Genomic DNA, 253991 nt, shown 5'->3' with positions numbered 1-253991 from the left:
TGTATACGATAGATAATGTCCTGAAGGTTGCGGATCAAAGTTTCATTTCTCTTTGATTGATTTTGACTGATTCCAACTACGAAATTACAACCGTTGCTTGTTGATTACAGTCCTGTGACTTAAAAGCAGCTGGTTTACTGGTCAGTTTGTGTCAGCTGTCATCGAGTCAGCTTCTCAAAATGTAATCACTTATTTCCAGTTTCTATAAATAACTCTGTGTTTTCTTGATGTTGCTTGAAAGAGGAGCTGAAGGTAGAAACCAAATACTGATTTCTTTACGTGATGTCCTGAACCCAACCCATCTCAGAGGGACAGCCGATCACTCAGACGAAGAGACACTGAGACAGAAATCAGAAACAGACGGTCTCAGTCTGGCTGTTACATCTGCTATCTCGTCACACACACACACACACACAGACCCCCCCCCCCCCCCTCCTTCCAGACCCTCTAACCCCGTTAATCTGATTACCACAGTCTCCCCACAGAGTTAAAGATGCTATTGACACACTGCAGCGTGCACGTTTGCTGTTTTTGTTGTTGTGACTGTATCATCCTGATGTCACGAGGTCACATATTGTTTCTGTAAAATGCAGCGTGTTGTTCACATTCTGTGGTAGCAGTGGTTTGGGAAATAGGAAAATACACAAAAGGTTTGGAATAGAAATCTTCCAAAGGTTCCCAACAAAGTAACAGTACTTAAGTACACAAATCACGGCTGTTAATATAGACTGCATATTGGTTACATGTTTTTAGCCTTTGTGCAGTTTGGCCACTCTAGCGCCTCATATATTCACAGGAGAAAATTGTTTTTAAAATATTTGTCATATAAAGATTTTTGATTTGGTGGTGCAGTGGGTGACTCCCTCACCTCACTTCAAGGGGGTTCTTGTTTGGAGTCTCAATTTGACCCTGTTTCAAAATGGGTTTTGTACTCAGGCTTCCTCCCTCAGTGGAGACGCTAAATTGACCGTAAGTGACAGTGAATTGTTTTCTTTGTTTATATGTTGGCCCTCATATACTTAATGTAATATAATGGTCCATTTTTTTAAAGACTTGAGGAAAGCTTGTGCTTGTAGGTTTTCATAATTTGAAAGAATGGTCAACAGTTGGTTGCCATAGTCCCACTGTTGATAAGGTAGGAATGTGTGTGAGTGTCTGTGAGAGACAGAAGTCATGTGGAAGATGCAGCAGGACAGGTTAAGTTGTGACCTCGGGGCTGATACACAACTGTTTTGGTTTCAGTCGAGAGGTCGTGCTGGTGTCAGCAGCAGGTCCGACCGAACAGGGTTTCTGTGTGAGAGCGGCAGGGGTCCGTCCGCAGTGAGAGTCCAGGTTGTGAGCACGGGAGTTTGATTCCATGAGCGAATAGAGTGAATGAGCTTTTGTAAGTAGATACGGGGAAATAGTTTAATCTGTCCTGTGTCTCTGAGAGAAAGTGTTGGACTCTCTCGATGTATTTGTTGTATTCAATTTTTGTTAAATCCGCCAAGGAGGTTGTGATTTCATCCCTGTTTGTTTTTATCACTTTCTTTAACATATTTCACTCACTCACACATTTTATTTAATTTTTTGTGTTTACATATGTAACATGTTCTTGTTTCATATATGTTCATCTCATATATCTGGTCACGATACATATTTGTCATGCATGTTTGATTTAAAATTTTGAAGCACATTAGTCAAATGTAAACGAACATGACTTTACTGTTTCCTTCTGCCACTACATTCCCCCTTAAAGCCAAATGTGAGGAAAAGGTTTGATTGACTTGTTTTCTCTCTTCTAAAAGCAAGTTATTCAAGGAATGTATATGAATGAAATCTCTAACATCTTAACAGATGCTATCTGTCATGTTGGAGGAAATCCATTATCTCAAATTGATGTTGTTCCTTTATACCAATGCATAAAGTACTATTGTTCTTGTAAAGGGAGATAACTAATGCATTGAACATTTTTACAACCACTTTATAAACTATATTGTGGTTGCTGGATATTTAAATCATAGATATTTAAAAAATGACACAAAACATTTTAAAACTTCACCGAATCTCATCTGAACTTTTGCAAAAATATATTAGTCAATTTGAAATCAATTAGGTCTTAGCTTCATTACTCCTCCTCGCACTTACCCAGCTGCCTTTCTCCTTCAGGTCAACCCTCATGACCCCGTCAGCTGAAAACTGACACATACAAACAACTACTCCTTCTAATTTATCATTTCCACGATCAGGAATCTGTCAGATCTGACCTCCATAAACCTCAACCTAAAAATTTAACAGATCTGTGCAGCGATACAGATGTCAATAAGCACCGCCAAAATTAAGAGAGAGCAACGAGCTTCAGATTTGGTTCAAAAAGATCTCATGCAGGTGGATTTTCTCTCTTAAATGATACACGTAAAAACTTTTGCTGCCTCAGAATTATTGATGTAATCACAGTGGATCATGAGGATCTGCCAGGAAATGTTGTTTGGCTCAGATTCTGACTGATTCAGATTCATGCCAGCAACAAAATGTTTATTCTAGGTATCTTCAGGTAACACTGGAGCTAAAAGAAACAACAAGAATATTCAGAGGTTAACTTTAAAACTTCTGATCGTAAACAGCACTGTTTATCTTTGCACAAATGAGTCACCGAAAAGAACATGATCAAAGGAGAGCCAGTGGATTTAAATCCTTTCATTTGCATAGACAAAGCTGTCCGCTTTCTCTTCGCACGAGACTGAGCTGTCACTGAGGGCTCAAGGTTTCTGAAACAGTTTGACCTTTGTGCAGTAGATCATTTATCTGGATTTAGTCAGAGACGAAGTGCAGCAGCTCGTTCGTGCATCTTATTGTTTCCTGATGTCTCTCTAAAAGCTTTGAATGATGATGAATGGGCTGCAGATGAAATGGTCACGTCTGCCAGACAAAGGTGTGTGAGGAGTTTTGCGGTTTCACCCTTTATCGATATATAAGAACTAACTTTACTTGGATTTAACTCTGACTCAAACAAAACTAGCTATTTGGAGATTTTGATGCATACATTAGTTATGCTATGTAAATTTCCACATTTAAATCAAATAGCGATTTGATTTTAATCACTATTATATATTTTGTTCAGTTATGCGCAAACATGATCCCAGGTGTTTCAAGCAATTTGCAAAACTAAGAGAAATCTGTGATATTTTAATCAAAGTAACATACATTTCATCATCATTTATCCCCTCTGCACATTAGAATATATTTACAGGGTGAAGGATTTCAGTCATAAGTTATCAGAGAAACGTTCAGCCGCAGCTCGGCTCACGGCCCCTGCAGGACGTCTGCCAAACTGCACCAGTGAAGCTCAGACGTAGGAGGAGACCCCTGCAGATAGTTGGGCTCCTCTTAATCACCTCCTGAAGGATTAACACTGAGGGAATCCTACCCGGGACAAGCTGTAAAACAACAACTCCCATGATGCCAGGCTACTTCACAACGTCACCAAACTCCGTCTTTTGCTATTGTTTTGATTGAAAGACTCTCCGCACTATAGAAAATTGCATATTGCGTGTTCAAGTAATTTATCCAAACAAACTCAGGCCCCTCCCCTTGCTAACAGCCAGCCAGGGTAATCATGTCACCAACCAGATGAAAGCATTTGATGCATGTCCACATTCAGTCCATCAGCTAAACCCTCTGAGGGGCTTTAAACCCCTGACCTCATCAGACCTGGCAGCGACAATCTGACAGCTTGACAAGGTGAAGCAAAGAATAACAATGGTTAGAAAATAGTGTTCAGGATCATAGCTTTTTCACTGATGCCTTTGATGTGATGTCACTGATTTCTGTGGCGTTGCTGCAGTTGCAATGCTACAATTAGAAAAATTTCCCCATTTAGACATGCTGGTTGTTGCTGTTAACATATATCAGCACCCACAATGCTTTTACAATATAAACCTTCTTCATAGTGTTTATCTTGAGAACCATTCATCTTATTGGCTTCACACATTCAGTGCGATTTGAACCTTATTATAGGTTCAATATTCATAAACTTTGGATAAACAGGCAACCAGCAGCAGCTGGGACTCATAAACTTAAGTGATATTTTCGATCACAACAGCAGCTCGTTCACAACAACATCGACTGATTTTTCCGGTTCGGGGTTCAGCGTACGGAGTCAATCTTCACCGAACTTTGAATAAACAGGTAAACGACTGTTTTTGCAGCAGCGGTGATGTAAAATCAGGGTTCTGAGGACCAAGTCCTGCAGCATTACTGCAAATCACTTCTACAGTTTCCGAAATATTTTTTTGATTGATTGATTGATACGTGTACCATGCATATTGTGCCTAAACAGACAAAACCATTGAGAAAAATCACATAAAAATAAAAGAAAACTGCAACAAGCGTTACCACAGGCCAAGCAAACAGCCCATTGCAGTAATCTGAAATTCACTCAAAAGTCAACTCTGTTAAAAAACAGTTTTTTCTAACCCTCTCCCTATGATTGATCACTTTTCGCTTCTGCACTGTTGTTTACTTTTATTAAATTTGAGGCAGTTTGTTACTGCACTGACACTTTTGACTTGAGGCATCGCGTTCAATCGGTTGCATTTTTGTCGGTTGCCTCACATTCTCCAAAAGTCCTGCATGATGAATGAGTTGCCAGTGAAAATGCTCACGATGAGAAAGAAAGTCACTGCTCACGTTTTAGCAACGATGACCAACACGTGCAGCCAAAAGGTCGTTTCTGTGTACGATACAGAGGATGGCTTCTCTGAACATCTCTGTTAAAAGGCAAATGAACAGATGGACTTGAGAGGGGAGAGAGAGGAGGAAGAGAGCAATAGAGAGAGAGGGTCACAGGTGATTCTTGACAGCAGTTGCTATGTCTCTCACTTTCTGCAGGAGGAGTCTGACAGGCAGCAGAAAGAGGAGAGCTAACAAGGAATGTTTAGAGGGGAAGATAAGCAGCCTTAACCATTTACCACTTGTTGTGTGAGCGAGAGTGTGTGTGTGTGTGTGTGTGTGTGTGTGTGTGTGTGTGTGTGTGTGTGTGTGTGTGACATTCATCTGCCTTTATCTGTGTGCATGTGGGTGCATATGTGTGTGAGCATGTCAGTCAGCGCTTAGTCTCATAGCGTCCGCCAGGAGCTGTGTGTGAGCCGCTATCACTTCTTGGGCCTGTTATCGGCCCACCAGTAGTTGATGGTCAGGAGTTCAAAGCATGCATCCCACCACAGAAGGTCAGGAACGTGAGAGGACGTTGACCTTGGGATTAAAATGTAATCTGATTATATTTATCTAATTTTATGTTTTTTCCTCCCACTATGTGAATGTAGCGTTAATCTAAGTGTTACACCGGAATGAGCATCTTGTGCCAGGATGATGAAGACAACAGGCTTTCAGGGATGAAGAGGTCAAAGGTCAGCGCTGGTGATAGGCCTCTGGACCGAACATGAAGCACAGCTCATGAGACATGATGTGCAACAGAAAACAGACCACACAGAATATGTTGGTTCTTTCTATTACAATGAATTAATATTTACAATAAAAATACAGCTTATTCCATGCACATTGAATTGTGTTCAAGGGAGCAGCTCAGTAAAGCAGTAGTTTGACAGCATTTCGGCTCCACTAACGTAAGGCATGGTCTGGATTTTATTAAAAGGCAAGGATGCATATGTGTGTGTGTTTGTGTGTGTGTGCTTGTGTGTTTGTGTGTGGGTATGTGTTCATCTCAATGACACAAGGAATGGCACGTCCCAGCTCTGCAGTGCCAGAAATAAACCAGGAACTGGGGCAGAATTGCAATGTTTAACTTTTTCCATTTTCTGGCCGCAAATAATCCACTTTCATTTAAGAAAACTCACACACACACACAAACTGTTCACACACATACACACCGGCGTTGACGTAAAACCCAATAATCACGTACTGACACTCACGATCACAACAATGTGTCAGTCGTGCACGGAAACACACTCGCCCTGTGTTTCCAGGGAACGCCTGTTGCTATTTTTAATACATGCCGTAGAAGCGCTGCAGAGCCATGGGTGTTGTAATTCGTTCTCGCTGCACATTCTATCATGTGCCCTGTCAAAATAAAACAGCAGAGAAACGTGCAGCAGCAGCATCAGCCGAGACCCGACTGCAGATAACAGGACTTTTGGCCTGATGCCCTGAAACACAACCGCCCTGCTGTGTCAACATCTGTGTGCACGTTTGAATGTGTGATGGGCTGCTGTCTCATACATCATCCTCCTCATTCTCTGTACTCACACTCCCAGGAAATTCTCCCATCTGAGACAGTGGAGGTCTTGTGTAAAGTGAAAGGTCCAGGAAATAAGATCCCGGAGTTTTTTCTTTTGCCAGGATAGTCCAGGCAAAGTAACCCATTTTGGAGCCAAAAAAAGAAGTAATTGTAAAAGAATTTTTTTCAGCATAGATTATTTCTATGAGGTGTCCAGAACAACATACTAAAAGTCCTATGAAATCCTAGTTGAGGAAATATGTTTAATTCTCATGTGTGCCAATAAGGCCCGGCAACAATACACCCCAAAGGGGCTATTTTTTCCTTTACTCCTATCAAAATGAAACTTTACACAATGAAAGTAACCATGAAACGTAACATTTTTTGTATTACAAGTTTCTTTGAAAATGAATTTATGTATGTATTTGTCATACATATGAATGGTGTTTCTGCCTATGCAAATTAGGACATATTCAATAAGTGTGGAGCTCATGTGCTTGTCAAATTCATTTCAAAAGAAACTTGTAATACTAAAAAAGTTACTTTTCATATATACTTTTACTATATAAAGTTTTATTGTGGTAGGAGTAAAGGAAAAAATTAAGCCTATTTGGGTGTATTTGGGGCATATTCGATTAGTGTATAGCTCATTTGCATATTCAAATTCATTTTCAAAGAAACTTGTAATACAAAAAATGTTACGTTTCATGGTTACTTTCATTGTGTAAAGTTTCATTTGGATAGAAGTAAAGGAAAAAAATAGCCCCATTGGGCTGTATTGTTGCCGGGCCTTATTGGCACACTTTGATGAGAATTAAACATATTTCCTCAACTAGGATTTCTTAGGACTTTTAGTATGTTGTTCTGGACACCTCATAGAAATGATCTATGCTGAAAAAAATTCTTTTACAATTAGTCGGTCGTAAAACGCTACTTTGCCTGGACTAGGAATGATTACCGTGGTTTAGCATGTGTGCATCTGTCTACTGATGCAAATATGCCTGACAGAACCATATTCTCCAAATTATATATACAACACGATGATGAAAAATTATGTACACTTGTTTCTTTTAAGTATTTTCAATGGTCAAAAAACTGCTTCTTAATGTGACACAATGTTTTTCGACAGACCAGGCTGCAGAATGTGTGTGATTCGCATGTGGTTTAATCACACATGGAAGGAGGGGGGGAGGAGAGCCCCTCATTCTTGGACGAGGCTCCCCCGCCTTTAACCAACCATAATAACCAGACAAGTCCTTACAGCGGTGGCCGTTTCTCTTACATGTAGTAATTACCTCAGATCAGAGCTAAAAATGAGCTACACGCTCCCCCCATGAAACCACGACCTTGTAAACTATGCTGAAAAACCAGACAATCAAACTGTTCTATATGGTTGGCAATGTGTTATTTTCCACCTCAAAGAAAGTGGGTGGTTCTTGGTTTCAATGCCGGTGAAGTGGCTCTGTAATCTTATTTTTTCATTCAAATCCCTTATAATTCGATAAACGTTACAATAAAATGAAGCTGCACCAAATTGCACACACACGTAGACGTAGAGACACGTTTTTTTTTTTCAAGATCAATGAAAATCAGCGAGAATGTTCAAAAATAAATATTTCTCAGACCGGACTCCTGATTCAGGTCCAACCAGAAAGCGACTTATGGTGGATCAAGTCCTATTCTGCCTACAACATTAATCGAAATCTGTTGAAACAAACCAATGGAGAGGGCTGAAAACAAAACCTTTAATGTGGAGTTAATATCTTTGTGAAAAATTTGGTGAAATTTGGCCAAAATATACCCTCACAATGTTCAAGAAGGTCAAAGGACAAAATATAAGTAGGCCCCAGCTCCATCCTTTCATAAAAATCTGTTTGGTAGTGGTTCCCTATTCTGCAGAGGTAATAACAACAAAATTACATTATCGGACATTTGCTTATAGCACTGTTCTGTTTTTAGATATTCAAGTCCTGGGCATGTCACCTGGAACCAGAGGAAACGGTTGACATCAGAATGGAGGGTTTAGCTGAAGCTGTTCCTCAGTTGGATGTTGTTGCTCACTGAAGGAAAACGCTCTCCTCAGGCCGAAGCCTCATTATTTACACCAGCACTCTCACTGTTCTCCTGGGTGGAGAAGTTAAAAAGAAATGTTTGGCTCACGTCATCTCTCATCTGTTGAACTTTGAGCTGCAGAATTGGAAAAGCATCATAGTGACAGAGACAGCAGTTAGAAGAAGTCACATGATTTACTGCACATCTCTGCTCACCAGGGACCAAAGAGACTGTGACACTGCCAGTAAACGTCTGGCAGGCAGAGACTGAGGGTTTGCACATGTGCAGTCAGGGTAAATGGTCCATAGGTACAATTGTCCCTTTTAGTCTGTGAGGGTGAAACTGTTGCTGTCCACGTAAACTAAAGGTTACATCTTCATTTGCAGCTTTATTAAAGGAGACGTTTGTTTTTCAAGTCTTGCTTTCCTCTAATATGTTATATAGGATGATTTGTGAATGTAAAAGTTCAGTATCCTCATTTTACTCGCTGAGATTTTGGAGAGTGACAATAGAAATAAGTTTGATTGAGCGAGAAATGAGCAGCTTGTTTTCACCACTGTCTCGTCCACCATGAACACACCGCATTTACAGAATGTGTAGCACTTTGTTTTTAATGGGTGGCGTCATTTTCTTTCTCCATTCAACCCTGGCACCTATCACTGCTCATGCTACCCATCCACAGTTCCTCTGCTTTTGTTTGCTTGAGAAAAAGCCTGAGATGTAAAATGCATCACTTCCTTTGCACCAGAGGAATTTTCCCAGGAAAGAGCGTCCAGGCAGTGAGTGTATGGGAGAGAAAATGAAAAGGCTTCAGTCAGCATTGTGGTATTTCACTCAGTCATGAAGAGAAGGAATTTGTCAGTATATGAAGAGTAGATTTACAGCTTTACATCTGTGTTGCTTGGAATCATATCCTCCCATTATGCTGAGAGGTTTATAATGCGGCAAATGTATTTCCTTGTGAATCGACACCACTCCCGAAAATCGGGTGACAATGGCCTCCAGCAGTCGTAGTAATTATGACGAGAGTAAACTTAAGAAGTTAGGGGACGGTGGGGAGAAGAAAGTAATCACAGGGAGGTGGTTGACCGCGGCTCATATCCCATTTCAAACCGATAGTCGGAATTCTCTCTCTTAACCGTAGCTGCTCCCTTTGTTTATTATATTGAAGTGTGACAATGAAGGTCTGACCTCAAAAACCTAACTCAAACTATGAGTGTGTGTGTGTGTGTGTGTGTGTGTGTGTGTGTGTGTGTGTGTGTGTGTGTGTGTGTGTGTGTTAGCATCGTGTTGCCATATAGCTCAGAATCAGCTACTGTCGAGGAGAAAATGTGGCATCACATAAAGAGGCCTGGGTTAAAAAATAACCCCGATGCTATAGATGAATTTGGCTTGTCATTCTCTCCGTTCTCATGATCTCTCTCTGTCTTTCTGACTCTTTCTCTCCGTCCTTCTATTTCCTCAAACAGCCCTTCAGCTCTCTCAGTTAAAATGTGGTTATCACAATCTTCTCTGGCACCATCTCCACATCTGAAAAACCTTATCAGCTGCAAAGCGCTCTGCAAGATAAACTTCACTTTGGTCCTGTTAATATGGTAAACAGAGCAACATGTGATTTGTAAAGTCTAATGCATTAGTGATTTTTCAACATTTGCATTTAAATAATGAGGTTTTGGAAATAGCAATGATATTTCTTCTCTGTATATGCAGCTGTTGACAATATAGACAACAGAGGCATTGAGTAATATTCAAATGTAATATTCAAATTCAATTTATGTTATCAAACTATAGCAAAATAAAGATAAGAAAAGATAAGACACTAACATTTTTACCATGAGCGCGTCTCTGACAGAAATTTAAAAAATGAAAGCTGGAGATAATCTCCTAAATGGTTCATTGCAGCGTAGGCAGACAAAATTTCGGAAAAACAGTGGTAATATCCTCTTTTTGTTAATTCATTGGATTGGTATTTGTTGATTTCAATTCACAATTTGTTATAAAATGTCGACATGATTTAAATTGGCCTGCAGCTGAGGCACTCTACAGCCTTTCACATGATACTTAGTGCACAATGAGGATTAACGTCATTGTGGGTTGAGCTGGACAAATGTGAGGGTGAAAAAACAACAGGCACAGTTCACACAATTTCCCCTGAGCATAAAAAAAGCATAAAACATTAATCTATTTATACCCGCTTGTCTTTTCCACAGCTACATTGCAGCACATCTCTTGTTCCATCAGTGTTCAAAGTCTCTCAAGTCAGCAGAATAATTAACCACACAATTTATCTGCAGCAACAGGATGGAACAATCAAACACATCTCGTATTAGCAGCCACTGTATCTCCACAGCCTTGAGGTTCGGTGGCATTTAATGAGAACAGAAGAGAAAGAGATGTTATCTGTCCCAGCCAGGGAGATAAAGAATGGAGGCAGGCCTTTGGTTTCATCAAACCAATATGAGAAACAGGAAGATGAATATAATATCAGACACTATGTAATGTTCACATTCACACTAATGTGCAATGAGCAATTTTAGATTGATATTCCAGATGTGAGTGACAGGGACAAAAAGAGAGAGCGATTATTACCTCTGCCCAAGAGCTTATGTTTTTATTTTCATTTGTTTGGTTGTTTATTGGGAGGATTACTCAAAAGCTACTAGATTTGCACTTTCTGGTGAGGGATTCTGCATGAACCAAGGAAAAACTCATGATATCCTGTAGTGGATGTGGATAAATGAGTCATAAATAGTTTTTCGGGATATTTTTGCCTTTATTGATGTGTCGTTAGTGTGAAATGAGAAGAGAGAGTGGGTAAGACGTTCAGCAAAGGGCCAGGTCGCTGGTGAGAGTTGACACAAGCCTCCGTTCATGGGCCACCACCAGGTGAGCTGGCAGTTGGCCAACATGTCCCCCTTGTGCCTTTTGTATAATAGAAGACATATTTTGAGAAATTGGCAGTCAATGTCATGGCTATGAGTATTTCCACCTTGAAAATGTGGTAAACAAATGGTTGTCTGAAAAAAAATCGGACTAAGAGGGCCAAAGTTTGTGATGTCACAAACAAATACACCAATCCTGTTAACCTAAAGCAATATAATGTATTTATCACCTTTAATAAACACTGGAGCAATAATACACTCAATGGTTTCCCTGGCCCACATGTAAACCATAACAATACCACAAGTGAGCAAAAGGTACCAAAGGTTGCCTGTTTACTCTTGTGCCGTTTGGGTAAAAAATCACCATTTACCACATGGGCCACTTTAGACTCACATCCATTTTGTTCCGGCCACAAAACGATGAGAAGGGCTGAATCATAGCCTGAAAAGACCCACACCCGTATGCTAACTAGGTTGAAAGGGAAATCTGCAAAGCACTCAGCACATTGGCCAGGTGATCATTACAAAACTATTGATGATTTAAAAGGGAAAAAACAGCTTTAGGCCTACGATCGTTAACAGTTTTCCAACACCGAACACTGCACATCAGCCACAGTCAGAACCGAGCAGACACTAGATTTGTGCGGCTGATTCTTTTGTCAATTGAACATATCTGTCCAGTTTGTAATCCTAACATGTTAAAGTCTCTTACTCCAGAGAAAAACTTTGAAATATCCAAATCCACAATAAAATTGTATCAGTTTCCAAAATTTCTCTTTGCTTCTGATGCAATCGTTCCCCTAGATCTCCTTTGCCTTACTGATGAATCACACCCCCCAATTTTGTTTTATTTCTTCTTTTTTTCTATGTGCTGCTCTGTTTACACAACAGACTAGTAACTGCTTCCTTGTAATGAGATCAGGCTACACTCTTTTCAGACTGTATACGTGTTTGTCTGCAAACTGCATGGATGAAAATAGGCACCAACATGTTTTTACACTAGGTCACCCAAATAATCGCCAAACTTAATGACCAAATTACTTCACAGATGGTTTAGGAGTGCACACACACACACACACAACCACACACACACAGTCGCCTATCTCCTCCAAAGATCTGAAAACACTGCGCTCAGAGCTACCATTCTCTCTGAAGATCAACTGCTGATAGTTTTGTGCAGCTGCAATGGAAACACATGAGGTGAAGTTGTTTGGCTACAGGTTCACGCTCCTACGTCACAAGTCCATGGCTTGTATACAAATTACAGTCATGTTACAGTTATTACGATGGAATAGGTGATCCCATCAAATTCAAGTAGCGCAGGTAAAGGGGGATTCAGTCTATGTTGGTCAGGCAGTGTTCAAACATGCAGCAGCAGAGGGAGCTACTTATCTCACTGAAGTTGAAAAATTTATCGGAGAGGCGCCAAGTTCTGCCAGATGCCATCTCATCAAAACCTTTATCCTTTTTTCTCCTTGTTTCCTATCCTACATTCCTTCCATCTCCAATCCTTTCCTCCCTCTTAACGACTTAACTTTTCTCTACCTCTCTGTCTGTCTCTTTACCCTGATCCCCATTTTCCCTCACCTTTCATCCTGCTCTCTAACCTGGGAATGCCGGGTCACTGGGACCTAATCCCTCCCGTTTACAGCTGGCCTAATACCTCCTGCCGCCACCCTGATGCCTCGGACTTCACAACCTGCCGTATTATGACAACCATCTGTAGCTGAAGAGACATAATGAAGCCTGACGTTGAATCCCTTGCTCCTGTTTTCTTTGGAGAAGCAAAGCTCTGATGGTGACATGTAAGAAGGCCTAATTTGAAGGCAAAATGGCCACCCATGAAGTGGAAACTGAAAGAAAGTCCAGGGGAAACTCTTGATGATTTACTGGTAAATACCAGTTTTGCAACTTTTTTAAGGGCAAGTCAAGCAAGTCGTTCAAGTCAAGTCACATATCTTGTCAAAACAAGTACTTATATCACAGTCATCTATGCAGGCAAATCCAGGCCAATAGTGAATGTTCAAATTTTGATCTCCAACTTTGAAACAATATAATCAAGCGTTTTTTGGGGTTAAACATGATTGTGAATTAAATATTTATTTTCATTTTTCACTTTCATATATATTTTGATATTTTCAAAGTTCAAGATCAAAACTTGAAATTAAACTTGAAATTTTTCTTTCAACTGATCAAACTAATGGCCCGACTTTGGATCAAGTACAGTTCTAAGTCTTGTAAAAGCAAGTCATAAAACAAAACGTGCACATTGCACGGTCCTCATGAAAAAACAAAGCCATAGTCCCCTGCCCATGAGGGCTGAAATGCCTGTATTTTTATTTTTTTAAGCTAGCAGGGTTGCCATCATCAATACCCCTGAACTGCTGCACTGAGATTCATGAGATAAGTCTTTGGTGGGATTCCCCTTCAAACAGGGACACACTGAGGAGATATCTCTGAAGGAATCTTTCTCACACACACACACTGTACATACATTAAATCAGTCATGTTAGAACAATCATATACCTTCATATAGCATGATTGTTAACCCCGTGAACCCGCACACAGACACACACAGTGCTACATTCACAGGCACCATACATGTCTAAATACATATACAGTGCAAGAGCCTTGCTTGATTTTGTTATGACTCAGGGGCGGTAATGACATACCTGGAAGAGTCAGGAGATAACTTTAATGATTTGCTGAACTTCTGAACTCTCACTGTGAGTGTATGTTTCTGTGTGTGTGAACATGTGCATGGCTGAATAGCTGATATAGTATCAGACCCTGGGCAGTGTTGAATACACACAGGCCGTCATTCTCTCCACACACACTGACCTCTGAGTCACTTCTTCATGGTTTTTCATGTTGATGGTTTTAAGTTAGTGAGAAAATCTATTCAGAGATCATGATCGTAATAGAAGATCCTGTTACTTGCTGGCTGATCGTAATAGTTCAGTCAGGCCAATTACATTCAAACGTTTATTGCAGCAGTTGAACAGGTTTATTGTTTGGGGTCTGGGCTCCAACTTAATAACTCCCCCATGTGATTACAGAGGAATGATGGGAGTGATGAGCAAATACTTGTAACCCCCCGTTGGAGCCTACTGGTGGATGCTGGGGCGGTGGAGGGATTGAAGCAACTGGTGGCAATACTGCAGCAGCAGTGCGAGCAAAGGGGATGAGGGGACATTTTTTTCTGATTAAATAGACCACCTAATAAGGTGGGCATGTGTTATAGATGGTTGTGGAGAGTGGGTAATGTCACATGATGTATGATTGGAGCGGCTCAGCTCGAGTTGGCTGCCTGAACTAGCTCGCAGGCCTTGCTCCATTTATGGGGAATCCTGAATCCTGTTGATAGTGGTGGTGGACCGTGATCAAGGGGGCAGCTGATGGTTGATCCTGATCGTAGTGGCTGCTGACCGTGGACTATGATTACAAAAAGACTGCTTGATATACAATATGTCTCCTTAGATACTTGACCATTACTGACAATAATCCATCAATTCATTTACTTTTCATTATGCTACAAACTGTTTATTCTAACCAATGCTGCAATTACCCCTATCTTTCTGATATATTCCATTACACGTGGCATCTATCACAGTTCTGTCCGTCCTGGGAGAGGCATCCCTCACATGTGGCTCTCTCTGAGGTTTCTACGTTCTTTCTTATTTTGTTGTAGTTTTTCCTCTCATGTTGAGGGTTAAGGGCAGAGGATGTCACACCTTGTTAAAGCCCTATGAGAAAAATTTTGATTTTTTAATATTGGCTATACAAATAAAAACGTGATTGATTGATGGATTTATTTAACATTTTTCTCAAAGGATCGTACACACCAGTGTATTTGCAGGTGTTCTGTAGAGTGTTGAAATCAAGTAGCAGAATTTTTCTCATTTTAAAAATTGCAAACATTATGTTTGGCTACTCATATTATTGTAGGAGGGGGCTAATGCTGTTAGTGAGGCTGATTCATTGTGTCAGATCACATATCTGTTACACTAGTGTCCAAACACTTTGTAACTTTAGCTGATTTTCCCAGAAGGAACTTTCCCCAGGAACAAGAAAAGTTTGCTGTTTGTTTCCATATCTGGGGAAATATTTCCACTCAACAAAAAGTCCCTGACCAGGTAGCAGTAAATTGATTATTTTAGGTAGGAGCGGTAGTACAGTACATTGGTTGTGTGCTCCAGTGTTTTATTTCGACAGCTCAGGCTAAATCGTAAAATCGGTTATTTACTTCAGGTCCAGCAATTTGGATTTTTCATACAAGTGAAATGATCCCATTGGTGAAGCAATACATCATAAAGTAGTGTTGCTCGATCAATCTTTTGGTCATCATTTAGTTTTCTGCATTACTGCTGCCTGGTGGACTGGAGTGGAACAGCTTGTACGTCAGCAGGTTACTTTCGTTAATCTGCAGTGGAAACACAGGTAAACAAGGCCTTGCAGGAATCTTTCAGTTCTTTGATGAAGTTCCCGTAATACATTGTTCTACATATGTTTTTTCAATGTTAATATTTCAGGGGGCTGTACAGTACCAAGGCAGCTTGTTTTAAAAAAAAAAGAGCCAGAAGCAGTTTCCCTCCAGACAAAGGCAGCATTCCTCTGAGTCTGTCCAGTCTGTGGGCCACCTCACGTGAAGCCACCTGACTTCCTACCCTACACACACACTCACATTTACACCTCTCTTACTCCATAAATCCCAGTTTTACCATGTGTGTGCAAGTGGTTTGGCCAAAGATATTGAATAATGAGCCTGTAGTTTTAAAAAGAAGGTCTAATGAACAGACCATGACTTGACCTTGTTCAGAGTCTCAGTGGTTTGTCTGAATTGATAAATATTGAAGTCATTTAGAAAAATGCAAACCTTTCATCATTTGCCATGTTCAGGATTGACTCAGATTGAGACGCGGTCGTGAATAACGTCTAAATGTGTTAACAAAACAGAGACACTCAGTGTTTCTTCCTACAGGAATTCAGATTGACAAAGTTGGACGGCTGCCTCGGCGCTCTCTGAGCCGTCACAGTGTCAGTTAGCTGCTGACAGAGTTGATGCTGAACAGACCTCCTTCACAAGCAGCTGAGCTCGAGACAGTATCTGTTTCCCCCGCCTGCTGAAACATGCCCCAGCACCACATCAGGTAACACTTTGTTGTGATCGTCAACGGCCAACAGCTTCAGCTGCGTATCACATGTTTATAATGAAGACTTTCGGCAATGTTTTCAGTCAACTATGAGATTTTCTGTATAAAGAATACTCTGTAATTTACAACAACAACACCTGCCCCGTTTCTACAGGAGACACGCTCATCTAACCCTAGTAAACTCTGTATTTACAGTAAGCTCTGTCTTCTCTGTCTTGTATGGCAAGCCCCTGTGGACAAAATGAGGCAAAATATTTTGTTTAAGCTGCCATCCTGAGCGTTTTCATTCCATGTCACAAGATATATCTGTCCATGCAACCATTCAGGTACATTGGGCAGGTGTGTGCTGGTAAATCACGACATGACAGCTCCCATTAACAAAGTGTCTTGATTGCCTCCCTAAGGCTCCATGTGGTATAGATAAACCTTGCCTCCTCCATGTTAGCAGATGGTTCATAGACCGAACTAAGAAGTAAAAGTACGGGTCAAAAGTCTTTTTTAGGTAGTTTTCATTGCACTGATACATGATTAGGTGTTCATGTTTCCCATAAGTTTAGTATTTAATTAGGTATTTGATAACATAAAAGTAATGATAACATATATCCTCAGGACACATCACCACCGCCCAAACCCCTGGTCACTACTGCACTTACTCTGGTTCCAAATAACGCCATCGGCACAAGATGGCAGTGTTCTTTGGAAGCGTGTTTTGACTTTATTTCTGGATAGTGGGGGGAAGAGGGGACGCGTCCTCCATCTTTATTTACAGTCCAAATAGGGAGCAGGTTGTCTAACCCTTGGTGCTTAGTTACAGAAAACACAAAACTCCGTCATCTTTCCAAACATCAACAAGTCTGCCCGTTTTACCACAACGCAGCCCTGGAGATTTAAATCTGAAATGGGGCCAGTGGCCTTTCCAAACTTCTTGATCTAAGTGGCCCAGAAACAGGAATAATGTGGAGAGCATGAAAAGCTAACATGCCAACATTGATGTGTTATAAATCTAAAACGTAGTAGTGTGGATGTAGAAGGTCTTTGCACATGGAAAGTCCTTCCTCAGCAGGAACAAAGAAGAGTAATAAAAATGTTTGATGTTGAACAAAGGCCTTCGCTTTACACTTCAGATCCCGCCAACATCCTAAATAATTCAGCATGGACACTAAGTATTTGTTCTACCAAAAGTTCAGAACTGTTGCTTTGAGGTCATTAACCCAGAGTGTAGCTGAGAAATAAACTCCCACAATGTTCAGCTTTTCTGAAGCAGTTTTAGAATCTGGCTGCATGACCCAGACCCTCCTCAAACAGCTCAGCTCTTTCCAATCACATACAAATCTCTTCAGGTCTGCCGGCTTTAACTGAGCCACAGAGAAGTGGTTGCAACAACAGTTCAACTTATCCCTCTAAATATCATAGGCATTATGTGCAGTTTATTGAATTGTGGAGATTTGTATCAGCATGAAAACACACAAAGACTCAGGTTATGAAAGAGAGCTTAAGGACACATTTTGAACTTTTTTTCAACCTGGTCTCCAATTATACTGTGAACTTTTTTTTCTTTCTTTTGTTACGTCTGTTTTGAAAAAGCATTGTGTAAATAAGTCTTCCTTGGTCATTTACTTTCCTGCTTTGAATAAATAGGGCTGGGGAACAATTAAACATTATCTTACATCAGTCGAATAAGTAGACTTTATATTGCTTTGTGAAAATTGTGTTGGTCAGAAAATGAAGTCAGTATTTTATTTCTTATTAGTTTTGATTTACTTGATGTACAAGTTCAGTGCATCAAAAATGTTCAATGAGAGCAGCATTAACTATTCCCACAGTGGACTTCTGTGATTTTTCAGCAGCTTCTTCATTCATTTCTAAGATTCAGAACCAGACGAAGTGACGCTTCAGGCTTTTTCTGAGATGCAACAAGTGTGAAAACACATTCTTGGTGTGCTCCTGTGAAGAGATCTGTGAAATTCCCGAATATTCTCCCACTTCCCGCACAAAAATACAACATTTCCCAGTCTGGTGTGTGTCTTACATGTCTCATATTCCACAGATCATAAGTAGAAAACCTCCTTCTCAATTTCAAAAATAGCAACAATAAAAAATTGAAGACAACTTACTCTGAATGTGTAAAACTCCTCACAGCTCCCAGCCCTGCTCCTGGCAGTGTCTCTTTGCTCGTCCTCCATCCCCACTAACATCTCACAGTCTGAAAACCTCCTTCCTCCTGCCGGCATCGTGCAGGACTCCGAGTGTATGAGTCAGATGTCTGTGCTGACAACTGTTGACATCAGATAATCTTGATTTGACACTTGGATTTCAGTGCATGCTTTAGATCCAGTGTTTCTCCTCTTCTTCCTGTGGAGGTCTCAGGTTCAGGAACCTCTACCTTCACACCTGATGCTCTGTGGATGCATCAGGCCAAGAAGTTTAATTCAGACAGAGACAGTTTATCCATGAAGTCAGAAACCACAGATTGCACTGCGGTCTGTGTACTCTCTGTCCCCCTGCTCCTGCCTGTCTGACTGGCAGGGTGTTTGGTCCTGGCCAAGCGGTCATCCCCCACCCCCTGCCTCCCTCTCCCCCCTACTCATTCTACGCCCGGACAAACCCGTCTGGTCCCATTGGCCAGTCAGGTGGAAGGGGGGAAAACAGGGGGAGGGGCTGAGGGGAAAAGAGGAGGAGGAGGTGAGGGGGGGGAGATGAACGAATGGGGTGTTTATGAGGAAGGCTGGCAGCATCCTCCAAACCGTCACAGAAGGGGTGGGAGGCAGTGGTGATCAATGGCATCATCAGTGAGGGAAAGAGAGGGGGAGAACTTTACCGTTTGCAGGGACAAAAATAAGTTTTTCTTTAGAATTTGATTGTTTGGATTATCACCACCTCCTCCTCTCACACTGTTGAGACGTCAACAAGAGAAGGAGGAGTGACAGAGCCTGGACTCGGAGACAGACAGACAGAAAGAGGGGGGATCCTCATAGCTTAAAACCAGAATGAAAGACAAAAACAAAGAGGGAGACAGAGGATCCGCAAAACCAGATAAGGGTAGAGGCCAGAAAACCTGACATCAGTGTGTGTGTGTGTGACAGATACTGTTCTACACTACGGTTGTTAACCTCCACCCACTGCTGCTGTCCCAGTAGCCTTTGCTATTCAAATGCACTATGCTGATGTGAGAAAAGGCCATTGTGTTAAGCCATGTAGCCTTACGTGGAGGGACAAACACACGCATGCAGTCACATGTATCAACTGAGTTCTCTCATTTCTTGTTGGTCTGTTTGCTTACTAATATGACAGAATATGTGCAGTTGCATGAATTAAGTTCCATCAGGTTTACATGCTGTGCATCTAGTTGTGATGTTTGAAATTAGAATAAGGAGCCAGAAAATACAAATGTTTCTGTGTTTTATTTCTTCTGTCTTTGTATGGAACAGATTGAGGTATATAGTGGGGACATTTTGCCTTTTGTCGGTTCCTCAATGTTGCTGTTTATAGGTTACTACTTTGGTTTAGGATTCAGGTTTAAATAAGGTTTAATCCAAGAATGGTGGTTAAGTAAGTGTTAGACACCCCCTGAAAACATTTCTTATCATTTGCCAAATATGTCAAAAAACAATATCACTGTCTTCCTACTTTAAAATCTGTGGATTTTCCCCTCTCCTGTATAATCAGCACACCCTGCCCTCTAATTTAGTATCAACTGAAAATGCTTTTATTTAGTTTTATTTTTCCCTCATTTAAATTCACAGCCAAAGGCTAACACGGTGGCAGGAAGTCCTTATCAACAGAGAGCAGGCACTATTTGGTAAAACGCCAATTAATATCCATGATGATTCAGTCTACAGCTTAAATTTCTCACGGGAAATACATTAATATACAGAATTAAATGTTGCTTTGGGGTCTTTTTAGCCACTTTAAGGTATTTCAAGTGAAAAAACAAGAGCTTGAGCGAGAAGTTCAAACCCTGTGAACTTTATAACCTCCACAGACTGGGCAAATCGCTGCATGAAAAAGGCCAGAAGGTTTTTTCTAAGGTTCAGACATAAAATCACTAGACAAGTGCTTCTGTAGCAGTTTACTGGCACCTTCGGAATTGATTTTTGAAATAAGGTGCTAAATGCACAGTGTTCGTGATTGAAATGCTAAAGTCCAGTGTTCTGCAGTTTGATAAGGTGGCAGCAGTTTTTCATTGTTGGATCAGGCTCATAGACCTTGCAATGTTCAATATACCAACATCATACAGATTGTTGTTATCACCCAAAACTTAGATCATTATGTGACAGGAATGTTGCTTAAAACAGAAGAAGTGTTAAAGGTATGACATGAATATAGGAGCAAGTGTAACATATTGCAGTTTCCTAACAAGATCAGAATAATAATAGTAATTATTACCACTAGTAGTAGTAGTAGTATTGTATAGCACTTATCTAAACAAGGCTGCAAATTGCCTCACAAAACAAGAGGCAACAACATTTTTATTATCAATTATATAAAAAGGTACATGCCAAATCATAACACTTTAAAGTTGAGCCCTAAAAAGAAGAAGTACAACAATGACCAAGCAAAGTTTAATGAGCGTCCTCTTTAACTATCTCTTGTCTACTGTGTTTAACATGTGACTTACATGCATATCAGATCATTGAAGCGTGCATCATCCCTGTGAAAAACTTCCTGTGCGTGTCGATGCATGTCAGAGCAGAATCTCCATCCCAGACACAATCGTAAACCTGCCGTAGTTACAAGAGAGGTTTGGGTGCATGGAAACCAAAACACGATGAGGCCGGACACAAAGAAAATCTTTCCCCTCTTCTGACTGGAACCCGAGGACACAAGGCGGTGTTTCTGGCTGAAAGGATTACAGCCTTCAGTTTGAGAACGTTGTAATGGCTTCAGTCACGTCTGAGGGAGAGAGAAAGGTGGGGAGAGAGCGATAGGATAACCAACATGACAAACCATAACAGTCACATAATAAAACCAGAGCAGGTGAGGGATTATCAGGCTCTTGTTACAGTTCTGTTCCTGTCGTACTTCGATGACTTCAACAGGCCTGGATGTTGTTCAGTGTTTAATCCCCAAACTGAGAAATGATTGTGATGGTTTAAGAGGCCTAGATGCAAAGCAATAATACACACGATGACACTGGAATGATGAAGGCTTCAAGAGGAAGTCATATTTGATTGGTTGGCAAGTCAGGACAATAGGCGTAGTTGAAAGAGCTTCGTAAACAGCCATCACCAAACACTTGACTATAGTCTAATACAATAGGAGCAGTCCTAGTGTTGTCAGGGCACATAAACATACATACACATGCATTTTACTGTACTCTGGCACTGGAATGGTTATAGATTCATGTTACTAAAATACTTTAGTTACTAGTAGATCTATAAAGGCTTTTCAGACATGCACTGAACTGAACAAAGTCAGAGTGAGCCCATCTGAGAACACAGCTGGAAAATATCCGGAGCAAGAGGAGCCACATGCACAGAAGATGCTGACGATAATGTCAAATTGGAAAGATTCAAGTGCTTTGGGCAACAAGGCCTGACGCCATTATCAATTTGCTGTAAAACGTTGTGCTTACCTCAATAAAATGTGTACATCATGTCTACCTCCTGCGTGATCTACCCGTGTGCCATCTCTCACTTGGATGTTCAATACATTTTCTGTTGTAGTGAACCAGTCTGACCCGGACAATCTCCTGGTGATATTCGAAAGGCGCCCAATCCGGACCCAATACCCCAGAGTACAGTACATGTCTGAAAAGTCAGTCCACCACTTTGGTCCAGACTGAACAAATCGGGTGCTTGCTCCCCTACTACTCAGCCATAGTTACAACTTACACAGTCGCATGAGCATTGACCTCTTCGTGCACCAAACAGGCCTCGGGTAGCTCCCAGAAGTCTACAGTGCATGCAAACAAACTGTGGACTGTTAGGAATAGTTACAATACTTTGTTTCAATGGAAAGACAGAAAAATCATCAAAAGTCATCTGACATGCATAGGGAGCCTTAACTCATGGTTGATCCTGGTGTGAATCCCTTGTGTAAGGATACAGCAGCTACAGATAATATAGTAATAATAATAATATTCACTCTTGGAAATGTTATCATGACTGACTAGAAAACAAGATTAAAAACCTCATATAAACCTGATAAAGTTGAGTGATTCCAGATTATTTTAACACTGATACAAACTAACTTTAAAGACGATATTCTGTCCTTGCTGGTATTTGTGAAGCTGCAGGGACGACATCTCAGACTCTCATTCATCAGATTTTTATTTAACTAAGGCATTGAATCGTGAGTTGATCATCAACCAGACACTAATTATACAACTCATATCGCTCTGCCTACTTTAAACTCTTAGTCTGCGTCTCTTTTTTGTCAGCTGTCTGTTTGGCATTATGAAAGCTCGAGTGAGCAATGATCCAATTAGTCAAATCCGGACCCAAAACAAAGGTTAGCCAGTCACTCAGTGTGTTGGGCTTATGTAAGGTTGTCTCCTTTGAACAGCCGGACGGAGCGGCAGTCGCTTGTTTTGATTGGATTGAACCAGCTACTGTACCTGAATGGACGTTCTCATTAAAAGCACCAGCAGCGCTGCATTTCCATAACAGCCCCGGGCCTTCAAATGAATCGCGAGTATAAATATGTATGATCCGGATGTTCAAGCCCTCCTCGTGCTTCGAGGGTACACAATGTATTCACGTGCATACATCGTTTAGTTTTTGCGTTGAATCTGTTGATTTTCATTGACTTTTTGCAGCCGTTTAAATTTTAGAATAAATGTCTCTGCAGGTTTTACAGACACGTATGGTCTAGTATAAGTGTAACATATACATACGCCTGTCTTCTCTAAACAACTGAAACTGGAGCCCGAGGCAGACTTCAACTCACAGATGCAGAGGGAGGCTTCAGAAGGTATCAGTATATGAGTATGAGGTCAAACAAGCCATCACGTGTTGACAAAATATCTTGTCTCATCTTATCTTAATGCCTGATCCCTGCAGTTCACAGCTAGTCACAACAAGTAGGCAGATTTTTAAGGAGTGGGAGGGGTCACAGGGTCAACACAGGATTAATGGAACAGCATAAAACATTTTTCCTGAACCTACTATAATATTTTCAACATAATCTTGACAGGAAGAACCTTTAGCTTTTTGCCTGTCAGCTTTATTCAGGTGGAGGCGGAGGTTACTCTTTACATTTGGATGTGAGGCAAAAAATATGGGAATTTGTGAAGCAGCAGCCAACCAATCAAAGCTCATTGGTTAAAGATCCTACACTTCTTTAAATTGAGTATCGCATTTTTTTGTTTGTCAGCAGGATGGGGTAGAAATTAAATTTCAATCAATACCTTAATGTATTTCTTGTCTCCTATAGTGTGTTGATTGTTCCTGCATCAGTCTCTACGTATTGAGGAGTAGTTAGTGTTAGCAGATTAAACACAGCTCTCTTCATACAGAGCAGCTTTTAACACACTGAGCATACCACAACCATGTGGTCTTCTTCTTGTTCGCTCATATAATAAAGTAAATTTACAGGAAAAATGGGACAAGATTCCTCTGGTTTGCATGGCGGCTGTTTATATTTTTCATCTGTTCTCCTCTGCTAAGAGTTGTATGTCCTCTCTAATGAGAATTGTAAATCAGAAATCTGTGGGACTTGGCTCTCTGGAGGGAGGGATGGTTATTGTCCACTGACCTTGCATCAAATTTGACCGTAGCTCAAAATATTTCCATGAATATGCAGAGGAAATAAATGTTGTGGACATCAAATTTTCCCATTCAATCATCTGAGGTGATGGCAGCCAACCCACAGAGAGATGTAGACAGATATTGTGAAGATGATTTTGTCTTAATGTCAGTGTTATTGTCTCACTGATGAAGAGATGTTAAAAAGTACACTTTGCATGACCTTCCTGTACGTCTGGGTAAATTAACACCAAATATGCTTTATGTCACAGATAGCAGATTTACAGGTAAAATAATATCATAAATCATATATTATATTATATCTTATATTACTGCAACATAGCGGAGAGCATTATTGGTTTGGGCTTGATGGTTCATGTCTGATATTGACACAAGAAGATGAACACTGAAAAAGATTTTTGTACATTGTTGGCTTCATCCACTTTTCCTTTATTAGATTTGCACTAGGAAGGAATTCCTCCCTCGTCAGTTTGGACAAGAGAAATTATTAAACCACTATTACAACTCTTGTAATAATGTAGACCTGGAAAAAACATCAAACTTAAATAACAGTTGGTCGATAATATCAATAGATTTGAGCCTTTCACAGACATATTTGAATGAGCCTTTATGTTTGCCAATATGTGCTGATATAAGATGTGGGTTTTTTTTACACAAAAAATGTAAATAATATGTTATTTACTTCATTTTAAATTTAATACATTTTGTTTAAACTTTTAAATATCAAGCCTCAGTTCTCATTTCTTTGTCATAAGGCTTTGAAAATGACATCTTAGGAGTCACTGCTAAATTTATATATATATCAGCCGCTATATCCCATTATTAGCCAATATATCAGAAATGTTCCATACAAAATCCATATCAGTTGGGCTCTAATTAAAACCTAATTTGTTGTGTTGCGTTGCTAAGAGGTTGTTCTGTTACTCTTGGGGGAAAAAAGGTGTAATTGTTTAGATTAGTTTCACTTCCAGGCTCATACTTTTTTATATACTGTTTAAAATCTCAGTAAAGCTGAGCTTCAGTTCCCTGCCCTCTGTAGCCTCATTTTAGCTTTGACCTCTTACAGGTAATCGTTAGTGACAAATGGCACAAAGAGTCAAGATGATAATTGTTTTGTGCTTGGAAGAGTGTTGTGCTTGGAGAGATCCGTGCTGTAACAAATGTGTCGGTTGTTGAGTAATAAGAAGCACAAAAGGTTAAAGGTGAGTCACACTGCACGTGCAGCAGATAAGGGCGGACAGGGACACAGAGGGGGATGCAGACGGCTGAGAGGTATTCAATTGTGTTTGTGCATGAGTCAGAGGGAGAGAGTGCACGCAGGCATGTTTTCACGCTGCTGACGACAGAACACAGCACAGGCACTGGCCAGAGGAGAGATGCTTCGAATTCATTCTCCTTTATTTACCTATATTTGAAGCTTCCTTCTTCTCCGAGGCAAACTAACAGCCATATTATGAATATTCATAAACGTGAGAGAGACAAATCTCAACCGAATCTGTAATTGGCCATTTTAAAACGTAATATATATTACAACTTCTGTTTTTACTTTCATTACCTCCAACGAGGAGGTTATTTCTTCGTCTGTGTTTGGGCGTTTTTCAACATTGTCATTGAACTCCCGGATAATAATACATGTATCTTCATGGATCCATTATCTCTGCAGAATCCTTCTAACAGCTTGTTTTGGCTGTGAGATGAACTCCTGACTGACCCTACGTTGTTAGAGTCAGGGATAGAGATGGTCAGACAAGCAAGACTCAAGGCTCCACAGCAGGTAAACATTCCTGAGCCCTGTGTGTGTGTGTGTGTGTGTGTGTGTGTGTGTGTGTGTGTGTGTGTGTGTGTGTGTGTGTGTGTGTGTGTGTGTGTGTGTGTGTGTGTGTGTGTTTGTATATATTTGTCATTATACATAGGGTAATAACTCTTCACAGAAATTACAAAAGCAAGACATGAGCCAACTCACTAGTGACCGAAAAAGAAGAATTCATTTTTCATGCCAAGTGTTGTTATCATGAATCTTGACAAACACTAGATAATCCTTCCCTCCGAGCCACAGCACCCTTCACACCAAAGCAGCTATGCAGAGGTTGGGCACAGGCTGTGATATTATAAATGTTGTTTGTTGATTCCAGGTCACACAGTGTGAGAAAATCGTATGCGATGGAAAGCCAAAGTTCATGATATGCAGTCCGCAAGCCATGACCTGCTCACACAGTACAGGACTCATCAGCCCCTCAGGACTCATTTGGCTATTGTCAAAAAATAAGTCGTTTGTTTGCATTGACCATGTGTGCCACTCTGGGTATCAATACTCTGGTGGCCATGTCCTGGCTGAGTTTGCGGAATAGACTGCTTCAACTGTGCAAGAGCCTTAAGATGCCAGATGGCAGAAATTCCCCCAACCATCTGACGGCTGGCCGGGATCAATCTGAATGCTCTTCACTTCCCTCCTAACACAGCACGATGCACAATATAGATCAAATTCAATAGGACTCAAAAATCAAGTCAACTCTGGAGTCAACCATATACGCTCTGCTTATGCATCACTCAGATGATTTGTTTATTCACTGTGTAACAAACGGCTCTTTATCAAATGAAAACAGTATAGAATAATGAAATGATCTATTTATAAAGTTGTAAATATTGTCAAAATCCTATCCTTGTTTATATTCCGATGCCGACACTATAACCGTTTTAATCAAGAAGATCATCTATTGAAGAGACATCATCTTATGCTCTGCTTCCCTTCTGAACTTTTCAAAAACTGTTTTACTTTACCTTGTTTTCCTTGGGTTTGCATTTCTAGATGTATGTGTTTGGTTTTTGCGCTTTGAGAGCTTGGTCTCCTTTTTTATATTGAAACTCGTGTGTCTCTCTCGCTTTTCTTCCTGTCTTTGTCTTGTGTCTCGCCCTTATTGTCTCCACCTGTTCAAATGTGTTTCACCTGTGGTCAATGATCATCACACATCTGCAGTTGGACTCATACAAATATGGCAAATGGCTAAATGTTTTCCGCATAGTTCGATATCTGACCGTAGTTGTGAAATGTGGATTTTATAGAAAACATGCAGATGTGATCTTAGTGGTTCTGTTTTTATGTAAATTTACTGGTGAGGATTCAGAATCACGCTCCAAAATGCAGAAGTATAACCCTTAAATAAATAAAAAGACAGAGATGCCCTAGAGAATTGAACCAGTGAACCTCAATCCACACGACTGACGCAGCGCACGTGAGGATGTTTACATAGTGATGACTGAAGACGATAGAGGTGATCCGGTGTGTGTTTCAGAAATACCATTCAGGTCTTATCAGCACATGATCGGATTCCTGAAAACTGGAAAGTCCAGTGTTGTTCTTGGAGACATTTTAAGCTTCGGCTGAGCTCATGTATGGATCCTATACACAATTACATCCGAAGCTGAGAGTTATCTCACACTTGCATCTTTTACAAGAGACATAAAGAGAGAGATGAGGTAACCCTGTTCCCTTTTCTTTCCCCACTGAACTAGTCATGCTCACATACAAATGTCCCTTTGCAAAAAAAACACACACACACCTGTGCTCAAAATCTGACATGCATGCTGTCCCAGAGCCGTACATCTCACTCCCACCTCACTTCTAATCCAGGGATATTTACTGCTGAGATAAAGATCCAGATTTATTCCCTCTCAGGGGGGCTCTAAAATAAGAGAAAGCGGTCAGAGGTTACATATGAAATATGGTTTCTCAGTCAATGACGGGACTGATGAGCTGCACACAGGTGGGATACAAAAAACAGTTTCAACCGACCTGGTACTGACACTAAGATGTTCCTTTTCCACTGGTCAAAAAGTCCACTAACACTCATTTACATTTGGCTTTTGTCTGCAAAGGCTGCAAACAGATTTCACTCTTGGGTCAAATGACTCGGCATGAGACACAGGTTTTTATCAGCTCCGATCGGCAGTGATGGAAACATGACACCCAGGTGAATGTGCACATTTCTTATTATTGTTCGTCTTTATTTTTGCAGTTTAAACGCCGGTGCAATGTTATGATGTGCATTAAACTCACAGGCAGGAGCCATGTGCACATGCGGTAGATTGATTTTATATAGAAGCTGTTTAACAGTTATTAAAAGCATTCATCAGGACCAAATGCAGGTGAACAATTTGTAACTGTTAATGTAAAATATGATAAGAACGAGGACTTACTCAAAAGGTTGAAAACCCTAATTTCAGGGAGGAGGTTTAAAGGTTAAAATTGATTCAAACCTTAAAAAAACCAAATCTGTCGAGTTAACAATAATGTTCAGCCTTGGGGGGGGGGGGGGGGGGGGGAGTGAAGTGAAGTATCTCTGCAGGATATCAGCCATAAAGAAGTCTCAAGGTTGCAATAGGTGATTTATACCAGGACATTTTCCTGTCATGTTTGGGGAAAAGACCACAAATCTTCTCACTCTCTGAAAGTTTTACTGCTCTTGGTGGTGGCTGTAGAGGTTTGTTTGGAACCGGACAGAAACCAGGTGGAAAGACAGAGGAGATGATTGTCGCAATAATCTGTATTTCCATTACTGTGACTCAGATGGAGACTTCTGCTGAGAAAACTTGATGCAACTTTCCACTGTGTTTATCATGAGAACACAACAGCTGAGTATCATCAGCGGGAAGAGTCATCTGGAATTGTTTTAGAGAGCTGCAAAGTGACAACAGTGCAGGGTAGTAAGACAATATTTAGTAACTCAGATTGTTACGTCCCTAAAATGTCTAGGGTATGAAGGGACAAACAATTAGAAAATAAACCGGGCCAAAAACAAGAAAACCACAGGATGCGCATTGAATCAAACAAGTATTTATTAAACAACTGTAGGTTAAACACAAAATGCCCTTCCCACAACGGAGGAGATGAGAGAGAGAGAGAGAGAGAGAGAGAGAGAGAGAGAGAGAGAGAGAGAGAGAGAGAGAGAGAGAGAGAGAGAGAGAGAGAGAGAGAGAGAGAGAGAGAGAGAGAGAGAGAGAGAGAGAGAGAGAGAAAACACGGCACGTAACACAGATACTCAGCAATGGTGCAAAGTAAGGGCAGGGATTTTTTTTTTCTTGGACCGACCACAAGGTGTAATTGTGACTGTCAGTAATTGTTAGCAATGATTTGCATTCACTGAGACGTGAACGATAAGGACCAATCAGGAAGAGAATGCAGGAGACTGCGTCATCGTTTCCAAACTTCTCTGCTTTTGCTCGAGCGTAAAACAACACCACCAGAAGAGATTTCCAACTGGAATGGGGCCACCAACGTTTACAAAGTAATCTGTTTTACGAGCACCAAAAGTCCAGAGTAGTGTGGACTGCAGCAACGTAGCAACAGTCTAATCCAGTTGTTCCCCACCGCTAGAATAATTGACTGCTGGGTCTTGTTTTTGTCTGTGTGTGTTAAATAGATGTGAAACTAGATATAGTTTCTTTTGCATAGACCAATGTTGAGGTACTTAACTTGACAGTTTCTATTTTCTGCCACCTCCAAGATATTTTACACCTTACTGCACATTCCCACGTTTATCTAATGATCAGTTTGTTACTACTGAAATAAACAAGTTCAGATTAACATACAAGCAATAAATTATAAATTATCGATAAAACACTATTGATCCCCCAAGAGGAAATTCACAAGCAACCTAGTGCATATACAGTAATTAAAAAGTTTATCATGGGCCCAAAAGATATTTGTCGTCTGGAAACATGTTATTATTGTGTAGGAACAAGATTTGTAAGTTTAGTAATTCTTTTGAAAATAGTTACACACTTATTAAAAAGATAATAAATTGTGCGCACAAGGGACTTAAGCAGCTCCATAAATTTTGCATGCAGGAAGTAATTCTACACGGTCGTATTAAAGGTTCAGTCTGTTGGATTTAGTGACATCTAATGGTGAGGTTGCATGTTTGCAAATGACCCGCCTCCAATGTAAATATAAATTGCTCATTCTAGGGTAAAGAAACCAATTAAGACACTTTAGATGAAACACAATAGTGAAAACATCACAAAGATATTTTTTTTTTCAATTTCTGACTTTCACCTAAATCTTTAAACACTGGACACTGGACCTTTAATAAGTAGCGAAAATTCTCCCACTACCACTGTTAAACACAATAGATGTGATGTGTAAGGTAGGTATGATAACAAGTGTTATAAATCATCATGTCTACTGTTGAGTCATGTAATTACTCCTTTACTCCTCTCATTTACACATCCCTTCACTTTAACCTCTTGTCGCAAATCCCCCATTTTCTATAGAGCCGGCAGGGCCGGCCCTAGCACATTTGGCGCTCTAGGCAAGCTTCACTCCTGGCGCCCCCCCCCCCCCCCCCCAAAAAAAAAGGCTTTTCATGAAAACGGAATTGCAACTCTCAGACGGTATTTTGCCCTGTAAGACTGCATTTCATTCAAATAAACGCAACAACGATCGCAACAATGAACAATTTTTAATTAAAGAACAAAATCACTGAGATAATGTTGAACAATATAGAATCAAAACAAACAATAATAATAACAAACAATACAATAATATATGTAAATGTAAGAGTGTTAAATAATCTAAATATAATATTAAAAATAAACAAATAAATTGTATAATATAAATGTGTAAAAAGTGCAAATTAACGTTGTCAAGTGTTACAGTGCAGTCCTTCATCAATTACATCATTGTATTGAATCTGACCACCAACTTCATGGTTAATGCTGATGACAGCCGGACCACTGAGGCGTCCTTGACACGTTTCTCTTCTTCTTCCTTTCTTTTCTTCTTAAATTGCGCCCCGGATGGCTTTTGCCTCTTCATTTTTTCGTCCCTGAGCTACGCAACGCTGTGGAGGTGCATTGACGAGCAGACCGTCCCGATCGATGCTCGAAACAACATCAACGTCTAGGGTTGCGGGCGCGCGGCCGCCGCGGGCCCGCAGGTGCGCCGGCCCACAGGTGCGCGCGCCCGCAGGCGCTTGCCACAAGGGCGGCGGGCGCGCGGGCCCGCGGTGGCAAAAAAAAAAAAGGGGTACGTGCGCCGAAGCGTCCACGTAACTGCCTCTTGTCCAGTCGTGCGTTCGACCGGTATATATTGGTTGGAGATATAAAAGGGGGGGCAAAAAACTCAGCTCAGCAAAAAAAAAAAAAAAAAGTTTTTTTTTTTTTTTTGCTGGGCGCAGTTTTGGCGCCCCCTTCTGAGGGGGCGCCACAACCGCCTATTTCGCCTGTAGGAAAGACCGGCCCTGAGAGCCGGGGTCATAAAAACTGTGGCAATCATCACCTTAGCAAAGGTAACTCAAGCTCTGACCGAATGTGCATTGGCTAGCTCTCTGATTCACTGCCAATGGACTGTGAGCAGGTTAGGACAAAGTGCTAATAAGGCTGCATATTGCATTTCAAAACAAACTGAGTTAACAGCAACAAGCCCAGAGAGAATAGTAAACTGAGGCTGAATATTTGGAGGTCAGAGAATCAGTGAAACGCCTAGAAAACAGTCTGAATCTAGGACGTAATGAAAAATAGTTGGGGATGAAAAGAGATGATGCATTCATGCTGTTTTAAACAGCTGCCGTTAAAACAGAAAGAGAAAAATTCTAAACTCCTATTCAGCTTGAACTGCAATCGAGAATATTTGTAAGTAGGAACAGCTTTTGTTTTCGTTTTGTCTTGTTCTGTTGTTGAGCCATGTGACTTTATCCTTGCTTGATGCACATTTGGACTGTGCAGGATGGTAAGTTGGTATTGCTGGTAATTATAAGATATTTCTGGGAAAGTATTCTATTACACTGGCCTTAACGCTGAGCAAGACTAAATGAAAAACAAACAATGACAGAACAAGAATGTAGGAGATAAGAAAACATAATTTCAGACTAAAGCTGTTTAGCAGCTGGGTGTAGTTGAAGTTGTTTTTGGCAGCGTTGCAGTAATCCGCCCATGTTGGCAATTAATAAACAGCAGATTTATCGATGAGCTGTGTCCAGTAAAGTGTCAGAGCAAATGGGTCAGAAAATGTCTTCTGGGTGAGTGGGTACTACAGAGTGGGAGCTGTAAAGAAGGTGGAACCCTAATTCTCAAAAGAAAAGAATACGTGAAAGTCCAAATGTGGTCATGTGTGTTTTGATCACTTGTGCGATGCTATACAAACGGGGTTGAAATATCGTCATTGACAGCGCAGACTGACTGGTTATTGCTCGAGTCTTCATATCGGCGAGACCTCGATACCTTGGTTCCACACCTCAGTCACTACTGAGCAGACTCAAGCTCCAAATCAAAAGTGCCAAATGATGGCACCCGTTCCCAGGATAATTCTCTGGGTTTGAACATTGATAGAACCACTTTGGATTGTAAAAATATACAATTTCATAAAACATTTAACACAGGTCTACTCGTTTTTAGACATTTTAATGAGGAATGGTATTATATCTTTAAATATAAATGCTTGTAATAATTGCCTCACAGTTGTAGCTGGTTGCTTTCAGTTTCTGTGTCTTTAAACTCCAAGTCCAAATATTCATTCTACTTTTTCTAGTTACACAGTTTCTTTTCTAGGTCTTCAGAAACCACACTGTTGTCTTGGAAACCCTACTGATACATTTACAACTTCAGCACGTGGCCAGGTTCTTCATGATTGACGTTAAATAGGTGAGGACCCGAGGCAGTAAGAGTGAAGCAGCCGATCAAAGACAGAGTTTAGGCAGAGAAAGAGGTAAAGAATGCTGTAGGTACTGCTCTCACGTTCACACACCTGGATCCATGTGTTCGCCCTCGGCAGGTTTCTGTGAGTACATGTAGATCAGATCATGTAAGATGCAGTTAGAGTCGACCTGCCAAACACTCTTCTTTCTTTGTTTTAACGTATGTCTAATCCCCACTTTGAAAACACTCCTGTCTTTGGTTGTTTCCATGTGAAAATAGAAGACCCTTTAGTTCTATTGCCCAAAACAAAATTGTGATTCAGTGCTTTGACAGTTTTATATTGGAGCTTATTTAGTGGAATCATGATGTATTTTTGCTTTACAAAGACTCAGCGCCTTTGGAGGTATTAAGACATAATGACATTGACATTTTAAGATATAATTCAACAAATATAGAAATTATATTTCATTGTTAATCCTTTATTCACCCTAAGTGTTAGATATGACTTTTAGAAATTATGTTCACATACTAAAAGTCATTTTTTTGACTGAATGAAGTGCTACCTTTCTACAGTTGACTGGAGATGGCTGGAAAGGATGGTTTATTTCTATAAAGATACAAGTAAATGTCTCTCTGTATGTACTCAGAGTCAGATGTTGTGGGTACCTGAAGGTCATAGAGGGTTGAAGAGGATTAAACGTGCGTAACTTCCAGATATCAGCAGTACATCATGCAGCCCTACGTGTCCAACAACATCCAACTTTCTGTCCGGTGAGTTTGAAACAGTAAATAAAAATGGATTCAGACTCAACCACATGGAGATAGGAACGCAAACCCTTAGCTTGACATCCCAAAAAATTGAACTCTTTAACGTCCTAGCCAATCAATCTCTCCAGCACAACATCAAAAAGGCCTCTTCATCTCGCAACCCCTTTACATATGCTCCAGAATGTGTCTGGTCTTTAATCAGCCAAAAAAATACACATATCTCACTTCACTGTCCCTGCACACAAGGCAATCACAGTTCAAACTTTTCTGGTTTACTGTCTTCGATGTCGGAATAAGCTCCCAAATGCTTTCATATACAAGTCCCTTGTGACGACTCAGCTCTTCAAATCAAATATAAGGGCAGTTACTTACATGAGTGATGTTGGAATGTAAATTACTGTTTGTTACCCTCCCAAACAATTCATCCTAAATGCCCTGCTGCTCTCGAACCTCCATGACAGCCCACAGTGTACTTCACACCTGGAGAAATATGGCTTCAGAGAATATTTCCCCAAGAACCGAAGTAAAGTGATACTTCTTCAAGATCTTATCTGGGTTAAGTGACTGATTTAGACCTAATCTCAGTCAAAACAAGTTAATTTGCGTCGAGTGCAGCATGTGAGCGGAGGCCCATGCTTTTGAGCAGGAGTGAAATTTCCAAGTGCGAGGTAATTGTTTTTGGAAGACCCTCCCAAAACACGTGAACTTTTCCACTTTAGAAGAGAAATGATGCAGAGAGCTCTTTGGTTTATCCAGTGATATAGTGCATTTAGAAACAAGATATCCTATCCAAAATCAACAGCTGCCTCGATGATGTATCATACACAAGCATTTTACTCTGTAATTAATTCCTATCAAGTTCAGAGCAGGAATCATGTGACTCAAAAAATGCAGAGATGAAACTAATTAGCTGTAGTTATTGATAGATAAACCTTTGAAACTTTGACTCAATGATTTAATGTTTTTATCTCAAACTTCATATAAACCTCATCAGCCAAATCCTAATTGGTTATAGTTTATAATCAGCTTGTCAAATAAATCTAGCTCAGCCAATAATTTCCTAAAAGAGCATCTGTAAAGAATTGATGAAGAAGTAACAAAGAACTCCGAAAATAATCAGGTCACCAAGATGCCTGGTTCAGGAGTGGCCTCGTGGTTAAGAAAGCCGGATTTAGAATGATTTGCATTGCTCCGCTCTGCTGAAGTGCCCTTGAGCAAGACTTTAAAATACTGCAAGCCAGCTGCGGCTCGAAATCTGGCCCCTAAAGAGATGCAGGGATATATTTTTTTTTTCTTTTCCAGGGATCAATACGACAACATTTACATTTGTCCGCATTCCTGACAGTATTAGCTTTGGCGATCATAAAACATGTTGTAAAAACTGACAAACAAGTTGCATTCCTGTGGAAACCTCAGTGGGAGAGCTGTTTACCGACTCTTCACACAAGCGAGTAGGACAATTCAGCCGTGGCCAGTATGTATAATCTGTTTTACTGAAGAAAGCGAACGACTTGTCCTCAACCAAATATGGTCATAAATACGTCACCTGGCTTATCCGTGACAGCAAGGATGTTTGTTATTTATCCATATCCTGTCCTTTAAAGGCCAGTAGAAATTAATCAATGTGCTCAGAATGCGCTTTTTAATCTCAGTTGGAGAAGTTTGATCCTTACTCACACACACACACACACACACACACACACACACACACACACACACACACACACACACACACACACACACACACACACACACCAAGTCTATATTCACAGATTTACATACCCATGTAAACACATGTAAACATACAGTATCTACTCGTGCATACAAGAACATCCAAGCAAGGATGTAGTGCTTTAAACTAATGCCTGTTACAACACTGCATACGTACACACTGACTTACTCCGGATTAGGGCAGTATTTCTTCAATGTGGCATCCAAGGGCCAAACCTCACACACAGGCAATTAAAGGAGAAGTCTCAGCTCTGGAGTTTCGGGGAATGAAGGGCAGAACTTCCTGGCAGCAACAGAACCAATCTAACATTCCCGAGGGGCCACTCAGCTGAAATCCCTCTGCGATGGCACAAAGCTCCGGCTGCACTGAGCCATAGTCCACTACCCATCCGGGTCGAAGACACTCTGAAAACAAAACGCTTCGTTATCAGTCGTGCTCGCTCTCCTGCTGCGCCTCCAGCTGACCTTGAAAGCTTTCACGGTGAGCTCAATGTTAACTGGAAGCCAAAGTTGATTTCTTATTTTTTTTTTACAAAATTAGTCTTACTATGGCTTAAAATGAGCCTTACAATCATCCCAAAATAAAGAACAATATTTGCTTCAAGGCAGTTCCAGGCTTGCCAAATAAGTAAATTAACGTCATATCCTTATTACGTCAATAAAAATGTAATCTGGCTGCAATTATGTTTCCGACAGAATGTGTTTGCTGTCTCAGTTTAGTTGCAGAGAAATATAATTTCTAAAGGACTTGGTGACTCATGATGTGATAAATTCAGTCCATGACAGCCACCGTCATATGAGCATTTCGTTAATCAAGAAAGCTAAGCTAATAGTCACAATATTCAGAGATACCTGGATACAGCAAGAAATAGGTTTTGACTCAATGCTTTTCAATACCTATTGAGCAACAAAATCTATGTCAGGATGTAGGGGTGAGCACAACATATTGAAAAAAAAAGATGTTAAAAGAGGGACAACAATACACTTTCTTTGAGGGGAAAAGTCTGTTATATGTGACATTTAAGAGACGCTATTCAGGCATCCAGAGATTCTGCTCCAAAACAAAGTGAATCTTATTCACCGAGTGGGGAAATATGCCAGACAGCTGTGTCAGGTTTACCTCAGTCTTAACATACTGAAGGTAAACGTTATTACAGAGGAGCTGTGCAAATATCAATCCTGTTACTCTGATTTGATCCACTGCACTGATTCTTAAACCGAAATAAAAAAATGTTCCAATTGTTAGAAAGTTTGCAGACAACTGCAGCAGCTATGTTAAATTTTTACTTTCCTGTGACTTGCATATCACTCATTTTACTACACTTTGGTGGTAGTTTAGACAAGAAAGATGAGGAAGCTCTGCAGTATTTCTCTATTGGTCTTCAAGTCAACACAGCCAGCCTGGTGTGGCCAATCACAGTGGAGTTCAGCAGGACGGGCATGAAGTCATGGAAGGGTGAGGCAGGAGTGCTCTGGGGGGGACTAAGTATGAGTAATGACCAGGAAGAATGTGGCAGTTTTCATAGATAGAGTCAGCAATAGATACCGCAAAGATGAGTAAATGATGACTAATTTTGAATGACATTTTCCTCGAAGGCAATACAAATTAAGTCCCAAAGCTGCACAGCATCATTTTCATCATTAAAAAGTAACGCAGCAAACATAACAGTTCTTTTGTGATCTTCAGCATATTTAATATCACCATAACTAAGCTACCAGCTATCATAAACCATGAGCAAATTACTTAGCAAGCAGTGTTGTTGGGCTGTGGTTATGCTGTTTTGCCTCCCATATCACATGGCAACTTGACCAAACCTAAAAGTATAGGGTCAGGGTTACACTCAGGGCCGGGTCTAGACAGGCATGTATGAGGGGGCAGCCACAAATCTTGAGGGGGCATTGTGCTTTATTATATTATTATTATTATAAATTGGGATTTAGTTTGAGGGGGCACAACATTTATTTGAGGGGGCCAGGCCCCCTCTTGCCCCTGCCTAGACCCGGCCCTGGTTACACTTCCAGGACCATTTAAAAAATATACTACACAAAAAGATTTTCTGTCAGGGTAAATGCGTTGGACTGTTCTTGTGTAATCCACCACATCAAAACAATTTCAATATATCTTAACCATGGACACTTCGATATGTGGACATTAGGATTTGGTGATTGAACCCCCACCATCTGAGCTCCTTTACTCTCTCCTTTACGCCTGATTCAAATTAAAACTTTGCAGTCACATATCACACTGTTCAGGCCAACAGGAAGCCTGCCAACTGGAGCTTTAAACCAAATCCCTAAATGTTACTCATCTGATGTTGGATAACCAACCCTGGGTGTGTTCGCAGTGGGATCATCAGGAGATCATTATGATACGATAACAGCGAGGACATTTTGAGATTTTGAAAATATTTTGATCATATGAGCTCTGTGATATGTACAATGTGGCAAAGATTAAGATTGAACACAAGGGAAATGTGATCCACTGTTAGATTTTATATTCAATTATATTATTTCTTGGACAACCAGATTTTGCAAAACAGGGACACACTAATCATATTACCAAATTAAAAAACTTGATGGTACAGTGATCCAATATCTATATCAATATCTGCTCCGTTTACATGGACATTTGTCTTATATTAACTGTTTATCAATCACAACCATGCTCTGTGTTTGTCAAACCAATCTTTCTCTTTCTTCCTCGTTCCACTGTGAGAATTGTCGATCGTCACAAATACTAATGGAAAATAAGTCCATATGGTTCCTATTTGAGGGTGGTTTCTGTTGGAGTACTCAGCTCTGAGAAAATAATAACAAAATAAGGACTAAGATGACGAACACATTTCAGAAATAATCCTTTCGGGGATTTGGTCCCAAAACAAAAAATTACTAACTTGGTTCATTGCCATCCTTGAAATTGTACAGTCCGTTGTTCTGTCCTTCAGCCGGTGTCGGTTCCACCTTGTAGTGAACACAGAGGAGATGACTGAGATTCCAATGTGGCATTAAATTTAAGATAGAAGCAGTGGAAAATAATAAAGTGGTAAAAGACTTCAACCCCAACAATTTTAATTCCCAACATGTGCCACAACCCCTTTGCACTGGAAGGATTTTTTTCCTGCTGTAACCACATCTTAATTCTAACCTTCACCAAACTCTTTTAGTCTCTTGATCCAAAGGTTCAGTTGGCAAAGGGTAAAAAAAAAGTTGCCATCGTCACAACCAGCTGTCAGAGTTCAGATGTTTTATTCCTAAACCTACAATTTGTGATTTTCTTAGTTGTGTTGTTCCAGGTTGGATCTGCTTTGAAGCCTAGGTACTGTATTTACATAGGAGCAAACCATTTATAAGAAATAGAAGAAACAAAAGTCCCAGCAGTCAAGTGAGAACAAGTCTTAAGTCAAATATCAAATTCTCAAGAGAAAGTATGAGCCAAGTCTAAATCCCATTATAGTTATTAATACTTTTTAAAAATGATTCTCACCTATTTCAATGACAATTTGAAAAAATCAACCTTGAAGATATTTTTCTGTTAAGCCAAGGGTAAGAACTGCCCAAACACTGTATGAGGCTAATATTGACACAGTAAGGACCAATAAATCAATAGTTCAACTGTACGATAACAGAGGGCAGGTTCAGGATACCACCCTTCAGACATCCAGAGGCAGGGCTCACATCCTTAAAAAGAGGCAGCCACTAACTGTAGCCCATTTGAGAATCTGAACAGTGAACACCGCCCCCCCTGGAGGAAACAAGATGTTTATGAGTTTGAGGTTGTTCAGATCTCTGGCTGATTCGCTGTGGCAAATCACATACGGTATCATTCAAGCACATGATGAAGTAACTTTTTCTTTCAGGTCCCTTTGGAGCAAATGGCTTTCAGAAACATTAGTGGTATGTTGGGGCCTTTATTTTCTCTCTCTCTCTCCACCCCTGCCCCACTGCCTCTCCAGAAGGGCCTGTATTTTGGGCGTGTTTCCGAAGTATATATATATATGTCTCCAAGCCACTAATCAACATAACCACAATCCCAGACTTCTGCAGGAAACCCAGCAGCACAAAAATAGCCCTCAGATTGGTAGAACGGAGGTACTTTTAAAAGGGAGGAACAGCTATCTCCTGAGAGTAGCATTATGGGTTCAGATGAGGACTGAAGAACAAACAGTTGGAGAAAAGTTTGCATATCATTTGGAAGCATTACATGCCTTTGTCATTGGTCTCACAGAATTAATAACTTTAAACGAGATGACCTTGACACTGACTATTATTTGTTAAGAGAATGAATTGCTTGTGTTTGTTTGATGAACAGCAGCATTTGAATCCTCCCACCCTATAGGATAGCTTTCTGCAACAATGACCACCACATAACAGACAAATTTAGGAAAATGATTCAAGGCAACTTGCTGAACTTAATATTTTTTAGGCAACTCAATCTCTTCAGTTTTACATAGAAATCACAGACAGTTGGGCCAAATATTCTGATCATTTATCTTTCATAATAATAAAAACTTGACCTATTCCCTGCCAGGAATTCTAGTGCCATGCATCACCAGGTATTTAAACAGTATATTCCATATGAAGAATTTGTCAAGAATTTGGGACTAAACTTTTTTTTAATGATATTTTAAAAGAAAATAGTATATGTACTGCCTTTTATACAACTGCTGTCCTAGCCTTAGTGACCACTGACAGTGCCTCGGGATTCAGACTGACACAGTGAGGGATCGAACCCCTGGTCAGTAGAAACAGAGCCCTGCTGAAATGATGTAGACAGAGATGGGACCGCAGGGTGAAATGAACCCGATGATTCAAAGAGTGACACTGTGTGACTCATTTGGTGTGAATCACTGTTGTATTGGAGTCAGAGATGCGGTCAACAGTCACATCATTCAGACACTACAAAAGAGGATTTAACTATTGGAGGAGGGGTACCAGGCTTTGCTTAGAGCATATCCACTCAAGATGTTGGTTGTTTTCCTCTGCTAGGTTGTTCTGCAGCTTCTCAATCAAAAATGTCAGATCAAGTCCCAGAGCAAGGGTCAGACTAACCCTATGTTCTGTCTGGTTATGAGCCATAAACACTTGTTTTTCTGACAGCATTTGAGTTAAATGTTTGTTTCTGTAATGGTTGGGAGAAGCTTGTTCTGGGCGTATACTTCGAAAATTGTCGTCTTTTCCACTTTGCCACAGATGTTCCTTCTGCCTATGTACTCAAGAGACATAACATAATATTAGCAGAACTGTGACGTCCGAGCATTCCTCTCTGCATTTTTATAGCTCTGTGTGTGTGTGTGTGTGTTTGTGTGTTTGTGAGTGTGTGTGTGTGTTCCAAGCGTCATGGTGGGAGACAGCTTGTGCCATGCAACAAGGAGACCATGTTATATACAATACATGGACTACACCTGCAGTAGTGACGGGTGAGAGCACTACACAGAGGTCATACCTCATTGAGACGGTGCAAGGAGCTCTTTTCAGGCCAAACCGCTGTCATCTGCAGGCCCTGCACGACGCAGGGTCTCCTGCACCTGGCAACTCCGGCCCCAAGAAGGACCCAAGAGACATTCAGGTGAATCCATAGTTTGGCTCTCCTGGTTCACGAGAGAACACTGATAAAGTGTTCAAAACCAGGTCTCGTAAGATGCTTAAGAGCAGGACTTGTTGATGAAAATGGTGTTTCATAAGGTTGCCACTTTGAAGTTTTGTTGTATCTGTATGCTACATTAAGGGTATCTGTTATGGAGTAGAGCAGTATCTAAAAAGAGTGAGATGTCAAGGATGTGTTTTAAGACAGCTACCACTGTTAGGTATGTTGGGGGTGTGCCGTAAAGGAGGCACGGACAGGAAGTTGTCGTACACTTAACGTTACCTGTGCCGGGAGTTGTACTCTGTTAATAAAACTGGTGTTTGTTGCAAAGACTGAACACCCGCTCGTCATTCCTATAATCTGTAAAAACTGATTATTACACAGGGTATTTTTCCCATAGTCCAGATACTTTAGCCCTTAGTCATATATTCACCCCTGTCTGTGTGTGTGTGTGTGTGTGTGTGTCTGTGCACAAAATAACAATAATAAAAGGTTTGTGTAAGAATGAGAGCGACTGACAGCAACAGCAGGCAATGACCACAGCACACAGCTCTACACTAATACAACGATGCACAACATGAATATATATATATATATATTCATGTTCTGTTTGCTGTCCTGGCTCCTAACCGTGGAATGAGCTCCCCAATAACATCAGTACAGCGGAAAGTCTATACATCTTCCGTAACAAATTAAAAACACATCTTTTCCGACTATACCTTAAATAAAATGTTTTTTAAAAAGCGCACTTAAATGGTAACTTACTTATAGCACTTTGAAGTTTGGCTTTCTTGAAGAAAATTGTACTTTCTTGATTCTTGTTGCCTTGTGTTTCCACCCTCATGGTTGAATGCACTTATTGTAAGTCGCTTTGGATAAAAGTGTCAGCTAAATGAAATATAATATAATGTAATGTAATATATATATATGTGTGTGTATATATGTGTGTGTATATATATATAAGTGTAACATATATGTATATACTGTATATGTATATGTGAAGTGGATCTTCACAATCCATCCACTTCTATACGTGGATGGATTGTATATTAAAGTTGCAGTGTGTAGAATTTAGTGACGTAAAGTGGTGAAGTGTCATGTTGCAGCTGAATATACTTCACCTCAACCTCCTCTTCCAAACATCAAAGAAAACCTGTGGTAACCTTCAGTTTTCATAAAAACTCAAATCGTTTAGTTTGTCCAGTCTTGGCTACTACAAGAAACATTGCTAGCCCTATAAGGACCCCCCTAAATATAAAGTATTTCAATATAAAGTGCCCATTTCAGGGTAAATCAAACTACAATTTGTATAATTTACATAAAACACACTTATGAAAACATCACTAGGATTACTTTACATTAAATTTCTGTCATTAGACACACTTGACCTTTAATAGATATTTATATATTCACTTTGAGATTCTGTGGTATGCTTTGCCTCTCCAATGCTTTATTGCGGTCTTCATACAAGTCACTTCTGTCCGTGGATAAATTGTGGAAAATGTTGTTAAGATAAGATTTTATGGAGCTCACCTCACATCAGTGAGCATGTAACATAAAAGCAGACAATCTCAAACGGTCTTAATGCTGTTACTTTGATCATAACACCGCGATAAATGAATTAAAAGTTTTGTTATGTCATAGTCAGAGCAATACCTTCAACCAAAGACATATTTATCATTTGATATGGTGCACAATGCAGAATTACACTAGATCCGTGCAAAGGTTCATGCACCCAGGTTGAACTGCAGAGATAAGTCATGGGGAGTGTATTTTTATTAGTCTCAGTGAGACATCATATTTAAAAAGCTGCAAGTTATCCTGATGCTCTGTGCTGTAAATAGATGAGAACATTATATTAATCACAATAATGTGTCATTAAGATCTAGTGTTAGAAAGTAGTTTGCATCCATTCACAATTAAGTATGAAAGAAAATAAATGCATTAACCAACACTTGAAACTTGTTTTATTCTTCTATCTCAGTGGACATCAGATCCAATGGGCTATAGCCAGTCAAATCACATTCAGATTCAATATTGGCAAACAAAATGTTTATGCAGTTAAAATACACAGGCGCTGCATACAAACATAGTCGGAGCCAACCCTTTTTTATCTGTTTCCCAGTGAGCCTTGCTGGAAGGTAACCAGCAGATGTTCTCCTCACTGTACGTCCTCTCTCTGTTGTTGTCTCAGTCAGAACTCTCAGCATCCACAGCCAAAGATAGACACACGTGACAGGGCACAGTATCCTCCCATGCCCTCTGTCACATCCCAGTTGCATAAACCTTGTGCCCTCTAAGAAACCCTGCCGTGGTTGACCAAGCAGGGATCAGAGTCAGACATACATCCTGCCATTGCACAACCGTCCAGCTTGGCGGGGGGAGGGGGACTAAGAGAATCCCTCAGCCGGGGTTTAGGCAGATCAAGATACCCTTCCTTCGCTAAATGAAATGTGAAGGCCGAGGCTCAGCGGCTGAAACTCGCTCAGGGGGCGTCCAGGAGTTTGCTGAGCACTTAAACCTCCACCTATCCAGCAAGTCACAGAATCCCAACAACACCAAAGAGTATGCATACACAATTACAGCATAATCAGATTCGGGAGTGTCTAATTTACCACTGCAAACTATGGCTATGGCCCCCATCAACTCATTTTGGTAATAAGCCCCTCTACATGCCTCTTTCTTATCTACTTCAAATAGGTGTTGCATGTTGGATTGTTATTTTTTGATTGGATAAAAAGCTACAAAATATATTCATGAAAAATGTGAAAACTCAAGATAAAGTAGCTCATTACAGAAAAGGTATACAGTTCCAGTGTAATCAGTGAGTGGTTTGGTACAATGTACAGCAGCCATGACCTTAGAGCAACAACAAAGATTTTTTGTCAAACTAACTTTTACTCAAATTATCAAACTGAGGAACCATGTCCCAAATTTTTCTGAATTCATAGCATTCGAGGTTCATCACTTTGACTGTAGTTAAGTTGACACAACTTAACTACTTTGTTAACTCTGCACAGCCTCATTTCCCATTTGGGAGAATGGGACACAACCAAAAGTAGTTCTCAGATGTTGCTTTCACTGCTTTACATTACACACAAAGAGGGGTTACAACAAAGTGGGGAAAAATAATTGTAATTTTTAAGGATCAGAGTTATTTCTCTTATGGTTATTGACTGTTATATATAAGCAACAGTAGACAGAACACTCCAACTCCAATGGGATGATTCCTTTCCTCCTAATTTGGATATATACTATATATCTATGTTTGTATGTATGTATGTATATATACACAAACTGTGACTCATCCTTTACATGTGTAGACTTGTAATATACTGTATATTGCCAACAATTCAAGAGAGACCTTTATTTAAAAATATCTGATTATGTTTTCATCCATGATTCAATAATACAACTCTTTATGCAAACCCTGTTTCATGCCCCTGGTGCATAACTGAAACTAAAGATGAGATTACATCACAAGCAGGTAATGTGACTGCTGTGGAGGCATGTTTTCACATCAAAGAAGGTATTTGGGATTCAACATAGATTTCAGGTACAGTCCAGTGGCTCTAATGTGTTATGGGTCAATTGTTGCAATAACATGGCCAGTGTTAGATTCCCAACAGGGCTGCCCATATAACAATAAGCTAAGCTAAGCTTGTAAAACCTCCTTGGATAAAGCTGTCCACAAAATGGCATGTGTTATGTGTTTCTCTCGTTGTGTAAGGTTATTATGAAAGACTGGTGGATGGCAAACAAAAGGGATTCCTAGGGTTTACGAGACCAGGGGAGGTAGAGCTGAGGAGTCGCTGTACGCTGGTGTTCGGCCTGCTACAGGTCACGTTACTGTGATATGGATCTGCTCGTTTCACCGATTTTTCACGGATGGATGCAGTTTAAAGCATTTTTCATGTATGTGTAAAGTAAGTCAACCGTACCACGAAAGTTGTAGGTGTAGGTCAGCGGTGGGTTAGAATCGCTGTTGAGTCAATATGTTAATATTGATTCAAGTCAATTCAGTTTTAGTTGTATAGCAAATAATAACATTACCTATAATATACATTATATCAATGCGCGTTGCATATTAAGATCAAGACCTTGAATTATGCGTCTATAAAGAAGTGGTGTGTTGAAACATGTTAGCACTCTTGCTTCACAACAGGAAGGTTCTTGGTTCGAACCCCTGTTTGATGGCTGTTGAGTTTATGTTATGAGTCTATGTTTGTTTCTCCTGCTTTTACCCACAGTTGAACGACATGCTCATTGGGCTCTAAATTGTCTGTCCATGAAAATGTAAGAGTGAATGTTTGTATGTTGACCCAGCGAAACACTGGCGACCTGTTCAGGGTGAACCCCACCCCTCGCCCAATGCCTCCCCCATGACCATTACAGGATAGGTGGTATAGATGATGGATGATTACCTGGGGTCCCTAAGGTAATTTCAGGCAACAACACAAACATACTTCTCACACTAACCTGCATGAGTCTTACACAGAAACATACAAACAAGTTGTTTCACTCCCACACAGCTGCAGGAAAGTGTGTATGTATATACAGCGTGTGTGCGTGTGTGTGTTTGCTTGCATTGATTCCTCAGGTGCAGGAGACCGCTGCAGGCTGTCTTCATTTGACCTGAAAACATGATGAATACACAGAATCAGCTCCTAATATTAACCACAGGGTAGAAAGGACAGACCAAAAATAAAGGCTGGGACACATAGACTTATGGTGACTATCTACTGGCTGATAGTCACATGCTCTTTATAACCAGAGGGTGTTTGCAGTTTTACAAACTCCTTTGTTTTAAACGTTATGTATCTCAGAGAGTTAGCCTGTCGCTCACACCCCCACTAACTAACCAGGCTGTTCTCATCCAGATTTCGTAGGAAATACTTCTAATTCGTATGAATTCCAAGTAATCGTGAGTCAGGAGGCTGGGGACACTTGACCTATGCCCTTCTCTCTCTTCCTTAAAAAAAACATGGCAGAAATTTATTTTATTCGTAGTGGGACATTTCATATTTTCATCATTTAAATGTGTTTTTGATCAACTTTGAAGAAGAACATTTTATTTTTATTTTCGTAATGTTCTTTCAGATGTTGTGTATGATCTTTTGTTTGTTTGTTTTCTTTTATCTGATTTCTTTTGTTGTTATGGTTGTTGCTATGGATGCTTCTCTCGAGGCCACTATAGGCCGGCACTCACGTATAAGGCAACCACAGTTTAAAACTCCCAAACCGGGACCATTGTGTGTCGATATGCTCATGTCGTTGACAGGTACTTTGTGAAGGAATGAGTGAGCGTCCTGGAGCTCTTTGGAAAACTTGTCCTTAGCATTACAGCTAATCGCTAGCATTGGCGTGTTGGACTGTTGAGCCTCAAGGCCATTGGCTGGCAGCAGGCATGAAAATGAGTGATTGACAGGCTTGCCAGCCTACTAGTATCACACAGGTCCTGTCAGATAGAGATGCAGCTCATAGGTTAGAAATAGTCGATACGACGGAAGATCACATGGTGTTTTCTTTACATTTTCTTTTATAGGGTTACGTAACCAAAAGAACGCTGGAACCTGCTAGCCCTCCATGTAAGCCCTGAAAACATATGTAATGCTATATGTAATTGTTATTGTTACGGACAGTGTTGTTACGGACAGCATCCCGGACGAGCCCCCAACCCTCACTTATTCAGACCTGTTGCATTTATGTTATGTCCAGCTACGAGCCACCAGGGGGCGTAACATAAATTGGGGGCTCGTCCGGGATCTTTGATCCTAATTAAGCAACAGGTTTGTTGAGTGTTGGTGTGCAGTGCACACGTCAAGTAGGCTGTTGATATTGGTTAGATTAGTTAAGGTTTGTGTTAAGGCTGGTTGAAACATCATGGACACGTTTGATCTTGCGTGTTTTCTTAGTGATCCTTCTGTGGAACAGATTGATCGCTGTAAAAAAAAAGATTTGTATGCCATTGCGGCACATTTTGAATTTTCAGTCCCCCCAAATCAGCTAAAAGCTGAATTGAAAGAAGCGGTCGTACGTATGTTGGTTCACAACAAAGTGCTTGGTACGGGCAGCAGTGCCGCTACTCGTGCGCCCGCTAGTCCAGCCTTATCCTTGTCTTCTAACTCAGAGAAGGACAGCAGGGAGGAAGAGGTAGATGGGGGAGGGCTGGGTAAGGATGAGTCAGTTCCTTCTGATCTGGAGCGTAAGCCTCCTCTAACTCTGCCCCGACTCTCTCCATTTTCCTCACCTAGAGCAAGTGATGATGCCCGCTATAGGCTACGCTTAGCGCGCTTGCAGATGGAGGCGCAGGAGAAAGAGAAAGAAGCAGAGTATAGTCACAAGTTGGCTATTCGTAAAATGGAATTAGAAATAGAGGCGGATTACCGCAGAATAGAAATAACCGCAGATAAAGAGGTGAAGTTAAAGCGCCTAGAAATAGAAGCTGCTGCTGCGAGTTCAGCTCAAACTCGGTCTGTATCTGCTGAATCCTCCGCGCCGGCGAGAGGTTTTGAAGTGAGCCGAAATATCGTGCTAGTACCTCAGTTTCGTGAGGCGGAAGTAGACTCATATTTTACTGCCTTTGAGCGAGTGGCTACCTCCCTGCAATGGCCAAAAGAGGTATGGTCTATAATGCTTCAATGTAAACTCACAGGTAAAGCCCAGGAGATTTTAGCTTCCCTCTCTCTAGAAGACAGTTTGTCTTATGACACTATCAAGACAGCTGTGCTTCGTGCATACGAACTCGTGCCAGAGGCATATAGACAAAAGTTCAGGACATTTAAGAAATTGTCAAGTAAAACCTTCGTGGAGTTCGCCCGTGAGAAAGAGACTTTGTTTAATCGCTGGTGCAAGGCAAGCAACGCGACTGATTTTGACACTCTATCTCAATTGGTTCTCATCGAAGAGTTTAAGAATTGTCTGCCTGATCGAATAGTGACGTATCTCAATGAGCAAAAGGTTGGGACAGTAGGGCAAGCTGCGGTGCTTGCTGATGAGTTTGTGTTATCGCACAAGCAAACATTTGGGATTCCCCGATATGAGAGTAGGTCTTTTACTCCTTCTGCCTCGGCTAGAATGCAGTCTAGTCCGCCACGTCCCTTGCCTCTCCGCTCTAACGAGGAACGGGAGTGTTACTATTGTCACGAAACAGGTCACATAAAGGCTGACTGTTTTAGGTTAAAACGCAAGCAGTCACAGCCAAGCAAACGACCAAAAGAGGTTGGTTTGGTGCAAACATTGTTGGGTCCAGTGTCACTAGTCCCGGAGATGGAGGACAATACTCTGGAACCCTGTTACACACCATTTGTGTTGGACGGCCTGGTTTCCCTTAGTGCGAATGCGTTGAACCAGCATCCAGTGCGCATATTAAGAGATACTGGCGCAGCACAGTCTTTTATATTGTCAGATGTGTTACCTTTTTGCAATGACACTTTAAGTGGCTCCAGTGTGCTTGTGCAAGGCATTGAAATGGGCTTTGTGTCTGTGCCTCTCCATAAGATACATTTATCCTGTGACCTAGCAAATGGAGTGTTTAAAGTGGGCGTGCGCCCGTCTTTGCCCGTTAGAGGCGTCACATTTCTGCTAGGGAATGACATCGCTGGTGGCAAAGTTATGCCACTTTTAGAAGTTCTAGAAAGACCTGAGATTTTGCAGCCTGATGTGTTGGCTCAGGACTTCCCTGAAGTGTTCCCTGTGTGTGTGGTCACCCGTGCTCAAGCACGTAGTCTGGGTGAAGCAGTTGATTTGTCGGATACCCTGTTCGCTACTGAGGTGTCTGGCCAGACTCTTTCCCCATCTGTGATTATTCAGTCTACTGCTGAGCCGAGTGTCCAGCTTAAGGTTCAGGGCGATACTTCCACCACAGAGACAACTAGGTTGCCTATGGTACGAAGTAGTCTTATTGCTGCTCAGAAGGAGGACGTTACTTTAGCAAAGTGTTTTGCTGCGGCTCTTGCTCCAGAGATCGCTAAAAATAAAGAAATTGATTATTTTATGGAAAATGATCTACTGATGCGGAGATGGAAATCTCGCGCTGATTTTAATAATGAGTGGAGTAATGTTTTTCAGATTGTTGTGCCTACACAGTACAGACAGTCCGTGTTATCTCTGGCTCATGAACATCTCTGGTCTGGTCATCTAGGTGTTACGAAAACCTATGACCGAGTGTTGCGACATTTCTTCTGGCCAGGTTTGAAGCGAGATGTGTCTTCGTTTTGCCGTACGTGCCACGTATGTCAGATCACGGGGAAGCCTAATCAGGTTATCAAGCCTGCACCTCTTCACCCGATCCCGGCTATAGGGGAACCGTTTGAGCACGTGTTGGTTGATTGTGTTGGTCCTCTGCCAAAAACGAAATCCGGTAACCAGTTCCTGTTAACAATCATGTGTGTAGCTACCCGGTATCCAGAGGCTATCCCTCTTAGGAGTATAACAGCTCAGTCAGTAGTAAGGGCCCTGATCAAGTTCTTTTCTACTTTCGGCCTTCCTAAGATCGTGCAAACCGATCAAGGTACCAACTTCCTTTCGGGTATTTTTGAACAGGTGTTAACATCCCTCTCGATATCACATCGGATCTCGAGTGCTTATCACCCTGAGTCGCAGGGGGCACTCGAAAGATGGCATCAGACGTTTAAGTCAGTGTTGCGCAAATATATCATGGAGAGCGGTAGGGAATGGGATGAAGGCGTCCCTTTGGCTCTATTTGCCGTTAGGGAAATAGTGCAAGAGTCATTAGGTTTTAGTCCAGCAGAGCTGGTATTTGGTCACACCGTGAGAGGCCCTTTAAGGGTGTTAAAGGATCAGCTAACAGACAAGAGTTCGTCCACCCAGCGAAACGTGCTGACCTACGTGAGTCGCTTCCGAGAACGACTGCACGAGGCTTGTAGTATCGCTAGGGAGAGTCTCTATGCTGCACAACAGGGTATGAAGCGGCAGTTTGATGAAAAAGCACTTCCACGTTCTCTACAGCCAGGTGACTTGGTTTTAGTGTTACTGCTCATTCTAAGTAATTCAATGAGTGCTCGGTTTTCAGGACCTTATACTATTGACAGGAGGTTGAGTGCCACTGACTATGTGGTCAGGACCCCTGATAGAAGACGGAAAACCAGAGTGTGTCATATAAATATGTTGAAAAATTATTACAACAGAGACGAGGTCCAGCCGGAGACACGCAGTGCGCCTCTTGTAGCCACTGTTGCGGCTGCGGTGTCACTAGCAGTGAGCCCTAATGCAGTGAGTGATGAGGATGGCCTGAGTTTACGCAATGCCCAGCAACAGACCCCTCGGTTGTCCAATTCAGAGATGTTGGTGAAACTTCCATCCTTGATGCATCATTTAAGCAGGGAGCAGGAAGCTGACCTACTCTGCCTTATCTCAGAGTTCCCCTGTCTGTTTGGAGATGTGCCTACCCGCACTACGGTGTTAGAGCACGACATAGAGGTGGGTGAGTCCCGGCCTATTAAACAGCACCCATACAGGGTAAATGCACATAAGAGAGCTTTGATGAGAAAAGAGGTTGACTATTTACTTGAACATAATTTAGCTCAGCCCAGTTCCAGTCCATGGAGTTCTCCGTGCTTATTGGTTCCAAAGCCTGACGCTACTGTCAGATTCTGTACAGATTATCGAAAGGTAAACCATGTTACTGTGCCTGACTCGTTTCCTATGCCCCGAGTAGATGATTGCGTGGATACCATAGGGTCAGCTCGATTTGTCACAAAGTTAGATCTATTGAAAGGTTATTGGCAAGTTCCCCTTTCACCACGTGCTTCTGCTATCAGTGCTTTTGTGACTCCTGACTCCATGATTTTTTACAATATTCCGTGATGGCTTTCGGAATGAGAAACGCTCCGGCCACTTTCCAAAGGTTGGTGAATATTGTGTTTAGTGGTGTACCTAACTGTACTGCATATTTGGATGATGTGGTAATACACTCATCAGAGTGGACTGCTCATGTGGACTCGCTAAGAACTGTGTTTCAGCGACTGGCTGATGCATCCCTGACACTGAACCTGGCAAAGTGTGAGTTTGGGAAGGCAACTGTGACCTACTTGGGTAAACAGGTGGGCGGAGGCCAAGTGCGTCCCTTGGAGGCCAAAATCGCAGCAATCACATCTTTCCCAGTGCCCACCACTCGGCGAGAGTTACGCCGATTCCTCGGAATGACTGGTTACTACCGAGGGTTCTGTAGGAACTTCTCTTCTGTTGCAGCCCCAATGACTGACTTGATCAGTCCATTGGTAAAGTTTGTCTGGTCAGACAGGTGTCAAACTGCCTTTGAGTGTTGTAAAGCACTCTTGTGTAATGCGCCAGTACTCAGTGCTCCTGATTTTAGTAAACCGTTTTCCATGGAAGTCGATGCGAGCGGTATTGGTGCTGGTGCAGTTTTAACTCAGATGGATTCTGAGGGTTTGGTCCACCCTGTAGGATTCTTTTCGAAGAAGTTTAATAGTAGCCAAATGCACTACTCTACCATAGAACAGGAGACGTTGGCTTTGCTGCTTGCGCTTCAATTTTTTGAGGTGTATGTTGGGTCTAGTGCGGAGCCTGTGGTGATTTACACGGACCACAATCCGCTAGTGTTTCTGCATCGCATGCACAACCACAACCAACGACTGATGCGTTGGTCTTTGTTTATTGAGAATTACAACCTGGTGATCCACCACAAAAAGGGCACCGAGAATGTGTTTGCAGACGCTCTGTCAGCGTGTAAATATTGTTGGTCAGTAGTCCTCAAAACCTCTGTGGGAAATTGATATTGATTTTGGGGTTTACGGGATGGTTTAAGGTATCGTCAGCCCTGGGCTGACTCTTTATGGGGGGGAGTGTTACGGACAGTGTTCTGTATGTCCTGTATGTATACATGTGTTGTGTTCTGTCTTGTGTTGTTGTTTTGTTCCCAAGTCCTTATAGACTGGTGATGCCTCCAGTGACTGGAAGGGGGAGCTCTTGGGCAGGACGTGCCAGTGAAGTGGCCAGAAGAAGAAGTATCATGGCCGCTCATCTCACCTGCATTCAATCTTCCAATCACCCCACCTGTGACAGATCTCTCGTCAACCCTTCCCCTTTAAATAGTCCTGTGTTTGTTTTGTTGGCGAGAGGAGGCTTTTGTGGTGAGCTGTGTCAGAGCGCTGATTGTTTTGTTTGGTCCTGATGTTTGCTGGTGTCTTGTGTGAGTTTTTACCAGTAGTTTAAGTTGTAGCAGCCTACTTTTGTTTTGTCTTTTGTCTTTGTTTACTTTGTTTGTTGTGCGCACAGGGACTACAAGGATAGGTAAGATACTCCGGGGTTTACATATCACACTCACGTAGGTTTACTGTTTGTTAATACCTCAGGTTAGAGTGAGCACCACCCGCTGTACTTTTGGGTGCTAAGCACCTGTAAAGGCGGGGGGGGATTTCTTTGTGTTCTTTTTCTTTGGTGCCACTGTTAGTCCTTGTTGATCCCTGTGTTGCTTTGTCTAAATAAATACTGTCTTTATCTTATATCTGGTCTTGTGTTTTGTGTGATTGCACCCTCACTTATTCAGACCTGTTGCATTTATGTTATGTCCAGCTACGAGCCACCAGGGGGCGTAACAGTTATTTTGATTCTGATTGAAACTGGGGAAATGTGTTGAGGTTCAATGGTTTTCATTATTTGTTTATTACAACTGCACTAGATGTGCAGTGCATTTATGTACTGTTTAACATTACATTAATATGGCCAATGCTTTTATCCAAAGCAACTTACAATACGTGCACTGAACATCTGGGGGTTCATCATCTTGCCCAATAAACTTCGGCATGTACATGTGGAAGACTGAGGATAGAGCTGCCAACCTCCTGGTTGCAGGACAAAAACTCTGCCCATCAGCCTGTCTCTCTGCTGTAACGTTTAATGATAGGAGACTGGGATGCAAAATTATTTCCAGTTTCAAAGTCGTATGATTTGTATGCCAGTTTGTAAATAAACTGCAGTGATGAACTCTTTTAATATGATTTTTTGTTTCAAACCAGTGAATGTAATTCAGTTTATCTCACAGATCTTATTACCATACTCAAGGTTATTCTTCTGTATTCGACTGAACAATCACAAATGATCTGAATGATACACAGAGAGAATGAGAAGCAGACAACAGGAGGACAACAGACAGATAGAAAGAGTAGAGAGATGAGTTTGCTGTTTCTAATTGCTTGTGTTTTTCTGGTCTTTAACCAGATGTTGGATGTGGCGTCTATTGTATGAGTCAGTGATGTTTCACATTTTCTGAATGCCCTACAGAGGGAAACCTCAGCCTCCACCTTTTGTTTGTACCCATAGAACTGTAAACAAATGTTGAGAAATTTAAACCGTTCCAATTAATCACTTTGCTGAGCTATAGCTGCTTCAAGGACGGCAGTAAATGAGGAAACGATACAGAAATGTGAATCATTTACTGTTGCTGACGTTTAAACAAGCAAACAGACACATTTTAATCCACAACACAACAAGTTTTTTAACGACAAACAGCAGAAGGTTTTTACGTGTGTTTCCATGTTTCTGCTCCAGATGTGACTGCAGGCCTCCTGAGACGACACAGAGGAGGTCGCTCCCATATCCCTCTGCCATTCAAAGTGAGTTAGTTCAGTTCTTCTCTCTTCTGGCTGCTCATTTTTATCTGACAGCTCCCCGCTGTCCTCAGCTGGAGCCCGAATGAGCAATGACCTGGGAAAATAAGTGTGCGGCTCCATCTAAGTTTGTTTTGATGAATTTATGTGGTTTTAAAATGGAATCTGTGAACAAAAGGAACTGTAACTGGCAGTCTGAAGGCCACGACTGGAGCAGTCTTTAAACGACTGAAAGGTGTTTCAACATACTTCGCAATAGTTTGGACATATTGTATCTTTTATTGGTCTTTATCGTTTCATGGTAATTTCATTTACGTGTGTCTATTGTGTATCTCTTTGTGGACATCGCAAATCTCGTTTTGATATATTTTTCTTCTCATGGTCATTTTTTCATTTCTTCATGGTGGTTCTAAGTCCCTTTGTGCTCATTTTGTATCTTCTGTGGACATGTTGCCTCTTTCTTGGTCCTTTTTCTCTTCACGATAGTCTTTCATTCATTTGTGGGGATTTTGTTTCTTAGTGGAATAACATTCACTCATTTGGGTCCCTTTGTGCTCATTCTGAGCCTCGTTGTGGTCATTTTCCATGTCTTTGCGGCCTCTGTGAGTGGTGTGCCTATCTTTGGGGACAATCAGCGTACTTAAGTAACTTCATTAACTTTGTGCGTCAAAGGGCAAAGCCAAGGGGAGAACAGTGAACACTTGATTTTTTGTAAATAAACAAATTCTGTCTGTTTACTAAACTCACAAAACAGTACATTTTACCACTTACTGTTAAAAGAAATGTTTCTATTGTAGGATTTAAAATGTTTATCTCTAAAACGTTAGGTTTTGCAGTTTTCTTTTCCCCCAGATTCAGTCTACTCCACAGACATCATTATCAAACTTCCCCTGATGAATTTCACTGCAGTAGAAAATAATACTTGACCAAAATCCTCTCACAGTCATTGGCAGCAAAACTGCAAATTAATCGGCTTTATTATCTTTATCTCCAAACACCTTCCTATTTCTCAACTATTTAACAAATACAAAACCCCCTCAAATAAACATACTGTAAACGTAAAGAAAAAAATAAATATTTTCAGATTAAAATGAGCTTGTCCCGCACTGAGTGCCTCTAATGTTGTGTTTGGTAAAGCGGATGCATGCACTTTTTACTATTCAACTCTCAAAAGAAGTGATCTTTTATTTACAATTTTTTGATAAAGTATAACATTTTGGTTTTAAGTCTGACTTTTTTGTTTTTAATTCAGGTTGAGATCAAAACTTCAGGTCAGAATAAAAAAAGTCATAACAGAGTAAAGACATCTTATACAAACGTTCTCCTTAAGACCCCCCCCCCCCCCCCTCGTGATGTAACAGCTTCATCTTTCCCCTCTGCAAATATTAGAGGTGATGAGGGTCCAGACAGTCTTGTCCCAAAACAAACAAGATCGCATGACACCTCTGACCCCTCATCGCAAACGGTCACGAGACGCTGTGGATTCACTCCCGTGACTCTTGTGTAACTTCTGTTTCATTAACTAGCACCAGTTCCGTAACAGCCCACATTTGGCTCAGGAGGCTGAGATCAACCAGGGAGATCTGGAGGAGGATGATGAGCCGTGTCAATCTGCCAAGACCACTTCATCTCCCTCTTCTCTCTCTCTGTGGAGCTCTTATAAAACATCTGCCACTTTAACCAACATCAATATGACCTAATACCTTCCCTTTGAGGCATGATCTCTGCTGCTTCTTGTTTTTATCCTCACAGGCTCTGCAAGAAATTAGCAGGAGCCCCTTCAATGGCGCAATAGAGGAATAGTATGTAAGAAATACAGTAAGTAAAAAGAACAACTGGAGGAGAGCAGCAGTTTGCATAACACAATACGTTCAATACAACTGATAATTTGGCAAAGTAAAGCACAGAATGTGGTGCAGTATATCAAGTGTTCTGTTGTAGCTGAATGTGCATGTTCATCTAAGAATATGATTAAGAACCAGGTTAATCAGATTAAGGTTGATCAATATGAATAATACAAAATATTTTCAAGACCCCAGTGATGTTCATGGTATACAGTAAACAAGTAATCCCCTTGAGCTAATTAAAGTAACAAAGGTGCAACATTTGTTTTACCTACATTTGAGAATAACCAAAAAATAGAGTCTTTGTCATATTTAGTTTCACCACTTCTAAACAGAAGGTAAAAGACAACTTCAAATTAATTCTACACCTGAGAACAGTGTAAGGGACACTCACTCTCCAGCTTCTTTCTGGAAAATGTCCCCAGACAATCGATTGAAGATTCAACTTTTATGTGACAGCCCAAGAATTATATTACAAAATGATATTATGAAAACACAATAAGGTAATTTATCTCCCGGTTGCTTGTGTGCTCACAAGCTATAATCTTTAATCATAGAGTTAAGTCTTGGTGGGTGTAAGGTTAGGCCATGTTATCATAATTGTTTATGTGAGGGAATGGTTCTCTAGGGAATTTGTGTCCAGCAAGTCAGAGCAATCGTCCTAGCTGGGTCTGCATGTATCTGTGTGTGCATGATGAAATAAGTGTTGACAACCTATTTACCCGGTAGCCTTGTAATGTGTTCCCTTACATGTTTGCAGATAACACACATGTACACATGTACACATAGAAAGTCAGACGATGCTGTAGGGTACATGTGGATATATACAGTATATGATGTCTTTATTAAATACATTTCACAAGCTGTCAGTGTGCATCACTTCATCCACCATCCTTATTATGATTACTTACTACATCTGTCCATCAGATCTGTCTTCAATCTTCCATGCATTTCTTCTTATATGCATTGGTATAATGTATTGGGACGGGGAGATATGCTAATATTGATGTGTTCTATGGAAATAAATACCAACAGTCACTGGATTTAGTCTCAAGATTGTTCAAATATATTCCATTTGCACTGCAGTGGTTATACATGTATTTCGTCTTGCACACATCCTGGTCTATTGCACCTCTGTTCTCATGCACTCCATCTTTTCTGTGTCACCGCCCATACACACACACACACATTTTCTGTCATCGTCTTCCCCTCATCCACCCTTTGTTACGTTTCTCTCTTTCAGATGCATGTCCTTTTGCACCTTTACGCAGGTTTTACTCTTGTTGGCAACATAATAACAGACCAGACCAGTGATTATACAAATGATTACATGTCTGTTCCTACTGTAGCACACACCTACAAAAGAGCTGATTTGGTCACATTAGTCACGGAGGTCTTGGGTGAACGGAAATGAAGCATTTTTGCCTCCTGATTTCAGTGACACATTTGAAGCTAATTACAGAGACGTGTGTCACAGTTTGACCCAAATTCTCTGGGAAACTGTGAGGCTGCATTTCATGGTTCAGAGGAAGTTCTTGGCAATTGCAGGTATACAGAACATTTCACAGTTAAACCTAAATTACTTAATTTAGCACTTAATTAGAAGGATACATTTCATAATTTGGGTTAACAAACAGATAATCCCCACAGTGGTCCTCAAAAAGCCTCCTGGGCAATATTGTTACTATTACCATAGATAGAAAATGCCACAACTGATTTATTGTAAAACCCTGGAGGCGAGAGGAAGCCAGATGATTTTTAAAGGCTTGACAGGTGAGAAAATTTGTATATTATGACCCTAATAGACGGAAAAAACCTCAGATTCTGAGCAGTAGGAATTTCTCTGAAGTGGCTTCGCTACTTCAATCACACAGGTTTCTCCTGATAATCATGCATAGATCCTTTTTGAATATAAATGTATAATTATCTGATTTCCTGTGAGAGTAAAGGGTTTTTCCTGGTTATTTGCCTCCTGTCCAGCATTTATGTTCTGATTTCTGAAAATTTAAATGACTGTGACAACCACATAATCCACTTTCCAGACAGGTTTCCTGACATGTTATCCATCAAACAGATTTAATATCTGGCTAAGATACAAATATGTTGACTTGTTACCTTCAAACAAGTTTGATAAGTTGATGTGACTGTCAAGATTAAATACCGTGGATAAGAAAAAAATGATTTATAAAATAATTTTTCCTATTTTTTCACCGAGCTGTCCAGCACAGTTTGCCAGAAAGTAGCTACCACAGCACAGTTCCCACTTTACTTCCTTAGCACAGATTTTCCCAGCCGTCCTGGGGAATCAGAGAACTCAACAGGCTGCGTCTGTAACCTCTCAGACCACTGTTTCAAAATTAGGACGACCCAGAGGCCCCTGAGAACCTTCAAGAGGAGCCACACTACTAATTAATAGAAGAGAAAGTAAAAGAGTGAGAGACTGACTCCATTCCTACCGAAAGGTTCTTATAATTTAATCTTACTGTCTCACATTCTGGTAAAAACACAGTCAGGAGTCATTGCTTTAGGCTCCACATCAGTTACAGCACTCTTGTCACAGAAGGACTTTAGTGTGTTGATTGCGCAGTCATCTTCATTACACCCCCGTCATGTGCTGGAAACCAAGAGTCACTCCGGTTCAACCAGAAAATTCCAGCCTCAGGAGAGGAGGCTTGTTTAATGTCTCTTCATGCACTGTGTCAACAGCATCTCAATGTTTTTACAGTTAGTGGCAGGAGATTCAATTCTTAAAAAACTTATTTTATGAATTATAGAAATACAATTTGTTAGTAACGTATTAACTGTTGGCACCCACTACAAATGTATTGGTACAGTGCATTATCAAACACAAAGGTCATTCAATGTGGTTTACAGAAATAGGAGAAGTACAAAAGTACAGATCAGAAGCATTTAAAAAACATTAAAAAAAAAGTAAAACATAAAATAAAACCAGTGCTACTGCAGCTGGAATAACAGCAGACAGGTTTAATCAATGTCAATAAGTTTGTAATTGTAAGATCAAACATGATTTTCCACAGGAAGTCGTCTAAATTAAACTAAAACTAGCTTTTTAGAAATGTTTCCATGGTTAAGAAATGGCACAAGATTTGCTTATAATAATTTAAACACAGACTGGTCAAGTCTGAACCTTCCGTAGTGATCTGAAGGGAAACTGGGGTTACCCTGACTCGTTACCCACTTTACCTTGTTGGTTATCCAATTTCATTGCCGTTCACCATGAGGTGCTCCAAACCTTTTAAAGGCATGATCCTCCAAGAACAGACTTGTCATTGTGTATTTTTGTATTCTTTTAATTGTGGCCACAGTTAAGAAGAGGAGGCTAAAGACAGATGTCGATATTAAGTGACTAGTTCTTGTTCCATCTTTAATCCCGAAAAAAGGTACGGTATAGCTCTTAATCAGGGTGGACTGAAACAATGCTTCAAAACCTGCTCCAGAATCCTGCTCCATAGATCCAACCTGTTTTGCTCGAAAGCATCAGAGTGCTCAGTCCGAGGTCCCGTAGATGAAAGAGTGTGTGGAGCTGTGAAACATCCTTCTCCGATGAGCTCATCCAAACACAGACAAAACTCTTTCAGTAACCACAGAAGGACTGCGATGACAGAGGGGGGGGAGCAGGATGAAGAGTAGAGGTTGTTTTTGTATTACTGGGTTGGAGCATCTGCTGAAAGCTAAGGAGGGAGGTTAGGAAATGGCATCAGTTTCTTGACATTCAGCACCTGTGTGTATTTCTTGGCCGTGTTGCCTTCTAGTGCTGAGCAGAGCTTTCGGTGTTGTATGAGAAGGAATTAGCAGCGGCAGTCAACCACAGCTAATTAGTAATTAAGATAAATTACAGTGGGACACATTGTACTACATTGTAATGTGATGTCTGATCCAATGCCTGCAGGGAAATACTTATCTGCTCCCTCTGCCAAATAGACACAGGATGTATGATAACCACGTTGGTTGGCTGGTTTGTTGGTTGATCGATTGGTCGATTAGTCGGTTGGTTGTTTGGTTTGTTGGTTGGCTGGCTGGCTGGCTAGGGGGTTGCTAGGTTGGGTGGTTGCTTGGTCATTTGGTTGGCTTGTAAGTGTCACCAGTAACAGGGCCATGTGTCTTTCAATGGGCTGTAGTACAATTATTGGAAAACATTAATGTATTACTACTATGTTTCTGGTGAAAGGAATATGACAGCATGTGTGTGAGGATTGTGTGTTGTTGTTGCTGTTCTCCTCCTTCTCTGTTGTGTTCCTCCTACGTGTTGTGTGTGTCAGGGGGCGTGGATTGGCTCCTGGCGAAGGCAGACGAGGCACACCGGATCCTAACCATATCATCAACTCCTCCATAAATGTCTGGTTCGCTCATCACTTCAGCGCCGGATTATTCCGTACTCTCGGTAGTTGTTACGTCGTTGGCTTCTCTACTCCTGCATTTCTGGATGTATGCTAATCCCTTTGTTTACTTCTACCCAGACCTTCGTGTGCCTTGCCGCTGATGCCGCTTCCTCGATTCCGCTCTGGATCTACAAGCCAGCCAGCATCCTGCCACTCCAGCCTGTTTCCATATCTCCGGGAAATAAACTTTATTTCTTAACTACAACTTCTCGTCCGTGTCTGCTGTGGGGTCCTAGATCTAACTAAACCATAACAATGTGTTATACTTCACTCCCAATTATTCAGGCAAGAGTTTTCCATTTCTCGATATGGATTTGACGGTCCTTTTTGTTTAAGGTAACAGGACAAACTGCTGAGGTCAGCCAGCCAGTGGAGGATGTAGTAGGTCACTCTCCTTTTAATAACGCCCTTTTTAAAGAAACAATAATTTGTCTTTCAACCCACCATGTCATGGATTTAGCTGCATAATTTGTGCTCTCATCAGCAGCTCTTGCAAAGGAGGTTATTTTTTCACCCCTATCTGTTTGTTGGTTGGATTAAGCAAAAACAACTTAAGAGATTTCCACAAAACTTGTTTGAAGAACAGGACCAAGAAAGAACCCATAAAATGTTGGCATGGATCCCTTAACCAATGTTATGAGCTAGGGTGTTTTTGACACTTTCAACAGTTTCCCAAGAACTAATTCAAGGATATTGGTGAAAAAAACTGGCATTTAGGAGGCTGATATGATATGTGTAGCTTGACTGTAAGTGACATTATTGGTGCAAGATGTGTTCAATGTAATGGTGATCAACAAAGTCAGCAGAATTTATCCTCTGTGCAGAAAAAAGTCAGTGCCACATTTCATTACAATTCAATCTAATAGTTGTTGAGCTAGCCAACTTCCATCTATGAAACACAAACTGACTGACATTGCCACACCTGGAGACACACCACTAACATGGCTGAAAACATCCAGAAGATTTGAGACCTGCCCCAAAAGCCAAAGTTTTCCAAAACCTATAGAGGTTTATTTTACATTGCGGTTACCTCAAAATGTTAAATGACGGCAAATATGTCAGAATGAATTTGGGAAAGTGGGTAAAAAATACTGCACAAGACATATGGAATATTTGGATCTGATGCAGCATGCAGCCATAAAAACCACTTCATCCAACCACTTTGTTCAGGGTAAATGTTTATTCAATAAAGAGCTGGAAGTTGATGGGGAATATGATCCTGAGTCTTTTTCACTTGTTTAAACTATTCTATTTTATTTACTTTTTCTCTATTATTTTCGAATCGATTTTTCCCAGTTTCAGATCGTTTGCTGGTTCAGTTGTTGCTCTCTCTGTGTTTTAGTTAAAGCTCAGAAATAAGTACCTCGCCTTGCTTTGCTGCACGCTGGGCTCACACACTCTTTTTTTAACAGGATGATGCCAGCAGTCAGAGGAGACCACATGAGGGTAACGGACTCAGGAAATATTGGGAATAAGCTCAGAAATGTCAGGTTTCATTTCGATTTTTGGACTCGTGCACAGCAGCAGTAGATTAGTGGTTTTAATGGTGTCTCACTCGTTCTACGAAAAATAAAAAGAGGGAATGGAGGGAGAAAGGAGAGTGTTTGGGTCAAATAAAAGGTGCAAACGACAACAGGTAGGGGAATAAGTAAGAGAAGGATCAAGGATGTGAGAGGAGAAGTGAAGAAGAAGGGAAGGAGAACAATCAAGCAATGCAAGGAGGTAGAGGATGGAAGGTAAAGACGGTGGATGGTGCAACAAAGGAAGGTAGATAGATAGGAGAAAAATGGAGAAACTCTTTTGGACTAGACCTGATTTGATCTCAGGTCAGTTCCAGCCAGCACCAGTCATTCTTGGTTAATCATTATCCGTCTGGACACTGGCACCGAGAAAGACCTGGAAGGCAATCTGTGTCGGTCCACTGATCCATCCAACCACAACGCTCCACCTTAGTCCCCCCCCACCCCACAAAAGTGTGGGCAGCGGTACCAACCAACCCCCCAGGATGCGTGGTCCACATGTCAGAAATCTATTTCCACCTCATCTTGAGTTGTACATCCTGTGGCGTTTGCTACACCGTCGACTCGCCTTAGCATCACACGGCTCTAGCTTAGCGCTGACTCTGCCATGAATCCCCTGCCATGATTTATATCTTCACATTTAAAGTAGAGTTTGGCATCAAACTCAAAAAAGGGTGGGCTCAGAAGCAATCAACACTCAGCTCTAGACGTTTGTTATCAGCCGGGTTTAAAGCCAATGTCAACTCCATTTGTTTATGAAATTCCTCAATGTGCAACATGCACAAGTCATGGTTGCATCAGTCTCCTGACAAAGGCTCTTCAGACAAAGAGGAAGTCACTTCGTCTCTATTTCGAAAAGGCACGTCAAATATGCCGGGCATGCACGAGTGAATGGGAGTACGTGGCTTGATTGTCATTTTGAGGTCAAGGTGGCGGACTACAGGAACGTAAGAGCTCTGGCATCGAGGAACACAGTTGTGCAGGCGCGGAGCTGGGCGGGGGGGGTTGGGGGTGTTTATATTGCACGTTTCTGTACATTCGGCAGCCCTTCTGACCTAGATTTGAAAAAAGGACCAAAAATCTGATGTTACACTATACAGTCAGGATTCTCATGTGGCCTCTCGTTCTACAAAGTAAAGGCTCACCAGGAAAAACCCACACTTTGCTCAAATATTTACAGGCTGATTCAAACAGTGACAGCATTAACAGAGTGTTGGGGAGATTTTACGATAGCAACCACGCAGTGTTTGTCCAGGGCTATTCTTCTTTTTTCCTTCAGTCTTTGCTGAGTAAATAATACTAAGCCGGTCCAGCGATGTTGCAATGTTAGTTTGACAAGAATGAGCCTTTAGAGCCTTAATACGCATTAATACCTTTGGCTCATTAAATCTTTCTCTAAACAGTTTTCCTGGCACGTGCAAGATGATATCTGCAATGTCTCACGTTTTGACACATGCTCTTAACAAAAGCTCAATAAGAGCAGTTACATATGGGCTCGCCAAGACAAACACGGGGACTCTATTTCTCGATGATGTGCACGTGTGGACGCTGACGTCATCCTGACTGTTTCTGCACAGCTCTGCAGGAACCTAATCACTCTCTTCTCAGCGACCGGCCACTTCTAATCAACTCCTGCTCCTTGTTAAACCGTGGATGTGTCCAACACCGCCTGTTGCCTTGGTGACAGATTGTTTTACAGGATGATGCTGGCGGGGGGATGCGGCAGGCGGTCCCGGTGCTGGGCGCAGACAGAATTAGTTCCATGTGTGGATGACTTTCAGTGTAAACAGGGAGGGTGTGGGTCCGACCCAACTGACTCGTGCTTAGCCTCAGGCTAATAGACAGTGAAGGCTCTGGAAGAAAATGAAGGAGAATTCAGAATGGATTAACTAATGCAAAAATTCCAGCTGATTCTCCACGCTGGATTCCGTTAAGCCAAAAATAACACAGAGCTGCTATCGAGGCTCCCTGCTGTGTGCAAATTCAGAAATCATATTCATCAAGAATCAAGTGGTTATGAAGTAAATAGTGTTTGGTTGAACTTTATGAGGAACTTTGGTGCTCGGTGATGCACGGAATTTGTTTTTCCTTTCTTCAACATTGCGAAATGGGGCATTAGCAGAGGTATACACTTGCAAAAAGCCATCTCGTGATGTTTCTAAATACTTTCACCGGTGCTGGATCGAATATTAGATATGAAACAGTTTACGTACAGTATATAAAAGTCTATATATAACTGTCGGAGGTATGTGACCGAAACATAGTATTGAATATTTCACTCGCACCCAAATAGATTTTTAATAAGTGAACAGAAGCTGTGATTTGAGCCAAAGTTTCTTTAAAACATACAGAGCTTTGAAACGTTTAGAGTAGAAGTTTATGCAGCAGCAGTGGTCGAGTTTTTCTCCCAACAAATTTCTAAATATGCAGTTTCCATACAAACAGTACGTGGGGCTGTTTGCTGTTCTGACGTCATCTGAGTACCACAGTACGCTTTTTAAATAAGTGTGTTATTTTACAGGGGATTTTGCTTTTTCTAAATTAAATGTAAAACCCAAAAAATACAATAAAGAATACCATCAAATAACATTTGTTGTCTAATGGTCGTGAAGATAAATTACATTAATTGACTCAGTTTAAAAAAACATACATCCTTTTTCTGGATATATTTGTAATGTATATATTGGTATCTGTATTTAAAAAGAATCTCTGATGAATAACGTCTGCATTCATGCACTTATGACCACGCCCAACAGGAGCGGTTACAATGATTTTGGCTCATCTGGGTAGACCTTAAGTTGAGTACTTCGTTGTGTGAAGAGTTCATTTTAATGGTAAGACGTACCTCTTTCAATGCACTAGTATCCTGAGAATGAAGAAGAAGATACACTTTATTAATCCCACACACATGCACAAACATGCAAAGACACACTCATGCATTGGGGAAATTAGTCCTCTGCATTTCACCCATCTGGTGCAGGACACACTGCAGAGCAGAGCAGTGGGCTGCCAGGTACGGCGCCCAGGGAGCAGATGTTGGGGGAGTAAGGTGCCTTGCTCAGGGGCACTAGACAGGGTAGGGAGAAGAGTCCTTTTGAACTTTGGACAGGTCCAGGTTCGTTACACCATCCAGGCAAGTTTCCGCCGAAACTCCGAGGAGACGAACCGTGGAGTCGAACCAGCATCGAACCAGAGACCCCTTCTCTGCCAGTAGTCCAAGTTTTCTGCCACTAGTCCACCGCCTCTCAGCAGCTCTCAGTATAATATCAATATGTTCGGAATGACCTTACAGGCTTTTTATAAAACAGACCACAGCATCTGTTTACCCCATGGAGTCTCAGGGTGCTGCACTTTTCAATATTCTGACATCCATCCATCTCAGTCACATACACACATGCATGACTGTGCGTGGGATTGTGTGTGTGTGTGCAAAGCAATGTGCATCCCCGCCTGCATAATCCAGCACTAATGCAGCTAATGCCAATGCAGGAAACAAGTGCAGGGCCGGAAGCTGGCAAAGCAGAAACTGAGCACTGGAATTAACACAAGAGGACGTCCACTGAGTCATGTTAGCTGCGTTAGTGATTATGCAGTGCCAGTGGGTGATGAAGAATCGTTTATGTAAACATATGAAACGTGACTGGCAGAGAGCAGCTCTGGGAAGGGGGCAAGAAGGTCAACTCAGAGAGCCTGGAGAAATCAAAGAAAGAAAACAAGATGGAAAGAGAAAGAAAAAGGGAGGTCGATGCAGGGAAATGTGGGCGCCAACATGTGGACTGGTGCAGCAGGAGGAGGGATGATGGAGGAAGGCGAGATTGAGAGAAGCATCGAGAAATATAGCAAGGATCATGATAAGAGGAGGTGCAAAAGGTGCAATAATATTAATTTAATTGGACGGTGATATAAATTCTGAGGGTTAGCAAATCTGAATATCTGGAAGACGTTCACATGTAGGTTTAATTCATGAACACATATTACACAGAACAAGGTGCTTTTTTTTTTAAATGAAAACCCGTTAAATCAGCAGATTTAGATTTAAAAGTTCTATGTCCTAAATTAAGTCAAACTGGCCTCTGATACTATGCACCATCCTACTGCAAAAACATATTTGCCTAGTTTAAACTACAATTTTAAACAGTGATTGTTTTCGTCTGATTTGTCTTGCTTGGAATTTATGTGTCATTTATTCTCAGATTTCTTTCGCAAACAAGATCTTATAACATTTAAAGGAAACTATTGTTTTTATAGCATTGGGTTTATTCTACTTTTATTTTTATTTTTTTGGGTAACCATTGGTTTTAAAAGCTGCTTTTACATTGAACTATCCAAAGTATATGCCAGTTTGGCAGTTTTGAACCTCCAGGTTAAGGAATTATGTTTAAAGAGAAAGACAAATGATAGAATTCAATTCATTTATTGCATAATATTTATCAACAACTATGACCAGATCAACTCGACGATTCAACTTTACTTCATGTACTTGCACGAGTTGTGTAGACTCAATATTTCCTAGAGATTGTTATCAACACATACATACACATTGCCCTGTTGGACCACCTTTTGAGAGTATCGCATTATCCAAGCATCTCCACAATGACTTTGGATATGTTATAATGACCAGAATCATTGTCTTCAAAATAAAACCCATCTTGTTTTGCAATTTTGTTCATGCAACAGTGCTATAGAAGAGACAAATATCTATGGTGGAGCTTTTCAGTTTGCCATTTAAGATAAACTAATTGACTTGTGTATATCTGATGATTGATTGAAGCTTGTGACACCTTTACGACTTTACAAAAATCCCAGCAATGCCACATGCCACACATTGCTTTGTAACCACTGGACTTAAAAGAAGAAAAATATTTGTTTCTGTCATTCTGAGAGGACATATTGAGGGAACCAACAGCTAAAATGCAAAATCTACAGGTTTTTCTCCTTTTATATTCATTATTCAAATGAGGTTTTTAAACTAGAAAACTTTGATATAGTCATTGTGCTGATTTCACATCTCAGTTTAGCTACACAATATTACTCAGTGGCCTTTTAAAAAGAATTAAATCAACAACAATAGCGTCTTCTCTGAAGGAAACGACAACAACAATTATTTCTGGTTGTGTAACTGCAAATCTGACATTTTAGGAAGTCATTTTGTCGTTCTCCAGATTACAGGGCTGCGAGTGCGCTCGTGGCATGGCGCCGCAATTCACCGCCACATTAGGCTTTCGTCACCTCTGAAACATCCACCCAGGTGTTTCAGTACGGCCACTGTCGCGGTTTATTGTGGCTCTGATTGACAGGGAGGCGGTTTTGCTCTCAGTCAGGGGTGTTATTATCGTTGTAGGCTTGGCAGCCAATGGCATTGCTGTCATCGTCTGTCTGCAGTGCAACACACAGAGACAGAGAGAGAGACAAAAGGGTGTTTGAGATGACACCAGAGAACAACTGAATTCCATTCATATATAGGTATGTATATACAGATGTGTGTTTGTGTATGTTTGGGTGTGTGTGTGTTGTTAAGGTGATTCAGATTTATTATTCAGGTACCTTAACTTTATTCAGGTTAAGGTGTGTTCACCTGTGAATAAATAATAATCAAATTAACCCGTGGGGTAACCTTAGTTCCATTATGTGGACATGTATATGCTTCGGCTGTTTTCACACCTACCTCATTTTGTCCAGAGCCTCAAACCGAGATAACAGGTGTGAAGACGCCTCGGAGTGTGGTCCAGACCTACATACCACGTTAAGTATGATCCAAAGAAGTTGAACGATAGAAGAAGAGAAAGTAGAGGAAGCAGCTTGCAGGATTGCTTGTTGTCTTCACCTCTGATGCTGTAAGGTTTTAATACGAGTACGTTCCTCTTGTTGGTAGGAATACCAGATACCATGATCCAAACTGAAAGACTACAACCTTGAATTGACAACACGCAGAAGTCAAACGCACACCTGTCTACAAACCAATCAATGTCAGGTATGCAGTCCACGTAGGTGAGATGGCGATAGGACGTACGTATATGTTAGAATTTCTTAGTGTGCTCTTTATATTACAAGTCGAAAATTAAAAACTAAACCAGATAAAATGCAAACAATGTGACAGAGACATAATGCTTGGTTCTGACCATGGTCCTCCTGACTCATAGGTGTGGAAATGCACCTAATCCGATTATGACGGCCTACTGGAGTTTTCACTGAATTTTGCAATATCATCACATGGCAGATTCTAATAGCGTGATGTCTTAAGCTATATGCTCTGTAACATTTAGAGAGGAACACAAATGGAATATTCTATAAGTTTATGAGGAACAATCTTAAACAAGGAAAACATACATCATTTTACCAATAAACTGGAGCAGGAAAAACTTAAAGAGGCAAAACAGCAGCAGAGCATTCACACAAAGTAGTTTTAGTTTTCAGCCATTATTAACCTGATCTTCCCCGGAATCAAGACCAACTTTGTCAATCGTAGGTAGAATAGAAATAAAATCCAGTCAGATTAATGCTTTTTAAAATGGACTCACTTCTGGTAAATGTTTTGGATAAAAGCCTCCACAACACAGTATTTGCACATGTCACCAATCATTTATTATAGTAAATGCATTGGGGGTAAAAACAAGTTATTAATCTATGAACGTGGAGGATCAGTACCAAGAAATCTCTTTCGCAATTTCCCCTTCACAAACATATTTCATGTTCCATATTTCATGAGCAACTTGACATGCTGCTCATTTACAGAGCCAGCTTTTCCTTCATTTGTCTAAAACTATCACACTCCTGCCTCTGGACGAGGTGGTGTGTGTGTGTGTGTGTGTGTGTGTGTGTGTGTGTGTGTGTGTGTGTGTGTGTGTGTGTGTGTGTGTGTGTGTGTGTGTGTGTGTGTGTGTGTGTGTGTGTGTGTGTGTGTGTGTGTGTGTGTGTGTTTGTGTGTGTGTGTGTGTGTGTGTGTGTGTGTGTGTGTGTGTGTGTTACTGTGAATCTAAGGCTATTTAAAACAACAGTTGTGATGATGAACAGGGTCTCATTTTTCTTTTGCTTCACAGCGAAATAGAACGAACGAGACAAATCGTGGTTTTCGAAGCATCTTCAAGCTTTTTAATTTTCCGAGCATTGAAGTTTCACTCTGAGAAAGAAACAGGCACCGCTGAGTCCTGCCAACAAGTCCAGGTGTGTGGCTTAAGCCCCACTTCCCAAGATAGATAGGTGAACCTGATCAATGAAGGACGGTGGTGATGATGATCAGGATGATGATGATGATGTCTGGACATGTTGATAGATCTCGTTTTCCAACATCTTCCAGTAAAAACACTGGATTTGTTCCCTGGTGCTGCACTTCCAGGAATCAGTGCAGGAGCAGGTTGATGCCAATAAGGTTGATGTCTGTCATTCTTGTCATCTCAAAATAAAATTAAATGTTCACATCTTTAGTGGAACTATTTGGAGCAATATTTTAACATTTTAGAGCTGAGCTCATGGACATAAGGGACAAAGACTGAGGTAACTTGATAACGTTTTTTATGTCGCCAGTGGCAAACAGTGATGTCAGGTTGTCTGTCCATTTATGTCCCGTACTTGTGAACACAATATCTCAAAAACACCTGCTGAGAATCCTTTACAATTTGTTACAAACTAGTATTAACTGATTAATTTAAAAAATTGTCAATGTCAAATGGCCTCACAAAGTGTTTTGGGGCTTCTTGAACATGTAATCGCAATTATACCCTCTACCATTTCATTTTGACCAGATGTCACCAAAGATTAACTGACTTGAATTAATGGAAGGAAATAATTTGTCGACTGAAACTACTCTGGATGGCAGTAATTCTAGTTTTGTGTATTATTGTTGGACGCAGCTCTTGAGTCTTTTGTTGTAGAATAGAATTATATAGTAATAATAAAATAATTATGTTTTAATTTAATTTGGCTACATAAACATGAAAGACAGATAAGATCTGACATGTACAAAAAACAGCCCAAACACAGTCATACTCTCTGTTACATCTCTGTGTTAAATTCCGGTTGAGTCACCCGAGCAGCTGTGTGATTCGTGCAGGAATGGTGAAGGCGGAAGACTTCGACGTATGCCAAATATCTGATGGTCATGTCTCATGTCTTCTGACAGATGTCACCTCCCGATGAACAGGAACTGTCAGTCGAAGGTTTTATCATCAGTCAGGGAGGACAGAGACGAGGACAGGACGAGAGGATACATTTTGTTCTTTTGTGTCTCAAAGTCAAATAGTGCCACTGCTGGAATATTTCCCCTGTTTTTCCCTTTTGAGCATATGCTTTCCGTAGCTAACAACTGTTGTTCCGATCGCTGACAGTATAAGTGCCCCTGATTGTTTAAGCATGCAGTGAATAACATTAGAGGGATGTTGCATTTGCTGGCCTGCAACTAAGATTCAACTAAGATCTATTCTAATAATGGCAAATTATGTATTGATGGATTTGGAGGCTGAACTACAGAATCTTTGCAAGAGACAGTTTTTGTTTTTTATAATTTTTGTATTAGAGTCTTGTGATCAGATAAATCTGTCAACACTGAACTTGCCTTCTATCCAACCTCTTCATCCTTCCCGTCGCCCACCCAGAAGGTTCGTGAGTCTCACGGCCTCCGTCCCACCACAGGGCAGCTGACAGGTAAAAAAACATGTGCACAAACACACACACACAAGCACACTATCACACTTAATGCATGTTCTTTCTCACACACACACACAGTCAGAAGTATCTCTCTCACACACACACTCCCACGTAGATCTGAACTCTCCGTGCCGACCCCCGCCTCACCCTGAGAAATGTGCCATATCGATGCTGAGAAGCAGGTCAAGCATTCTGTAAGTGCAGCAAAGTGAGATAATTGAAACATAGACTGCTCTTGGCTTACTATTAAAACACTCCCCCCCAACCCGACCCCCCAAAAATCACCCAGTCTCCACCTCCTCCAGATCCAGCCCTTCTCCAACATTCAAAACAACCTGCTTTTCTGAAGGCGGCATGCCTCCGGTGCAAAGGGCCGGGCTGCGGTGGTCGTGAGCTGATCACTCTGGGGATGGACAGGCCGTGAGATTCTCTGCGACAGAGCGAGTCGTGAGCCGGGCTAACGAGCGGCCGGATTGGTCTGATCCCTCACTCTCTCCCACCTTCTTTCCCTTGATGTGGATCCGTGTGATGTTCGACGGGTATTAGGTCACAGAGGCGGCAAGGCCGGTCTTAAAAAACATACCGGCTTTTCATGTCACTCCCAACGACTGGTACCCCGTCCATCACCTCCACCAGCGCCACCACAACCACCACTATACTGCTTCTTAACCATTCCTTTGAACCTGCGAGAATGAAGGGTTGAGGGAGCAAGGAAGCATGACCCAGAGTGATCAAGCACATATGAATGTATGTGACTGAGGACACAATGGGTTCATAGGCAGTATCCCTAACTTTTGGTTGTTTTTAAAAGCCACCCATCTAACCTGCAACAGCAAAGTACGCTTTGTGGGAAATGTAGTTGTGACCAGATTAGGTTTTCAGCACAATGAGGATATGTTTTTTGAATTTACATTTCTGGAAATACAGAAATACGTTATACTGAAAATATCAGTCAAATTTCCCCCGCATTATCCCTGCATTTGTTTCCTATTTGCTGTGGCAGATTATTTTTTGCTTCAATGAAAATTCTAGGTGAAGAATTGGGGTTTGATTCCAGGTGTTAGTTTGTACAAACTGGTTTTGTGTTCCAATGAACACAAGTGACAGAAAATAACTACACTGTTGGGCTACGGCAACTGCATCCTGGTGTGGTTGTGTTTTTAACAACTTTGTAAATTGACAACCTGAGGTGAACTTAAGAAAGACTGAGTTATGCAAACCAATGAAAATGTAGTTAAAGCACAATACAGCTTTACAGACGATACATTGTTTAAAGCTGTGGTGGTACTGCCAGTGGGAGAAACAAGACTGAACTATGAAATAAAAATCTCCCAAATATCCTGGTAACTTATTGAATAAATCATCATCAACTGCAGAACATTGGAAACTTTGTTATTCAAACTGGGAGAAAATGGGGAAAGACCTCATAAACGAACAAAACACCAAAATGTTCCATAGAACTGAGCCAGAACACGAACAATAGAAGTAATCTCAACAGAAACTGAATAATTTAACTAGTAGGCAGGACTGTTTATTGTAGGATTATTGCACTGCATTGCATTACAGCAATCTGACCTCTCTGTGGTATCTGTGGTATCTGTGGCTTCTGATTCTAAAAAGTCAGTAAAAACGATAGATAATTATACTGGTATGCACAGGACGTCAAACCAGACTAAGACCTTCAGGGCCTCTATGAAAAGGCCACAATCCTTAAAAATCACTTGCAGGAAATCTGTTATTTACGGATATAATGGGTGCATTTTCAGCATAAAGTGGACAAATATGCCCCACCCCCCAATACCATTGTGCATCATGTGTATGGATGCGGTCAAAACACATAAAAAAGAGCATTTCTGTGTGTGTCAGCTGACCTGGATCTAACTATTACCACTCACAGGCAGATATAATATAGATGAAAATAAAAGCTGACTTCAGAGACATGAAGCAAAACATTATGAACAAATGTGGGAAGCAACATGTTGGAGATAAGACAAAGTGAATCGCAGGTACTCTAGCTTTTTAAGTTTTCTAAATCAGAATATGATTCATCTTTGCAGGTTTTTCAGAACAAGAGATGAGGGGAGGTATAAAGCGACTGTCATTTGCCATCCCTATGCTCTTTTCACAGTGTGACCAAGTGGCCTGCGGAGGAGCGGGAGGGGTGGGGGTAACCACTTAAAGCCAATCCATGAGTCTCCTGGGCCTTATGTCTGCTGACCTTTCCTTGCTTGTGGATGGATGATGGAAGAAGTTCCGGCTGCATCACGCTCGCACAGCTAATGGGTCAAAGACTCAGAGGAAGATAAAAGGTTCCTCGATGGCAAAAAAAAAATCCATGATCTTTCTTTTGAAAAAAAAATCTATAAGTCAGACGTCTGCTGAAGTAGCATCAAGGTCAATGATGTCTTTTTTTAATGCACTTTTTTTCCACCTGATTGCATCCTGATGGTTTTCAGGAGACATCTGACTGCGAGGATTCATGCTGTCTATCCTATAAATTAAATACTCTTGACCTGTTGGGGGGAAACAAAGGACTGGAAGGGGGGGTTGGTTTGTTTAAATTAGATCTTTGAGGTACACACACATAGACGGCTTCCTATAGACATCATCTCCTGTCACATGAGATGACCCACAATAAATTATTCAGGAAATAGCTGGATAATAACAATGAGATGGATGGATGGTTGTACAAAGCCTGTGTGAGACATCAGGAGAGAGCTAACGAGACAACACAGCTTAATTAAGAACATCATTAATGACTAAGTGATTTGATAGGGGGTTTGTTTTGGGTGGGGGGTGCAGGAGGGTTATTGTTCCTATGGAAACAAGAGGGAAATCACCCGAGGACGGGAAGTGACCCACATTTTGGAGGAGGAAAGATATGGGGGGGCGACCCCCATTCCCCCTAACTGGCACCCCCACATCCCCCCCTGGGCGGCCCACTGATTGGTTCATTACCCACAGTGAACACGTCTCCTAACCCCCACCCTAGTACACAAACACATACCCCCACCCCCCACCTCCAGTCTGTCTATGATCATCCTGACCAATGTCCAGATTCCTTCAGATTCATACATAGCTCCACACTCTCCCCGTCTGCTGGAATGCAGACTGCAGGATGAAGAGATAATTCATATTCTCTGACTTAAAGTTTACAAACTATATTCACACACAAGGTAGCGATTCATCAATGGAGAACACGTATTTTCATTTATTAGATTCTTCAAGAAGATTTTATTTTGCTTTGGTTGGTAACACCAGGGGTGCAGCATGGAGCAGAAATGCTTCTTTTGTTTCATGTAAAGTAAATAAAATCTGGGTAGTGATTAATTAATAGAGAACATGTTTACAGATTGTATTATTGATTAGATTTCATTGATTAGATCAGATGTGAAGCTGTGACTTTATTTTTCTTTGGTCTGTAAATTGAAAGAAAAACAAGGGGTTCAGGACGGAGCAAAAAAAATATTTTTTCCATTAAGTCTATAAAATCTGTTCACAAACAAAATAGTGATTAATCAATGCAGATCAATGATTTTTTGTATTGATTGATTCGATTTTATTGATTAGATCAGACGTGAAGATGTTACTTTATTTTTCTTTGTTCAGTAAATTAAGAGAAAAACCAAGGGTAGAATAATAATAACAATAAATTTCACACGGAAAATGCAATACTGTGGCTGTTGTATGGAAAAACATGTTTGCACATATTTATTTCTTTATTCTATAACAAAAGATAACATCAGAAGGTTTGTTATCGTATTTCGAACGTTTATCTCCTGTTAATATGGGACCTTGTAAATGCTACTCATTGGGGGTCTGTTGTGTTTAACTACATTGGGCCGATGTGTTAAATGACCTTTAATATTTGTCATCTATGGGCTACTTTTTACCTGCAGGTGTCTTGCCACCTCACACCAAGAGGATCTACTTTCACCTCAGATAAACCCCTGGAGCTTTACATGTATAATATGTATTTGTCCTCTTCTGCAGAGGGTTGGTGTTGTGCTGTTAAAACACATGAATTTCAAGTTGTTCTTTGGGGCTGCATCCTGCCACCTCTACACGGAGAGACCCCTCGCTGATGAGCTGCACTTTCATTACCCCCTGCAGGGATTTGGATGCACCATCTCTGAAGGTTCAAGTTTTGACCATGTTGCAGAGGATTTACCTTTCCCATCTGATGTCTTTGCCTCCCCGCGCTCCATCGGCTGTCACCCTTGGTTACTGCTGCTTCGCTGGGTGGCTGCCCATTGTCCTCAGGCGGGGGTGCTCCTGGCAGCTGCGCTCAGAGGAGAGCGCCGACATGTTGCTGTTAAGTCTGCTGAGGAGCCTTGTAATTGGTTGGAAAGGAAACAAAAGAATATCACACACGACACAACAGTGCAAAAGGAGTGTATGTGTATGGTGATAGATCAAAGAGTTCAATTGATCTTTACTTTGGTCATTTAAGATGTTAAAGAACCAAAAAGAACCAAAATCAAAAGCACTGCATGGTGTACTGATGTATATCCACTGCAAAATATCCTTCAATACAGTATCTCATTGAGAATTTTTTGAATCTTTTCTACAGATTCATCTTTTTTACTTCTTTTACATTTTCAAATGCTTTACCTTCTTGATCCTGCTCTTTTAAATCATTTAAATATAAACTGCCTTGCCTTATGTATGCACAAACGATAATAATAAAATTTTAACCATGAAATCCAAAGGTTCAGTCAAAAGACTTCCACTGCAACTTTTAGATCATTCACATGACATTGATAATAAAAAACAGTATCACGCAAGATGGTATGAATATGGTGTGTGAATGAAATGTCTCCGAATTATCTATCGCCTTTTCAATCTCAGTATCTTACAACAAATTTCAATAAAGAGATGAAGATAGTAAAATTATAAGAGAGAAAATAAATTAAACCAAGGTATAGATGATGCAAGCTCATCAGCTTCAGTTCAGATACATCAAAATCATTGGTACTACAAAAAGTCCCCATGCATACATAAAGATAACATAACCTATCACCTATCACCTATCACCTGTAATGCATTTCCAAAGATTCCAAGACAATGGGGAATTGTAGTGCCAGGGATGTAAATTAATTTTAAGACCTTCTAGTCTCTTGTAGGATATTTGGGTAAATTGTTTTAGAATCCCTTTATGAACCCGTCCTCTGCTGGTCCATATGTGTGAGTGCCTCAGTCTTTGGCGCCCTCTAGTGTTTGACAAAAAGTGTTTGATAAATGTATTGCATTGAGAAAATCTGCAGTTACAAGTTGAATTGGCATCCCTCTTAAAACAGTTTTACACAAACTGAACTTATAATAGTCACAGGTTTGTATTTCTTTACACTTTTATCGGTGAAAACACACCCTTATGAATGTGCTGTTTCTGCCAGGATTCTTTCACTGGAATAGAATCCTAAATTATTTTGTAGGGTTAAACAAAGCATTTACAATATATTTTCCTTATTATTTAGTAAAACATTATGATAAACTATGCATTTAAATTTTAGAATTTTTTTTGCCAGATATATAATAAAATATATAATAAAGATAAATAGAAAAGTGTGATGAAATATTCAGTTTATTTTTCTAACCTGAAAAGACTGGATTCCCTGTCTTTTTGGTGAAAGGCCCGTATGAAACGCAATTCATCCACAATGACCTGATGAATATTTGGACTTTGTTCCTCCTTAAATGTGACTTCCTAAATTCTCTCCTATTAAAACTTTCTGGAGCCCCTGAAGTCCCAAAGGATGAGGTTTTTTTATTTGTGCGCTCAGGTTAATTATTTCAAGAAGATGAGTCCAGATTATCCTTTATCAGTCCCACCATGGGGAAATTTGCAAGAAGGTGTTTGTGTTTTAATCACTAATGTACACAGCCACCAGGTTTGTACCATCGATGGAGTGAACTCAGCTGATCTAGTTTTATTTCCCCCTGGAAATGTCACACATTGAAATTATTGTTGCTCTTGCACAGAGACACAGGATTGTGGGGAATCATTTGAAGAGCATACTGAAGGAAAACAGACTCAGCTGACAGAAGGACGACGTTTCAATCATAACAATTAATTTATAAACGATATAAACACAACTTAGTGTTTTCTTCAGAGCATCGTGTCATAACTATGCAGATTTTAACTCTGTGTGCACAACTCATTTATTTAGTTATAGTTAATAAAAGTAAGAGACACATATTTTCAATATTTCTAGGATTATCCCTTCGGTTTGCTTAGCCAACGATTCCCGACAATCCTGTGTCCCTGTGCAAAAGCAAAATGAATTTCATTGTGTGATATTCGCAGGGTAAAATAAAATTAGATGGCTGAGTAATCTCCATATATGGTACAAATCTGGTGGCTGTGAGCATCTGAGTGTTTAAAACACAAAGATATTCTTAAGAGAATTCTGTATATATGTATACCTGATGGACATTAGTGACTGAATATTAATCTTGAACTTGTTAATGAATGTTTTTGTGACAGCTGTGTTCTACAGTCAGAATGTGTCAACCGGAGTCTGGCATTGTCTCTGAAGTTGGAAATTAATAACTCAAAGAAGTGAGTTAATGACAGTGGTGTATAAAGTACTTGAAAGCCATACTTGAGTAAAAGTACAGATATCTTACCTGAAAGTGACTTCGGTAAAAGTCACCCGTCAGAAAATGACTTGAGTAAAAGTCTTAAAGTAGCTCATATTAAAAGTACTTAAGTATCAAAAGTATCTGGTGTTAAAATGTACTTAAGTATCAAAAGTAAAAGTACAAGTACCAAAATTAAAAATGCAAAGTGCTTTTTATAGTGGTCCTATACAGACACAAAACAATCCAAAATGTTTCTCCTCAAGATTTATCTCAACTGACGGAAAAATTATAACAACAATATGAATATAATGTATGTAATGTATAATTTTACAAATTTTAAACCCTAGATGAGAGAGAGAGAGAGAGAGAGAGAGAGAGAGAGAGAGAGAGAGAGCGAGAGAGAGAGAGAGAGAGAGAGAGAGAGAGAGAGAGAGAGAGAGAGAGAGAGAGAGAGAGAGTATGTAAGAAGTAGAAAGTACACATATTTTTGTTCAAATGTAACAAGTAAAAGTAAAAAGTCGTCAGGAAAATAAATACTCAAGTAAAGTACAGATATGTGAAAAATCTACTTAAGTACAGTAACGAAGTATTTCTACTTCGTAACTTCCCACCACTGGTTAATGATTATCATCCAGTGTCATTTACATTTATTTTTGCCCAGAAAACTGCTTAAAGTGTGTACATTTGTTTTTTGTCTATCACTCAAATTACAAAATAATTAACATAAAATAATATCATCATAGGGGGAATTCTGCGGCTCCTTGGACAACTCCCGGAGAGAAATATTTGCGTATGACATTCGGGGCTTCCGTAACACGCCGCGGCCCCTGAACGCACCATAGACTGTTTTTATATAGGAACGCACCTGCCAGGACACGTGACCACCGGAGGACGAAGTGAGGAAGATTGACCAGATAAAAATGGATACGTGGGAAAAACCAGCCGCTGTTATCTGCAACTTCTGTGGAGAGGTCTTCACTCTGCCTGGTAGAACATTTACATCCTTCTCCTGGGAGTCTAATGACGTTATCTTCGCTAAAACGAGGCTGTGAGCTAGCGAGGCGGCTACAATAATTATGCTAACTAGCTCGGGTGGCTAGCCAGGCGGCTAAAAGAAGTCTGTTAGCTAGTAGTGGTGGGGGGAAAAAATCGATTCTGTTCAGTATTTTTGTTTTTTAAATTCTTTATTAACAATTATACATGTATATAATTGGCTGGCAAAGCATGACGAGGAGAGTTTCAGAGTTTAAAAGATACCTAGTGTGTATGCGGAAAGAATGCTCTCCACTGCAGGAGATATAGTAGGATATCTGTAAAGATATATATTTAGATGTATATATTTTATTTTCTATTTTAAATTTTTCATATTCTATTTCATTGTTATTCTATTTTATTCTTTTTTATTCTATTTTATACTATTTCTATTTTTATTTTATTTTTTGGGGTTGAAATTACTGAGCATTGCTTAAAGAGAGTGTGTGACCCAAGCATTTCATTGACAGTGACTACTCCATGTTATCTCTGTTCATTTGACAATAAAATCTTGAATCTTGAATCAAGTAACAGCCCAGAGGAGCACTTTAACATCTGAGCATGTTGACCAACTCCTTTTTCTGAACAAAAATGCCAATATTCCCAAATGAATTTAACATTTTGGGTCATGACCTTGCAGCCAATTTTTCTCAATTTGATTGAAGCTCTAGGTTACTCTTATTTATATGATTATTCTCAAGTTTATGTTACTCTATTATGTCTGCTTTATGTTACTGTATTGTATTTAAATAATTGTAAGTTATGTGCTGGGAGCTCAGCGTTCATGTGAGAGGTCTCCTATACAGAAAATAATTACAAAGGTCCTGTGTCCTGAATGTTCAAGGACAAAGTTTTTGCACTACCCTTTCTTAGTTTTTGGACTTCAGTTAATGTGTAGAAGACAATGTTGTTCACAGATTTAAATGTGACATTTGAAGTGAGTTGAGCAGTGTTATTTTCCTCATTTTTTGTAATGCCTTTGAATAATATGGGGTACATGAATCGCAATATATCGCAGAATCGCAATACTATTGAATCGTGGCCCAAATATCGCAATACTATTGAATCGTCACATTTTTGCCAATTCCCACCCCTATTAGCTAGAGAGTCTGTTTGCTAATTAATCTTATAAATGATAGTGTTTCAATATCCGTAATATACACAATAAATCAACAGATACAAGACGGCGAACATAAACTATTAGTTTATTACTGAGTCAATATCCTCAGAGGCTGTGTGGACAGGGTTAGCTTCTAGCTAAGCTAATGTTGAATCGTCCAGTTAATAATTAAATTCGCGCTTAACCGACTTTTTACCTTTTTCTAGATAAACTCGAATTCTTAACAAAATTATTAATATTGTTAGCATATATTTAATTAATAATGCAACTAGCTATTGACAAAATGTGAGCAAAGTAATCTAAATTTAAATACCGGCCTTATACACTCATGTGTCTCAGAAGATTGGTCATTTACAGTGATTGCTAAAATGTACATGATATCATTGTATACACTGACGTTGTATGGATCATGCTTTTTATGTCTTGTGTTGTATTCCAGAGGATGACACTGACGGCAACCTCCCTCGTGCGCTGTTGTGTGGCCACATCTTCTGCACCTCTTGTCTGCTGTCCATCCGGTGTGACGGTGTCATTAAATGTCCCGATTGTGAGGTAATATCAACAGTGGTTATTCAGTGGTCACAACTCTGGAGAGGGCAAACATGCTCTTTGGGATTTCAGTATGAACAAATTCGCCATGGGGCTAGCAAGCTACATGTGAAGGGCTTTGGAACTATCATAAATGCACGATGAAACATTTCTCAATGCTTTCGTGGCCTCATCTTGTAACTGTGAATATGGACTCTGTGTAGGGTTGCAAAATTCCGGGAATATTCAAAGTTGGAAACTTTCCATGGGAATATACGGGAATAAACTGGAAATGTTGTGGGTAATTTATACTAACTGTATTTACCTTGTCATATACAGACATAAATATAAACATTGTGTTTTGTCATAGGCTGATTTGAGCCCTGAGGAAACTTTGGGCACTTGACTATATGCTTCTGCATCTTTGTGTCATTCTTAACATAGGTCTTTGCACAGTATTTGCAAATGTACACAGCCTTTCCTTCTACATTGGATGGGGTGAAATGTCTCCACACATGAGATAGTGCACGTGGCATTGTTCTGTAGAATAAGATGAGAAAAAAGTTTGTATAAAAACGCTAATGCAATGCCAGAGATATAAATAGTTAGCCAAACAATTGGAATCGTCTGTAAAAATGTTTTATAATTGATGGATAAATGAATGGTAAAAGGCTAGATGAACAGATGAACAATCCTCAGTCAGCATGGTAATATGTTTTCCCAAAGTAATATCATCGAAACTTACCTGACTAGTCCTGCACACTACAGCAGGCCTCAATAGCCCTGCTGTAGAGTGAAGGATGCTGGGAGTTATCTGTGCATGTGATGGAAGAATGCACAGTGGAGGGTTGAAATTCAACATGCAGAGTGTGCTGCTTTCCATACATCTTTAAAATAGAGTTTTGAATGATGTTTTTATTGCTCAGTGTTTAATTTGCGTTTTTTTTTTTTTCTTCAAAATTCCCGAGCTTATCTTCCCATGGAAAGTTTCTGGAAATTTACCGGAAACTTTCTGCCCCTTTGCAACCCTAACTCTATGTTAAGTCTAATCAAACTTTGGATTAAATGCAAAACATGTTCTAGCTACTCAAGTTCGCATGGTAAATAGAAGTTGTGATCTGCATAAAGCTTGAAACTGATTATGCGAGCGACATGGCATGATGAAAAATAAAAAACTAACATCCCTCTCCATAGGTTGAGTCCCCCGTTCCTGAAGATGGTGTGCTAGATCTGCCAGAGGACAGCAGGATTATTGGCCTCATCTACACAGCTAAAATGAACAAGATGAGAAGGTTAAAAAAAAATGCTGCTCTGATTATTATTATACTGAACCACATTACTGACACGGATCTCATTGTGTAATAAGGTGGAGTAATAGCTATATTAAAGTGAACAGGTTTTTACTTTCATACTGTCTTTGGTGTTGTCATCTCCTGTAGCCACCAGTATGACCGATCAAAGAATCGCAGACAGAGCCAGTTAATGTCACCCCCTGATCTTAATGGGAATACTGAGAATACAGACCAGGTATGTTGACTTCTATGAAGAAATACAATCCATGCCTGACTGATCAGAATTCAAGCTGCTGATTATCTGTTTTATTCAGCCAGATGATATCAAGCAGATTGAGAGGAGAGTGGATGAGGCTTTGGTCCAGGCTGCAGATAATCTTGCCCAGCTGGAACACATCCATGAGGTGAAAACTGCACCAGATCAAAAACAAAACGTAACATAACTTGGATGGCTTTTTACGTATCATTTGTTTCATCTGTGCAGACTCTGACTGCTGATCAGGCAGAACAGGTGAAGAGAGAGAAAGCTCGGCTGGCAATGGAGATCAAACAAGTTGCAGACAAGGCGATACATGCAATCCATAAGTGGTATGAACAGTAACAGTCAAAAATACTTGAAGCTGTTTAATTTGGTATGTTTTCTTTATCTTGAAGCCTGTAACTTATGTGTCAACAGGAGGGATGTGCAGTTTAATCAGGTGTTAAAACCGGAGGCACAATTCTCCACCATCCAACTGAACTGTGTCCAGACGAGGATTAAGGCACTGGAGATCGCCATGAAGATGGCCAGAGAAGTACGACGTGTCCCCAACCTGGGGCAGTACTGTACCCTGGATAATGTAAGACATCTTATTCTTATTTACTTCCAAACCATAGATTGTTTATAAAGATGGACGACATAACGGTTGGACCTTGATACTCTGGATCCACATAACATCAAAAGCAAAAAAAAATTACTTCGTATCCTGGATATTTCAGCTTCATTTGTGTACAATGGGTGGAGGTGAAGACGCAATATTCCTCTTTATGTACAGTCTATGATCCAAAAAGATTCCTTGTTAAAATAGCAAGATGTTTTAAAAGTGTGTGTGTGTGTGTGTGTGTGTGTGTGTGTGCGTTAGGTTCTGGAGACATTGAAAGCTCCTGTGGATAAGCAGAGCTTTGATAATAAAAGCCTTACAATGGGTTTTGGATTAAGGTAAGTCATTTAAAGATTTTTTTATTTTTTTTTTAAATGTATTATTATGTTCCATTGGGACAAGTGCTATTTCACAACCAGCATAAACAAAAATTGTCCAATGCTTTATAAAACTAATAAAATGATTAAATATCACAACACCAGAATAAGAGACTTCTGTATATATGTAGACCTGATGAACATTAGTGATTGAATATTAATCTTGAACTTGTTGATGAATGTTTTTGTGACAGCTGTGTTCTACAGTCAGAATGTGTCAACCGGAGTCTGGCATTGTCTCTGAAGTTGGAAGTTAATAACTCAAAGAGGTGAGTTAATGATTATCATCCAGTGTCATTTAGATTTGCCCAGAAAACTGCTAAAAGTCTGTACATTTGTTTTTTGTCTATCACTCAAATTACACATCTCAACAGGCAAACAGAAAATTATGATGGCCATGAGGAGTTTCTCTCATCAGTGCCAGAACAGTGTTTTATTGTACCTTATTTAATGTAATTTTGAATTTGTTCCTTTAGACTAGCAAATATTCTTAATTTATTTAAAAAAAAAAAAAATAATGTTTTTATGAATACTACACTAAATATTACATATATTTACTTCCTTCTTGTTGTTTTCTTTTTAGCTTGTACGAATCTCCTCCTAAAGGCCACCAGTCAAGCAGCATCAACAGAAAGTCGCCTTTGTACTTGACCGAGGGCCGAAAGAAAAACTGTACCTCACCCAAACGAAGCAAGCTGCCCTCCCCACAAAGACAGAAACAGAGGAGCTCAGGAGCTGACAGTCATTCACCTCGAAGCTCCTCCACCAAACCTTCTCACCAAAGCTCAAACTTGGACATCGGTACTCCAGATGTAATTATAGAGGAGCTTGTAGACGTGGAACAACAACGTGGTGTGTTGCCAGTTCCAATCAGAACATTCAATTGCACTGGATGAACACAGAAGAAAAGCCTTAACCAATTTTTTTTATTTGTCTGTCTTCTTGCAGGTCACCCTCCCACTGGCCCTGAGCTGGCTAAAGACAGAGGGAGAAGTTCCAGGAATAGGAGAAATCAGGTTTCTGGCAAAATGAGAGATGGTAGGAACAACAGGATTATTCCAAAAAGTTAGGGTGCAAATATAAAACAACCCTCATTTTTAAACAACAGTTTTTTTTAAGAAACAATAAGAATCAACATAATCCCACATATCCTTTGTTGTTCCCTTTCCTCATCATTGTTCTCTTACCTTCATTTCTAGTGACCCAGTGGGTGGTGGTGAGCCACATTGTGAATCCAAGTCACTTCTATGTGCGTTACATGGCAGAGAGGAGGGATAGCGAGATCCTTTCCAAGAGGATCAACAAGTTTTGCAACAGAGAAGATTGCTACTTTACTTCCGGCGATTCAGTGGAGACTGGTATGTATGTCTGTCCTCTAAATGATGGAAATAGGTTAAAGCACATTACTGTCAATGGGTAAAGTTTTCATGCAATTAATGTTGAGCAAATTAGACAAAACTTTGTTTATTATCATTGCAAACTTATCAGAATCACCATCAGCAATATTTCCAAGTAGGTTTTCAACATACAAGGGATTAACGTTGGTGTTTGGTGCATAACAAATTTACTAAGTAAATATAGAAGGAATGATGACAATCTGAAGAGTAAGTTAAGTATAAGAGCAATAAGTGAAAAAACTATACAGTAACATAACATGTATAAATATGTACAATCCAAACAAACGCAGTGTGGTACAGAAGTTGATGCATAAATTGGTCTGCATGTTTGCATTTAACTGTTTAAGAATCAGAGGTTGTCTGATAGCTGCTGTATACAAAATCATTTTTATTTTAATCTCCGGGATAACAAATCAAATTAACAATTTCAGTCCTCTCCTTATCTTTCCCTGCAAATAATTTTATGAATGCATCGAACGACAGTCATCTTCTCAGAGTAAAACTTGCTTTGCATGTGTGTCATTGTTGCATCTTAAGGCTCCCTGATCTTTGTGAAGTGGATGGAGGGACTCTGGTGGCGAGCCAGTGTGGTTGAAATTCTGCAGAGTGGCTGTGTGGAGCCTGTGAAAACCTGCAAAGTCACGCAGCTCGTCAGTGTCCAAGTCTTCTTCTTTGAAAATGGCATCACTGAAACTATCACAATAAAGAGGTACAGACACAAATTGATTGGTCTACACATCAGTGTTTTCAACATTTTCTGAAAATATCCATTTGAACTGTTTAAGACTTATAGAGCTTTTTATTTATTTCAGTTTCTCTACTAATTCACTGAAATTCCAAATAATCATGTTATTGTATAAATATATAAAACTAAATGTTAGTATAAATAATCCATTGTTATTTGTCTTGATTGTAAAGAATATTTTTCTCAACTTGTATATTGAATACATCCTCCTATCTTCTGTTGTACCTTTTCAGAGAAGAGGGGAGTTCTGAGTCATCACTTGATGCTGTGAACAATCACCTGAGGAAGGTGGTTGAGACAGTACATTTGGAACTGAGTTACTTTGCTGCTCAGGCCATCAGATGTTCTCTCAAGGACCTGGTCCCTTATGACCTGGTAAGAAAACTGAGATTCATTCTATACGTTTGATCAGGTAATTTACATTTTCCCTCACAGATGAGTGGCAGAGAAAAGCTATCGCATGGTCTGACTGCCACTTTTTCCAAAGATCAAGTTTAAAGTTATAAGTTATAATTCATAGAAAAAGAAAAATTTGCCCGTTATCTACTCGCCACTATGTTGATGGAGGGGTGGGTGAAGTGTTTGAGTCCAGAAAACACTTTTTGTTTCATCTAAGTGTCCGCAAGACCTGACATTCAAATTCAACTAGAAACGAGGTCATTCACACTGTCTTAGTTCTAAATCTCCACTTTCCGAAGTAGCGAAGCTGGCAGACGTAGCCACATGGTGGTGTGCCCGAGAATACCTGAACGCAGCTCGTAGGAAGATATCAGTGGACATTCAGGCTAAAAACTCGGTGTAAATGGCGCTGTTTTAAACACTTACACTTACACTCAGATGACACCACAGGAGCAGTATGGAGGCATGTTATGTTTGGTTCAATTATATTGGATTATGCAGCCACGCTGTTTACCCCTGAGACTCCAGAAGGGTTTTGTGGACTTTACCATCCCCTCCATCTGCTGAGGGGAGAGTAGATAATGGGTGAATTTTCATTTTTTTGTGAACTATCCTTTTAAACAAAAGTGACATCACACCCCTCCATTTTTGTACAAAAACTGATAGTTCCTTACCACTGTTTTAAACCCCATGTCTGCCATTTGGCGGGAAATGTAACTCCAGCATGATGCATAGTAGAAATGTCATCGTTTTATTTCGGATACTTGATGGAGAGTACATGATCTGATTCGATTTCTGGATTAGCTCTCCGTTAATTTAGAAATTTAGAAAGAAAAATGCAGATTTTCTAGAAACTGCTTTAAGTCCTTAACACAATAACTACTAGTTCAAACCTTTGCAATTGAGTTTATAAGCTTAACTACGAGGATAATATTGGATGTTAATGTTGAAGAACTGATGATGTGTTCTTGTGTCATGTGATGAGGATAAGGAAGTCTGAGTGCCTGTTGAATTAGATAGGGTTTTGTTAAATTATGTTTATGTTTACAAATGGCAGCAGTAGAAGGAGCTGTGTTCACTGTGTGTGTGTTGTATAGACCAAAGGTTGGAGTAAAGAGGCTGAGGTGGAATTCCGCAATCTGGTTGGCGTTGCTGCGGTGGTGATGACGCCTTTGGGTCAGGACAGAGACGCTCTGTTGGTGCACCTGAGGAAAGTGCCCATTGACCAGCCCAGTGACACGCCCATCTGTGTCAGAGAGTACCTTGTTTTTATTGAAGTGGCCAGGTAACATATGCAACTTACCTGAACAAATTCTGATAAGCAAATTGGTATTTATCTAATGTTGATTCAGAGTCAAATTCAGACTTTTAAAATATTTTGCCTGGCTATTGAATTGGTCTTACTTTTTCTGTGCTCTTTCAAACCTGCTGATAGGTTTTACTCTCCAGTGACTTTGAGCAAGAGAACCTTGCTCTTCTACCCTCCTGTCTATCCCACCAACAACAGAGCGCTTAATGCAGTGGTGTCCCACATCAACAACCCTGCTGACTTCTACATCCAGCTGGTACTAAATATACACATCTGAATAAACATGCATGCACTTAGTATTATCCATATATATATATAGACACCAGAGATATAATTTAAATCAACAGTAGAAAACAATCTTTTGGGTTTAGAAGAGAGTATATGTTAAGTCTTTCAAGGAGATCAAAGAAATTACTTTTTATTTTTTTCTGCCCCTCGCCCTGACCAGGTTGACAACATGGACTCCTTGTTACTGTCTGTCAAGCTCCAGGATTATTACAATGCGACATCAGTGGCTGGTAAAGAAGACCTCAACATCTACTGCCCTTCGATAGGACAGGCCTGCGTAGCCCGCTATGATGACAAATTGTGGTACAGAGCTCAAGTCATGGGTGAGGGTACATGTGTGTACGCTTTAATTAGAGTACTGTTTTACTAGTGGGTATTTTTCATTGGTGTATTTTTTTTGTTCATGAAAGTTTATTTCAGAGGGTCCATTGATTGAAGCCTGGTTTTGTCACAGTTGCTCTGTCATGTCACCTTTTCCAAAAATCAAGTGCCCAAATTCTTTAGATTACAATTTAATTATTAAGTAACATTTATTAATTCAAACCAAAGGTGTATTACCCAGCTGAAATCAGCTCTTGTAGTTAATGTTTTGGATGTGGGAGACATGAGCAGGTGTTTAAGCATTAAATTAGGGGGGGTTTCTAAGATTTTCCTTCACTAGTAGGTCTGGGCGATATGACTTCAAATCAATATCACGATTATTCAAACTTACACCTTGATTATGAGTGTGTGTGTGTGTGTGTGTGTGTGTGTGTGTGTGTGTGTGTGTGTGTAGGTCATCCAGGGGGCAGAAATGTGGAAGTGCGGTTTGTAGATTTTGGCAATATCAAAATCCTGTCAGTCAGCGACCTGAGGATGATGAAGGATGAGTTCTTTGCCCTTCCCTCCATGGTGAGAACACAGTATTCAGTAGATTCCTATATCTTTACATTTACACTTGGTTTTTGACTGTAATGTATTAGCTTCCACTTTGATTCTGTATGAAACATCAAACAAATTGTTAACTTAAGGCCAGTTTACATTACATTAGATAAAAAAATATATTCTAGAATTAAACATTTACATTTTATGCACTAAGTTAAGTCAACGGGAACTGTTTCTTGTGCTGTGCAGGCAATCCACTGCTGTTTGGCAGACGTGACTCCACTTGACGGAGAAGCCTGGAGCGACACCTGCACCGACAGATTCATCAGCCTGGCTCACGAGAAACTGGTCTCTATTGTGGCTACAGGTGCTGTTTGCACAGTTTGGGGTGTACTTTTTTTTTTTTCTTTCAAAAAGGAGCAGATGTATGAATATAGTATATGTGTGTCTTTTATCAATCTGTATGTTCAGGTCGAAGACACAACACTGGGCCCCTGTCAGTAAGAATGTTTGAGTGCAGCCTGAACGAGCCTCAAACCAACATTGCCGAGCTGCTGCTCAATGAGGAGCTGGTCAGCTTCAAAGACAGGTGAGACTTAACCGTGTCTTCTATGGGGGTGTCTTCAATGTCTTGTGTTTCTAAGAGGATTTAAAGGATTACAATTTATTTTTCTTTACCATTAAAAGAAATAAGTTATATGTTGAAGAGCCACATCTGATTAAGCTCATCTTTTTTTTTTGATGATGATTGAAGTAGGAAAAAACTTGGAGTTAGAATATGCAGTTATTTAGCGTAGGATCATTGGAATCAAAATTTAAAAAGAATGGGATCAAGCCATCCCTATTTAATTGTATCTTTTCACATGGGTCCTCTCCTCTGTAATCTCATCCAACTCTCTCCCCCCCCAGCTATAAGTCCAAACATGCCAGTTCCCCTGGTGATGACGCCATCATATGGGACCCTCCACTGGAGCATGGTTCGGCCACAGAGGACATTGAGTCCCCAGACCAAGAAGTCCCACAGGATGAGGAGCCGTTGGAGTTTCAGCCTCAGCTGAAGCTCCCTGCTCAACTCAAAGACCTGAAAGTGAAAGTCACCCACGTCAACTCACCGAGCAGCTTCTACGTGCAGCTCACTCAGAACGACTCTCAGCTCAAAAGGTTAGCACTTTAGAAAAACAACGTGATTTGTGTTTCTTTTTATTTAGTCATTTATAATCAAGATTTTGGTTACTACAAAATACAAAATACCAAGCCGCACATAAAAAATGGTTCATAAGGGTTTGATAACGTTCTGATAAAGGTATGGGCATCAGCCCCAAACATCACAATCCGTTTGAATATTATTATATGTGTGTGTTTTACAGGGTTTGCGAGCTACTGAAGCAGGAGTGTGCCTGTACAGAGCCACATGATGTGGAGTGGAAAGCAGACATGTTCTGTGCTGCTCACATTAATGGGGTTTGGGAGAGGGGACAGATCTGCTCCGACATCACATCCAGCAACATCGCAGAGGTAAAAGATCACAGAACACCATCCAAAACCTAGTGTTTGGCTTCTATTGCATCACAGCTGTTTTACCACTGAATCAGTAAGTCAGTGTTTTGATATTACTGTCCTTGTTAAATGAGAATTTTCTTTCTGACTCCATTTTGCATGAATACAGTGAGTAATTAAAGATTTGTGTTTCAATCATACAGTGGATGATATCAACTTAATTAATTAAGTGTATGTTGTTATCACTTAAAGCTGCTTTGAACAAGTTGTACTGACTCATTGTCCTGGTTCACTCTGGCTGGTACCAGGTGATTCGCTGTGACCATGGCAACACAGAGAAAGTCCACATAAGCAACCTGCGACCTCTTCCATCCACCTTGATGGGCACTCTGGCACTGGAGTGTGCTCTTACTGATATTAGGTAACACACACTGTTTGTAGTCATGCACTAATACATACAAATCCTCAGACGGTATTGATGAAATTATATCATCACAAGGTCTAACCTGTTAGTTTCACTTTTTTCTCATCGAGATTTGTCCTTTCTGCTTTTTCTATTTCAGGCCAGCAGGAGGCGGATCCACCTGGACGGCTACAGCCTCTGACTTGTTCACCTACTACTTGACAGGAGCCTCAGCCATTATGACAGTCAAGGTCTTTCCCTCCTTCTCTCTCTTCATCTCTTACGCCTTTTGCCTTTTGATCAGGTGCCGGAAACATTTACTTTATCTACACACACACAGTAGTTTATAAAGATGAATCATTTCTTCTTCCGTAGGAGCTCTCCCTCACACACACACTTTTGTCTTTGTTACTGTAGTGACCTAGTTTTACTGGTTCTGTCTGTCGTTGTTTGATATCCAGGAGTTGACAGATGAGCGTCCGTTACCCGTCGTTCTCTTTTCCTCCAACAAGTTGGGACAGTTAATCAGCATCGCAGAGTTTCTGGCCAACGAGGGCCTCGCCCTCAAATATAGAAAACCAAGGTCTGTGTGTGTAATTACAGGTCTTAAATAACATAAGCAATCTTTGTTTTTTTCTTTTCCAGATATAGAATTTGTATGAGGTTTTAGAACCTTATTAATATACTTTTAATAAGTATTACTTTGTGCCATTAGTAAGTGATTTATCTTCAGTTCATCATCAAATGCCTGTCTAATGAAAAGTGTGTTTCCTCGCAGAGACGCTCTTGTTCAGAATCCCGAAGAAACTGATGCACAGTCTTCAGAGAGCGAGACACAAACTCACGGCTCTGATGGAGAGAAAGAAAGTACAGCTAGTCCTGATCTTCCAGCACCTTCTCTCGTTCCTTTACCCCCCTCTCTCGTTCCTTTACCCTCCTCTCTCGTTCCTTTACCCTCCTCTCTCGTTCCTTTACCCTCCTCTCTCGTCTCTACGTGCATCCCTCCTAAACCAGCCCCCCGCACCATCATGTCTGCGGAGAAGGTGATTACACCCACTCGCACACTATTATTAACCTGGATTTCATTTGAATGCAAAACTAGTAAAATATGAAGCAGTTCATGTGAGTAAATAAGATATGTAACAAATTAAAAAGACTAAGCTTTTAAAATTGTGATTCATGTTGCATTCTGGTTGTGATGTTCATTTGTGTATGTGTGTGAGCAGGTGAAGACTCAGTTGTACGACCCCCCAGAACTGCCCTGTCTGGGTCAAATCCAGATAAGTGTGTCTGCCATCGGAGAGGACGGTCTCATTTATATAAGAACACCAAATGCAGGTAAACATCAGAGTAAATCTTCATTTTGTGGATGCTGAATATATTTACAAAAATGTACATAGTAGATGCTGAATTTTTGTAACTATAGAATAAAGAATATGTGTGTGTGTGTGTGTGTCAGCGTTTCAGTTGGAGCAGCTCAAGGAGAGGATTCAGCAGAGCTTGAAAACGCTGCCCAAACAGAAGCCCTACACCTGGAAGTCGGTCCAGGGCTGTGCCGTCTATGGACCCGATATGTCGTGGTGCCGAGGTCAGCTGTTGGAGGTGCTCGGAGGACATGTTAAGGTCTGGAAAACACATACATAAAAAAGCCTTAACTCATAATATACGTGAACCATTGCCAATCAATAACAATAAATGCTACAAAAAATTACAGTTACAGTGTAAACCAGTATTGGCTGATCAATTCTGGATGAACGTTTGTCATGCTGTGGCGATTACTCAAGCAACAGTGTGTAACCATAATCCTATATTGTTTGTGTGTCACCAGGTACAATATGTAGACTATGGCCACGTGGAAATCATCCCAGTGGTCCATGTGTACCCCGTGCTGCTGTATGAAGATGTTCCTCAGCTCTGTATTCCCTGCCTGCTGCACGGAGTCAACCCTGTAAGACTTTGTCTGCATAACCACCAGTTCTTTAAAAATCAAAAGTAATCTGGTCTCAAAAGCCAAATTGACTAGCTTTTCTGCAAGTTTCTGTTATAAAACCACCCAGCAGAGGAGGATTGTTGAATGAGTTTGCTGATCTTTCTTGCATCAGGGTTCAGAATCACCCCTTCAAGTCCTAACTTGTTAAATCTTTTGCTCCTCAGATTGGCGGCAAGTGGCAGCCGCATGCTGTGGCCTTGATGAGGGAGCTGTTGAACTGCTGCGTGGAAATGCACGTCACGGTAAACTTCACACACATAAACCTGTGCATGGTGGCTACTGCCCACAGCACCGGTGGGTTGCAATAAGTGGTGTGTCAAGAATTGTTGGCATCTTTTTTGATGAGGGATCAATCGGTGTGTGTGTGTGTTAGGAGCTGCCATCTGATCCGAGGGAACCCCTCACAGTTGAGATCTTTCTGGACGGGCTGAGCCTCAGCAGGATCCTTTTTCACCATGGACATGCCTCCATGGACGGGACTCTGTCAGCACAGACGGTGTGTGTGTGTGTGTGTGTGTGCGCCCCTCGAGTTTTGTGTCACCTGATGAAGCAGTGCCGCTATACTCACCACAGGAACACCTTGTGTTTCTCTGCAGGTCCCCTCAGTGACGTCTCCTGAATTCTTCCTGGATGAATGGGACCTTAACACTGGGGTATTGTGGAAGATGACCTCACTTAAACCATATTTATAGCAATGATTTAAAACTAATGATCAACATAAAGTGTTGATACAGACCATATGATTATGGATTAAATGAATATGTAAGAGCAGTTGGTGATCCAGATAAAATAATAATTTAATCAAACAAGAGTTAAATAAAATGTTTTCATTTGCAGTATCTACCAATACTGAGTCAAATAACACTTGAGAGTATCCACTGGATTTCTTGATGCCATATGTGATTGTTGCATAATTTCAAAAGCTAAACTACGAATAAACCCATTCGCTCTCGCCTCATTGGAAATGTCGAAAAGAAGAATTTAGACTGATGCAGATGCTGTGTCTTCAGGGTTTGAAGGATCCAGAGGATCCAATCCTGGGGACCTTTGTCAACCCAAACCTGCCACAGGAGGGGGAGCGCTTTCAAGTCAGGGTGAAGCACCTGAGGACCCCCAACGAGGTAACTACTACTTATGCCAATAAAGTAATCAAGTTAGAACTGATGACAGGATGCTATAAAGATCTGAAAATCCCCTGGGGAAACGGTGTTTATCATGAAACCTGTTTTTTGTAGTTGGTCATTTACTAATAATGACACAAAACTAAAAAGTCACCAAACGATTCATCTTTTTGTGTGCGTTTGTCCTGCAGGTGTTCCTGTGGCCTTTGGATGGAACAGCAGAGGTGGAGGTGGATGGAGAGAAACTGGACGAGGCTCTGACCAGAATCAATGAAAACGTCACCAGTCTGAAACGATTCACCAACTTCCTTCAAGGTAAATTCTCACTGTTTTCACTGTACTGTCTCCGGGCAGGTTAGAGCTTTTCAAAACCATTTAAAGCTAAAAATTTGCATCAGGTCAGCTGATCTTTATTTGCAAATTAAATCTATTTAAAATGTATCTACGAATTTAAATAAAATGTTTTAATGCCAGCTGGAAACTAGTCCGATCCAGTATCACAAATTCCTCATAGTCGCATGTTTAAACATTTGTCATAAGAAAAACCCAGAGGAAGAAAGTTTTGTTCACACCTTCATGAATAAAACTTGTCACTTTTCTAGCTGCTGTAACACCGGCTCGACGACAGCAGGTGGTGTCAGTGTTGCAGATGTTTCTGACGTTTCAGTGAAGTTTGACAGACCTGGATTTCTGCTTGTGGTTTCCAGGTGCTCCGTGTCTGGCTGAGTACAGTGACGGGAAGTTCTACAGAGCAAAGCTGATGAATTTCACCACCGTGGAGCCCCTCATGATCATGATCCAACATGTGGACTATGGCTCTGAGGACACTCTGCCCATCAGCAAGTATGAGCATCTCACAGCAGGAACTAGTGACTGCACTTTCTGAACCAACAAATAACGTCAGCGGTCGAAAAATAACTTGTTAAATTTGGGGTTCAAAGATCCAGAATTCTTTGTTTTACTTTCATTTAGTAGTTTAAAACTGAATGTTTAATGTTTTAAAAACATATTTCTATAACATATTTCTTAGAGTGGACTGGGTGAAAAAATCTGCAGAGTGACTGTTTTCATACTTTGAGGGTCCCTACTGACCTAGCCTGGGTGCCAGACGAACTTAGCCCCGCCCACAACATTTGTTGTTCGGGAAGTTCGGTCTGGAGTCGCTCCGTTGGGGAGAAACTATGGCCGATCAGGAGCTGATCGGACCAATCAAATCGTCAGGGCGGGCTTTATATGATGATTGACAGATGATCTACAGTGACGTAATCAACCACGTCACAAGAGAGCGCTGCCTGCAGAGCTGAGATGTGTCGATGCTGCCATCGAGTCTGTTCCAGCAGACATCGACAGCGCATTCATTTTGAAAGAGGAACAGAGGAACGTGATCAAGGCATTTGTAGATCGAACAGATGTTTTTGCCGTCCTCCTACGGGATTCATAAAAAGTTTAATTTATCAGCTGGCCCCGATGCTGCAGCCACACAAGCAGTCATATAAATAAAAAGAGAGTGGGGGGGGGGGCGCTACGCTCCTCGGCACATATGAGACAAAAAAGACACAAGTTGGGACGCTGTTGTAGTTAATGTTGGCGCAACAAGGAAGTGTAAAACGATTAGCTGCCGTTTCTCCTCCTCGCTGGCTCCTGCAGAGCCATGACAGCGGAGCTCTGCAGCGCAGCGTGCGGATCAGCAGCTCCGTGGATTTCTGGTAGGGACGGATCTCTCTCAGAGCCCCGGGCCGGTCGTGGTCCCGGTCCCGGGCCGGTCCCGGGGCTCTGAGAGAGATCCGTAGCGGGCTTCTTCACGCCGCCGGCGGCCGGGGCTCTCACGAGCAGCCCTGGCCTCCTGCTGCTTCCTGGGGGCTTTGCCTCCGGTGGATATACGAGCGGCATTAGCAGCATTTCCATTGATTTATTTAGAGAGTGAAAAAACTCGTGAAACAGACAACTGGCAACAACTATGCGTCGCTTGACATACGTCACATACTACGTTGCTCTGATTGGTTGTAGGTCTATCCAATTGAGCGAAGAGGCATTTTGTTTCCTGGTTCTGTTGAAACACGCCCCATAATCACAGCCCAATGGAGCGGTCTCAGACTCATATTCTGACTAGAATAATGAGTATGACAACGTCAGGCTACTACTGACCCCCATCAAGTCCAGAAAATGTATTGTACACAATATTGGCCCTTTAAACCTACAGGTTTACTGTGGACACCAGTAGCCTCCACAGGTCATTAGACAAGTTACTCTACTCAGGATAGTTCCATTTTCCATTTTATGTTTATATTCTTTTTGTAAAATTCTCTGTCATTATATTTACATTTTCCCCATCATGTCCCTCCCGGTCAGGCTGCGTCAGTTGCCAGCTGAGCTGCTGAATTTCCCCCCCAAGGCCCTCAAGGTCAAAGTCGCCGGCTTCAAGGCTCCGAGTGTCAACATGGAGGAACAGGTTCTGCCCTACAGCCCCAACTGGAGCGTGAAGGCTGCACTGGAGATGATCGACCTGCTGCAGAACATCACAGCCTGTGTCGTGGTACAACACAGCAACAAATAAGAAGACCACATGATGCTGCACTGATTTTCACATGGATTAAAAGAAAACGAGTGACTAAAGTAAAAAGAGAGAAATGACTTATTTTCTGTATCTTACACTCATGCACCTTCCGTCTTGTTTTTCTGTTTAGGCTCATGAACCAGAGCTCACAGTTCTGCTGTACGACGAGGACGGAGAGTTGGTTCATCTGCCTCTGGTGAGCAGCGGCCTGGCCGAGCTCGAGTGAAGCCGAGTGGAGACAAAATCCTGGTCTCACGGTTCATGTGAGTTTACAGCTAATTTAAAATCTGAACGTGTCTGATAGGGCTACAGGATATTATGAAAAGATGCGATAACGTCGTTAATATCATGATGACGATATGATCTGCAATTAATAAACAAACAGTCCCTGACACTAGGGATGCACGATATATCTAAAATCTATCTTCCTTGCGATAAAGACGATAAATGGTGTTTCTCACTCTGCATGTCAATATATTTGGCCGATCAGATGGAGCCTTGCTGCCCTAGATGATAAATTAAGGACATTCAGATCATTGACGAGTTTTTCTATCAGGAGAAGGCGCACAGCCCGGCTGCAGCACCAGCAAGTCTGGGGCACTTTTTGTTTGTTGTTTTTAGCGTTTGTCAGTAATTTACATCGTCTCTCGTGTCTCTGCCATTCGCGCTGGGCACTGCACCGACTGCGTCCAAACAAACGCAGCACGAAGCCGTCTCCTCCAGCTCTACATACATTTACTAAGTTTACAAATAGTTTTTACTCAGAATGAGTTAATACACGTGTGTCCGATCTGTGTGTGTGAGAGAAAAACAGTTAGCAGCTGATGAATGTGCTGCTATGAATAAAGATTTAACTCGTTAATAAAAGTATCGATCATTATATGATTATCAGTGTTGATAATGTGACAACAAACAAATAAACTTTCGAATTTCAGCGAGTCAGAGGTGTCAGCCGAGAGAGAGAAAGCCGCTGCTCTGTCAAATTCAGTTTTCTCTCTATTCTATTCTTCTCTTCCGACAACGATTCACTGATAGAAAAACTCGTCAATGATCTGAATGTCCTTAATTTATCATCTAGGGCAGCAAGGCTCCATCTGATCGGCCAAATATATTGACATGCAGAGTGAGAAACACCATTTATCGTCTTTATCGCAAGGAAGATAGATTTTAGATATATCGTGCATCCCTAGTGTCCGATAACTTTCATGTTACTGACAACTGTTGTGTTAATGTTGCCTGGAAGAAAACTACTGTCCATTGATTAGAATGTGACTTACCTTGACTGTCCACATCAATGTCACAAGTTAGAGTTGTTATTTATCGTATTAGATTAGACAGAAAATGCATCGGCTAAACTTTATGAAGCTAATTTCCCTGGTTATAGTTTCTCCATTGATTTTCTGCTTGTTTTTAAAACCCAAATTTTGAATTGTGAAATGTTGGTTGGACAAAATAAGTACATTATCTTTCTGGCATTTTCTACACAAAATAATACATTTCTTCATAAACATGCTGCAGTCCTGGAGCTGAATCTTAAATTGTACTACAAAACCGTATATTTCATTGGTTTGACCATAATGTTTTGAGCTGCTGTTAAATTCCTCCTCTTGTCTTTATCCGCAGGTTTACATGCTGACGTCCTGTTTTGTTGTTTTAATTATACTGCTGTTTTAAGTTTTAACAGGATGCAGAGAATGTGCACTTGTCTGTCACAGTGTTCTTTTAGAGCAGTGATTCTTTTTAAGTTTGTTTCCAACTGTTGTGTTGGAGTGAAATGTGTTGACTTGGCACTTTGTTTTTGAGTAGTGCCACTGTATGTTACAGGTTAAAGTCGTCTTACTTTCTGCCTTCAGTTTGCTTTGTAACTAAATATAGAAGGATGACAAGACATACAGACCCCAAAGGGTCTGTATCTCCACCTGGTGTCTGCCTGCAATGTTGCATATAATATCCTCCTCGATACCGTTAGCACGAAATTTTCGCAATTCTTGGTACCCAATTTGATATCTTGGCAAAAAACAAACAAAACGCCCTCAATAAATCCCAACCCCACATACTAAACACAAGTGGCTTCAAGTAATACAATAAAGTGATAGTAATTAATAAAAAGACGTAACATTGTAAAACAGAACAGTGGCATGTAGGAAAATTTAGATGTCAGTTATCAGGTATAATCAATGACTAAGAAAAGAAAACACGCAGACACACACACTTTTTTTTCATTTTGGCATCGACTTGGTACCAATGCATCAGTTCTAGTAACATCCCTATTCATGTTGATTGTTTCAGTTACTGATGGGCAGTTTGTGATAATCATTAAACATCCTTGGACAAGAAATTCATGAACATGCTGCAGTCCTGGAATTGAAGAATGAAGATATATCACTCCTTGATTTAATTATACTGCTGTTTTAAGTTTTAACATGATGCAGAGAATGTGCAATTGTCTGTCAGTGTTCTTTTAGAGCAGTGATTCTTTTTAAGTTTGTTTCCAACTGTTGTGTTGGAGTGAAATGTGTTGACTTGGCACTTTGTTTTTGAGTAGTGCCACTGTATGTTACAGATTAAAGTCATCTAACTTTCTGCCCTCAGTTTGCTTTGTAATTAAATTAAGAAGGATGTCAAGACTGTCTGTATCACCACCTGGTGTCTGCCTGCAATATTGCATATAATATCCGCCTCCATGTTACAAGATAGGAAATGCATCAACTTAAAATTTCAAAGCACACGTTATTAATAAATATTTCTCTGGTACTAATTTTTACACTGATTTAAGTTCAAGTGTCGACGTTTCTTATAAGTTAAGTCTTATTCAGTTATAGGCTATAAACACGAGGTAAAACGTCATGATTGCCAGCTGAGACGTGATTGGCCACAGGAGGACAGAGTCTGAACTGGGATATTTTGGCTTCAATTCTGAAGGAGCCGCATCATCCATCTCTGTTTACAGGCTATGGTCCTGACCAGAAGAATCACTCCAACAACAATTAACAAAACAAAGACGATAACATTTATTTATGGTCAGCTAGGAAAAATAAATATGTATTTAACATTTTTACAAATTGAACTTAATGCAAACAAACACTTCCCCCTCGCACACAGTTCTCACTAAAGCAGTCCATGTAAACAATGAGTTGATGCAAGTCGCTGTCTCTGTTAAAATATTCACATTTATAGGACGGAGTGAAGTTTGTTGACAGATCGTGAGGTCCTATTTTAAAAACTGCGGCTGCTACAAATGGGCGTAGTGGCGGTTGGACAATTGAGATTTTAGATTTTAAAAAAGTAACCCTACTTCTATGGAGGGCTGAAATAGGACAGTGGTGTAAACAAATCAACCCTTATGTGTGTTTCCATAAAACAGTGAGAGGGCTCAACTTTCTCACTCATAAAACATACGATTTAAAAATAATTTAAAATATTTCCATTTGCGTTGACGGCGTCTCTACGCCCCGTTGTCCAGGACAATGTTCCCATCTTTGTCTTTGATCCGGAGTCGTCCGGTGGGGTAGCAGGTTTCCTGTCTGCCGTCCGCATAGACAGTCTTCACGGTACCGTCTGGATACTCCCTCCTCTTGTACTCAGCCGTGTGGATCTCTTTCTGGCCTGTGTTGAAATGTATCTCCTTGGTGCCGTCTCTGAGAAAAACCATAAGATTTACACACTGTTAGTGTTGATTCAAAACAAACTTATAACCTCAATGTGGATCAGAGAACAACACAAAGATGGAAGACAATGACAGCTTTCATAAGTTAAGTCTAATCATCTCAACTGTTCCCTGGTGGCTGGCTGCAGTATAAATCATAAAGCCTTGCCTCCCCGTGTTGGGAAATGGGAAAAGAAGCAAGTTGAAAGGTCAAATTCTCAAAGATGGTTTGGGGTGAAACCTTATGATTGTTAGCTGAGACTGACTCATTATTGGTCAAGCACATGTATCAGCAGGACTTCAGTTCCATTGTTCCAAACCACAATTCATATTTTATTACTCCATCCACTATTATATGGTAGAAAAGTTGTTAGACCCAACTTTAAGCAAACGTACAAAACATGTGTTGGTTCCATCTTCTTTTTGCACATTCAGTGTTTCTGTTTATCAAATATTTAATGATTATCTTTGGGTTTGGCTAAAAACTAATTTGAGGACATCTGTTTGGACGTTGACTTACAACATCCAACAAAGAATCTGAGCGGAGCCGTAGCTGTGGTTTTACTCACGGGTTGACCTGTATGATGGTCCCGTCCGTCAACACGCTCTCCTCCCTGCCGTCTGGGAACAGGTTCTTGACCGTTTGGTCTGGGAAGGTGATTTCCTTACGACCATCTGGGAAAAGCTTTTCTGGAACCCAAAAAAAACAACAGATGATTTATAATGTACAATGCAGCGTGATCAGGACTAGGGATGCCACAAAACCAAACATTTTGTAATCGATACCGTTAGCATGAAATTTCCGCAATTCTTGGTACCCAATTTGAAACCTCGGCAAAAAACAAACAAAACACCCTCAATAAATCCCATCACAACATACTAAACACAAGTGGCTTCAAGTAATACAATAAAGTGATAGTAATTAATAAAAAGACGTAACATTATAAAACAGAATAGTCGCATGTAGGAAAATGTAGATGTCAGTTTTCAGGTATAACTCAATGACTAAGAAAAGAAAACACAGAGAGACACACTTTTTTTGTTCTTTTTGGCATCGACTTGGTACCAATGTATCGGTTCTCGTAACATCCCTATTCATGTCGATTGTTTCAGTTACTGATGGGCAGTTTGTGATGATCGTTAACAAACATCCTTGGACAAGAAATTCACTTCACTATCCAATTCTTACATTAAACCACAGTTTACTTGACTGTGCTAACTGTTATTGGAACCTTTGTAGACCTGAGAACGTTCACCACTCCTGACGTCCTGTTAACTATGTAATTATGTAGTGTCCACAACAGAAGGAAAAAACGTTTTTAGTCTTCATGACATGAACACTTCTTCCAGCATCTGCCCTCACCAGTCTGGTTGTTGGAGAAGTGCAGGACCTCCAGGCCGTCTGGGTAGGTGATGTGAGTCGTCTGTGCGTCAGAGTAGTAGTAGATCTGAGCACAGGAAGCAGTGGAGTCATTAGTGCTTATTGCATTAAGCTTAATGCTCAGACGGTTTTCACTTGTGAGCTTTCAAAGAAACAAGTGATTAGAAAGTTCCTGAGATTGACCCTCGACCCAGTGGAGGTAGTGGGAGAGGAGAATGAGAACTAATGATGGATAACAGTCCCCACCCCCTACAGGACACCATCACAGCACTGGGCACATTGAATTTATGTGATGTATAGTAAACGTCTCACCACTCTCTGGTCGGCTGTGACCTGTTTGGTGTCTCCGTTGAAGAAGGTGACCTTCACCGCCAGTCCATCGGCTGAAACCTCCTTCCTGGTGCCGTTGGGGTAAACAAGGAGGCGATCACCACCAGCCAGTATCTGCTCTGTCTGGAGGAATCAGAACCGGAATTTAACAGAAAAGAAAAACCTCAAAGAAAAATACTTTTCCTTTTACAAAAGTAGCATCTCATCAATGTATTGAGAAACATTCAGGGATATTCATTTGTAATTTAGCTCATGAGGGTATTTTGCCATTTGAAAATTACAGGACATGGCCTGGAACAGACATGGATATACCAGCAGCATTTGATTTTCAAATTAGAAAATTTGCTGAATGGCCTCAGGTTCCTCTCAAGTAAGGACTTTTCAGGATTCATCTTCCATTTTTTCCATCTTCTTACCTTCCCATCAGGGTGTGTGATGACCTCCTGAGCTGGTTCTGCCTCTTCAGTCGTGCACTCTGGTACTTTTGGCTGAGAATCACTTTTCTACAGAAAGAAGATTAAAGAACCGAAACAATTACCGGACCTGGACTTTGTGATCGACAGCAGCAGTATAGATTTGTTATACCAGACAGAGCGTGGCTTATGTCTCTTACCGGAAAGAAGCTTTTCGGTTGTTCTGGGTTTGTCGGTTTGTCCTGGCTCTTGTTGGCAGCTGTTGACTTCTCCTCTGTTCTCCTGACAGGCAGTGAGGAGGAATAGGAGGAGAAGGCACATGGTCCTGACGGCCTCCTCAGGCTGCTCTTCATCCCTACTGTTGGTGACAATTCACACAAAACAGTGTAATCAAAAGGAATCTTCACTATTCAATCGTAAAATTTAATTCTAAATCTTGTTGCCTGCAGGGGTCAGAGTTTCTGCAATAGCAAACATAAATCTGTACTAAACACTGAGATAAAGGAAACCTGTCTTAAATGACTTTTAGTTTTAACACAAACTTCATTGTATCAACTTCATGGTAGAAACTTCCTGTTAAATGGAAACTCACCCTGGCTACTCTCTGCGGAGCTCCTTCGACCTGCTGCAGCCGTGCTGCTCTGTGGAGGAATGATGCTGCTTCCTCGAGAATCAAGAGGACTCTGAAAGTAAAGAGAGAAAACTTATGATTTCAATGTGAGAAAAAAAATCTGAGCGCACCTGCACAAATTTGGAAACTTGGTCTATCAAAGATTTGGGGACTATCTGAGAGAGAAGGTGTTTATTTTGGAATGAAATACTCATCATAGACTTTTATTGGCACTGCATTCTCCAGAGAATGATTAAACCAATAACAAACACTATAAACCTGCTTACTGCAAATTTGACTCCTTTGGTAACCGATGAAACAGGGTTTGCAGATATTCTCGGGCCGTCTTTAGTTTCTTTGTCCTTTTCTGCACTGACAGGGGTTTTATTCCAGGCACTGATACGAAGCTTTTCCAACATCTGGATCTTAAAGTAAAACACAAATGATGATTAGACACACAAAAGGATAAAAAAAACAACACCAAGTGGCAGCAATTTTATAAAATTGGGATTTTAATGCACTGGAGTGAAAAGTGTCAGAGGTCAGGTGTGTACCTCGTCCCGGAGAGAAGTGTTCTCCTGGCTGAGGGAGTCGATCTGCTGCCGCTGCCGGCTGTGTGTGGAGGACCAGCGACTCTCCTTCTTCCTCAGCTCCTCCTGAACAGAGCTCAGCTGCTGCCTCAACACCTTGCAAGGAGGACAAGAGGACAGATTAAAATGGGTGTTCCAACTAATTTAAGAATGCACATACAACTTCTTTATGGGATTCAAGGTATTCAAGGTTTAATATTTAAACTAAATATGGAATTTATCAACATGAGAACTGGTGGTTTTCGGCGTCACCTGGATTTCCTCTCGTTCCTTCTTGTCAGGAATGGCTCTGGCAGCAGACACATGCTGCTCAAACAGTTTGCGCTCTTTCTGAAGTTTCTTGCTTTCCTCTTTCTTGAACTCGTCAAACTTGGCCGTTTCCTCCACTTTGGTCTGATCGAACTCCAAACGTTCCCTCCTAAAAAGAAACAATTGCAACGAAGTAGACATAAATCACCCAAATCCATAATTCATCTAAAATGTCCACCACCAAAAAGTACACGATAGAAGACAAAATCGGATTGAATGTAAAAAGATTACTTCCAAAAGTATAACTAGATATTTATAATTCAGGATCTCCTAAAATAATCTGGACTTTATTTATGAAGACTTTTGTGCCACCAATTTCTGTAAAAAAGATATTGTACAACAGAGGGTTTGAAGAACGTCAACTCGGACTCATGCATATAAATAGTAAAAAAAAAGTGCAAATGCCAGGATTCATCACCTGAGGTTTTCCTGTTTTTTCTCGTTGTCCTGTCTGAGTTTGGTGAGAGCAAAATTCTCCCTTTTAAATCTCTCGATCTCCATCTCCAGCTCCACCAGTCTCTCCCTCAGCTGTCTCGACTGGACCTGCTGACCTGAGACACACATACACACCGAAGCTATCATATAGCAATTAAAAGTGCCAACATTCAGGTAAAGATCTGTAAACTTGAGCCAAATAATATGAAAAGTGTATTTGATACAGGCTATGATGTGTAAAAGAGTTTCTCACCCGTCTCCTCGTTTCTTTGGAGCTCAGGAGCCGCGGGAGGGAGAGGCGGGAGATTCTGGACCTTCGGCTTCAGCGAAGGAAACAACCTTGTCATGAGCTGGGAGGCAGGGGGAGTCGGAGGATCTGGCTTCTGATTGGCAGAATCGATGACTGTGCCCTTATCCAGCTCCACAACTTTGCTCACTGCCACCTTCCTCAACAAAGTCCGAACTGGTGGGGTACCGCTAGTGGCAGTTGCCTCAGGAACTGGACTGACTCCTCTACTCCCATTGGGGGTTTCAATGGTGTTGTTCCATGTGTCGTCATCATCAAACACGACTCTCTCCTGCTGCCAATCTTTGTCCTCTATCAGAGTGGACTCATCAGGATTGCTAAAGACACTGTCACTTTCCCCATCATCACCACCTTGTGTCGCATCTGAAGCTCTACAACTGTCCTCGTCCTGATAGGACCACTTATCATATGGCGGGTTGGACTGTGCTGGGAAACAACAGGTGCTGGGAAACAAAGGTGGTTTCACCACCACTTCCTGGTCTTCAAATTCAGAGCCTACATTAGAGTTCTCCTGTTTGTCTTTTCTCCCAATGTCCTGTTCCTCGTGGTCCTCTGTGCTCATTTTGTTCTTGATTGTATCATCTCTCGTCTTCTCGACAACTGCCTCTGGGGTCACAGAACTGCTTTTAACACCGCCGCCAACGCCGCTGCACCTCTGAAGTTCACCTCTAGGAGGAGACTTGATGGGAGTGGAGGAGAGCCGTCGCTGGTAGAGCACCTGAGCGACCTGCAGCTGCTGGTGCTGCTGGTCCATCTGAAGAACCTACAAATACAGCACAGAATCTTTTAAAATACATTAATTTACATTAATTTGTGCATCTTTCTTTACAATATCCTAATCCTAACATTGTTGAAATCCATGTATTCCAACAAAAAACATATACTTGTATGAGAATGTCCCCGACTTAGAACACAGCAATCATAAATAATTGAACAAAGACCTTCATGACAAAGGAAGAGTTGGACGAGAAGGACAGCTCGTCAGCTGCCTGCTCCAGTAGCTCAAACTCTCCCAGCTCCATGTTTTCCATCTGCCGATCAGACTCCCAGTGGTGGAGCTTCTCCTGGAATGACACATCAAACGAGTCCACTGGAACTCCTCCTGCTCCTCTTCCTGACCCCGGTCTTCTTTCTGCTGATTCCACTTCTGATCCACAGCTTTTGTCTTTAGCTGTGTAACTTTCGGCCCTCTCCGGCCCTGCCAACATGCCCACCTGTTTGGTAACAGGGTTTGGCTTTGTGTTATAGGGCCCGGGTTTCCTCCCAGTCTGAGCACACAGACCCACTGTCCTGTTATTCTGTTCCTTTACTTGCCCTGGTTGACACTGTTTGGTTTGGGTCAAGTCTGGGCCAGGCTGAATAGATTCTGATCCTTCAATATTCTGCCTTAGATAACTACCTAAAACTGTCCGTCCAATCTTATTTTCAGCTTTGAGTTCCTGAGGGAGCAAACTGAGGCTTCTCAGTCGATTTTCCTTGTTTAGTATGGCGGTTTTACGCTGGACAGGAAGCCGCTGGATGCAATTTGTGCCACCCTTCTGGATAGCTGCAGGCTCAGAGTTGCTGCGTGAGATTACTCTGGCCTGGGGCTGTGGTTTAGAGTCCTTCTTTGCCTCGTTTTTTGGAAATGAGGCTTTGCGATTGTGGGTAAATCTAGAAAGCCCCTCGCCTCGCTTCAGAAAGGACCTCTTAGGATTGGCTTGTACAACTCCAGCTCCATTTTGACTCTGTTAATGTGAGAAGACAAAATATGAATATAAAAGACTTACTCTTTAGAAGAAAGGCAAATCGCTAATGCAGAGGTTATGAGATCATGAGTGTAGTATAAACCTAATGTATAGAAAAATGTCACTAACAAAAATGTTGTTTTGAAATATTCCGATGATTTGCAGTTTTGTAAAAAAAAAAAATGTGTTGAGTTCTCTTACCTGCTGTTGCTGAGCAGACTTCAGCTTCTGATCCTCTAGCCTTAGTTGCTCTTCCAACAACTCCTCAAACGTCTGCTTGTGAACCCCGATACCTGGTTTAATTGGTCTGGTGAGAGAAAGCATACTGTACATATAAGGCAAACATGTGTGTACTTTCAAAAAAGCAGTCAACATAAAAGCCACACCAAGTTGTTTCAGCTTCATGACCGGCTTCTGCTACTGTCTGCACCCCGAGTGATGTCAATTTCATCAGAGGGTGAACGTGAGGCTCTGAACAGTTATGCATATACCGTCCAACTGTATGGTCTGCACCAAGCAGACTCCATGGGGACTAGAAGTATAAATAAGAACAACTCCGCCTCTGTGGTGTCTGCAACTGTTGCACATGATGCTTAAGTTTATCTCTTAGTTTAATACTAGACGTAGTTTTATAATTTTATATAGTATGTACCTGTCCTGTGAGATTTGATCTCCTTTTCTATCATGGTCGTCAGTCAATTCCACACCATTACTTGGGATTAATGTGTCATCATACTCCTGAAAATGGCTCGTCGATTTTCTCTGTTCCTGGTCATCAGTGGAGTTCCCTGAGTCTGTAGGAAACACTTACTGTTAAAATGTCATATGCAAGGGAATAATTACAGATGTTAAAATCATAGGTAAACTGCAAATGCAAGTATTAAACTGAGCAACTTCCATTGTCAGCTTACAGTAGATACGAAAAGAAGCTCACTCACCCTCATTGTTGTCCACCTCCTCATGAATTTGAACTCTTGATAGGCAATCCTGTCTCCCTGAGGGTGAGGGCTGTTGCTCCTTTCGAAGGCCACATGTAGAGTCCTGAAGTGAGTTCTCCTCTTCTTCTGCTCCCGATAGCTCTGAACTCTCGAAGTAATCTGTAAAGTACATTACAGTCACTTCACACTGGTTCAGTGAGGAGACAAGGACATATATATATACACCCCCCTCCCCTATAAATGAAATCAAACAAATTATCACAGTTGCAGCTATTCTAATCGTTTATCTTTCCTACCTCCTTCACAGTGCTCAGATCCATTCATCATTCCCAGCAACCTCTGCTGCTCTTCCTGGAGACGTAGCAACTCCTCTAACTGATGGGCCTTCAGCTGCTCCTGCATGTGTTGTTGCCATTTCCTCAACTGCGAAAACACACACCAATTTATTTTCAAATTAGTCATGTAGATAACACTGTTGTGCTTATGATGAAGAGTGTCTTGGTGGTTTTGAGTAGATTTAAAAGACAAATTTAAACAAACACTCTTTTCCACACTTCTTTTCCAAAATATCTTTACATCTATTTGTGGCTGCCAACCAAAGTGGTACAATGCAAATACTGATAAATCAACATAGGAGTTGTAACGGACTTCTAAGGACACACTTCCATAATTACTTGAGCTCTTGCCAACATAAACAGTCTTCCAAGAAAAAACCCTTATAATAGCAAGGAGGGGCAAAGTGCAAAGGGTTTGTGCGTGAGTCTCTGTGATTATCGGAGTATGTCTGCTGAAGGTTGGGGGGGTCAAGTAATCCAGAATCAGTGATATCATCAGCGCTGAAGTAGAAACATCAGCAGACATCCTGACAGTACTATTTATAAAAGTGCCTTGAGATAATGCATGTTGTGATTTGGCACTATAAGAATAAAATGTTATTGAATAAAATTGAATAAATTGCTGCTCCACCCTCCCCTCAGTTTTATACGTTGAGCTGTTGAAACTGAACTACTGGAGTAAACTGAACTAAAAAACTATCAGTGTCAATAGAATATATCATAATACTGTATCTACTTAAATATGGGAAATCAGAAGATAAGTGGCAGAGTACATGTAATGGGAAGAGATGGCATGTACAGGTATTTTAGATAATAGCTTTGGTGTAATCAGACTCAGAATTACCAAAACTAGACAATAAGATATAATCTATATGATTGCAGTGACAGGAAATCAATCTTTGTCACAGCTAGGGTTGCAAAGGGGCGGAAAGTTTCCGGTCAATTTCCGGAAACTTTCCGGAAACTTTCCATGGGAAGTTAAGCTCGGGAATTTTGGGAATAAGCATATTAAACACTGAGCAATAAAAACGTCATTCAAAACTCTATTTTAAAGATGTATGGAATGCAGCACACACTGCACGTTGAATTTGAACCCTCCACTGTGCATTCTTCCATCACATGCACAGATAACTCCCAGCATCCTTCACTCTACAGCAGGGCTATTGAGGCCTGCTGTAGTGTGCAGGACTAGTCAGGTAAGTTTCGATGATATTACTTTGGGAAAACATATTAGCATGCTGACTGAGGATTGTTCATCTGTTCATCTAGCCTATTTCCATTCATTTATCCATCAATTGTAAAATATTTTTACAGACGATTCCAATTGTTTGGCTTACTATTTATATCTCTGGCATTGCATTAGTGTTTTTTTACAAACTTTTTTCTCATTTTATTCTACAGAACAATGCAACGTGCACTATCTCCTGTATGGAGACATTTCACCCCATCCAATGTAGAAGGAAACGCTGTGTACATTAGCAAATACTGTGCAAAGACCTATGTTAAGAATGACACAACGATGCAGAAGCATATTAAGTCAAGTCCCCAAAGTTTCCTAAGGGCTCAAATCAGCCTATGAGAAAACAAAATGTTTATATTTATGTCTGTATATGACAAGGTAAATACAGTTAGTATAAATTACCCACAACATTTCCAGTTTATTCCCATTAATTCCCGTTAATTCCCGTATATTCCCATGGAAAGTTTCCAAGTTTGAATATTCCCGGAATTTTGGGACCCTAGTAACAGCCAATATGTAGATGTCAACAATAGGAAGACCCATATTCTGAAATAAAGTCATGATTTTACCTCTTCTAGCCTCATAATTAGGGGCACATCCTGTGATTCATCCAGACTCTCCACCTGTCCCCCTGAATGTCTTCTGGGGGAAGAGGAGAGACGGTTCCCCCGCCTGTCACTCCCAGCCCTCTCTTCTCCTCCGGGTGACGATGCAAATCCATCCACACCCAGGCAGCTGCTGTCTGCCGATCCGGCCAGGGGGGCGAAGTCTGAGGCGAAGGAGTCGTCCGGCTTCATGGGTGAGGATCCGGCCAGGTCCGGGCTGGGGTGGATGATCACCCCGGCTCTGCTGCTGCTCGGCAACCACCGGCTGGGGACCTCTGTCTGGGTGTACCGCTGCCCGTCTGGAGATGACATGGTGACTGCCCGGCGTCAGGCAGGGCTCGCTAATCCGGGATTTGAACGACAGATTATGGTGACAGGTTGGAGGTTAATCACACCGTGAATTAACAGAACCCAGACCATGAACACATCCAAGAAATCTATATTAGGAAACTGCTTTAGTGTGAAGTAACATTAGCTATTAGCTAATTAGCTGTGAGCTAATGGTTCTGCTTTCAGAGACGTTTACACTACGCGACAGGAGAGTGACCACTTTAGATGGATGTATCTGTGGTTAGGAACAACAACACAACTGTGTCATCGTAAACTCTGAAAATATTACCAACACAAATATTAACATGCAGCTTAACGAGGCTCTAAGTGAGTTTTATCGTGCTGGCTTCCGATGTTTTTTAAAAGCCTCGGCGTCCTTGTGTGTTGCCACTTCTTCGTTGTTGTTGTCATTGGGAAAGAACGTTGTATTCCACAAAATATAAGTTATTTTACACGTAAATAAATCCAGAACATTGATAAAAGTGTCCAAACACGTCAAGTTTACCTGCGTTTCCGGTGAAAAACGGCTTTACTGCGTAGAAATCGTGCGTTTTAGGAACAAGAAGGAGTGAAGTTTCAAAGGCTGCCGCCATGTCAACACCAAGCCCGCGAGAGTGGAGAAACAGAAGCTGGTGCATCATGGGTAATGTAGTTAAATACAAATATTTAGAATTGTGCGATTATAATTGTTTTCCTATACACAACAACAACACGAGACCCACTTTATCTAATCTATTATAAGTATTACTATTTTTATCTTCTATTTTTATTTTTTATTATCCAATAACGTTTCGTGGAAAAAAATATTTGAATCATATCCGGTTCAACAACGGTTCTTTAAAACATTTCACAATAAAAGTGATTGGGCGGAAAAAACATTTATGGTAGCTTTAGGCTTTATTTTATTTAAATCTTTGTTTCATTTATAAACATCTATGTTATATCGTAATGTGTTATATTGTATAGTGATCTTCACAGTTGAAGTAAGCACGTTTTTGATTTTGAAGTTACCCTTTATTTTTCCTTGTACAGCCCGGATGTGCTTTCTCACGAATGTGATTGGTCGATACGAAAAAACTGAATCTCACATTTGAGCAGCTGAAACTGAAACTGAACGTGTCCGGAAAATGGAAAAGATCCCGTGTAATGTTCACGGTAAGTCTCAATAAGTCAATGTCAGTTTTTACTAACGCTAAGCAGAAGAAGGATAGCTATTTATGTGGAATTTCCGGAAGTCGTAACTACGTTTTATCCCCCGATAACACACGTTCATGTACCTTTAGCTCAATAGAACCTCTTGCTGGCTAATTTATATGATTCTCCTCTTTATCCTTATCCAGGTGGTTTGTGTATGTTAAAAACCGGCGTGAAAGAAGGACCGAGAAAAGGAAAAAGCTTCTACGTCTGCGTTGATAAGGAAGGCTGTGACTTCAGTCAGGTGGCCAGGTATTCACTTCATTTCGTCTGTCACCCCTTAACACTGAGAGAAGGATTCAGAGAAGATGTCCAGGGTGGTCTGTAAAAGACAATGAGCTGAACCCACCACAGAACTGACAACTACGACTTCCTATGTCAAGATGACTCAGGGATAATTAAAGGTCCAGTGTGTAGTATTTAGGTGAATGGGATCTATTGGCAGACATTGTATATAAAATAATCTTAGCAATGTTTTCAATAGTGTGTTTAATCTGAGTTGTATTTCCTTTGCCCCAGAAAGAGCCCTTTATATTTAAATACTTTATATTAACATCGGGAGTGTTTGTATTTTCTGTAGCCCAGACTGGACAAAATGTCACTACATTCTACACACTGAACCTTTTAAGTGTTTCAAAAGTTTAGTAGTTCAAAATAGAGTTAAATGGGACCACCATCCTCTACGTAAATATGGGACCCCTTATTAGATTGTTAGCATTCTCTATTTTTTTTTCTTATTATTTTGGGACACATTGATATTTATAAACACTATAAACACAAAGCTTCTACGTCTGCGTTGATAAGGACGGCTGTGACTTCAGTCAGGTTGCCAGGTATTCACTTCACCCCCGAGGGGACATGTTTCCTCTGTCACCCCTTAACACTGAGAGAAGGATTCAGAGAAGATGTCCAGGGTGGTCTGTGAAAAGACAATGAGCTGAACCCACCACATAACTGACAACTACGACTTCCTTTGTCAAGATGACTCCGGGATAATTAAAGGTTCAGTGTGTAGGATAGGTGAATGGGATCTATTGGCAGACATTGTATATAAAATAATCTTAGCAATGTTTTCAATAGTGTGTGTAATCTGAATTGTATTTCCTTTGCCCCAGAATGATCCTTTTATATTTAAATACGTTATAATAACATCAGGAGTGGTTGTATTTTTCTGTAGCCCAGACTGGACAAAATGTCACTACATTCTACGCACTGAACCTTTTAAGTGTGTCAAAAGTTAAAATAGAGTTAAATGGGACCACCGTCCTCTATCTAAATATGGGACCCCTTATTAGATTGCTAGCATTCTCTATTTTTTTGCCTGACTCAAATGTCTTATTCTTTTGGGACACACTGATATTTATAAACACTGGGTCATAGCGTTGTTTAGGTTAAAGCTCTCTAGTTATTTCATGGCATGATAAATAAGCCATTTGGCAAATTCTTCTACTTTTGAGATTAGGAAAACAAAATGTTCACACAGATTCAAGTTGAGGTTTTTGATCTGCATTATTATTTCCATTCCCCCCCCAGCATCTCGCCATCCCACTGCCTCCAGCATGAAGATTCAATGGTGGAGCTCCAAGCGCTCACCTATAGTCAGCAGCAGCAGAGCCACAGGTGTGTGTGCAGGTGGTCAGTGTTATGGTCATAACATTAGTCATGTCGGTTATTAATTATGCTAGTTCTTGCAATTAGGCATGAGCGATAAAGCAACATCAACCTGAATGGTAAACGGTAGAGTGCATTCCTCCGCCAAGGCCCTACAACCCTTTATGAATCCATATTTAAATGCACTTTCTATTTGGATCTGCAGCAAACTGCACCCAGTCATACATTTCAGTCATCTGAACCTGCCTGATCTTTGACAAATCAATGAAACTGTTGAAAAACACCATATCTCACAATTTTAGGAAGGAAAAAAAAGAATATATTGAATCTGCCTTCTGATCCGGATCAGCACCAAAATTGAAAATGTCCTTAGCTGACTTACACCGTATCCTTCCATCAAGTATTGTCGTAATCCAACCAGTTGTTGTTGCGTAATCTTGTTTGCAAACATCCAAACGGACATGGTTGAAAAAATAAGCCCCTTGGCGGAGGAAATCACCTTCAAGACAATTTTGAACACGGAGAGGTCTGTTGGTCAGATAGGATCTTTGAGTTTTACGTTCATTCTGTTTTTTTCCAGGTTATTCTATCGGTGTGTTATAGGTAAAAAAGCAGGCCAGAGGTGGTGTGGAAGTGTTCCTTGGACTGTGGTAAGACAGCACCTGTCACAGATTTCACTATCCACATTCTTATTCATATACTCTGACTTAAAAACCTTTTATCTTTTTCTGTTGTGTTCCATCTTTGCAGCCAGACAAAGAAAAGAGAAGCCCTCTATCTGACATGCAACTCCACCCCTCCTGTCTGCCACCTGTCCGAAATCCCTTCAAGGCCGTTTCCAAGACGGACAAGGACTCAGAGTGGAGAGGGAGGGAGAAAGAAAGAGATGAGACAGACAGCAAGGCAAATCACAAGGTTGAAGGAAGAGAAAGTTATCAGAAAGAAAGTGTGGAGAGTGTTGGGGCACTAGTGAAAGAAGAGGAGAGAAAGAAGATGGATTCCCCTGATACCTACCAAAGTAAACCGCTTCCACCAGGCATGAAGATAAAGAAAAGAGTTTCAGATGAGGAGAGAAACGGTCCAAAAGCTAATGATGTGGAACATATGACGGATAAGATCCAGAGTAAAAGGGAAAATACTATTTCCACCTCCAGGGTCACTGCTTTTCCTCCTGAGAAAACAAATAAAACCTCACAGGATACTGCCAAAGACTTGCCGCTGCAAGCAACTACAGATGTGGTGAAACAATCTGACTCAGTGGTGAAAGAGAGCACTTCTAAATCTCCACCCAGCAGCAGAGACTCTTCTTACACCAGTACCCCCACGAATAACCAACTGACACAGTCCGATGACGCTGATGTAGTGTTGGTATCAGTGAAACCTCCCACTCCGGTCTCTGCTGTACAGAAAACCCTGACCAGCTTCTCAGGGTTTCAGCCAGCATCTAAGGCCAAAGGTCACCAGGAAGACCCCAAAGAGATGCACAGGCAGCTCACTGCTCAGCTTCAACAGAAAAAGGTGAGTGAAGGACCATCTGAGGAACACTTGATTAGTTGTATTTGGTCTGACATTGAAAGCTATAAATGTTGTGCATTAGCAACTCTATTGTACAAATTAGAGAAGGAACAGTACTGTATTTCTAAGCCTTTGGTTAATATTATTATAAACAATTATTATCAAGATGTTTACCTCACACACACCTAAAATATTTCTTCAATGGATTTTTTTTTTTTTTTTAATTCTTGCTATTCAAATTTGTTTTATTCGGGAAGAGCTAAAATTCACTGATAATATCAACCATGCCGATGTTTCAGTTGGGCTTTAGAACAAATCTGCCACAGGCCTGTGGATGGAAACTGAGGATCGTCACTATAGCATCTACATGGAGAATATTTGTATTATTATAATCGTTATTATTATTTAAATGATAATAAAGACAGAAATCTCAGAATATTAAATGTTTAAAATGTGATAGTTATTTACATTAACTAGTTAAAACAACGATATATTTAGTTTTGCAGACCACAACTGCAACTGAACTTTTTACACTTAAATGACTTCGACAGGTTTACCTTTTTAATGTCCTGTGTATTCATATTTATGTGTCTTGTCTGTCTGTCCTATCCCCTTTTTCCCGCCTGACAAGGCCACTCTGTCTGTGGTGAATGTGGCGGCTCTGCCAGATAAAGGGGAGAGGTTGAAGACTCAGGTCAAAGAGCTGGAGGAAACATTGGAGTCTCTGCGCCTCACTGCTGCTTCTCACCCAGGTAACTCAGAAGATTTTCCCCCATTCCACTGTTACAGCACGTTTTAATCACACATTATTTCACTCAGCCTCTCACCTCAGCTCTTAATTAATCAGGTTGTTGTTAGTCAGTAATCAGGACTTAAAAAGGCATCAAAACCTGTTTTTAAATATACAGTTAAACAAAATCATGATTCAATTCAAAAAGATTTGAAAGAATGAAATTTGAAAATTTCAGATCAATATATTATCAGTATGAATTAACAATGATGTGTATGCACTGTCTTTTACATGCAGAAGTACATGTAAAATAAGCTATGCAGAAACAACTTATATCCTCCTCACAGTGTGGAAAGCAGTTTACTTTAAATTGTGGATACTATCATGGTACCTGCCATGATCCCCTTTCTCCCAGACACCGAGGGTGAACATCGCAGCAGTGATGTTAGACCAGGTAGCAGTCAGTTCAACCCATTCAGTCGACAGGGGGGCAGCATCCTTCTCCCTGCCCCTCCGGCTCCAGGTCTCTCTCAGCACCAAGCCTCCAGCAGTTCCCTGGGGCTCCAGCTGAGCCAGGGCTACACCCAGACTTATGGAGGTAGGCTGATCAAGAGTTTTTGTTGAGAAATATCAGTTAATAACTTTTGAAGCCAAGAATCTGAATTTGAATCCGAATTGTTGCAGCTCTCATTTTCACCTTTGTGTTGTATCTGTACTATTTTCCTCTGCATTTATGTAAAGTCATTTCTATTTGTTCTTGACCATTCCTACAAATACCCTAATCCTCGCTCCTTCTTTTTGCCAGCTAACCCGCAGGCTCAGGCCTTTTATGGTGGCAGGATGACCAATGACCGTATGCTGGTAGTGAAAAACGCCACCAGCGAGGCCATCGACCACCTCCACAAATCCATGGAATCCTGCCCCGACGCTGAGGCTGAAGTCCCAGACCCAAAGGGCATCAAGGTACTGCTATCCCCTGGGCTGCAGTCTGGTTTTTAACCAGTGCTTCACATAGATTATCTAATACTACGAATTAGATATCAGGGAATGATGCATCACCCCTGTCTACATACCTTTTTGTTTCAAAATCTGGTGGAAAGAAGAGTCGAGGCTCTTACAGCAACATTGTCCACATACTTTTGTCCATACTGTATTTGTAATTATGAAAATACTTCATTGGTAATATATAAATCGTTTTATGATTGGTCCTTTCTATTACTCTAATAACATTGTCGCTTGTGATTGGCTGTTCAGGTGTCGCTCCTGGCTCATCAGAGGAGAGCTTTGGCCTGGCTGCTCTGGAGAGAAGGCCAGAATCCCTGTGGAGGAATACTGGGTATGCTCAACATTTAATATTATTTTCTTTACCATAGAGATATCATTACATTTTGACACTGATATGCACAAAGCGGTTTTTTACTTTATTATATTTTACATTTTTACATTTTAACCAGTTTTGCAGAGAATAATTCATTGGTCCTGATAATGTTTGGCCTCACTCTACCAAGTACCATTCCAGTTTTTATTGAAGAGGTTAAAATGATGACTGTTACCACATCATGGTGAAAACTGTGGGACAGAGATGGAATAATAGTTGAAGTTGGTGTTACTTGTTCCTTTTCCCTTCTGAGAAAGAGATGACATGTTTCTGTGGCAGTAGGTCAGTGAGGTGTGTTTGATGTGAGGGTCACAACAAAGACAATGTATCACCAAAGTGCTTTGTCCACTTTATCAAGCAGTTGAATTATTCATTTCTGATCATTTCCTCCCTTTGTTTTTCTTGCTCCCCCTTTTTGGAATCAGCGGATGACATGGGTCTCGGAAAAACCCTGACCATGATTTCTCTCATACTTGCCAAAAAGATCAAGGCAAAAGAGGAAGAAGCAAAGAAGGAAGAGAAGAAACTGGAGAAATGGATCTCCAAAACTGGTAACAAAAACTCTTTCATTTGCTCTGATAAAATAGGCAACATTAATTGTATATGTGTATTATTTAAATTAAGTAACACCTCTTATAATTATTTTTTTGCATTTGTTCATCATCCAGACTCCAGTCTTGTGGTTTCTAAAGGAACTCTGATCATCTGCCCTGCCTCTTTGATTCACCACTGGAAGAAGGAGATTGAGAGACATGTGAAGACGGGCAGGCTCAGTGTGTGTCTGTACCACGGGCCCAACAGAGAGAGAAGTGCCAAAGTGTGAGGGATCACACACACACACACCACATTTGCAGTTGCATACATTTTCCTCTTTGACAGTTCTTTAGCATTGTGCCTGTCAATTATGAATTAAAATTTCGCAACTGAAGGACACAACAAAAATCTATTCTGAGAACAATAACATGGTACACATTATTTTAATGGAAGCAAACTACATTTTTGTGAAAGTCCCTGAAGGTCACATACTACCCCCACGCAGATTACTTCTGCCGACGTGCACAGCCAATGCACCAATCAGGATACATCCTTCAGGTTCAAAAGATATTTGAACCACACACAGTCAAACTGAGTTCCGTGTTCTCTGTCCATCTCCTCAGGCTGGCAGACTACGATGTGGTGGTGACCACATACGGTTTGGTCTCTAAGGAGATTTCAGTCCAGAAGGAGGAGGCAGAAAAACCATCCAAGGATTCTGATGAAGTGGTGAGTAATTATGATGTAAAGCCAAAGTTCTGACTACAGCTGTCCAGCTTCAAATCCATTTTGGTATCGATTATAATAAAAATAATGCTGATAAAACTAAATCCTCAGACACATGTAAACTTCATCTTGTGTAATTTTTCCTCAGCCACTGCACTCGTCTCCTCTTCTGCGAGTGGCCTGGGCCCGTATGATACTTGATGAAGCCCACAACATCAAAAATCCTAAAGTGCAGACGTCCATGGCGGTGTGTCAGCTGAGGGCCGGCGCCCGCTGGGCAGTCACTGGTACACCCATCCAGAACAACCTGTTGGACATGTACTCACTGCTTAAGTAAGAAGAAAACACAGAGAACACAGAGCTTTTAAAATACCTTCTTAGTCAAAATGCTTTGTCTGCATGTTGGAAACGTGCGCTTCTCTGCGAGACTGCTTTGTTTAGATTCAAATTTTTTTCAGAATTTATGAATGAAAGGAGGCCACAAAGCGTTGCTATATATTCGCCCCAACATCCTTTAAAATCAATCTTTATGGGAGACTCCTAGATATTGAACAATCAACAAGGACAGGAGCAGAATCATCTCATATTACTGGTTGTGCTGACATTATTCATGACCCTGGAGGTTCTTTGGAACTGCTAGCATAATGGTATTGTTGCTGTGGTCCAGTGAGGTCAAGATGGGGAATTAAAATGAGACCGTATTCATTCACTGTCCTTTCTTCAGGTTTCTGCGTTGTGCTCCGTTTGACGAGTACAAACTCTGGAAAGCTCAGGTCGACAACGGCTCTAACAGAGGCAGAGAGAGGCTGAACATCCTGACGAGGACTTTGCTGCTCCGAAGAACCAAAAACCAGATGGACTCCAAAGGAAAACCCCTGGTAGACACATACACACACACACAAAGACACACTGGACTTCTCTTTATACTATATATACTGGACTTGGCTCATTGTCCACAACATTGTTTTTTGTTTTAATGTCAGTGTCTGATTGCTGTTGCCTGCAGAGCCCAACAGAAATAGTCACCATATCTGGCTGCAGGGGGCGCTATTAATCAGTAAAAGTTTGATTAAGACAAGATAGAGGGTATAGTAAGTAATAAGACAATGATAAATAATAATCATGAATAATGATTGTTTCAGGTGTCTCTTCCTGATCGGACCTGCGAGGTGCATCGACTCAAACTGTCTAAGGATGAGAAGGCGGTGTATGATGTGGTCTTTGCCCAATCCAGGTTACACACCTACTTGCCTTGATTTCTAATTCATTATAAAAGTAACAGGAATTAGATTAAATCTTGTTGGAAGCTGTGAATCAATCATTAAACATTTTTTAGAATGTTAAAATCTTTCCTATTTTTTTTTAGATCCACTCTGCAGAACTACCTGAAGAGACATGAAGGAAATGATGTGAAAAAGGGGAACATGCCCTCTTCTAATCCCTTTGACAAAGGTGAGAGATCTGCTGGTTGTTTTATAGTCCTCAACTGAAATGACTGAGTGTGTAATGATTACTGGCACTTGTGACATGTGTGATTAAGAGCTGTTCAGAACTGGTATTGACATCTGTCCTGAGTGATCGGATCACAACTGTACAGTACAAAGTTCAGCTTTGAACACACTCCAATGTCTGTGGGTCTTCTATCTCCTGTTTCTTGAAGGATTATTATAGTAAAGAAAAATAATGAACAAAAATCCATTCTGTGCATCTTCTCTTGGCAAAGCTGGCCTTTGTAAAAATCTGCTTACATTTTGCAGTATGTACTGTAGAATATTTTTCTATGGCTGAGTTATTTATTACAAATATACACATGAAACTGCATTTTTAGTAGTCAGGAGTTTTTACTTATCACAGCACATAATCATACAGAAAAAAAAATAAACAAGGAGAAATGAGAATTTTACATTGGAGCTGAAAACAAATCTCGGAAACTGTGGTGTTTCGAAACTACAAGTCTAAGTGGGGTTTCTCTCTCCAGTTGCCCAAGAGTTTGGCATGTCACAGCCTGAAGCTGCTGTGGCGAGCTCAAAGCAGGCGTCCAGCACCGTCCACATCCTGTCCCTGCTGCTGCGCCTGCGACAGTGCTGCTGTCATCTGTCCCTCCTAAAGAAGGTATGAGCCCATACACACAAACACACCAGGGTTTCAAACAGGGTCTTAGAGGTATCATTTGTATAAATTCTTCAGTGCAATGTCTAAAAATGACTAGACCTACGTTATTTATTTTGTTGGCCTGTTTAGTTACCTTATTCAAAATTTTTCCAACAAAACCAGATATATCCTCAATTTTAGTCAAGGTAAAGTGACATTTCATTTTGTTTTGCCTTTTATTTGTGTTCTATCCGGGTAAACCAGGGTTTTGTCCGTCTCTTCTTGGGCAAACATCGTATGAAGGAAAAACCCACTGCTAGCCAGTTAGCCAGTTGGTTGTTTTTACCTTCCTCTGTGTTGGTCACTCGTTATGGCTTACGATTCTTTATTACCGTTTGCTGTGTTACTTGAATAAAACTCATTACCTCCTTTATGAACATGATTTGCGCCTGAGTTGAGTCAGGTAGATTTTCATTGGCAACGGTGTTAAAGAAAACCACTCCCATGATCCCATGCTGCTCATCAAATGTCGTCTTAATGATGTTAATACTCATTTAACAATGCTTCTGTGGTCCTTTTTAAAATGCGTTTGTTTTTGTTTTGTTCCCTTTATCTATGATTAATGGGAAGTGTAAGAAATTCTTTCCTTTTTTCTGTCCCTCCCTCTGCTCAGACTCTCGACTCGGCGGAGCTGCAGGGTGACGGGATCGTCTTGTCTCTGGAGGAGCAGCTCAACGCTCTGTGCCTCTCCTCGAACCCCTCAACATCGGGCCCGGACCCCAAAGACACCGTGGCTCTTAATGGCACCCACTTCCCCTCGCAGCTGTTTGAGGACACCAGTGAGAGCACCAAGGTGGGTGACAGCTGTGCTCCTCAACCTCACAACACTATCACACTGAATGTGATCTGTGTGAAAGTCAAAATAATGATTATTTAAACGCATGGCCTGTGTTATTCTTTCAAATACACGAGTACCTGGAACCTGAATTTAGTAGCATTTAGACCTTGGGTTGTTTTCCCGTATCGCTGCTGTTTAATCAAATTTTACTGTAACTACAAATTAACTTGTTCTTCAATCTCCATTTTCCAGATTGCTGCTATTGTCTCTGAGCTCGAGGCAATCAGGCAGAAGGATGCTGATCAGAGAAGGTAGGAACAACTCTCAAGATCAACTCTGACTCTTATCAGTCATATCTTTAATCTCTGTGTTCATTGAATTGTATCCTGCTCGTTTCTGTCTATATTGAATCCCACCTCTTTAGTTGTAATCCACATGGTATCTTCTCCCCTCTTGTCATGTTTAGTGTCATCGTGTCCCAGTGGACCAGTATGCTGAGCATCGTAAAGGTTCATCTGCAGCAGATGGGCTTGAGATACGGCATCATCGACGGGTCTGTCACCCCTAAACGTCGCATGGACCTGGTGGAAGAATTCAACACAGACCCTAAGGGACCACAGGTGAATATCAGTCTCACAACTCTACTATTTTTTTGTAAATACAATTATAAACATGACACAAAAATCTAGTTTTTTTATATTTTCTAATGCTTTCAAAAGTAATGAGTCAGTTTACAAAAATACTATGTAGATTTTCTCATTTGTGATTAAACAGTTTCAGTTTCACTGTCCGTCCATCTGTCTATAGATTCATATTTCTGGTTTTTTGCCACAGGTGATGCTAATTTCTCTTTGTGCTGGAGGAGTTGGCCTCAACCTGATTGGAGGAAATCACCTCTTCCTCATGGACATGCACTGGTGAGACACACAGTTGCACACACAAATCCAAAAGTAAAGAAATCTGCTGCTCTATTCGTTGCTTTTCTTACATTGTGCCTGAAAAGTGTGATATAATTAATAATACCTATTCTGAGAATTAATATGATAAACGTGCAGGTTGTTGAGGGTTTTACCAGTTTGATTCCACGACTTGGATGACTGAGAATCTTCATTCAAACAAAAATGGAATATCTTTTATGTGTTCACTATTACAATGGAGTTGTTAACCTCTGAACCCTGAATACTCTAACAGGAATCCAGCGTTGGAGGATCAGGCCTGTGACCGGATCTATAGAGTTGGACAAAGAAAAGATGTCACCATCCACAGGTAAATACAAAGAAGTAGTACTTCCAGTGTGTTTGGATCCAATTTTTATTTTGATATCATGTTTTAATGTTGAAAAACGACAGTATTGAGACAATCATAAACTAAGGCAAATTACAAAATGGAATACAACAACAATTTACAGTAAAAGTTGCATAAAATGAAGATCAAATCAAAATTGGTAGACAGGAGTGGAACAACAAATCCACATGCTCATTGATCATCATTTTCTCAGGCCTGTTACTTAGACTGTAAATACAAATTACCAGACACACAGATTGGTGCCTAAGTGAAGCCATTGTGGAAGTGCCTGAAACCTGTATTATCTCAAATAAGCAGACAAATTATTTCCTATGGGGGTTACTTGTGGTTTTAAATAAACACAGACGGCACTGGACAAAATACCAAACTCAAGATTTTAAAAATGGCAGCTTGAAAACCAATGGGTTACGTCACGGTGGGTTGACACTTGGTTTATCTGTTGAATTATTATTTTGTTGTCTAAAAAATACTTTTTTGTGAATTCGTATTTTTGATAGGTTTGTGTGTGAAGATACAGTGGAGGAGAAGATTTCCACTCTGCAGGTGAAGAAGAAGGAGCTGGCCCAGAACGTGCTGTCGGGAACAGGAAGCACGTTCACCAAACTCTCCCTGGCTGATCTCAAAATCATTTTTGGTGTGTGAGGTATGAGAGAACCGAGGACGCCGTTCCACACTGTGAGACCTGCAGCCACCGCAGCGGACTCCTGTTCACATTATCGAAAATTCAGGATAGAAATCAGATTCGAATTTTTTTTTCTTTAATAATCTAATAAAATTCAGGTGATAATTTGCCTAAATCTAAAGTACTAGTGAGTTTATTTTACACTATTAAATGTCAGATTTCTTTGTATCGTTATTGTCTGACCTCTCTCAGCTTGATTCAAAGCAGTGTTCATTCCTACTTTACAAAACTTCATTGGGCTTAGTTTGCCTTACCATTTTATTTCAATGTTTTCTGTAGGTATTACACTATAATTTTAAAGCTTGGATTTAACTATATTTATTTAAACTGTTTCATTTGGCTTAAATTTGTCCTGAAACATCTTCATACTATGTAACCTCCCAGATGCTGTTCCAATGCATAATCGGTGACTTTTCACTTTTCATGAAGGTGTTTATAAAATGGCAAATTATGCTTATCTAATTTCTTGGTTACAAAAACAGTTTCTTCTATCAGATGCTGCTATGCGGCTGTTTTGATTTCTGAACACTACTGCTACATCTGCAAATACTGTTTACATGCAATTTGAAATATGGATTCTAAAGTCCTCTAACAGCTTCTATACACAACCACAGATTTGCATATTGTCTGTATGTGTGTTCAAAGGCCATAGACACAGGTTAGCAAATCTTATTCTCCTTGTCTTTTTGTCTGGAATGATTCTGTGCAGCATTTGTTACCTGTATTTATGTCCCATGCTACATTTAGTATGATCAATACTGTAGTAATATTTCTGTGTGTGCGTGTGTGTGAGTTGCTGTTTATTTTATTATGTTAAAAGGTCATTTGATTTCAGGCAGCTCACTCATCAGAGTGAAGCAGTCCTTTCACATATCTGTCCCTTGATTGAGTTTATGTATATTTTCATATGGTGTTTTGCGTGGACATTGTGATGTTGTAAATAAGGTCATAGAGATGAATGTGTGAGTTTGTGTGTATGCGCCTAACAAAGTTATTTGCATTGTGAATTCGAATGGTTTATTAATTAAAAATGTTAGATAAATCTTGATTGTATATTAGAGAAGTCATAAATATTGATTTCCTGATATCTGAATATGAGCGTGGTGTTCTGTGTGCAAACAGAAAAACATGCATGAGAGCAAGTCCTGCATTATACTTTTATTCATCTATAAACATTAAATGTTTTCACCAGGTTTCCTCCTTGACTTCTTGCTGCTCCACCATCTTTGCTTTGCTCGCTCGCAAACGTTTGCTGCGGCCAATCCAGAGGGAAGCCCTACCTCCATGCTGCCTTTACTAAACATCGTAATTTTGACTTCCAACGTCCAAAGTAACTTCAAAGTAGAGTGGCATTTAAAGATGGTGATGTGTCAAAATGACTTGTAAACCTATGAATTCCTATCTGTATTTAGAGTAAAACGATTTTCTCTATTGAAAATTTTATCTCACGTTTTAATAAATTTAGGATATTTTCTTCTTTATTAGTAAGAGAACAAACAAAAGGCAATAACAAAAAAAGCGAGATATTTGTTGATGTTATTGGTTTTAACAGACAGCCTTTTGTCTTATATTTATAGATCAGGTTTTATATTATTCAATATAATTAAAGAAAATGATAATGATTTGTATAACTAAATTGACCTTTGTGGTTTTAAAAAATTGCCAAAAGAATCATCAGAATCAGGTTTATTGGCCAGGTAAGTTTGCATAAACAGGGAATTTGACTCGGTAAGTGGCTCTCAGTGTGCTTACAAAGAATACACATCACAAAACAAAACAGTACAATACAAACAGTCACAAAAACAATACAAAATACAAACAGTGCGACAGTCTAAGAAAAGAAGTGCAGGGATAATTATTAAACGATATGTGTATTACGTTTATAGAGTGAGGATGAAAGAAAATAAGCATAATTAAATATAATTATAATATATATTATATATAATATAATTTCGGGAGTAACTGTACAGTGGTTATTATAAAGATCCAGGGTTATTGCACAGTGCCACAGTGGGTTGGCTATTCAGAAGTAAAAGGTTTCAACTTTTAAAAATAAAACTATGTATCTTCTTTTATTTTTGACAACACATCCTCCGATGATGAAGTGTTTGAAAACATCTCAGCAGAATCTTTTAATGTTTTATTTTCCCGGTTTCACAAAAGTATATCAGAAACATTGTGGAAACGGACAATGACCGTGAAATGAAAAAAAACAGCCAATAACGAGGTTAGGGCCGGTCCCTGAACGCAGCGCAGTGGGAGCGGGCGGTAGCTGGCTGCTCGTCGCTCGGGATCAACCCACCTCGCTGCGGCGCTGCCCGGGTACACTGGCGCCTCGCTGCCCCCTCCGACACCCACCACTGACACGGTTCTAGCGGAAAATACACCGCACGGCCCCGCAGCCATGGCGACCGAGGTGAAGGTGGAACTGGCGGACAGCGAACAGGACGAAGAGGAGGACGTGTACGAGGTGGAGCGGATCATTGACATGCGGCTGGAGGAGGTAGGAGCTACATGCTAACGGCTAGCTTAGCCTCCGGGTCAGTTGGGCAGACATGGCCGCTCTGGCTGCTCCAGCTCGACGGTGTCCACACACTGTCCTCCATCAGGAGACACGTCGATAACTCCACCCGAACGCACTTCGATGCATGTATTCCCCGGGATGCCGTTCACTCACCAGCCCCGGTTGTTGTGTTAGCAGCTCGTCCGTGTTCAGCACCGTTTTCCTGGTGTTGATGTCGGCTCCGGTCCCTCCTGCTGAGGCCAAGGACGGACGCGGTGCAAGCCTGCAGATATCCCCCAGCTCTCGTTATTACCCGCCGGGGCAGGGACATAGATCCCGGGGACGATGTTAGCATCATTTCTGCTTTTAAAAAGCAGCTGAAGGGGAAACAATGTGAATTTACTAACGTGTGCTAATGTAGCCGCAGTATGTGAAGCTGCACGGATTCCTCGATTTTCTGTGCTTGTGCAGAGAATTGTCATATTTCATAAAGCAATTTAAAGTTATGTTGCTTGCATGTTTTATTGGTTATTAGTCCCGAGAGCTTGTGTTTGCTTCAACGTGCACCTTTCCCATTTGTAGTAGTTTGTAATCAGAATCAGAAAGTATTTATTGCCAAGTAGGTTTACACTTACCTGGAATTTGCTCTGGTTATTGGTGCATACAATGAACATAGAAACATAAAAACACAATAAATACACCAAACATAAAAAAACAATAATAATAATAATAAATAAAACAATATATATTTACTCACTTTTTACTTCTTATTTACTCACTTTTTCTAATATTTATACAAGGTAACATTTATTTAGATATAAAAAGTGAAGTAAAAGGTGAAATGCAAAAAGCAAAACAGTGAACAGTGTCAAATTGCAATATGCAATGTAATACAGTATAATATATATAATATAATATGTGTTCATTTAACACATCTTTCATTTAACTCATCTGTCAGCTTTCATTCGGACTCCCAAACATGGTTGGCATGTATTGCAGATTTAGTGGTTAGTTGTATAAAATATTAAATTTTTGTCGTGCCTCTCAGAATTTTTTTGTTCTTATTTTACTCTATAAGTCCCACAATGAAATTAAATTTTCAATATTACAGCAGCACGAGTCAAAATAGGCATCAGCAAGTAATGATAAGAGTACGGATAATAATACTTAGGTGTAAGAAATATTTAAAATATCTGCAGTGAATGGATTGCACATGAACCATTGTATTGCACAGACAGAGTTACAGCCCATAATGGATGCATTCTAAACAAGGACAGTGCATGAAATCATTCAATCTCAAGATGAGAAGAGATGATTTAACCATCAGCTAATTTCCATCTGCAGTCCTTGGGCAGGTACACATTAAATCCAAAACACACCAAATACTAAAACGGTTATTTACATACAACACAAACAGTTATACAGACAAATCTACGAGTTCATATCAACAGCTCATTCAGTCAACTTGAAGATATGTATATTGTTGTACACGTGGTGTGGTTGTTTCTGGTTGACCCAGTAATAACCATTATTTCTTCACTCTTTTTGTTTTTAAAGTCACAAGAGCAGTGTCCCACTTTCACGCTTAAACATTAACTAGACTCTCGTGAAGGGCGGTGTGAGTGGGTTCATGGAGGGGGTTGTTTTTCCTCGACAGCCAAGTTACATTTTTACTCACTCTCCTTACATCAAGTGAACAAATTTGAATAGTATTTTTCACTCCAATTAATTTGGAAGAATAGATGTAAAGTAGGGGAAGTTGTGCTGGAGAAACATGTGTATGACAAAGATAAAAGGGTTGCTATTTCACTGCAACATTTGAAACGCAAAAAAAAACACTCAGAAATGTCGAATGTTGTATTCAGCAGAATTGTATTGATCTCACTGCTTAATTAATCCTCTCCTACAGAAACATTTACTGTTGCAAATAACAGTATCCCAAGCTTCAGAGCAACTGTCACTGCATATTCAAAGCCACATCACTCAACAAATAAAAAAAAATAAAGTTACACCAGTAATGAATTACAAAGCAAATGCCTTGAAGAGGCTCTTGAGGAACAGATATTAACCCCAGTGTGTTATTACTAATTCTTGGCCCTTACAGTATCTGTGCAGAAACTCTGAGGACAATGGAAGTGAGCTTTGTCTACTGCCAGCTCTCTAGCAAGATGCAGTCATCAAAACAGTGGTTGTATGTTGGTGCATTGTTGCAATTATAACAAAAAACCAGACTATTATAATTCATGCAATCAGTAATGCACAGAAAAAGGTCCACCCTTCACGATTCCACAATTACTAATTTTATCTAGTCTGTCAGCCATGTTTGCATGTGTAACCCCAATCTGGAAATGTTTCCATCGTACCATCATACCTGAGCTTCATGCTGTATCTCTTGTGTCTGTTTTCAGGGTGAAGTGCTCTACAGAGTCCGCTGGAAGAATTACTGCTCCGACGATGACACTTGGGAGCCAGAGGCTCATTTAGAGGACTGTCGTGAAGTCCTTTTAGCCTATAAGAAGGCCATGGTAGAAGCTAAGGCCAAGAAAGAAGCAGAAGCCAAGAAGAGCGTGGTAAGTCCAAGGGACAATCAGGTGTGTACATAAAGAATACTACTCAGTTTTTAGAGGGAAATTTCGTGTAAATGTCTTATTTATTTAATCTTCATTTGCCTTAAGGAACTCTGCAAAAACACTTGCTCAGCCTAACTATGGCAGGGAAAACTCCAAGCAATAATATTGTAATTGTAGAACATTTATTGCATACACTTTTTAAATCTTACTCATTAACTGGTATTTTGATCACAGTTGTATCAATAGATCAATTGGAAATGAGGTATTGATTGATTAACTCCGCAATACAGAAGCTACAAAGTTGCGCTCCAAGATGATTATCAATTCTGTATATATCTGCATTGGACCAAAATATATACTTAGCTGAATTAGATATATCCCAGCCCCCAAAATATTTAGCTGTTTTAAACAAATAATACTGTTTGTCATTTAGTCAGTGTCTCTTTGTATAGCAATAAGATTAATGATTCATATTTTTCTTATAAAATTAGAAACTGCCTTCAAAGAGCGACGTGTTTGATGCAGACTCAGAGAGTGACAGCGACAAAGACCGCCCCGTTCAGATGCCCATCAAGAAGAAGAAAAAGAAAAAGATCCGGGAAGAAGAAGAATTGCCTACGAAAGACAAGAAGAAGAAGAAAGAAAAACGAAAGGATGAGGTGAGGCCTCTGCCTGCTCCAGAGACAGATGAAGAAGAAGAAGAAGAGGCAGAGAGGGCCCCTACTCCATCTTCACCTTCCAAGGAGAAAAGGGCGGATCCAAAAAAGCGTCTGCTTGACTCTGAAGAGGATGACGATGAGCTTGTCCCCTCCAAAAAACACAAGAAGGAAAAGGGAAAAGACGGAGGAAAGCATAAGAAAGAAAAGGTAGAGGAGGGAAAGAAAAAGAAAGCAAAGAAGGATCGAAAGATTGAAACCTCTGATGAGGAGGCAGCTGCTCCTCTGGAAGATGACCTGAGTGATGGCCCTTCAGAGTCCCAACTGGACGACACCACATCAAGAGAGAATGTAACAAAGTCGGCTGAAAGGTTGCGTTTGGACGACAAGTCGAAACTGAAGAAGGGAAAGTGGGAAGTAAAACTTCAGGGCTTAAAGGACCTTGTCAGTGACAAAAAGAGCAAGAAGCCAGACAGCGTTCTGAAAGAGAGCAGCCTCCAAAAGCTGAAGGGCCTCACCTCAAAAAGCAAAGAGGACAATGCCCCACACTCCGACTCAAGTGATAGCTCCACCCTGCATAAGAAAGTAAAAACCAAAGGGCAGGAGAGCACGTCTGCAACACTCAAAGCCCCGTCTTCCTCCACATCGTCGTCGTCCTCATCTTCCGTTTCATTAGCCGCCAGCACCAAGGTCAAGGAGGACGATGTGGCCAAAGAGGAGTTATTGGGACAGAAGGACCCCACAGGCTCCACTAACCTGTTTGAGAAGTTCCTGTTAAACTGTGAGGCCAAGGATCGTGCCCCTCGCCGGCAGCCAGCTCATCAGCCTCCTGTAGAGAAGACCAGTGGCAAACCTTCAAAGGTACAGTATTAGTAGTATGAATGTGATTGCATGTATATCTCATTCAGTAGTTGTTAACAGTAACCGGATGCTCCTCATTTGATTTTTTAGCTGTAGCTTGAGATGTACGTGCACAAACGTGCTTTTTAGTTCATTCAGTTTATATTGTTTATAAAATACATAAAACATTGAAACCTTATTACAATATATCTAAGATATGGGGTTGTGTACAGAACCTGCTGAGCTGCTCTGATAAACAATGATCAGCAGTGTACTAAGAAGCTTCTACATCCTTTTACAAAACCACCTTTTTTTAACTAGACCTAAAACTAATGACTAAATAGTGTAGCTCTGTAATTGTTCTAAGCCAAGTTTTTAATGATTATGTTAGACTAAAGACTACTACTAGCCTCAGATTAAAACACATGCAAGAAGTGTGGCAAAGTATGAGGAGTAACTGAACTCGTGTTACCTTACTGCTGTACACAACCCCATATCTTAGACAAAAAAATTAGGATTCATATGTTGTAATAAGGTTTCAATGTTTTATGTATTTTATAAACAATATAAACTGAATTTACAAATTGTGGGTTGATGACATCTGGCAGATCCAAACAGTGACAGTAAACTGCATCACTAGTCTAAATGTATCAAGAACATATGCAGAAAAAGGTTGACAGCAGAAGAAAGAAAATTGCCCTTCAGCTGATGTAAGCTTTTGTAAACAACTGTCAAAAAAAAGAAAGAATATAAAAAAAAGAACATATGCAAATAATCAAAATAGGGTTGTTATGACATTTTTACTGTATCATAACGGTCTCAGAAAAAAACAATGTCCTACTCAGTGGACGTCCTCTGATCTGCTACAGTTATGATATGAACTGTTGTCCATACATTGATTTCTTTTTTTATGTCAACATTGGCCTTCACTAACTACTCTTATATTTTTCTGTTTCAAATGAGTTAATAATCATTCATTGTTGAGCTGCGTGCAGTGCGTGGATTGGTTCCAGAATAACCATGACATGATTCAAGTTTTGAACTTCTCATTTCCTCGAGGGGAAAAAAACAAGTTGGTCACAATGTTGTTCTTTTTTTTTCTTTGTCAACATTAGCTACTTGGAAAACTGGAGAAGTTCCCCAAACCAAGCAAAGAGTCTCCTGCTCAGAAACCAGAGGCTGAGAAGACCGAGAGGACTAAGCAATCAGATGGTATGCAAGACACTCATAGAGAAAAAACACAAGTTATGGATGTTGGTCAACCCAACTGAGGCAAATACATAAATGCAAGAGGTAAAACAAGGAGGAAAAAGTTAAGATGCATTTACACTTTTAGCCTGTACTGCAGTTAGCCCTAACATTCAGAGTTGATGTTAGTGATGTTTTATCATAGTTATAAAAGATTATATTCAGACTCCCATATTAAGTACTATTTCATTACAAGCTGTCTATACACTTTTGTATTTTGACAGAGAAGTCTAAAATCACTCACTTTTGTTTAAACGTTTAATGGATCTTCAATTTAAGCCATTATGATTGTATAATATTAAGATGTGGAGTCATTAAAAATGATTAGAGGCATGTGAAATTAAGCTAGTAGTATGGATCAAGCCTCAAACAGCTGACAATTACTTTTTGGTTGTCAAACTACCTAATAAACATGGCAAATAAGTAACTTGGAATATGGAATGACAATCTGGGAAAATAAGAGTCTAATGTCGTCTATAGGTTTGATTGTCTTTATGTGACATCCATGACAATATATGCTGACTCGTCTACTCCCCTTTAGGGTCCAAACCAAGCCAGAGTTATGGATTCAACCTGGACAGCGATGAGAGGGAAGGAGAAGAAAGTACTGCAAAGCCGAGGATAGGGGAGGATCCTCGGGAGCGGAGGGATAGGCCAGAGGAGCCACAACGGCCTAGTTGGGAAAGGAGAACTTCAACTGATGATAAGAGGAAGAGGAGAGAGGACAGTGAGCCGAGACGCCTCGTGACTGAAGACCATAAGGACTCCCAGGAGCCGCCAGAAGGTGTGAAAAATATGTTGCATAGTCTGGTGCCCACTGAGCACATGCTGAACGTAAACCCTACCCCAATAGGTGCAACTTTGTTTCATGAGTAATTGTACGGCTACCTCCTCACTGTCAAATTTTGACCTTCATAATATGTGATGTACAGACAAGGGTCAAGCCACACTAAGTCTTGGAATGGACCTCAATCTGGACTGGATGACTCTGGATGACTTCCAGAAACATCTAAATGGAGAGGATGAGATCCTGTCAGGTCCACCATTAACACCCAGTAAGTATTTCCACCCCATCTGAGACAATAAGTTGTCTGCCATCTTGTAGCTCAACTTCATAATTGGATAAATATGTTATGTTTTGGTCCTTGGTGCTAAACTATCCGAAGTATTGTATAGAAGAAAAGTGAGCATGAGTGAAGGGGGAAGCGCTGTGCGTATCATAACACTCACCATAGAAGGGCATGTTAAATATTAAGCAATATTGTCATGTCATTTGCGTTTATATGTAACCAAAATGTTTTGGATATAAGCCCATTTTCAGTTTTTGGGTTAAGACACCCATTTGCTACAGGAAGTACCAGGTCCCTCTTTGCCTTAAGTCAAGAAAGAACTGCTTCCTATAGAGGCACAACACAGATTAAAATGCAAAGTGTATACAGTTATTTAAAGATTTTCCAATATGTTTTTTTGTCAGTAAATCTGCTCCCGTTGGAGTCAAACTAAGTTTGAAATCTCAAATGTTGCCAAATCTGGACATTCTGAGTAAATTTGTCTCTTCATAAACCTCTCTCGATCTCTGCTCAAGGTTTTGGCCTGCTTGATTACACATGGCATATTCTAAAAGTCAAAATGTTTTTTAGGCACAAATTAAATCTTGAATTTAGCTTATGATGTGTTCCATCTTCCTTTATCAAACATTTTGTGTACATACTGTGCACATGTTCAGAGGGCATTATAAAAATGTTAGCATTGCCTGTTTGTGGAAAAATCACAAGCTTATCTTTAATGTTGTGTCCAAAGTATGCCCAGAAACTTTAGTTGTTTGTTTTGTTATTATAAAATGAAGATAATAATTTTGAGCAAAATTTTAAATGCGTTTTTACTGTATCTTAAATATGTTTTAATTGCAAGATCACTTATTTGTACCTCAATTTAAAGTACTTAAACTTTGTTTGTCTCTGCTTTGTTCTCATCAGGTGAGCTGCGGGATGCTGTGAAATGTGGAGATTACATGGCTGTGAAATTGGCACTTAATTCTAAGGAGGACTATAATCTTGACCAAGAGGTAAGTACTCTTGTAATGTTTAACATGTTTTCGTAAATTTTACGAAATAATTCACCCAACTCACCTTATTTTAGTTAACTTACTTTTAATCCTATGTTTTATTTAGTATAATCTTTATTTTTAATTGACCTGTAACTCTAGGCCTTGTAACCCTCCATTTCCAAGACAAAAATTAATTTTGCTAATTTTGCAGCTGCACCTTGGTTGCCCCAAAGTGTATGAGTGGGAGTAGTTGTGTGAATGGCTTTGAACAAAGGGATTTATTTTTCTTTCTTTCATGGTTAAGCGGTATAAAATGATGCTGTGTTTACAAAGGATTTCAAGTGTCTGACCAGGTCCACTGCATCACTAATACAAAACTGACACTGCGTTAAAAATGCACTTAATTTTCCAGATGGTGAAGCAACAAAGAGTCTTAAAATAACAAAACTGTACTGTTTTTTGTGTCATAAAGCATGTTTTTGCTATTTCAAGCAAAGTAGCTTGAAGATAAAACAAAAATTGACACAGACACATATTCTTTATTTTATTATTTTACTTAAAAACATTGGGACATCAGAAAGTCTTTTGAGAATTGCTCATTTAGCTCATGGGCAACATATAACAAAGCTGTAATAATTCAAGCACGTGCATTAAAAGGATCTTTATCCATACATCATTTGTAAATGAAAAGGTTTTTTTCCACAACGGTGCACCAAGGAATCTGTTTACTCAAGATCTACACTGACAGACTTTCCTGTGTCATATCTTCGAATAATTCATCACCTCAAGATGTTTTTCACATCTCCAAAGACCAATCGCTTTTGCAACAAACCCAGGTAAGAGTATAACCTTAAATTCCTTTTACTAGTATTATAGATATAAATATATATAAGTTCAGCAGTTTTGTTATTGTGTAGTTGTTTTACAGGGAAGTTATTGAATCCAAGAGTACAGCTATTGTTTGTTTTTTGTTATGAAGCAGAATCAACTTTCCCATAAAAAGTAGATACTTAGTCTAAGTTAAAGGACAATTAAGTTCATGAGATCTTACTGAATTTCTCTGTTGTTCTATGCATTAAGGTATGTTAAGTTTTATTCGAACATATTCCCCCGGGGATATACCTTATCTATACAATGTTGATGGCGATGATTGAATTCATTTAGTTATATACCATAATTGTAGTTTTGATGACTTTAAACAGCGACTGAGCCATCTTTGTGTTAACTTGCATTGTTTATATCAATGTTGATGGTCTGTGACAAATTCAGTCACGTGGGTCAAACTACAAATGAAACCTTCTGCGGTTGTCTCATTAGTATGCTTTGCATGCCAGCCACTGTGCCACCATCGCTCTGATGTTTAGAATGGCTCTGTAATGTAGTTTGATTGTACATTGGTAGCTTGTACACTGTCAATATTTCAAATGTATTCAAATATGTGCACATTAGAGACGTTGTCCTTGTCTTGTCTTGCAGTGAACAAACCAATGGAAGAGGACATTGAAAATATGAAGTACCAGGACAAGATGAACCACTTAAAGCAGGTACATACTGAATGTGCTTCAGAACATATATCATCATTATAATCATAGTACTTAATATGTGCCTTGCAGCATGCACCAGCAGCTATTATACGTAGTATGTTTTTGTCTTTTATCTTACCAACTAAGAATAGATTTGATAAAAACTTTGATATTATGTTAATGGTTGAACACCATTAATGGGTTTCCCATGTTTTGTATCAGTCTCCAGCCTGATCCTGGAATTTTTTTTCAGCCACATTGAAGATGTTGTGCTAAATCACCAGTTTAATAGATTTTACTGTAAAAGTATTGCTACGCTAAGCATATTCTTGTATATATAACGTCCAAAGTAACATTACTTGTTTTATTGCAAACCATGAATGTAGGTCTAGTGTCAGTGCATATTCTGTTCCCTCCATGTAGCATTTCATCCAACACCCCATGACTACATTTACTTGGTTAGACATTTACAATGTCAAAACACTGCTCGATCCAATAAAGCCATTAACTGTTCTCGAATGGGTCACATGTGGTTTTTGTACTGGAGATTTGTGAGGTATCAGGGATTTTTTTTTATTTTGTCTGCGTTTGACTTAAAAGTGATGTGTGGCCATCACGTTGACTTTTGTTTGAATGAGCCTGGATCTTGGTGGGGCATTTCCAAGGTGTTTTCACTGAAACAGCTGTTGAAAAGTGTGCAAGGGATTTTGACAAGGCAACACCCAAAAAAAATTTCTTGACTTATCACCACCTCCTTAAAAAATTACTTCCAAAAATTACTTCTAAAATTTAGTTTTTGTTTCCCTCCCCACTTTTATTTTCCAATGAATGTGTGTTTTAAGCTCACTTTATCAAATTATTCATGGGGTCTGATTTGGTGATGAGTCTTACATATACTTGTTCTTTTACAGGCATGTACAATTGGGGAGAAGAGGTCATTTGAAGGAGAGAGGAGCTTGATTGAAGAGAGAAGTACGAATGATGCTCTTAGGTTGACTGCTAACCTTGACAGTTCAAGAAATGAAGAGTGTTCCCCAAGCATTAAAGAGAACATACTACAAGTTTTGGATTGTCCAAAAGATGTCGAAGAAATGTTATGCCGCCCGGCCTTTACAAACTCAGAGCAAGTGACAAGGAGGGAACATGAAAGCATCCTAAAAGGTGGGAACGATATCACTGAATTCAAAAATAATGATTGTGATTCAATCATTGAGCACAAAAGTGACGTAAAGAAAGACCGGAGGCAAGCAGAGGAAGATGAGATGTTTGATGACACGAAAGGTGGTTCATCAAATGAAATGAGTTTGGATGCGGTATGGATGCTGACAAGGGATGATGAAAGAACAGTAATAAAGGACATAGCTGACAAACAATGGTCCCCTCAGGAAGCAAATGACTCAAATGACGAGGCAGAGGATGTGGTGGCAGGTCAGTCAGACTGTACAGATCAAGCTCAATCTGAGATGGGCACAAAGGAGATTGTAAAAAGACGATCACAGCGCTGTTGGAAAACTTCAGAGAAGAAAGAACCAACGCGATCAAGTCTAAGGACCTGTAAGAAAGTGCTTGAAGCAACACCTTGCACTGTAGAGGAGAAAAGAGAGCCATCGAAGAAGCATTTCTGTTTATATTGCAAAATGGCGTTCACCCAACTTGCAAAGCATTTGGAAAAGAAGCATGCTGAGGAAACGGATGTTGCCCATGCAATACACTTCCCCAAAGGTTCCAAAGTGAGGCAGTCTTTGCTTGACCAAATTCGCAATAAAGGAGATTATGAGCACAATTGCCATGTTGTCAAAAGTGGCGAAGGGGAAATTTTCTCTAAGAAACAGGTGAAAAATCCCACCATATCTGTTCGTGACTTCCTGCCCTGCCAGCACTGCTTTGCTTTTTACCGCAAAACAGATTTATGGAGACATGAGCGGTCATGTAAGGCCAGAAAAGGAGATCAGAAATCCTCTGAAAGGACAAATCGAGTCACCAGTACTGCCCATCAGCTGCTTCCAATGTCAGAGTTCCTAACTGGAGGCTGCGAGGAAATCATCCATATCATGCATCAAGATGACATCTCAAGGCATATAAGAAATGACCCACTTATTTGTAAATATGGCAATGCATTGTCTGTTAAGTATGAACATGACAAGTCACAGTTTGCTTATATTGCACAGAAAATGAGGGAACTGGGTAGATTTGTGCTGGCTGTAAATGAGCTTGACAACAGTGTGAGGTATTTGCATGAATTATGTCTACCATCCAAATTTGCATTGGCAGTTGAAGGGGCCAAAAGAGCTAGTGGTTTTGATCCCAGTTCCAGTAAGTTCAAAACAGTCTCCCTTGTATCAAAAATTGGCTATTCTTTGAAAAGAGCTGCAGAAATAGCTTTTGGGGAAAGCCGCATGACAGAGGACAGTGACACTGAAAGTGAAGTGAAAAAGTTCATACAGCTTCTTGATACAAAATGGAGTGAGTGTTTTTCTCGCAAAGCTCTTGCATTGTCTTTAAAACAAGACGTGAAAAAAGTTGAAGTAGACAAATCAACTGTGACAGAAGATTTAATGAAACTACATAGGTTTATCGCTGGGGAGGAAGATGAAGCCAGGGAGGAGCTGAAAGAAAGTCCTTCTATGTCAACATGGAAAAAACTCAGTGAAGCCACTCTGGCAGATGTTTGTCTGTTCAACAGAGGAAGGGTAGGGAATATTGGTAGAATGCTTTTGCAAACTTACACTTGCAAAAAGAGTACTGGAACATTTCTGCCCTCCGCTGATCAGATAAGGAAAAGCACAAAATTGGAGCTGGACCTAGGTGCCTTTTTTACAAGGTTGGAACTAGAGGGTCAGTATGGAAGAAACATGCTGGTTCTGTTAACAGAAAGGATGGTTTTGTCAATTGATTTGCTCATTGAAAATCGACACCAAGCAGGTGTTTCAAAAACAAATCCATACCTGTTTGCCAGGACTGAAGGTCCGTCCTTCATCAGAGGATTGGACTGTTTTCGGAGGGCTGCGGTGGAATGTGGAGTTAGAAACCCAGAGGCACTTCTGTCCTCATCATTAAGAGAGCAAATTGCCAGCTGCTGGCAGCTAATGAGCCTGAATGAACGGGAATTGGACCAAGTTGCCAAGCTAGTGGGGAAGAGCAGTGAGGAGTGTAACATGCTCTCAAGAAATGCATTGCAGCTGGAGGAAGTGAGCAAACAACTGCTCAAGATGGATCGCACACTGCCATCCACAAGTCCACCTACCCCTACAAGAGATGGTGAGTGATGTTTGCTTTTCTGATTTGTGCCCTTTGATACCAAAAGTTTTTTTCTTGTTCTTCTCAGGCTTAAAACTGAGTCCTCAGATGACATTTTCTCATTCATCATTCAATAATAGATGATCAAACTATTTTTTCTTTCATCCCAGTTCATTCTTGATAGTTTTTACGTTTTCCACATTCCACAAGAAATAATTGTCAAGCTCTTTAGTTAACATAGTTCTACAATTTTAAGTTGAGAAACTATGGCATTATTAATTGAATCAGGATCTTCTATCTCTAATACAACCATGGCTCTTTGCATTTAGGAACCTCATCGAAGCCAGCTTTAAAGAGAAGACCTTGGAGCGAGGAGGAGCAAGCTGCAGTGAAGCGATATTTAAGTGATTTTATCACAACCATGAAGGTTCCCGGAAAAAAACAATGCAATGCTTGCATAGCTTCTGAACCAGATCTTCGTGGAAGATCTTGGACAGACGTCAAAAACTATGTACACAACACACTACAGACAGTCCGCAGGAGAAATAACCAGCAGACGTCTGAAGGGAACGTTAACACTTTGAATCCAAAGAGTCGTAAAGCTGGAGTCCAAACCACAAAGAATGATTTGGAAGATACAAATGATGTCTGTACATTGACAACAGTGGACCCAGATCACTTGACAGGAAGTTCAAACTACTGTATGACAATGGCTCCTCAATCATCCACACCATTCCCCCAAGAGATGATTTCAACTTATGCATCCTTTAGTTCCACTACTACAAACATGGTCCATACAAGTCAATCATTGATGTCAACCTTCACACCATTGAATGCTACTGATACACAAGTAGTTCCCACATTTACGCCACTCAGCACTACAAATGCACTTATCTCTTCTGCTTACACTTCAGAGAACAACCACATTCTTCCACTATCTTCATATACACAGAATGCAGCAATTTTGCAACCCACTTCTGTGTACTCCCTACATGACACTACAGGTTCCGCAATGATTCCTTCTTTTAGTTCCCTAAATCCTCCAAGTACCTCAATGGTCCCTACGTTCACATCATTAAATACCTCAAGCCCACCTATGATTCCTGTTTACTCCCCACTCGATGACAGTAGTCCTATTGTTTCTTCCTTTACACCTCTGAACCATTCAGGTACACCATCTTACCCCACAGACCCACCTAGGGCCCCTACAACTGCACAGGTTGTCCCAACAATTCTTGGACACGCTGTTCCTGATACAGCACCAGTGGCACAGGAAAAGGCACCCATGTCTACTAAAGTAAGACAAACCAATACTGGTGAGAAACCTCAAAAGAGAAACAAGAGGTTGTGGAGCGAGGAGGAACAGGCAGCAGTGAGGCGTCAGTTTGGAGACTTCTGTAAACTGGTCAAAGTGCCAGGCAAAAAGGATTGCGACGCATGTTTAGCTGCTGAACCTGCCTTGAACAGCAGGACATGGAGGGAAGTTAAATATTTTGTACATAACTCAATTCAGTCGATGAAAAGAAGAGGGCATGCTGTTGCCTCCAAGCAAAGTGGAGGACAAGAACCAGAGACTCATAATTTGAACGCAGATTGGGATGGTCCTGTTTATCTGTCCCTGTAAATTTTTGTAACGGACATGCTACAAAACAATTGGTGATCAGCACTGTGGCTTTAACCTCATATGGGGCTTACAATTTGAGCTGTAAAAAGTGTCATGTCAGTGAACCTCGAACCTTTCCAGACTGTCCTGCCATTCTTTAAACCACACCTTTGGAAAAAGATCAAGATTTCTGTGGACTGTTGCATGAATATACACTAAATGGGTGGAATCAAGGACATTTGTATCGTACCTTTGGCTCAGAAAAAAAGCAAATATTATTGTTTGATATGTTCAGATTGCCTGTACATATGTAACACAGTCAATTATATAACGGTGTCAATTTGTCAGTTCATCACAGGTTATCAATAGGACGTGTTCTAATTTACAGATTGGATAATTTAGTGAATGGTAATCTAATTTTGCGTGCACTCCCTACCCTTGTTTACTTTAAAAATTAACATACACTTCAATCTCTCTGCCCTCACTAAGTAGAGTATGGGTGAATTACGATGGTCAAATCCTACCAGCACAGTTTTGCAGCCAATCCCTCCAAAACAATAGATGTGTGTTGACTTGCTTTCCTGAATGCCTGATCCAAGTGTACTATATTCCTGCTTTAGCCAGTAGCCTATATTGTAGATGGCCCCTGATAGCCTGCAGCAGTAATGACATACTTTCCTTGTGGATGTTAGTGAATTAGGAGCTCAGTGTTTATATCTCGCACTTAAATATAACAGTTTTCTGAGGATCCTGTTGATAAATGTTTCAATTTTCTTTTTCATGTTTATTAGTTCATAAGCTACAGAATAAGTTTGGTTTTATTTTTGTATTGCTATACACTGACTGTATAGAACTTTTTAGTACTTATTGATGTTTGATGTACTCTAATTTAAGATAATACACTACATTGGTCTATTTTCTTTTACATTCTTTTAATCTTTTATTCTTTGTATGTTTGTGACATATCAGATTGACTTATTTCAATTATTTGCTGGATTACTCTTTGTATTCATTTTGATTTCATCTAGCACACAATATCAACAATTGTTTTAGGTTTAAAAAATGGGAACCACTGTATTTGGTAAACTTGCATTTAAAGATTGTTTTTACAGAAGTGAAATTACAAATTTAATGGGTTTTTGTGCAAAAGTTGAATCACATTTTCAGATAAAAAAAAATCTTTGATATAAATTGGTCAAATCACACATGCGACAGGGCAGAAGGTAATAATTTATATTTTACTGTTTTTTTATCTTAAACTAAAAAAGCAGTTTAATAATTCATAACAAACTGCACAATTCAATTTATGTGGAGCTTAGATTATACAAACCTTGTTGATGGTTAAACAAAATATAGCAGATGTACAACCTGCATTTTCTCAAAGTAGATGGGTGCTTTGTTTTAGTCTCCTTTCAGTTTTCAAAATTGTCCACTGCAGTGTTATTTTCAAGCAGAGCTGTTGACTGTTGTCCGGTTGGGCCAGTTGACTTTGTAGTTTATTTTGTTAGGACACAAAAAAGGAATATTCATCTTAGTGATCTAAATGAGCAGACAGCACTGCTGCCATTTGTCAAGGATGAAGGTTTTTGTGTTATCCTCATTAGCAGCTGTAGAGTAAACAATGTCCTACCTTTTCATGCTAAATGCATTAATGCAGACAATGGTCAGTGAACTGATCACATGGCAAACAGGTGTTTCCTGTGTCATGACAGGAATATATCAGTATTGCAGATTATACATCATTTAAGGTTGCAGTCCAGAGACAGTTGTGTTTGGAAAATGTTTCTGTTGAAGGTCACCAGTGCTGTTTGATGTTGCAAAGCAAGGTTTTGCTTTTCTTTTATAGCAGATATCTTTTTTTATTTTTATTACTGTTGTATACAGAGTGCTTATTACTCTTCATCCTGCTGTAACTATGTTGCCTCAGTTAATCCTTCTTATCAAGTATTGTAAGGAACTTCTGCTTGGACAATAAAATGTTCCTTGGCTTAAAATTTCAAGATTTTCTTATGAAAGACAATTTGATCTCATTCCCCAGACTTTTTGGAATATGAAAGCTTAAGTTTACTGGATTTTATTTGAAAATATAATATTGATTTGACTAAAGAGTCTGCCATGTTGCTAGCAGCTCTCAGAATGTGGTTAAAAATACAAATGACTGCAGGCCAGAATTGCATGTTTGGCAGGTATGTTCAGCATTTTAGTTTTGCTATTTATTAAAATCAATATGTGGCACTCAGTGTTGATATTTAGCAGGCGGCCCCAAATAAATCCACATATGGAAAATACTGAAAAGTTCCAATGTATTTTTGGGTCATTGTAAAATTGTATTAGGCCGGAGGACATTAGACATCAGTCCCTCAATGTGGCCAAGGACACCTGCTGTGACACTGCTCAAATGAGCCCAGATCACTTCTTACAGCTGTCCACTTGTGATCAGATCAGCCAAGATGGATGTTAATGTCTGATCTGTGATAAACTGACCACCTGTCCACGCTGTGCCTTCCTCTGGCCTGATTTCAGCATTGATTGGTACCAATCCCCCTCAACCCTGCAGAGGATTATTTAGATAATTGGTTGGATGCAAAATACAAAACAATCGGAATAGCACTTATGTTGGGGGCAATCCTCCACAGACCTGGTATTTTGTGCACAGTTCATTTACACCCTTTATGCACCTTTAGTATCTCCAGCACATTGTCTCACACTTGTTCCTGCGTAGGAACTAATGGAAAAATACTCCAATACATTAAATTCAGCATTTGTTCAGAATCCTTTACTCGTGCAGAAGCTGATTAACTAAAGACAGAATACATTTGTAGAATAGTATTTACAGCTTTCTACCTTGTTAGTGATGGACTTAGAATCTTTATGTTTGTCAATACATTTGTTGCCTCAAGCAAGAAAACTGCTGAGCAGGATGTTGTAGCTTTAAAGATGCTCTTGTTGATAGATACAAAATAACATGTACATTTTGCTTGATGTTGTAGAAGGAAAGTCTCATCACAAAGTTAACACCGAGGCCTCTGTCTGAAAACCAGATGTCAGTATAATCACATGGCCAAAAATAATTAAATAACCCTTTTGATTTTTATTTGTAATGTTCATTTTCAGGGATACCTTCTCCTACAATCCAAAGCAGCAAAATGAGAAGCTGGTCATGTTAACGCCTTCATCTGTGACCCCGGAGCTTTTCATTTGTGTGTTTGTCCACAGGACGTCAGTGGCATGTCCCTGAGCATGCTGGCAGCAGCGGGGGGGCAGGACGACATCCTCAGGTTGCTGATAAAGAAGGGGGTGAGGGTGAACGGACGACAGAAGAACGGCACTACAGCCCTAATGCACGCTGCTGAAAAGGTAAGTTGAGAAGAGAGGGGGGGTCCTCACCAGTACTGTGGTTTTTGTACAATACATTTGACCTAGAATTCCCACTGACCTGAATAACACCAAATCTATCAACAAAAAAAAGTATTTGGATCATGTTTGTATTAACCACCTTTTTTCTGTGGGGAGTTCTCACACCTTTAATTTTGTGTCTGTCCTCTGTCAGAATTTCCTGACCACTGTTGCTATCCTGCTGGAGGCCGGCTCCTACGTCAACGCGCAGACACTCGGCGGTGAGACGGCGCTGATGAAGGTAATGTATCTGACCATGTATCTGAACCTGAGCTCTCAGCCAACAGTGACAGCGGTGGGATCTGGACATGAGACACAGGTTGAGTTGCTAAAGATTTCCTGTCACTTCACTTCAGGCATGTAAAAGAGGGAACGCTGACGTAGTGCGCCTCCTGCTGGAGTACGGAGCTGACTGCAACATCCTCTCCAAACACAAGAACACGGCCATGTACTTCGCCAAGCTCAGCAACAACCTGATGGTGTGCGACCTCATCAAGGATCACATCGGCATGTGAGTGCTTCCCACAGCTTTGTGTGTGTTTACATGTTCTGGTGTCTGTGCATGTGATGGAAAGCAGACAACTATAGAATCTGTCTACTTCCACCAAGGCCCAACAGTACTCTAATTCAATTAAATTGCATATATAAGTCCCGTAAATTTACCATATATTGTGATCCTGTGATTATTGTGCATAACTCTTTTTTTAATCCTCTGTCCTTCTCTGCTTGTCAGATTGTCCAGTGTGGCGGAGGACACCATCCGGGCGTACTTTGAGTCTCGCCTGGTGCTGCTGGAGCCCGTCTTCCCTCTGGCCTGCCACAGGCTTTGCGAAGGGCCGGACTTCTCCTTGGAGTTTGGCTTCAAGTCGCAGCCACAACCAGAGGGTAAAACACAAACACCGTCAGCTCTGTGAACAGCTGGATGTGTTTCTTAAATGCACAATAGCAGAGTGTCAACAGGGCTTGGCAAAAGTTTAAGAAAGCATTGAATTCACTTCTCTCAGAAACATGCCCTTACAGAGGTTGTAAGATAGTTTTACATATCATTTGAAAATAATTTTCCTTGCCTGCTGTAGACAGTAATCTTAGCTGCGTCTTTTTATAAATTGGATGCTGGGAAGTGAGCGAGGAATCTCTAAGTTGACTTAAAATTAATTTGTTATTTTTTATTGCTTTATCTACTCTGCCATTTGTTAAGGTGAGGTTATATTACTACAAGTTATTGTTTTTATATAGTTCTTTCTGTCATTCGATTTGGGTAAGGGGTTTGAAAAAAATCGGTGCAGTCTAAGAAAGTCTGTTTGTGTTGAAAAAGAGAGAAAGACTTTTATACTTTCCCCTTTTCTTCTGTCACAAAACCCTTGTTCCCTCTCTCCCAATCCAGGTTCGGGAATCCTCCTCTTCATCTTCCACGCCAACTTCCTGAACGAGATCACAGCCAGGCTCTGCGGACCCTGCAGCGTTCACGCCGTGGTGCTCAACGACAAGTTCCAGCTGCCCATCTTCATGGTTGGTTTTTAAAACCCAAAGTGCTGTTCGATAACAAGAAAAACTCAAAGTGGCTCATCCCAAAGGATAAAAATAGAAGGTTGAGAAATGAAAAATTATGATAGAATTCAAACCTCATTAAACTTTTCACAGTGGTTATTTCGTCAGTGGTAGATATCCAATGTATTCAAATTCAAAAAGCATTGCCTCATACATTAGCTTGTCTCCGAAAGAGTTTGCCAGCATAGGGTCCATGTTACTTTCAACACTACCTAAGCCCGTAAATGTTCTCATCAGAGGTTTTACTCAACGTTTGTGCAAATGTGTGCTGTTGTTTTCTTTCTGCACGACCATTACGCATATACCTCCACCAAGGAGATCACCATATCTATAAATCTTGGGGGAAAAGCCTGTTCATCCAGATCCCTTCCAAAGTTGAAAGAGTTCTTCCATGTTTCACCCCTCCACTATATTTCATGAAAATAGGCTGAATGTTTTTTGTGTAATGTGTAACGATTCACAGGATTTACGGTGAAAAATTTAATTTGCTCATTATTTATTTTTTATTTTTATCATCTTCTAACATTCAGGATAGTCACTTCATCTATTCCTTCAGTCCAGTCCCAGGGATTAACAGACTCTTCATTCGACTTGCAGAAGCACCGGCAGCCAAGGTAGCTCCCTCACAGACACACACACACACACACACACACACACACACACACACACACACACACACACACACACACACACACACACACACACACGTATATGCTGTCTATAGGTGATAAAGATCCACACCACAATAGGTACTGTGCACACTCTATCTCCAATTGACGTCATCAGCGTAAGATGGAGACTTTCTTGTTGTGGATATTTTAGCTTTGTTTCTGGCTAGTGGGAAGAAGTGCAGACACATCTTTATTTACAGTCTATGCTCCCCAGTTTTTAGGTTTACTTCACATCAAAATATCAAACTTACAATTTTCTGTTACAGAAAAAAAAACAAATTTTGTATAATTGTAATGAGTCAGTTGTGGATTCTTTTAACAACATGCTAACAGTCTTATTTTCCGGATGTTATTTTTTCTCCAGGTCAAACTCCTCATTTGTGCGTACAGAGTCCAGCTGCAGTGATGGCCAACACAGTGAAACACATGCACCTTCACGCGCACTTTCTCACACACACACACACACACACACACACACACACACACACACACACACACACACACACACACAGCAGGAGCTGAAATGCTCTGCCAGACTCACTGTCTTTTAGGAAAGGTGGAGTTCGTGGGACCTTCGTCAGCATGAAGTCAAATTTAAAGCCGCATTTCTACTTGACGTCAGTGCAACTTTTGAAAGACTGAAGCTCATTGATGACAATTGAATCCTGTCCAGACCACGGCTCTTTGTCAGCGTACATATGCAGCACAAATCCAAGAATGTGGCCAGGTCAAGGATCCATCGAGGAGACCGTCCATTTGGAAGGAGGCAGCCGGGACCTTCATCCTCTCTCACTTTTGTAACTCTGGCGATTGAAACCCTCCTGGGTTGTGCCTTTTTTCCCCCGAGTTCCAACTTCTGTCAGCACAGATACGATACATGTTTGTTTGTAGACCTTACTAGTGTGTATGTGTGTGTAGAATGAGTTTTTGCATTTGAAGCAAACAAACAGGGGCTTTCCCATCACGTTTTTTTTTTTTCCACATTTTTCTTGAACTCAGCTGGTGCTTTCCTACTCATACTGGTCTTGGCAACAAGGTACATGACAATGGACTTCAGTGCATTAATCAAAGACTGTTTGTAAGGATGTATGAATGACGGCTCCACAAAGGTGAAACCAAAACATCTTGATTTCCCCCTTGTGACAGGCTGCAAAACTTCTCAACTCTCTCCTGAAGCTATGATATGAAGTGGACATCAGATCTGACAGCAAATGGGGAGGTACATTTAAAGAAATAACAAATTAGTCCTTAACTGTCAGGCACATCACTTCAGAAGAGAGGTCTGAGAATGGAGTTCTGACACGGACTCAACTCACCTGAGGGGCAGGCACGACACGTGGGCAGACTTAGGTTGAGTCTAATTCCCATATTTTTGTTTACATCACCAGAATGAAGCAATCCTTAAGAAATATGTGGAATTTTAATGAGTGAAGATGATTTTCTTTTTGTCTTCCCTTTAGCTGATATATTCCCTGGTCTGTACATATTCACATATATAAATATATACATTCTTTTATAAATTGTCATGTGATGACTGCTGATGTTTTTCTGCTTTTTGCCACTTTAGTTGTGGGTTAAGTTATTTAGCCTGTACAGTCAAAAGCTCTGATGTTTACTTGATAAGGACTAAAACTTCTCTGCGTAGAGCGACCGCCCTGCTTGTGAATTTGGGGGATTTACAAATTCAAATTCTTCTCAGTCACGCACTGACTCTTATTCTTTTACAGACACTTTACAAAGATTGTCAGTGCTGGACTTCCCCATCTTGTTCTTCTGGATTTGAAAAGTCTTGTTGATAATAAAGACGGCCCTGATTTTAACTGTGAAGTTGCCTATTAGCTCGGCTCAAGCCGGAAAAATGTTTTATACAGCACTGGTGAAATGATTGGTTTTTTTCTCGTGTCCTGATTTATGGGGGTTTCCATGTTGCCTTAATATCCAGTTTTCACATAGATTTATTTTGCTAAAAAAGGACGGACGACAGAACTGAGCCGCACTATTTTTGCTGTTTAACAACATAAGCAACAGAATCAATGGCATGAATCTGACTGGTTATTTTAAAATAATTTCAACAACTGACTCAGTGACAACACACAACGCTGAGGCTGTTAGCATTAAAAAAACGATAATGGCTCTCTGTTCTTCTGAAGCAGCTACAGACCACAGACCTGTTTAGAATATCTTATTAAAACCGGGGCATGTTTACATTCAGCTCTTCAAACAGCTGCTTTAAGAAATCCTCAGTCCTAAACTTAACAGATCTAGTTTATCGGTCACTTGCTGATCACAGGGTACTGTCTTCAGTCGTGTCTCCAAAGAGCCGCTCACCTCTTGTTTTCCTGGTGTCATGGCTCTCAGACCTTTACTAAGCCCACTTATCATCACCCTGCCTCATCCATGTGAGCAGATGGGACATTGGCAATACTAAGACTTTTGAGTACGCGTCCTATAGAATTTTCTCAGATCTAGTCTCTCTGATGTTTGTTTAAGTGCAAATTCTTCATTTGATGCTATAAAACGTGGCAAAACATGACCGACAGCTGAGAGTCGTGTTTGGACGAGTGTGTGCTGCGGCGGGACCTTGATTTCCAAGGTGTGACAAGATGAATGTGCGAGGTCATGAGATGATTAATGTGAGAGAAATAAATCAAAAACTACACAAATGTGTATTAATAGTGTTTTTTCCCCATAATGTTTGATTTTTTTGTGGATTATTAATCATTTGCTGTCCTCTCTGGACCTAAGCCCAAGCAGGACCTCATCAAGTAGCAGTTTGAGAAAACATGAAACCAGCCTCTCATGTGGTTTTAAATGAAAGCATGTGAGAAGTTTGGTGGAGAAGTACATGTCTTGGGTGAAAACAACTCGCATATCTGAAACATGACAAAAAGCTTAGACCTAAAAAACAGATCAGGTCTGAAGAGTTGAATAATCTATCAAATGAATTATATTTTATAATCTTACGACATGTTTTTATGTAAAATGCTAACTAAAGCCATATGATGTAAAGGTTTGGCTGTAAAGCAGTGTTTCCATCTGAAGTCAAAGTCACACACTATGTATATACTCAGTTAAAGTGAACAAGTAACTCAGACTTGTACTTAAACACAGAACTCATGTTATCACTTAAAAACACAAGTCAGGTTTTCATTAAACAAAGTTGTGTTGATGTCAAATTTGTCTAAACAGTCTGATGAATGAGGGAGAGAAATACTTGCAACACTTTCTGTGCTGTAATTAATTACTTTATTCATAATTAATTGAACATTTAACTAATGGACAAGAACACCCTGTGGGTCCAGATTGTGGAAGATCATCCTCCAGCGTGTGTGCGTGTGCAGAATAACTCAACAACACAAGATTTTCACTGAATTCCTCTGGAGGGTGTTTTCCTAAGACGTCTCCCCATGACGACTGTAGAAGTCTAAAGTGCATCATAGTGTCACTGACGTCATGAAGGAGTCAGATAGATGACCTCATCCCTAGCATTCTTTTAGTCTATAGACAGATCAATCATTTGGTTGGAATGACGTCATTGTGATGTCATTATAAAAGTGTTGCAATCAGGGCCGGGTCTAGGCAGGGGCAAGAGGGGGCCTGGCCCCCTCAAATAAATGTTGTGCCCCCTCAAACTAAATCCCAATTTATAATAATAATAACATAATAAAGCACAATGCCCCCTCAAGATTTGTGGCTGCCCCCTCATACATGCCTGTCTAGACCCGGCCCTGGTTGCAATGCATTAACATTTGCAACCAATAAGATTAGAGATAGCTGATATTGATTAAACTAATCATGAATAACACATGATGTAATAAACTATAACTATAAAAGTGTTAGAGTTATCAGATTGTGGTGTATAGATTGTGGTGTACCCTGTACAACACTCCGCTCCATATACTGGAACACTTACTTGACATCATATGTGATATGTGTGAATATAAACCATATTGATATTATATATCATTTTATACAATAATATTGTCTTTTGCACGCTCTGTCTACATATTCTTACACTCAGTATATTATATTATCTATTGTATAGTCAAATACTTATATTTATACCTCTACTATATATCATATCATATTATATCATACTCTTTGTATATTCTTGTATATATAAGTCTATATACACATATTTATACATGTGTACATGTTATTATTATTATTATATTTACTATTATTATTATATATACTGTTGCTGCCATTATTACTATATACTGCTATTATATTGATATAATTACTATCATATATAAATATATATTATGTTATATTATATACTATATATACTGTACTATTTTTATATACTGTCTAACAATAACATTACCATCATATCATCAGTACTATTACCATCATCTTGCCACCATCATCTTGAAACTTTATCTACCTATTTATCTTGTGTTTCTATTTTTATTCTTTCTACCTCAATATTTTTTATTTTATTCTATTGTATTGTAATTTATTGTATTCAAATATACCGGCTGCTATGACGACTTAATTTCCCTTCGGGGATGAATAAAGTAATCTATCTATCTATCTATCTATCTATCTATCTATCTATCTATCTATCTATCTATCTATCTATCTATCTATCTATCTATCTATCTATCTATCTATCTATCTATCTATCTATCTATCTATCTATCTATCTATCTATCTATCTATCTATCTATTGTGTGTGTGCGTGTGTTTGTGTCCCTCTGTTGCTTTATTATAGACCTTTAGTGTTAGTTGATGTGTTTGCATTGAAACAGAACTGTTCATTAATGTGTTGGTTTTATTCGATATAGCTTTATAGTAGACTAGTAATAAGTGCTTTGGGTTTTACACCTTCTAATAAGTCCTCAGGTTCAGTGTTATGGGTGTTTGTATGAGTCTCAGGACTCTAGATTCCTGATGAGCCTTTAACTAAAGTCAGATCTTCACCTCCACTCATAAGTGTAAATTATATCAAGGTTATACAATCTACCCGTCTATCTATTCATCCATCTATCCTTCTATCTATCTGTCGGTTTGTCTGTCTATCATTCTTTCTTTATATCTTTACATGTATCTTTGAATCTAATCATCCATCGCTCCTTCTGTCTATCAATCTTTCTTCTATCTAGCTCTTAATGTATTTATCCATCCACCATCTCTCTATCTCTCTCTATCTATCCATCCATCTATCTATCTATCTATCTATCTATCTATCTATCTATCTATCTATCTATCTATCTATCTATCTATCTATCTATCTATCTATCTATCTATCTATCTATCTATCTATCTATCTATCTATCTATCTATCTATCTATCTATCTATCTATCTATCTATCTCTCTCTCTATCTATCTATCTATCTATCCATCCATCCATCTATCCTTCTGTCTATCTATTCATCCATATATCCTTCTGTCCATCTATCTATGGATTTATCTATCTATCTATCCGTCTGGCTGTCTACCATTCTTAATTTATATCTGTCTATGTATCTTTGTATCCATCGATCCTTCTGTCTATCCTTCCTTCTATGTATGTATGTATCCATCTTTCTACCTACCTACCCCACCATCCATCCATCCATCTACACAGAATCTATCTATCTATCTATCTACCTTTTCAACATCAACCCAAATGTTGTATGGTATTTTCTTATAATTGCTCTATAATCTTTACTCTTTAAATGGTGAATTGGGCTTTTGTAAAGTGTTGCGCTGGTAAAATAAAATCACATAATGATGGGAGCTGTCCCGTATGAAGGAGGATGAAGAAGGTTTGTAATAAAGAGGCTTCATATCGTCTGATTTGGAACCAGCACCAGTTAAACTGCAGCACCAACCCGGATGTGCTAATGGAGGACCCACAGATGGATGTTGGGTTGAGTCTCTCTCTCTCTCTCCATCCATCAGCTGATACAACGTGACATTTGAACGCACCTGATCCGCCATCTTGATGACGTCAGCCCCCGCTCATTCACACACACACACACACACACACACACACGCCCCTCCAGATTTCCCCCCTCACATCTGGACCCACTTATAAAAACTTGTATGATCTCGACACGCATCCCGGTTCATGTGTGTTCCGTGTTGCTCGGACATGTGATTATTGGTTATTATTTCCTGCGGTCGCTCGGTTCGTCGTCGTGACGTCAGGATGACATTAACAAGAGGCGACCACGTGAACCCTATCAACCCGGATCCCGGCTCCTGATTGGACCCGAGCTGTGCAACACCAGGGCGGCCCGGGTTTGCGCCTGGACACCGGAACCGAGCCCGATCCACTTGCGTCGCTTTCCCGCGGAACCGGAGTCGGTCCGGTTCCGCGGGAAACGTGACGAGGATCAGCTTTAATGGAAGAGTTTTAATCAGCCGAGGCCATGAAGCCGCTGATTGATGCTCCTGCGCATGCGCCACTGAAAACAGACACGGAAAGAAATTAACAAGTAGGAATGGAGGCCTGCAGAGAGCATGGGAAATGAGAGAGCTCTCACTCTTACTCTAGTTTTGGTTCCATTAATTGTGAGCCTGTTTGCAAGAGGGCCTTCGTTTGGTCAGTGATGTCATTTTGTGGTTAATTGTTGTGTTCATTTAAGTGGTTGTGTTGCATCTGTTTCTCATAGTGTTGCATTAGTTTGTGGCCACTTTGTGTCATAAAGGGAAAGTATACTGAAAAATAAAAAAATTCACTCATCTCATTACATTTCATGTCATTTAGCTGACGCTTTTATCCTAAGCGACTTACAATTAGCATCCATTAGGGGCCGTCTTCTCACCACTATGCCGATGGAGGGGTGGGTGAAGTGTTTGAGTCCACAAAACACTTTAGGAGTATCAGGGGTAAACAGCGTTGTAGCCAAATCCAATACAATTGAAGAAACTGGTGACTCTGATATCCTCTTCAGGAGCCGTGTTCAATCAATCAATCAATCAATCATATTTTATTGGTATAGCCCATATTCACAAATCACAATTCGTATCATAGGGCTTTAACATGGTGTGACATCCTCTGTCCTAAACCCTCAGCAAGAGTGAGGAAAAACTACCAAAAAATAAATAAATAAAAATATGTAGAAACCTCAGAGAGAGCCACATGTGAGGGATCCCTCTCCCAGGACAGACAGAAGTGCAATGGATGTCAAGTGTAGGAAAACACCATCAAGATTAAAGTTTTTTAGCAGCATTGATAGGGTAAATATTTTGAAGGATAACTTCAATACGGTATGTCAAGCAGTCCGCTACTTCCGATAGCAAGACATTAAGGCAAAAAACTAGGTGTAAATAATGCAGTTTCAGGTTTCAAGCTTTTTCTGTTGTTTTATTACGTTTGAAGAATTGGTCCCCAGTCACTTCAATTGTATTGGATTTGGCAGCCACGCTGTTTACCCCTGAAACTCCAAAGTGTTTTATTGACTCAAACAGTTCACCTGTCTCTCCATCGGCAGAGTGGTGAGAAGATATTGAGTGGATTTCATTTTTCGGTGACCTATCCCTTTAGAGTCGTTATTTAAGCAGGATCATTGAAGAAACAGCCAATCGAGAGGTCGCCTGAACTGAAACTGATGACTTGTCTGTGTTTTCAGCTCTTGAACCAAAATATAAGATATAAGATATGAATACGCTTTCCAATCTGTAAACATAATTGAAGATATTTTCTTTTCACATTTTCAAATCCGATGTAACACACGGATTCTGAATACTTATTTGAAGATTTTTTTGGAGCACTTTCACAAACCTCTTTACACACAGACGGATTTAGACTCACATTTCACAACAGTTTTGCTACAACAATGGCCCCTAGTTTTTTCATATCTTTTGTTATCCGTCTGTGTCTTTTTAAGTCAATTTGTGTGGTTTTGGTTTGTTTAATTTGCATAGTTCATTTTTTGCCTCTTTGTGGTGACTCACTTTATCTAAAGTGATTTTGTGTCCTTTTGTTTATACATTGTGTTTGTTCTTAGCCATTTATATTGTCTTTGTAGCTGTCTATAGGTTTAGGGGTCCATTTTTGGATATTGTTCTTGATATGCAGATTTCAAAATACATATTTCGTAAATAATAATATATATTTTTCTAATCCATTTATTTACTTCTCAAGATGTCGAGCCTATTGGCAATATGCTTATATAAAAAAAGTATATATTCTCAACGTTGCTTAGATTTCTCAACATTTAGACTCTAAAATATAATAATAATATATTTATTCTCAACATCTTGTCTATTTATACTATACTAATATTTAATCTATACTTTGCACAAACCAGTCTCCAGTGTTAACTTACAATGTATTTCACAATCCCCTCCCTGGGTGCCTTTATATGTTAATACTTGCACAAACACGCCACAGCGAATTCCTTGTATGTGTAAACCTGCTTGGCAAGATTCCTCAATATGTAGACTTCAATATGATTATGCAAGATTTAACGATATACTTACTCTCAAATTGCTCAACATTTCGACTTTCAATATGCAAAATCTAAAAAATACATTTACTCTCAACATTTTATTTATTCCTAACATTATACATTTCTTTTATTTCTCAATATTTCGACTTTTTTCTCAAACATGCAAATAAAAATGTTTACGCAGCAATGGTTGGCGACCACTCACACATATTTTGGGATTTCCCAATGATGCTTCCTTTCTGGAAGGGGATAAAGAGCGAGATAGATAAAGTTTTGGGAATTAATATACTATTCACCCCAAGTCAGTTTCTTTTCGATCTAACTCCTGAAGGCATGTACACAAGAGACCAAGGGCACTTGTTACATATATTCTTGATGACTGCTAGGAAAATGGTGACAATAAAATGGTTGAATCCACAGCCACCTACAGTGGCACAGTAGAAACAGAAGCTGAGGGAGGTGTATGGAATAGAGGATTTAACTGCTCAATTACAATAAAGGTCTGATGTTTTTGTGAGGAGGTGGCTACCTATTGCAGGATACCTCTCTGACTGAGGGGAATCCTGTGGTACGATGGAATGTCTTAACTGTCCATTTATTTCTTTATTATTTTTCACTAATCAGTCTGTCATATATAATTTGTGATGTTGTCAAGGAATGTTTGTGTTTCTCTTCAATAAAGTTCTAAAAAAAAAAAAATGTTTACGCAAGTCTTAAAATGCATAATGAAGAAAAAATATATTCCTACTCCTTGACTGTATTTCTTATGTGATTTTGTGTCCTTTTGTTTATACATTGTGTTTGTTCTTAGCCATTTATATTGTCTTTGTAGCTGTCGATAGGTTTAGGGGTCCTGTATTTCTGGTTACGCAGACCTCTGTGTGTCGGTATTTTTTATTTTATATATTTTATTATATTATATTATACTGTATTACATTGCATATTGCAATTTGACACTCTCACTGTTTTGCTTTTTGCATTTTGAATTTCACTTTTTACTTCACTTTGTATATCTTTTGTCTTTTATATATTTTTATATAGATATGTTTATGTCTAAATAAATGCTACCTTGTATAAATATTATAAAAGGTGAGTAAAAAATAAGTACATAGTGAGTAAATATATATTGTTTTTTTTTTTCAATTATTATTATTGTTTTGGCAAAATCTAAAAAATACATTTACTCTCAACATTTTATTTATTCCTAACATTTTGACTTCAGTCCCAATATTTACTCTCCACATTTCTTTTATTTCTCAATATTTCGACTTTTTTCTCAAACATGCAAATAAAAATGTTTACGCAAGTCTTAAAATGCATAATGAAAAAAATATATTCCTACTCCTTGACTGTATTTCTGGTGTCGCAGACCTCTGTGTGTCGGGTATATTACGAGCGGAGTGAGTCCTCCTCCGCGCGGACGATCTGTGGCCGGAGAGTGGAAAGTAGTGCGCAGGCGCTCGGCGGGATTAACGTGCGGGTAGAAAAGTGGCGCTGCTGCTGTGGCGCTCGGCTCCGGTAAGAGAAACTCTGCTCCACACTCGCACCTCACTGACACCAACTTTAGGGAACTTGTGCCGAGGCGACCGGTGCGACCCCCTTGCCTCGCCCCGGGGGGTCACACCGGGGGCGAGGGGGCCGCGGCCGGGCTCCACGAAGCGGGGAACAGGAGACAGATGTGTGCGCTGGGCTCCGGAGCTGCTGCCGCCTCTAGTCTCCAGTATTGTTACGGAGCCCTAATGGCGGACACCAGGCAGTGCTGCTCTCCGCTGGGGAAGGAAAGGAAGGAAGGAAGGGGGGGGTTGGGGTTAAATTGGGTGGCGGTTGAATGCTTGGATTGTACCCGGCTCTGGGTCACACTCTCCACCGGGGAGACTCGCATGCACACCCCGGTGCTGGGCTCCGGTTGCCCCCCCGTTGTTTACCCCCCGCATGACACTAATGTACACAGTTCATGTGATACGCAGGGCGCCCCCAGCGGCGGCCGGGTGTAACTGCCCCTGATTGCGCCAGGATGGACTCCGTGCGTTGCGGTGCCACTTTCCAATTAAAACCCCGGCGTCACAGGTATCATACGAAGCGGGATTTTCTAGCTAGAACCGCGGGTGAAGTGTGGTGGATCAGCCGCCTGTGTGGTTAGAGGAATTACCCCCGGAGGAGCTGTGGGGGGGTGTCGGCGCTTGTTAAAGCCCCCCATGCTGCCTGGGGGCTGTGTTGGTGTCACTGGGTGAATCCAGGATATTTCTATAAAGCTATTTTTTTTGAGTTTGTGTTTTGACAATGGCGCAGTCTGTGCCTGCTCTCCTCCCCCCCCCCGGTCCGCCGCTAATCCAATCGCCGTTTGCGCCAGGAGGAGCCGGGGTGGGAACGGAGCGCAGCGGAACGGAATACCCTGGACCACGTTTCCCCTGGACCGTAACTCGGGAGCCTACCGACCGAGCGACCCCCTCATTTACCCGGGTTATTTATGGAAGAGCTGCGCAGCTCAGGTAGTGCTGGTCCTATTTACTGCTCCTGGTTAAAGTTTTTGGATCGGCGCCGCAGAGCCAAGTTTTGGGGGAATATTGCAGCCGGGGAAGAGGGGAGGAGCTCGGATCAGGGTCTTGGCAAAGCCCCCCCCAGCGGTAAACCGTGTGCCTGGCCCCGGGATCTGGCGCTGTGGTGGTCCACATCGTGGAGCTCAGCTTCTAGTCGGGGTTGACAATCAAGGGCACGGCCGGGGGGACACCAGCCGACCCCCGGAAGCTTGGTACAGTCCGCCCTTGTGTGTGCTGATGTTCTAACCTTATTCCAGATCAGCAGCTGCATGGAGATCAGAACATTCAGGGTTCTTTACATGCTGCTGCTGCCAGGGACCCGGACGGGGGGCTCTATGGGGGGGCTAGCCCCTCAGCTGGTTTGGGGGGGGGGAGATGCTCCGGTGGATGCGCATTACGCACCACCCTACAGTGACATAAGCCTTATATAATAATATCCTCATGCGTTTCAATTGAATTTGCTAGACATTAAATTATGAAACGGCTGCACATCTCCACCTTCGCCTGCTGATGGTGTTGGAAAGGTGGAGGTGGAGGAGGAGCACCCATGTAGAGGTGATGGTCTGCTGGGGGGGGGGTTGATGCATCTCCTCCTCCTCCTCCACCTGGTTTTGACGTTGGGAGCCAGGTTGCATGTCAGAGCTCATTAATGCTGGATTCTCATTTCCTCCCCTCTCATCCACTTGAATGCAGCTCACAGCTCTGCATTGCAGTCTGAACCGAGTCCGGACCAGATCAGGCACAGGAAAACTGATGCATCTTTATTTTGCAGCAGCATGGCTTGGCTTGGCTTTGGGGGGGTGTTACAGATGGAGAAGGGGGCCTTTAGGTGGTCCACTCCATGTATTTTGACAGCAGTCGACCACACAGTCACAGGCAGATGTGTTATAACCCGAACACATGTGCTTTCCATGTACATCTTCTCAAATAAAACGTTGGAGTCCGATTGCACACACAGATCATGTTTTTAAACAGCAGAGAACCTCTTATTGATCTTGAATGTCCTGCTGTTTAGGTGGTTGCTTCCTGTCATGTGACCACTGTGAGCGACTCTTCCTCTTCCAGCTTCAGCGTTTTACAGTCAAGTCCATGTTAACAGTCCGAGAGCAGACTCTTCACACCTCTGGTTCACCGCCCGGCCAGCCTGACTGCATGCAGCAGTTATGGTGAACTATTATATTCAGTGTTTTCTTTTGAGAATACAGACCTGGAGGAACTTTTAACTCAAAGTGACATTTCATTATGAAGTAACTGTCACATTTCTTAGCAAAAAATGCATTTATGACAGAATTTAATTTAACTTTAACGTAGGAAGGTCAAATAATGACAAACATCTATTTTAGCCTCATGTGGTCTTACTCTACTTCAGCTACTTGAGAGCAGAATTACAATTCTTCAGTCAATTGACCGAAAACTAATCTGCATTTCATGTTTTACTATTTTTAGCAAATAGTGAAAAACACCAATACTTCCATATATCATGATTTCATGCCCTACCTTATCTTACACAGTGTTCAGCTGAATATCTCGAATTTGGTTTTAGAGGCATGTTTAGTTTTCAGTAATGATGCAGCCTTTCTAGTCATCCCCAACAATGATGTTATTATAGTTTAGTCTGCACTTTACAAAAGATTGACTTTAACACAAACATTTGACAATGAAATTCTGAATATATGGGCCCAATTCCAAGTGTCTTATTGCTCTTTACCTAACCTGCTGTGAATACAAGTGTTAATATTTTAAGTTTTATTTCTGATGAGTCCGTCAGACATGTTCCTATAACTTAATATTTGCATCTGAGGGTTAAGTGTGTTATTACGAGAGCAAAATATCCTGTTTAATGTTTTCCAGTCAGTGTCACCACTGCATTTTATAGTTGTCAGCAGATGTGCTTCTGAACATAGACTTTCTGGAACTGACCATACCAAAAGCTGACATTGAAAGCGTGGTCATATTAGCAAATCTCCTTTGAAATATTTATTTTGATCAATATTTAAACAATTTTAATCATGCAAAGTTCTTGTGCATCTGTTTGTGTTATGACAACAATTAATATATAAGGATTTTGGGCTCTTGGTTTTAAGTAGGACTCAAGCAAAGTCATCCCAGGTAGTCTGCTTTTTTAAATGCATGAAGCAAACTAATGGAAAATAACTTAACGAGTCTTTACTTCTTAAAATACTTATTGTGAGAAAAGATCTCTGGACGTAGAAAGACGTGTCCCAGTTTGTGACCATGTGATGTTTCACGGAGCCCTGTGGGGGGGGTGAGACTCGCCTGATGTGGACAGCACTGGATTTAAAGGGGCTTTTTGACTGGTTTTTGCAACATAAGATTAACAGTTATCAGTCTAGCAGAAACATGCATGTTCAGCATCAAACTTCATATCTTTACTCTGGTTGTGGAGAAAGCAACGCCAATGTTAACCCTTGTTCTGCTTCTGTATCCGTCACTCTTTTTTCCGTTAATAAAGCTAGCATGCAAGTGTCTGGAAACATGTAGTGCTGCACACAGAGAACATGCAGTATTGCAACCTCTCGTCTCGTGAAGGGAACAATGGCGGATGCTCTTGGCAAGCAACCTTCACCACCACCTGCTCCAAACAAGAAACCATGTTCGGTCGCAGAGAAAACTTACACCATGCACCTTTTTAAATCGGGAAAGTCTAAACCTGCCTACCAAAAGGCCACCTATGTGGAAATGAAGTCAAAAATATCAGGGATATTTGGAATCCACCAAACCACAGAATGTCATGAAGCCAACGTGGTGGGAAAACTGCAGTTGTAAAATATGAAAACCTGCACTTGTTCGCTCAAAGGCCCCCCCCCCCCAGGTATGACCACAGGGCCATGATTCTTAATCGGTGCACCCCACAGTGCTGGGGCCAAAATGGCCGCCACAGTGTTGTCATGGCAGTACCCTGGATTCCTCTGTGGTAGAGATTGTGTTGTAGCTCTAAAGGCTGAATTCAGGTGCTTTCAGGGTTTTTCCTCTTCTGGGTGAAGAGCATAGAGCTGCAAAGATCATTCTCTGCACAGGAGTGTGTCTGTGGGTTTGTACCTGTTTCTCTGTTTGTGTGTTTCTGTGCTGCAGCTGTCAGCAGAATGTGATGTGTGGCTCACTGTATCACTTGCATGGAAAGGAAAATGATTTTGACTGAAACGTATCAACATAGAAGGTGCAGATATCCCCAGAAGTGCTTTAAGGTATTTTTGATCATGAATCTGGCACCAAATCATTATCATTATGAAATTCCTTTTATTTTGATAGATAATGATAGAAAGGCAATACAGAAGACCAAATTTGGTAACTCTACTATAGTTAAAGGCCTTTAGAGGTATAAAAGTCTCAAATGTAGTTTACAAAGGTCTTAGATAATGTATGTAGCTGGATGAAGACTGTAATTTTAATTATATCTAGTGTGGATTATTATAGCTTTTTGCTAAATATTGTTCCAGACTATCTAATATTAATATGTGGACCTGAAATATCTAATTTTACTTGCGTATGACTTTTTACTGGTTTATCCTGCCCCCATATATATATATATTACAGGTGCTATTTAAAATGGTCTTCAATTTAATTTGGTGAACCCACAAACACCACACAGTGAGAAATGTGTATATACATATAAATCTTTTAAATAATGAAGGCTAGATAATGATAATTTGATATATTCTTTATCATATAGGGTCATATCTGAATGGTTCAAATACAGTGCTGGCCAACTCATCAGCACCCAGATGTTGCGCACATTGACGTCCCTGTGGTAGTAGTGGGCCTCACCGTCTCCACAGCAACCAAGGTGTAGCTTCACTGGTTGCCGGGGACAACGAGAGAGAAAGCTGTGTGGAGCGTTACACGTGTAGGGAGGGAGCTGGTTGGTTGGGTGGGGTGAGGGGGCATTTGTGAAAGACAGCAGGTAAGAGGAGGAGTCGAGCGCAGGGTAGTTGGGTGAGCAGGTGCAGGGAACAGAAAGAGAGGAGGATGAGACGGAGAGATGTAAAGAGTAGGAGGAGCACAGTTGCCCCCGTTGCTGGGCAGGCACGTAGCAGCTCTTGGGAGGCAGCCATGGCGACGTCGCCTCTACTGTTGCATCTGCTGAGCTTTAGCTGCCCCCTTTCATGGCGTCTTCCTGGGGTAATTGCAATCAGAAAGAAGGGCTTGACTGTGGAGCTCGACGCCCTTCACCATCCCTCCACACTGGAGCTGCAGTGATTAGCCCATCGAAAGAAAAAATATGTAATTAATTATTTAAGTCATTTCCAGGCAGAAATAGCACAAAGAAATGCATCTGATTGAGCTCTTAAACAGGCATTTTAAAGATGATCTGACATTCTGTAGAAGAAATGATAGGATCGAGAAAATAAATTATAGACGAATCAACAAAACAAAATCAAATCTATGGGGATTAGCTGATTGATCGATTTGCTTGTTCCTGTTTCTCCAGTGAAAGGATTTTCAAAATGTCTATTTTATAACTCGTGAATTCAATATCCTTTGGTTTTAGGCTGTTAAATAAAACTAGATGTTATCATCAGCAACTAAAATGACAAACTGGATTTAGTTGGTTTTGGACTGATGGTCAAATATATTAAAACAAGCAACTTGAATAAATCGGCTGGATTTTGGGAAGAAGAACAAAATAGACAGAAGAAGTAGGAAGACTAAAATCTGCTTCTTGTCCTCTACTTCGTCTCTTGGTAGCTTGTGCGACTGTAAGTTTCTTTAAACACATGACGTTTGAATGGACCTCTATGGGCCTACATACAGCAGAAATGATTACACCACCACCCCCCAGCATCACTGACGCTTTCATTGTAAGCAGAGCATTAAGACATATCAGAGTTTCAGCTTCATTTGAGAGGAAACAAGTTCTAGTTTGAAATTAAAGGCTCATATCTGGGAAGTGCTTGGTAAAAAATAGACGAATGTTTTAAGCGTTCAGTCGCCTGAAACCATGGGCTAATAATATCCCAGAGGTTAGATTATGGGTGAAATGAAACATCAAACATGAGAAAAGAATCAGTGATGGTCATACAGTGATGCTGAGGTGGTAGCTATAACAATGGCAGAGTTTTTCACCAAGCTGTGTGGGGGAAGTTGTCTCTGGGGATACCTGGGCTACCTGTACAGCTGTAAGACCTCATAAAACCGATCACTGGTGCAGTCTTCGCCTAATTGTCTCCTAACTGCCTTTTGTTTGTGCTGCCAGGTGGTTGCCTTAGCAATGGACGGGGAGTCAGAGCCAAACCCTGCCATCGCAGAAGAGGCAGGGGAGCAGGTGGAGCCCATGGATGCCACACCCTCCCACGAGCAACAAACCACACCCCCTTCAGAGGAGGCTGGGGAGGCAGTTTCCATGGTAACAGAAGATGAAACCACAAAGGAGGGCGTCGCAGAGGACAATGATGATGATGTGGTTCTGGTGGAGGAGGAGGAGGAGGAGGAGGAGGAGGAGGAGCAGCAGCAGCAGCAGGAGGAGGAGGATGCTCCCCAGCCTTCTGCCACAAGCCTTTCCCAAGACACGCCCAGCTCAGACGGCCTCGAGCCAACTGACGATGTGGCATCTGTAGACATGTCCACTGCAGCGATGCCTTCCAAGACCCCCAGTCCTCCTGCGTCTTCCAACGCATCCACAGTGGAATCACTTTCAAAACCTCCAACCACAGCAGCAGAGCCCATTGTCATTGATGATGAGGAGGACTCTGAACAGAAAGAAACTTCCTCCTCCTCACCAGCGCCTCCTGGAGTCTCCTCCATATCCCACTCGCCTGGTGCACTCAGCAGCACCGAGCCAGATTCAGAGATCAGGATCGCCAGTGTCACCACGCTGGGCTCCAGTAACCAGAAAGGAGAGTCTGCACAAAATTCTCCACCACATCCAGCAGACGTCCAGGCAGACATGAACCTGATGATAACCTCGGTGACATCACTGCAGGGAGGAGTGGCAGCTGTCACAGCGGTGAGGATCAACAGAACAGATTTTATCTTACCATGTTGCTGCCTTCTGTTTTACAGTCACCTCTACTCTGTCAAACTGTCTTGATGAGAAGTTGGTCCTTTCAGGCAGAAACGTGTGAGATGTCTTCTGCTGGTGAAACCAAGTCTTTTCCTTGGCTCAGCAGATTTATTCTTGGGACAGTGAACAACAATATCTCAATAATGACGATGCACTACAATATTTATTCATCTAGAATGCACTGGCAGCTCTTTTAGTTGAATGAGGTTGGATTCAGTGCACGTTTTGCACTCTTGTCTTTGCTTCGTCATCACTTTGTTTTCTAATGTTTTGTCACTAAGGTGAAAATCTAACCTTAACAACTTGTGTGTCCAGGCAGGTGAAGGCCAGGTGGAGGAAAATGGCCTGCAGATAAGCAACGCCTTCAGCCTGAATCCCGACACCCCATCTGGCCGACCAACAGCCTCCTTCAACCCTGGGCGGGGCTCGGGCCCCATGGGCCAGCTGGTACAGAATGGAGACACTGGGACACACAACAGAGCAGGTGATGAATTCATTACAGGTTCAATAGAGGTAAAATGTTATATAAGGGATGGAAATGAAGTATCACCTCTGGGCTTCTTCACTGTTATAAAGTGTGCAGCTTAGAAGAGCTTCACAAAATGTTTAATGCTGCGTTTCATATGAGTGTCAGCCGGCCACATGTTTGTGTTTACTTTCATATATTTCACATTTCTTTGTAGGAACCTGTATGGTGCTTCTACTGAAACTGTGTCCCTCTATCTATCACTGTTCCACTCCTGATTGGGTTAATGTCAAATCTGTTTTGTTCTGTTGCAAAGCTTCATTTTGTGAGATTGCTGTTAAGCTCTGTTCTTCATTTACCACCTCTTTCTTAATTGTGGGACAGTGTCTTGCACCGGCCCTGTTTTGCAGACCGGCACTTACCTGCATCAGACAGCTTGGTTCTGCATCCAATCCATAGCCCCAACTATATCTAAATCCAGTTCACATATTGTTGATTAAAAACAGTTTTTTATTTTAATACTTATGGGCTGACCAATCTGGGCCATTTTACATAATGTACTGTCCCGTTCAGATGTGTGAAACTCTTGCTTGCTAAATTCCTACTTGTTGATGTAATGTTAGCTGACACAATGATAACCCATTTTGCTCTATTCATGTGTCCACATATAGTCCACAAGTAGTGTTGATATCGATAAGCTGCATTCTCAGTTATGGACTGATGGCTTATTGGCTTGATAATAAACGTCTCCTGTATGTGAAGCAGAAATAAGTTCAAGAGTTCAATACTCCTGAGGATAATAGGACAACATCTTGTAATATCCTGTCTTCAGAACACAATGAGTCTCTGTAAAACTTGTTCCTGCCAACTTCTCCCGTGTCATACTTGTTTTTAACCATAACACTGTGAATTGTGGGTAATTGCTTCAAGCACATGCTGCAGCATTGCAGACCTTAGAGCTTAAACACCTTTCCAAGTGGACCATCAACCACATTCAGTCCTGAGCCCTCATAGACGTAGAGGGTTTGAAAGTCTGTTATTTGAAAAAGTGGGTCATTGGGACCAGGCCTGAGACAGTTTCATGTCCCTGTCTTGCTCTGCACGGGCTCCAGATGGTGCTGTTGACTTTGGTGGTGCTCTTCACACAAACTGGATGTATCACAGTTTCATGTCTGCAGCCCAGTCACTGCTTTAGAATCATGTATTGAGATGCATTACATCTTCTGAAAAATGCAAACACGGATTTAGTCTTGAGATGCAACAAGTGTGAAGCTGTGTTGCTTGTGACCAGATGCATTGGACGTGTTTACATTAACTATGAGGCCAATTCCTGGTTCTCAGTTTTCCCCGATTTGTAAAACAGTTATAAAAATTGATAATTTATCATCTGACTGGTTTAAATGCTTTGTTCTGGGTCACCCCGACAGCCCAGAGGTTAAGACACACACCTGGTTAGATTCCACATGTCTCTCTCTTAGTTTTCCATCTTCTTCTGTACCAGCATATGTCCATTGAATCCCAGAAATGCCAAATATATAATCTTTGCATGGAAGGTAGACATGTCCAGACTTCTGAAGTAAAGGAAGTCATGGTTGTCAAATAATTACTCAGAAAAAAACAGGACCTGTGGAATGCAGACAGCTGTTAACTTAGTTCCTTTCCCCTCCCTGCAGATTCATGGATCTCTCAGTCTGCTTCAGTCCCCCGCAACCAAAAACAGACCGGGGTGGACTCTCCGTCACCAGCCACCTCACTACCCAAACCTCCAGGCCAGTCTTCCTCATCAACTTCATCCTCAGGCTCCCAGGCACAGCCCAGGACGGTCAAGGTGAGCCACTCTGTTCATCCGGGTCCCTTGCTAGATACATTGGGTGTAGTGCATTTATATGACAAACAAACTAAACGTTTGGAACATGTAGCTTTGGTATCTATTACTTAAACAATCATATTTGTTAGACCTGCTTCATTGAAAGTGTGTAAGCAGTAAAGTATTCCCCAAAACAAGCAATGTGACATCAGTGGAGCAGATCCAAAAGTGATGCTGCTGAACAGTGGTAGCTCCGTAATTAAGCCAAAACTCAATTCACACAGTTTTACTTGACCAACATGTACCTGCAGGGCTGTTACAGAAGGATTCTACTGGCAGCTAATGGATTTGGTCATATCATTGCCGTTATAAAACTCTTGTGTCTGTTGTGTTTGTTCATGCCAGGTGACCTGTGCTAACTGTAAAAAGCCTCTGAAGAAAGGCCAAACGGCTTACCAACGAAAAGGCTCCACTCACCTGTTCTGCTCCACCACCTGTCTCTCTGCCTTCTCACACAAACCTGCCCCCAAGAAGAGCTGCACTATGTGCAAAAAGTGAGTTTGTACTAAATTAACTATACTATTTATTAATTAAACTTTATTTATATCTTTGCACAGCAATTTCTTTTTTGTTTACTTAGTGATGCACATTTTCTCTTGATGCTAATCTGTCTGGACTCTGATTTGTTTTCTGTTTTTCAGGGACATCACAAATATGAAGGGTACCATCGTGGCCCAGGTTGACTCCAGCGAGTCTTTCCAGGAGTTCTGCAGCACAGGCTGCCTAGGCGCATACGAGAACAAGCAAAACCCTCCCAAATCGGGCCTGAAAACCAAATGTACTGTCTGCGGGCAGCTCACAGAGGTCAGTCAGTCTGACACACATAACAACACGTACCCCTCTCTCCACCATTTACCAGACATTCTTAACCAAAGCCATTTATTTTCCTCTCTATACTCTGATATGCAGTATATTAAACTACATCCACATAAATATGTTTTAGTTGTAAATACGCATCATGCATCTTTTACTACATTCTTACAACTCTGTAGTTTTGAAGCCCCTAAAGCGGAACCTTTTTAGTTGAAAAACACTAGATCTTAATTTTAGTCGTGCAGACAATAACAGAGACTTGAAAATGGAAATGAGGACACAGACACTTGTTTTTACTTCCTGATTGGTTCAGACATCCATTGTTAAATGCAAAGAGTTGCTAACACCTACACCTTCCACCTCATAAGTACAATTAAAGAAATCATTGATCCTACTTGTCGCTTCTTAGGGGCCCATTTTCAGTCAGCCAGTGTCCATGGCCACCGAGAACAGTTGTCTCAGAAACAGGAGAGTAGTCCCTGTCACCTCACAATTAAGGATTGTGGCTGTATTGAATTAATTTCTTACGTAACTCAGGACATGCTCCAGTGTTTAAACCATCGAAAAAATACAGGAACCTTTCAGCTGGCAGGATGAGATTTTTATTTATGGTATTTTCTGGCTCATTATTTCATCGCTAACAAGCACTACTGTCACCTAGCAACCACAGCTATCTGCATTTGTGGCATCATGTAAATCAGGTGCATTATTCATTTCTTTGCCTTGATTTCACTTTTCATTATTTTACATATATGGTATATAGTATATAAACATAGTACACTAACTGTATGTATGCACAAGTATTACTTTCTTTCCTGTTGATTCCAAAAGCCCTTTTGTCTTGAATTTTTGGCCTGTTTTGCTTCTTTGTGCTGAGCTGTCATCTTTGCCAGGTGTCTGCGTTAAGTCCATTTACGCGGTGCATCCCAGTTTTCATCATATTTGGGACATAATGTTTATATGGAGCATTGAGAAATCTGGTTATTCATATCCCCGTAGTCATAATAAGAATCCCTGTTACCTATAACTGTGTGTCGACGGCTTTTTACGTTAAATTGAGGCCACTTTGGCTAATAGGGGGCTCCGCTCTGTGAAATGTCAACATGGTGTTACGGATTTGGCCTTTCGACCTTATTGCCAGCTATGGGAGACGAGCGACAGCAAATATTAAAACATGTCTTCCTTTTTGGCCAGTGTCGTGCTGTCACCACCACCGCAAAGAACCAGGGCGCATTGGATGAAGCCACACCTGCTCAGGTAGTCAGCAGTGGTCAGAAACCAGGATAAGATGTATACAGGCACCAATATCCTGACGGAGTGCACCAGCAAGTAAAATTGGGTTTTACAAAACCGGAATAAGGATACTGAAGTTCGGGATATGATACTTCAAACACCCAGTAGTGTGGGATTGTATAGAATGTAAACACAGTCATAGATGTGTGGTGAAGGGAAATGGCGAGTGAGTTTCTCAGTGGTGTTGTGTGTATTCATGCTCAGATAAAATGTATTTATTATCATTTTGAATCAGTCTGTTGAGGCATTTTCAGTCACTGCTAGATTTCCATTCAAATGTTTTTTTCCTACTAAGCTAGAACTCCACTTAAATTAAGTGAAACAAAGTGTGATAGTTAAGTATGTGGCTATCAGGAGGAGAAGCAGTGTGCCATTGAAAAAGAAGCTAAATGAAGATCAGTTAATCGGGCCCCTGGTGCCCCCTTTGTGTTTTTCTCTGTCTACAGATCCGGCACGAGGTTAGCTTTAAGACTGTGACGCACAAGATCTGCAGCGACGCGTGTTTCAACGTTTACCGCAGGGCCAACGGGTTGATCATGAACTGCTGCGAGCAATGTGGCGACTACCTGCCCACCCGAGCATCAGCCAACCACTTCCTGCTGGTCGATGGCCAACAGAAACGATTCTGCTGTCACACCTGCATCAGGGAGTTCAAGCAGGTACTGTCACCTCAACCACACAATGCATGTGTCTAAACTGTCCCTGATTGGAGCATGAATGACCCATACTATAATGTCACTCAGCCATATCATTTAATTTTGTAGCACTGCTCTTATGTATATGTCAAAGTTTTTTTTGTATGTAGCTGTGATGACACCACCTCCTCGTCACAGCCAGGAAACTGAACCCACAACAGCTCAAATAACATCATTCATCTGGCCTTGTTACTAAGCCCTGAGAAGCATTTAAAATATAGGGGAAAAAAGTGGGCATGCTGATAATAGGAAATAAATATCAAAGTGAGACAACAAATGGTCCTTGAACGAAGGTTGAACCATGGCTCAGTTTATCGACTGGAATATGCACAGAAATAAACAATGTAATGAATTAATAAAAATAAAAGGAAATGCAGATGAAAGAAACATTCAGTTCAATACTTAGTGAACACGGATGTCAATTTATGACACAACTGCCCACAACTTTTGGTCAGCATTTTATTTGTATCCTGCCAATTGTCAAATTTTGGGGATGTTTCTACTTCCTTGCAATATTTGTTTGCATGTCTGGTTCCACTTTGTGAGTTGCCTGTTTTTCTTTTTAATTAAAGATGATGGCTGACGGGATCACAGTGGTGGATGGTTGAGGCGTATGTAGGCTTCAATTTATAATCAGTGCTCAGCTCACCTCTAGATCTCCTTTCAAGCCACTACTCATTTTATACAGTTTTTGTCGGTTAGGTCGAAGCTATGTTTTGCAATAGTTCTTGTTGCTGGGTAACGGCAACTTATTGGACATTTCACTAATGAATGGAGGAAACCACTAGGGTCAGTCTCATTTCAATGGTGCTCAGAGAAAATGGTTCCCAGATAGTGATGTTTTCCCACTCTGTCCCTCAGGCCCACAGCAAACTTGCGAGCTGCGCGAGTTGCAAAACGCTGATAAAGACGGGCGAGGTGCTCCACAGCCTCGGAGCGACTGGCACCATGTGCTCCTTCTGCTCCGTCAACTGCATGAACAAGGGCAAACTGACGTCGACCTCCTTCATCAGTGAGTAACAAGAGTTAATAGACTATGAAACTGAACATTTATGAACCACAACCTTTCCAAGTTCAGGGTTCATGATTCTTTTTTTAGTTAAGCAGTTTGTTCTTGTCTCATTATTAGAATATTCATCCCGGCAAACCAAAGAGCTTTACTAACTGTTAAATTCACAAGTAGGAGAAATAGTTATTTATCAGTAAAATAAAAACAAAGAAATATTGGATGTGAGTTTTAATGTCAAATGTCTGTATGTGCAGATACAGAACCCTCATGTCACTTCTGTAAGAGGAATTCATTACCGCAGTACCAGGCCACGCTGCCAGAGGGAAACATCCTCAACTTCTGCAGCTCACAATGTGTCACCAAGTTCCAGGTGGGGGCGCTAGTGTCTAGATGACACAATTGATGAAATTTTAAGATAGAGATTAATTGATCTCACTGGTGGGCAACACATCCCACTGGTGCTTTAGGTATTGTTGAATGAATAAACACCATAGTTGCTAAAATAAGCATACAGGCATAATAAGAATGTCATATATTAATTAGTTCAGGTAAATTGATCTAAATAGATACCAAACTGGTGCTCCTTTGAAAATGTGTGTCTCAATTTATCTTCAGATCAATAATGACATTAAGTGTAATTATAGCAGAGAGGAATTATTGTCAATGTTGCTGAAATAAAACCCCACTTGACGCTTCCTCATGAAAACAGCAGCTCACAACACAAACGTAAACCACTACAGGTTCCCTCAGTGGAGTCCATGACCTGATTAGCATCTTAGCACCATGTTGCATAAATCTACATATAAATGAGAAATCTGATTCTTTTCAAATAATAACAGCAAATAAAAGCATGTGTTAAGCTAGTGTGTGTGCATAGAGATATATGATATAAGTGTTTATTGGCTTCATTAATTAGCTCAATATATCAATTATAAAGATAAGTCAGGATCATTAGACATGTTGGCTGCATGACAACAAGTCAAAAAATTTGAATTTTCTCCATGTGTTTTTTCTTTGGTAATTGCAGAATGCTACTCTTCAAACGGCCACAAACGGACAGACGCCACTCTCCACTACAAACAACAACACAGTTCAGCTGAAATGTAACTACTGTCGAGGAGCGTTCAGTTTGAAACCTGAAATACTGGACTGGGAGGTGAGACCCATTTTTGTTTGATTTTAATGAATACATACAGGCACCCAGTCAAGGTCTTTTTCTTCCAGAAATGGTGTAAAGTGACAATAAACCTGTGATACATCTACTTTGAGCTGAAAGAATTAGATCAACAGGACATTTATCCAGAGTCATTTTTTAAGCAAAACTTAATATGTCCACTTGGGCTATGGGACATTTTTTGGTCAATTTTTTCTAGTTTTTTTTTACTGTCTTCTGATTTACTATTAGACCAAGTGAGAAATCAGTTTAGATGAAAATATTTAGTTGTCTACCTTGATATCAGGCAGTGTGTAGAGGTTTGTTGGACTGAGGAAAGGTTATAGAGAAATCAGTTTATTTCATCCACAGTAGCACCTTGTACTTTTCAAAACTCCCATGCTTGCTGACTTAGAATACCTCTAATGTGTCTGTCTTCAGGATAGAGTCTTCCAGTTTTGTAGTAAGGCGTGTTGTGAGGACTACAAGAAGCTCCATTGCATTGTGACGTTTTGCGAGTACTGCCAAGAGGAGAAGACGCTACACGAGACGGTCAACTTTTCTGGGGTCAAGAGACCTTTCTGCAGTGAAGGTACTTATCTGATCTAATCCTCTATTCTCCTGTAGGACAGTTGATGAATCTCAGATATATTTTTTTTTAAATGTAGTTTTATGTTTTCGAACAGGCTGAGCATATATCCTGGGGTTTCCCATGTTTTTAACAGGTCTTCAATGCCTTTTATATCTATTTAGCCATTTGGTTGCCATATCTTTTTGATTTTATATATCTTCTCATATCTTTGATTTGTAGTTGTCATGTTGTTTCACATGTGTTCTTTTTGTTCTATCTGTTTCACTCTCCAGGTTGTAAACTCTTATACAAGCAGGACTTTATCAAGCGTTTGGGTCTGAAGTGTGTCAGCTGTAACCACTGCAGCCAGCTTTGTAAGAGAGCTCTGACCCGGCAGTTCGGTGGCATGACTCGGGACTTCTGCAGCGAGGCGTGTGCCAAGAAGTTCCACGACTGGTACCACAAGGTCTGCTCATGCTCGCTGCATCATAATTATTTTTTTTTCATGCAAAAGTCAACAAAATAATGACTATCTTATGAATTTTGTGGCCACTAGGCGGCGCGGTGTGACTGCTGTAAGGTGCAGGGTAACCTGACAGAGTCTGTGATGTGGAGATCAGAAATGAAGCAGTTCTGTGACCAGGAGTGTCTGTTGAAGTTCTACTGCCAACAGAACGATCCCATCATGGTCACACAGAGAGGCCCTGAGAACTCCCTAGGTACTAAGTGTGTGTGAGCAGGTCTGTGTGTGTGTACGTCTTTCTACGTATTACCCTCGTGAGCATTTGCTTAATGGTCCTTGTAACAGAAAATATTTTTAAAAGATTAAGTATTAAGGAATTATCATTATCTGGAGCATAGTGAGTATTAAATGAAGTTAGCCTATTAGCGTTACTCGTTGGCCATGTTCATATCTGGCGTTAGCATGCATCTTGGGTGTTCACATCACACATGGACATACGTACGTCAGTTCACATCTAACCTTAGATTGTGTTTTTACATGCATGCAGATGTTAATACCAGATTGTAAAGAAGCTTTTGTGTCACTCAGATTTCTTCAGTAGGCAGAGAAAGTGATGAATTTGTTTTTTCTCTTCCCAGGGACTATAGCGCTAGGGGCCAAACCTGGGGTAAGTAAGAATGTGGAAAAGGTGTCACTAACATACAGATTGTTTTGAAATATTTTTTTCTGCTAGTGTCTATTCGCTCTAAACTGTTTCCTACCATACAAACATTTTGTCAACCAAATACAATATTTTTATTTGTTTTGATTGTACCTTTTTTTTGTTTTAAATGTTATTAATAGTTACAGCGCCTTTGTAAGAACCATATGTTTTTTGTTTAACTTCTTGCAGCATGTGAACCAGGGCACTGTAGCGTACGCTGGTGGAGGTGTGATGAGAGATGTCAAGAACAAGGCAGTGCTCTGCAAACCGCTTACCTTGACCAAGGCCACCTACTGCAAGCCACACATGCAGAGCAAACTTCTACAGACAGGTAAAGCTACACATTCAAATATTTTGATTTATCTGGAGAGAAACATAGAACATTCTTAGAGGGAAATAACATTATTTTGACACATCATTCAAGCATTCAAGAGGACTAAAGTTAGTGTCAGTCTCATTAACGTAAAAGAGAATAATAGTTCCAGTGATTTGAGTGATTAGTGACAGCTCAACAAGGCCGTGATACTGAAAATTCCTGCTTTTTGCCCTTGTAAATCATCGCTTCATGACCCATTGATACATGTGCTGAGTTGCATATATGATTCTGCATATCCACAGATGTAGACGATGGTGTGAAGAGGGAGTATGTTCCTGTACCCATACCTGTGCCTGTCTTCATCCCCATGCCCATGAACATGTATTCCCAGATCACTCCCACTCCAATCTCTCTGCCTATTCCGGTAAGACTTTACATCTCGTGTGGATTGTCCATACTAAAAACCCAAAGGGCCAAATACAACGGTGTAAAATTCTTGTAGCTTGCTATTTGAAAATTTCAGTAGTCTGATTATTAAACAAAAAGCTATGTCCTGCCCAATCCAGGTTCCTGTGCCTGTGTTCCTGCCTACCACCCTGCAGGGGGCAGAACAGATCATCCAAACCATCCGTGATCTCAAAGCCAAGTTGGCCTCTGACTCTCTTGAGGCTGAATTGATTTCCCTGGCGAATATGATCGCAGAGGAGCAGAAGCCAGGTACACTCGAGAGAGAGAGAGTTGAATGTCTGAGTTAAAAATGTCCTGAATTAAATGCTGGGGCACTATCTAGTGACATGCATGTTTTTGTAAAATGCTGAAAAGAGTCAGACATTAAAAGAAGAAGAACATGTGGATAAAAGTCATGGTTTTGTGCTTTTACTGAATATATTTTCTGACTGAAGGTTCATATTGTTATTCAAAATATAACTATTCAGTCAGTCAATTATAGCAGATTATTTGGAAACTGTAAACACATCAGATACATAAAAATGCTTCTAATGTACTTAATTACTTATATATTAGTTACTTATGTAGACATCCAAATACTATTGGTTTGTATCAGCAAAGGTTAATAGATAATTGTTACTGAAACTTCTGCAACCAACCAGATGCAAGGAGTGAAAAGAAATTTGTTTGTGAAGTTCAAAGCATCTGAAAACACTTCAGCTAATAACAATATCCTTATGTCCTGCAGCAAATGATGAGAGTGAGCAGCCAACTGGCTCGGTTTCTGATGTGAAGCCGGTAGAAGTAAAGAGGGAGCGTGAAGGGGAGGACGCCTCCGGTAGCAGCTCAGAGAAAGAGGAAGACAAAGAAGCAAAGGAGGAGGAAGAAGAAAAAAAGGAGGAGGAAGAAGAAGAAGAAGAAGAAAAAGAAAAAGAGGAGATGGAGGAGGAAGAAGAGGAAGAGAAGTATGAGCCAGACCTGGACCTGGAGGTAGACTTTCCTCAAGGTAAACACCTCTGCATATCTTTACCCAGCAGTGCTCAGTCAGGAACAATCTGTGTCGTCATGTGAAAGGCATGATGACCCAAGACATCTTGTCACATATGTTAAATTGGATTTGGATATTCTGCGGAGTTTGACACACATAAAAAATACAACAGAAGATTGTCGGGGATGGACACGTTCACAACAGGGAAATATCCGACACATTCAGGCAAAGGGTGGGATGATGTAAAAATTATTCTGCAGAAATCACATTGTCTTCCATGGCTTCTCTTTTACCATTCAGACACACTGTGTTCTTCCAGTTTCTGTCATGTGTTAGAAACATGTCTTCAACATGTCAAATTTCCCCCACATTTTACTGCTGTATTCTCACATGGGCTCACTCTGACATTTTTTCCGGACCTTTTTACTAGGAGGCTGGCTGGAAAAGTTCTTGAAAATGTTTTTAGCAATTAACTCAGACATTTGTGTTCTCACATACAGCCTCTAGGATAATTTCAGGAAAATGACCGGACTGTCTGAAAGCAGCTTTTGTCTCCATCACTCTATCTATCCATCTGTCATTCTCATTCATCCAGTGCAGTGAAGCAGCTCTTATGTAACAACATCTGACTGCATGGGTTTATTGGATCAGTTCAGTAATTGAGATTAAAATGATTCCAACTGGTTATTTCTGGACCAACTGTCATCCCCTCTGTCAAATCTGAGGCCTTTTAGATGTGGCGTACTGTAAAGGAGAGAGTGTGAAGCCATTAACAGGAATATATATTTTTCTTATTTGTGTTCTTTTTTCCACTGACCTGTCACTCGCTTGATTTTACTGAACGAGGATCATATGGAAACCCACTGTGGGTTGAAGCAATGCTATTATGGCCTGTCTTGTCTCAAGGCAAACCTTGACGGACTCTGTCACAATATCACAGTTTATATTTTCACTTTATATAAAATAATACAACAGATGCCGTTTCCTATGTCAGCCTCAGACCCTGTTCCAGTCTTCGAAGGAATGGACGACGACATGGGATTCTCTCTACCTCCAGTCTTAGCAGAAGAGAAGGAGGAGTCGGAAGAGTCGGCACCACGACCCCTGCCCATGAGACTAGTATGCACGAACACTTGCAACAAGATTGTTTTTTGGCCAATTCAAGTTTCCTGTGTATTAACTGGTGTGTTTGTGTTACAGGGGAACAAGAGGTTTGCGGTGGAGGAGTGCTCAGATTCAGCCTCGTCCTCTTCTTCCAATCCAGCGGGCAAACGCTCTGGGGGACGATCGCTGCCTCTCAAAGCTCGTTATGGCATCAACGCCTGGAAGCGCTGGGCACTGTCTCGTTCTCACCAATCAGATGACACCAAAGTAAAAGATGGATCCAAACCAGGTGAGCTACCCCCGATCATTAATGTACGTGACTCCATTTGAATTTCGAAAATACGTAGGACAAGTTTGCTAACAGCGTTCGTGCCGTTCTTATCTCTTGTAGCTCGGTCAAAAAGTAACTTGTTGTCGCTGAGTTCGGAGGAGCTGAACGGAGCTCTGTCCCGGTTTGTCAGGGAGGTCTGCCGGACCAATGGGGAGCGCTACTCTCCAGACAGTATCCTCTACCTCTGTCTGGGGATCCAGCAGGTTGGTATTATAGACCCTGATAGTAATATTATTATTATTATTTTAATAAACTAAGTTCTTGTCTTTTTCATGTTTAAAACATTTCGGGTCTAAGGTAAATAGCATCAAATTATAATATAATAACTATTTAACAAAATAATACGCTGCAAAAAAAAATTATGTAACATTGCATTGTTTTTTACAAATTAAATAGATCAAGCAACACATGAAGGTAACAAAACGTCATAGGATAAAGGAATTTTGAGGAAGTAATTTATAAGATTTAAAAAACATCTGTTACGCTCAAAGTATCACATATTAATAATGGAAGCTTAAATTATATTATAGCCAAACAAATATAAGTTGAAGCGAATAGGCTTTGGACTTTCTCTCCGTTTTATTGAAATTCCCTCTGCAGCCACTTGGAGGTAGGAACTAAGTTTAGAGGGAGTGGTTCCCGAGGGGAGGAAATAAGTGGTGCACACTTCCTTCTCAACTCTCTTTCTCTCACATGTGAGCAGCATGGCTTCAGAGTGGAGCTCAGGATTCTCTAAAATCCTCTGGTTTGGGGTTTTTCTGACAGAAAAATGTAAGAATGATTTAAATGTTTGTGTAGAAACAACAAGATGTAAAGATTTGATTGGTTTATTTGAGTTTTAATCGCATTTTGTGACTTAAAACACTTCGATAGGTTTTTTCCAGGCCTGCTTTGAAATACCTTTCAATAGTCTCGATTTTTAAAATGTAACCTCTTGTATTTTGTTGTGTCCTGTGATTTTAACACTTTGCTGTTCACATCCTGAAAACAGTGATGATCTTTTAAATATGAGGACGCTTAAGTTTTTTGTTTCAGAGCAACTACAATTATTTGACCTTTTCTTAAATCTGAGTGTTATTTTTTTCTCCTTTTTGCAGCACCTCCAAGCCAAAGGCCGGAAGGATGACCTGTTCAGCGACGTTTGCTACCAGCAGTTTGGAGAGGATCTGAACAAAGTGCTGAAGGACTGGCAGCCCAGCGTGCTCCCTGATGGTGAGTGGACTATACCTCTGTTCACAAATGGTCACATAGCTAAAGACTTCTCCCAGGTTTTAAGAATTCGTTACACAAAATCAATAAATAATTCCTCGATAAGAAGAAACTAGTAAAGGAATAAAATATCCAGTGAAATTAAACAGTTTTCATGATTTCGAGAGGAGGATTTTTTGAGGGAAAATCTTTCATGTGGATGTATGTGCTCTGTGGCGCCATCTGGTGGAACAGCGCTGTTATAAAAACTAGTGTTGCTTCTTCTGAGCAGTGTCCAGTGATTATAACTCTTCTGCTGTTCACATCCTGATTTACTGTGATTGCACTGAAAAGACTTATGAGGACACTGCATCCACACAAACAAGCTGTGGTCTTCTTGGATGAAGAAAGGCACTGAATTACTAGGATATTTACAAGGAAGTTCCACACAACTTGGTAATAAATATAAAGGACTTTGAGAAAGTGTTTGGTGCTTGAATTATGAACCTGGTCATGTGTAAAATTATTTTCGAAGTGAAATATGGTTTACAAAAGACTTAAATATCCATCTGTTTTTTAGAAAGTCGAGCAAAAATTGATATTCTGATTTGAAAATAAAATGTGCCTCAGTTAGTTGCTTCACTTTAAATGTCCAGTCATCTGAAATTGGAACTGTCTGTGAAATATTCTTGCATTGAGTGAAATTTATTCATTTATCATCTCCTCAGTTTCATATGAGAACTTCAGATAAGCCTCAAATTCAGCGAGTAGGGAGCGTATATGTATGTTTAATTAATATTTACTTTTATTCATATACAATTATCCAATTATTATATTATTATCCAAACCACTCCAAAATATTCAGTTATGAAGAATCAGAGTTGCATAATTTATGTTGGTGTTTCAAAAGAAATGTATTATAAAAAGTTTAACTATTTTTAATTAACCTACTCCCTTGTGCTTTCTTTCAAACATATGCTTAATAACTGCGGCAACATTTTCTCAATATCTGTTAGAGTTGTATGTATTATAGATAACTATAAGGTGAATTTTATACAAAAATAGAGTCTCCAGAAACATGTCCTGAAACTGACCTCTTGAATAATGAGCTCCAGTTTGTTTCCTGGAATAGATTTTAATGTCTCGACTAATTTTCCTCAGGCTCTCTGTGGGGTCGAGTGGAGGAGCAGAGCCTGTGGAGCAGTCGGCAGCTCGGCGAGCAGAGTCCCGCCGCTCTGCTGCGTTCGCTGGTTTACCTGAACACCAAATACTTCGGCCTGCGCACCGTGGAGCAGCACCTCCGCCTCTCCTTCGCCAACGTCTACGGCCCGGACACTGTCCATCCTGTCACAAAGGAGACCAACGTCTGCATCCGCGTGCCTTCCATCTCTCAGGATCACCACGGTGAGGCCAGCAACATAAAAATGGCAGCGTCATCCAGCTCTGATCTTCTTTTAATGTGTCATTGAATGTAGTTGAATCATTTCTGTTCACAAATCATTAATGTTTATTTATTTATTTATGGTTCTTTAGAACAAACGGAGTCAAGGAAGAGGAAGCGGAAATTGGAGGAGGGCGATCAGGACGACGACTCGGGAGGCTCCTCTGTTCGCTGCCCGGTGAAGAAGCACGAGTGTCGCCTGTACGACCTCTACAGATCAAAGTGGTGGGTTCAAGATCTTCTGGATCAACTGACTCCTTTTGTAAAATACACTTAATACAAGACATCACCGCATCCAGGAAATCCTAATAAAACATTTTCTATAAAGGTCCTGTGATTATAACTCATTGCTGTTCACATTCTGAACCCCAGTGTTGATATTTTTGAATATGAGGACTTATCATAAAACAATGTGTCATAAGTTTTACTGAATTATTCAAGAGGAAATTCAGAAAAATGTATTCACACGTCCCCCCCTTTCCCTCTCTCTTTCTCCCATTCCTCTTTTACCCATGTTTACTTTCTCCCTTCTATCCACTGATATTCCCACCTCTTTTTTCACTCATTTATTCCTCATTCATCCTACTTTTCTTTCTTTTCCATCTGTTTCCCTTCTCCTCCCTTCAGCCCGACGTTGTTGCGGGAGCGTCTAGACATCTTCTACGTTCAGCCGGATCCGGCCTGCAGCCCCGACGACCCGCTGTGGTTCTCCTCCACGCCGCTGGAGCGATGCATCCTGGAGAGCCTCCTCACCAGAGTCCTCCTGGTCAGGGACATTTACACAGACAAACAACGACTAGAGGAGGAAGAAGACGAGGAGGAGGAGGAAGACGACAGTGCTCAAGCTGCTGGGGGGGTGTAGCGGTCACTTTGGACTGTTAGTCGAGCCTGAACAGTCAGCAGCAGAGGTGGAGGAGGAGAGAGAGATTAACTAGTAGCTTGTGTACGTTCCTCCTTGCTGAATTGCGGAATTCCTCCGGGTGAGGGATGTTTGCAGAAGCGGCCCTGAACAGGTAGAGGCTGAGGACAGCGGTGGCGGTGATCAACTCGTTGTTCTGCTGATTGAGTTACAAACAGGATGAGAAACTAATGAAGCTAGACAACACAATTATCTCTCCAGTCATTAACCAGAGGAGGAACAGGCAGAGATACCCTGATGTAAGGATCTAGTTTGGAGGAGAAAGTGATGGAGCTGTAATCTGTTCTGCTCAAACTGAGTTAAATCAGGTATAAAACTTGAGTGATAACAGTTGGCACCATGATATTTCGGGGGGGGGGGGGATGGGTGGTCCTGTTGTGCATTGTCATCAATTCTGATCATGTAGCTTGTTTTAGTACTCAAACAAGCAGATATTTGAGCTTTCAATAATTCAGAATCATGCTTTAACTAAGTTTATCAGGAGGCTACTAGGAGTCGACAAGGGACAGGAAGCCATGCAGTTATTTCCTCTTCCTTTACGGCTGTTTTGTCCTCGCCGTCGCTCCGTTGATGAAAAGGAGCAAGAGGAGAGCATGAGGTCGAGTATAACTTGCAAAGTGAATCAAAGGAAGGGAGAAGGCAGAGGAAAGGGTCAGACAACCAGCGGAGGAGGTCAGGGTTTCAATTTCACAGCTGAAGGGTGGAACTTCTTAATTCCACTCGCATACATGATCATGTTAGGAAAAATGGAACCGCCACAGGTAAAATGATTTTCTCTGGCCACCGTTAACCAGTGTTCCCAACTTAACCACTGATCGTGTTTGACAAAGTGTCACTTTATATCGCAAATGTTTATTTGAATGAATGAATTAACTCTAAATAACATATTTGAAAACACAACACTTGTGTACCAATGAGCTTTTGTCCACTGCTTCCTCATTTTTTTTCTATATTTGAACATTTCAATCATTTAATGGAAGCAGTTGTGTAGCTTTGTTGGTTTAATAGAGTTTTTAAAAGCCGTGCACACCCTCAACTGTTGCTTTTGGCACATGTCCCATCTGATAACATGGAGAAGGCGGGGTTTATCAACGCTAGATGGCAAACGAGATGCTTTGGCTTCACTTTTAGGGAGCAGCCATGGGAGATGACAGAAGCCCAGGTAAAATAAACCAAATCACTGGTGTGGGTTTCTAGGGTCAAGGGTGGTGGTCTGTACCTTAATCAGGCTTAAGTGAGAAGTGCATCATGAACGTCTGCAGTTTGACTTTTGTTAATCGTGTCTCAAAGCCATCTTCCTCCCGGGCCTCAGTATCGCATATCTCCATTATTCTGGGCTGCTTTCATCCCTCTTCATCCTCCCGCTCCTCGCTGCTCTTCCTCTTGTCAGTTCTGCTCTCAGGCGAAACCGTTTCACCACATAGGATGATCCCAGGCTAGAAAAAACGACGACTACACCTCAAGTCGTCTCTTACTGGGTCTGACTCGCCGTGGTAACCTACCAACATGCTGCGTTTCTTTATTAGGACACTAGGGGAACCTTCACTCATGCCATGTAGCATTACTTGTGTACTAAACCCAGATTGGGTTGTTTTGAAGTGTAAATATCTTCTGAAACAAGACGGTTATTTCAGATTGAGTCAACACAGACTAACGAACACACCCACTGAAACCTTCAGCTTAATCCCTTTTTTTATAAAGACTGAATATTTATTTCTCTTTAATAGTTTGACTGGATCATCTGTGGATTTGGGATTTTTTCATAGGTGCCATTTTCTGTCGACAGTCATTCATTGAAAATCCGCTGCAGCCTCACCTCTCTTCCATTAAGGGTTTCTGTGCAGCAACCTGCTAAACATGAAGGATGTTGATTATTCAGAGCTCAACGGTCTGTTTTTCTGACTTTCCTTTCTGCTTCTGTCCCTGTGTTTCTAGTTTCTTGGTATTTGAGTCTTGTTTGCACTAAATATTGATTTAGTTTAATTACTCAGCAATTGTTAATTGCTACAGGACTGCAAGGCAAGGCTTATATCAGAATAAAGGATTGGTTTAAAATTAAATTATTTTTTTTCCATGGACTACACTCATGTTTCTTTTTTATACACGTCCCCTTTTTTACTTTTCGTTTTTTATTTGAATTGTTCAATAAATTGGAGAAAGGGTCTGAGTTAAAATCAAGTCAATATTAATTGAGGGAAATTTGTTTCTACTTCTATTATACCAGGAGAACCGCAACAGTTTTACACCTTTTACAAATGTGTGCTTCCACAACCAGTGCCCAGAATATTAGGAACACCTTCCACAGTCACATCGTTAGAAAGTTTTATTTTACCCAAAGAGCAGCTGTTCTGTTATTTTGTGCATCTAATGGTCTGGAACAGCAGCGTGTCATTAGAAGAACATGAGCGAACAGTAGATTTAACGGGAGAATAAACAACTTTTACACTTGACTGTGGAAGTTTATGAAACTGACCCTGAATCTGAAGATCCCTTTGATTTAATCAGCCATCCCCCCCCCCCTGCTGGACTCCGAGGCAGCGACCAAACCTGCTTCAGGTTTGGACCTAAACATTAGCTGCTGTGGCTGGCTTCAATGCCTAATGTGAATGTGCCTATCTGTAAATACTGAAAATGAGTGATTGTGACCTGAGTCTGATGCTATGTGTGTGGGCTGATCTGCTGATACGGTCATGTTAAATAAATGATTTCATTTTCTAACCAGACTCCTTTTTTATTTTCCTGTAGTGAAGCCAGTAACATCGATGTAAAAGGTCTGGTTCACCACATAACATTTTCAGCTGAGAAGTTTAATTTCATAAAATCTTACTCGACTCTGTATAAAAAAAAAATTGCGACGTCATCTTTAGCCTTAATATTATTCATTAACATTCAATTTTATTATAGAAACCCTGAGTATATAGTGATTTATATCTTAACATTTTCTAAACAGAATTATTCATATTTTAGTAGTTTACAGACTTCATGACAAAATATGCAAAATATTTGACATGTAAATACAATGCTGTTATTTTTGTACACAAAACAATATTTTTACGACCTTGAACTGTCCTATAGAAACAGCAGAGACTAAATACAAATATGTACATATTCGTAAGTGGCTGTCTATTTCAGATGAGTGTGCTGAATAAAATGACACCATGCTTGCGTAATAAGAACAAGACACAAATTACCTAAACTTAACCTGGACTCCTGAAGGTTGAGGAGACAGTATTTGAAGTTAAATTTATAATATCAAAACTGCCTGTGTGGTTGGGCTCAGTGAGGACAGGAATAAGAAGACAATTTATAAGTAAATTCCCCAGACAGAAGAAGCAAGGAAAAGTCATACTCCACATTTTAACACCACACCCGAAACATCTGTATTTGTAACGTGACTCCTGAGGGTCTCATTCTGAAACTACAGGCTTTAATCTGCTGCTGGTCTCTTCTGGTTTCAGGCTTCCACCACATTTTGAAACCTGGCTGCAGGGAGTCACTCCTTGAACCTACGGTTCAGACCGTAGGTTCAAGGAGCTGAACCATAGGTTAAGCTCTCGTGTCTTAACCTACGGTTCAGACACAATGTCCAGACGCGAAACATTATCAAACCAATGAGGGAAAAGGGGGTCACTGTTGTGCAGGAGGAGAAACAGGAAGGGTACAAACACAAAAACAATCACCTCAAAGCACACAATCTTCTAAAATGCCAATGCAGGCAGGGAAGTAATGAGTTTTAATCCAAACAACCACCCTAACCCTAAGTATGCACACATATGTCCAAAATACTTACAATGTAACTGTCCCACATTATCTAATTATTTTTCTAATATCTAATATAACTTCCACTCAGCAACGTAGTTCATTATTATGTAAAAAACTTCAGTTATAGTGTCCAGATTTAAATCATTACGGCGTGTTAACGTGGGCACAGCACTGGGGCCTCTTCACGGTGTTCATGACCTTCTTTATCTCTGCCATGTCCATTTTTACAAGGTGTCAGGCGGACATGACACCCAGGCAGTGAGCGTTATCTGGGATATGACAGGCAGCAGGGCCAGAGGAGGCGTCGCCCATCGACACCGGGGGGTCAGTGCCGGAGCCAGGGGAGACCGAGTGCTTCTCCCAGTGTCTGCAGGGTCACGGGGGAAGTTTGGAATATTCCTAAAGGTCCAAAACAACAAAATATTGATACAAATATTTCACATTCACTGGAAATGATCTCATTATTACCAGGACAAATGTGGTTTCCATATATCAGTTAATAGCAGGACTGGGATAATTAATATCTACACTTTTTGTAGATGATGTTATGTCAGGTAAGGGAGAGAAATATGGGTTGCTCTTTATACTACTGCCAAACACCTCTGACCTAATTTAGTTATAGGAATGATATTATACTTATAAAATGGTGACTGGTCCTGATACTTAAATATATAGTGGAATAAATGAAGCCTCTGGGGAAGTACTGCGGACCTGCAGGGTGCAGTAGTAGAAACACTGCTGACGTTTTGGAGGGAAAGGAAGTTGGAGAAGAGTCCCACACTTTATCACAGCCTGGATTCCTGGTTCTTACTCTGGAATGTAAAATAAACTTTGATGTTTCTAATATTCACAAATACTCTTGGAGGACTGTTATGGCCCAGCCACATTACAGGGATTTCTTTGTATAAAGTATAAAATACTTTAAATTTGAAAATAATGTCAAATGTCTTTGTTCGCAGGTTGTTAACCCTAATAGCCCTAAACCTAACCCTAACCCATTTATGGTTAAGTTGCTCGACTATAATTGTGATTCATTCTGACATTTAGACTTGGTTTTCCTATTTCTTGCTACAAATATCATTAAACAGAAAATAAACAGAATCAGTCGTTCACTTCCTTTCGGCGCCAAGCTCATTGTTTCCAATCAGAAATGAACTGATTTGATTGTACACATGTCGAACTTTACTTTGAAAAATCTCCAAATCTATACGGTAAAAATGTTTGACATTCAGTATGTAGGTGGTCAGAGAGGTCCTGAACACAGGCATATCAGTCTCTCTCGGAACTTATTGAGCAAAGCGTTTTTATAGAACTTTGAAATATCCAGAAATGAACTGATTTGATTGTACACATGTAGGACTTTACTTTGGAAAAAATCTCCAAATCTATACAGTAAAAATGTTTGATCTTCAGTATGTAGGTAGTCAGAGTGTTCCTGAACACAGGCATATCAGTCTCTCTCTGAACTTATTGAGCAGTGTTTTTACAGTACTTTGAAATATCCAGAAATTAACTGATTTGATTGTACACATGTAGGACTTTACTTTGGAAAAAATCTCCAAATCTATACAGTAAAAATGTTTGATCTTCAGTATGTAGGTAGTCAGAGTGTTCCTGAACACAGGCATATCAGTCTCTCTTGGAACTTATTGAGTGAAGTGTTTTTACAGTACTTTGAAATATCCAGAAATTATATATTCCTAAGTGAAAATGTTGGATTTTACTTTGAAAGATCTCCATATCTATACAGTAAAAATGTTTGATATTCAGTATGAAGGTAGTCAGAGAGGTCCTGGACACAGGCATATCAGTCTCTCTGAACTAATTGAGCAAAGTGTTTTTATAGAACTTTGAAATATCCAAAAATTAACTGATTTGATTGTACGGATGTAGGACTTTACTTTGAAAAATCTCCAAATCTATACAGTAAAAATGTTTGCTCTTCAGTATCTATGTAGTCAGAGTGGTCCTGAACACAGAAATATCAGTCTCTCTCTGAACTTATTGAGCAAAGTGTTTTTATAGAACTTTGAAAAAATCCAGAAATTAACTGATTTGATTGTATACTTGTTTGACTTTACTTTGAAAAATCTCCAAATCTATTCAGTACAAATGTTTGATCTTCAGTATGTAGGTAGTCAGAGAGGTCCTGAACACAGGCATATCCAGAAATGAACTGATTTGATTGTACACATGTTGGACTTTACTTTGAAAAATCTTTGATCAATAAACGTTTTATTTTATTTTAAAGACAACCCCCTGAAAGATGGATCCCTCCTGTTTCTCTTCTCAGTTTTATCCCCATCTTTACATTAACTTTAGGTGGCTTTGTTTTTCCACTTCTTACTTGACGGCTGTGTAAGGATGGAGGGTAAGAAAGCACATTATTTGGATTCTTTTTAGAGGAGGACCATGAATAGATGTTTGGTGCTTTAGTGAGTAGTTCAGTCTTGCTGGGGTGCTTTTAACAGTATTTGGTGGAAATAACGGACAGAGGCATATTTGATTACAAATATTTGTCAATAAGGTTCATTTAAGGGATTTGTTGATACTAAGAATTGTTGATACCAAGAAAAATAACAAACACGTCCCGCATCCTTCATAAAAGTGACACTAAAAACTCAAAGTTCTCAAATAAAGTTTCTCCAAACGTGTTTGTTATTTTATGTAGTTAATATCACGATAATCTATGTCCAAGAGTCCATTTCCCTGGATAAGATTTATTCGTTATTTGCCACTATAAACAAACTCTGACCTCCTCAAGCTTTTATTTTGTTACTTCCTGTTACCGGCATTTGAATTTGCATATAAGTTAAATATTTAGTTTCACCCGAAACATTTAGATTTAACATTTAGATTTAGATTTAGCTTTTAGATTTAACATTTAACATTTAACATTTAACATTTAACATTTAACATTTAACATTTAAGTGTAACATTTAACAGTTGGATTAAAATATTTAAAATATCCCTTAGTTGACAAATATTGTTGTAAATGTGCAAAAAAGTGACTCTCAAAAATTCACACCAGTTTTTTAAACATGGTTTGAAGCTAAATGTGACAAAATGTTGCTGTTATTTTCAGCGTGAGCTGCTTTACAAACGGCACCCAATACCAGACCCGAGGCTGAATCTGCCTTCGTTTACTGAGTAAAAAAGAGCACTGTCCCCTCTCTTCCAAAGGGGGGTGCCACACGCTCGCTGTGCACCCCCTGAGGCAGAGTCTCTCCGAGCCCCTGGTCTACCATCACCAGCAGCACCAGCACCAGACATGTTGTTTAACTGGACAGGCCTCTGCTCTGTGGAGGTGTCAGACTGGAAGTTCTCCCGTGTGTGGCCGGGGGGCTGACCTGAGGCGGCCTCCTATAAGCCTGTGCACAGCCCACCTCCTGCTCCCGCCCACACCCCCCAGCCTCACCCCCCACCCATCCACCTCACCCTCCACAACACAGGAGAAGAAACAAAGCATGAGAAGTCACACCTTTTCTGAGGGCTTTAAGGAGAAAAACATTCCCCCTGTTTCACCTCACTCCTTTTCTCCTGGGAGAGGGAGGAGAGGGATGGGGGGGGGTGAGGTAAAAAAGCGCGGTGACAAAACCACCACCCAAGCTTTTTTCTTTCTGTGCTATGTGTCAGAGTTGGCCAGACTCCAGTAACTTGTCCCATTGATCCAGAGCTCGGCCCGGCCCTGTGCAGCCAACACCAGCAGCGGCCTGCCAGGGAGCGGGCGGGTGGGACAACATTTTTTCACCCTCGTGGTTTTTTTTTGTTTGGGCTCAATCCCCATCGCTTTCAGGGCAGATAAAGAGAGCGCTGTGCTCAGCAGGGTCATGTGGGCAAGGCCCGCGGGGCAGACTATAGGTGGCGATTAGGGGCCTGATGTGCACTGAATCCTCCTCGGATCACATGAGATGTACTAATGTCGCCATTTAATGATAAAACAACAGCGACAGGGAGGGAAGAGCCTCTCTCAGCCTCTCTCTCTCTCTCTCTCTCTCTCTCTCTCTCTCTCTCTCTCTCTCTCTCTCTCTCTCTCTCTCTCTCTCCTTCTATTTCTACCAATATTAGCATTGTAGAACAGCAATTTTCTTTCCTTTTCCTAAATGTGCAAATCTTTATCAACTACCAAAATGTAAACATTAGGAATCAATAGTGATTGTGTGACGTCACTCTCTCTCTCTCTCTCTCTCTCTCTCTCTCTCTCTCTCTCTCTCTCTCTCTCTCTCTCTCTCTCTCTCTCTCTCTCTCTCTCTCTCTCTCTCTCTCTCTCTCTCTCTCTCTGTGAATGCACTGTCCAGCTGCACGAGGACAAGAGGGCAGGAATGGATGACAACTGCATTTCTCAGGTTGTGTGCGTCAACACGCGGCGCAGGACCAGTTGAAGGACGGAGAAGAGTTTGCCCGGGACAGTGTGGATTCATAGACACACACACACACAGGTGTCCTTGCTTTCATTTTTCTCTGATGTTTTTGTTCACATGCTGCTGCAAAGGGTAAAATGAAGTGAAAGCTGAGTCCAAACTTAGGATGGCATAGGATAGGAATAGAGTAACAACTGTACACACACACAGACACACACACACACACACACACACACAGACACACACTCAGCACACACACACAGGTGTCCTTGCTTTCATTTTTCTTGGATGTTTTTGCTCACATGCTGCTACAAAGGGTAAAATGATGAAGTGATAGCTTAGTCCAAACTTAGGATGACATAGGATAGGAATAGAGTAACAACTGTACACACACACACACACACACAGAACAGTGTAACCTTGGCTCTGACGGCTGGTGCAGGGGACTGGGGGGGCTTGGATTATAATAAATTTAGGATGGCCTGACCCTATTTGGTGAGAACAAAGTGAAGCAGTGAGTGGTTCCAACCTCTTCTTTTTTCAAAACACCCACTGACGGACACATTATGTAGGTGAACACACACACACACACACACACACACGCACACACACGCGCACACACTCCCACACGCACACACACACCCACACAGACCCTTGAAAGCCAGGTTGACCCTCCTCCTTACTATGACACCAGTGACCCTCCTCTTCTTCATATAAATAATTTTAAACAATTTCATACAGATAATTTACTGTTTTCTAATATTAATGTTGATTTTATGTGAAAAATCTCTGAGAAAAATCTTTCGAAACTGCATTGTAGTTTGTTTTGAGCACCGAGGAGACGAAGATGAGGACGAGGAGATGAGGAGCACCGAGGAGACGAAGATGAGGACGAGGAGATGAGGAGCACCGAGGAGACAGAGATGAGGACGAGAAGATGAGGAGCACCGAGGAGACGGCGATGAGGACGAGGAGATGATGAGCACTGAGGAGACAGAGATGAGGACGAGAAGATGAGGAGCACTGAGGAGACGGTGATGAGGATGAGGAGATGATGAGCACTGAGGAGACAAAGATGAGGACGAGGAGATGAGGAGCACTGAGGAGACGGAGATGAGGACGAGGAGATGACGAGCACTGAGGAGACGGAGATGAGGACGAGGAGATGAGGAGCACTGAGGAGACGGTGATGAGGATGAGGAGATGATGAGCACTGAGGAGACAAAGATGAGGACGAGGAGATGAGGAGCACTGAGGAGACGGAGATGAGGACGAGGAGATGAGGAGCACTGAGGAGACGGAGATGAGGACGAGGAGATGAGGAGCACTGAGGAGACAGAGATGAGGACGAGAAGATGAGGAGCACTGAGGAGACAGAGATGAGGACGAGAAGATGAGGAGCACTGAGGAGACGGTGATGAGGATGAGGAGATGATGAGGACTGAGGAGACAAAGATGAGGACGAGGAGATGAGGAGCACTGAGGAGACGGTGATGAGGATGAGGAGATGATGAGCACTGAGGAGACAAAGATGAGGACGAGGAGATGAGGAGCACTGAGGAGACGGAGATGAGGACGAGGAGATGAGGAGCACTGAGGAGACAAAGATGAGGACGAGGAGATGAGGAGCACTGAGGAGACGGAGATGAGGACGAGGAGATGAGGAGCACTGAGGAGACGGAGATGAGGACGAGGAGATGAGGAGCACTGAGGAGACGGTGATGAGGATGAGGAGATGATGAGCACTGAGGAGACAAAGATGAGGACGAGGAGATGAGGAGCACTGAGGAGACGGAGATGAGGACGAGGAGATGAGGAGCACTGAGGAGACGGAGATGAGGACGAGGAGATGAGGAGCACTGAGGAGACAGAGATGAGGACGAGAAGATGAGGAGCACTGAGGAGACGGTGATGAGGATGAGGAGATGAGGAGCACCGAGGAGACGGTGATGAGGATGAGGAGATGAGGAGCACCGAGGAGACGGCGATGAGGACGAGGAGATGAGGAGCACTGAGGAGACGGCGACGAGGATGAGGAGATGAGGAGCACCGAGGAGACGGAGATGAGGACGAGGAGATGAGGAGCACTGAGGAGACGGCGATGAGGATGAGGAGATGAGGAGCACCGAGGAGACGGAGATGAGGACGAGGAGATGAGGAGCACTGAGGAGACGGAGATGAGGACGAGGACATGAGGAGCACTGAGGAGACGAGGATGAGGAGATGAGGAGCACTGAGGAGACGGCGATGAGGACGAGGAGATGATGAGCACCGAGGAGAAGGAGATGAGGACGAGGAGATGAGGAGCACTGAGGAGACGGAGATGAGGACGAGGAGATGAGGAGCACTGAGGAGACGGCGATGAGGACGAGGAGATGAGGAGCACTGAGGAGAAGGAGATGAGGACGAGGAGATGAGGAGCACTGAGGAGACGGCGATGAGGATGAGGAGATGAGGAGCACCGAGGAGACGGAGATGAGGACGAGGAGATGAGGAGCACTGAGGAGACAGAGATGAGGATGAGGAGATGAGGAGCACCGAGGAGACGGAGATGAGGACAAGGACATGAGGAGCACTAAGGAGACGGAGATGAGGAGCACCGAGGAGGCGTCAGAGAGAGTGATGGCGGCGAGATGGGTGCACACGTAACATATTCAAGTGTCGTTACATAAAGTTACCATTGTTAATAACCAACAAGTGGCTTGATCTTACTAAGTCAGTAAGATAATAAAAGTATATCTTATTTATTCTGTAGTTGTGTAGAAATGACAGTATTTTTATTTTATGTTAGTGACCCCTGGAGGGACAATTGATTGATTTTGATTTTGATTAATTTATACTATTTTTATCTATCGGTCATTTACTGCTTTATCTCTTATGTGGCCCTGCACTTTGTAATAGTGTTAAGTTAAAAAGATGTATAAATAAAATAAAGTATTTTAGTATTGTTATGATGGAGGAAACATTTTCTACCTTTATTTATTTAAAGTAGTTGATGTGGTTAGGGTTCACCCTTGTGATGAATGCACCCTGATACCCAGCCAGGTGCATTGTGGGCACTGCGTCCATACCCTCGGCTGAGCTGTAGGTGTCCCCGCAGAGCTGACCTCTCCTCACATAACGTTCATCATACCCCCCCACTCTTTCTGTGCAGACCCTCCCTCTCTCTCTACACATACAGTCAAAACAAGTTGCCCCCTATGACCGCACACTGTACATGTGCCGCAACATTACATCATGTGTTGTATGAACACCCACATGGTGCATGTGAGAACTCCTTCATAGAAGTGAGCAAAGATTTATTATTATTTTATCAAATCATGCTCGAACAAAAAACAGTCAGTAGGCTTTTTCATTTCTGGTGACACTAAATTATGAAAGCTAATCAAGATGTTTAATAATACATTTTATTAGCTGCTGCTAATTTCTGAAGTGCACGTCATTTCGTCATTAGGTGATTAATATCTGAAGTTAGAAGAACTTCACTTTCTATCTGAGTTGATATTAAACCTAAAACCTGATACTTTTTATTCGACTTTAGATTCAAAAATTTAAAAAGAACACCGAAAGGTTCCATGTGAGCTGTGACGTGTATTATGCAAGTGACACATCATACTGAATCTGAATCAAAATCTGTAAACTGGTGGTGAAAAGTAACGTAATACATTTACTCAAGTTCAATTTTATTTCCATGCAATTTTGAGGTACTTATTTAAGGCCGCTATAGTACTCTGATACAAAGGGAAATATTGTAGTTTTTACCACTGCTTCATTTACAATAGAGAGAGGTGCATAGAGTGGAAAAACACAAGCTGCTCAGAAATGCAAACACAGCAACCAAAATACTTCACTCTAAAATCATAATGATGGAGGGCTAATAATGAAATAAAGCTGTCTGACCTCTGAACTTTCCAAAAATGCATGAGTCATTGCTGCACTTCATCTTCCTCTTTTTGGAGAAAAAGTTCATCATGATATTTAAACTTTGCCAGCTGTTGTTTCGTTGCCGTTCCTTTTTTTACTTTTCTTGTTTTGTTATTTAATAAAATGATTGTTTTTGGCCTGTCGGAAGTTTTTGTTTGCCTGTAGCAGTCTGGCCTGTACTATTAGAGGGAAAACACTGCAATATATGACTTTAGGTAACTTGGTCGTTGCAGATTTAGATGATTTTATTATTATAAAAATGAAAATGAATAGCAAAGTATTACTTTTATAATTTATTATTATCATTAGGTCTATATATGTTACAATATTCAAAGTAATATGATCCTAATTATCAGCTTAAACATTACAGTGTTACTTTAATTACACAGTAATTGTGATCGACTTATTGAATATTAATCATTTTAAAATAGGCCATCCTTCATATCCTCAATTGAAGTTTATTTTGAAGCTAATATTTATCTACCTGGACTTAAAATGCATTTTTACTTGTTTTTGTAGACTGTTATTTAAGTTCTTCCTCCACATCTGCGGTTGAATCTCAAGCTTCAAGCAGCTTGGACACCATCATGCATCATGCAGGAGAAATCGTTTCCAGAAAATTGGACTAAACAAACTGCCACGGCACTGGACTCAGATTAAAGTAAAAACCATGGCTCTAAAAATACAAAATCAAGGCACTGAGTGTTCAATAACTCATATTCCTTTCTGCATTCTTTTTAGGAAATATCTTTTGAGTTTGCATGAATTGATCTTTTTCAAGAAGCATCATAAGTTTGACAGTCTGGTATCACTATCAAAAACGCACAGAAAAACCTTTCCATGAGGCAGCAGTCAGGCCTTCCATTCATCACACTCCTGAAATACATAGAGAGGGCCGGAGGTATTTGTGCTGTGGGCTGAGTGTGAATTTGTTAGGTGATTAAAAGCTAAATATAGACTCCTGTCTGCTCCGAGCTGCCGACTGGTGACTCAGGGGCAGACCTTCTGTTTCTCTGGTTGCTCGTCCACCACAGGGACAAGTGGGGTTTGACAGGAGACACAGGAACCAAAATGCATATAAAACACCACTGAAGACACGATTAGGACCTTGGGACTTGGTGTTACACTCTGTTTAATTTATACCTGCTTGTTAAGTTTATGTGCAGTGATTCAATCATTTACAGAGATGCAGACAATGTAAATATATATATGCTGCCTTGTAGTGATGGGTCTTCAAAACTTCACCATAATGACAACAACAGCTAAACGCTTTCTATGACACCAGCATGTTGCTCGTCCATAGAGTCATGTTCAGATGAGCAGGATTAAATGGAAAGAAATGAAAAGAAAGGAAAATTATCCCAACAGTAAAAATCTGCCTGTGTTTGTTGTTTAACTTCATAGGAGTAAACAAACTTAAAATAATCACTTGCAGGAGAAATATATATATATTTATATTTTTTTTTTTTAAGTCAAAGCAGCAGTACAAATAAGTAAAAAGTCCTGCATTGAAAACATTATTAAGTAAGTAAAGGTAAGTACGTACATATATACGTGTGTGTGTGTGTATATATATATATATATATAAACATACTTAAAATAAAATGTTACTTTTAATATGTTGATGTTTTCAGTAAAACAAAATTTTCTGCTGGTCCTGTATTCATTATGTATCATTATTAATATCATTATTATTTATGGAATAATGGAGAACATTAGATATATTTAGTTGTTTCTTTTTTTCAATGGGTTCGGTAAAGAGTTATTGTGGATATTTCTCTGTAAATCAATGCCACTGATTGGACACAAATATCAGTCTCAGAACATTATCTCAACTTATTGTACAAAGTATTTTGATCAAAAACAGGGCAAATGTGAATTGAAGAGATGCTTAATGCTTTGATGGGTAGAAATGTTTCCTGAAAAGCATTGAGGTGTGTCTGGCTCTGCAGTGGAAACATGGCTCCTGACTGAGTGACGGCTCCAAGCCTCCAGTCGGTCGTGCCAACAGTTTAACTATCACCCATCACTCCTCAGCCACTGGACCCAAGAGCTCAGCACTCACGTACTGAGCTCTGTTTGAAGACACGCTGCCAGATGTCCTGTGCAAAGTCATCCTGGCAATACGTGTCTGCACTTTTATAGTCTCACTGTTCATGCAAATATTTGAAAATGCAGTGATGTTCACTAGCCTGTTACATTAGCAGTGTTCACATTGATACCGTTTCTTATAATGCCATTGGTCTCTCTATAGGCAAACCGGTCCACAGTCTATTAAAAGGCATTCAATTATTCAAATTCAATCAATCAATCAATCAATCAATCAATCAACCAATCAATCAATCAATCAATCAATCAATCAATCAATCAATCAAATCTTATTTGTATAGCCCACATTCATAAATAACAATTCGTCTCATAGGGCTTTAACATGGTGTGACATCCTCTGTTCTTAACCCTCAACAAGAGTCAGGAAAAACTACTAAAAACCCTTTTAACAGGTAAAAATATGTAGAAACCTCAGAGAGACATGTGAGGAATCCCTCTCCCAGGACGGACAGAAGTGCAATAGATGACAAGTGTAGGAAAACATCATCGGGATTAAAGTTTTTTAGCAGCATCGATGAGGGTAAACATTTTTGAAGGATAACTTCAATACTATATGTCAAGCAGTCCTGCTGCAATCATAGTCTCTGGTCAGCAGCCAGCAAGATCCTGATCCAGCATCAGGGTGGGATCCACTATAGTCCACAGTCATTGACCACTGCCGCCAGTTAGGATCCATCATCAGCCGCCGCCTCGGTCGTGGTCCACCACCATCCGATGCCAATGCGACAAAGGATCCTCCATTACCACTACGATCAGCTGGCATATTCATATTTAGAAATGTTAATACTTGTTTAATTTCAACCGTAGACTCCAGAAATGAAGCCAAATTATCCCAGATGCAAACGCTGCCCTCTTTTGCCCATGATGTAATTTGTAGCCAGAGTCTGTGCAGTCGTGATCATGGACTCGAGTTACGGAATCAAGGTTCCGCCGATACACTCACATAACCAATCACAAAATCAGTCTCAGCTGTCAATCTTGACGGTTCACTTTATTATTATAGCATCAATTAACTAATTAAAACCAAACTTAGTAGAAACCTGAACCAACATCAGTGTGATGAGAACGGCCTAAAATGACCAAAAGCATCTTTGGGAAAATCGATTTGATGTGTACTGTGATTTTGTTAATGTTCTGTCCATGTCCCATCCACTAACATGGAGGAGGCTGGATTTATTACCTGTACTGCTGCCTGCCTAATGGTAATACATTACTTTACAATATCTGTTAATATTGAATTAATTAGATAAAGCCTAAATCACCTTATTGTAGGGGGGTTGGATGGTGTATCTTTCTACTGTACAGTGCATCCGGAAAGTTTTCAGACCCTTTCAAGTTTTCCACTTTTTGAGATGTTCCAGACTCATCTTCAAATGTATTCAATTCATTCTTTTCCTCATAAATCTACACACAATACTCCACAATGACAAAGCACCTTTTTTTTTTACAAAGGTATTAAGACCCTTCACAATGACAGCCTGAGCTTGGCACTCCTTTCTCGTGGAAGTTCCTCCCATTCTTCTAGGCAGAACCGTTCAAGATCAACCAGGTTGGATGGGGAGCGTGTTCTGCCACTTTCAGGTCTCTCCAGAGATGCTCTATTGGGTTCAGGTCTGGACTCTGGCTGGGCCACTCCAGGACTTTCACATAGTTTTCCTGAAGCCACTCCATTGTTTTCTTAGCGGTATGCTTCGGGTCGTTGTCTTGTTGAACTGTAAACCTTTTTGGCAAACCCCCAGCAGGCTGTCATGTGCCTTTTAGTAAGGAACGGCTTCAGTCTGGCCTGATTGATGGAGGGCTGCACTGATGGTTGTCCTTCTGTAAGATTCTCTGGATGTCCTTCAAAGTGAGCATTGGGTTCTTGGTTACCCGTCTGACCAAGACCCTTCGTCCCCGATTACTCAGTTTACCTGGGCGTCCGGATCTAAGAAGACTGTTGGTGGTTCCAAATGTCTTCCATTGGAGAATGATGGAGTCTATTGGCTCTTGGGGAACTTTTCAATGCTGCAGACATTGTATCCTTCCCCAGATCTGTGTCTTCACACAATTCTGTCTTGCATGTCTACAGACAATTCTCTTGACCTCATATCTTGGCTTTCACTCTGACATATACCATAGACTTTGAGACCTTATATAGACAGGTGTGTGCCTTTCCAAATGATAAGTCAAAGGACCACTGATAGAAGTAGGATGCACCAGAGCTCAGTTGCAAGTGTCATAACAAAGGGTCTGAATACTTATGTAAATGTATATTTCACTCTTTTAGTTTGAATACATTTACAACACACTCCAAACTTAAGTTTTGCTTCATCATTGTGGCTTATTGTGTGTCAATTTATGTAAATTTTCTCATGTAACTTTTTCAAAATCATTTTTAAAAGTGTCCATTTCTTTACAAAATGGCCCAAAATGGCCCAGTTTCCTTATTTTCTATTTGCTCGTGTATTCTTTACCTGTTGCTTTGTTGAAACCCACTCTGCTCGAAGGGAGCTGAAACCGATCAGCTGTTGACCCCCCCCCCCCCCCTCCATCCTGTATCGCAGTGTGTTGTAAATTGTCCCTGAGCTTCTGTGACGGTGCAGGCCTGAGTTTGTGATCGATGTATATGAGATTGACGACCACGCATGATTTTAATTATTCCTGGATGTGGTTATGAAGTGGGTTTGGCTCAGCGGCACATTCTGACATTGTCTGTAGGAATGCAGAGGGAGGCTGTGTGCCGAGAGGTCGGAGGTCAAAGAGTCTGAAAAGAGAGTGATGCCACAGAGACTCAGCTGGTGCCGATGTTTATATGCTGGATTTTTGATGTCTCCTAACTTTCTCCAGATTACTTTAATTATGGAGAAAGACAGATTATTATTTTTGCCCCAAGAAAACCGGAAATAATTAAGCCCAGCCATTTATTTATCTATGTGATTTGAAGAAGTAGTAATTATAATAATAATAATTATAATAATAATAATAATAATACTGAAAAATCTGTCAATAATATTTGAAAATAAAAGAATAAAAAATGAATCTATGTATTTTGTTAATGTTGTGGCTCATCATCATACAATTCAACAATTACAAATAAATTAAATTCAAGTCAAAATGTGATTAATTCAACTTTGTATGTGATTTTAAAATCCAACGATCCACGAAAGTGAAAAATAAATGTGAATTAACAACAAATAGAGTGATGAAGATACTGCTACATTCACAAGTAATAGTAGTTAAGAACAACAAAGAACATTCTGATATTTGTAAATGATTCCATCTTTTTAGCTTATTGTAGTTTTTCAACATACTTTGACAGGAAATAAAACGACCAGTAAATATCTTCAAGTTTTGTTCAAGAACAATCTGACGGAGCCTGAAGGAGAAATCCTAGAATTATCTATCTATATCTAGTCATTTCAAATTAAAACACATAGTTGATCTCTGTATGTCTGCACCATGAAGAGAGGAGGTGATGGATTTACCCTTTGATAGTGATAGTTAGTTGGTCTTTTAAACTGATCCTGAGACCAACCATTTAAGTTAGGATGCATTTTCTCTTTCTTTTAATAGGTTTTAAGACTAATAAATAATTATAATAATAAAATATATAATATATTATAATAATTATAAATAATAGGATTGTTTAGCCTTGGTGGAGATTGTCCTACATATTATTTGTAAAACTATCAATCATGGTTTTTCTTGATGATTTAAAAGATTTATTTATTTTTTTGTTTTTTAAGGGTTTATTAAGTTGCTTTTTGTTGATTTTTTGATCAAAGTTCAGGATCCTTGTCTCGTGTCTCTATTTCTGTGACTCTAAGTTTTAACTCTTCAGATCTGCACTGAAATGTTTGAATCTGTGACTTTTATTCGCTGCAAAAAGCAAATGCACGGACAAACCCATATGGTACAAAAAATTTATTTAGTAACAGTTTTGTAAACATTTGAGGTAAATGAACATTTACATCAACTTGTTCTTACAAAAGAATCATTCATACACAAGGCACTTCTCTTGTTTAAGACAGCTTTGTTTCAAAACAGGCTGCTGCTGCTGCTCTGAGCATCGTGAGATATTTCCTACTCCCTGACGAGCCAGAGAAATCATGAAACTTAAAGCGGAGAGGGTTCAGAGGAGGCGTGGGGGGACGACGACAACGACATCCTGTCAGGGCCTCGTACAGGGGGGGGGTGAGGGAGGGCAGCTACCCAGCTAACAGGGTCTCAGCAGTGGAGTCGTCCGATGTGACGTCCTGACCGGAGATCAAACTGAGTGAACAAAGAAAACAACCCGACTGCTTTTTCTCTCTCTCGCTGCTATTCTGTTGTTTTATTCTTTGAATCTTCAAACTCGTCCGAGCTCGAGATAAATAACAGTTCATTTTTAAAACACTGTCTTTTCTTGTGAAGAGCCGATGCGTGTTTTTATTTTTTAAGACATTTTTCTTTCCTTTTAGGATCATAGTGATTGTTTGACGTCACTCTCTCTCTCACACTCTCTCTCTCTGGCTCTCGCTCACTCTCTCTTTCTCTCTCTCTCTCTCTCTCTATCGCTCTCTTTATCTCTCTCTCTCCCTCTATTTCTACCAATATTAGCATCGTAGAACAGCAATTTTCTTTCCTTTTCCTAAATGTGCAAATCTTTATCAACTACCAAAATGTAAACTTTAGGAATCAAAAAAAATAAAGTAAAAACAACAAAGATTTCTTTTTCAGTTTTTTTGTCATTTCAAACAAGAAACATGGATTTGGAAAGGGCTGCGTTCAGCTACACGTTGCGTCGCTGTATATTCTCCTCTCTGTGTTTCCTGTTTGCACTTAAAGTTGTAAGAAACAGTGTGAAACATTGCGGGTACAGATACACCGTCGAGTACCATCCTTTTTATACCCCCCCTGAAAATTGAATTAAATTCAACAAAAAAAAAAAACAGCTGGTACCACTACATTGCTCTTTCTCCAGTGTATTAACCTGCACACGAACTGCTAAAAAAATTACTGTTTCATTAAGGTACTTTAATAAATCCTGTTGTCAAGTCCGGATGCAGATGTAGCTGAATTCACATGCGGTGAATTATTGTCGTAAAGGTTCAAAAGAAAATAGTCATTTAAAAGTGAGTGCCTGGGATGTGAATGAGCCAAACAGCACAGTGACACGACAGAGACAAGACGACTGTGAGTGCTGATTTAAAGGTATTTTTTTCTAAAGGTTTCTAAGAATCAAGAAGAACACAACAAAGTAGAAGCCTGTCGACTGCACCGCGGCGTCTCGATACTCACAACGCCACTGGCTTTGTCGTCTTTATTTTTTTAATCGCAGCAGTTTTCGCAATCACAAACTGACTACTACAGTTATGCAATTTATGAGTAAAATTCAATTCAGTGTTTAAAAAATTATCACTTTTCAGAATGAAACCCGATGAAGAGGCACGTGGAGTGTGTCGTGGTGAAAATGGGTTAAACTCCCACAGTTACTTTTTGGTTTTTCGGGGTCGGGGGGTAGTTGTGGGTTTGCCTGCCATCAATCTTATTAAAAAAAAAAAAAAAAAAAAAAAAAATAGCAGTTTCAAGTGGAAGCCAAGAGGTGGAGAGAATTGTGTTTTTTTTTAATATCCGGTGGCGTTTGTCGTGTATTTGTATGAGATTTTCCAGATTCTACTAAGGCAGTATCTTGTTGTTTGTGCAGCAAGTGGAAAGTGTTTTTAATTTTCTGAGACGTTGACCGAAGGCGATACTGACAGAGGCAGGCGTCAGGGACCTATTTTTCCTCTTCGGTAAACTAAGAGAAATGGCGGCAACGTTTTGATCGCAATTTAGACTCATATGGGGTCTATAGACTCTAATGGGGACTCTAGGAAGATTCTTTTTTACTTTTATCGTCTCTGGGTGAAACCAAACAAGCCGACTTGGCTGTGTGGAGTCGGTGAGTTGCAGGACTACAGATGCTGCCGTGCACAACTACAAAAAAACGCGATTCATCCCGGATGATTCAAATAAAAAACAAAAACAGGTGATTGCAAGTGCTGCAGCTTAAAGGTCAAACACTGTCTGGCCACACATGGACTAACTGAACAACACCAGCTACTTGTGCTTCCTCCTGATTAAATTGAAATGGAAATATATTAAGGCGTTGTTTGGACCGATGATCCTTTTCAATCGGAATCATTCGTCCTTCAGGCTCAACGAAGAAGAAGAAAAAGTAGAGAAACACCGTGAAATCTTCCTCCTCAAACCAAACATGAGGCTAAGTCCATTCTGATGCATAACATGACAGCGTCCTCGGCTGGAACGGAGCCTTCGGACTCACTGCATCTTCACAGTTTGTGTGCATAGGTGAACGCCGTGCAAAAACACAAACCTTTCCTCGACAACTCTGCAACTCACCGACTGCACGGAATCAAACAGCTGCTGCCGATCGAGTCGTTTCACATTTACCTCAACCATTTTTTTCTCTTCCTCTTTCCTGTCTCTTGTCGCCTCACCCTCTTTTTTTAGTGTATTTTTTTTTTTTTGCTTTTTCTTTTCTTATGCATGTGTGTGATTGTTTTGTTTTTGTCTGAGAATCTTTGTGTTTTCGGCTGCGATCGAGGGAGGGGTTCGGGGACGTGACAGTGGAAGAAGGGGATTCAAACAGACAGGTCGCTCGGCCTGGCCCTGATGCTGCTGCACCTGCTGGCCCGGCTGAGCCGCCGCGGGTCTGTACCGACCGTCGCCGGAGGCTCGTGCATCTCCACCGTGGTGGTGGTGACGTGGCCTTCCTCCTGCTCGCTCTTCCCCCCGCCCCAGCTGCCCGCGGTAGAGGTGGCGCCCGGGCTGCTGCTGCTGCTTGAGGCGGCGGCGGCGGTCGTGTTGGTGATGTTGGTGTTACTGGTGGTGTTGCTGGTGGGAAGGAGGAGCGCAGCATCGACGGGCGGCTGCTGCTGCTGCTGCTCGTTGTCGGAGCTGGTGGAGGAAGAGGGGGAAGGGGAAGGGGAAGGGGAGGTGGCCTTCATCTCCCGAGTCTGCTGCTCAGTGGCCAGATTGGCCCAGTTCTGCTGCGTGGCCAGCCTGTGGTTGTTGTTGTTGCTGATGTAGTAATGGGAGGATGGCGAGGGCTGGCGGAGGTTCTCCTTTTGCTGGAGGTCGTCCATCTTGAACTCTGCTGCCGTGGGCACGGCGGCCGGCCCGATGGGCGGCAGGAACGCCCCGCTGCCCGCCGTCACATCTGTGTAGTTGGGGGGGTAGCTGTGGCTGGATGGGGCAGTTCTGGAGCCCGAGGCCAAACACTCAGGCTCCGCTATGTTGACGCAGCGAGGCAACCCGCGGTCAGGGGCAAACTCGTTGGTCATGCCCTGTTTTACTTTCTTCCATCCGAGGTGATAGATCTCTAACAAATTCAGCAAAAGAGACACGCAAGCCACCACAAGCATAAATATAATGAAAATAGTCTTTTCAGTGGGCCTGGAGATGAAGCAGTCCACGGTGTTGGGGCAGGGCCAACGGGCACACTTGTACAGGGGCCTCAGCTGGAAGCCGTAGAGGAAATACTGGCCCAAAAGGAATCCCACTTCAAACAGGGTCTTGAAAATAATGTTGAAAACATAAGTACGCAGCAGAGCGCCTCTGATGCGGATTTTGCCGTGTTCATCCCTGATGGGCGGCTTTTCCTTCTTGCCGCCGCCTCTTCCTCCTCGAGCATCTCCACCGTTTCTATAAAGGAGTTCTTTCTCCTCTTGGAACCTGGTGGCTTTGCGCATCTCCTCCTCCTTCTCTTTCCGCTTCTCCTCCATGCGGACTATGTGCAGCACGTGGCCCAGGTAGATGAGGGTCGGCGTCGACACGAAGATGATCTGCAGAACCCAGAAGCGGATGTGCGAGATTGGGAAGGCCTCGTCGTAACAGACGTTCTCGCAACCGGGCTGCTGGGTGTTGCAGGTGAAGTCGGACTGCTCGTCGCCCCAGACCTCCTCGGCCGCCGCCCCCAGCACCAGGATCCTGAAGATGAAGAGGACAGTCAGCCAGACTTTGCCGATAACCGTCGAGTGCTCCTGAGCGTTCTCCAACAGCCGCCCCAGAAAGCTCCAGTCGCCCATGCTTCAAGATTTTCTAGCCTATGGAGAAAGTACAGGCTGGAGTGGACGGAGAAGGAGGGAATGTCAGAAAACAGAGAGAAGAAAACAGTCAGAGAGAAGTGAAGAAAGTTGTATGCAACGAGTATTAGGTGTGGCCTTACCCAAAGGTTGAACACCCTACACACACACGGACACACGAGACGACAAAAGGACAAGGATGGGAGTGGACATGTCGACCACGACTGGACATATTTCTCTTTTTCATAAACCGCCGGGCAGAACTCGGCCTTTTACAGGAAAACTGCCGAGTCGGCGTTGGATATCGAAAACAAATCAATTCACCGGCGTTCGCTTCAACACAGACGCTTTTCAGCAGCTGTGTTCGAAGCACCTGTTTAACCCTGGTTCACTGTCCCCCTCTCTCTCTCTCTCTCTCTCTCTCTCTCTCTCTCTCTCTCTCTCTCTCTCTCTCTCTCCCTCTCTCTCTCTCTCTCCCTCTCTCTCTCTCAATGTCAGGCCTATCTCGCTCTCTCTCACCTGCTCGCTCCACTGCCCAGCAGGCATGTGCTGAGATCAACATTATAATGTTCGAAAACAGCATTTAGCAGCGATGGGGCTCTGGTGTGGCATACACACACACGTGCACGGACACACACACACGCACGTACACACACAGACAAATACGGGCATTCACACGTGCACACATCCTTTCTTCCCTCTCTCCGTTCCACTGTAACGCTAAAACAACACACATCTCTATTTGTTACTGTAATTACAAAAGATAAAATTATCATGATAATAGTTGTATATTTATGTATTGACAAATTCTGATGAGATTTGAGAGTTAAACATTTTTAAATATGTAGATTTAGACGGACTACATTATTTTCATTATTCATTACTTTTTCATTACTTTTTTCTTTGATTTATCAAAATATTTAACACCAGGCCCACACTGATGTCTTCAAACAGCTTGTTTTGTTCAACCAATAATATCAACTCTATATATTTATTCTATATAACATATTCTCACATTTTTAAACCTGAAACCAGAGGATGTTTAGCAAATATTTCTGTCAGGCAAAATTTTTACCGTAAACTCACACTATTCATGCAACGAATCACACACACAGAAGAAGAAAGAGAGGAGAAACTTACTAAAATATTCTTGTATTAAAGGTAATAAATCCATCGACTAGGGTTCACAATATGTATAACACCTGGAACAGAAAGACGTTACAGTCAAATGGTGATTCATTCAATTTCAGTATTATTTATAAATGAAGAAACAGTTAGAGTTTAATATTTTAAATCAAAATGCCTCCAGATGTCACTATAAAAACATTTTCAATAACTTAATAAAACTGAAGACCACTATGAATGACCTATTAGATCCATACGAGTGTGTTTCCCAACTACAGTTTGCATTTAAAATATCTGATATAAGAGCAGAGATGTGTAAACATTGGGGCGATTAGCTCAGAAATTAAACCCAGGGAGTCAGAACTATCTGATTTTATCAATTACTGGACACATTTCTCTGGGGTTCTCAGGTATTTGAGGCATTTAAGTCGCATGTTGGTGAATGTAACAGACAGAGCCAGGTTCAAATACAAAGCCATAGCTGCAGGTTCACAATACAGAGTGTGCCAGAGTCCCCAGACTCCCTTTAACGCGCCAGGAGCTTTGTCAGGCTTTTGTCTCCCTCGTTAATTTACCTGATAACAGGCCCTGCTGCGTTTACTTGCTCTTTCTTCACTCCCACATATCAATGCACAGCAGTGTTCATCTGTCATACCTTCAGACCGGAGATGTCATACTTAAACACGAAAAGCAAATCCTTGTGCCTTCACCGGTGCCATCATCAGAGCGCGTAGACCTCCTGTGGCTGCAACGACCCCCTGGCACTCTGCGACCCTCACACCAAACCTCCGACAGCTGCTCAAACTCTTTTTCTTTTCACAAACTCAGTCGTGCACACTCTTCTCCAGGCGTGTGGTCGGGTCTGCTCCGTTCCAAGGCCCGTTCGACGTGCGCAAAAGTTTTCCCCTTGTTGTTGTCAGTGTTTGGAGGCGGCTTGGAGTCGGAGATGGGGCTCGGTCAAACGGAGCTGCCTCCCGTTTCCAGCCATGTCTGGACTGTCACATTGTGTGACCATGCATGAGTGAATCCACAGAGTCATCAGCCTGTCCGGAGTCACACCACGCCCCTGCCAACCTCCCCAAAACCCACTCCAGCGTGTGCGTAAAAGTTGTCGCAAAATGTGCCATCAGAAAACTTTTTGCTCTAAAATCTATCCGAAGTAAAAACATAAAAGATATGTAAAGTTTCCCTGAAGTTGTTCAACTCCAGTAAGAGTAAACTTAGAATTTTAAAATATTAAAAGTTTTAGGTGAAAACTAATGTTCAATGAGCATAAGGTGACAATAATGTGATGCTTTGGATTCACTGTCAAAATATAACATAACTTTAAACCTGATGTTTGGTGTGTAAAAAGAGCAGATTGGTGGATAAATAAAAATGCATAAAAGCTTGTTATTATTAATATTGGATATAAATAATGAAAAATTCATAAAAGAAAGACAAAAACATTCCCTTGTAGTTCCACCCAGTGGGAGGCTGCAGGCAGACATAGCATCATATGAGGTGAAGTGACACAAAACAACGAACCACACAGTTTCTAGTTTTACTGATTTATGACCAAAAAAAAGTCTCAAAAAGCAAAATGACTTCAAGGATCAAAGTGCAAGTGTAATAAAAAACATCTTAGGCATACAAAACACAATCACAGACATTTCATTTCGTTCTCACTTAGGAAGCTGTTAAAAAAAGCAGAATATTCTCAGAGTGTGGAAGAGAAAAATGTTCAGAATGTCTCAGGATTTGATTTGTGACAGAGGACAAAGACTTTTGTCACTTTGTGGATCCGCACATCAAGAGGCCGAGCGGTGATTGGTGTTGTGGCTAAAAAAAGGCACATCCTGAAAGCTGATACAGGCAGTCAGATCACACACACACACACACACACACACACACACACACAAACACACACACAATGTGACAACAACGAAAGTCTTAATAGCACAGTAGCAGGACTGGGCTGATCAGTAAAGCCTCAAATCAGTGTTTTAAAAGCAGGATTACTATGACAGAGACCCAGTAGTAATGTTAATGATGAAGCAGTTGTTGAAGTTTTCTGCTTAACATGATAATCCTAATTAAATCAGCAGGTAACAGCAAATTCAGGTCTTTGCAAACATTTCACATTTATGCAACTTCTGACGGACACACGACAATGTGCACCCTTAACATTTACAATTCTCATGTTTGTACCAAACAACATGTAAGTGTTAAAATACGTTACATGTTCTCAGTGTTTAGTTTCTTATCCTCTGAAGAAAAACTTCAATTTCAAACACTTTCAGTTCAAGTAAAAAGACAGAAAACTTTGTGACTTGATCGAACAGCAAAGAGCGCCACATCTATCATCAAACCACTGTGGAGTTTTAGATAAGATTCAACAATATAACATAAATTCTTCTTCAGTGTAATTGTACCCTGTGCAGCACAGCCCTCAGTAGTTATTAACACATGCAAAAACTAAATCCTTAAAAGAAAGTGATTTAACAAAATGTCAAACTTGATTTTGTGCTTGATTTTGATTCAACAGCATAAACTCAGCTTTTAAAAAAAAAAATCTATAACTGTAAAACATGTTCTTAACATTTAATATTAAAAGTCTGTTAAACTACACACTGAAAATCATCACAAATTCTGCTTCATTTGTCGTTAACTTCATTTTTCTTTTGTAACACTTAACCAGTCGGATCCCCACTGTCACCAGCAGATGTCAGTGTGGACTCATTCTGCTCTGGTTCGGTACAGTACGGCACAGGAAAGCAAACCTCAGTGTGAAGGGGAAAAGGAGACGAGGACAAGGACGTAGACGACAGGAAATGATAATCTACGCTTGTTGGTTTGATCTGTGACTTTTACGGCAGGAAGGACCGAGAGACATGTGACCCCTTGCGTAAAATTTGAGGCCATGTGTGGCAATAAAGGGCAAATCAGTATAAATACAGAGACTGGTGTAGAAATGAGGTCAAATCCCAACTAAACAGATCTCTGTGAAATTTCCTCGTCACAATTCCAAACAATATGCACAAGCGCATGATGCATTGTGGGTACAGTTCATTGGTTTCTCGTCTTTGGCTCCAGTCCGCTCTGATGGCTGCTCTTCAACACACGGTCTTGTTGCTGGATGAATCTGTGCATGTGGACAGCAGCATCTCATTCTTCTTATTCTGCGCGTGGGAATTGTCTCGCCTCACACCGTCCGTGGGAGATAAATGCCGCTTGTTAGACCTGGCTGAGCACCTCATGAGCGCCTTGCCGATGAGGTAGCCCAGCTCGGCCACGTTCAGGACCATGCAGATGGCCGACGAGGCCACCATGAAGATGGTGAAGATGGTCTTCTCTGTGGGCCGGGAGATGAAGCAGTCCACCTTGTTGGGACAGGGCCACTGCTCACACTTCACCAGCCGCGGCATCTGGAAGCCGCCGTAGACGAAGTAGAGTGCGTACATGAAGCCACCCTCAAAGATGAGCCTGAAGAACAGGCTGGAGGTGTAGGTCCACCACAGCGGGCCTGTGATGGGCAGGCGCCTCTTCTTCAGCGATGCCAGGTCACTGTCAGTCGTCTTTTCTGTGCCGTTGGAGGCCAGCATGGTCCTCTTATCCCCACGCTTCCTGTAGGCCACGTGCATGGCCACCAGCAGAGCCGGCGTGGACACGAAGATCAGCTGCAGGCACCACAGGCGGATGTGTGACACGGGAAAGAAGTGGTCGTAGCAGACGTTTTTGCAGCCCGGCTGCTGCGTGTTGCACGTGAAGTCCGACTGCTCGTCTCCCCAGACGCTCTCAGCAGCCAGGACCAGAATTGTTATGCGGAAGATGAAGAGGACGGAAAGCCAAATCTTTCCAAGACTGGTGGAGTGTTTGTTGACGCCGCCCAGCTGGGCGTAGAGCACCCCCCAACTCATTGTGGCGAAGAGGACTCTGAAGGGTCAGCGACCTGGGGAGGGCAGGAAATCAGAAGAAGGTTAAAAGTCTGGAAAACTCAGATTCAGTGAGTCACACACAGAAGTGCTAACTGCCTGAAGTGGTGCTACAGCTCTTCCATTGTTTCTTGGATGGAAACACAGGATCCCCCCCCCCGCCCACACATCCTTTCAAATAGGGAAATACGGCCCTCTTCAAGTGTGTTTGTTGTTTTTTTTGTTATGAGGAACAAACAAAAACTACGAAACAACAACAAATGAAGCCTGGGCCTGAGAGGAACCCACTACTTTCAGGAACACATCCAGGCTCATTTAATTTTTTCTTCAACTATTTTTCCAAGAGAAACTAGAACAGACCTCAGTAGAGCTCACACTTCCACCAAGGCCCAACGGAAAATTGCACTCGCTCATAAATATCAGTACCCTGAATATGTTGAAAAAGACTCACAATGTTAAAATAAGTATGGAAAATAATAATAATCCTGGAACCGCACCCGAAACTGGATCAACACCAAAATCTTAATATAATTAAATCGGTTGAGCACATGTTTTTGTGTAATCCTGTTCAGATGAAAACGTTAACTGATCGTAATAAATTAGGATAACTGGATTTATGATTGTCAGACAACGAGGCTGAAAATGACTTTGATTTTGTATCTTGTCATCTGTTGTCTTGGATTAAAATGAGATCTTATTAATTCGCTGGTTGTCTTGGATGTTTTGTTTTGCTCATTTTCATCTTCCCAAAGCACTTTGTTACGGCTGTCCTTTCTTAAACTCTCACTGGAGTCTTTTTGTGTTCTGCTTTGTGGCACAATTCATTCTGAGCAGAATAAAAAGATGCTGACAACAGTGGAAAAAGGATGACGTCTCGTGTTAACTGTCAGAGGAGACGTAGCCCCCCCCGTCCCCCCAAAATCTGTGCACGCCACTGCCTGTAACTATGCTCTAAAGAATCCAACACGACTTCACCACTTTAACACTTGTGTGATTATTATCACTCACCGCCTGTTATTAGCACCATCCTCACTTTTAAAGTGTGTTAAAATATAATCTTTAATATGCGTCCGCTCTGTTTGGTAACATATGTGCTTCATGGCAGTGATATCATAAATAAACAGAAGTGAAAAACAGGAGAAGTGAGAACGGAAATAAAGTTCTTCAAACTATTTCCTCTCCTCTTCAGTCATTTGCTTTTCTTAAGAACAACGATTACAATAAGACATATTCACACTGACAGTGAGAATATTTGTTGTAGCATGTTTAAAGGCAGTTTGGGGCTTTTAGATCTGAATCAATAAATCTGATTTTGCCCTCCAGGAATGTAGTATTTTCTTTTGACTTGGAGTTGTTCTTTCTGTTGACTTTTTCATTACAAATATTTCCTCTCATTACAAATATTTCCTCTCCTCTTCAGTCATTTGCTTTTCTTAAGAACAAAGATTACAATAAGACATATTCACACTGACAGTGAGAATATTTGTTGTAGCATGTTTAAAGGCAGTTTGGGGCTTTTAGATCTGAATCAATAAATCTGATTTTGCCCTCCAGGAATGTAGTATTTTCTTTTGACTTGGAGTTGTTCTTTCTGTTGACTTTTTCGTTTTTTTCCTTTAGTTTTTTGCGATACAAACACAAATGATGATAAACTGCAGAAACCCGAAAGTTACTGAATGGAAATAAGTGTTTTCATCAGTAATAATAAATCACGAACTCACCTGTCTGTAGTTTATAATAAAATAAAAAGTCAGTAGTTTCCCATGGAGAAAGTCATGAGTCCCTCGCGCTGCTTCAGAATCAAACCTCAGCTCGTGCTCCACTCGTCTTAAGGCGCGAGACACCTGTAACCTCCGGGGGGGAGGGGCCAGATCAGCCAAAGGGGCGGGGCCAGCCGAGGAGCCCAGATGTTTTCACACACAGAAGAAGATTCAAGACGCTGAACATTAAAAATAACACATACGCAGTGGTGTATAAAGTACTTGAAAGCCATACTTGAGTAAAAGTACAGATATCTTACCTGAAAGTGACTTGGGTAAAAGTAAAAGTCACCCGTCAGAAAATGACTTGAGTAAAAGTCTTAAAGTAGCTCATATTAAAAGTACTTAAGTATCAAAAGTATCTGGTGTTGAAATGTACTTAAGTATCAAAAGTAAAAGTACAAGTACCAAAATTAAAAATGCAAAGTGCTTTTTATACAGACACAAAACAATCCAAAATGTTTCTCCTCAAGATTTATCTCAACTCACTGAAAAATTATAACAACAATATGAATATAATGTATATAATGTTTAATTTTACAAATTTTGAACCCTAGATGAGAGAGAGAGAGAGAGAGAGAGAGAGAGAGAGAGAGAGAGAGAGCGAGAGAGAGAGAGATAGAGGAGCGCCAACCTCCGCTGCTCAAGTAACGAGCCAGTTTGAGAATGTAAGAAGTAGAAAGTACACATATTTTTGTTCAAATGTAACGAGTAAAAGTAAAGAGTCTTCAGGACAAGAAATACTCAAGTAAAGTACAGATATGTGAAAAATCTACTTAAGTACAGTAACAAAGTATTTCTACTTTGTTACTTCCCACCACTGCACATACGCGTATATATACATATATACGCGTACTTAATCAGTTTAAAGTCAGAAAGTACAGTTTGAAACTAATTTAAAGAAAGTCAAAAAGGTAAAAGAAATAAAAAGGGACAGATCTGTAAACTTGAGTTGAAAGAGAACTGTGTCAAATAATCAAATAAAAAAATTATACCTTGTAGAAAAGCTAAATTAAAGGCGCTTCTGAATAAAAAAAAAAGGCTTAACTTTATCTGTTTCTCCATGTTTAGACTTGAATTGAGGATCAAAACACAGGTTTCAGTTTTTATTGAGCTTTCTAACAAAAGTGTCCGCATTGTTAATCGTCATGGAGAGGCCCTGGGACTGGGCCCCTTCTACCAATAATCAAATCACATTTTTCTGCACAGCCCACATTCAGCAAATACTATTTGCCTCACAGGGTTTAACAAGGTGCGACACGCCTTGAACCCTCGTCAGGAGTAATAATCATTTTATTTCACAGCACCATTTAAAACAGCCGTTACAAATGACTGACCTCTGACAGACCCACTTCCATCAACCAGAGCTAAAATGTTAATTTCATTAACAGAAAATCAATGGTAGCAATTCTGAAACTGATTATTGCTTTAATTTTCTTGTTTCTATTTTCTGTTGCTTTTCAGACTCAATATTTCTCTCCAAGCAGTTGAAGAAATCGGTGCTTGTTTTTATTTATATAATAAATACCCCTGTACATTAAGATTTAAAAATACATCAAAGTATTTGAAGATGGCCTTTGTTTGCCATTGTAAATTACGTTTTCTTGTATATTAAATGGTTAAGTAATCTTTATTATAGACTTTTACTTTAAACACAAAAAAATGTCTACCTCTGTTCAATACAGCACGTATATATTTCATGATAAATGTTGTATTTCGGTTTTCATCAGTTCAACTCTTCACAATTCACAGTTGCAAGCAGAGCGATCATGTGACGGTCGCTGCGGCCTGGTATCTGTGTGAAATGAAATCTGCAACAGGAGAAATGTCCCAGCGTGCGGCGAACGATTTACTCTCAGTTCCTCGTCTGACATGTTTCCATTCTTTGTTTCCTGGGATTCAGGAGTTTATCTGTAAAGTAACACATCATTGATTTGTGTGGCTTATGGGAACAGAGACAAACGCAGAACTCAGCACAATATCATAATTTTATTTTGCTTCATCCGAAGGATAACTGAAAATGAAAAACACAATGTGTTAAGTGAATAAAATCACATTGTTTGATTCCATTTTAAAACTTAGCAAAATATCCTCCTGTCTTGAGGGTTGAGATTGACACGAAAACAAAAAATGTTCTGGACATTTTGAAAAATAAAGGTTGAAATTGAATCGCTGCTGCATAGTTCTTCACAGTTTTTTTAATGTTCATAAAAAAGGCACTTAAATCAAACAGGTTTTCAGAATCACTTCACAAATGCACTGATATAATGCTCATTGTCATATATAAAATATGTTAGTGCCTGTGATTCCCTTTTACACCATCATGGAACAAGTTTAGTTCCTGTTCAATGTTTATCAATGTGCTGCAATTAATAAGCTTATACATTTTATTTCTATGTAAAATCTCACAAAAATCCTACATTTAAAATCGTAATCAAGTGAAGTCGAATTGTGAAAAAATATGGAACAGCATTTTTTTTCTCGGCCAGCAGTCATGATCATTTATGTTCCAGAGTTTGGGCCCTGGATGTATTTCAGTGGTCCTTCTTCAGCTTGGCCAGACCCATGAGGAGCTGGTCCCTCCTCTCCTTCCTGGCCAACAGGTGCTCCTGGTCATTGGGAATCAGCTCACACATCTCCTGGAGACGAAACAATAAATGAGAACATAGTTTCTAACACATGCTCGTCTTGTAGAAACATAAAAGAAAAAAAGGAATTATTTATTTCAAATTATACATTAGCTGCACTACTTTTGGGAAACCTGGGCATTTGTTCCCCTTGTTTTTCATGGTCCTATAATGCAGCCTTTTGTTCATTTTCTATTTTATATGTTTTTATTTTACGTCTGGTGACAAAATTGGTGAAAACAGTATTAAAAGAAAGAGAATAAAAAAAAATTCCGTCATCTGTATCAGAACCAAAATTGAAGGTGTTCTTCTGAGGCTCCATCCCTCCACCAAGTTGGGTGGAAATCAGTTTATTTTTCTTTATCCTGCTGACAAATAAAACTAACAAACGTACATACAGAAACGTGCAAACCTCACCTTGTTGCCGGACGTAAAAATATAACATAGCCATAAAAAAAATAAAACAAATAGACTTATTTTTCACCGGTTTTGAGCTGGAATATTCCACCAACTAGAACATGACATAAGCGCTGGTTCTTCTGGTGGAAATTATTTCCTCAACAGGTTCCTGTCCCCTGGGGAAAGTTCCTGTAATGGCATCGCTTTGTGTTGCGTCCTGAGGATGAAGTTTATTGTTGGCATCGGCACTTTTCACATACCTCAGCAGTTAAAACTAATTGTCAACGCCCCCGTATATACGGGCCTTTCAAAACTCATAAAACTCAATTATAAAGCAATTTAGGAACAATGGCATAATAAGAAAAAGTGCAGTAAAATGACAGATGCCCGATCTTTACAAATCCTTGATTGATTGTTCCATTTGAACTTTAATTTGAGATAAAGAAAGCTTGCTCGTTGACAGACAGCAGAGAACGTATAGATGTTTGAGAAGTCTTCTGGATGAGTCTATACTTTTTTTTTAATTGTGACTGAAGTTTGCTGCTGAAATGTCTTCCAACGTTTACAAATCCTGTCTGTTTTTTAAATCTTTTGTATCTAACAGTTTTCATGATTCTCGTAATTCTTTTCACTCAGTCTTTGTTGTGTTGCTTTTATTTCTTAACTCTTGGAATGTGAGCTTGAAAAAGAGACTGGGAATCTCAGGCTTCATCCATAACTCAGCGTTTTTAAAATAAAACGATTGTTAGCGAGACAACGGGGTCAGCAACATAAGGGATTATCCACGTCGTGTTCTACACTAATAGCTGAAGCAGATTGTTTTCTTTCTGAAAAGGATCATGTGATTGGAGCCTGAAGAATCAGCGGAAGTATACTCATGACCAAAAAGACACAGTCAGCAAGTGGTTGAGAGTTTCTATATACATATTTCCAAACATCTATTTCTGCAAAAAACAAATTGCAGACTCAGCAGCGGTTCCAAACTTCCATATAAAAACATACTCAGGCCTCAAAGAGACTTTCCGCTTTAATAAAGATTAAATAGAAAAGTAAACTGGGTGTGGGTCTGCCTTCCTGCCTGAAAATACCTTTTAACCCTCAGCTAATCAAATCTTAATGTAGTGGAAATGTTTTTGTTGTTGTCCGTACAACTGAACCTAATGTGTGGAAATGAATTAAAAGTGAATTTGATTAGGACGTGGCTGCTTTGGTGAACATTCACAGACAAAATGAGAATATGGCTGCTTTACAACAAACAAATCCAAAACTCAGAAACTGAGGAAACTAGAAGGACTTCTATTGCTCTATTCCTATAAAGTGCTTTACTAAACTATTTGTTGTTTCTTCACATGATGACCCTGCGTGGTTCACATGTAAACAGCCTGTGAGAGCATGTGATCTAACAACGCCTATATTAAGGAAGTCGTGCATTTCAGTCAGGCAGAACTTAAGACACCATCAGTTAAGGTTTGCTTCATCTGACTCACTCGGGTGGTGAGAAATCATACATATGGAAACATCGCCGTCACACTCACATGATTAATTCTCTTGGCTCCCTCGCCGTGGAAGTCTGGTACAGGCCCGAAGGAGGTCAGGACCCTCGCTATTCCCTCGCCATAGCGTTTCATGTAGTCTTCCAAACCTGTGGGAGGACAGCTGATCAGAGGAGGGCGGCTGCTACAGTATTAAACCCTGCAAGAGAGTTTCTGGCTCTTAATGTGGAAAAACAGGAAAACAACGAGAGCAAAATATCACAATTAAAAAAGTTGATTTAATTTTCTTCAATATCGTAGGGTTTGTTTTGATATGATCTCAACATGTGATAGGGCGATGAAGTGGCCAATCAGCCTTGGCGGTGGTGTGTGCCCCTCTGTGTTAACTTTTAATTTAAAAAAACAAAAAGTCGCTTCAAGAATATTAATGGCATTCAGAGATGAGTGATTCTGTGTAAGGTTTTGCAGGTAAAGGCTGAGACACATGCAGATGTCGTACAGAGACGATCAGCTTCTCTTATAGCTCTTTAGATAGAACATCTAGTGAGTGTTTCCTGCTTTGAACCCACCTCCTGACGCAAACTGGTTTTACAAATGACACCCAGGGCTGTAAAAACATTTTAGAAGGTATGCATTATGTCCTCTGCAAGCCTCTGAGACCTACATATATGACGTCTGTCTATAAAACTCTTTTGTGTGCAGAACACATGCACAATTACTGTATAAAAAGACTACTGTATTGATGTATACAAGCAGTCTTACCCTGAATTTAAAACATGTATATATACATCTACAGAAGTTGTTATTGTAACTGTAATTGCATTTGTTGCATCTCAAAGCTTCTAGTTCAGTAAATAAGATATAAGATAAACAGTAAAGCACAGAGGATGATGGCTGCATGATTCAGTACTAGACTGCACAATTTTTTTCCGGCGGACATTCCTCACAGAAATCTATTCATCACACTTATCATAAATGTAATGTCGTCTGTTTCCCTGCATCTGATTATTCTTGGATCGTTAGCAGTCTCTTAAATGGTTTGATGCAACAGAAAAATGCAACAGAAAAATGTCAAGAAGTGTTCAAGAACTTAAATTTATGTTGCTGAGTGACGTCCTTGGTGAAAGTGCCTCATAAATAACTTTCACTTAGTTTAACTTTCCTTGAGGTTATTCTCTCGATTGTTCTCAATAATTATTCTTGAATGATTTACTTGTCAAGTAGACAGCAGGTATTTTGAATGTGCACTGATTTATGTGCTACCTTGATCGACTGGTACATTACCTTTGCCAAGGAGGTTATGTTTTCACCCCAGTCCGTTTGTTTGTCAGCAGGATTTACGCAAAAAAGGATGGGACATGGGTCAAGAAAGAACCCATTCAATTTGGCCATGGATTCGGACAAATGGGCAGATCTAGGAATATTTTCATCACATTCTTTTTAAAGATTTCCCAGGAAAATATTTGCAACTTCGTGCGGATCCAAATAAAAATCCAGATCTAGCGAACTAAACAAGGTTTCATAGTGGGTAGGATTTTATTTCAACCGCTGTACGATAACAAATCACGCAAAAATCTTGTAACTGCAGCTAATGTGTAGACAAGAAAATGTGGATTAAGTAGAGAATCAAAATTAATATGTATGTTCAATAGCTTTAGAGCCACCTTCATTCAAACATGACAGATAGGTGCAGGACTATTGGGCCTGGGCAGAGGAATGTGCTCTACTGAACACTGTTCTCTGACTCTGGTTTTCTTCTACTCGAACTCTACAAGAACATCTTTTATTGTCAAGTTAAGGCAGTAAACAAAAGTTTTAAAAAACACTTTATAATGCTACATGTAGCATCGGTATACAAACACAATTCAACCAAATGTGTGGGACTATGGCCCCTAATTCAGATGTAAAAAATAACAGGTCGCAGCTAATGAGGCAGCCATTATAACTAATGATTGGACAGAACATATCATAAAGAGGGGCAGCGTCATGGTTTCTTGACTTTCCTCTGATAAGGTGAGCAGAAGATCTCTGAAGTAATAAAAAAGCCAAAGTGAAGCAACGGAGAGACGAGAACAAAACCTCTTCGCAACGGCTCTTTAATTACGGCAGGTCAGGGGGTGACCGTTTCAAATAGTTCTGTCACACTCACATGACGTTTCACACTGCAAAATCAAATGTGTGACACGTACACATTGTTCAGTCAAACAGTCACATCTGAGAAATATTGCAGATGGTCTTTAGATCACTACAATAGTTCTTAATCTTTTAGATGAAACCTGGTGGGAAACGCTTTGTTTATATGACACAGCGCTGCAATGAATTCCATCTATCTTCATCTTCAAGTCGCTGTTTTTTATTTTCCTTTTGCAGTGGATGATTTGACCTCACCACAGCAACTCTTGAATATGTAAAGACTTCTGCAGGGTGGTAGAGGATGACAATGAAAGGAAAGTTACAGTTTTGAGAGGTTAAAACTGAAAGTGACTTCTTTTTCCATTGGCCGTTCAATCATTTCATTTCTTAATTTAACTTCCTGGCCATTGCACAAATCAATGACTTAATCTATATGATTTAATAAGAAATCAAATTGAGAGAACAGTCAATGTTAAGTAATCTTGTCATTATAATGTGTATATAATAATTATACTGTATGTATCAATACGTAGGGGAGGCAGTGGTAAGCACTGACGCCTCACAACATTAAGTTTCTGGTTTCAGCCGGTAAGGGTCGGTTTTCTCAGGGTACTCCTGTCTAGCTTTTAAATGAATAGTCTCCCTATGTTTAACTTCACATTAAGTGTTTGAACATGTGCATACAACACTCCTCTGTTGCCCAGCATCAATCCAATGAACAAATGTAGTACATAATATAATATTTAATAGTATAATACTGAAAACACAGCTTGTCCACCCCAATTGGTTGAGGCAGAGATGTCTTCCTGTTAAAGGGATTATCGTGTTTGCTTGTTGGGGGAACTGTTGGGTTTCTCTATTATTTTGTAGGCTCTCAACCTTACTATGTGAAGAGCCTTGAAATGATGCATGTTGGATTTACTATTACTATACAAATACAATTAAAAAGAACTGGATCATAATGTTGGACTGCCTTTTCAATCATGTGAAAGACAAAGCTGCAAACATCTCAGAGTCTCTCTCCAGGTTTTCAGTGGACTGCTCCTTTAAAGGATAATGCTCTCCTGTACAGGTAAGAGGTTTACAGGAGCCAAGTTGTTTGGGCAGAGTAGAAAAAAGAGACAGAGCCTGAGTGCTCCGGTATCTGATTGGAACGATACAAGGACGGGAAGTCGCTACAGGATTGGGTCTTAGCAATCTTTAGAGAACACGATCATACTACTGTTTCCTAAGCAGTGGAAAAAAGAACGAGTCGAGAGCTCCAGCGCTGTCACTACAGGTAGAGTTGGCGTCTGGTTTGAAGGCCTGGTTGTAGGCTTTGTGAGTTTTGGATTACTGGTGTGAGGGAATGCATTCATCGCTACCCATCAAAAGACGGCTTTGTTCGGCCACAGCGACCTTTTTCTGTGTGTGTACACAGCCCTGGCTGCTCTCTGGGTTTCACACTACCCTTTGATATTCTGCATCTCCCTGAAGTTTCACTCTCAGCCTCTCTCTGGCACCCACAGGGGCGTCACAGTATGGTACAGTACATGCATGTTGTTCTGGGACATGTGAGCTGTGTCACCGTGTGTGATTTTCTCACAGTTTCTATATAACTGAGGCGTACAGAGGACAGTCTGTTATTGTACAGCGGTGGTTTGTTTATCTCAGAAAGCTGTTGGCATGTTTTAACAAAAAGTCAATATCATAACATTGTCAAGCCTTTTATATGATTGTCTTGTTCCGAGAAACATCTTGCCTATTTAGGGGACTGATATAAAGTTGATTTAAATTTATATTATGTGTCATCTTTGTAAATGTATTTATATTGTAGAAATGTAATTTTGTAATCATGGTGACATTTGTTCCATAAGATTTCAGTTGATTCTAAATACGCTGTAGTTCAGGTCTCTAAACTTATTGGATGTAATTTTTTTACTTAATTGTGTGGTCAGGATGATGTCATTCCAACCATATGAGCTTTAATTAGTTTTTTATTCAATATAAACTTTATGTTTCATCTATAGTCTTACAGGATGCAAGAAACATTGAAAAATATTTATTTTTGTCATTTTTTGACTTGTGCTTTTAACACCATATTTCTCTAGACCTCGACTGATCAGATCCAAAAGTAAATCATCTGGAGAAACTGAACTTCATGTGTAAAATTGGTGAGCTCTGCATTTTGCCTTTGAACGTGGTTCCTTCACTATTGTTGCCCGTCGTCTCTTTTCTTTCCAAACAGTGAAACAAAGTAAAATTGGATGGAATCGGGAGCTTGAGGAGGGACGCTGGATAGTGACCCTCTGTTTATGTGAGCAAAAAGGTTCCGAGAGGAAACATTACCTTCAGGTGCATTGAGGTGCATCGTTTCCATGGGACCGATGAAGGCGTAGCGCATTCCTAAACCCTCTGACATCACCAGGTCGATGTCCTTGACTGAGATAACGCCATCCTGATAGGATAAGAGGGAAAAAAGAGTTCAGACACTTTAGCCCATTTCATTGACTTCATTGAGTTGAATAGCTCAACTCTGGGAATTACTTCCCTGTTCTCATATGCCTCCCCCAACCAGAGGATTTTCAGTCTACATATTTTTTTTCCCCCATGACACATATGAGGTCATCGTGATCTTTGACCCTTGAACACTGAAATTTAATCAATTAATCTTTGAATCTAAGTTACAACTTGACCTTTGACCTCCAAATTATTATCGCGTCATCCTTTAGTCCACCTGACTGTTTGAGCAAGATGTAATGAAATTCCCTACGGGTGTTCCTGAAGCATGAAGACATTCTCACTTGGCCTTTCTGAGATGTTTCATTCACAAGAACAAAAACATATTTTGTAAGGTCACAGTGAGCTTGACCTTAGACCTCTGACCACCAAATTCTAATCAGTTCATTTTTGAGTCCAAAGGTACATTTGCACAAAAGTGGAAGAAATTCCCTTGAGGTGTCCTTGAGATATCTGGTTGACAAGGCAAAAAAAGTGCTTTCTGAGGAAACAGTGACCTTTACCTTTCACCTTTTACCACCAAATTCGTATTAGTTTATTCTTGAGTCTAATTAAACATTTGTACCAAATTTGACAAAATTCCCTCCAAGCATTCTTGAGATATCGAGTTCACAACAATGGGTTGGCTGGTTGGTCTATTGTATGGACATAAATCCCAAAAACATATTGCCTCTGGCCACTGACTGTCGCCGGCAATGAGGCATGAAAACACAAATAATTAAGCTTTATTTGTAGCTAAAATGTTTTTAGTCTGAGGCTGTAAGACCATATTTTCACTGGCAGATCAACAAAGTCTTGGCTTTTAGCCCTCTGGGATTTTGAACCAACTAAATTCCCTTTGATCACATTGGACTACTCCCAACATATAATGTTTCCCCAATCAGCCAATTCTGTGTCCTCAGGATTATGTGGGCAGTGCAGGGAGGAGAGGGGCTGAGGATAGAGAGATGGATGCAAGTGGAGACAGAGGGAGTGGTTCAAGTATCTTTGGGTAAGAGATGCCTGTTGGCTTGACCACGCAGGAAATCAAAGCTCCGATACAGATACAGAGAGTAGGGTTAGCAAAGAGGAGAGGGACAGGGTCGTCTTTGTTTGGGTCCCACGTCCAACAACGGGCCTGTTATCTGAGCCAAGCAGGACGGTGGGTGGGGTCTTTTCTCTGCTGTAATCACTGGGGCCAGCAAGCCGCTTTCTCAGCCACTCTGCTTTCCAACACTGGCCCCAACTCAAGGGTCATTTCAGTGAGTGTATTTTTGGAGGGGTGAGTGAGGGTCCCGGGTATGTATTGTTATGACACCACAGGCCTTGAGGATCACAGCTAAACCTCAGGTCATTACCTATGCCGGAGATCTTTTCACCCAGTCTGTTTGTTTGTTAGTTTTTATGTTCGTTAGTTAGCAATATAACCCAAAATCGGATTACCACAAAGCCTGGTGTAGATTTGGATCAGGGGTCGGGTCCAGGATTTTGCACAATTTCCTAAAGAATAATTCACGGATCTTGATGAAAAAAATAATCAGGCACGTTAAGGGGACTGATATCTATGAATGTTTAAAATGTGATGTAAGGGAGTGTTGCTCCTTGGCTGAGGTATGGGCTCTACTGAATGCCATTCTAGTTACTGATGTTTGAGTGGGAGGAAAAACTGCTCAGTCACTCATAACTGAATTAGCAGCTTAAGGAGGTGCACAGTACCTCGCAAACGCTTTATGCACAATGCGGCAAAGAGCTTTATTAGTGCAAAAGATGTAGTTTTAAACTCTTCATGATTCCTTTATAGAAGTTGAGATACAATCACAAGAGCATAAACATTAAAAACCATTGTTGATGTTCATGTCAAAATGTCTGAAGACTTTTGTCAGCACTGCCAAAACCACTTGCTGTTCATCAACATTGCAAATTGGTAAGTAAAAGTTAATAACAACTCCTCTAATTGCTGCAAAATCATTATCAATAATGATTCAAATGACAGTTGTTCCTCAGGTGTGTCAGACATGAGGAAAATATTTCTGATATCTTCACAGCCCTTCTGAGATAACACAAAGGTAAAGCTGGGGGAAATGTTATCCACATTGAAAAGTGATGCTATGGTGATTTCCCTAAACAGTTTTTTCCAAAGAGTAACTTGTACTTGAAATCAGGTTTTAAAACTCACACTGGCAGGACCATCAAGGTTTGAGAGTGAATCAATAGGGACTGGGGAAAGCTTCTGGTCAGGTGAGTGATCACATGTTAAGTGTTCCTGGTGGGAATGTAACGCTGAGCTGGACATTGATGTTTTCCAGAGCAGTGGTACATACCACATTGTTAGGATGCCAGCAGTTATTATCAACTGGTACTTTAATTTACCGAGCAGAATCTCCATAACTATCCTCTCTGACCAATCATACTATTTCAAAAGAATGACGTTGCTTGACAGACCAGTTGCTAAAATTATCTAGGATGATAACAATCAGGAATCTTAAGAAAGATCAAGACCTTATTCACTGCATTAGTTCAGTGTAAAAAATTGCATCAAAAATCTGAAATTGATTTGCAATCAGTGGTGGTAGATTTGCTCATATTGTTTGACTAACTGTGTAAGTAACGGTACCACAGAGTAGAAATACCAATATTCAACATTTTACCCAAGTAAAAGTATTAAAGTATGAAGGATGGACAATTTCAAAATAATGTTTGTATTATATTAAATTACATTATATTATAAAATATATACATCATATTGTTTTTGAAAAATGAGACAGACACAGATGACAAAGTGAATACAGGCAGAACTAAAGATCAAATAATAAAAGTAATATGATTAAAGGAAAACAGTATAAAGTTGTAAACTAACAATAGAGTAGTTATTTGTGTATCTGGTGATATGTCAGTAATCGTGAATACTTCATGCATTGTTGTGTCGCCTCTTCCCATCACATCAGACTTTGTTTGTACTGCAATATAAATTTAGTTCAGCGTGTTCTGAGAAGTGACATCTACACTGTAAATCACTTTGTTTTAGTCACATGGTGTGACAGCCGGTTACAGCTCAGGTCAGCTGGTTTATCGAGGTTCTCTGTTCTTGGCGAAGCAGCAATGAAGATTCACAGTTCATCTTCATCTCCGGTGGGGACCAACATAGGATTCCCTGTGTGTTATGAATAATCGTTTCTCCTCAAACACATTCCACTCAACTTACACAGTCACCGTGACTTAATTAGAGCCAGGCCCACACAGTGAGTTTTCAAAGCTGTGACTGACTTGCGTTCAAGATTTACCTGCTGATCAACTGTGACGAGAGGAACTCACAGACCGACGTTCCTGTACGACAGGTTTGCCTTTGTTTTTGAAATTGTGTTAACAGCTGAAGATTTGTTGACCTAATTCATCATGTACCAGTGATTTCTCAATTGAAACTGCCTCCTATTTTTAGATTTCTCTGAAGGGTTTACATGATTACATTTATAAAGAAATAAGTGAAAACTTTCTCATATACAAACTGGTTAGTTATTCTCACACACACAGGGACATTCATGGGTTGGGCGGGTGAAGGATCGTTCAACTCGGTTATCCTACAGTAAGAAACCACGTCACAAACCACCAGCCACCTCTTCAGCGAGCTGCGGCTGCTCAGCATGAGCTGCATTGTCCTGGTTTAAATGTCATGATGCAGTAAGAATGTTAAGGCACCAGTTTGCACATGAGAAACATTTGTATCAAGTTACTAAATGTAACAAGACTTTATGTCATTTATTTTGCTGTTTGCTGTTTTGCTCGAGGTCTAAATCTGTGCGGAAAAAATTAGTGAAGTTTATTATTTGTCTATAAGTGTTTGAGATTATAATAATATGCTTTAGTTTCAAATTTTTTGTTCAGTTTTATAATTTATCAAAGCAAGAAAATGAATATGATAGAAGTTAAAAGTAATTTTCTATGCACCCCATATACAAGTATTACCTTTTAAAATGTACAATATTACTGCTCAATATCATGTATTATTTACACACCTAATTTTGTGCAATATTACTTTTATTATTTCATGTAAGACATCACTTCGAATTGCCCCTCATAGAAAAACAAAGTGCTGCTAATAGATGCATTGTATGAATGTGTGTGTGAATGGGTGAATGTAAAACTCTACTGTAAAGAGCTTTGAGTGGTCATCATCATCAGACTAGAAAAGCGCTATATAAATATAAAACCATTTACCATTTACTTCTAGTAGACCTCTTCACATGTAAACTATTATATTGTGCAATATTACATTTCATTTGTGAAATATTGCATTCATTAACATTATATGAATAACATGTGCAATATTAGTTATTTATTACTTTAGATCATAGTTTATTCTATAACATTTATATAACTTGTATGAATAGTTGTGCTGTGCATTTAGTCACTTCTCTTCTTGCATTTTATACACTTGATATTTTTGTACTGTATTGTTTTTAGGCTTTGTTATTGTAACTTTGGAGCAATATCTGGCAAAAGACTTTCCTTCAGGATTTATAAAGTTCTATCTTATTTGTGTTGCTTGACTGGAATGAAGCTGCAGTGGATGCTGGATTTGAATTGTCATGCTAAATAGATCAGACGTATATATCGTCAACAATGAGCCCTTAGTTAAAAATAGGAATAATGAACAGTTTCTCTCACTGTCTATTCTTTTGAAACAAAATGGGAAATAAACTTTGAAAAGTTATATGTGATTCATCATCATACACAAAACTTTGTGTAACTTGTTATCCTGTGATTTTATTGTAGCCTCTATTCTTGGTTGTTGTATTTATTTTGTGATGGATGTGTAACAGCCTCTCATTTTTGTTTTTATTTCACTGTTAAAAGTCCAAGGATGTCCCCAGTGTTCACAGTCAACAGAGCTCACACATGAGTGCACCATGCTCTATGGAATGTCATGTCAATATGAGTCTTTGCTTCCACAGGCCTGTGTGAAGACATAAATATCTCATGGGAGATGCATGGATACAGTCAGGAGCGAGAGGAACACAGTAACCTCTGCATCATTTTCTTGCAGTGCACTTTAATTCTCAGAAGCTGAAAACCTGGTGACATGTTTGTCCTGTTGTTGACTGAACTAAAAAGTGCTTTCACCTGACTTCAGGCCCACTTGACTCATCAATGCTCTGAGACGTTCCTCTTGAGACAAAGAATCCAGAGTCGTTTGAGGAGAGAGAAAGAATTACAAAACAAACTGAGAGAGTCTAACTGTGGAAAAGTCTCTTAAAGCAGGTCATCCCACGTTTCTGCCCCATATAACTGATGCCATTTATATGTGAGGGCCAAATATATAGCAACTAAAAGAGTTACATATTTCTGTGAAAAAAGAAATAAAATGTTCTCTTTTTTCCATGAAAAAAGAGAAAATTCTTCAGTAATAATTTAGGATTACACCTAAAATCACACACCGTTTTCACTGGAAAAAGGAAAAATAAAATGGATTTGAAACCTAGAATAGTTGATCGAGAAAGAAAGATCTGCTGTCTGTTAATGAACAAGCTCTCTGGTTTCCATTATACATCTGACTAAATAAAATAACTTTTATATATCTTCTCTTCTCACTGTTCCAGAAGAAAGCTATCGAGATATTCAACTCAAAGCCATGTTTGTCATGGTGGAGCTTGAGGGAAGAAGCTCACCAAACTTAGTACAATTTATCTTCTGAGAAGCATGAACCGTAACATCAAACTTCATACCAATCCATCGACCGGAATTTTAGATATTTCAGTTTGGACAAAAGTGAAAAAAAGACCATATAATCAACACTTTTCTCAACAAGTTCGAAGCCAAAGTCAATCAACAATATGATTTATTGCAATGATTATTATCCTGTACTGTATAATATATTTTCATGTATTCATATGATCTATAAATGAACTGTGACACGGACCAAGAAAGACTAACTGCTGGTTGGGGTCCAATCCTCAGCTGTGTGAGTTCATGCGTCATTTGCTGCACATCTGTGAATATATGAATTTCACAGAGACTTGAATTTCACAGGCTACTGCACAAACCCATTAGGGCTTGTGTGTCATTTTCAAGTCCTTCGGTTCATTTGATTTTCACAGAAAGATGACTGGGCATTAAAAGCACTTGGAGAAGTCTTAAAGATGCATAAGTTACCCTGAGGAAACCGTAATAGAGCTAATCCAGTGAAACGGCCTGTTCGGACAGTTTGTGGACATTCCTCTAGTCTAGTCAACACTCAAAGGTCAAGCACTGGAATCAGCCTCCTTAGTTCTAAACATGCCAATGTGTTAGATCTCCTTAGAAAACAGGTCACTTTTCATACCACGGTTGTTCTGCTTCCATCATTTGATTCTACTGCAGACAGTATCATGGGATTAAGGACAGAAGGCAATCTGATAGATCACATGGATTGTTTTATTTTGATTATGAACAATAAACTGATTATGTCAAGGAGGAAAATCTAAATTTATTAGAAAGTTGTTCAACATAAACACATCAAGGATAAATACAACTAAGAAAGTAAATGACAAATGACAGTAAATTCACACGTCACCCAATATCAATATCCTCAACGCTAGGTTTTAAAGCAATTTTTATTTATCTTAATCCATTAATCAAATTGTATTAGTGTAGCCCATATTAATTGGCCACAACTGGTCTCATAGGACTTAACAAGGTGTGACATCCTCTGCCCTTAACCCTCAACCAGAGTTAAAACAGCAGCTTGATTAAAGTGAGTTTGATGGTTGCGGGAGTATGAACATGGAGAATGTTTCCTCTGTCATTCCCACTCCTCACCCTTAACGTCTGTTCTAAATAACTTCTCTGAGTGGGTACGATCTCCTGGGAAAAGTGTGGAACTGACTGAGGGTCACAGATTCAACTGTCAGAACCAGGTCCAGCAAGTTGAAGAGTTAAAAAGACCCAGAAGTCATTACAAAACAGAGTTTATATTCAATATTCAGCAGGAAACTTTTAAAATAAGAAGAATTCTAAACAGAGTTTGGTGGATTTGTTACAAATGCATCCTCTTGTTCAGGAAGCCGGGGAACATGGGTAATATCCACTGTTCAGCTGTGTTTCAGTTCAGTGAGTTGGACGACACAGTCACAGAGCTCCACCCAACACATTGATAGACTTTGGTTCTTCTTGATATGAAACCCACCAGAATTAATTTCCACATGTGTCTGCAGAGAGCACTGTTGCTCAGTAAGAGTTACATAGTGTTGCTTTAATGCTACAAACAGTTCACCAAAAGACTCTGGTTATATCACAGTTTGAAACTGAGGGTAATAACTGTTAACAACTCAGTCCTTAAATTTCACAAAACACAGATAGCCTCAAGGCGTAGTACGGGTTAACAAGTATTTGAACTACACAACAAAGAAATTGAGCTGTCAGTACACACCTCATCACTGGTGACTCAATCAGTCATGGATTATTACGTTTCAATAATGGGAAAGAAATGAGGGATAGTCTGATGAGAGACAGTCACGCACTTCTGCATTGTCGAGCATCATAACGTGTTTCCAACTGTTAGATTTGACATGGACCAATCCTACTGTTGGCGTACTTTATACGTCTTTCTATTGTTGGAGCAGCAAATGACTGCAAGACAAACACTACTTCGATGAGTTCAATGGACCAACATTCTCTTGCAACACCAACAAAGTGGCTTCACACCCAAACAGCTGGTTTGTGCCAGCCCTCCAGGTCAGGAACCATTTGTTTTGTGTGGCTTTTAAAATGTGAAGTAGCTTTGTTGCTTCTGCTGTTATTTTACCTTGAGTGTATCTTTTATATCTGTGTGTATGAGGGGGTCATTTGGTCGTTGTCCATCTGGTACAGTTATACAGTGTAGCTGAGAAGTACAGTAACGACACTGACAAGGACACAAAGTGCTTGCTGAACTGGGAAAGGGCCGCTCTTTGTTACACGTCTCTGACAGAGAAAAGAGGTGGAGAGAGAGAGCGAGAGTGAGAGAGAGAGAGAGAGAGAGAGAGAGAGAGAGAGACTGATCTGAGTTCCTGGGGAGCGAGAGATTGACTTTGTTCTAACATATTGTTAAGGCTATTTTTCTCAGATTTTTACCTAGTTCTTGTAATGTAATGTATTCTTGGTTCGTTTAAGAATGCAGTGGAAATGTAGATAATGTGAGAATTAATAGACCTTCTCGGCTTAAACCTAAGCCAAGAAGGTCATGTGTGCGTTTGTTTGTTATTTAGCAGGTTTATGCACAAAATACTGAACAGGTGACCACACAACTTGGTGGAAGGATCTGGTATGGGTCAGGAAAGAACCAATTCAAGTTTGGTGCGGATCGGGATCATGGGGTGGATGAAGGATCCCCCCCCCTCCACACACACACACTTATTTTAACATTGTGATATAGGAGGTTTCTTTAAACAGTGTGTGGAGTTTGGTGCAGATCCAAACAAAAAATCTGGATCTAGTGAATTTAACTGTGGTTTCATAAGGGAACAGTTGGGCCTTAGCGGAGGTATGAGTTCCCTGAAGGCCAGTCTAGGTTTGCACATTTTTTTGCGACATAATTTGTGTTTTTGCAACAAAATAATTTATTTCCCTGTTCATGGCGATACAACTTTGATATTCTACAGGGATTTGGTCTATTTGACCTTGTACATTTGCTCTACTGATTTTCAGACCATTTGAAAGGGAGCAAAGAAGAAACGGAAGCAAGATAATTGAAAAAAATGACAAAAAGGAAGAAATTATAACAATATTTACCATAAAGGTTTGTGAATCTTCTCCAGAAATAAAGTTTTAGTATTTAAGGATTTTTTTTCAATTTTAATAAGAGCAGGTTATGAATGCCATAATGAAATTTGACTTGACTTCCCCTTTTATTTTCCTCAGAATTTCAACAGTAAAATCTTCTGACACTTTACATGCAGACAGTGAGGGTCAGGATGAACAAGAGGAAGGTTCTTTGTCACCTCTTAAAAATGAAGGTAAGTTGAGATAATACTGATGTTTATAGAGTTTAATGCCTGAATCACGATAAAATGAGTCTTTATTTGAGTTCAGCTCAGGATAAAAATGGTCATTATCATTCTGACCATTCTTCCTCTGAATGATGTTATAATGGTTCCTGTCATCAGAGGCTAAAGCTCATTTACTCTCATTCTGTCCCTTTTTGGAAGGAGACCACAGAGACTTTGGCAGAGGTGAGCGGACAAGAGGTTTCCTCTTTTCTGCCTCTTTTACAAAAGCATCAGTGGCACAAAGCCTCTCTGAGACTCACTGAGACTGAGCAGCTCTTGTTCAGAGATAACTAGAATTACAGCACTGCGGTTGCCTGCCTCCTCAACCAGTGCAGTTTCTACATACTGTTCCCCCACATAAAAGGTCACTGTAACCTTTTCCCTTAAGAACTGAAACGCGGTAACATGAGTTCATTGTGATCTTGACCTTTGACCTTTAGGCCAAAATAATCACTTAATTTCAAGTCCAAGTGAATAATTGTTTAAAGTTTGAAAAAAATCCTTTCGAGGCATTTTGAGGTATCGTGTTCACGGTAATAGGACGGACAGACAGACGTACGTACGGACGACCCGAACACCTCCAGCCTCCGGCCACTGAACAAATGTGGTTCATCTAACCAACAAGACCCAACAAGAACGTAATGATACACCTAAATGTTTTGTTTTTGTTTTTTATTGTGTTGTTATGACGCACAGCAATTATCAAAACATTCAAGGTGTTCTGAGGAATTGCTGGATGATCCACATTGAAGTTAGCATTTAGCCTCTTTTAGGTAACTTTGAACAATTACCACAAATCTCACAAATTGAGAGAATGTGGGTTAAAAAAATGATCTGTTTATAAAATTTGTTATGTTCCAGTTAATGCCATCTAAAATGTTCTAATGTAACATTAGCTATGACCAGGGCTACAAGAGGCTCTCAGCTATTACTCCAGCTGAGGGTCCTGTGGCAGAACTGTGGTTTTGCTTGAGTTAAATGTCCAAAAGGAAGTGGAATAAAAAGTGCCTGAGTGGCCATTGAGACACTGACCTGGACCAGCCTCCAGGACTCTGCGATGATGGCCGCCTGGACTCTGTTGAGGGCGAAGCCATCGATCTCTCTCCTCAGGCGAACAGGTACCTGGCCGACCTGGATCAAGAGAAATCAGTCACACCAGGAATTGCAACAGCTTGTTTGAGAAAGTCATTACATCATTTAAATCATTGCTTGTGCTGTGCATCATTTTTAAATGTTTGCCTGAATATTCTGTTGGTTTTATATTTATTCATTGGACAGGTGTTTTCTTACAGCTGTTATAAATTGTTGTGTAAGGTTATTTAAAAGGCTTGTGCTTTTATTTTGAAAGACTAAAGCTATCAGAAGAAAAAGGACAGAGTACGAAGGAAAACAGTTAAAAAAAAAAACAGTATCAGTTATTTTCAACACTAAGAAAAATTTGTTTGTTTAGCAGCTGGCTAACATGAGCACACAAGGCCAGTTCGTATTTTACCTGATGTAATGTACATACATTACAGGAGAAAGCTTTTTCAAGGGTTAAATAAATGCGGTGTTATTACAGTGGCAATACAATATTAGACAAAGCAAGGTTTTCAACATTTCTAATAATGTACATAAAAAGTGTGTATTCAAGTATTTTATAAAAAAAAAATGAATATGCTCATCAATCAACGCTTGAGGTTGTTATTCATTAAATAGAACAGCTAAAAGTGGTATTTTGTAATTGGAACATACACTCACTGAACTGTTTACTTAGACAGGGTAGGTCCTCTCTTGGCCTCTATAGATGCCACAACATACTGGAAACTTTCCTTTAAGGTCTGGTTTGTGTTGGCACGACAGCCACACATCACAGCTGCAGTTTTATTAGGTATCTGCTGCCAATGACCTGCTCTACCACATCCCACAGGTGCTCATCTCTGGAGGTAATTAAAGAGCTCTGAACTCATTGTTGTGCTCATAAAGTCACTTGGAGACGACTTGTTCTTTGTGACATGATCTATTATCGTGCTGGAAGGTGCCAGAGAAAGGGCCATAAAGGTATTCACTTGATCTGCATTGATACTTGAAATGGAGAGTGATGCTTATATCAGAATTGATTGGTATTAAAGGTCTAAGTGAGCATTTGACACATCATTACACCATCAACACCAGCCTGGACCATTTACTGAAGGCAGGATGGGTCCATGAGTTCATGCAGTTGATACAAAATTCTGATCCAACCATCTGCAGCCTCGGCTGAAATCCACAAGCTCAGTTATTGTTGTCATTTTTCGGAGGAAAAACCTAAGTACAAATTTGTGTACATCTGTACAGGTATTCCTGATAAAGTGCTTGGTTAAAGTGGATATTTCTTCTTCTTAACCAGGTTTTTTGCATGTTTAAGACCATACTGAATAAAATTAAAGATTTATGTCTTGTACGACAGATATGAAGAAATATCGGATTCTCCCGAATTGGTGGAAGTGGTGTTTAATGAATGTTAAGACCTACCAAAATGTATTTAAGACTTTTTAAGGCCCTGTGAAAACCCTGTTAGGTCTTACTGGGTGTTCATGGTGCGTTCACTGTCTGTTAATGGAGCTACAATTCACCAACAAAGTTTCCAACTGAAGAATTTCACCATCATTTAGCCAATGATGCTATAAGTGCACCAGGGGATATGACCTGACATGCTTCTGTCCTGGAAGCCAATGGTTTCCTGTAATTTTAGCAAGTTGAAATACATCTTGTTCACATTTGTGAGAATTGAGAACTTCCTTGACTACGCTGTGTGATATAAAATTAAACTGACAAAAACAAATTGGTTAAAGGGGTTGCAAAATAAGATCTGTCTCTGTTATGAATCTTTTTAATCCCTTTACTTGCACTCATGGTTCTGCTTCCTCATTCACTTGATGCAACAGTCATTTTACTTACACAACGCCCAGGGATTGTGTAATGTGTGATGTTTACCTTGGTCATCACAGCATGGGTGGTATCCATGACGATTGCTGCCGTCTCTGGGTGAGGTACCAGCTCCACCAGTTTGACATAGTAGGGTGGGTTTACCTGGGATCACAGGACATTAACACGTCATACAGTGGAAACTCAGCAAGGTTTCTTCTTCTAGTTTTCCATTAAGAGAAATTCCCAAACGTAAAAGTGAAAGTGCAATGAGAAAGATTTGTTTGTAGTTATGTAACAAAGCCGATTGTGGTGAATAGAGTCATTACATTACATTACATTTCATTTAGCTGACGCTTTTATCCAAAGCGACTTACAATAAGTGCATTCAACCCTGAGGGTACAAACCAAGAACAACAAGAATCAAGACAGTAAAATTTCTTCGAAATAAAGCAAAACTACAGAGTGCTATAAGTAAGTGCCATTTTAGTGCTACCAAAGTGTTAGTTTTCAAAAGTGGTTAGTGTTTTTTTTTTTTTTTTTTTTTTTTTTATTCAAGGTACAGTCGGAAGAGGTGTGTTTTTAGTTTTCGGCGAAAGATGTGTAAACTTTCAGATGTCCGGATGTCGAGTGGGAGCTCATTCCACCATTTAGGAGCTAGGACAGCAAACAGTCGTGATTTTGATGAGTGTTTAGCTCGCAGTGAAGGAGGAACGAGTCGTTTAGCTGAAGCAGAGCGGAGTGAACGTGCTTGTGTGTAGTGTTTGACCATGTCCTGGATGTAAACTGGACCTGATCTGTTTACAGCATGGTATGCGAGTACTAGTGTTTTGAACCGGATGCGGGCAGCCACTGGTAGCCAGTGTAGGGAGCGGAGGAGCGGAGTAGTGCGAGTGAATTTAGGTTGGTTAAAAACCAGTCGAGCTGCTGCATTCTGGATGAGCTGCAAAGGTCGGATGGCAGTAGCAGGTAGACCTGCCAGGAGGGAGTTACAGTAGTCGAGGCGTGAGATGACTAGGGCCTGGACCAGAACCCAGAGTCAGGTACAGTCACGCTTTATTTCAAACTTGGCAATGAACACTTTCCAGTGAAATTGGACATGACAAGAAGTATTTAAACTAGTGGACTGAAATTCTTTTGGCAATAAATCATAATGTAAAAACAATGAGTGTGTTTACATGTGCATTAGTCTCCCAGACACAAGTATTTTCTTGTTTTTTATCGTATTTGGGATTTGATGTTAACATGGAACATGAGAAATCTACATTATCATAGCAGTATCCAGTATTCTGTTCATCTTAGTGCATCAGTTGTGTCTTGATTCCTTAGCATCTCAGGAACTGTGTTCAATTAGAGCAAAAATGGGCAAAAAAACAGGATGAGGTGTTTGCGCAACAAAACCAGGATTCTCCCAAACCCTGTTCATAACATGGATACTGGTACACATGCAAACAGTCTCTGGAAAGGGTAAAAGATTGATGGTTGGAAAACAACAGATCCAACCTGTTTAATCAGGTAAATCCAAATATGACGACCAGCAATGAAATAAATAGTTCAAAGTCAAAAACAATTAATTATGTCTACATATACAATTGAAATGTCTTCCAAATATGTTCCAGACGTTTCACTGGTGTTTAGTGAAAGGTTAGCAGGTGTTTAGTGCTTAAAGACTCCAAATGTCATGGTGGGCCGCATCACCTGAAATCTCACTTGTGGAGTTATAAATGAAAGGAAACCTCAAATAGAAATGCTTCCACTAGGTATTTTATCGATGTATGATAATGGCAGAGCATGTGTAAATAGTGGCACTAACCGGGTGGGAGACGAGGCAGCGACTCTTGTTGTGGACTGTAGAGAAGACGCTGCTTGGCACCAGACAAGAGGTGGAGCTGCTCAGGATGACTTCTTTTCCAACAAGACGCTCTATGTCCTGGAAGACGCTCTGCTTAACCTTGAGGTCCTCAAACACACACTCCTGAGAAACACAGCCACACACACACGCAAACAACGCGCACACAGATACAGTAAGTGAGTGAAAATGGGCTGTGTCTTTGAAAGAAATTGTGGATAAAAACAAACCCACAATTTTTTTTTTAATATGCAGTAAATATAATACTATTTTCATAGATTAATGTGAAATTATTGACCTACTTCTTTACCTTTGCACAAATTGTCGTCAAACTGTCTGGGATATTACCGAAAATATGAAAAAGGAGTCATCAAAACAATGAATTAACACAAAAAATGTTGTTTCTTGGTACAAGTGTCAAAGTACAACTCCACATAGCTTCTGTAAATATTCTTTCATTACAATCTGTTTACGTCTGACGTTGTCTGATGATGTATCATGCTGGTGAGTGTATTGACATATTTTATCTTTTATTAAGTCCACGCTCTGGCACCACTTTCTAAGCTTGATCCAACTGGACCAAATTTCCAGAGACTTCTAAGTCTGTGTGACTGAGGTCTAAATACCTGAGGTGAGTAAGGAAAGGCTGCTGCTGTCAAACTTTTTTCAGCAGGACAACACAGCAAAGAAAAAGATTCTTAGTAAGTGTCGCACCATTTGCAAGGGCTTCTAATAACCACCTCGGTCACATGTGTTAAATATCACATTCTTCACATTTAAAAAAAAAAATAGAACCACTTCCAGTTTTTTATTACCCACCTCAGGCTGAGCTGCGACTGAGTGAAGGGTTCAAATAGCATTACCACAAAAACTGGCTGAGCAAGCAGCATACCTGAAGACAGCATGCATAATGATGTGATGCCACGCTCGTTGGAGCACAGCAAGGTTTCTGTTCTAACAACAAATCAGTTTGAATCAGACATCCTATCCTTCGATCAAGTGAATCTTCTGTCTACTATCTATATTTTTATTGCATAACTCACTTTAGCAATGTCATTCATGTTGAAATGTGTGTGGTGTTGTTAACACAGTCTATTATCTAATGGTACAGTTGCTCTGCAGCGAGTATGAGAGCTCCCAACATGAGTCAATGTGATATTCTGTAACCGTCTGCACTTTCTCCAGCTGATCAATGACAGGGTGAGACTTGCATCACATTGAGTCATTCTATCAGGAAATGCTGATCTCATTATTTGCTTATAAAAACAATAATCTACCTGCTTTTCCCTGTGTCTAATATATCCTCTTTTGTTCATTGTTAGTGTGAACTCAGTACAAGAAATTGATTTATTCTGACCCTACCCGTCTCTGTGCTGTAGAGATGAAGAGCACCATTGTCTGATTCACCCGAGGCAAGCAAGACACTTTCTTGGCTTAAAAAGTTAACTCACAATTTTTTTTCCAAGTGGCAGCGTTACACATGACTAAGTTAAGATAAGTAAGTGTGCAGGTGTATGTTTTGTGTTTGTACTCTTAAAAGGACAAAGGCAAGATGAGTGATTTGGTGTTAATGCGTCATGTACTGATTTCAACAGCAGGGAAACTTGTTTTGACAACCGCTCTCCACCTTTTGTCAGGTCAAACATTTTTTAGATTTCTAGGTAAATAAACATATGAACAACATATTTATAACATATTGATCATATTAAACAATAAAGAGGAAGGGTTTTATGACACTAGCCTGAGAATAATGCATTTTGATTAAGGAGGTGCAGTTAAAAATCATATTAATTATTGATAAACAGCTGCTTTGTATCATAAATAAAATTCTGAATTTTATAGTAAATAATTTCCAATAAATTGGAGCTTTAAATCTTGCAAATAAAATCAACAGCTCTGAGTCCACATTGATACAACATTCACTTAACATTGAAAAATAAGTTTTTTCTATCACCCACAGTAAGTCCAATCAAATAAAGATAAAGTAAAAAGAGGAAAAGGGGGCTTTTTTTTGCTTCAATGTAAACACTAGAAATTATTATAAAGTGAAATCGTAACCATAGCTGAGCAAGCGTCCCTTTGCCAAATACCGAAACTCATCTGTGAATTCTATGTTACACAAAAGCAAATCAGTCTCTGTGGTGTCAAACAACATATGACACAAATGACCTGATGATGTTGCGCCCCCTTGAGGATAATCAGTGTAATTTTGAAAATGCCACAATGGGCTCAACTAAGATAATTGTAATCACGCCAAGTTTTAATTATTGTGCATGACTTAATATATATGATGCATGATGAATGAATAAAAAAAATGTTATTATTTATATGCATTTGTCGCATTACAGTGGGCAGAGACAAAATGTCCCTAAGTTTTGACAAAGTTTGACAACATCAGCGAAACATGTCAAATGTGTGAAACTCCCTTGGATTTAAAGACGTGGGGACAGGCAGACAGAATGACATGTACTGGTGCTGGGAGTAGTCTGCTGTGTTACCTGGACAAAGAAGGCTCCCTCCAGTGCCTGAGCCAGGTCATCGTAGCTGCTGAGCAGAGCCAGCTGCTGCCCGGCACTCAGCTCTCCTCTGAGCATGTGAGCTTCCTCCAGCTCCTGCAGCTGCTTCCTGATTCAACAGAGTGAAAGAGGCAGCTTACACTCAGCTGTACACTTTCTGAACATGAATGGTGATGTTTTGTCAATACCTAAATTATGCAGCTTTAAAAATATGTTTTTGAGGGGAAATATTTGAAGGTGCAGTTTTCCTGTTAAAACTAACTGGTTCTATCAGTAACAGCTGCCACTTTTTTTTAGCAAATATTGTATCAGATGAGTAACAAACATACCTTCAAATAATGTAACCTATATATTTCCTACAGTGTTTTACACGTTTCATAGAGACAGGACGTTGGATTAGATACAGTCTAGTACAATGACACCCTCTACTGTCCACAAGGTCAACAGAATCTACAAGGCGCTGAGAGATGAAGCCGATTGGCGATTTATTAGATTAGATTAGATTTGATTCAACTTTATTGTCATTGCACAGTACAAGTACTTATACAACGAAATGCAGTTTAGCGTCTAACCAGAAGTGCAAAAAAAAGGAAGTAAAAGTGCAGAGTATTGTGCATATTAAAGTGAAAATGTAAATAAATAGGATCTGTACAGTAAGAACTATATATGGAATATTACAGTATTAACAGGAATTGTAAGACATAAGGACGATGACTACACTATGAGCAGGATAAAAATAAAAATATATATAAATATGAATACACTATAGGCGGAGTAATACAGTAGTAAAAAAGTAACAGTAGTGCAAATGTACAAATGTTCAAATGATCAGTGGTTGTAGGAGGGTGTGTGGCAATAAGAAGTATATGAGTATTGTGCATATTAAAGTGAAAATGTAAATAAATAAGATATGTACAGTAAGAAATATATATGGAATATTACAGTATTCATTTATATATAAAAGGTACATTTTATGAAATCCTGGTTTAAAATGTGTGTCTTAAACTTCTTTTCACTTACACTACTTTCCAATGTGAGGCTTAAACCAAAATTCCTTTGTCATTCCACAGTAATGTTTAACCAGCGCTGACTTGCTGGAAAACAGTTTAACCCTGAGCACGTGTTTGTTCATGTGCTCCTATAGTAAGAGGAAGCCCCTGAGCATGCAGTGGCCATGTGTCCTTTCTTTATTTTCCGGTGGGAACAACAGGATAGATTTTGGCCCGCAAGAGTCATGGGAGAGTTGAGGCTACTTTACACATGAAGTAAATGCTCCCTAAGTGACTCTCGCCCTCTCCTCCACTCTCCCTGCTTTGCTTATATAAACATCTCTCTGCTTCAAATCCTAACTGTTCACTTGCCTTTTAATGAGATGCTCAGAGAAGTTACCCTCCCTGTCTTACAGATAAATAACCATATGGCTGCACGTTATTGTCATTGTTGCTCGGACTGAAGCAGTGACTCCTCAGCCCACTAGGTTTTTTACATACATCAACACATTGCCTCAAGACAAAAGGTGTTTTTAGCTGAACTGACCTGAATCAAGCACAGTAAAGGTATTAGAGATGATTTTTGGTGTCTCCTATCAGGGTAAACACCCAAACCATTGGCTAAAAAAGCCACACAAATGTCATTCCCTCGTAATGTGAGAACATGGAAACGTTTAGCAATATCTGGTCCACTTTCGATTCAATTTAAAAATTATGCAAGCTCCAGTGACCGGCCTATCTTGTTAAAGTATCTGTAATGATATGTACCCCCCTGATTATACATAAAATAATAATGTACAAACAAAAAGAAAAACACAAAGTACTGCTTGACCTATTGGAGTATTGACTCATTTACTCATTTACATTAGTAAAGTTTCTTCTGTGAAGTCAAGTGTTTTGGGTTTATAACAGGACCATGACAACAAGAGGAAATAGGAAACTTCCTTGGAAAAGTGGATTGCATATTACATTAATTAAAACTAAACTACCGTTTTTTTATATTATGCTAAACAAAGAGTGCAGTGTTGTGCACCGCGGCCGACCTGATCTCTGCGATGGCGTTAACAGCCTGTCCTGGCTGGTTGTCATAGATCTTCACGCTGTAGCCTCCGCTGGCAAACACCATAGCCCAGGAGCGACCAATCAGCCCACTGAAACAGGGACACACAATCACACACAGACATTTAGGACATTCACTTTTCACTGAAAACTGTTGTAATGACACAGAAATCCCAAAGAGCAATCTGGGCAACCATGTCCCAGCCATTCAAGGCAGGTTGAGAGGTCAAATGTACAGTAAAGGCCTCAAAACTTGTCTGGGCTCATTACTGTGGGTGAGTTTTAAATGACTGTCTGCCCTTTGTCCGCTATACCCCCCCCCCCCCCCTCATTGCACAAACATGCTGATCCCAGGTTCCTTCTTGTTCCTGTCTAGTCACATTGTTTACACAAGACAATAATGTATGTTAATTTAACTAAATGAGGAGAGCAAACATCTGTCCGAGATGTTTTGTATTTGCTTTTCAGGGTAATGGGAGGTCACTTCAGAGGACTCCAGAGTTTAGCCTGAGAAATAATGAACAGGGAACAGACAGCAGGTTAAAATGAAGGCCTACTAACTCCTGAAGGCATGTACACAAGAGTACAAGAACACTTGTTACATATATTCTTGATGACTGCTAGGAAAATGGTGACAATAAAATGGTTGAATCCACAGCCACCTACAGTGGCACTGCTCAATTACAATTAAGGTGTGATGTTTTTGTGAGGAGGTGGCTACCTATTGCAGGATACCTCTCTAACTGAGGGGAATCCTGTGGTACGATGGAATGTCTTAACTGTCCATTTATTTATTATTTTTCCCTAATCAGTCTGTCATATTAAATTTGTGATGTTGTCAAGGAATGTTTGTGTTTCTCTTCAATAAAGTTCAAAAAAAAAATAAAAAATTAAGGCCTAAATATAAACTCCAATTATCGAGTCAACTCCATAAAGTACTTTGGGGTTTGCCAGGCTTATAATTACAAATGAGTGAGAGCTCACACATATTGGGCACAGCAGACTTGAGATCTATGCACACACACATACAAGTACAGCATGAAACTGCACAATGCATTCACTGAACTTCAACTACGTGCAAAATCACACCAGACACCTCAATTTGCAAAAGCAGAGATGACAGCAGGTCGAAAACTATCCACAACTAGCATAGTACATGGGAGTAAATATTAGCATTAACGAAAAAACCAACGTGTCCTGACCATAGACCATAGACTGTATATATAGATATATATAGAGCTATAGACCCGTAGAGAAAAGGTTCTTGACTCACCTGCCGATGACGGTGATACTCTTCATGTCGGACTGGCTCATTTCTCAGGTATTACGGGTTCGGTTCGGACCTCTGATGATCACTAACTTTGCAGAAATAGAAAAAGCAAATGTTCTATCAAACCTGTAGCACCGCCCCTCTGGAGTCACACGCTTGAATACTACGGCAACCAAGAAGGTACAAAAAACAAGTGGTGCAATAATATATAGATATGTATATATATAGATATTCCTCGCTGCTTTAAAACCTGAAAACAAATCGTTCTTTATATTTACATTAAGTTATTTTCGTAGTTTACGATTCAATTCGAGTCAAACTCGGATTGTACCAGAAGCAGGGCTTGTGGGCTCGGGCTTGTATCCTGGCAACGGCAGAAATCAGCTCCAGCCAATCAAATTACCGCCAGACGATGATGTACGCGAGACTAGCCAATCAGAAGCTTGGAAAAACGTTTGTCCCGCCCATGCGGCTAGGAATTGTGGGACTGATCCGGTGAAACGACAACAAACGGACTTTTCGCTGCTACTCGGTGATGCTTAGTGTTTTATTTCCACATTTATAGACTCGTCCTCCCCGCACCTCCCAGGAGGAGAAGAGGAGACATGGAGAACGTGCACCTAGCTCTGGAGGAGGAGGACCTTTACTCCGGATACAACGACTACAATCCCACGTTTGACTCCGAGGTAAGTTAGCAGCTATGCTACACGATGGAGCCCAACTACTATTAATGTTAAATAACTAGATAGAAAGATAGATAGATAGATTACTTTATTCATCCCCGAAGGGAAATTAAGTCGTCATAGCAGCCGGTATATTTGAATACAATAAAATAAAGAGAAACAAGAGAATAAAATAAAAAATATTGAGGAAGAAAGAATAAAAACAGAAACACAAGATAAATAGGTAGATAAGGAGCAGTGGCAAGATGATGGTAGTAGTACTGATGATATGATGGTAATGTTATTGTTAGACAGTATATAAAAATAGTACAGTATATATAGTATATAATATAGCATAATATATATTTATATATGATAGTAATTATACCAATATAATAGCAGTATATAGTAATAATGGCAGCAGCAACAGTATATATAATAATAATAGTAAATATAATAATAATATTAACATATACATATGTATAAATATGTGTATATAGACTTATATATACAAAGAATGAGAGATAGTATGATATAATATGATATGATATATAGTAGAGGTATAAATATAAGTATTTGGCTATACAATAGATAATATAATATACTATGAAGAATATGTAGACAGAGTTTGCAAAAGACAATATTATTGTATAAAATGATATATAATATCAATATGGTTTATATGAACACATATCACATATGATGTGAAGTAAGTGTATATGGAGCGGAGTGTTGTACAGGTACACAGTGCAAAGAGAAATACTATTAATGTTGAATAACTAGAAACTACGCGGAAGTATTTGACATGACGTTTTACTTTTAAAGTTCTTTCACTGCATTGGTCGTTTATTGTGTGTGTTTGAAGAATACAGATTTGTTGTTATTAGCTAATTCCTACTGACTTTAAAGGAGTTGGAGAATGATGCAGGCTTCCAGCAAGCAGTGAGGACCAGTCATGGAAGAAGACCCCCGGTAAGTGCAGTCCTCTTCTGCCTGTCTGTGTTTGTAATGAACTCGTTTTAGTTTCAGGGGCTTTTCCATTTAAACACTGACCAGTGGTTTTCATGGAGCCAAAAGCCTGGACCTGATTCGGCAAAACTGAATGTTGAGGTCCTGGTTCAGTGTTAAATGTGATTTGTGGCTCGGTTAAGGTTAGAGTGAAGATGGGTTCGGGATGGATTGGTCATGGTTTAGTAGTTTAAGGTTTGGTTACCCTGTCCAGTTGGTTATTTTATTGAAACCAACAGATAAAACACTTGGGTCAAAACAATATAAAAAAATATTGAATAAAGATCATTCTTTCAGCGATAGACTGATTCACCCCAAGTGTCTGAAGGAGAGGTATCACAGGTCGCTCCTTCCTGCTGCAGAAAGGCTTTACAAACAACTACACACACACAAATACACACACACACACACACACATTATGGACTTTAACTCTGAATTAACTCTTTTAACTGTTCAATATTCATTCTGTCTGTGCAACACAATGGTTCATGTGCAATCCAGTCGCTGAACATATACTGAAACTGCACATATGTTCTTGTTTTTGTTCTGTTCATATTTGAATATATATATTTTTGATTTTCTTAGACCCTGAGTATTATCCTTACACTTACATATTGCATGTTACTTAAGTGTTACAATTGCAGTCTTTGTGCATACTCATGTAAAAATACCCCGTCTTTGATTTGCCAGATGACTGCCAAATTTCCTGGCACCGCCATTGGAGCTCGGCCTTTAGCGACTTCATTTGGAGTAAGTACAGCCAGATACAGTGAAATTTAACAATGTTTTTGTCTCATATTTGCACAATAAATGATGTTGTCAAGTAAACAGGGCTCAATTATTTTGTTTCTTTAAGTCTCGGATCCCTATGACATCTTCAATGGGCAGACCTGTGACTGGAGCTGTGCAGGTGAGAGGGATTTAGTGCTTCTAAACTCCTATATTCTTACATTTTTATGAATAATTACGTATACTTTTGCAAAGTTTTTGGGAAAATACCACATATTTAATCGAAGCTCATCAACCATCTCATATAACGTGACAGGACGGAGCCGCTCGACCAATGACTGCTGTAAGAGCCGCAGGTTACACCTCCTCCATGACTCGTGGTGAGTGAGATTCTTTTGCTCAGTGTAGTTAGCTGGAGTGTCATTTATTTATTTATACCACTATTTGGAAACCTAAGGATTTTTCCTCTGGGTTAATATCAATTATCTACTAAATGATCTACGAAAACAAACTGTAGCTCTAGTAATTTTTTTTGTTTATGTTTTTTTAGGCTCAGCTTTTGACCCTCTGGGACAGTCCAAAGGTCCCGCCCCTTCACTAGAAGCCAAGAATGAGGATACGTGAGTTGAACTTTTCAACATTTCTTTGAAAAATATAACTGCATCATCCAAACTCTGCATTTTCCCATTAGCAGTGTGCAATGGAGATACTTTTGTCAAAGTGTTTAATGTGTTGTATAGAATCTTGAAAAAAACGACAAACAATCAATCTAAGATACCATTTTAGATTGAAACTACAACTACTACATTTGTATGGTTATAAGGCTTCATGCTTTCAAGCTACATTATCCATCATTGCATTTCTGTGCCTGTGATCTTTTAGGCCTGAGGAGAAGATCAAGATCCTGGAGAAGAAAGTGAACGACTTGATAGAAGAGAGCTGCATGGCACAGAGCATTGGAGCCTTACAACTGGTCAGACTCTATTAAACAATAATGTAGTGTTAAATAATATTGGCAGTTTGGATTTGGATGAGGCAGTGAATAGTGACAGGTGTCAACTCCAGCCGACAGGTCTGAGTATCGGGTGGGAGACAATCGTCAGAGGCCGTTCTATCAAACTCAGGACTGTTATAAAGCTTTCAGTTAATAGACCTAAAAAGGTGGATGAGCAAAACCCCTAAAGTCTGAGTTTGTAATCGTTTATAGTTGAAACACTTTCTCAAAGTTATTTGTCAGCGTCAGCAGATGAACAGTACTTATCAGCCAAGTACAAAATTTACTGGCAAGGTATTTTTCATCTTGGACACAGATGTCGGCATCACTTCTTACGTATGTTTGAGTTTTTATGTGTGCATGTTTCTCCGTGGACTGACTGTGTGTGTGTGTGTGTGTGTGTTTGTGTGTGTGATTGTGTGTGTGCGTGTGTGTGTGATGTGAATCTTCAGTCTCTTGAAAAAGGCAAGGAGGCAGGGAGGAAGGAGAGAGCACTGGTGAGACAGAGGGAACAGACTGGAAATGCTGAACACATCAATCTAGACCTCACCTACTCGGTAAGTATGTCTGTTGTATGTCACCGGTTGTTCTAATGTCTGGAAATAAAAAGCTGGAGCATTTAATTCCTTTAACCTAATATTATATGGGTAACAATTTAAGGAGCATCTTTAACCCACTTATACTTATATCTTTCATATAAGAATTAGGTCTTATATTAACATTGTTGAAACCTGCAGAAACCCTGAGCCGTGTGTGTTTGAAATTATTTGACTGCAAAATATTTATAACTTCTGTCATTACCAGGTTTTGCTCAACCTCGCCAACCAGTATGAGAACAATGAAATGTACCCCGAGGCCCTAAACAGCTACCAGGTCATTGTGAAGAACAAGATGTTCAATAATGCAGGTAAGCAGACTCGTCACCTTCACACGGGTGACAGATGTGTTTTAAACTACGGCTGCTCTCGTGAATGCCCCAAAGCAGACATGCCAGAATTTCTTATGTTTTTTAATATGCCACTAAAACCACAGAGGATGTTCCTTACTATTCTGGTTTGACTCGTCTGTTAGCAACATCCGTCAAATCTGAAATAGTTCAATAAAAAGTGCACAGCAACATCTTGCTGTCTAACATGTTTTATGCACATGGATAGGACTAAGAAAAACACAGAAAGGGGAAAAGATTGGTAACTAACAAATGTCTATTATTAGGTTAGGGAACAAATATACAAACCACTGTAACGTTTAGTGTTTTATGATAAATGTGAACATGACTCAAACTTGTGTGTGCACTATCAATGTTTGAAATAACCCTAGACACTCTGGTACATGCTGCTTTTTACATTAGTTGTGCTAGTTTTCCCTCACACGACATCTATGCTTTTCCTCCAGGCCGACTAAAGGTCAACATGGCCAACATCTACTTCAAACAGAAAAACTACCCCAAAGCCATCAAGTTCTACCGAATGGCGCTGGATCAGATCTCCAACGCTCACAAAGAAATGAGGATCAAGATCATGCAGAACATCGGCGTGGTCTTTGTTCGCATGGGTCAGTACTCGGATGCCATCACATCTTTCGAACACATCATGAGCGAGAGCCCCAACATTAAGACGGGCTTCAACCTCATCCTGTGCTACTACGCCATCGGTGACAAGGAGAGGATGAAGAAGGCCTTTCAGAAGCTCATTTCAGTCCCTCTGGGCATCGATGATGAAGACAAATACATCGCATCTAATGTGCGTAACAGTAAGATACTGTATGTATACTTAAAACAAATGGAAATGTATTAAGTCCTCTCATAATGAATTGGAATTGTCCCTAAGCCCTTCCAACATAGTTGCTATGTGACTAAAAATGCAGAATGTAGGGATTGACCAGGAATAACAATATGTTTAATTCAAAATTACTATTCTTCTTTTGTTGGTCACTACAGACCATATAGAGAATATATTTACTTAAAGTCAAGTGTTTGATCATTGAACATGTTGCTCAACGTCTGAAATCAAATCTTTGCCTGTTGACTTTTTCAGGATGACACCAGTTCCAATATGGTCACCGAGGCCATTAAGAATGACAAGCTTCACCAGATGGAGAGAGATTTGTAAGAAATATATACACAACAACATTTCTCTTCTATAATAATTGTCTTGGATTTATCAAACAACTGACATAAAAATACTGACTCTTTGTCTTCCTGAGCAAACATACAAGTATTGTTACATAATATACTGTCAATTTAATGTGTTTTTGTACCTTTGGCTTCCTGAATTCCGTTTATTTACTCTTGCCTTAAATAGAAAAGTCCTGGCTGAGAAATACATCATGACTGCAGCCAAACTCATCGCTCCGACTATTGAGACCTCCTTTGCCACTGGATTTGACTGGTTGGTTATGGCTTTTTCTTACAGTGTTTATACTAGAGGGCATACATTGTAATTTGACTCAAGCTCATAGACATCGCTTTAAAATATTAAAAAAATTGTGGTTTGGTGATATGTAAGTGGGATAAGAGCTAGGTGACAACATTAACAGGAATTATCTCCATGAATTAGTGTTCATTAAACCAGGCTTTAAATTGGCATTTCCACACAGTTTGCAAATGTGAATACAAATAACTACAGGTCTATAGTTTTAAGATTTATTGTGCATATGTTTGAACCACCAGAAGGAAAAGAACGGAACAGAGCAGTTTTTAAGATGAATCTTCAAATCTCAGAGCAAAGTCTGAAAACAGCAGATTTGCCTCTCGCTCAGGTGCTACTGAGAATGAGGCGCCAGCAAACGTGTTCAATATTTTTGTTTGGGGAGTTTTCAGCAGCTGATCGCTGCTGCTGCAGTAAATGTGTATGAGGGAGGTGATGAACTGTTAAAAGAGGAGAGGAGCAAGCTTCATAACTGCTTAGGAGGATTTTATTCTTATGACACGTCTTTGGTAGGAATTGAGAAAAAGCTGGTTGTTCCCCTGCCTGTGTATCTCATAGAAGAGATAAACTTAATCAGCCATATTGTTTGCAAACAAAATAAAAATGCATCTTGGAGAGCACTGTTTATGCACCTCACTTATAGGTCAGATTAAGATAAATAGCCATTGTAACACTGGCTGGTGAAGGAGACTTCTCAAAAGCGTTTTGATCATATTGAAAAGTTCAGATCTGAGTAATTCACTCAAATCAAAAACAGGCAAGGAACAGGCCAACGTCTGATCTCATACTCGAGAAGGAACCAAGAGCATGTGGTGAACAACAATGACAATCTGGCACTGTGGAATGTGCAAGACAGAGAATATAAGGGGTTTACTGGCAGAACCACAGGGGCAGGCTAATCGGGTGCAGGTGAGTGACAGTAAAGTGACCAGGAACTGAAACGACAGGAAATGTTAGTGAGCAGACAAAATAAAACAGGAAATGTGCACGTGAAAAAACTAACAAATTTTATTTGTTATTTGCAGCAAGCATCAAATGATCTGACAGGACATATAAAGTGTGTTTTCAGGTGTGTGGACATGGTGAAAAGTTCTCAGTACGTCGAGCTAGCCAACGATCTTGAGATCAACAAAGCCATCACCTATCTCAGACAGAAAGACTTCAACCAGGTGAGTTTGATTATTCTCAGCAGCATAAAGGGCAATACCACTCAATTTTGGCATCTCCCATCTTAGTTGTGGTGAGAGGAAGATGAACTACGAACTTCACCCACCATGACACACTATTTTAACTCCAAATGGAGTTGTAGGACTGAATAGATCATGTACAAAGTGGCTGTCTTATAAGGTTAAATCAAGTTAGATCTTGTCTATTTGCCATTTGTGTATTAAATGATATATTTGAGAACATGCTGATTTTATAACAGAATTACCAAATGTAATGCAGTTACAGGGAGTGAGTTTTTAAACAAAATATTTGCTGTATCTATGTTTTTTATTCTCACTGTTGCTGAGATACTTTTAAAGTTACTGTCTCTCTCAGAGTAGCGGTTACATCTATACATTCATTCATTGAGTGGTATTTCCCTGTGAGCATATTTGCCATGTTGATTGTCTGGTCTTTGTTGTCCTTTCACAGTAAATTTAATTTTTTCCATCTTATTATTATTTATTTTTTTACAACATTGTGGTTCTGAGCAGTTATTGGTCAGCTCTGTTTGTGTGTATGACAGTTTTCTGCTGCTGAGGCTGTTTCTGCAGCATCAGACCCTAAATTCCCGCTGCTCACTACCTCCATTCTCTCTTGCTTTTGTCTTGTTTCCTTCCCATCTGCATGCCTAAGGTTGAGGTATGTGTGCCTTCTGTTTCCATGTTTGATTGTGTTTTTTTTTTTTGTTGACATGCCACTACCAAAGCATGCCTTCTAGAAATAACAGCACTGCCAAGAGACGTTGAAGAAGCAGCCATTGCTTTAAAACCCGACAGATCAGTGAAGAGAATATGGGGTCCGAAAGGAAATTCTAACCAAAAATAAACCAGTGAGCTCTCATGTATCTGCAGCTGTGCCTCTGAAGCTGTTAATATAAGAGATGACACCGAGCAGCTCCAATATCTCCACTCACAGTATTATAACTAGAGTAGAGTCAACTATCATGTATCCCAGACTTTACACCCTCTGCATGTGTGTGGTGCTTTTGGGCTTGTCGAGCTACAGCGATGGTGGTAGTGGTAGTTGTGTTGTAAGCTGCAGCATCAGTGCAGCTTTAGCTTCTGTTTACACTCTAATACTGGTGGACTCTCTCCCTAGTAAGTTTACATTGGCTCAACTAAAATGTGAATGGAAGAAATGATGATCGCTACATATGTCAAAATCCGCTGCACAATTTCAGTGGGTGTATTTTTTAAATAATAATAAATATATAATAAATATATTTAATATCAAAATTGAATTCCTAAAGTAATATTGTTTGAATTGACTTTTGCCAAAAATCATTCATACAATGTTCAACTAGTTTTCCAGGGAAGATATCATTTATTTATCATTTTATTAAATAAAGTGTTAACCACATTAGTTTGAATGTGTGTTCCATACTGGGGAGTAGTACAGTATTATAGTGATAAACTAGAGAAAGGCCAGTTTCAAATGTGTATTAATTACTTTTTTAAATATTTTATCAGGCAGTTGAAACCCTGAAAACGTTTGAGAAGAAGGACAGCAGAGTGAAGAGCGCTGCAGCCACCAACCTTTCTTTCCTGCACTTCCTGGTAAGACTCTTCGATGTTTTTAATTTTAAACTGGACCATCCAGCTGTAAATATGGTTGAGTGGCAGCCTCTATTCTCAGTCCCAAGTTGTTACCAGTTGATCCTTCCGTCTGACCTTTAACCTCCAACAGGAGAAGGAATATGAGCAGGCTGAGCGCTACGCTGACCTCGCCATGAACGCCGACCGCTACAATCCAGCAGCACTAATCAACAAGGGCAACACCCTGTTCGTCAAACAGGACTATGAGAAGGCTGCAGAGTTCTACAAAGAAGCGCTGAGGAATGACTCCTCCTGCACCGAGGCCCTCTACAACCTGGGTAACACCTGCTTTCATCACATAGGGGCTCATTCATTCTTGACCACCATGGACACCAAAGACTATTCATTTGAAAGTCGAAGGACGTTTATAAAGGGTTGTTAAACCTAAATTGTGAACATGATACTGACATTTCATCGGCCTTTAAGTTGATGTTTTGTACTTGTTTGCAAACAGAGGTTTATTTACACATCCAGCAGCTCTGAGCAACACATTTGGATTTGTGTAGGCCACCTGACGGACTTAATATTTGCTCATTTTAACTTAATTTTTGGTCTCCACTAATTCAGTATTACATCTGTGAGTAAACCAAAACATTGAAGTTGTTGCCCACATGGTTAAAGAATGAGTTGAACATTTCTACAAAGAGCTGCATATTCAGCTGATAATTATGTTAGTGCATCACAGTGACGTCTTTCACATCGACACGTTATTTCCAAACTTTTTTTTAAGATCCATTTATTATAAAAGTATTAGTTATAGCTGCTTTAAATTGTCTATAGTCACCGTAGACTTAAAGTTAATGGTATTCGTCCCCTTCCACTTGTACCAGGTCTATCCTATAAAAAACTGAATCGACTGGAGGAGGCTCTGGACTGCTTCCTGAAGCTCCATGCCATTCTGAGGAACAGTGCCCAGGTCATGTACCAGCTGTCTCATCTGTATCCTACTGATAACAAGAGATTGGGAATGTGCTTGTCTCTGTGTTATAAAGTGTAACAGCTTCAGACAGTTGAACCTCAGAGGTAGTTTTTTCCAACTCAATCCCCATATCAGCATCTCTTGGTCCTTGACTCACTGGGTCTCAGCTATGAGCTTCTGGAGGATTCCCAACAGGCCATCGAGTGGTTGATGCAGGTCATCAGTGTAACTCCCACAGACCCACAGGCACTGGCCAAGCTGGGGGAGCTGCACGATGGCGATGGGGACAAGTCCCAGGCCTTCCAGTACTACTATGAGGTACGAGAATTATAACTGAATGTTTCTCTGGACTTATTGATGAACACACGTTTATGTGAGTGCTCTGATGTTGTTGGATTGTGTTGCTATCAAGTCTTTCAGATACTTCCCCTCCAACATCGATGTGATTGAGTGGCTCGGGGCGTATTACATCGAGACTCAGTTTTGTGAAAAAGCCATTCAGTACTTTGAAAGAGCCACACTCATTCAGTAAGTAACAGAAGTGACTTTACTTTAGAAGATAATACAAACCAAATAGCTCTTTGTAAAAGTGATTATTCAAACATTTGAGAGTATTTTTTGTTGATTAGTCTCAGGAATCCCTCTAAGTCAACCTTGTTTTAATTGTTCTGTTAAATTCAAATCAACCCAAAAGCTTCTCATCTGGAAGTAGTTGTTTTCATTTGAGCAAAAAGAACAGATTATTTGATTCTATTTGCCTCCCAGCTGAATTCAGAATTGACTTTTTAAAATCCCCTTTATTTAATAGAACCTTTTCAGTGCAGGATTGTGTAATTCTGTTGTGTTTTCACAGACCAACACAGGTGAAGTGGCAGCTCATGGTGGCAAGCTGCTACAGACGAAGTGGTAAGGATAATATTTTATGAAACTGAATATTCTCTACCAGTTATACCGAAAACCTGATCATAAGCCTGTCCTCCCTGAGTGCTAGCTGAGAACTACAATGAATTTAGCTCTTCTTCTTTTTTTCCTTTACAGGAAACTACCAGAAAGCTCTGGAAACATATAAAGACATCCACCACAAGTTTCCAGAAAATGTGGAATGTAATTCATCTCATTTGTTTCACACTTTTCGTCTGAGCCCTGGAAAACTAAACATTACATAATCCACCGATCAGAGCGTGAAGAAAATATAAACCTCTTCTGTATGTCTGTGTTCAGGTCTGCGTTTCCTGGTGAGGCTGTGCACGGACATGGGACTGAATGAAGTTCAAGAATACGCCACCAAGCTGAAGAAGGTGGAGAAGATGAAGGAGATGAGAGAACAGGTACATCTCTTCTGGCTTATCCTGCAAAGAAGCAAATTTTCTGCCCATTTTTATCACCACCTGAGGTTGTTAAATAGATATTCACCTTGTCCATAGTCTATAAAAACTCGTACAGTTGTGTTTCTTGGGAAAATATATCACAAAGGAAGCTATGCATTTTACATTTGAATTAAACCGAAGAAGTTAAAAGGAACCTCTGTAACTGACATCACTGTGGAGATGAAAAGAACTGCAGAAATGCACTGACAAAACTTTATCACAAAAGATTCAGAGAACAGCCCTATAGTGTTTAATCAACAGTAGATTTGTTGCTTTTGAGAAAAACCTCAACATTGAAACCTAATGAACGGAAAAAGAGATTAAAAATATTCTTGATTACAATTTAAGCGTCCAGATACCTCAAAATATAAAACTCATGAATTATCAGATGGGTAACTTGACGTCATTTAGATTTACTCATTCAAACTAACCTTATATAATCAGCCGTGCGTTGAATTACATTGTACATCTGTATTTTAACATAATGCAGCTTCATAAATGACCAGCTTGTTCTGCAGTTCAACAGACGTGTTAGTCTTTCCCTCTTGTCTTGGCATCCTGTCGCCTTTTCTGGACAAGATCACGCTGATTGAAGACATACACTTGTCCTTTTGCCATGCAGTTACCACAGCTTCAGAAATGCACAAAAGGCAGTTTTTTTTTCTCCTGTTGATTTTTCCTCAAATCAGGGTTGAGAGGAGGGCAGCCACTTCACAGCTGTTTAACACCTGGCTGACACGAACGCTGGGTCATTAGCTGTTGTGATAGAGAAATCACAACAGTCCCTCTTAATTCATCAAGTTGCACCAAATTGCACACATTACAGATGTCAGTCTCATTTAAGATCAATAAATTATTCCCTGAGAAATTGGTAAAAATCTTTGAAAATGTCCTCACAATGTCTAGTGAGTTTTTTTTTTTACTGGATCTGCCCTAAGAAAGACAAAAACAAACAAAGCAACAGACGGGGGTGAAGACATAACATCCTGGGTGGAGGAAACTATTGTCAGATGTTTACGGTCTGATGCTACTTGCTGTTGTTTGTGATGTTCTACGTTATTATTATTTAGGATTTTCACTCCATTCAGCTCAAAGCTATACAAAAACTCACCCCCAAAACAGCCCCAAATTTCAACTAATTTCAATCATTTCAGCATTGCATCCTTATCTTGAAGGAAGGTTTAACTAAAATCTGTGGTGGCTGTAAGATTTATAACTCGACAACAAAAATAGATGACAGTGCTGTGATCCACAAAACAGGAGTAGCTCTGGGGTCAGATGAGTTTGGAAGAAGACAGAATAACAGAACCTTGTGCCGTGGTCCTGTGGAGATTTTCATCAGGGCCAGGAACAGATGAGAAGGACGATTTTGTCAAATCAAAACCAGCTGCTCTTAAATCAGCCCCGAGACGCTGCTGGATCCGAGTAACGTTTCTGCCGAGAGACAGACGGAGCCAGAGGGCTGACTCAATATTCCCAGACATCTCCAAACTGAGTGACAGCGAAAAAACAACCGATCCTGCTAATGGGACTGCATAGTTTATGAAATGATGAATGAGAGAATGATTTGAAGAAAGATATGAGGAATATTAAATCACAGTTCTCATGCTAAGTGTGTTCTTTTTTTCATGGTATTCCTCCTGTCACATTTTGTTTTGTCTCCAACTTTACTTATAACTAATCATTGCTGTGGATCGACTCCACCATCTAGGTTATTCCGCACAAACTGGAAATTTAAGACTTGATTATATGACATTTATATTAACCTCTTAATACTTAGTCGTCAATTTCCATAATGTTTTTATGTGAATGTTTATACTTAGAATTTTTGTTTTAAATAAATAGTTTTCATGCCAATAGAAATTACTAAATCTATGAGAAACAAAAGTAGAGACAAATAAAGAGAGGGGCAAACAGCCACATAGGCTGAGCAATGGGTAAAAATGTGACATCAGAAAAGTGCACATGATTTAAAAACTAATAAAAGCAAAGACTCATTGTTATTTCTCTCCTCCTGCAGAGAGTGAAGTCGGGCAGAGAGGGAAGCGCCCGAGGTCGGAGAGAAGGACGAGAGGGCAGCGGTGGGAGTGCAGGTAAGTCCGTCACCATAAGATTTATAAGATTCATACTGTGGCTTCAGGTAGAAACATATCCTCCAATATTCTGATCACTGGTTTCCACATTATTTATGGGTTGTAGACCTGGGACAGTACTCATCTATACATGAGATAACTATGTGAGAAGTCAGACATCTGTAGTAACCTTGAACATTCACCATTTAACCATGAGTGTATATATTTATAGTATAGGTAGAGCGCTGTTCTGAACGCCAGTATTCAGTGCACTACAGTTTTAAATACAATAAAATATATTTGGAAAGTCTGTATTGTCACTGTCTTATAGAAACCACGAGCATGCAATTTGAGATGCTACTTCTGAAACCGATCTTACAAATGTATACAAAAACAGTTTAAAATCCAATTAAAGACATAACCAATAAATACAAAAATTGTAAATACTTTAAAATAGAGGAAAAACAAACAATGTATTGATTTAAATTATAATTAAACCAAATTTAGGCTTTTCTTTTATTCTAGAAAAGTCCTCAACGTAAGGTATTGAAAACGTATTGTTTTGGCATCTGTACTGAGGGTAGGTATGAAATCAGCTATCGTATTGAAACACGCTTCAGTCAAAAGGAATAAGTTTAAGGTTCTTTATTTATTTAGGGTGATGTTAATTTGAATTAGAGCTTCTCTGCCTTGTCCGTGTTTTTAAGAACATATATTTTATACGTCAACGCTTCTGTCTCTCTTCCATACGTCGCTCACACATGCTGCTCATCAATAGGCCCCTCCACATCTGTCCTCACCTCTCCTAAGAAGGCCAGAGTTATGGGTATACCTCTGTACATCACCCTGACCCCTATGTTTTAGATATATAGATAGATAGATATGTACTCTATTGATCCCAAATTGGGGAATTATCTTTTTACAGCAGCGTGACAAGGGTATTGCACATTGAGAGAGTAGCGATAAAACAGGAAGAATTAAGAATTAAAATAGCTCAAACATTTACATGCCTTCTCCCACTATCCAGAAATGTGGCAAAAATATCCCAGCTAAGAATTCAGCCATTTTGCACATTTGATGCCAGAGTCTGCGCAGTAACAATCAGGGGGTGTGGCTATGGTATTGAAATCCTGCAGATACGTTCGTTTGACCAATCTGGAGTCGGTCTCAGCTGTCAATCATGATGTCTCAGCCCATTTTTACAGCAATAGAAAACTAATTAAAACCAAACTTACTGGAAAATGAACACTTAGACATGCGTCAGTGTGATGTGTTCTTGTCCCATCTGCTAACATGAAGAAGGTGGGCTTTATGACCTGCACTGCAGGCAGCCACTAGAGGGCGATAGAGATGTCTTGGCTTCGCTTTCGGCAGGCTTTCATATCGTCCATCTTTGTATCCAGTCTGAGATCCGTAATGATGACAGCGATGTGATAGTTTAGACGTTTTAGGAGTCCTGACGACACAAAGGTCACAGCTGACACCTGAGAGGTCTAACACACTCACACACAGTTTTCACTCCCTCACTACAGATCCACAACAAACACAGACACACACTCTGGATTGGCTCTGACACTGGAACGCTGGCTCCTCTGCAACTTTTTAATGAAATCCAGACAAACTACAGGGCTGCCAAAAACCAGGCCCAGCTTTGCTCTGCTGTGCAGCTCCGTGTCTGTAGTGTCCTGTAATGTGGTGAAACATATATCTATAAATCAGACACCTGTTAATGTTCATGCCGCTCCATCCTGCCAACACTCCCATTATTCCCCAGTGTCGTTATAAATTAAGTTAGATTAGAAAACCTCAAACTCGTGGGTTTTTAATGCCTGACAGTTCTGCAGTGCCAGAGATGTAACTGGAACTGTTCCAACGAACTGTTCCTGGTGGTTTTTCAACACAACCTTATATGTTTAATTATCTCAAAATTGGTTACAACAAAAGTTGTTTAACTAAACCCCAAACTCTTCTCTTACCTTCTTACGCACATCAGAGGACGTCAAAGCAGGTGAGAGGGGGAACGTGTTGAGATATGAATTGAACTCTCATTGCACATGTCATACTTGTTTCCTTTTTCTGTGCTGTTTATTTCCTTTTCTCTATCCGTTTACATTTTTTCAGTCCATCTCTTTAATCTTTCTTTTTGTTTCTCTCTCTGGCTCTTCCGATCTCCATCTGTATTCTCACTGTGCTTCCTCTTTGCTGCGCAGTTGCCCAGGCTGAGTCTAAACAACTCAGTCCACTGTTGGACTCAGGGAAAGGTATGTGAGATTATTACTCAGAAACGATAAAGTGAAACCTGCTGGATTATAAATAGGCTCCTCTAGCCAATTGTTCACTAGAGATGAAGACAGCAGAGCTCAGTCATTTCATCCCAGTGATTTTCAAACATCTGAGATAAATCTTAAACTTACTAAACTGCTCAAGAGAGATACTGAGAATTATTATTCTATCTTGACTGGGTCTTTGAACATGAAGCCTGTAGTTGATTTAGTTAGAAATTGATCTTCACCTCTTTTCCCCTGCTGTGCAGAACAAATCTAACTTTGGTTGAGTATTTTTTTCGTAATCCTGCTAACTAACGATCGTAGACAAAAACAGAACCTTCTTGGCAGAAGTAATGCATTTAAAAAATAAAAGTAAATGGGGCTGAACTGCTTTCAAACCACATCAGGATTCTACAGTCGGTGGCTTCTGTGTTTAAGGTGTGCCAGCTTACAATAGAATAACATGTTAAGACTTCAAGACTTCTTTATTTGCCTTATCTAATGCATCAAAAATAAAATACAATCAAAAATAAAATACTGCTCCTCCTATACCTACAGTTTACACAAGTCAAAAAGAGAATTATACTAAGGGACAAACCTAAAAAACAGTAATATAATAAAAAAATAAACTGCATGTGCACAGTGGTACCAGGTAAGAAATCATCATCTGTTTACGGCTTAAAACAATCTCAGTTCCAAACAGACACTTTCAGTTTCCCGGAGGTAAACGCACAAGATAAGAAACCTGACTATAGAGTTATGGTCAAAACTCAAGAGGCGGGTTCAGAAATCTTCTGACAGGCAGCTGTGATGTCGGACTGCGGTCGGAGTTTGCACTAAATGCTCCCACAGAGGAGGAGGGAGAGAGGGAGAGAGGGATCGCACAAACCTCTTTCAGATTTCTGAGAAAATCTTGAGTGCACCTGAGAGTTTTCCCTATTTTCTGTCAAGTCTGGTGTGCGTGTGTGTGTGTTTTGTGTGTGTGCGTGTGTGTATCCTGGTTTTCTCACACATCCAAACCTGCGTCATTTCTAGATGTGAATCTGGGAAAAGCCACAGAGCAAGAGAAAGGTGTGTCACTTTTATTGTATTTTTCGGGATCATATTCTCACTGTTCAAATAAATACATTTCTTAACTCTAGGGTTGGACCCATGTTTGGTTTTTGAAGACTATGCTTGACCCATTCTTAGCTCACGTAATCTTTCAAGGGTTTTTCCGTATAATTTTGGGCAGGAAAGTGCGTTTGAAAAGCCAGAAAGTTGACTCAGTGATACTGATCAACACCCCTATCGAAGCCTCACAGAAATATGTTGGTTATTCTCACTGTAGATGCATTAAAAACACACTCATCTCAGCTTTATTCATGGAAACTATTACACAAGATTCCCTTTAGTTCTGGCTTTCAACCTGTCGTGTCATCCCTGTTTTCCGTGTCTCTCGGTTGTGCATCATAAAAAAATAGAAATGCATCTGAGACCGTACAGGGGAGAAGAAAAAAACATTTTCCAGCAGAGGTTTGAGTTTGCCAGCACTTTGCGAGGCCTCGTGTGAGATGTTCAAGAACGTGTGCGAAGGTGGAACATCGGGCCGCCTCCTTCTCTTTCCTGTTTTTCCGCTTTCTGCCATTGCACCCGTCTGTCTCCTTGGCTACCTGGCCGCCAGATGTGGGCTGCTGCTGCTGTCTGTAATCACGTCTGTCCTTCAGAATCACTGCAGCACTTTGTCAGTGTGTCATCCGAGCCAGGAACATAAACACATTCATTACATCTCCTGAAGAGTACCAGCTCTGTGTCTGGGAGGATTTGGACCCGAGCTGGTGCTGGCACTCAGCGTCTTGCTAAAGGGATTGAACCAGGTGCATTGTGGTGTTATCTACACATTGAATGAATGTTTTTGTCGATCAGTTGAGGGAAATCAGGAATATTATAGTAAAACAGTTATATAATATAAATTTGTTAAGATATAATTGTTGACTAGCACTTAAAATGTCTGCTTACCTCTACATTATAGTTTATAACATTTATCAATTGTCCTTACATATTGCTTATTAATGCTATATAATGGGAAACTTCGATAAAATAAACCATGAGAGAAGAGCCTCTGCCCTTTGGTGTCGATTGGGGCCAGTTGAGGTCGTTGGGGCATGTTTGCAGGAAGAACCCTGGGCACCTTCCACACCAAACTGGTGGAGATTCTGGGGTAGACCCAGAATTCACTGGTGGGATAAATATCCCATCTGGTCTGGGAACGCCTCGGAACTCCCAGGAGAAGGTGGGAAGCGTAGTTCGGGAGAGGGATGTCTGGAACACTCTGTTTAGTCTGCTGCAAACACGAGCTGACCTTGGATAAGTGATGGATGGATGGATGGAGGGAGGGAGGGAGGGAGGGAGGGAGGGAGGGAGGGAGGGAGGGAGGGAGGGATGGATGGATGGATGGATAGGTTTCTTGTGAAACTGATTGGTAGAATATTAAGTATGACAATAAGAAATTATCCATCTCCTACAATAAGCAAATCCCCTTCACCCATTCACTGCTTCCTCTGTAATGGACACTCGTTTACTTAGAAATGAGAAGTAAATTGATATTTTGACACTTTCTCATCATCCTCCAAATACAGTGGATACATACTCAAGAGTCAGACTCAAATAAAATGTCAGACATTAAATCTACTGTATGCAGCAAACAGGGAGAGATTTCAGACAGTTTGTGTTTGGAAAATCATTTAACCCGTGTCAACTTTTATTTATTTTAAGGTGTTAAAAAATAGTCAGCTTATAGGACAAGGAAGCAAATACACTTGTGAGCACACACACAAACACACACTCACTCACTTCATAACTTACAGTCTGTGTGAAATGAAATTCTCACATCTCCTTCATGTTGACTTTTCAGAAAGTCTCAGTTTCAGTTTCACCTCTGTTTGACTTCATCCCCGCAGGTTTTGAGATTGTTAAGGTTGTCATGGACGTTTCTTAATATCTGAAACACAGACATAAACACAGTCAGAGAACCTTTGAAAATATAGAAATGTTTGAAAGCACATATTGGTCGTACTGGGATCTGTTACTGGATGAATCCTGATTACTTAGTTTTCAGGATAAAAGTCTAAAAATGCTGTTAAGATTTGAGTGTATAGAAGGTCAAAAGCACATTTCTACACAATACATCTACATAAAGTGGTCTATGATTGGGGGATATTTAAACACCTTTAATCAGAATCAGAATCAGAAAGTATTTATTGCCAAGTAGGTTTACACCTACCTGGAATTTGCTTTGGTTATTGGTGCATACAATGAACATAGAAACATAAAAACACAATAAATACACCACACATAAGAAAAACAATAGTAATAATAAAAAACAATACATATTTACTCACTATTTACTTATTTTTTACTCACTTTTCTAATATTTATACAAGGTAGCATTTATTTAGACATAAACATATCTATATACAAATATATAAAAGATAAGAGCTATAAAAAGTGAAGTAAAAGTTGAAAAACCGTGTCAGACCAACTTCATCAGATTATTCAGGTGTATGTGTGTGTTTGTGTTTTGTGCAGACAGCAGCCACAGCAGCAACAGCACTAAGGGAGAGCGGCTGAGCGCCAGGATGAGGTCACTTCCTGCCTCCAACGAGCCCTACGAGGCCAACAGCCCAAAAGAACTGGGTGAGGAAAACATATTTTCTCTTAAGTCTTCACCTCTGAAATCCGTGAGCATTTATGTTCTTTGGCTTCCTGGATGATGTGGGAAAACACGTAGAAACTGAAGTGTTAGTACAAACACTAGCATTGACTGGTAACAGGAAATGGGGCCATAATGAGTAAATCTTCTGTTGCTGTCGTGTGTAGATGCGTCCTACGTGGATCCCCTGGGGCCTCAGATGGAGAGGCCGAAGACCGGGGCCAAGAAGCGAGTGGAGGATGACGACTTTGCGGATGAAGAGCTGGGAGACGACCTGCTGCCCGAGTAGCTGCAGAATCTATTTTACATTTTCAACTTTTACATGGGAAACACTTAACTTTTCACGGTTAGAGTCCAAATTAATGTTTACACTCAGCCGTGCGGAAGTCTGATGTCTTCACTTCTGTCACATTCGGAAAAGGTAAATATTTATACGTGTGTATTTAGCAGAGGAATACTTATACTTATAATGTATATAGACTTTTATACATGGACTGATTGCAAAATGTTCTTCAGGAAGCTGCTCAGTATTTTGCACAGCTTTGTTGTTGTTTTGTCCTCCAGCACAATGAAAGTGACATTTAGCAACAACAGTGACGCTTAACTTAAATTTTAACCTGTTTACATGAATTATGTTGAGATATTCTTGGACGTCTTGTTCCAGCCCAGGAGTAAATGTGTTGCGCAGCTCACTAAGCGTGGATTTGAACTTCTGCCAAAAAGCGATAAGGATGAAATGTTGCTTCTTTATCCTCATGTCACCTCTCTCCTTTTAAACCCAGTGCTGGAGCCAAACAATGACAGAGTTGACATATTTTTCTGACAGCGCTGTATGTTTCCATGTGTGACCCTGGGAACCTTCTGGAGAATCCATCAGCACAACACATTCACCAGACTTATGTAATAAATCCATTACAGGCCCCGTTGTAATTTGTACCAAAAAATGTTTATTTGTAGTATAGTATTTATATTTTCTTGTTTGTTCATTCATTTTTGCTACAAATAAGATTAAAAGAGACAATATTTATCTAACAATTAACCATGGGTGAGGTTTTTTTTAAAAAAGAATATAAATGTTTTTTGTTTCTCATCTTATCAACCACTCAAAGTGCATTACTGTCCAATTCACATCCACCTACGTATGTACACACATTCATACTTTTCTCTCACATGTTATTAACTCGCTGATGGCTCAGACATCAGGGGCGGTTAACAGGGTTCATACACATTTTGACCAATGGATTTCCATGACTTTTCCATGACTTTTCAACAACTTTAAACCAAATTTCCATGTCCAAACATTTTGTGAAATCTCGGTGTATACATGAGAACGTGACAAAATGTAGTATTTAAACTAGCAATGAGAATTCTAAGGCATACAGTATACCTTACGCATACGCCCTCATACTAACTCAGTAGGTTTGAGAGCGTATGCCTGCTTATATTTTGAGCGTATTTCTTCAAAAGCATATGAATTATTTAAAACTCAGCGTAAATGAACGACATGAAAATATGAATATAACAAATTTCCATGACTTTTCCAAAACTTTTGGGATTTTATTTTTTCCCAGGACCTTTCCAGGCCTGGAAATACACATTTTACAATCCCATGACTATTCCAGGTTTTTCATGACCGAAGGAACCCTGGGTGAAGTATCTCTCTGGACAAACCAGGGATAGAACCAACAACTTCCTGGTCCCAGCTGCTTCCCTAAATGATTTCTGACAAACCCCATCATTAATCTGAAGTTTTCCTCAACGAGGCAGCAGATCAAACTGAGGATACAGTGGAAAGTTAACACTGAATAAAGTTTGAACTGGATTTTTACAAGCATAATATCATTTAAAGCTTTTTTTTTCTCACATCAATCTTAATGACCAGAGGTGTCAAGTAACGAAGTACAAATACTTTGTTACCTTACTTAAGTAGAAATGTTGGGTATCTATACTTTACTGGAGTATTTATTTTTCAGACAACTTTTTACTTTTTACTTAAATAGGAGCCTCGTTACTCCTATTTAATTTTGGCTTGTTTTCATTCCGGTTTGTCATCATTCAAAAACACACACAAAAAAAGGCAACACGACCTTGTTACGACTTTTACTTCCTCTAGATAGTCAAGTTTGATTATTGGTAGTGATGAGACCAAAGGTCTCTTCCAACAATATATGTATTTGCATTGTAATAAAATTTTATAATTTTCCATTGCCATATTTGCAGTTCAAACGGGTAGCCTAGTGCATCCCACATTTTTCAACATAACATTTTAATAAAACATTATAGTCATAATGGCCTTTAGAAAAATGTTTTTTGGAGGAGGGGGGGTAGTGCACTATAGGCCCCCTAAGACGCTGCTTAAGAGTTTGTCCTTAATGGGAATTTTTTTTTCCCTTACATTACTTTTACTTTTATACTTTAAGTAGTTTTGAAACCAGTACTTTTACACTTTTACTTAAGTAAAAAGCTTGAGTTGATACTTCAACTTCTACAAAAATATTTTTAAACCCTAGTATCTAAACGTCTACTTGATTAATGAATGTGAATACTATTGACACCTCTGTTAATGACTTACATGCATACACTGTAGTACATGACATACTGACAAGGGGATGAACTAAAAGAGATGTGAGTTTGAGCTTTTTGAAAGTGTTTTGTGTGTGTCTGTGCTTGTGGACACTTGACATAAGAGGTTGGACAAAAGTGGATCCAGTTGATGTCGTGGGGGGGGGGTAGAGGACTGTGGAGCGGCGCCAGGATCCAAACACAGCCAACAAACCTCCGGACCTCCCGGCAGCAGCTGCTCTCATGGAGGCTGGACTCGTTCATCACCGCAGATAAAGGGTTGGAGACGGAGCTTTATCTCGGAGTTGGACTCTTGTCCCGGATGGTGGATCGCTCTGTCTCCTGCGCGCACTG

At 40.3% G+C, this 253991-nt stretch overlaps 9 protein-coding genes across 11 annotated transcripts; 5 read left to right on the top strand and 4 right to left on the bottom strand.

Annotated features, from left to right (window-relative positions):
- The first annotated feature begins 77223 nt into the window (after window positions 1–77223).
- On the top strand, window positions 77224–94305 carry rnf17 (ring finger protein 17). The gene is made up of 37 exons (XM_061089097.1): window positions 77224–77290; window positions 78895–79007; window positions 80178–80275; window positions 80423–80510; window positions 80590–80679; window positions 80760–80863; window positions 80952–81114; window positions 81397–81473; window positions 81707–81781; window positions 82096–82364; window positions 82461–82550; window positions 82712–82870; window positions 83447–83618; window positions 83888–84029; window positions 85151–85338; window positions 85489–85618; window positions 85811–85973; window positions 86426–86541; window positions 86764–86881; window positions 86986–87103; window positions 87424–87675; window positions 87882–88029; window positions 88320–88432; window positions 88575–88665; window positions 88876–88997; window positions 89193–89457; window positions 89641–89752; window positions 89874–90037; window positions 90243–90362; window positions 90569–90646; window positions 90778–90900; window positions 91001–91057; window positions 91415–91525; window positions 91717–91840; window positions 92233–92368; window positions 93875–94058; window positions 94210–94305. Exons 1-37 carry the CDS (start codon window positions 77224–77226, stop codon window positions 94303–94305), a joined length of 4836 nt encoding a protein of 1611 aa, XP_060945080.1.
- Window positions 94306–97109: 2804 nt separating this feature from the next.
- On the bottom strand, window positions 97110–107257 carry cenpj (centromere protein J). Its single transcript, XM_061088810.1, has 18 exons — window positions 106910–107257; window positions 105062–105188; window positions 104766–104924; window positions 104480–104621; window positions 104029–104134; window positions 103042–103827; window positions 102047–102863; window positions 101777–101909; window positions 101302–101467; window positions 101014–101145; window positions 100747–100884; window positions 100442–100532; window positions 100032–100216; window positions 99853–99939; window positions 99419–99559; window positions 99089–99173; window positions 98295–98415; window positions 97110–97717 (listed from the first exon to the last, which is right to left on the bottom strand). The coding sequence occupies exons 1-18, from the start codon at window positions 107255–107257 to the stop codon at window positions 97525–97527; spliced, it is 3957 nt and encodes a 1318-aa protein (XP_060944793.1). The 3' UTR covers window positions 97110–97524.
- A 1112-nt stretch (window positions 107258–108369) lies between these two features.
- ttf2 (transcription termination factor, RNA polymerase II) lies at window positions 108370–121071 on the top strand. Its single transcript, XM_061088811.1, has 23 exons — window positions 108370–108430; window positions 108616–108721; window positions 110003–110089; window positions 110661–110730; window positions 110831–111598; window positions 112227–112347; window positions 112741–112923; window positions 113131–113288; window positions 113580–113661; window positions 114129–114254; window positions 114372–114522; window positions 114861–114966; window positions 115112–115296; window positions 115688–115841; window positions 116106–116197; window positions 116330–116415; window positions 116942–117075; window positions 117728–117907; window positions 118145–118203; window positions 118359–118512; window positions 118727–118809; window positions 119084–119158; window positions 119695–121071. The coding sequence occupies exons 1-23, from the start codon at window positions 108403–108405 to the stop codon at window positions 119837–119839; spliced, it is 3333 nt and encodes a 1110-aa protein (XP_060944794.1). The 5' UTR covers window positions 108370–108402; the 3' UTR covers window positions 119840–121071.
- Window positions 121072–122189: 1118 nt separating this feature from the next.
- mphosph8 (M-phase phosphoprotein 8) lies at window positions 122190–142202 on the top strand. 3 transcript variants are annotated; one of them, XM_061087990.1, is made up of 14 exons: window positions 122190–122382; window positions 124791–124973; window positions 125444–126469; window positions 127564–127660; window positions 128238–128480; window positions 128629–128751; window positions 129673–129761; window positions 139323–139463; window positions 139657–139743; window positions 139859–140013; window positions 140236–140387; window positions 140887–141011; window positions 141581–141664; window positions 142086–142202. In XM_061087990.1, exons 1-14 carry the CDS (start codon window positions 122284–122286, stop codon window positions 142125–142127), a joined length of 2646 nt encoding a protein of 881 aa, XP_060943973.1. In that variant the 5' UTR covers window positions 122190–122283; the 3' UTR covers window positions 142128–142202. The 3 variants fall into 3 exon arrangements, with proteins under 3 accessions (XP_060943973.1, XP_060943972.1, XP_060943971.1); XM_061087989.1 differs by lacking the exons at window positions 139323–139463; window positions 139657–139743; window positions 139859–140013; ... (2 more) ...; window positions 141581–141664; window positions 142086–142202 and adding exons at window positions 132178–134524; window positions 134833–137022 and having other exon boundaries at window positions 124791–124952; XM_061087988.1 differs by lacking the exons at window positions 139323–139463; window positions 139657–139743; window positions 139859–140013; ... (2 more) ...; window positions 141581–141664; window positions 142086–142202 and adding exons at window positions 132178–134524; window positions 134833–137022.
- A 9368-nt stretch (window positions 142203–151570) lies between these two features.
- On the top strand, window positions 151571–174781 carry zmym2 (zinc finger, MYM-type 2). Its single transcript, XM_061088464.1, has 26 exons — window positions 151571–151627; window positions 157862–158611; window positions 158984–159152; window positions 160808–160962; window positions 161347–161495; window positions 161643–161805; window positions 163009–163071; window positions 163554–163766; window positions 164664–164814; window positions 165066–165181; window positions 165839–165967; window positions 166406–166556; window positions 166829–167001; window positions 167092–167254; window positions 167637–167665; window positions 167891–168032; window positions 168320–168441; window positions 168584–168734; window positions 169213–169470; window positions 170447–170571; window positions 170653–170845; window positions 170948–171090; window positions 171985–172099; window positions 173237–173479; window positions 173609–173741; window positions 174144–174781. Exons 2-26 carry the CDS (start codon window positions 157877–157879, stop codon window positions 174376–174378), a joined length of 4419 nt encoding a protein of 1472 aa, XP_060944447.1. The 5' UTR covers window positions 151571–151627; window positions 157862–157876; the 3' UTR covers window positions 174379–174781.
- Window positions 174782–195196: 20415 nt separating this feature from the next.
- gja3 (gap junction protein, alpha 3) lies at window positions 195197–196642 on the bottom strand. The gene has a single exon (XM_061088410.1). The coding sequence runs from the start codon at window positions 196640–196642 to the stop codon at window positions 195197–195199; it is 1446 nt and encodes a 481-aa protein (XP_060944393.1).
- Window positions 196643–199298: 2656 nt separating this feature from the next.
- gjb8 (gap junction protein beta 8) lies at window positions 199299–203468 on the bottom strand. The gene is made up of 2 exons (XM_061088188.1): window positions 203400–203468; window positions 199299–201695 (listed from the first exon to the last, which is right to left on the bottom strand). The coding sequence occupies exon 2, from the start codon at window positions 201661–201663 to the stop codon at window positions 200860–200862; it is 804 nt and encodes a 267-aa protein (XP_060944171.1). The 5' UTR covers window positions 201664–201695; window positions 203400–203468; the 3' UTR covers window positions 199299–200859.
- Window positions 203469–205408: 1940 nt separating this feature from the next.
- On the bottom strand, window positions 205409–232267 carry cryl1 (crystallin, lambda 1). The gene is made up of 9 exons (XM_061088647.1): window positions 232140–232267; window positions 230851–230958; window positions 228801–228927; window positions 226267–226428; window positions 224523–224618; window positions 222600–222698; window positions 212419–212527; window positions 208000–208106; window positions 205409–206077 (listed from the first exon to the last, which is right to left on the bottom strand). Exons 1-9 carry the CDS (start codon window positions 232178–232180, stop codon window positions 205973–205975), a joined length of 954 nt encoding a protein of 317 aa, XP_060944630.1. The 5' UTR covers window positions 232181–232267; the 3' UTR covers window positions 205409–205972.
- Window positions 232268–232652: 385 nt separating this feature from the next.
- ift88 (intraflagellar transport 88 homolog) lies at window positions 232653–252083 on the top strand. The gene is made up of 24 exons (XM_061088646.1): window positions 232653–232822; window positions 233708–233770; window positions 234497–234556; window positions 234663–234716; window positions 234852–234915; window positions 235086–235155; window positions 235418–235508; window positions 235982–236086; window positions 236334–236436; window positions 236922–237268; window positions 237563–237633; window positions 237830–237916; window positions 239025–239124; window positions 240634–240720; window positions 240851–241037; window positions 241590–241698; window positions 241846–241996; window positions 242091–242206; window positions 242532–242584; window positions 242717–242782; window positions 242900–243006; window positions 245066–245138; window positions 250952–251059; window positions 251243–252083. The coding sequence occupies exons 1-24, from the start codon at window positions 232742–232744 to the stop codon at window positions 251362–251364; spliced, it is 2475 nt and encodes an 824-aa protein (XP_060944629.1). The 5' UTR covers window positions 232653–232741; the 3' UTR covers window positions 251365–252083.
- Window positions 252084–253991: the final 1908 nt, after the last annotated feature.

The sequence above is a fragment of the Limanda limanda genome, chromosome 16 (assembly GCF_963576545.1).
Source record: "Limanda limanda chromosome 16, fLimLim1.1, whole genome shotgun sequence".
NCBI classification, from domain to species: Eukaryota; Metazoa; Chordata; class Actinopteri; order Pleuronectiformes; family Pleuronectidae; genus Limanda; species Limanda limanda.
This window is presented reverse-complemented; position numbering and strand designations above follow the sequence as displayed.

Bases quoted from the DNA above. Each gene is read 5' to 3' on its own strand.
- gjb8 (XM_061088188.1), bottom strand. From the start codon at position 201,663: ATGAGTTGGGGGGTGCTCTACGCCCAGCTGGGCGGCGTCAACAAACAC.
- ttf2 (XM_061088811.1), top strand. From the start codon at position 108,403: ATGGAAAAGATCCCGTGTAATGTTCACG. The intron at 113,289-113,579 runs GTACTGCTATCC...TTGGCTGTTCAG, and splicing joins CAGACCCAAAGGGCATCAAG to GTGTCGCTCCTGGCTCATCA. The intron at 113,662-114,128 runs GTATGCTCAACA...TTTTGGAATCAG, and splicing joins TCCCTGTGGAGGAATACTGG to CGGATGACATGGGTCTCGGA.
- cenpj (XM_061088810.1), bottom strand. From the start codon at position 107,257: ATGTCATCTCCAGACGGGCAGCGGTACACCCAGACAGAGGTCCCCAGC. The intron at 100,533-100,746 runs GTAAGCAGGTTT...CTTTACTTTCAG, and splicing joins CCAAAGGAGTCAAATTTGCA to AGTCCTCTTGATTCTCGAGG. The intron at 97,718-98,294 runs GTGAGTAAAACC...GGTTTTTCTCAG, and splicing joins ACCATCATACAGGTCAACCC to AGACGGCACCAAGGAGATAC.
- rnf17 (XM_061089097.1), top strand. From the start codon at position 77,224: ATGGATACGTGGGAAAAACCAGCCGCTGTTATCTGCAACTTCTGTGGA. The intron at 81,782-82,095 runs GTGAGTTAATGA...TTTTCTTTTTAG, and splicing joins GAAGTTAATAACTCAAAGAG to CTTGTACGAATCTCCTCCTA. The intron at 88,666-88,875 runs GTCTTTCCCTCC...TTTGATATCCAG, and splicing joins CAGCCATTATGACAGTCAAG to GAGTTGACAGATGAGCGTCC.
- cryl1 (XM_061088647.1), bottom strand. From the start codon at position 232,180: ATGAGCCAGTCCGACATGAAGAGTATCACCGTCATCGGCAG. The intron at 230,959-232,139 runs GTGAGTCAAGAA...TCCCTGTTTCAG, and splicing joins AGTATCACCGTCATCGGCAG to TGGGCTGATTGGTCGCTCCT. The intron at 228,928-230,850 runs GTCGGCCGCGGT...CTGTTGAATCAG, and splicing joins AACGCCATCGCAGAGATCAG to GAAGCAGCTGCAGGAGCTGG.
- gja3 (XM_061088410.1), bottom strand. From the start codon at position 196,642: ATGGGCGACTGGAGCTTTCTGGGGCGGCTGTTGGAGAACGCTCAGGAG.
- ift88 (XM_061088646.1), top strand. From the start codon at position 232,742: ATGGAGAACGTGCACCTAGCTCTGGAGGAGGAGGACCTTTACTCCGGA. The intron at 234,717-234,851 runs GTGAGAGGGATT...ATAACGTGACAG, and splicing joins CTGTGACTGGAGCTGTGCAG to GACGGAGCCGCTCGACCAAT. The intron at 245,139-250,951 runs GTAAGTCCGTCA...TGTTTTGTGCAG, and splicing joins GGGCAGCGGTGGGAGTGCAG to ACAGCAGCCACAGCAGCAAC.
- zmym2 (XM_061088464.1), top strand. From the start codon at position 157,877: ATGGACGGGGAGTCAGAGCCAAACCCTGCCATCGCAGAAGAGGCAGGG. The intron at 161,806-163,008 runs GTCAGTCAGTCT...CTTTTTGGCCAG, and splicing joins TCTGCGGGCAGCTCACAGAG to TGTCGTGCTGTCACCACCAC. The intron at 163,767-164,663 runs GTACTGTCACCT...TCTGTCCCTCAG, and splicing joins GCATCAGGGAGTTCAAGCAG to GCCCACAGCAAACTTGCGAG.
- mphosph8 (XM_061087988.1), top strand. From the start codon at position 122,284: ATGGCGACCGAGGTGAAGGTGGAACTGGCGGACAGCGAACAGGACGAA. The intron at 128,752-129,672 runs GTAAGTATTTCC...TGTTCTCATCAG, and splicing joins AGGTCCACCATTAACACCCA to GTGAGCTGCGGGATGCTGTG. The intron at 129,762-132,177 runs GTAAGTACTCTT...GTTCTTTTACAG, and splicing joins ACTATAATCTTGACCAAGAG to GCATGTACAATTGGGGAGAA.